This window comes from Stylophora pistillata, chromosome 7 (genome assembly GCF_964205215.1).
Source record: "Stylophora pistillata chromosome 7, jaStyPist1.2, whole genome shotgun sequence".
Classification (NCBI taxonomy): domain Eukaryota; kingdom Metazoa; phylum Cnidaria; class Anthozoa; order Scleractinia; family Pocilloporidae; genus Stylophora; species Stylophora pistillata.
In genome coordinates, this window is record NC_142525.1 from 28130717 (window position 1) to 28370716 (window position 240000).

General features: G+C 38.8%; 14 protein-coding genes, 4 long non-coding RNA genes and 1 pseudogene across 35 annotated transcripts in view; 10 read left to right on the forward strand and 9 right to left on the reverse strand.

Moving 5' to 3' along the window:
• LOC111330603 (uncharacterized) overlaps positions 1-5880 on the reverse strand; it is a 6767-nt gene extending 887 nt beyond the window's left edge. The window contains exons 1-3 of one of the 2 annotated variants that reach the window (XM_088728944.1): positions 5678-5880; positions 2192-2551; positions 592-1876 (exon numbers count right to left, since the gene is read on the reverse strand). In XM_088728944.1, coding sequence (XP_088585070.1) covers positions 592-1876; positions 2192-2518 — 1612 coding nt within the window. In that variant the 5' untranslated portion in view covers positions 2519-2551; positions 5678-5880. Of the gene's footprint in view, positions 1-591; positions 1877-2191; positions 2552-5158; positions 5652-5677 lie in introns of those variants that run through there. The other variant, XM_022935486.2, reaches the window with a different exon arrangement.
• An 875-nt stretch (positions 5881-6755) lies between these two features.
• LOC111330614 (S-formylglutathione hydrolase) lies at positions 6756-16155 on the reverse strand. Of its 3 annotated transcripts, none has more exons than XM_088727510.1 (11): positions 16022-16155; positions 14139-14268; positions 13526-13614; positions 12126-12224; positions 11161-11285; positions 10853-10917; positions 10198-10252; positions 9402-9500; positions 8379-8444; positions 7078-7176; positions 6756-6936 (listed from the first exon to the last, which is right to left on the reverse strand). In XM_088727510.1, the coding sequence occupies exons 2-11, from the start codon at positions 14204-14206 to the stop codon at positions 6856-6858; spliced, it is 846 nt and encodes a 281-aa protein (XP_088583636.1). In that variant the 5' UTR covers positions 14207-14268; positions 16022-16155; the 3' UTR covers positions 6756-6855. The 3 variants fall into 3 exon arrangements, with proteins under 3 accessions (XP_088583636.1, XP_022791235.1, XP_088583637.1); XM_022935500.2 differs by lacking the exon at positions 16022-16155 and adding an exon at positions 14377-14486; XM_088727511.1 differs by lacking the exon at positions 16022-16155 and adding an exon at positions 14377-14439 and having other exon boundaries at positions 14139-14228.
• A 4123-nt stretch (positions 16156-20278) lies between these two features.
• Positions 20279-59974, forward strand: LOC111330587 (uncharacterized). The gene is made up of 26 exons (XM_022935461.2): positions 20279-20607; positions 20727-20857; positions 20985-21030; positions 23747-23775; positions 27805-27892; positions 28042-28124; positions 30363-30457; positions 31142-31241; positions 31990-32052; positions 33536-33575; positions 33895-34010; positions 34607-34703; positions 35071-35126; positions 35644-35757; positions 36707-36766; positions 37412-37513; positions 38934-39060; positions 40219-40325; positions 40440-40652; positions 41640-41711; positions 42370-42421; positions 42508-42554; positions 42748-42863; positions 44610-44680; positions 45095-45168; positions 59486-59974. The coding sequence occupies exons 1-26, from the start codon at positions 20547-20549 to the stop codon at positions 59564-59566; spliced, it is 2241 nt and encodes a 746-aa protein (XP_022791196.1). The 5' UTR covers positions 20279-20546; the 3' UTR covers positions 59567-59974.
• Positions 59975-60125: 151 nt separating this feature from the next.
• Positions 60126-62811, forward strand: LOC111330588 (transcription factor Sox-3). Its single transcript, XM_022935462.2, has one exon. It carries the CDS (start codon positions 61036-61038, stop codon positions 62035-62037), a length of 1002 nt encoding a protein of 333 aa, XP_022791197.1. The 5' UTR covers positions 60126-61035; the 3' UTR covers positions 62038-62811.
• A 2583-nt stretch (positions 62812-65394) lies between these two features.
• On the forward strand, positions 65395-81938 carry LOC111330602 (uncharacterized). Of its 7 annotated transcripts, XR_015989534.1 has the most exons (6): positions 73980-74206; positions 76157-76213; positions 77064-77232; positions 78295-78373; positions 79110-79194; positions 81357-81938. It is a non-coding gene; the product is annotated as an uncharacterized LOC111330602 (long non-coding RNA). The 7 variants fall into 7 exon arrangements; XR_015989532.1 differs by lacking the exons at positions 73980-74206; positions 76157-76213 and adding an exon at positions 65395-69864; XR_015989528.1 differs by lacking the exons at positions 73980-74206; positions 76157-76213 and adding an exon at positions 66582-73153.
• Positions 81933-87137, reverse strand: LOC148727359 (uncharacterized). The gene is made up of 2 exons (XR_015989527.1): positions 85906-87137; positions 81933-85466 (listed from the first exon to the last, which is right to left on the reverse strand). It is a non-coding gene; the product is annotated as an uncharacterized LOC148727359 (long non-coding RNA).
• A 569-nt stretch (positions 87138-87706) lies between these two features.
• Positions 87707-147424, reverse strand: LOC111330607 (uncharacterized). Of its 6 annotated transcripts, XM_088727503.1 has the most exons (62): positions 147183-147424; positions 146002-146091; positions 143682-143766; positions 141745-141854; positions 141004-141126; positions 139020-139124; positions 138533-138628; positions 138157-138240; positions 137966-138049; positions 136636-136740; positions 135449-135616; positions 134079-134183; positions 132070-132132; positions 131433-131516; positions 130522-130587; positions 129623-129727; positions 129434-129538; positions 128583-128687; positions 127980-128102; positions 127543-127707; positions 127301-127405; positions 126839-126955; positions 125852-125956; positions 125326-125535; positions 124014-124214; positions 123034-123243; positions 121877-121981; positions 121375-121479; positions 120210-120314; positions 118831-118935; positions 118087-118194; positions 117902-118006; positions 115623-115727; positions 114352-114456; positions 113950-114033; positions 112352-112435; positions 111247-111330; positions 110478-110585; positions 107748-109464; positions 107083-107183; positions 105990-106112; positions 105517-105572; positions 105078-105201; positions 104912-104995; positions 104701-104808; positions 104078-104191; positions 103424-103586; positions 102558-102658; positions 95648-95725; positions 94626-94673; positions 94365-94496; positions 93629-93705; positions 93364-93417; positions 93119-93241; positions 92694-92796; positions 91545-91739; positions 91415-91459; positions 90878-90983; positions 90679-90761; positions 90001-90074; positions 89409-89584; positions 87707-89035 (listed from the first exon to the last, which is right to left on the reverse strand). In XM_088727503.1, exons 1-62 carry the CDS (start codon positions 147192-147194, stop codon positions 88962-88964), a joined length of 8193 nt encoding a protein of 2730 aa, XP_088583629.1. In that variant the 5' UTR covers positions 147195-147424; the 3' UTR covers positions 87707-88961. The 6 variants fall into 6 exon arrangements, with proteins under 6 accessions (XP_088583629.1, XP_088583632.1, XP_088583631.1 ...); XM_088727506.1 differs by lacking the exon at positions 141004-141126; XM_088727505.1 differs by lacking the exon at positions 134079-134183.
• Positions 96079-101496, forward strand: LOC148727360 (uncharacterized). Its single transcript, XM_088727509.1, has 9 exons — positions 96079-96631; positions 96743-97084; positions 97171-97430; positions 97779-98319; positions 98508-98946; positions 99417-99588; positions 100016-100164; positions 100326-100514; positions 100756-101496. Exons 1-9 carry the CDS (start codon positions 96251-96253, stop codon positions 100851-100853), a joined length of 2571 nt encoding a protein of 856 aa, XP_088583635.1. The 5' UTR covers positions 96079-96250; the 3' UTR covers positions 100854-101496.
• LOC148727361 (uncharacterized) lies at positions 101500-102328 on the reverse strand. The gene is made up of 2 exons (XM_088727512.1): positions 101816-102328; positions 101500-101743 (listed from the first exon to the last, which is right to left on the reverse strand). The coding sequence occupies exons 1-2, from the start codon at positions 102133-102135 to the stop codon at positions 101500-101502; spliced, it is 564 nt and encodes a 187-aa protein (XP_088583638.1). The 5' UTR covers positions 102136-102328.
• Positions 147425-147541: 117 nt separating the features above from the next.
• LOC111330584 (three prime repair exonuclease 2) lies at positions 147542-148999 on the forward strand. Its single transcript, XM_022935458.2, has one exon. It carries the CDS (start codon positions 147582-147584, stop codon positions 148455-148457), a length of 876 nt encoding a protein of 291 aa, XP_022791193.2. The 5' UTR covers positions 147542-147581; the 3' UTR covers positions 148458-148999.
• An 8162-nt stretch (positions 149000-157161) lies between these two features.
• LOC111330591 (TNF receptor-associated factor 3) lies at positions 157162-161626 on the forward strand. Its single transcript, XM_022935464.2, has 2 exons — positions 157162-157368; positions 158959-161626. Exons 1-2 carry the CDS (start codon positions 157256-157258, stop codon positions 160487-160489), a joined length of 1644 nt encoding a protein of 547 aa, XP_022791199.2. The 5' UTR covers positions 157162-157255; the 3' UTR covers positions 160490-161626.
• A 7437-nt stretch (positions 161627-169063) lies between these two features.
• On the forward strand, positions 169064-179265 carry LOC111330589 (monocarboxylate transporter 10). Its single transcript, XM_022935463.2, has 4 exons — positions 169064-169727; positions 173811-174397; positions 174772-175141; positions 175969-179265. Exons 1-4 carry the CDS (start codon positions 169322-169324, stop codon positions 176631-176633), a joined length of 2028 nt encoding a protein of 675 aa, XP_022791198.2. The 5' UTR covers positions 169064-169321; the 3' UTR covers positions 176634-179265.
• Positions 173984-180470, reverse strand: LOC148727362 (uncharacterized). Its single transcript, XR_015989536.1, has 3 exons — positions 180315-180470; positions 174763-175160; positions 173984-174122 (listed from the first exon to the last, which is right to left on the reverse strand). It is a non-coding gene; the product is annotated as an uncharacterized LOC148727362 (long non-coding RNA).
• A 2765-nt stretch (positions 180471-183235) lies between these two features.
• Positions 183236-187693, forward strand: LOC111330606 (monocarboxylate transporter 10). Its single transcript, XM_022935491.2, has 5 exons — positions 183236-183353; positions 183907-185174; positions 185375-185946; positions 186315-186684; positions 187250-187693. Exons 2-5 carry the CDS (start codon positions 184025-184027, stop codon positions 187543-187545), a joined length of 2388 nt encoding a protein of 795 aa, XP_022791226.2. The 5' UTR covers positions 183236-183353; positions 183907-184024; the 3' UTR covers positions 187546-187693.
• Positions 187694-190400: 2707 nt separating this feature from the next.
• Positions 190401-200012, reverse strand: LOC148727363 (monocarboxylate transporter 10-like; annotated as a pseudogene).
• Positions 200013-202155: 2143 nt separating this feature from the next.
• LOC111330608 (potassium voltage-gated channel subfamily A member 2) lies at positions 202156-205527 on the forward strand. The gene has a single exon (XM_022935494.2). It carries the CDS (start codon positions 202316-202318, stop codon positions 203675-203677), a length of 1362 nt encoding a protein of 453 aa, XP_022791229.1. The 5' UTR covers positions 202156-202315; the 3' UTR covers positions 203678-205527.
• Positions 205528-208234: 2707 nt separating this feature from the next.
• LOC148727364 (uncharacterized) lies at positions 208235-210212 on the reverse strand. Its single transcript, XR_015990092.1, has 3 exons — positions 210087-210212; positions 209190-209404; positions 208235-208757 (listed from the first exon to the last, which is right to left on the reverse strand). It is a non-coding gene; the product is annotated as an uncharacterized LOC148727364 (long non-coding RNA).
• Positions 210213-218843: 8631 nt separating this feature from the next.
• On the forward strand, positions 218844-237468 carry LOC111330616 (glycerol kinase 3). 3 transcript variants are annotated; one of them, XM_088726513.1, is made up of 20 exons: positions 218844-219079; positions 221887-221960; positions 222630-222736; positions 223990-224067; positions 224220-224299; positions 224989-225126; positions 225231-225340; positions 225507-225573; positions 225848-225883; positions 226657-226724; positions 227386-227428; positions 227599-227679; positions 228799-228877; positions 229599-229695; positions 230255-230339; positions 231372-231492; positions 232532-232675; positions 233646-233726; positions 235407-235422; positions 236457-236623. In XM_088726513.1, exons 1-19 carry the CDS (start codon positions 218900-218902, stop codon positions 235409-235411), a joined length of 1674 nt encoding a protein of 557 aa, XP_088582639.1. In that variant the 5' UTR covers positions 218844-218899; the 3' UTR covers positions 235412-235422; positions 236457-236623. The 3 variants fall into 3 exon arrangements, with proteins under 3 accessions (XP_088582639.1, XP_088582637.1, XP_088582638.1); XM_088726512.1 differs by having other exon boundaries at positions 218848-219079; positions 235407-235451; positions 236457-237468; XM_088726511.1 differs by lacking the exon at positions 235407-235422 and having other exon boundaries at positions 218845-219079; positions 236457-236777.
• LOC111330609 (activating signal cointegrator 1 complex subunit 2-like) overlaps positions 237345-240000 on the reverse strand; it is a 15790-nt gene continuing 13134 nt past the window's right edge. Inside the window, exon 11 of one of the 2 annotated variants that reach the window (XM_088726509.1) lies at positions 237345-238301. In XM_088726509.1, coding sequence (XP_088582635.1) covers positions 237944-238301 — 358 coding nt within the window. In that variant the 3' untranslated portion in view covers positions 237345-237943. The remainder of the gene's footprint in view (positions 238302-240000) is intronic. The other variant, XM_088726510.1, reaches the window with a different exon arrangement.

A 240000-nucleotide genomic window follows, 5' to 3' on the forward strand; every position in this document is an offset into this window, starting at 1 on the left:
AACCTAAAAAATTTGGGCGCAACAAGCGAATAACGAGTGGACGAACGTCATCCGGTACCTAATAGTCATCCATCTTGCTTTATCGCGTTCTTTGATTTGTTATAACAGAAACACTTGCGACACCGTCTCATCAATCAGCTGCAAAACTAACTGAACATATCGCCACTAAGACACTGGGGTTTTCCCACGCTTGAAACTGTTTGCGTGTGTTTTCCTTTCATATAAAGTTCTCATTGCTTCCTTGTTTCATCTACATACTTTTGATTGGCAACTTCAAAGGGTTAGGTATAGGTGTCAAGCCACTGCATTTAAATGCACTCTAAAAAGATAAATTTTCATTGTCTTAATTTGTAGTTTCCTGGCTCTTTAGTATTCTTGTTGTTTTAGTCTGGTACTACTGCAACCGACTCGCCGGAGACTCGCAGAGAAATAGTTCTGAAACAGGGCTAGTGTATGGAAGGTTATTTCCACATTGACTCAAACAATACGCTCGAAATATTTAATCACCATACTGAGAGTCCTTGATCCCTTGCAACACTATCTATACACACTGACATTTCCGTACACACGTCCTACGTCATCTATCATTACCTCCAGTCCTCCTGAAGACTATTCTTGTCCCTCCACAAGATACTCGATGAGACCCCGTGCTATCAGAAAAAACACAAGGTTCACACAGGTCCCTCTTCCCAGGAGAAACTTTAGATATACTCTGGATTTCCTTTTCAGGAGAAGGTTCTGTTGCATTCTGCCTTTTGTGAAAAGAAACTGCTACAGCACTCTTCTTTTCCTTTTCAGTAGAAACTACTGGTGACCTCTGTTCTTCCCTTTCAGCAGAAAAAGATGCTGCGTCCTTCCCTTCCATTTCAAAGGAAACCACAGTTGATTTTTGCTCTTCCATTACAGTAGAAATGTCTGTTTCACTCTGCTGTCCTTTCCCTAAAGAAACTAACGGCTTGCATGAGTCTCGTCTAGAAGAAATGATTGGAGTACACTCATCTTCGCGGACGGGAGACGCCACTGTTGTGCACCGCTGAGGGGACAGCTCTGGAATTATTTCATTGGCACTTAGCGTTTCTTCACTGCAAGTCCTATGGAGGTCGGAATATAAATATTCTCTGTCTGGATTGAGCTTCTTTGGAATCGACTTGCGTGGCCGTTTGCGAGGTATTAGGCAATCGGTGCAACGTTTCTCTGCATCACATCCTAACGGATTTACTTTTAAGAAAGACTTAACACTAACAGAGGAAGACTTTTGATTATTTTTGTCTACCTCAGAAAGATCAACAGTTCCAATATCTTTGCTCACAGGGAAATCAAGAGTTTTCAAGGAAGAGGTGGGTGTATTATCAGTTTTGATGCTATCATCTACTTTTCGTTGAAGACGGTCATTGCCGGGTGATGTTTTCTCCGCAAAAAGCTTTGAATTCTTATCAGTATAAAACTCAATCGAGCATTTCTGATCGTTTTTCTCGGACAACACACCAAAGTTACGCCAGCCAAGGGTCTCCAAGTTATTACTGTTCTGCTTCCTGAGGTTAGAATCTGTAAAACAATTTGCACTTAGATCAACTGAAGAGGACAATGTTTCAGAAACTGAGAACAATTCTGCAACAGCCACTGAACTCTTGTAATTGTCTTCAATCTTGTTACGTAACAAGTGACGCAATAGTGACTTGCCTGCTCGATTATGGCCAGCGGCAATCTTGTCACAGCTTAACCAGCATTTCGTATCGGTTTTACCATTGCCGTTTATCAATGTCTTATTATATGACGATTTGTCCTCAAAAACTTCCCTCGCGGCCAACGTTGAGGACAGCGAATTGTAAGCTTGTGAATTCCCTTGAATGATAGGCTCCGTACCAAAATCCAACAACTGAAAAATAATAAGGGTACAAATATGCTTAAAAAGGAATGAATTTTTTAAAGTTGCAGGTCCAGAGTAACAGTCAAGATTGTACAAACATACAACAAAACACAAAAAAATTTTTATCTTAGCAATTAAAATAAAAATGTCTATCAATCTTTACCCACAAAATAGTGAGCATGCATGTACACGAACAATGAAAAACAGTGTGATGGGTTCTAGAGAAGCCAATTAGGTATTACATATTGTAACTGGAACTGATAAAATGACATGCAAAAGAAAAAAATTGTAGCAGAGGCTAGTACATTATGGCAATAGACTCACCTGAGCCCCCTTCACTTTTGTTTCTGACTCTAAATGTTCTTTCAGATCAATATATGATGTCTGGTTGCTTAATTCCCCAAGTCCTTCCGGCTTGCTTCTGATTCTAATTAAAACTGACTGCCAGTTCCTTGTCATCAACTCCACTGTGGAACCTTGTGGATTTTCTGCATTGTTGACACCTGAATCCATTCTTTCATGTGCTAAAAAGTGCACAGCAAGAACTTTTGGCATTTTATCATGGTCATATGCCACACCTCCATACATACTCACAAGATCTTTATCAGTAACGTGCTTATCGCCACACTCACTGGGACTAGTTAAATCCATAATTCTGGAACACAGCAGTGGGAGACTTCACTCCTGCAAGAACCAAATCCGATTATGTCATTCTCAGATAAAACACTACCCTTGACATGTGGATAGAGAAGTTAAGTTTACTGTCAACAAAATAGGGTACCTTCCGGAAAAACTGTCCCATGCCAAAGAGAAACTATGGAAAACTGTTTGTCACTGTAAAGCTTACAAACTGTAGATTCTTAAACTAACAAAAGTTTTAAAAGTTTTGTTCAGGTAGGATATAGACCACTTTCATAAATGGCCGCTGGAGTAATATTCTTTTGTTAAATTTAAATTAGCCTTGCCGACCTGGTTCTCCAGTACAAAATTCAAAAGAATACATATCTCAAGCAAGGCCAGAAGGGCTAATTTAAATTTAAACAAAAGAATATTAATCCAGCAGCCATTTACGAAAGTGGTCAATAAAGAATGGAGGAAGTTTTGAGAGCACGAGAGAAGAACAAGAGAAGTACAATAATTGCTTGAAGTGCAGCCGAGAGTAACTTTAGCTAGCTCTCAAAACTTCTATTGGAAGTGCTCATCCATTTATTCATTCATTCATGTAAACTAGTAGAGGACTCATAACATGACATAGTAGTATAGAAAGTTCTTAAGTCTGTGTGTCAGTTTTGAAAGGAGTAAACATTTAACTCAAAAACCCTCAAAGTATCATCTTTTGTTATGTTTTTCATCAAAGAACTGAGTACCTGTATCTCTTTTCATTTCTCTTGATGCTTGGATATTTCCTTTTTAGTTTGTAAAATGTGGATTTGCAACCTTTGTAGCTTGGTATGTGAATAATTTGTCACTGATACAGGTATGCATATGGGACACATCAATAACCAACATTTGCCAAAGAAAGCTCTGACATGGATCTGAGCCAAACCAAAATAAAGAATTTGGCAGGAGGGGGAGGGGGGGGGGGTCAGTTGTTTCTATTTAGCCAGGATCAGTCACTGAAGACTGACAAATAATACCAGAGTCTTTTAACTCTTTGACTCCTTAGAATGATTTATCTAGTTTCTCCGATCAATATTGGCCCTAAATCACACATTAACAGGGCTGCGGCCTAGCTGTGCCAGGTGGCCCCTGGCACCTTACTCTTGCTCCTGAGTGACTCAGGAATCTTAGTGTTTTCATAAAAAGCATATGCTGGGCACCCTGGATTTTACAGTTTCTGAGCACTGGGCTCCTTTCAATTTTTCTTAGAGTACAGCCTTGATTAAAGTCGTAAGAATAAAGAAAATGATTACCAACTAAAAAAGCTCTTGATTGCTAAACAAATTCTCCTTGAAGCATCTTAGGAATGTATGGAGAATATACAAAATGGTGTAAGGGTGTAAAGGAAAAATACAGTCAACAATTTGACAGAATATCTGTACCACCAGATTTGTTCCATCCACCTAACAAACAACTCGTCCCTTCATGCACTCTTTAGATTATTTTTACTCAAGTTGTCTGACAAAATGTCACTACTGCCACAGACCAGACATAAGTCCTTTTCCATTGCTCTTCAACAGCACCTGCTGAGATTTTTTAAGGAGATGAATTGATTCCTATAAATTTGGTTTTTCCTTGTAAAAACTGAAATTTGTGTTATAAAAATGGAGGGTTCCCATTGTAACAAATGTCCCATTGTCAGAAAAGGAGCCTCTTCCGATAAAGTCATAGTTTCTTGGAAATATATTGTTTAAACCACATTAACTGGTTCCACCCTTTTCAAGTAATTTCAAGTAACTCATAACACAATTGCATCTGTAAACAATATTGTTATATGGCTGTGTCTCAGAAGGACTGGGAACTACCAAATTCACGAATTTGATTGGCTGAAATCAATATTGAAAGTGGTCTAGATTTTCCCATCTAGACCGGCATCTAGACTGGTCTAGAAAAAAAGGTACAAAGAATATAAAAAATTGGCATACAAGACACAGCCATATAATAAACATCTTATTAACTGAGCTAGGTCGGTCTGTATAGGAGAATCTTGACCTCAGTCGCTGGTACAGACCTCACTGCATTCGGTCTCTACTGGCGACCTCGGTCAAGATTCTCCCATACAGACCTCCTGCTCGGTTAATTAATAAGAACTAAATAATACTGAAAGTAATATGAGTATTGCAAGTAGTGTTGATGATGTAAATATGTCAAATAATGAACCTAACGTCAGTGTTGTCAGCAATGTTAATATCATGGTAAAGGTGTAGTGATCAAGAAAAAATATTCTTTCAAAAGAATGAAAGTCACCAATTGTGTTGATTATCCAGACACCTTTATTGCCAAACACCTCAGGAATAACCAGGGTGTTGATGAAGTTTCTTCTATGCAGTTGTTTAATGTAACCAGTGTTGCCCTTTGATGTGGAAAAAAGACCATTCGAATTTACTTTAATGCCTCTCGATATCCCTTTCCTCTTTAAGAATGATTCGGGGAAAGGAATTAACAATAACTCAATATATTCTACCATGAGTTCTCCCGTTGTGGTCGCACAGACATCTTGTTTAATTACGTACTAGATATGCAGGCCAGGGACACGAGTTCAAGTTGTTGTAGCTCAGAGACTCGTGTTTACGAGTACTTGCACCACCATTCGTGATACAGACTTGAAAAACGTTTAAACGCGTTACTTACTGTTCAGCTGTAGCGATGTTTTGGCGGTATGAATCGATCGGCTGTGGCTTGTAACGAGCTAAAATACTACATGACGTTGTTACCGTTCCTTCGACCTAATATGTCCAAGGTCACCAAAGAGATCGTTCTGTCCTTACCTTGTTAAGTCACTCCAGCAAAAAAAAAATTACTCAAGCGTTTAAAATTGTGCTTAGAAGAAGGCAAAAAGCGTGAAATGCCTTTAACTCTCCTCCCTAGTGTTTTAATCAGTGAAGCTTTGTTGGAGTTTTGGCGGGAAAACGATATCAAGCTGGAGACAAGTCACGTGATATCCGGAATAGGTCTCCTCGTGATTTGCCAAATATCATCCATCGATAAGGTCAGAACTTCTCGATTAACCTCTCTTTATAGGGTCATCTTTCCAAGGTCCCACAAGAAAAGGTGTTTTGCATAACAACCGATCTTTGAACTATCGTATTCACCACTGTTCATATCGTGAACTGTCATAATATCTGATTAAGTTGGGAACTTACAACAGACCTTGTTGTTGAGAATGTCAAAACGCCGGAAACACAGCACATGATACGTATTGTGATCTGGAGTGATTTTTTTCCCAGGCATTGATGAGGCCCTGATAGGATAAATTCCGACGAACGACATGGCGTTGAAACACCGATATCAGGGAAATGAAAATGCGACTTCGAGCACGACATTGATGAAATTGCGACAGCGACATCAGAACCTTCGGAAATGGCGACGAGACAAAGTTTGAAATTCAGACGGGCGACATCTATACCCCCACCCTCCCCCCCCCCTCCCCCAACCCCGTCGCATCAGTGAAAATAGGCCCAACTGGAACGAATTATCGCAGGGGAACAATCAATGTCGGGCTAACCACTAAAAGGAGCAATCAATATTCCATCGAATAGATAAATTTAACATCCGAATTTTCCATAGTCGGAAACGCCATTGAAGAGGTTATATCCGTGGTTAATGTGTTGTTGAAAAGTTGCGGACCTCCCATAAAGGGATGTAAGGAAGATTTTCAGATGGAACCTCTTAAAATATCATAAATTTACTTTAATTATACAGACAAACCAGTTTATTTCACAACGATAAACCACCTCGTAATGCAGTAAATGGCTTGAACCCGAGGGTAACATGTGAAAGCCCGAGTGTAGTCCTGAGAAAGACTGTTGTCGGTGGTAGTGACTGACGTTTCGACAACCTGTACGGAAGTCATCATCAGAGTCAAGTGAATACTGAATAGTTGTTGTCAGTAGAATGTTCTTATTTCAGTTCGTGTAAAATGATTGGTCAGTTTTGCCGTGATGTTATTGGCTGTAAGACTCAAGTGGCGTAGGTCGGTCGTGATTGGTCTGTTTAGATCCGTCCGTAAAGTTAGGTCGTTCTGCTCGGTTCGTTTGTAATGTTTAATTTGTTTACGTCATGAATGAGTTGTTTGTATGGAGCCGGTAGTAGTTGACACCTGTTTAGGGGAGTCTGTTCTAAGTTAGTAAATCATCTCTTTAGGAAGGAAGGCTCATAGATTCCAACCCCTGTGCCCAGACCCCTTGGCTACGACCTTGCATCTTGACAATACATGTGAACTTGGCAGTTGTATGAAAATTTCATTTCACTTTATTCTAACTAGGATGCCTAATATATCATAGTTTCACTTCTGTCGGGACGAGTGTGACATTCCCTTCACAATCTCTTTAGGCTTTGAGATATCTTGCATGATGTCTGATGTGATCCTCCACAAAAGTTGCAATAAAGTAATAACTGTGATTGTAGCCCTGTGGAGAGAGAAAAAAATCGTTATTGCATACACAAAAACAACGAAACCTGTTGCCAAAGTAAGATGTCAGATTTTTCCATTTATCTCCACCTAGTCTGCTAATTATAGACATCAAAACATGTGTTAGTACATAGTATACCTCATGCAATCTCAAGGTGACTGGTACATTCTTTGACCTACAAGCCTCAACAAAGTTCTCTGGAAGCAGTTGAGATGGGTAAAACTCATCAGCTACACCCTAAGGGAAAAGAAAAAGAAACAAACACTCAAGAAGCAAATCATAATAATAATAATTTAATATTTATATTGTGCAAATTAACATTGGGATATGATCATGATGCAGACTTTTTCCTTATCCCTTTAATGGCATCAAATTTCTCCTTACAACATCACCCCCGAATCAACTATTAACATCAAGAAAATAGAGGAAATTAGTTTGTAATAGAGGAAATAGGAAATAGAGGAAATTAGTTTGCAAACTGCCTCCTGGTTAGCTCAATGGATAGAGCGCTGGACTGTTGTGCGGGAGGTTGAGGGTTCGAGCCCCAGCCAGACAAACACTAAGGGTCTTAAAATAATTGAGAAGAATTTGCTGCCTTTCTATAACATCAAGAAATGGTTAGATATTCTAGTCTTCTCACATAGGGACAAATAAGTGGAGGTCCTGTCTCCTGCAGGGTTGGGGTAGGAGACGTTAATTTCCCACACACAAGATTACTGTGTGATGGATGTCCTCCCTTGGGTGGGATGGGTGGGTTTACAGAGGGCCATGTGTTAGAAAACCCTTTGCTGGGTTAATCATGTATTTACCCTCTTGAAATAAAGAACATTGTATTGTATTGTTTTGTATTGTATTGAAATGATCACCATCTACAGCAGCTTCTGATTGTTAAACAAATTCTCCTTGTCAGCACCTTAGGGAATGTGTAGAGAACAGTATGAAGAATATGCATACTGATCTTAGGGTGTGGAGGGTCAAGATAGTTGAATATCATTCCTCAGAGTCAGCTAGTAAGACTGACTCTTATTTCAGCATTGTGGTGGGAATTTTAATCCATTGCGTGTTAACTCTGAATAATTCCTTGGGTCTCCACTACAGTTTGTCACCACTGCCTTAAACTTCTGAATGGAGCAAAGCTGTGAGATTTAAGTGTCTTGGTCATGAGCTCAATTCTAATAACTAGCAGGGAGCTAAACGCCAGACATTTTGACCCAGAATCAAGCCTAGGACCATTAGGCCAACCCACCCTTCACAAACATGTTATTCAATAGCCTAAAATAATTTTACATATTGCTCCTCAAAGGGAACATAAAATAAGTATTTCACTTATAATTATTTTCATTTTCAAGTTAGACTGTGAGACCTCCACAAGAAAACTAATTACATGTATCTAAAGTATGCTTCACTTTTTTTAAATCAGTTTATAATCATTTTGGTACCTGATCAATGAGTATGTCTGGTGGGGGACCCTCATAACCTTTCACTAGTTCGGTAGCATCATACTCCTAACAAATATGTGGAATATAAATAAACACATTTATACATTTTATTCAAGATACCTATCAACATTTCAACAACATGGACTCTTAATCTAAAATTGCTTTTAAAACAGGAAATGGTGGATCTTTCCACAAGTCCTAAGGGCTAACTGGTAGTTGTTTAAATGTCAATTAGCCCTGACCCTGGGTTTAATTTTAATCCAGGTTTCTTTATTCCTTTGTTCAAAAGCCTTTTTTGAATAATTACTTCTCTTCTTTTTAGAGCATTCAATAATCAAATTGTAGACAAGAAGAACTATAATGAATTTTCTTTTAAGCTTTCAGATCTGAAATGAAATTTCACATTAACCCTGGATTATGTTTACCCTTTAACCTCCAAGAGTGACCAGCATCTAATTTCTCCTTACAATATCACCCCTGAATCACACATTAAGGTCAGGAGAATAAAGGAAATGATCACCAACTGAAGAAGTTCTTGATTGTTAAACAAATTCTCTTTGTCAGAACCTTACAAAATGTGTAGAGAACAGTATGGAGAATATGCATACTGATGTTAGGGTGTAAAAGGTTAATCCAGCTTTGAACAACCCAGCCCTGGAGCTCAGTGATGGAACCCAGAGGGTTTAAGATTCAAATCCTTTTCAGGGACTCTTCTTTATGTCCCACTCTCACACAACAAACAAATTTGACAACTTTTACCAGGAAAGATACATATTTATAACATAAAGGGTTGTGCAAGTTTTTACAAGTTACATGCTTTGACCCTCAAATTCTAATAAATGGTTAATATCTTGTAAATGAGTGATGAGATTAAACATTTTTTTTATCAGCTAGATGTAGGTGTTCATGAAGTGGACACCAAATTCTCCGTATGAAAAAATTCATGTCGTAATGTAGCACAAGGAAAAGGAAGAATTGTGCAAATTAAAGGGCAAGCCCTGTGATAGCAGAATCCATGGTTACCTTCCATGCTTCCTGGTTGCCTCCCAAATATCCAGTGAAGGCCTTTTGACCCCAAGCACCTTGCACTGGATTGCAGATGGGTGCAAAGGCAGAAACAGACTGTGAAGGTCAATGAGATTCAACAGTAATTCTATTGTTTTGAAATGCTAGCAGGTAAAGCAGGGGTTTCAATAAAAGCCTGCTACCAGCAGTCTATTACTGCCTATAAGACTTCTAATAGCTGTCTGTTGAGGCTGTGTGCAGGTTCTCATGTTAGGGTTTTATGATAGAACCCCTTTTTGCACACAGCTGCTTATTAAACCACAACCCTTTGACTCCCATAAGTGACCACGACATAATTTCTCCCTACATTTATCAACACAATATCAAGCAGACAAGTGTTAAGAAGAAAGAAAAATATTAATTAGGGGATTAAATATTAGTTGATCCAATACCAAATTCTCTGAACCAACATCACACGAATTGTATGGCAGACTGTAAAGAGAATTACCAATGAGATCTTGGGAGCGAAAGGTAAAAGGAAAACGTTTTTGAAACCCCTGGTTAAGTAAGTTAATATTACGTCACAAAAAAAAAATTAGATGTTATTGGCTGCGCAACTAATGCCTTCTCTTTTGCTACCCACTGCATTCAATTTCAATTTCCCAAGAACTTTAAGTATTTCACATTTTGTGACTCACTTGTTTTCCAGCAATTTCTTAATATAACCCAGAACTTTGATGGTCCATGTAAAGAAGCATTAAGAGGATCTTTGACTGTTACTAACACTGAATTGCAGGGAACTGTTGTGGCCTACCTTGTAAAATCCAGGGTTTTTGAGGAAGCATATTAAAGCCCCATGGCCACCCATGCTAAAGTAAGACAGTAAAACAAAGAAGTTGTCACCAAATAAAACATAGCCAAAAATGAAAAAAATTAAAAGTACTTATTATTAAAACAATAAGTAAGGCACAGAGTAATATCCCTTTTGATAAGTCGATTAAAAAACATGAAAAAAGTTTTAAAATTGTTAAGGCATGAGCCAAGGGTATTTTTAAAAATGCAATCTATTCCTCTGAAAGTCACTTTTATTTGATAAAAATGCTGCCTAGAAGAATGTCTGTTTGGCAATAGATAGATAGATCTATAGAAACTTTATTAACATGTCAAAGAACCTTCTAGTTTGGGAGATATCCCATACTAATGTGGGGACACAAAAAAATGATATCTGTTAACTTTTAAATCCCATCTATACACTGTATTTTGGTTTCAATTCCTCAAACTCTCCCCAGGTCCTAAACATACACTCCATTGATTTGGCCCATCCCCAACCACCTTGGAATACTAATTGACTCTCAAAGAGGTATTGGTTTTCCCTGGAATAGAACAGCGTGCAGAAATATACAAAAAGAATAATGATTCAAGTTGTTGGATCATCAGACTGTGAAAATTAAGTATCAAATTAAGTTCACCTGTGGCCAAAAATGGACTGCTTGCCTGACAGAACTGGAAAGTTACTGTCAATCAAAGCTGGAAGCTGCAGTTACAAAAAAATACCCCAATATTTAGCCAAAAGCTTGATGTCTGTGCCCCGACTTGGCTGAGTCTATAATGTTAATATCTCCCTTTTGAAAGCCTGGGCTCGCTGCATTGAGTTCTGATAAACAAAACACATGTTTGTCTGACATTGTTAACTCACTTGCTATGTCTTATAGACCTAAGAATGAGATTGAGAATGAGAATTATTGCTACCTTCACAGCTCCTAAGTACTGCACTAACCTCTTTTGTGATATATGAGTACATTCTGTAGTTTGTTTTCCACTTTTCCTCAGTTGCATCAATGTAAAAGCCAGCACCAGTCCCAAAGTCATAGCTATCATCTTCACCTTCAATGCCACATGCTCCTATGAGAAACAAGAGTTTCATGTTAACTGTCTGCCAACTCTGTACATAAAAAAAAACAAAGTTATCAAAATGAGTATCCTCCTTTCATTCCCATGGTAATTGTTCCTTATAATGTATCTTTCTTTACTCAAATTTACCTTCTTTCCCCACTTATTGCAAAGCTTTTATGAGGCCTAACTCACAAACAAGTTCTCTGAAGCTTGCTCAGCAGAGCCTGCCAATTGTTCAATACATCACTAGAAGTAGAAGTAGACATCTATATTTATACAGGATAGCCCCTTCAGTGTAGTAAACACTGGTATCAACGGGGGTCCTGTTACCCACCCATCCCACCCTAAGGGAGGACATCCATCACACAGTAATCTCATGTGTGGGAAATTAATGTCTCCTGCCCCTAACCCTGCAGGAGACGGGACCTCCATATATTCGTCCCTATCCGAGAAGACTAGAATATCTAATCATTTCTTGATGTTATAGAAAGGTAGTATATTCTTCTCAATTATTTTAAGACCCTGAGTGTTGGTCCGGCCGGGGCTCGAACCCTCGACCTCCCACACAATAGTCCAGCGCTCTATCCATTGAGCTAACTGGGAGGTGGTTAGCTAGGACAGGTTTTTCATTGTTGTCCTGTGCTATTGACTCTGAAATGTTCAACATCATTCTATCTCTACTGAAAACAATCATTTACTTGACTCTGATGATGACTTCCACACAGGTTGTCGAAACGTCAGTCACTACCACCAACAACAGTCCTTCTCAGGACTACACTCACCCGGACGATCAGACTACACCTTCACATCATTCTATCTCATTGTCAAACTAACAAAGAATAAACTTACGTGGGCTTGTGTCAGGAGCCACGATCAGCACACCCAGTTCTGATGCAGTGCGTTGAGCACCAGCCTTTGTGATGAAGTTTTGCTCTGTGCATGTTAGACCTAAATTAACCAAAAGCAAATATGATGCCACAAAGAAAGCAAAATAACATCAAAAGACAATTAAGAGTTCTACCACTTTTATTTTAATTTTGGTTTCTTAAATTATCTAGTAACAAGTCTGGTCCTCTATCTTACTACTAAAACCTGTGTTGATGTGTTTTGTGGTCAAACACAACACATAGACACAACAAATATATGAAATTTATATATCTGAACTGCGGTTATAGAAACATATTTGTGCACAATACTCACAGTAAAGAGCACTATTTATGCAGTAGTGAAAATCAGACCTGAAAAAATTCAGGCCTGTACGGGATTTGAACCACTGTCACCTCTGCAATACTAGTGCAGCGCTCTACCAATTGAGCTAACAAGCCAACTGGGAGCAGGTCATCAAATTAATCCGACATAAACCGGTAAGATGATAAATCAAACACAACGAATACATGAAATTCATATATCTGAACTGCGGTTATAGAAACGCATTTGTGCATGATCCTCGCAGTAAAGAGCACTATGCAATAGTGAAAATCAGACCTGAAAAAATTCAGGCCTGTATGGGATTCAAACCACTGACCTCTGCAATACTGGTGCAGCGCTCTACCAATTGAGCTAACAAGCCAACTGGGAGCAGGTCATCAAATTAATTCGACATAAACCCGTAAGATGATAAATCAAACACAACAAATATACGAAATTCATATATCTGAACTGAGGTTATAGAAATGTATTTACAAATACACAAGTGCGCGATCCTTGCAGTAAAGAGCACTATTTAATTAAGCAAAAGTGAAAATCAGACCTGAAAAAAATTCAGGCCTGTACGGGATTTGAACCATAGAATTAGCTAATAACTACTTTTCTTTATAAACAGGTGATAATAAAGCTTGTGAGCAGCTTACAAGCCAGATGACCCACTCTGCAACAGGTTATCCTAGTTTCAGTAACATGGAGCAACAAGAATGGTACAGCACCTGAGTTAATGGCTTCTCATCCCTGCATGGAATGTCAGACCATAGCAGCATTGCCCCCATTCTCCCTAAGCTCATTCAAGTTCCAGTACTATGTGGCACAAAGAAGCATTGTTTCTCATCCCTTACCTCCCCCTTCTTGCCAGAGATCCGATCCCAGTTTCAGTAGCAAAGGGCAAAAAGGTGCATAGGAATTCATCCCTGAACATGGTGCTAGACCAAGAATAGTTACCCACCAGCATAATTCTAAGTGGGACCTGTCTTGTAATTTCCAGGTCACTCTCCCACCATACATTATAAATAAAGACCATCAACCAAAACTATGAGCACCTGATAGCCAATATAACACTGGGACTTTTTCTTTCTCCGCCTGAGGAGGGACATACACGGCAAATTTCATTTCACACTTCAGTTCTGAACTAAAAAACAAAAATTTTAATTAATGCATCAACAAACTTATTCCATAAGGTCACAAAAACAATATAAACCTACTTGTAACCCTCCACAGCTTTATTTCAATAAAAAAGCAAATTAGCTCAACCATATTATAAGAAATCATTTGTTCACTTTCACACCCACAGCTCATCAAAATGAAACTTCTCCTAACACCGTCAACTTCTAGTAACGCATGCACTCTACTGATTTCCTGGGGAGAATGAAGGATTTAAACAGAGGTTATCACGATTTGGCACCCAAATCTATGGGTCAAAACACAAAGAAATGGATGGCAATCACCAAGGAGAGTTTTTAAAATTGATATTGGGAGCAAAAGAATCATTGTAGGACATTTGTATAACATTTTTTGCTTAGGAGATTTCGAATATTCGGGACGCATGAAATCTGGAACACTGAATTTCCCCACGATGCTAGGGTTACTAAACAGAACAAAATCAAGAAAGATTAAGATTAAGATAAAAAAATTTAAAGAACAAGAACTGCAGACCTTTTGTGCTTGAAAACCTTCTGCAATCCGCCAAAACATTTTGCACTGGATACTTGTTCAAGTGCCATGATGGGTCGCCTAGAAAAGGTTCTGGAGGAAAAGTGCAGAAATTGTGCTACGATAGGAATACCTGAAAAAGAAACCTGACACTTACCAAGTAATAAATAGGTTACATCAGGTAGATCATGTCTTATAAAATCACTAAAGTGAAAAAAAAAAAGTAGTTTAGAAATCTTACCCAGTTTGCGAAATGTGGCTGCGGAGGGTCGCGGAAGAAGCAGTGCCAGATCTCCATCGACTGAAACGGGAAGAACATTCAGGGGTGGGGTGGGGTGTTCGTCATGGCGGTGTGTCGAACAGCTAACATCTATCTAAATCCAGCCTGATCTGTTTGTCGGTATTTTAAAAGATGGAGAGTTTGCCGGGTGTAATGCTTAGCTGAAGAATATCTTACGAGAAGGTTCTCCCAAGGTGTGAGCACTAATTATTAATTAACTAACAGATACTAAATCAGCGAATAACAATATAAAAACGTCTAGCACCTCAATTTTTAAGCGTTAATTTTCAAACCATTGTCATTGCAAAGGTCAACAATTAACACAAGGGATGATTTCAACATTTTTGTGATAGTAACCAAGAGATTTAATCTACCGGCTGGTTAACTAGGGTCTGGTTATATTACGCTTGACGTTCTTTTATTCGAAGTTTCTTTCGTTCGTACTTTTGCAGCAGCACATTACAAGGGTGGCAGCCAAAGGAGTGATCATCCTGGAGAGAAACTTGGAATTTCAGTAATTCCTTAGAGGCTGGTTTAGTTTTTACCCTGCCACTCTTAAGATCTTAATATGAACAGTCATTTTTTTTGGCTTAACTTTGAAATGATTTTAGCTCTGAGAATTTGGTTTTACATCAAACGATGTTCCCTAATATTTTTGTTTTTTCATTTCACCTTTCTGCTTGGAAATGTATTGAAAGTATGAGGAGAATTTTCTTATTTGTCACTCCTGAAAGTTAGAGGTCCGGGCGGGGGGGGGGGGGGACTCTTATATGAAACAGACGGGGATGCTCGTCGTCTCGCTTAGGGGTGTAAATTTTGGATTTTGGTCTCGCTTAGGGTTGTCCTGGGCAAAGCGCCAATATTTTAAGCCGCCAAGGGTTAGGCCTCGTTTAGGGTTCCGCGAAGAAACACAGAATTACGCGAAGAGAAACAGAAGTCAAATTTTCTTTTTAACTTGTTTTGTTTACCGTATTACCTCTGTGATTATTAATCAAAGATTTCTACAAATAGTGGAGAGCATTATAGCGGTCTCTTTTGGGGGTCAAAATTTGCTTAAGCCACGCCCAGATTGGTCTCCTTTAGGGGTCACAGAAAGCTTTAGCCACGCCCAGATGGTCTCCTTTAGCAGTTAAATTCAAAATTTCCGACGGGCATCCCCATCTGTTTCATATGGGAGTCCCCCCCCCCCCGTATAGGTCTTAACATGCGGTGTGGGCGGATGATGATCAAGTACGAAGCGAATCTCCACAGGCAGTCTATCGCGATTGTTGCACCAGAGGTTAAGATCTTTTTCTTTTTTTTTAGACTTTCCCATAATCTAATTAATCGACTGCGGACGTCTTAATGAGCTTACGCAAATGAAACCGCGAGCAAACTTATGGTAAGATAAATCAGGTGAAACTGTGTTTTAACTACAATGAGATACCTTTACACACCACGTTCTGCTGGACGCCCTTTGCGAAAGCAGTGAATTCAAATATAGATATAGTTTAGACTAATAAGACAAATGCAAGGGCAAACGACTACGTTCTGAAAATTGCTGATCAATACTGACGCACTTGTAAAATTTTGCTGTGTTTTCGGGCTTCGTTTGTCCAAAACTTACCAGGATGTAGCCTTTTCAGTACATGGAACTCCAAAAGGTAGGAAAATGAAAGAACTTTGTCGAAACGGCTCCACGAGACTTCAGAATTATCAAACAATTTGTAAAATTTGCTCTTACCATCTTAACTTAACATGACGGTGGTTGAACTTCTAACCCCTATATTCACGAGTGACGAGAATTGCCATACAGGAAGCAAACGGATCTCAGATGTTTGGCGGACAAATCACGTGCGAACTATTATATAGCTTAGTGAAAGTAAAGGTCAAACATAAATGTGGCTGCTCTTGTCTTTAATTTCTACCTGCATTTTAGGAACAATAGCCTAATTAAATAAAAAAAAAATTTACTCATCTAAATCCCACTTCAGGCTTAAAGATAACAACTTATTAATATCACTGATGATATGAAAGAGGACTCAGAGCCGGCAGGGGCAACTCAGCTTACCCCGTCATACTTTATTAGGCTTCCTACCGTAGGGCATTACAAAAAAATAACAGTTTTCATGCCCAAGAGCTTCTCCTTTCGTGTAAATCAATTCAGGGTGTGTTGCTTATCGTGGGTGTTTAATAAAGCCAACTAGTTATGACGACAGCTAATCAGAATAACGGTTAGATATCACGAAAAACGAATTGAAGGATCTTGTCAGAAGGTAGCCAAATGACGATTGGCTTTAAAAGTTTTGCATCTGATTGGCTTAGAAAGTACTGTAAGTTTTCCTGACCAATCACAGAACGTAGTGGAGAAAAACCACAATAATCCCGGAAAACACCAATCGACGCCCAGTTGAAAACTACATCAACAGCTAAAACATTGGAATTTCACCCACCCGACCATTGGATCTTACTTAATTGTTGTTCTCCACAGTTGCAAGAGTTCCCTTGGTTGTGGTAAATTAATCATCTATTACTACAATTACGTATATTTTTTCCTCTAAAAATATTTTTTACGGGCTGCTTTTGTAGAATGTCAATGTTTCCCGCTGGTCTCACCCAGCAAATGAGAGTTTTAAGGGTGCAGTATTAGCCAAGAGGACTGGGGTCCTAGTAGCAGCATTACGTTATGAAATAACGAATAAGTGTCAACAAATCGAAGAAGACGACCTACTTGCGCGCAGTTTCTGTTTTTTTTTTTTGTTTTTTTTTTTATTTTAAGTCATTCACTCAAGCTTGACACCCCAAAAAGTTTGAAGTTGATGAGTATTTTTTTTTTTTTTTCGATTGTGATAGTCTTGTGATACTTGGGCTCTCCGGGTTTCTTAGCTTTTCGATGTAATTGGATTCCAAACAGAGTTAGTAGTTTAGTATACCACTGAGCTGTTATCTTCGTTCATTTAACTCTACTTTTTTTATTCGGCTTTAACCTGGTTCACTTGTGCTCTAATGGAGTTTTAGGGCTAGTTATTTGAACAAAGTTTAGCCCGGCGTCGTTTAACAAAACCGCGTTCTAAGCCATCTTCAATTTAGCCGAACCTTTAGCCTTTTATTTAAACAATTATTTTTTTAAATAGTGTCAAGAGGGCCGAAAGCTATTCGTGGAAGGACATTCATTTAATCAAATCAACTCTCTTACAGAGAATTCCTGGGGCCCATTGCTTACGCAAAACCGCGTTTTGGACTAGACCTCGTGTAAATAACCATCCCTATGACTCGTGAATTAGCCTAGTGATTCGCTTATGACGTACTGTAAGGAAAATTTTCTCTAGAATGTTCGGTCAGTCGGCAGGAAACGGGAATTTTGCCATTACAGGTGTTAGCTTTGACAAGTTTGATGAGAGAAATAACTAATTCCTCTTTGAGTGAAGTGTGCTCATGTTCGGGAAAATTTATCAATTTGAGATATCGGCTGTGTTAAGTTCCCAGTGGGATGCAATATCATTTAAAAAAGGAATGCAAGACTGACCGAACTCAGTGGTTTGACCTTTATTGACAGTTTAAGGATGGTATATGGATGACTGACGTAAATTGATAAAGCCGGCCAGTGGGGTGGGGCGCCGGAGCACTGATAAATCACTTGTGCACTCACCTCTCACCGATGTAGCCTGGGTTCGATTCTTTTATGGGTTTTTCAGTGTTTGGTTGTCTTTCTTTCCCTTGATGTTTTCTTTAGGTTCTCCGGAGTAAATCAAAAACAACTTACACTCCGAATTCCAACTCAGTCTCAATGAAAATGGTACACAAAAATTCATTAAAGGTGTGTGTGAGGGGAAGTTGGGGCGAGGGGAGCGGAGGGCCCTGATCCCTTTTCACGCACGATTGTGGAAAAAATTCACGCTTCACTCGACCACAAATTCACGCGTCACTCGTCCACGAATTCAAAGGGGTAAACTTTAAATTCCACCTTATCTTGCCTTTTTGTAACATTTACACGGCACGTAAGCGTATCAAATTAGAGCTTAATCATGCACGCTTCACCTATAAAACCATTTGCAACGCTCATTTCGTAGATGTAATTTTTTACCTGATCATCTAATAATGCTTTTATTTATCATTTATTCCATTCACCCCAAAATTTTTGTTACGGCAGATCTATATTGAACCAAAGTCTCTCTCCACTCTATGAAAAAATTATTGATTTATTAAATGAATTTGACCATGTATCAACACGTAACATCTCATTTTAAAGGTCAGTGTTTCCTTTGACTTTCGAATTCATGACACACGAGGGAGGGGAGAGAGAGGCCCTGATCCCTTTTCATTACAACAGAAATGATTTAAGATTCTACACGAGTTTTCACCGGGATAGTTTTTTGGTGTTTGATGATTGGACCTCCTTCCATCGCAACCAGAGAACCTTTTTATGATATAAAAATAGGAATGTAGCGGAAACAGCTTGTCCATTTATTCTGGCCATATACTTTATTCGTGCCAATTATACACCCCTGAGAGGAAACAATCACCTCTGCACCTATTTTAACATAATTTATCTTTTAGCTCTCGCACGTAAATAACCACTCCCAAAAAATCATAATTTCTCTGGATTCAATTTGGCACTGTAATCGTCAAAATAATTGGCTGAAGGATACCTCTGTTGACTATGCAACTAATTGAATGGCAAAAGCAATTTTATATTCTTAAATTACGGTAGTAATAATATTGGAAAGCGCTCAACAGTTTCACACTCGAAAGTTAGCGATAAAGTGTGTTTCGAAAAATATCACATAACATCAAACATGACCATTATTTACTGACTTCCTTTTAACCATTTGTTGATGATTAATTTTTGCGCTTATCAACGAAGGGGAAATAGACCATTACAGATTTCGTCGACACCCGCTTTTTTCTGGCCTGTTTTGGTTTTGTTTATTTTCGAAGAGAGTGGGCGAGAGACTCAGTTATACATATCATGAAAAATGCAAGATATTGCTGAATCAAACAGCAGACCTATATCCACAAGCGCGCGGTATATTTCAAGGTTACATTATAACTCAAACAGCTTCTAAAACGGCTCATTGTTTAGATATTGGGCGTTTTTTAGCAGAAAATGTCTCCATAAATATGACTTTTGGCGCCAGTTGTTTTATGCAAATGTTTTTCAGAGCTTTTCTTTTCCCTAGTTCCGGGGCAATTTAAAACGATATATTGTCGTGACAAGAGCTTCCTTCTCGAGAGGGCGCAACCAGTAGTTTTATCTTTGTCTGCTATTCAGGACGGTGATTTCAGATTAAAATGAACTTTTTCAGTCGATTGTAACTGTAATTGCAGTACGTGTGGTAAGTACTTCATCGGTGAAAATTTCTCGATGACTTTGAGAGCCTGAAATGCATACCAACAATATAGAGGAAATGCAATAATTTTCACTAGAGAGCCGACAAAATAATTACATAATTACAATGTTGCATCGTGAGAATCCATCAATGGGAAAACAAAGAAATTGATATAATCTCCAACATAGTTTTTGTCTCACATCCAGAACTAATTCTACTTAGAGAATTTGAGTTTTTATCTGTATATCAAGCTTTGAAAATTGCTTGAATAGTTGGAGAAAAATGGCCTTCAGCTCTTAATTTTGTTTTTATTTAAATGGTGACATAACTGAAATTTAACGTTTTGTTTTCCCACAAACTTTTCTTTTCATTTTGAAGATAGCTGAAGCAACAAAAAAACATTTTATTTTCATGTTCTCATGTGTATAGTATATCGGAATTTCCTTTTTTTCCCGCCCTTGCGCCACGAGATCTGAAAGAGAAAGAGCTGTCAGATAAAACGATTATTAGCCAATCAAAGTTCGACGTTAGATCACATGTAAAAACAGAAGAAAGCCATGCGAGTTGCTGGAGGAAGGAATATACACGATCATTGCGCTGATACAGGGTCACAACAATATCCTTTAAATATTTTCCTACAGGAAACTGTCTTGATGTTATGTCGTCGATAAAATACCATAGCAGTGGTGCAACAGCTCTCAATGATGCGTGGTAATCTGAGGTCGTTTTTGCGCGCCGACCTTCTTGCTTATTCGTCTGCTTGGGGACGGCATCATCGAAACGAAAACTTTCCCAAGACCGGTTAGTTTTGATACACGATTTATGGCTGCTAGAGACGATTTATCGCCCCGGTTGGAAACGGAGAAGCTTCAACATAATTCAAGTATGGACTCAATTTTTGGTTTTCTTTTGTGGTCTTGCTCTTATCGCTTTTGGTCTCTCCATCCGATACTAAGCCGCTGTAGCGTGTGAACTAAAGTGTAGTTTTATTTCTAAATTTAGTCCACAGGCAGATACAAGTCTTGAAGGACAAGATTTCAGATTTGAGCAGGACGAACTATGAGTTGGAAAAAGAGGTTCGCTTCTTCGATCAACGTATTGGACTTCTCATCAACCACAAAAAAGGGATAGAGGTGAGTTGTCGTAATTTACTCGTCAAGAGGTTTCATTTGGCAGTCAGCTGCGATACAAATGACACCGTTGACTTTCCTAATGAACTTACTTGTACTCTCTCTCTTTCTACCGGTGTTTTTTTTTTAGGAATTGACAGATTACTTTGTTGAAGGAGTAAGGAACTCGAAGTACGGTAAGATGATGATATTATACCTCAATAGTACAGAATTTTAATAAAACACCTTTATTTTAATCGAACATTAGGAGCGCGCGTGACTAGATATGAAAATTCGAGTCGAAAGCTTTGTCTATCATGGTCTGATCCTCCTCAATAATTCGTGATTCGTGTCAGGCCCTCTAGCATAAGCTGATGAACTGTGAGAAATTTTAAAAAGGATTAAAATTTCAAGGACATGTTGCAAATCCGTTATCATTTTCCTGCAGTAAGAATGTATTCAATTTCCTTTTCGCACACCACGAAACATAGACGAATAGCCGACGCAAAATTCAAGCTCGTTTCACCTTTTAAGCTCCATTTTACGATGGGTTATTCAGCTAGAGTTAATTCAGCTTCATGCTATCATGCATTTTTATGTAGATATTTTTTTCTGGTAGATGTCTTTGTATTGTTTTCATTTTTTATAAGGTCCGTTGCTTCCTCTCTGCTACAATGGTGAAAGGTGTGACTCTACGGAATCATAGCATTTTTCTTCATTTGATACACGTGGGAACAGCCGAAGTGCTTGTGTTAGTGATAGAAGCTTTTAACAGTTAACAGATAGATGCACCGTTGTACGTGTTTGTAGTCCAGGAGGGCAAACGGTACTGGAGTTAGCCCGAATACTGTATCGCTGTTCCTTTGAAGTTCTAAATAAGATTAAAATGTTTCGCTGTGTTCCTCGCGGTTTGACAAATTGCCGCACCGGATGCAACAACATATACTGAAACAGCAGAGGGCTTGAAAAGAAAGCGTTTTTCTTCTTAATGTTATGTTAATATCATCCAAGCTCTGTAATTGGCATATGTAATCGGTTTTTAATTTCTCCTTACGTTATCGTCGAAATGTTCACTGACAGGTGATAAGGAAAAGAGAAATGTCAAGAGTAGAAAGTTCCGGAATCAAACCACAAATTCTCTGTGAAAAGAATGTGTGGAGACAAAAGAAGAATTCATGTTTTTAACTTTCGAGAGAAAAAAATCAACACATAGTTTCTATCTTGTAAAAGGAAGCTTTAAAAATTCATATTTTTTAAGTATCCAGGTGATCAACTGCATCCAAAAGGTGTCGGATGATTCTCTAATTGTCTGCATACTTTGTAAGTCTGCTAATTTATGACACTAAAACAGCTGACAGGAGTGGAATGGTTTTGGCATGAGACCTGTATGTCTTCCTGCTTTGAAACTCAAGCTGTTTTTTCAACCTTATTAAGCCATTTAAAGGTTTTGTGATTTTGCCAAAATAAGCTTGTTCAAGAGCCTTTTTTGCTGCAAGCTCTCATGCCTTTCTTACAAAGGTGCATGACTTACTCAAGGAGAAAGGACTGTCAAACAATCGCCAAAGAATTCACAAAATAAGATCAAGGGCATATTTGCACTACAAAAAAAACTGTTTATCTAAGGAAATTTTCTGTCATCACCAACGCTTAACAAGCATGGATGATTTTCGCTTCTTGACAAACTTTAGCTGCATTAAACTGATATATCTTCAATTGTGCCACTAAAAATCTTTATCTAGGGTTAAAACTGGAAAAATATGCCATAGCAACAAATGGCCTTGATAAACTTGTTGATCATTTGTCATAAAAGCAAGCAGGCAATAGTTGTTTTTTGTACCAAAACTCATGGATTTTAAAACAGCTTTTAATGTATAAAGGCTGATAGTTTCAAAAGATACTGTTTGGGGCTGCATGGGTGGGGGTAACGAAATAATTTGGATATATCAACAAAGTTGAAATGGTAAATTGGCCACCATAACGATTGTGAAAGCTGACGTTTCGAGTGTTAGCCCTTCGTCGGAGCTTATAAGGTATCCCGCCAATTAGGGTTTGAATCCATGGGTAAACATCTGGCTGGTTTTATGAGCAGATTGGGCACTGACCAAATTTGACAGCTTTGAAATTTTAATGCAGATGCAACAGACAAGACAAAAGGTTGTCCTTTGAGTTTGTTATGAGGATTCTAGTTTGTCACCTAGTAGGATAGGTCCGAGTCCTAAAGGTCTGGAGAGCAATCATTTTAGGGTTCATGTCTCCTTCTTCCACGTGTAATCATATTTATAAATAGTAAGATATATATCTTATTAACCAAGCACGAGGGCCGTACTGGGAGAATATTGGCCTGAGGTCTTGACAGTATGGACCGAGCACAGCGAGGTCTGTGCAAAAAAGACCGAGGGCCGATATTCTTCCAGTACAGTCCCAAGCAAGCTTGGTTAATAAGAGATTTATTACACGACTGAAGTTCAAAGGGACACAAGTGCGGTATCATTTGGGACCATTCGGGACAGTGCCCAGTCCAATACTGAGAGAATATTGACCGGCAATAGAGCATTTTGATTGGTTGATTTTAGTTATTGGCCCTCTGACTTCCCGAGTTGTGTAATAATGTCATTTATCACAGTGTTGTCATTTTAACTGATGTCATTTTCATTATTCCTTAATTTCCCAAGACCTAATATTGTTAATTCTCCCCTCCTGCCACTACACATTTCTTTGTACCCATAAATCAGTTACAGACTTTGGTGTTAGATCAAGATAAGTTCACCTGATAAGTTTGTGTATTCTCATTACCAGTTTTCTGGATAATGTATTAATATTATATGGGGAAATTACATGCTAATCACTTGTGGGATTTGAAGGGGTTATTTAGATTATGGTATCTCTTACACTGATGTTTTGATTCTCTTATAGAGAAAATAGACAGTGAAACACAGCAACAGGTATGTGATTGATTCAAAGGAGTTCACTAGAGGCCATATATAGGGAAAAAATCATATCTGTTCTTGTGTTTTACTGGTACTCTCAGGGCTCGACACTAACAGTAGCCCACCAGCCACAGACTAGTAGAAATAGGCCATTTTACAGTTGTGTACTTAGTTGCCAAGCCTTTGATTCAGAGTGAGGCTGAAGGTGACCTTGTTGTGATAGAGACCTGTATCTACTTAGCATGATATCAAAGTGATTTACATTTGAAAGGCAGCAAGGTTTGTATCATAACAAGGTCAACCCCAGCCTCACTCCCATTCAAAGGCTTGGCAACCAAGCACACAACTGTAAAATGGACTATTCAGCTTTGGCTAGTGGTTTTCAGTTTCCACTGGCCACTTTGGCCAGTAAACAAACTGACATCGTCATAGTATCTAAGATGTCACCAGCCACTTGGCTAGTAAGTTGAAAAGTTAGTGTTGAGTCCTGACTCTGAGGGTTTGGGTGATGTTGCAGTGTCTCTTCACTGTAACCCCTCAATCCCTAAGAGTGTCTAGCAGCTAATTTCACCTTATAGGATCATCCCTGACTCAAACATATGGTCATGAGAATAATAGAAATGATCGATCAACAACTACAGAAGCTCTTGATTGTCAAGCAAACTCTCCTTATCAGCACCATAGGAAATGTATAGAGAACAGTATGGAGAATATGTATACTGATGTGAGGATGTGAAGGGTTAATTCTAGTTGACAGGTTGACTTCAGACTGATCTGTTCTTTTTTTCGCCTGTAGTGGCTCTACCCATAAGTGGGACACAGAACAGGGTTGCCACGGTCAGGGAAAAGTCAGGGAAAAACAAAAATTTTTCAAGGTCAGAGAAAAGTCAGGAAATTTTGCAAAAAGTCAGAGAAAATCTTAATTCTCGTCAAAGTCTGTGAAAAGTCGGGGAATTTTGTTTTGAGGGTTCCACATGTTGAGTTATTCAAGAGACAACAATGTGCTTGCGTTCATAAACTGCCATGTTTTATTCTCCTCCCCATTCCTCCAGTGTGCATGCCTAAATACCGAACAACACACACGCGTGACACATAAGATCAAAGTTCAATAACACAACATCTCCCCTTTTTGAGAGATTGTAAAGTAACATCCAACTTGGATTTGGAACCAAAATCAACCATATGCGATAAGTGTCCGCAAAATTAAATGAAAACAAAGTTTAATCACAAGTTTAAAACTGTCTCTTTAACTAAACTTCAATTTTCAACAAAGTCCAAGGCTCTCTTGTAACTTGAGAGAGGGTCTAATGAATCTCTTTGGTCTAGATGAAAGACAAGGTGATGGGAGTTGCTTCAGGGGGGCCAATGAAAGGTCTTGAGAACTCGGAACGTGCACTTGTCAATGTTTTGGGTGACACCAGCCACACTTAGATGCTCTAACACATTCCGTAATCTGTAATCATGTAGCTCTATGGTGGGAGCATGAACTAGGACATTATCAATGTTACATTCAACTCCTTCAAGTCCTTCGAGAATTTTACTCATGCACTTTTGAAACTTTTCAGAACCAGAGCTAATTCCATAAGGTAGCATGTTAAAGCAGTATTGTCCCCAAGGTGTGATGAAGGTTGTGAGTGGTCTCGAGTTTTCAGCAAGCTTTATTTTCCAGAATCCAGAATTTGCATCAAGCTTGGTGAAGTACTTTGCACCTGCTAGCTTTCTCAAGGTGAGGTCCACAGACAGAAGAGGGTGATTCTCACGCTAAACATACTCATTGAGCTTAGTCAAGTCCACACACACTCTGACTTTACCATTTGGTTTAGGTGTTACTACCACTGGAGCACACCAGTCAGTTGGGTGGTCCACAGGCGAAATGACCCCACTCTTTAACATCCTTTCAATTTCATGCTTGGTTTCTCTATACAGTGGTATGGGGACCTTTCTTGGCACTGTTAGTGCAAATGGTTTTGCGTCATCTCTTAGCTTGATGGTGTACTCATCTTTCTTGGTACCCAATCCTTCAAACAACTGTGGGTAGTCACACATCACTTTTGTCTTGTAGTCCTCAGTTTTCAGTTCATACACTCTCGATATGAGGTTTAGTTTGACTGCAGCGGATCTACTCGGGAGTGGTCTTGCTAAACTTTGTACAACATAATTATACGGTTTCCTTTATGGAAGTTTGTTTGGTCGCAAGAGTGACTGTGAATTCTCCCTTAGAACTCATCCTGTATTTGCATGGACCCAGGAGCACTTTAGGAGTAGGCTGAAGCTGTATCTTCAGATCAGTGTTAAGGAAGGTATTGAATGGGATGACAGTTACATCTGCCCCACTATCAAGCTTGAAGTCTACTGGTTTCTCGTTCACCAGAATGGTTGCAATCCATGGTGACATTGCGTGGTTGCTTCGGACCTCACTAATGTCGAGGACTTCTCCTAGGAAGAACAATTCTTCCTCTTCAGCAACTTCAAATACTTTTCCTGGTTTTGAACTCTTACAAGCCTGTCCCCAATGAGCAATTTTTGAGCACTTGTTACACTTGGAGAAGCGTGCAGGACACATTTTCTTCAGGTGCAATTTTCCAAGGCACCTTTGGCATTTTTGATCGGGATTTTTTTCTTTGGAATTGTCGGGTTTCTCTTTAGACTTGTCTTGGGACTTCTCTTTGAAGTGTCCTTTCGCGATGCCATCAACGTGCGCTGGAGTAGACTTGAATCTGCCGTCAAGAATGTTTTGTTGTTGTTTCACCCTTTCTCTTTGTCTTGCTAAATTTGTAGCTTTTCCCAGGGTGAGATTCGGATCTAGTTGAAGTTTTTCTGAAAGTTCGCGGATTTGTAACCCCACGACAATACGGTTGTGAATGAGCTCTTCTTTTAGCGCGCCAAAATTGCAGTACCTCGCCAGGACATACAAATCTGTGATAAAACTATCCACTGATTCTCCCGCTCGTTGGCTTCTTGAGTTGAATTTTGCTCGCTCAAAGATGATATTTCTTTTCACAATGAAGTAATTTTCGAATTTTTCCTTCACTTCTCCATAATTCTTCTCTTGTTTGGCGATGATTTTGATGAGATGAAGATATCGTCCACTTGTTCACCCATTGTGTAAATTAAAGTGTTTACTTGATTTTCGCCGGTTTGTTTATCAAGCCCAGTAGCCTTGTGAAATCTTTCAAACCTTTGAATCCACTTTGGCCAGTCTTCCGGCTTGAATGAAAATTTCTCCGGTGGTATTACTTGAAAATTAGCGACCAGTCGAATGTTTGGCAGGACAGCTTGCAGTTGTGCAACCACAGGTTGTTCTTCAGCGCCTGCCAAAGCGCCAGGAGGATTTGCTTCTTGTCCAACTTCATTGTTTGACATGTTTTTTTTTTAGCAGTTGTGCATGTTGAATGTATTGTGGAGCATTAGTACGAATTTTCTTTTTTTTTTGTCTTTACCACATGTTAAGTGAAATGAATCCCACTCCTGACACCATGTCGAGTTATTCAAGAGACAACAATGTGCTTGCATTCATAAACTGCCATGTTTTATTCTCCTCCCCATTCCTCCAGTGTGCATGCCTAAATACCGAACAACACACGCGCATGACACATAAGATCAAAGTTCAATAACACAACATCTCCCCTTTTTGAGAGATTGTAAAGTAACATCCAACTTGGATTTGGAACCAAAATCAACCATATGCAATAAGTGTCCGCAAAATTAAATGAAAACAAAGTTCAATAACACAACACCACAAAGGTTTGTGAAGTAGTCGATTGAGTGTGGCAAATCAGATAGAAAGCTTAAAAGCGATGGAGAAATGTAAAAGTGGATTTGGCCTGTTTGATAATTAATTTAATACAAGGTCAGTGAAAAAATGTTTTGAGGTCAGGGAAAACTCAGGGAATTTTTTGGGTTCTAATGAGTGGCAACCCTGACAGAATTATCACAATTAGGGAAAATGATTTTGATTAATTTAATCATATTTTATGCAGTTGTAATAGCTGACATTTCCTTGTTGAACCTTTGCTTCCCTAATATTCCTTTTCTTTTACACAGAAATATGGCAATCTATTTTTCCTTCTTCAAACAGAAGCCTCCTATTTAGCACAGCTTACAAGAATTATTTCACTTGATGAGATTGATGGTAAGCACTAAAGAATGAAACCTCAGGCAAATGTTGCCTTAAGTAAGAAGACATGAAGCTGTGGCCTAATCATTTAGCAGACTGCAAGGCAACTAGTGTAACCAAAAAAATTTATTAGTGAACAAAATGATTCCCTTTTTTTTTTTTAGACCTTTTACAGCCTGTCTTGTTTTCACTGTATGGTAATCAGTATGAGCTCCGAGAGGAACATCTGTTACTCACTATGTTTCAGGTAAGGTTCTTTGCTGTGTACCTGTTGAGATGCAAGCCTCTCATTAACACAATTAGAATAACATTTACCACCAGCAAATCATAGACCAGTTCTTGCTTATCTTTGAAGGAGGATAGGGGTAGGGTGTCAAGTTCCTATTTTTTCCTATTTTTTCCTATTTTTTGGCCTGCCTCCTATTTTCTCCTATTTTTTCATGAAATTCCTAGTTTTTCCTATTTTTTTAGGATTTTACTAGGTACACAGAAACATTTTGAAATATTTGAAATAAAATTGCAAATAAAATTGATAAATTCGACAAAAAACTGAAACTTCATGTCAAAAAAGACCAGTTTGAAGCCTTTATGAGTGATTTTCTTCTGAAACTAGTGTCCAGACTTTCTCAGTGCTTTTGATAACATGCAAGGGATTCTGGGAGGTTCATTTGCATGTATGTGCATTTGTCATGTTAAAGTGGGGCTGCAATGCATTATGGATGTAAGTCATGGTGCCTGTTAAATATTAAAGCGTTGGGTTGTGGAACAGCGTTTCTGTTGGGAGTGTTAAGAGGATAGAACTCAAAGAAATCCTCCTATTTTTTCCTATTTTGGGGTGAGAATTCCTATTTATTTCCTATTCTTTGGCCACTGTCATTCTTATTTTCCTACTTTCTAAGTGTCATTTGTCACTTGACACCCTGTAGGGGTTTATAATAAGAATATCCAGCTTTGCACACTCTGCTCTCGTGCCTCCACACCTTCCACTCCTCTCTCTGTTCCTCCCTCCATGCCTTAGGCCAGTGAAATTAAGCTGGAGAATTTGTCACACGTGTAATACCTGGGCCGGGTTGTTCAAAGGCGGGTTAAGATAATCCAGGGTTACCATGAAATTTAATTGCAGATTTGAAAGCTTAAAAATAAAATTCACTTTAGTTCCATTTGTTTACAATTTGATGATTCAATGCTCTAATAAGAATTGGGAAAATTATCTTAAAATGGCTTTTGAACAGAGAAATATAGAAACCTGGATTAAAATTTAACCCTGGGTTAGCACTAATCGGTCTTCGAACAACTGGGTCCTGGACAATAGGCCATTTTACAGTTGTGTACTTAGTTGCCAAGCCTTTGATTCAGAGTGAGGCTGAAGGTGACCTTGTTGTGATAGAGACCTATATCTAGTTACTATGATAACAAAGTGATTTACATTTGAAAGGTGGCAAGGTTTGTATCATAACAAGGTCACCCTCAGCCTCACTCCCATTCAAAGGCTTGGCAACCAAGCACACAGTCTTGATACCTTAAATCAAGTACATCCTGAGTTTGGTTATCTGACCGTTTTAAAAAATTCCTCCAGCTCTCTTAGAGGATTACTACCTCTTGCATGTACCAACCAAGATTGAGGTCTGTACTGTAAGTTATAGTCTCCTTCGCAGCCGTTGTTTGGGCTCATCACACAATGCTCCCTCCCCCTGGTGGGGGAGGGAGCGTTGCATGACAAGCCCAAACAACGGCTGCGAAGGAGACTATGTAAGTTACAGACAAAGTTTTTTTTTTTCCATTTGATTTAAAAAAAAACAAGGTTCAGTAACTATACCTTTTACTCCTATGAGTGACCAAGACATAATTTCTCCTTACATTTATCAATATAATGTCAAGCAGACAAGTGGTGAGAATAAAGAAAAAATATCAATTAGGAGATCATCCGTTGATCCATTTCCAAATTCTCCAAAATAACATCATAAGAATTGTGTGGCAGACAGTAAGGAGAATTGCTAAGAACATCTTGGGAGTGAAAGGGTTAAAGGACCGAGGTAACATAGTTATTATTTCTCTTGGTTTGAATAGAGGGAGAAGATTTTAATTTAAGCAAATTTTTGGATTTAGCTGGTCATGGAATAAAATGTGGCCCACTTAATTGACCTATCATGAAGCATCTGTTTCCTCAAGTGGTGTATTTACTTGCACCAAAGTATGAGGAGACTTATAGACAAGACAATGCAAGAGGTAGTAATAGAGCTCAGATGATTTTTTTAAAAACTGTCCTTCCTGAAGAAAGTGAAGTTTTATTCTGCAACACAACAGTCTAACAATTTTTTTCTTTCACGCCCAAATCATCAATAAATCTATTTGTCAAACAAGCACTGCAAATAGTTATAATGACCATAGAAAGGACTTGCTTCAAGGGAATAACCATATTATGCACAAAGCTTGTTACAAAACATACTAACTGAGAGATATGATAATATCTGTTATTCTTTTTAAGCTTGCTCTGAAGTATGAAGTAAGTGAATCTGAGACATTTAACAGTCTTCTCCGGGCTAACACAGCCATCACCCGAATGATGACAACATATACAAGGTGGATATGCCTCTGTGTAAATCATGCTGTAACTGAATATTACATGATGATGAATGAATTTTTTGTAATGATAATCATTGGCCGGACCAACACTCAGGGTCTTAAGATAATTGAGAAGAATATGCTACCTTTCTATAACATCAAGAAATGATTAGATATTCTAGTCTTCTCGGATAGGGACGAATAAATGGAGGTCCCGTCTCCTGCAGGGTTAGGGGCCGGAGACGTTAATTTCCCACGCACGAGATTACTGTATGATGGATATCCTCCCCTGGGGTGGGATGGGTGGGTAACAGGACCCCCGTTGATACCAGTGGTTACTACACTGAAGGGGCTATCCTGTATAAATATAGATGTCTACTTCTACTTCTAATATTGTATTATATGAATATGGATTGACATTTTCCGGTTCATTTTGTTAAGCTTTCATCCTCTCAAAATCATGAGGAGAATTACATGTTATTCAGGGACGTAGTGAAGAAATTACACTGCCCACTGAAATTTCTAGTGAGATGGCTCAAAGGTGAATGATTGTAAGTGCCAGTCAAAATCCACCAGAGGATCGCCGCTTTTTCAGCTGGCAAATTTCTCCAGCAGGCAGTGCTTAGTGAAAACCCCAGTCGTTACATTGATGAGAGTCGGAATGCATAAGAACTCTTTTAAAAATGCTTTCTTTTTTTAAAGGAGAGGACCAGGGCAGGAATATCTCAAGTCGACTCTAGGAGCACTTGTCAGACACGTCGTTGATCAGGACCAACTTCAACTTGAAATCAACCCTCTAAAGGTTTGGGCTTGTGGCCTCAACCCAAATTAACTCCCAAGACCTGATTGTTAATTCTTCCCTCGTGCTGCTGTGCATCTCCTTTTAAATTAGTTACAAGAAATTGGTGTTAGATCAAGATAACAACATCTACCAGATAAGCTTCATAGATAGATAGATACTTTTTAGGTAGATAGATACTTTTTAGATAGATAGATACTTTTTAGATAGATAGATACTTTTTAGATTGATAGATAGATAGATAGATAGATAGATAGATAGATAGACAGATAGATAGATAGAAACTTTATTAACGTGTCAAAGAACCTTCTAGTTTGGGAGATATCCCATACTAATGTGGGGACACCTAGTTATTTATGAGTATTATGAGTATTAGTTATGAGTATTCTTGTTATGTGTTTTGTGGTTGAATGTACCATAAATCCTCTCATTAGCCCCCCTTTCTAGTAAGCCACCCCTCTTTAGAGAAAGAAATTTATCAAGCCTCCCCTCTATTAAGCTAACTGTCTAACAACACTTGTCTAAGAAACGGCAACTTGTTGTCTATTGTCTTGTCACCTTACAGGGTCCATCTCCTACAGCAACCAAGTTATTTTTCTTGGATAAGATTGAACTTGATCTGATTGTTCGGATCAAACTTTTATTGAGTTGGTCAATGTTCCATCCAGGAGGAAATGTAGTACTGCTTCACTTGGTTAAGTGGAGTAAACTGGTTAGCCTTTAGTCTCAAAGTTCTCTTCCTTTGTTACAGGTTTATGATGAAATCTATGGCTCTCCTATGAATTTGTCTTTTGGACAATTAACCATGGAACGGGTATGTGAAATATTTATAGAAATTTGTTTACTTGAATTGGTTAACTTAGTGAAATAGTTTTATATACTGATTTGTCTATAGTTTTACTTTTCATACTGATTTTTTTCTTTAGCTTCAACCCATGAGCAAAGATTTTACTTCTTTTCGACAACTGTTATCTACTGGGAACAATAATTTACTTAAAATGGCAGGAACTGCAAACCTTTCTACATCAAGATAATTTGCTAGTTAGTTGTCTAGGTAGATAGTTAAAGGCTGAAAGTTTCTAAAGAAACTCATTTGCTCTGATGAAGGGTTAACACTCAAAACATCAGATTTTTAATTCGTTACGGTGGCCAATTTACAATTTCAACTTAGTTGATATAACCAAATTACCTAGGTAGTTAGTTATCCTATTTGTTGTAGAATAAATCTTTTTATTATAATTATTTATTAAATAAATATAGTTGGCGCGAAGATATTAGTACCCGCGTGCTACACTGTAAATTGGAGGGTAACTAAAGTTTATTGATTGATTGATTGATTGATTGATTGAAAGATAAGATTAAGTCGGAAAAAGTTACCCCTCCCATCTAGTTAGACCCATCTACAATACAGATGATAGAATTATGCCACAGAGAAACCTAGTCACCAAGATATGATAAATGATATTATAATAATAATAATAATAATAATAATAATAATAATAATAATAATAAACATTTTAATGTGGAGAAACACTTAGCTAGAAGCTAGTTTACAGGTTTTCCACGAAACAACTTAAACAAATAATTCAAATTGAAAATAACGTTGTTAAGAATCCCAATTGGCCGAAGGCAAACCAGTTGGCTATATTACAAGTATGGCCGAGGATTTGAAACTCGGGGCTACCGTGAAACAAATCCAAGTAGTGGCCAGGGCGGGACTTGAACCTGGGAGCGGCGGATTGCAAGTCTGACACACTGACCACTCGGCCATGCTGCCTTCGCAATTGATTGGTTCTTATGTGCTGGTCAACTCAAAGCTTCAACATCCCCCCCCCCCTCTTCCCCTGTGGGCAACCCATAGGCATTTAACCATCATCTATGCCTGGGGTGTGGGAAATTTGAACCGTGCCTCACTGGGGTGGGGAATTTAAAGCAGGTCTTCCCAGCGGAATACGAGTGTCTATAGGTGTTCAAGGTAAATAATTCACTCTCCTGCTAATTTGCCTTATTACACACAAAAATTGAGTGGGGCATTTGAACACAATTTTTGTCTCAGGGGGATGGGAATTTCAACAAACCCATCTTCCAAAGTTTAAATGCTGGATGGGGGGGAGGGATGTTGAAGCTTTCAAGTTGATTGACGCATTATGTACATACAGTATTATACTGTATGGGTGGTGTATTTTAGTATCTCTCTGGTGACAACTGTCCTATGATGACAAAAGAAAATATAGAATGCTCCAAAAACAACACCATAGTGGAATTTTAACTCATTTCAATCTCTCTTATCTCTCTAGGCCTTGGATGACCCAAGTGTTCAACAGGTTATACAAGAACATATCCTTTTCCATTGTGAGTTCTTAAAACCAACAGTTTGACAAGTATGGTGATGATTGTTTTAGAAGGGTAATACCATGTATGTGTGTATGTAAAGAAATTTGGATAGTAAATTTTAACAAGCCTCTAGTATTGGATGGCATCAACAAAAGTATTTTTAGACAAGTAATTTAAAAAAAAAAAAGGAAAATAGATAATTTAAAAAAAATCATTGCAGTTATATTAGCCAGTGAAATAGTAAGGCCTGGGAAAAAAAATAGGCAAGTAAATGTACTATGATTCAAGTTTGCAAGATTAACGTTTCCTTGACATCGTCCAAGCAGTCGTTTGTTGGAAACAGTGGCATCACAATTTGTCTCTGCCATCGCAGGATCACTGCAATCAGTTCCTTATGGCATAAGATGGCTGTGCAGTACTATTGTGTACCTTGTTAAAGTAAGTAAGGATTACCTGGGGGTTTTGTTAACGTTTTCAGCAGGAGGGCAACTGGTTTTCACAGGTGGGGCAAAACTTTTTCAACTGAACTTCTTCATAAAATAAACTTTCCTCAAGATGGTTAAACTAGCAGGGCAAAAGCGTCCTTGCAACCAGTCAATTTGCCCAGTGCCAGGCCCTTAATGAAACCCCCAATTACCTTGTCAGATTGCTTTTCTTTTGGATTGCCTTTGATAAGACCAAAATCAAGGTAATCACAACAGCAAGTCAGGGAGTATATCTTTATGAGTGCAAAATGAAAACAGGCAAACAGCTTGAGGGTTAGGAAATCACAAGTGACCAGGGTGCACTAGTCTTGTTTTTAGTTTGGAGTCTGAATGGTCGAGAAGGTAATACTAGTTTCCCAAGCTGCGGTTGGTGTCAGTTTTAAATCTGATTGGTTAAGAGAGTGGTGCAAGTTTTCTGGACCAATCACAAAATGAAGCAATACTGTACTACTTCGAACACTCAATTGAAAACTGCTCTGAAAAGGGCTCTGAATTTGGGTCAAATGCACTGATTATTTCTTCTTTCTTTTTCATTTTACTTCCTTGTAGGAGAAATATCCAAATGTATCAGACACTAATATTGCCTCTCTCATTGGTGGATTTTTCCTGCTGAGGTACCTGAATCCAGCAATAGTGACACCAAACGGTATTGATGCAAGATATTTTGATTTACTCCGCATGTATTTCCCAAGCATAGGGGAAAACAAAACTTAAGAGAATAAAACAACAGCATCACAAACAAAACACAACTGGTTTTTTTTTTTTTTTTTTTTTTTTTTTTTTTTTTTTCTTTCGCTCCTTTTTACGTGCGACTCGCACCTGCAGGCTGGCAATAATGATGTTGAATGGAAGGACTTCTAATTGATTGTAACAGAAGTAAATTCCGGCATTAAATGCACGATGTCTTCCAACAGTACTTTTGTAATCGAACTATTTCTTCAATATTGCCTTTGTCTGACATATTTACATTTTCTCATGAGTGGCTCCTGACATTCACGTTTTTTTATTTTTAGCTTACATGCTTGTCAATAAACCTGCAAGTCAGTATGCACGAAGAAATCTAACCCTAGTAAGTAATCTTTGTTGAAGTCTGTTCGTCTCCACTGAAGAGAAGACTTTCAGGTGACAACAGTGTTTAAAAACATGATAAAAGATGTACATATCAGGGTTACTCTACATGGGCAGTTTGCAAAGCCGCAAAACTCTAGAAAAAAAAAATTACCTTTCAAATCAGCACTCTTAATTCCTACGGCATCAACGAACACTTTTCATTCAACAATTTTATTCTTGTATTTTTCATGTTACCATGTTCCCACCAATGGTGTAGCTCCATCTTTCTGCATGTAAACCACACACAACCCAGAATTAAGAACTTTTTACGATTGTCAATTTAAAATATCAACTCATTAAAAAAAAATCAAATTATCTTGTTAAACCTCCACTGACTCAGCACCGCAGTTTCTTTCGAAACTTACTCCTCCCCTCTCCTCTTCCCCCCCCCCCCCCACGCATCCCGTCACTTGTCATTGGATTTCCCAGCAATCAAGCCGAAATTAACCAAAGGTGTTTTTCCAATTGGTGTGCAGATTGCCAAACTGTTACAAAGCATGGCTAACCCTCATGCAGTGAAGGGTCATTTCAAAGAGGAATATATGCAACCTTTACAGGCATTTGCTACGGAACATGTCAATGATGTACAGGTGTGGTTCCCCAGCTGGCAGTTTAATAAACAATAACCTCTTTTTGGCGCGAAAACATGCACAGATAATTGTCGCGGACATTATCTGTTCCGAGATGCGATCAGCTTTCCGAGAGCGAAGCTCGAGGAACAGATAATGTCTTAGGACAAATATACGATCATATTTTCGTGCCAAATGGAGGCTACTGTGCTTATTATCCTTCAAATGTATTTTTTAGAAATGTTTACGAAAAACTTATCGTTTACGGGATATTCAATCTCGCGATGGGTTTTGACCAATCGCGCGCGAGCAAAAATATTTCTCGGATTATAAATGGAAATATCTCTGTACATAATGTAACCAAATTCTAAGAGATTTTGGAGGATATGATTTTTTTATTCTCAGTCGAGACCATACCGTCTTCTTTCTTTGGACACATTTTTATAACTTAAGTAAACGAGTTTTGAATACGTAGGAGTTTTGAAAGGAAAAAGAAGGGCAAGAATGTGCTCTTTGATGTATTTAGGAGGCAAATTATTAATGAAATTAAATCAAAGTACTCTTTGGTAAGAGTCAAAGCAGATTGGTTTTTCTCATTTTCTTTTTCGTGCTTTTTGTTCTGTCTTGTCATTGGTCTTTTATCCCTGGTTATTTGGAAACAGTTAAGTTTGGGTCAGCCATGCGATGGAATACAATGAAATGAAACCCGGGAACAGCGAAAACCGTGTGGGTGAAGAAATCTTAGTTTTTGTATAAATGTTTTTGTGCAACGGTATGGAGAACAACAAAAATATTCTTAGAGACTGGTTTACAATTCCACTCAGCTTTACCAAAATTTTCATTAGCCAAGAACCACACATAATTTGTGGCTTAATTTCATTTGTTACTCACAGTCTCTATGAATATATTTTAAATAATTTTAAAGAAGCCTTTAATGAAATGACAATGATAATTGTTATTTTACTTTCAGGATTTTTTGAGGAAATTATTTCAATTTAATGAAATAACAGATTTCTATGAGACCTTGGAGGTAAGGACTGCTCATTTTTACCACATCGTATATATGTTGTCTTCATGTGTGATGATATGACCAGAACGATAAAACCTTGGACCCACCTAATGTGGCTCATTGGGAGTTATGTCGTGCGACACACCTTTATTATTTTATCCTACATAGCTAATGACCTTGAGTTAACACGAACACTGCATGGGAAAACAGCCAACTTTGCACAACATAGGTTACGGAGCAGAGGCTCGATTTAAATTGGCACAATCGATTTAGACTGGCGAGCGCAAGCAAGAAATCGCATGCGTAGGAGCCACACGTGGACGCACTCAAACCCATGGATACGGGGATTCGATATGCGAATTTCGTGGCGTTAGCACGGCCCTAGGAGTCTGGGGAGAGCATGCGTCTTACTGAAGACGGCGAATCGATTGGTAAATGCGGCGAATCAATCGGGTAGGATCATGTGGAAGTTCACCATGCCGAACGCCGGCTATGTAGGTGATATACTACATCTTTTTAAGAGTCATCAGTTAGGCAAAGGTTTTCCGTAATGCAGTACACAGAAACTGCTTTACCAAAACTGAATATCAAAATTCAGTTGTCACATCTGAGCTTGATTTTAATCTTTGTTTTTTCCTTTTTTTTTTTTTTTTTTTTTTTTTTCAGATTGAACAGTATTTATCGTTGTCAAAGGACATTAAAATTAGAATTACCCCAAACGAAATGTATAGAATTCATGAATTAATCCTCAAGCATAAAGACGAGCTGGTAAGTTTGTTTTAATATCACGTGATACTTAACCCTTTCACTCCAAAGATCTAATAAGCGATTCTCCTTACTGTAAGCCACCAGGAGCCCATTACCTGGAGCTTCCATCTCAGTTGTACCCATGAGTCAACCCTGTCCCGTATCTTTTTATTTTTAGAACTGAGATATCTGCGGGCGTTCTTTAATCTTTCCGGGCTTTCCGCCATTATTGAAATAATTTCGTGCGGCATGCAAGTGACGCAATAGAGACGTAACACAATGGAGACGACAGCTCTCTTATGATTGGCTATTATAAAAACACCCGCGAAAACCGCCGTGGGAGATGCTTCTAAAAATGGAAAGATACGGGACAGGGTTGGCTCAGAGGGTCAGTATGGAAGATGGAAGCTCCGGGTAATGGACTCCTGCAGCCACACAGTTCGTATGATGTTAGTTTGGAGAATTTTGTATTGGATCAACCTAAAATCCTATAATTGATATTTTTCTTTATTCTCATCACTTGTCTGCTTAGTATTGTATTAATATTGTAACTTGGAGAAATTCTGCCTTGGTCACTCATGGGAGTCAAAGGGTTTTAATGACAATGGTAAACATAGAGTTATTAAATTTTTTTTTTTTTTTTTATCAAGGAAAATTCTTACTCTCCCTCTCATGTCAAGGCGATATTAAGCATCATGAAAAAGTCAAGGACGAATAGTTTCCTTAGACCTTCAGAAAAACTGAGACAGTAGTACTGATTTACGGATTTACACGCATGATACGCTGCTATTCCTGCGGCCGTTACATAGCGATGAATATCGGTCCTTTCTCTTTCAACGGACTCCTTAATTAGATACATTTGAATACCTTTAATTATTGCACAACCTTTCATAATTAGTACTCAACCAAAGTTGACAAACTCTAGAGAGACAGGAAAACGATGAAAATTTGTGAGAATGGCTAAGGATTGCAAGTCAGTTCGAAAAAGAGCAATTTTCATTGAGTGTCCAAAACTAAAACCAAAGTAATCACAACTACCAATCAGAACAAAGGTTACATCATCACAAGCTAATGAGAACTCAAAATAAAAACAGGCAACCGGCTTGAAGCGCGGGAAAACGCGAATGACCAATAGGGATTGGTTTTAATTAGCATTTGATTGGTTAAAATTGTGGCGCGAATTTTCTAGACTAATCACAGAGCAAAGAAAAGGAAAACCAAAGTAATCGATCGAAAACTTCGCTATTAGTTTGGTAAGATAGCAAAAGACTTAAAGAGGCCACGATAAACTAAAAAGGAACAAGAAAACCGAGGATGAAAAAGATTGAGTTGGTGGGAAAATGACTTACTTGGAAAATTTTAGGCCCAATGCCTAAGCTACAAGGTAGCACTTTACATTGCTCTCACACTGACCCTAATTGACAATGTTTTCTATGCGTAGGCCCTAACTGAAGATGATCCACTGCACATAATTTTAGATGAGTTAGGACCCCCTGGAAAACAGTTGAGTTACAGTATGAATGCTACAATTTGTCTGACTCTCACTAACAGGTGGGATCACAGCAAAGGTATGTAAAGTAAAAAACTTAGTACTGTGGGTTGGGTGGATGGGGGGGGGGGGCTAATTGCAGGTTCTGCAGCAGTTCGCATTTCAATACCAAACTATCATTTTGAGCAATTGAATATCCAGTTTGTGTAGAAATATTAGGTTGCTGTCAGAGACGTGTCTTTGGGTAAAGCACTTTGCTCCCACAGTGGCTCTCTCGCAATGGGTACCAGTGAATTCTCCCGCAGGGGTTTCATTAATGTTTTCAGCAGGAGGGCAACTGGTTTTCACTGGCGGGGAAAAATTTTTGAACTAAACTTCTTTATAAGATAAACCTTCCTCCAGATTGTTAAACCAGGTGGGCAAAACTGTCCTTACAACCGGTCAGTTTTGGCCGGTGCCCGGCCCTTAATGAAACTGTGAAATGTTCAGCAAGCAACCGTGGACGATAATCCTACTCTTGCACGTTGGATCAGCAGTGATCTAATCGGCCCAAAATATCGAATATAAATATAGAGGGAAGACCGATACAACGTAGATAAGTTTTAAGACGGAGCACTATATTAATGAAACCCCTGGATTCTCCAGGAGACCGATGAAATGCTGGCAGGTAACCTCGCCGTGAACTCTTCCCTTTATGCTAAGGAATCTGGGGCAAACTCCGGCTCGGTGGACGGGGGGCCACCTGGTTTAGTACAGACTTGACCTTTTTCCTATCTTTACCAGGGGTTTGGCAGTTGGTAATAGACATAAGGATGCTTCAACCCTAGCCTCTAATTTCTTTTTCAAGTATCACCCCCCCGCCCCCCCCCTGAATCACACTTTAAGATCATGAGAATAATGGAAATGATCGAAAACTACAGAAGTTCTTGATTGTTAAGCAAATTCTCCTCGCCAGTTCCGTAGGAAATGTATAGCGAACAGTGAAGAGAATATACATGTTAATAGTAGGGTGTAAATGGTTAAACAATTTTGATGGAAAGAAACAATTGGTTTTGGGAACGTTCCGGGCCTTGCTCTTATTGTCTTAAGTTTTAATTTCTTATTTTTTTTCCCTTTTTTCTTTTTTTGAGTTCTCTTGTTTTTACTTAATGACCGAGACTCTGATTTTTTTTTGTCCTTCATTCATGATAGTTGTCGAACATGTTAATTCAACAATTTTGTATGGTTGTTTTTTCAGTTCTTAGAAGTGAATCTTTCGAAATGTTAGTAACCAATAATCCTCCAGTCGAAGAGAGGTCTACGAAAGAAGAGTTAAAAACACTGAGCGTGAAACTTTTTTCTTTGGTTAGTGGCCTTCAGTTTTGAAAAAAATGTGAGCTTCCACAAGCATCCTGCTCGCGTTCTTGTTGTGGGCTTTTTATATAGGCAGAATCTAATCTTTCATTTTCACTGTTTCAGGATGTTAAATTTATGGAAGAAAGATCTCTGATCAGTGCCCTTAAACTAGCAAAGTCTAGTGTTGCTCCGTCTGTAGGCGAAACCAGTGAATCACGATTCAGGAGAGAACAGGCAGCCAAACTCGCTGATTGCATATTGCAGACATACAAGCATTATCGCGAAGAAAGCGACAAGCTCATCAAAGATCCAGATTTCCTACAGGAAGTAAAGCAGGTTTGTTTCCAATTTTTCGATTGATTGTTAGTTTTATAAAGAGCTGAGCGAGTAACAATATTTGAGGTGATGGCTTGAGTAGCTAGGTCGCGGTTCAATTGTGTTCGTGGTTTAAAACCTATCAATCTGAACCAGTTTGAGATGTTAATTTCCCTTAATCTCCTAATGGTTTGTATAATATGAAACAATGGAAAATAAGAATTAAATGATTTGGAAGATTTTAATCTAGGGCTGCGTTCACACTTAGTGCTCGAGCAATTGTGCCAAGGCACCTACACAAAATGATTTATTTAAAATGATTAAATGATTTGGAAGATTTTAATCTAGGGCTGCGTTCACATTTAGTGCTCGAGCAATTGTGCCAGGGCACCTACACAAAATGGTGCTGTCTTCAGACACTGGTTACCCGATATATCAGTGCCCAAGTACAAGGTCGAGACCTTGTACTAGAGCACAGGCACGGTGCCCGAATTCTGGCGCGGGTACTTGAAAAAAAGATGCGTTCACGTTAGTGTCCATCAAGAATCGTACTCGGGCACCGTGGTGGAGCATCAAGTGTGAACGCAGCCTAACAAAGATGTGAGCCACAACAGCGACAATGGATATGTACAATGTCGATTGTTGAAAGTAATTCTGGATTGCGTTGGTTTCACCCAACTTTGCTCTCTGATTGGTCCCGAAAAGTCACGCCATCGCCCTAACCAATCGGATGCAAAATAAAAAACTGTTGGGTTTTCCCGCGCTTCAAGCAGTTTGCTTGTTATCACTTTATCAGTTTTGTATTTGATAAATGTAATCCTTCGTTCTGATTGGTCTGTTTGATTTACTTTGGTTTTGGTTTTCCGAAATTCAATTGAAAACTGCTGTTATAGACGTACTTTTTTTGATGACGAGCGACTTGTTTTACTTGCTTCACGATTTGAAGTAGACGAAAACCACTACAGTTAACCAAACAAATTGTCAACTCGCTTTCTTTTCCTGTCGCAGGAGGTCCAGCACAAGGTGTTGAGATATTTTAGACTGAAACCTAAAGTCAACAGTCTAAGAGAAGTATACGGGGTGAGTTTACTTGTACCGTGTGTTAAACCCTTAAATCCCATGAGTGACCAAGACAGAATTTCTCCTTACAGTATCAAGCAGACAAGTGATGAGAATAAAGGAAAAATATCATTTAGGGGATTAATAACTGATTCAATACCAAATTCACCGAACTAACCTCCTAAGATAATAAGGTAATATCAACTAAGTTGAAATTGTAAATTGGCCACCGTAAAGAGTTAAAAAGCTGACGTTTCGAGCGTTACAATTTCAACTTAGTCGATATTACCAAATTACCTTGTTACCCCCACCGACGCAGCACCACAGTTTCTTTAGAAGCTTACCCCGTTTAACCTCATAAGAATTGCGTGGAAGACTGTAACGAGAATTACTAATGAGATCTTGGAAGGGAAAGGGATAAATATATATTATGACTCCAAAGCAAGAAAACGTATGCAAAAAAAAAAAAATAAAAAAATAACGCTCTTGGATTTGCTTTACAAGATCAGTCAGTATGTCTTCCCGCGGGCCGCAAATATGTCTTCCCGCGGGCCGCAAAACCCGTATCGTGAAACCTTTGTTGGGGTATTTCTGTATGGGCGTGGAATTTTAATTGTGCAACCCTCATATGGAAGAAAAGGTGACGCTAACCTCATCCAAACGAATATTGTTTTTCCAGACTCTCCTCCAGCAAGAGGCTTATCTGAAGGATCAATTGAGTGTTTACAAAGGTTTGTTTTCTTTCAGATATGAAATATGAAACTTTTTGATTTAAAATAAAGGCATTTCTTTTTCTCGTTTTGTTCTTCGTTTGCAGAGTATTTGGATGCAGTGAGAACTAAGGCGGTAACAGGTTCATCAAAGGTAACTATAGTCATTTCACGCCCTCGCTTTCTCCTTAAGAACAAACTAAGGTTTGGTAATTGAGTTATATTGCGAGCTCAATAGTAAAGGCATCGCTGCTTTGTCCTGCAATGGTTTTTGCAGTAAAACTGAAGACGACGTCTTGGTAGATAAATTTGTGCTGCGTTTTTGCATTGTGCCTTGTTTATTCCAGAAAGAGGTGAATTATGGATATGCCTCGGAAAGTGGCAACACTCCTGTTAGCTTCAGTTACAGTCAGCTGGAAAAGGAAGGAGTGGCTGTGGAAGGTCAAAAATTTCCCGATAAGAGGTAAGTTTCATTGACGTTGGCTAGAACAAATAATTTCATAATACACGGCCGTCATATTTGGGGCAGGCGCAAATGGATCAATTTTGGTAAGCTGCGCGCCAATTTCTCGCGCAAAGTATGACAGGAAACATAAGGAACAACCGGTGTGACCCAAAATTCTTGAACCGTCGTGCAAATCTGTAGAAGGAAACAAAATAATGGAAAAGAAAAAGTAACAACATTTCGAACACAAAACTTATCTAATTCCAGATATTCTGTTGATTTGCCATTTTGCTTTGAGCTCCACCCAAAAAAAAACAAACCGTGCGTCTTCAAATCCACTTGACCCTCTAGCTTTTGTGGTTGTGTTTAACTCCTGGCCACGATTTTTCTAAGGGTGGATAACCGTTTAACGCTATCCAGGGGATAAATCTCAATCTTTTGGATAGTGCAGTACGTTTTGTTAACATTTATTCACTGGATGGCGTTATGCGCCCTTCGAACAACCGGGCCCAGTAAGACAATTTGGCTGTAAGCTGACGAAGTCAGACCTCCTAAACAATCGTATATGCCTGACATTTGACCGATGTGTAGGGTAGAGCAGAAAGGCGTTCAGTTCAGTTAACCCTTAAACTCCTAGAAGTGATTAACATGTAACTTCTCCCTGTAATATTCAAATGTCATCTAGTAGGTAATGAGAAGAGTCAAACTTGTTAGGTAGAAGCTGTTATCTTGATCTAACACCAAATTCTCGTAAGTAATGTACAGGAAAATGTGTAGCGGCTACAAGAGAGAATTAACAATCAGATCGTGGGAGTTAAAGGGTTCGGAAACTTTCAACTGGGTATTTTGTCCTGATATTTAATATTTGGCCGGATGTTTAGGCTAGGGCAACACAGAAATGCATGTAGTTAGAAATGCATATAGTTAGAAATGCATGTAGTTAGAAATGCAAGTAGTTAGAAATGCATGTAGTTAGAAATGCATTTAGTTAGAAATGCGTGCAGTTAGAAATGCATACAGTTAGAAATACATGCAGTTACGATAATTGCGTGCAACTTCTAGTGCTTTAGAACATAGCTAGCAGAGTCGCGCAATCAAATTCATTATACGTAAGCGTGCTCAAAATCCCGATAGTGCACGCTGATAGCGTCAGCAAATCCGACTTCGCCAGAATTTTTTTTTTCGCGCGAGCGACCATTGCTAGTGCGGGTAAAAATAATACATTTCGCGGCAATAATGGATACAAACAGAAACTCGGCCTGCTAGTCCGAAAACGAAGACAATGTTTCGACCTTTTCCCATGGGCTAGAGTTCTTAAATGAGGCAGAAAAAGAGAAAAACAAAGGGAAAGGAGACTCGGCATCAGCGCCGTCACGATTCGCTTCAACTGATATTGTTGTCCGTTTTTCGCGTCGCATTTGATGCACAATTCCACCGGCTATGTTCTAAAACAATTGGTTCATGCTTTCAGCTGTGCACTATCGAGTTATGGAGCACGTGGGAAGTTTGGAGAGCACTCAAGAAGCTAGAGTTGCCCTCGGCTATCGCCTCGGGCAACTCTTACGCTTCTTTCGTGCTCTCGAAACTTCCCGCGTGCTCCATAACTCGATAGTGCACGCTAAAGCATGAACCAATTGTTAATTAGAGTGAGAATGGACATAATTAATCGTTGAATGGACATAATTTATCAATTCATTCGTTTATTTGCTTGTCGCTTTATTTATGGAATTAATAATCTCTACATATTCTTTTCCCTTTGAACAGAAAATCGGAATTAGTAGTTCGTATTGCCTCCCCGCAGCCTGGTGTTTACCAGGTTTGCCTTCACAATGCAGGTGATGGAAATTTACACTCTTGTGATTTCTTTTTCAAGGCTTCTTCAGAGCGCATTTCGATTTAGTCTGGTAAAATCAAAACCAAAGTTGTAACATTGGCCAGTCGGAGTAATGGATGATGTCACAGAGAGCTATTGAGAACTCTGCGTAATATAACAAACTGGCTAAAGCGCGGGAAAACGCGGATGGATGACCAAGTCGCGATTGGTTGTAGTTCTGCATCTGATTTGTCGAGAAGCTGAGGTGGCGCAAGTTTTCTTAACCAATCATAGAGCGAAGTAACATAAAACCAATGAAATCCCGGATTTCTTTCGGCACTCAGTGATTTTAACAGCACTTTACCTGTACCAGTCAGTCTCACTTTGACTGTTGTGTTTCTGATTATTTTGAATTGTTTCGTTTTCCTTCTTGTAGGTGACTCAAGTACGAGTTGCGAGGTCCATTTAAATTTAGAGGAGTTGTTAGAACTACAACAGCGACGCGAACAGGTAGGTCCTTTATACTGTATATAAGCAGCTTAACACCAAAACTATAAGGCGATTGAAACTCCTCGGTTACATCGGCAGCGTTAGCTTTATTATTGTCCGCTCTTTTTCAGGGATTTTCCGCACTTTTTGCGCGTTGTCCAGCATTCCGTGTTAAGCACTTGCATGACGGTCGGGTTCCCGCGCTTTGTATCTGTTGCGTTCTTTTCCCGCGCTTTTTTCCGCCTCCATCTGCCGGGTAACATTTACGTTCTGCTTACCGAAATGTGACAATTAGCTACAGAGGAGGAATGTTTTGGTCTCTGTAAATAGGAATATTCACACTAATATGCTGATCAAGAAAATCCGATAAAAAAAAAAAAAGGAAAAGGAGAAGGAAAAACGTTTCCAGGGATTAGGTAAACAGTTTCAGCAAGGTGACTCAAAACTTAGATAAGCTTTCTCTCTTTTCGAGGTGAAAGTGACGGTAATGTCAGGTTTCTTTCGGGTGTTTGCCGGATTTTTCAATCGTGTGGGTTAGCAGTCTCTTTAGTAATGAAAGGTTTCATTTTGAAATGCCTCTCTATTTAAAAATACCGTTTTACTCTCACAATAAGTGAAATGATAGTCAATAAATTTGCCATTGCATGAGTTCGTAATGGCGTCATTATATTACCAAGAGCGGAGAAATGTGTAAGTCTGAAATTGTCTTGACGAAGATGCGATCAGCCAGCTCTTCATTAATTTTGCAAAGCTCAGGCTTAAAATTTCTCTAATTCTTTCTCTTTATTTACTTATTTTGTTGTTTGAATTTTCCCGAGTTTTTTTCCGTGTGCAAGCTGTCTGTCGCTGGGCATTGTTTATTAAGGAATGGGTACGTGAAAGCATAGTAGCCACACAATAGAGTGTTTTCCAAAGTCTTTTTGTGGACGTTTGTAAATAAAACCAGACGCCAAAAGGTCAGTCACATTGTGTGGCTCAGACAATACCCGTTTTTCTTTGGAACTTTTAAAAAGTTTGAGTAGTTTCTTTGAATAAACTCGTTGGGGGATGTCCTTAAACCAGAAACCGCTGCTTTATTTAAATGGAAATATGGCTGATATAGACTGCGTTAAAATTGCGTGACTGGGTGCTTACACAAGCAACATTACTTCCTTCTCGTGCGTGTGGCGAAGGACACTAAGCCCACGTTATTGCTGACGCGTGCCTCGGCATATCCGCTCTTGTGATAATTCAGGAAACAAAGGGATTATCTACCTTCAATCTGATATTTTTGCTAATGTGCGTCTCTCAAGCTATCAGTGGATTAGTCTGCGTCATTTAGCAGACGAAGAAATATTCGACTTATGCCCGTTGGGCGAGAAACAAAAACAACAGCTCATCGCTAATATCTACTGGCATTTTTGCCACTTCACTGGCTGGCGTTTTTTTAGTCTAAGTTAGTCTAACTTAAAGGAGGAAGAAGTCGAGAAAAAACAACAAATCCAACGTTTGCTCCTCGTATTGAAAATTAGTTGCGCTGCAGTCATAAATGGTTTCTTCCCACCCACGTTGCAGTGGCTTTAAATGCTTTTATATTGACTTCTTAAGGGATTCAAACTGTGCGAAAGATACAATTTAAGAGATTTATACAGTGCTTTTTCTCTTACTATTTTGATCGGCTGATGACACCTTTTGTGTCTAGGAGCGTGTTTTTAATATTGCACAACACGGCACGACAGGACATTCTTTAACCCAAATGGGCGGTAGGCAATAGCTGACGCAAATGTTGGAGAGTTTTTAGCTACGTCACGCTAACAAACTTTGCTTTGAGTCGCTGTTTAGGCGCAAATAATTACCTTAGGATCCAACCAGATATCTCTGACACAGCTATTATTTTAGGTAAAAAACTAATCGGATACACGAATCCTTCAAACAACGGTGAAAGACTTGGAAGATGACGAACTTGAAAAATAGGCGTAGTCTGACAACTGCTTATTAGAGAGTGTTTTTTTTTTGGCTCCCTGAAGAGCAAAATGAGACAAGCAATTTATGAAACTTGGATAAGTAAAAGCTATTCGTAACAGAACAGTGCCTTTGTTTATTCTCTGGTGTGGCAACAACTAGGAAGTCAAAATGTTGACGTAAATTGTTGCAAAAATAGACACCATTATTTGTCGAGATTTTTCTCTATGTAAAGTGCGCTTGAAATGTTTAAAGATGTCGATGAGTGTCGTCTTCGCGGAGAGTAGACACTGCATTCGAAGTTTATAGGTTAGGGCCCGTTTGTTGTGAAGCTGAGTTCGCGAAATGGTTTTGGTAAATACTCGAGGTACACTGATCTGCTCATGTGCGTCATTAATGATGGACTGATCTGTGCTTAGGGCAGAGTACAAGTGCCTTCTGCACATCTCACAGAAGCCGTGCAGGAGATTGGGGCAGCAAATTGTCTCTGTTTTATATTCATTTTTGTAGGTGATCGTGTTTTGCGTCAAATTTGCGAGGTTGATGGCTAAGAATGTAATGTAGCCTAAATTAGTGAACTGAAGAAATTGGTGCCTCGTATTTACACAGTATCGCTAAAGAATCACGCAGATGTATCGTTGCAAAATGATGAAAGAAGAAAATTGAATATGTGTGGCAAAGCTGAGAAAAGGTGAACTTATACAAATAAAAGACTACGAAGATCTAAACAGTTACGAGTTAAGACTTGTTAATAGCACTAATTGTGTCGTTTTTGAAGGTTGTTTCGTACGTGCATCGTATCAATGTTCTCAGTGGTACTAACAGGCTTGCCATTTGATAATATGGAGTGTTCGTCAGGAAGGAAATTTGGTGTGATATCAAGGTACCTCTCCTTAGCTGATTCTTTCTTGATATTCTCATGTCCTGTTTGGTGAACAGTCAAAGATGTTGTAAGGAGAAATTACTCGTGAATCACCTCTGGGAATTGAAGCGTTAAACGTTTCGTGGCCGTGAGAGATGATATTATGATTCCTCTTCAAGTATGCGATGGTCATTTGTAGCATCATGAGTAGTGAATGAAGAAGGACGAAAGTATACCAATATCTTATCAGTGAATTTGTTTGTTTATTGTTTTATACAACGGAATGTTATATTTTTAATGGTAATAAATCGCGCGAAGAACCTGAAATAGATCCTTTTTTGAAGTTTTGACCAATTTTTTTGCCTTAAATGCATATTTCAACGTAGTTTGAGTTTCTCGACTACTTATTGACTCATTTTCCAGAATTGTTTCGTCGGCGAATTGTTTTTTTTTTTTTTTTTCTTTTTTTTCATTTTACTAGTATGGTAATCACTCCCCGCGATATCTCTGCTGCATCAAATGACGGTTTCTTCTTGTCAGTGTTATAGGAAATTTCTACAGAACGGTGTAGAGATTATGCATACTGATGGAAGAGATAATCACTGATTGAAGATCCGGGCAATGTACGTAAAAAAAAACGAAAGGGAAAAAAAAAAAAAAAAAAGAAAGAAAAGAAAAAGAAGTAAGATAAAAATTTTCAATAGGCAATACTTACAGCCAAGTTCCTCTTTTTTAATGTGAAGTCATTCTTGCATGAAACCTCGCGGAATGAGGTGATTTATCAGAAATCGGGGGCGATTTTTTTTTTAAGAATGACCAATATATTACTTCGTTCGGTCTTAACATTATACTTGAGACAGTCGATTTTAATGACATTGGGTTATTGAGGTCGCCCGCCTAAAGTGTTGCAGTGGGCTTCCGAGAGGTTCATGACGCAAACATCCCCAGCTCTCTTTTATTATGGTGATAGAGATCCTGAAATCATAGATTCATTTTGGATTTTATGGTGGTTGTTTTTACCTTAGTGGCTTGAAAGAACAACCCGATGTTTCACAATGCACTGTCATGTGTTACGAGCTGATTAGAATTCGCGAAACGGAGGACAAAATTGATTTTATCTGCACGTCATTTACGAAGTGTGTTCTGAGTTGAATTGTGGAATGAAGGTTCTTATGGAAACAATGCAATATCGTGAAATGAATGATTTGGCTGTCAAATCTTTTTTTCTTTAATATTTCCTTTATTTTTTGAAATCGTATTTGAAAATTTGCAAAATTTTCCAAAAGTGTTCTAATTTTTTTTTTGTGGTTAATTTTTTTTTTTTTTTTTGAGAAAGTTGTTGTTTGTAATTGCTTTCACTCGAGGTTTTTTTGTAATCTATTTCTGTGATCTCTCTGCCACTTCAGAAATGCCTCACTTTAAAAGCACTTAAGTAGAGATCTTGTGTAAACGTGAACAAATACAGATGTAACTTACTTTGATGGTTTTTTGCCTTGAGTGAATCGTAAATGACTTAAAAGCTTTTTTCAAAATTTTGGCCTCTTTATGTTTCCGTCCTTGGATTATTGGGCAGAATCGAAATTACTTCTTCGCGGAAGCTTCTTGTCAATATAAAACATACCGGCCTTGAAAGGCATAATTCGAAAATACCATTTTTTTAAAGGAAAATTTGTATTTAAAGTCTTTGCTGATTGTCGACACTTTGTAAGTAGCAAAGCTTGAAAAATCACGCTGGACGGAATTTTTCCAATTCTTCGAAGTATTTTCGCCAGTCCATTAGCAAATACGCAATAACAATTTTAGGTAGCTTTTTTTTTTTTTTGCGCGATTTATCAGAGCCTTTGTGCAGTTGTCCCTCAAACGGGCCGAACATTATTCGTAACAAAGGGAACTTTATATTGGCAACGTTCAATTAGCTGGCACTTCTTTGTTTCCCTGAGGCATGTTTGTAGTAGTCTTTCTGTTCTTTCTATTCAACTCGTTGTAAAGCAGGTTAAAGCATTATTGTCTGCCTGTAAACACTCTACACAATGCTGCACATCAAAGCACGTCATTTGCTATCAAACAACATAATAAGTATTTTGTGTTGCTCGACAAAATAGCTTTTTCGATTACTTGAAATGCGGTTGCTTTTGTTGGAAGGCAGGATAAAATGTCTTCTCCGCCGTTCGGGCGTTTTAGTCGCGCTGCGCTCGGGCATAATGCTTTTTGCTGGTCGTCTTCAGTCGTGGAAATTCTTTGTGAGGGTAAAGCCGGAGGTATCTTCTTAAGGGTAAGGCGAGTTTGTGTTAATGTTTACGGCCGATAGTGTAGCGATTGTGGTTTGAATTTGAAAACGAAGCTCTCCGGTTTTCAAGTTTGTTGAAGAATGCTCTTTCTAAGAGAAGTACCCTTGAGATGTGGGCTAAGCTGAGCAATGCCGCGCAAAAAGCAATGACAATATTGGTTTTTTAGTTCCTTCATACAGAAATGGTTGAATTTTTGTCGTTTCTAGCGGACACATTGCATTATGAGGACTTCAGAATAAATTTGGCGTGGCGATGGCCACTTCGAACCAAATACGCGATGCCAGGTGAAAATATTTCGAAAGGCAACCTATTTAAGATTTTCACGTCAGTTGCGCGTTCTCGCGTAAGCCTGAGTCTTGGTGAAACGTTTTAAGGATGCAGGCGAAACTTTAAATAGCAAACAATCAAACCACAAAAATGGAGTGAAATTTCTCCCATACCCCCCACAGAATGTCGCGTGTTTCAAATGAATAGATGGCTGAATCCTTCATTAGCACCCTTTAGAAAAGCTGGGCACCCTGCCTTCGCATGGTAATGTTCCTGTGAATGAGCGTGCACGCAAATTTTAGCCGTAAAATTACCTGTTGGGGACGTTTCGTGGGCCAGTTTTTGAACCTGGGACCTTCTTCAATGAGGGGTTCCGGTGAAACGTACGTTTAGGGACATGGGGTTATGGCGTGTTTTCCGAAGAGGATCGGCCAAGTGTAAAGTGTTGACCCTTATTTGCTTGAACAAGAAGGTCTTTTTTGTAGTGTTACATGGAATTCGTTTTATTTTGTTCCAAGAGAGAACGATTGAAATCACATCAGCAGAAAATTGAAAAGGCTGACGGCATTGAATGTTTCAAATTTGAAGCCGCTCGAAGTTCATTTTCTTTGGAACAGCTTTGCCCGTTTGTTTGCGCAGATGCTGGGAGGACTATAGATTAGATTTCGTTTAAAACGAGCAGAATGCAAGTTTTCTTAAAGGTTTTTCTCTTCCCTTTATTTCCCCGGTAATTTTGGTCAGTTTAAAATATTCTTTTGCCTTCCCTATATGGCAGCGATCATCGTTTTAACTTGAAAGTAAAATTCATAATAGCTGAAGGGAATTTAAGTTTTTGTTTTTTAAATGAGCTTTCTGTTGCCTGACCGGTGTTGAAATTTCACCTTGAACTTTACTTTACCAGGAGAACGGAACAAAACGTTAAAAATGTTCAATATTAATCCGCTTGGCGGTAATTTTCTCCCGTCTTAGTTCAGTTTATTGATGAGGGCTAAATGAGGGCTGAATTAAACTTTTCTGTGTTGCTCCAAGGTGAGTGAAAAGTGAAAAAAAAAATTGAATTCATTGTTTTCGATAGCTCTAAAATTTTCGAACGGATGAGCTTCGGGGATTTGGCCGTTCGCATTTTCAATTTAAATAGAAACTCCTTGTCTTTTTGTGGTTAGTAAAGAACGCAAGCTTTTATGTCAGAAATTTCATTTATCAATTTCCAAGTTTCTGGAGAAGTATAATTCTTCGCTCTCGTAAATTTCGAAGATTTAGATTTGTTCGCGTTGTTAATATTTTATAAGCAAGATTAATTTGATATCTTCAAATTTTAGAGTCAAATAAGCTTGGACACTTGATTCCTTCTTTCAGTTCTTCCTTTCCTGAATATTCAGTTTAATCAATGACCGTCACCCAAAGTAATTAACTCGCTAATAAAGTGAACAGTCATCTCTCAAGTTGAACAGAGAGCGAAACAAACTTTCAGCTATCACAAAACTTCGCCGCTCTAATCCAATGTTTGTTGAGCCGGTTTAATAATTTCGGAGAGCGGCGCACAAATGTGAAATATTAGGTTAAGATCTCAATTAATACCGCTAATATCTTTTCAGTGAAAAGTCGTTTCAGAAGTATCCTAAGTTAGTTTGGTTTTCTGCGAAATTAATTGGTAGCGGTGTTATTTCTGTTGTAAATTTCCGATGGCAGTTTGCATGTCGTGAATAAGTTCTTCCGACAGCCTGTGAATCACGGCACTTAAGCCGCCTGCTTCCCCACAATTATTTTTGTTTTTCTTTTTCTCTCATTAAAATTACATGTGAAGTCCACATCCCAGAAAAAAAGAAAGTTATTTCCAGGCTTATAAATAACTTTTCTGTCTCGAATCTGCAGCGGAGATCAACAAATGATGTTGTTTTTTCGCAAAAATGTTATTTTACCCTCCTTATATTCTTAGAGAATTGAGTTTTTCCCCTTTCTGTGTCTTTCAGATGTCAAACGCACTCTTACATAGTGAAAGCTTCTGATGTTGTTCTTTAAACCTGTTTGAGCATTGAGAGTACCCTTCTACAGGTTTTGAATTTAATGCTCGCCCAAAACCGAGTATATTGTTTACAAACTATACGAAACTCTTTTTGAGTAGCGCGTTAGTGGTGCAATCGAACACGTCTTAAGACCTCTAAGATGCAAATGTCATGCAGCGCACGTGTAGCTCAAGTTGAAAACGGGTTTCCTATTGTATCGTCGTCGCCCAGGTGCCGTGAACAGTGACGAGAGGTTTTTTGTGCCCTTTCTCGTGCGTTTTTATCTCTGAATAGTTTGTTTATCGTACCTTTCTTTGAAATAAATCAAGCGAGTTCGATTTTCCAGTTGCGTTAACTGGTATCTTGTTCTTATTTGACGGAAACGTTAGAGCGAGTGTTTTAAAGCGGTGCGATGGATGAAGGTCCCGGCGGCGAGGCGTTTTTTCGTCGCGGTTAATGTTCGCTCATCCAAGTCTTGCTTCGAACAACTGGCCGACCACAGAGCACACGTGTTTAAGATAGAGCGAAACGTGTCAAACATGTCTAGTAAGTCCTCTATACGCACGAAATTGATTTTTATCTTAGTTGTGTTTTCCACCTTCTTCTTTGTTTCCCATAGATATCAGTGTCACTTTCGCTCTCAAAAAAAAGTTCAACTCCTTTTATTTTAAAGCAAGTTTCGTTTCATTGTTGTTTCTAAACTTAGCTTGCGCTGTATGTCTATTCCACTGAGTGCGTGTGTGTGGTTTGGCCCTGAAATGTTATCCCTGCTATATAATTAATTGCATGGGTAGGACTGTCTTGCAGAAATTGATATTTTCTAGAGGGATCAGATGTTTGGGCCTAACGAGTTGTTGCGGATTGTGTGGTTAAGTAAAATAAGTTAACATTTGGGTGAAACTCGATCCTAATACATTTAGCACATCGTTACCACATGGCTGGAGACCTGCCGACAGGTTCACCGTACACAGACAATTAATCTTTCATAAAATGAGTCTTTCGAGGGCAGGCGCACAATGAAAACAGAGTTCGAGATTTCAAGCTAATTTACTGCTCTCGGTTCGTGTGATTCAGCATTTTCTCTTTTCCCTCTCTTTTTTTTTTTCGTCGATGAGAATTATTTTTCCTTTATCATTTTCAGTCGAGAAGAGTGAAGAAAAAGAATCTGTGTGAAGGTTACTAGTAGCGAAAATTCTTCATTGAAAAATCCATTTCGTGAAAAGTTTATTATCGCTAAACTGTCGATCATGTCATCCTTGGATTATTTGCTAAGCTGACTACGGGATTGTTGTTGTCTAAAACTTACAGTTCCTCCAAATTTTCCGTGTAAATACGAAAGACGTAAACTACATGACGTTTTTAATTAGCTATATTTTTCGTGGTGGAAATACGACAAAACAGTCTTCAGTTGTGGTAAAGAAATTTATGTTATCAGTTTCTGTACAAAGTTTAAAAGTCGTCACCGCTAGCCGCAAATTAACTTGGCCTTTATTAGCGGATAACGCCTTAACTACTCACTCAGAAACAAAGCGAAAGGGCACGATTCAAATGTAAAGTAACCACGTTTTGTTCCGCCGAGCGTTGAGCTGTTCAAAATACAAAATTGTTTCGTCGAATATTTCTTGATTTGATTCCTTTTTAGTTTCAAGAGGGTTCTGATTTCTCCGTTAAACTTTGTGAACAAAGAAACGTACTGAATCAAATATCGGATGGGAATATTAATGATGTAAAAGCAACCCGATATGTTTCGAGTCTTTTTTTTTTTTTTTTCGTTTTGTATTCAAGTATTACTTCCTACACGCAACTTATAAAACGAAGGTCATTCGTTGTGTTTTTCTGCCTACCAGGTACCTTGTGAAACACTTGAGTTGTTTGAAAATAAAAAACACAATTAGTGTTTAGTTTTCGGTTGAAGTCTTCGACTTATCAATGAGAACTGGCAGCTTGTTTGTCGATTTAGACCATGCTCCAGGCACTCTCTCTCCTTCTAACTCATGAACCAGCTTATTTTTGACATCTGAAGGAAAAGAGCTTTTTCCGTGCCGCGAATACACTTTAAAACCAAATAGAATGTTACAGCTTTTAATTACAACGTGGAAGGTTGCTTGTATGCAAAGCTTTTAACGTGCGAGTGTGAACGTTTGATCAGATGCTGCAGCGAGGCATTTTTTCAGTACTCTGCCCCGTGTGATTCAGCAGAATTTTTTTTAACTATCAGCTATCGATTTATCACCTTAACGTAAATAAAGAATATCTGGGATCAAGACCTTATCGTATAACTGTTGTCGTAACGTTAGAATCATTCAACATGGATGGATGCGAACAATTTTCTTTCCCAATGCAGTTGTAAAATTAGCATATATTTGTCTTAAGAGCACCAGTTCAGAGCTGTTTTGTTTTTCACCTTTCAGATTAAAACCACCTGAACTTATTTTTTCCCCAAAAACCTTAGAAGGGTTTTGTTCCCTGGCTTTTCATAAATCAAGCCTGCGGGGATTATTTTAAAGTCTAATTACGGATTGTGCGCCGCCATCCCATTCAGGGATACGAGTCGAAACGAATATATTTTCACTTAACGTCTTTTGCTTGTGGTATTTTATTCTCTGGGGAAATTTTCTTTGCACTGTTTGGCTTTGAGGTCGAGTTGAATAGCTTGCCCTTTGAAAAGTGCCATTGAATTTTGCTTTTGTACAGATTTAGTTGTCGATTCAGTACCAGAGATGGTTAGTTTTGTTTTTTCAAGAGGCATACACGATCGTTCGCGCTCAAGGCCCAATTTAGGTCTGTTCAAGTGAGGAATATGAAAACTGGATGCATCTTGGTGCGATAATGACCCATTTGGACCCATTTTGCCGGAGGTTATTTCATTTATAGCACGGTAAACGTGGTGTTGTCAAAGTTATGTTAGTTTATCGTGATCTCTTTCTACTTAATTTACTCATGCACTGCGATCTAGTACTTGAATTTATCTGGAGATGTATACCAGTACTTTAGTTAGAAATTAGATTTGTATTATATCATAAAAGTAGAAAGAGTTTAATCTTTCTCAATTAGAGTTCACAGACCAGTAGACTAGGAGATAACCATCACTCGTTAATCTCAAGCATCGAAAATCTTGTTGTTCTAATAGATTTTTTTGCCGACTCAACATCCTCCTATTGAGAGCATGTTAATCTTTCTCCATTCACAGTGAACTTGTGCTGTTGAAATAATTTTGTGAAGATTTGAAAGAAAACTTCTTGTGTCTCTTCAGAAATATCTTAGACGTGTTCGAGCGCGGGCGTTCTCGCTTTGTGTGGTTTGCCAAAATATTCATGAAAATGAATATAATTCATCGTAAGCCTTGTTAGGAAAGTTCAGTATATAACAATTGCTGTATTTTTGCTTTATTTTATTAGTGTACCAAAACTTATTGTGTTTTTTCCGAAACGAACGTCCGTTTGACTAGCATCGTTTCACCTAAGACTAGGGTAATGCATTTCTTCCTCGGGAAATCTTCCAGATATTATATTTTCCATCTGTATTGTTCGTATCTTTTTTTCTATTCCAGGGTAATCTGCTTTGCGCGTATAACTTGAGCCCTTTTCGAAACGATTCGCAAAGAATCATTTACCTCGTACTCACTGCTGTTGTTTTAACGCAACCCATCACTAAACGTTGTTTTGTTCAGTTTGGGCGCTCACCTTAGAACAGTGAAACGTGTTGAAATTTTCCTGGTGTGAAAATGCAGCTAAGCTCGCGTCAACTTCCTTGCATTTAATTCTTCAATTACCTGAGTCTTGTATGTTTAGACAGAGGCTTTTGTACAGTGCAGTTGTAATAATTGGTTTACAATGAGTCACCGTCTTTTAACTTTCAAGGAGTCTTTACATAACATTAATTGGAGTTTCTAATTCTTGCACCGCGTTTCGCTGTGTTTTTTCGTACTGCTCCTTTCTCGAAACATTCAAATTTTGTTTTTTTTCTTTAGCGCTGTGAACACCTAAGCGTCTTTGTTGTGAGATGTTCTCAAAGTTCAAATGATGCGGTGTTCCTAGTTTTATTGCCAAGGAAATCGATTATATGGCGCCTCTTCCCCTAACGAAAACTCGTGTTTTTCAGTTACGAAAGATCATATTTGTTTGTGATTTTGATACCCACTCCCTTGCAAGATCAAACATTTCCAGGTTTGAGTTTCATGCATATGTAAAATTCCCCTTGTTAGTGATTGTTGATTTTACATTTTGATTAACAACTGATTTTTTTTTTCTTCTAATCTCCGATCGATGTGTATCTTAGTGGCTTTGAGCGTGGATTTCATAACTAATAACTGACGCCTCCTTTCTGGCGATAAAAAAGCTAATCCAAAAAGGACTTCCCTCTAAGTAGCGGTGGCAATTTAGTGATCAAAACTGTTATCAACGATTTTTATGATGTATGTTTTTGTCGAGTTTCGCTACGTTTTAAAGCTTGTTTCTTAAATTTCGAGATTCGTACGCGCGCAATCCTTAAAAAAGGTTCTCGTGTGTCGTTAAAAAGATCTTTTTTCTCAAAACTACATTATCTGTGATATTAGCGATTAGATAACTTGTAGTCAAGTTGCCAAAACGAAGGATTTTGCGCTGTCCCTCGTCGCTTGCTTCCTCGCTTATGAACAGCTGTTTTAATGTTTAGACAAACTGAAATGTTGTCTTTCACTATCTTACTTATGTTTACTCAATCAGCTCGGCAAAGGTCTTTGAGTAGCTCCTACCCGCGTACAAACTTTGCGCTGATCTCTGTCTTAAATTTACAAATAAATTTGTGCGCAAGGAAAAAAATCTCTAGATCTTAATGTTTCTAATTCACAACCACCGTTATATGGTTCTAGTCTTTCCTTGATACACAAATTGGATGATGAGACAATTTTAAATCGTTCTCATCTAAAACGAGAATTCGCCACGATATATGTATTTATATGGATAGATATATATTGACGTGAGATAGAATTTAACTTTTAGTTCAGATTAATTTATATGAAATGCACTCATGTTTAGCTTTTCTTAAATTCGCACTTACCCTGAGGCGAAACACTAAGCAAAACAAATCTCTGTCGGAGGAAAAAGTTCAGGTGAATGCAAAATTAAGTGCACGAATTTGGAACTACCGAAATTAAAACCTCTTTCTGAGTTGTAATTAATTGCTGCGCCGAATTTCACATCGTACAAGTTAGTCGGCGGAGTTGACTTTTTCAACCATGCCAACATAAAGCAAAAAAGTTAATGTTGAATTTTTCTTCTCATTTGAAAAACATACCGTACAGAATCCATTTGCGTGGTCAAACTTCCTCCCTGTGGAAACGAGCTATCGTAGGCAAAATATTTTCATCGACATGCAGCGATCTGCGATATGTTTATATCAAAATCGTTCACTTAGGGGTTTATCCGGCCGCTGGCAAATTTGCTAATGTGTGGTTTTATGGCGATGTTTATCACTGTGTATGATGTATTGCCGAGCCCAAAGGATACGCGTTTGAAAAGAATACAAAAGATGTAGTGGTTTCTTTTCGCGTATGAAAAGGGTAAATTTCGAATTGGCGCATAAAGGCGTTATCTTAGCCGGACAATGGAATGGCCCCGTCCCTTCAAATTACTTCTTTTCAGGGAACGTTGCTTGTTGATTTATCGCACAAATGATTCCAATTCACTTTAGCCGCAAGGTCGATCGTGTGAATAATTTTGCACCGCAGAATTGTAACTTTTTCCCGTGAAAAGGCCGCGACTTCCGTCGAAAATTTCATTAGTTCGTGTTTCATCCTAGATTGGAACGTGATTTTGTTGGTGCTTGCAAGGATTGTTTATTTTGTAGTTAGCGAGCTGTGTAAACGTTTTGCGATCGCGTCGAAAATTACCAGATAATGATATACCACAGAACGACATAGCATTCTGTCGTCCGCTAATAAATTCTTTGATTCGTCTAACGTTTCCGTGGTTTAAAACGTGTAAAAGACCCAAGTTGCCTATGGTTCTTAACGACATGTTAATGGCTCGTTTCTCGTTAGCCTCGGACCCCAGCGTTGCTATTTCGCTACAATTTTGAGCACTCTTTGGAGCATGCAGAAAGACTCTTTTGTCTGGCCTCTCGATCGCTTAAATGCGAACTTGACCGAACCAGTGATAGTTCGAGTACAAGTTGATATTGCACACACTTTTATTTCTTGCATCAAGTAGCGAAAATCCCTGGGCGACAATAGAATTAAGGATTGTGGTCAGTTTTTTTGTGTTTTTCTGGCGAGCGTGAATGCATAAGCTGGCGAAATTCGGATTGATGGCCTCTGAGGATCAGGAATCTTTCAACGCTAATCAATTATTCATCTTAAGGGTTAGTCATGGAGGCGGGACGGTGTAGAATCTAATTTAAAGCTTCTGATGACAGGGGGATAAATTGTTAGCGATCTTATCTAAATTTGCCATTGTGCCCAAGCCGTAGGGGACATTTCTTCACCCGGGGTGGCTCGCACTATTTCAATTGACAATTTGATAATGAACTGCTAAAGTTGCCCTCTCGCTAGCAGCCGTCGATTACACTTCCTCTCTGAATGCGCTGTATTTCCGATCAGGTTTCGTAAACATTGCTGAAATGAAGAAAGAAAAACACGATTGCGCCTCAAATTCTTGCTAGTCTTTCGTGTTTTTCGCGCGACAGTATCACCTTAGCTTTTGTTCCTTTAATATTGATAGGTCGGTATCTCAGTGACCATGCCTTGGTCACCCAAGAGATTACTCACTAATCAAAGCTTGGGTTGTTGCAATGTCCTCTGTGTGCCCGTGAAAGTTTCAAGAGTCGAAACTGTGTTTTTTAATTAGTTTACATAACATGGATGCTAATCACTATGTTAGCAGCACGTGTAGAAAGCTCCAGTGACCCGAATCTAATGTTATCCTACCTCTGCAGAGACCACACACAACGATGTCTGATTTGAACTCAACTCTCTTTCTCTTCATCTTTTTCACTCGCAGGTCTTTCGTCTCAGTGAGTTTGTTTCGCTCGACGTGAGACGCTTTGTGTCCCTTCTCCACAAGAATTTCACGTCAACGTGAGTGTTCTTTCGTGCGAGTAAACATTGTATACACGGCAGAGTCAGGTTCCTGATTAATTTTGAGGAAGATTAAAAAATGCCTGTTGTCACTCAGGCTCTGGGGAGGAAAATTGGTTTACGGAAAGTGATAGACACTATGGCGAACAAATGTTGGTGATCACGACTATAATTTAAAAACTGAATCGGGCCGTAATCGGACCAGAAAAATTGTTTTCACAAATTTCCCTAGCTTATATGATGTAATGAAGATGTTTCAGCCAGGAAAAGTAATATATTTTTGTCGATAACATGCCGCCTAGAAAATTATATTTTTGTTCAAGACTTTTCGTATTTACATACGACATTAACACCTTGCCAGCATTGGAAATTTTTCTATTACATTCAATAAAAATATATATTTGTTTTACAACAGTATGCTTGCTTTTTTCGTTTCGTTGAGGTAATTTTTTACAAACGAAACGATTCACAGGGGTTGAATGTTTTTTTTCGCCCCCACTCGCATCCTTAAGTTTTGCCTGAAAAGTACTCGCGCCGACCGCAAGAGGTAACAAGATTTGTTTGTGAGCAAGTCGACGGGAGGTTTATTCTAGTGCTGACTGCATAGCGTTCCGATCACAAATTCATCAAAATCTCGGTTGTATGACAAAGACTTTCTAAAACCCGAGACCAAAGGATTGAGCCAATCTCCAAAATGTTTTCTAACTTTCCAGGCAGTCTTCTGTATTTTTCCTCTGACCGCGAGATCTATCATATCCAAAACTTCGCGTAATTATTTTTGGCGCGTGAAACTTATTAATTGGTGCCTCTCCGCCACTCCACCAATAGCGTCACTGCCAGGGCTAATTAGGTCGTACGTTGTCGGGGCAACCAGCGTCGCACAATGGAGAATGAACCAAAATCAGGTGAGCGGCGCACGTGCAGTTAGTGACAGTGCCGGTCAATCGGTCAAGTTTCACATCAGCACCTGCTAACTTCCAGCTAATTTCCATGTTTCGGACAGATGACAGTTCATTTCCTTGGGCTCGGGTGATTAGGGCTTAATTGGACCAGCTGATGAGCGTATCACACTCGCTGATTTGTCGACAGGCCGGTGAGATCTCGGAATCAAAACGTCGGTCTCCGCCCCCTTTGACGAGCGGCTCAACAGCTTGTCACATTGGTTGGAAGGCTGTCAAACGGCTTGACATGAGTAACGCAACTAAAGGTTCATTTATCAAGAGTGTCATTGGCTGATCGCTGATTGGCCAATTGTCGTTGGCTCGCTTTCTGCCAATCAATAACACATGGGATCGAGGAGGCGAGAGTCAAAAATAACGTGTGCTCCTCATAAGCGTGTAACGAGGTTTTGAGAGCGTACCACGACAGAACGACAAACGGACTCGAGACAAACCGTCACAATTTTGTCGCGGAAATTTTAGCCGCCGCCAACTTGAAAGTAATTTTATTTGAATTTGTGTCGTTCGGTTTGCCATGTCGACGACCACAATTTTAACGCCGTCTGCGAATACGGGCTCTAACGCGAACGGAGAAAGTAATGGAAAGTGTAGTCCGGACCGCGTTAAGCGACCCATGAACGCATTTATGGTGTGGAGCAGAGAGCGACGGCGTCGAATGGCGCAAGAAAATCCGAAGATGCACAATTCGGAGATCTCGAAGAGGCTAGGAGCCGAGTGGAAACTGCTCTCGGACGCCGAAAAGCGGCCGTATGTGGACGAAGCCAAGAGATTGCGGGCTGTTCACATGAAGGACCATCCTGATTACAAGTACAGACCGCGACGAAAGAGCAAAACTTTGCTTAAGAAGGACAACAAGTATACTTTGTCAATGCTAGGGGCTCAAGGTGGACCGCCAGTTCAGCGATCTGTGGCGCAAAACCCGGCCGAACATTTCGCGCAAATGAACGGTTTTGCTTACGGTTCCATTCCAGCGTACAGCCAGATGAATATGAATGATCCTTATAGTACACTGTATGCTGGTCATCCATTATCACCGCATACCCCTACACAACTCCAAGCGTCGAACGGCATGCACCACTCCGGCTACACTAGCATGGGAGGCAGCCAAATTTACCCTGTTGTGTCATCGCAGGGTCAAGCTTACACCATGAATGGTACTGCTCCGTCGATGAACTCGATTACTCCCTTGTATTCACAGCCTAGCAATCCTGTACTGCTACCAAACATTAAACAAGAAATCCCGAGCCCTGGCTCTCAGTCCAGTCGGGCTCGGAGCTGCACCGATCAACTCGGAGATATGATTAATACGTATCTTCCTGGGGACGCTTCAAATTTACAGAGTGCGAATCACCACCATCAAGTTGCTGGAAGCCATGTTCCTCCGAATCGCTATAGCCAATGGCAAGAATCGAGCTCTGTGGCGAGCAGTCTGCCCGTCCATAGCGGAGTAACTCCGGTTAGCATTTCTAACGTTTCAGGCGTCAGTGGGACAATGCCGTTAACTCACTTACCATGATGGAATTAGCGAAACGCCGGGATCATTTCTACCGCAAACGGTCGGTAAATTCATTCTGTATTTTGCTACATGATCGTGTTCTCAGTCGTTTATAGAGAGAAGTAAGAAAAAAAGAGAGAAGCAGGAAAAAAAAAAAAAGCAACACAGCAGCTAAGCAGATATATTGCTTGACTCGACTTTAAAGTCAAAAGTGCTGCCGTGGTATTCGCCGGAGAGATTTTAGACGAGGGGATAAAATCCGAACAGGTCGTTCCCGGAGAACTGAATTTACATGTAGAGCGAGAATTTATTGAGATCGCGCCGTGGATTTATTTAAGGAACTTTATGCCACACTCTCAGATTGTTTTTGTTGGATGTGAATAATTCTGCTGGAAAGTGAAGTGAACCCAAGTAATTGAAACGACTCGTGTAGTTTTCAATACACGAGAGATAAGTATCTAGGACTGAAAAAAAATTCTTGCTTGAGTCGAGCTTTTTGTCAGTGTTCTCGAGTTGAACGACTAAATGTTCATGCATTCATTTGCTCGCTGAATCGTTCCTTTGAACCCTTGTTGTTTGTTAGCTTGCATGTTTAAATTACTTTGTAGGATAAGCACGTTTGTATGAATTTCAAAACCCTATGTGTACCATGCTAATATTAGTCAGTGTTGCTGAGTTCCGTAATGATATCTTGATGAAGAGAAGCAACAACTTGTATATAACTTCAGATCAAAGAGAGCAGATAATTATTTCTTTATTTTCCTTTTGAAGAAATAAAAAAGCACATTAAAATAATTCTCCGGCTGGTTAACCATAAGGCATCTTTAACTTCTTCCAAGGCGAATGAAACATTTAGGACACTATGCGGTCATTTTCAAACACGTCGCTTTCCAAAGTTAGTTCTCGTCCGGGCTAAAGGGTCGCGCGCACACGAAATTCAAACAACGTCCCGAAATTGCACAAATATTGTTTTATTTGCTGAAAAGCTCGTGAGCACCGAACAAAAGAGTCCATTTCTCGCCAAACGGGCTATTTGAATACGAGTATATGCATAGATGAGGGAAAAGCTGTGTTTTTAAAATTTGAACGCTTTTTCACTCAGGCGTTGAGAATACAGAAAAATCGGCGTGTAGAGTTGACTCGTCGTGCGTCAAATGAGGTGTTGACAGGTCTTTCCGGAAGCCGATTGGCTAAGATCTGAGTGCTGATGGCAGCTGTGTTATCAGCCCTTTCAATAATAATCATTAGGGCTTATTAACAGAACATTCCTGGAATGTGCGTCAACTTCATTACTGCCAACTTGTTACGAGAGTGAGCGGGCGGGTGAAGTTTTCGTCAAGGCCCACGCCGACAAGTTTTTCAAGTAGGTCGGACGATAACGCACAAGGAAACCGCAAAGTAAATGGCCTTGATTTCTCTGTATTCTCTTCTTAGCCAATTTTTTAACGCCTCTCGGTTCCCATGGATACTAAAAGCTATAAAGACAGCTGAGAATTACAGCTGTAAGCAGCTTTGAGGCCCTCGAAATATCGTTGAGTTTTTCCAGAGTGCAGACGTCTAAATTCTTAATCTTGGCACGCGTCAAACCATCACGATCAGCCATTGAAGCGAGCGCCCCTTCTCCCGGTCGACGAAAAATTTTTTTTTAATCATTTCACCGGTGTTTTGATATGTGTTGACAAGTTCTGCAAGCACAATTAGCACATGTTTATCGGTGGCGGTGCATCATACAGAAATTTTGTTACTAAAATTAAACTTTTCGTTTGGTCATTTCCTCGGTGCGAGGAAAGTTAGTTTAGCATTGTTCGCCCGGTGATCGAAAGGGTTTACCGCTGTTTGAAGGAAATTTCTTTAAAATTTACTTGAGTAAATAGCATCTGGCGTTACGCCAATATTGGACGTAAAACTCTGCCTTCGCCTTATTACTATTTACCGTACAAATGTCAGGATTTCATTTAGATCTTGAACCCGTTTGCGAGTTCCCGCTTGTGCAATTACTGCCCTGTCCAAATAATATTTCACCATTCAATTTTAATATAAATCTCTTCATTTAGAGTTCGACTCCTTTTGAAATGAACTCCCGAAAGTGAGGAAAATTACGGCCGTCATAAAACTGCTGTAGTTGAGTCGCAATTAGATGACTGATATTGGCCAAAGAGCGTGAAATGCAAAGTAGTCTCTTTCACGACTGCTTTATGAATAATATCCTCGACGAACAAGGAAACTTTGTTTGGTGACGGCTAACATCGAAAAGTATGTTTCCGTGAAATTTTGACGAGATCCTCGACAAACTTTTTTAGAACTTACAAAAAGGAAAAAGGAATTTAGGGAGAGAGATATATATAGTCTTTGCACGAAAGTTAATGACAGCATAAAAAAAAAAAAACAAATTACTGGTGTTATTAGCGTAGACCAAGTTCCGGTTGAAATTTTGCAAGAATTCACAAAACCCTTCTAAAGTTTCCCTATACATATCGATACACACTCTCGAAAATGGCCTAGTAATCGATGTTTACCAAAGTAGAAAAGTGGCTGTCATGAATTTGTTTTCGGTGTTGAGTTTCTAGCGACAACGTATGGAAATGAGTAGTATTTTTGGTTTAAGGAGACAAAGCTAAAATGCTAATGTACAGGTAGCGAAGCGAAACGTGCGGAATAAAAACTTTGTCCGCTTCAACGGCTTTTTTTGTTTTTCTTGGAACTTGTCGACTGGATCACTTAACAATTTGAACAGACTCGGCATAAAAACTTTCGGATAGATATTCATTTCTTTAATGCAGACATTATTAAGTGTAGACAAATTGGTTGAATAGCGATCGAACTATGAACAAAGCGGACCTTAACCTTTGATAAAATACTTATGGGTTTCCATTATCAATAATGCACGTTTGATGAAATTAGGAGTGTATGAAAGAATCATTTTCGCGGCTATGGAGCTTGAGGGGCAAGCGTTGTGTTGTGATTCGATTAGGTGAAATCGCTATTAAGATCGCCCATTTATCTGAGCAACTTAAAACCCAAAGCAAACATTCTGCAATCGCTACTCTTTTCAAGGACTAACATTGAATTATCAGGCTTTTCTTTCGGCCTAGACATTTACTCGAACCCTTTGTTTGATGTCGCATGAAAACCCCATTACATTTCTATAGGAAATAAATGTGAATAGATAACAGTCTTTATCAAAGAAGAAAACTCTCTGTTGACACTTTGTTATTGCGCTCGTAAATAAGACTTTGGTATCGTAAATTTGGACCGTAAAAGGCTACAGTTGGCACACAAGCAACTTGGTGCCCTACTCTCCAAGAGCTTTCTTCCCTTCTGCCTTTTAATTATGTAAGTTTTTTTCCTTTTCTAGCCTTACTTCGACAGTGATTTATTTATTTACATAAGTTTCCCAGAGAAAACTCTTTTAAGTCCACTCACTACATCTTTAGGTTAAGATAGCTCTGTGGGCGAATTTATCAGTTATTATTATTATTTAGTTAGCTTTGTTTCTACGCTATGTAGTCAATCGACGAAAGTGAACTTCGAAAGCAAAAATCTCTCTCGTTCGGTTTGTTTATCGAACGCGGAATCTTGACGCCTTCTTGACCTCGCGCCTCACAATTTGGAAAACATGGCCATTGGTGTGGCGTTCATTCTTGCAAACATCTTAACATGAATAGAAATCTCTTCTGTTTTCTCTCTCGGGGCGGAAAAGGCGTGAGGAGTGAGCAAGCTGTTAAGGGACTACACGCCGCGCTGACTCACACGGCGCGAGGAGGCGTGATGCCAAAAACTAATTACTTTCTCGGTGTGTTGTCGGGTCTCCTGAACTCTCTCGTACTCCGCGAAATTGTAAACATTTGTGAGATTAAAGACTAAAGCAAACCGGTTTGGTTAAACTGAAGCAAGGGAGTTTGGTCGCGAGCGCGGCCATTCAAAACTAAGTCCGTGTTAACCGGCGCACAGCTTTGTTGATGCTAAGTTAGTTGTTACATCCGTAGCGCGACTTCTCCACACTTATTTTGTTCGCTGGGATTTTCTAACTTCGCAGATAGAGAATTTTCTTTTTTTCTCTCTCTTTCTCTCTCTCCTAATTGATTCGCATCACAAGACGGTGACATCTGTTTAAGTTTACTTTTAAAATAACACCCCGAAAATCTCAGAGTAATACTGGCATGTTGGCGAAAGCGAGTACACAGAGAAACGAAACTCGAAAAATTGCTTTTAAACTTACAACGTTGACCTGTCGAACAGCAGTTTGAATCCTTCGTCCGAAACTTTGCGTGATTTCAAACCAGTTCAAAAGTTTGTGTCGGTGCTCAAATCAAACAATTTTGCACGTAAGCAAATGCTTTTCGTTCTTTCAGATCAAATTTTGACAATCCAAATGTTACGCTAATGTGAAATACTAGATCTTTGTTGAGCTTAAGACAAATTGTGCCACCTTGAATATTTGTGAACACATGATTAAATTGGTGGTACGCAAAACAGTGTTTAACACTGATGGTTAGCGTAAATTAACTATCATATTCTTTGCGATGCGATTATTGGAATAAAAAAGTGAAATTTCTTTTGCGGGGTCAGTTCGAAAAAGACCTTTAAACTGTTAGACGTAAATTATATTCAGTTAACTGGTTGTCGCGTCTCATAGCACGTTTTCGTAAACTTCATTTTAATATTTTTGAAAAGCAAACACACACACGGGCAGGTTCATTTTTGCCCGGAGCTAGTTTCGAAATTGGACTGTTTGACCATATCTATCAATGTGATTCGCATGGTTTCAATTGAGCTGAAGGCACAGTTGGAAGGTTTGAGCCCCGCGGCCGAATTTGTTTTTCGGACCTTCTGTCTCGTATAATAAATTTTAATCAGCATGTATTCCGTGCCCTACTCATTTGGGATGCTAGAAACACTCTGATTATTATTTTTATTATTATTATTAGTCATTCCCAAGGAAAGTTATTTCATTTTGTTTTTTTGTTTTTTTTGCCTTCCTTTGTACCATATAGGCCGAGCGCAAAATGCAGTGATAACGAGTGAATGTTTAAATTTTTCAAAATGCGAAATCTTTGGGGTTAAGTTTACTTCAATAGTCTCGCTGTTCGGTGAGATCGAGAAGGCGGAGCCTGGTGTGTTGCACTCGAATGGCCAAAGTAATTAACACTCGCTGGATTTTCAGGCGCAAATGAACTGAATAATTCATAAAGTGAGGTGTGTTCTATTTTGATAACAGCTTTACCGCCTACTTAGCGCCTAATTGCCTCGAGGCTCGGTAGGGAAGACATATCATTTTTCTCTAGCCTAATAACATTCGCTATATTAACAATCTCGAATTGGCAGCGAATGCTTTGATTAAGTTTGTGCGTGATTTCAAAAACGAAACGCTCACATCACAAAAAGGACAAAATTATTTCCCGAGTGTGAAAGTACAATAATACAGTGAAAAAAGTACTAGTTCGTGGGCATCTCGTAGAAAATATTGTTTAATTTTTTTAAAATGACTTGAGGTCTATTTTGTGCGTTGCGGTGTAAATATTTGTGATCAGCGTTTGATGCGATTTTGCTGAAACTAAATTTTTATAAACCATAGGTCAGCAACTGTTCTTTTATTTTTTTCCGTACCGAATTGAAAGTGATAGAACCGATAATAAAAAAAGTGATTTTCGTTATAAAATAACTCTTTATTTTTTATTATTTCGAGTATTGATTTTATGTCAAAGAATAATAATTTTGATTGAGTAAGAGTAGCTCGCAGTAACCAGCCTATCTGTGAGGTTTAAGTAAGATGTTTGTACTGTTCGCTTTCTCCAACTGCGTTTATCGTGTGGTGTATTAAGCGACATGTAAATCTTTTGTGAGTGAATCTTTTCTTAGAGCTGTAAGAGCCTTGTTCATAATAAATATAAGACAGTGAAAAAAAAAACGTTTCCCAACAACGGGTCGCGAAAAATTATTTGCTGTGTTTCAATTAATTCCTCCAGCACTGTAAATTTTCCGTCTCAAATCTTGAAATAAGGCGAACGAAAAGCCTTAAATTTTCAAATATCCATTCTTTTACGCCTTAACTCTATTTTGAAAATATCAATTTTATTCGCGCCCTGAGAAGCCAAGTTAAGAAACGCGCGAAAGTGAATTGTAATTAGAATGAAATGAAAAACTCTAAAGTTTATTTTCTTGTCGAACTGGTCTCTTAGCAGAACACATTGCATATCACATTTGGGTGTCGTGTAAATCATAAAAGAACTTCTTTCCATTCTTGGGCAATCAAACGATATTTACTCCAACTGCCAATATTTGCACAGGCTTTGGCACTGGAAAAAAATTGATGATTAAACTTGATTAGAATTAGAGAAATAAATTTAGTCGGCCGCAGCATCTTTGAGTGAAACCTGGACCGGAACAAAGTTATAACAGTTTTTTTTTTTTTTTCAGATATCAGTGGAGTTTTATTTTTAATTTTTTATTTTTTCTTTTATCATGTGTGACATCCAGTGCCGTGTATTTGCTAGCGTAGCAGATAAATTTTATGTTGGGTTCTGCTAAATTATACAATGGATGAATCAGGTAATACCGGGTCAATATTACATACAGGCACCTGTTTTGTTTACCTGTCGCTTACCAGCTAAACTAACATGCCCTGAAAAAGCAGTTAATTCTTTTTAATTTACAATAGTTTTTTCACTCGGCTCTACTGTGTTTGGTTTGAACCTTGGCGTTTAAAATCGATCCTGTTTTTTTTTTTTTTTTTTTTTTTCGGAAACGCAATTACTCCTTGTAGGGATTAGCAGATTTTTTAAAACAAAGATCGATTTGAATGATTTTTAGACAATGATTCAGGACAATTTCCTGTGAGTTGTTTTCAGGAATATAAAGAAAATTATTGCGAATAGTCAACACTGAGGCAGGCATGATATTTACGACAGGCAAAATTAGTTCAGTAACATCGTTTTGTATGTATATTTAGAGTTTTTTTTTCTTCGATTGTCTAAAATAACGGATTGATTCGGTAGAATTTTGTTAGATTGATGTCGTTTCGTTTTTGTACGAATTACAATACGAATAGATGCTTAAATAGACCGTTTAGGTTTTCGTGTGTTTTAAGGCGGATACCTTGGGCTTAAGAAAAGTAGACTTCGTTTTGTCTGTGTCTGGAAGCAAGGCTTAATTTTGGAATAATTAATTCATTTTGACTGGAAAACAAGTCTGGGTATACTCGTAAATATTGCATTACCCGCAGATTTTAATTTTTCTGAATTAGGCTTAGCGTGTTTAGAGAGGTGTGTTTGCAGTTGGATGTATTCAGATGCTTTCGGAAAGGTCATAATTTTAAAGCAAGCTTGGTTTTTTTCTTTCTTCTCTTTACGTCATTGTCACTCGTTAGATTTGAGAAAAGTCATGAAAAAAATATCTTCCCATAGCTGTGAGAAAAAGGCATTTCGAGCTTCGGGGCATTGATACAAGGCAAGTTCCGTTTTCCAAAATTTGATGCTTTTTTGACGTAAGCCGGAAAAATCTTGCCTCTGCTTACGAGTACTTGAGCTCATAAACATTCAATATAAGTTGGACAATATCAGTTTTGCTTTCCGCCTGTAAGTTCCCATTCAGTTCAGCTCTAAATATACCATCGTCGACAATTTCGAACCTTAAGCGCACAGTTGCAATAAGATAATTTCTAGTTAATCTCAAAAGGCTTGAAATAACGTTAACGTCTTGCTCCCAACTTCCTCTGTGACCTAACGGAAGTCTGCTGTGGTTGACTGAGGTACTTTTTATGCGTACTTGTTATCAAAGAAAAATGCTTGTGGTTTCAGAAACGTCAAGAAACAGTTAAAACCAGAAAAAATGGCCTGCCGACTGGAAAAAGTAAAAACCGCCGTTAAAATAAGAATTTTTAATCGTCGCTGCATATTTTATATTTCTGGATGCTTTCTTTTAGTTCTCTTATCCCTTTAAGGGTCTGTATACAGTCGTGTAAATGCTTCTGATTAACAAGAAGGTAAAATGCTCTTTATTGATGCAAAGCAGATGAAAGTTGAGCTAGTTAGTGAGTATTTTTGAGACTTCAAGCTCAAGTTGATTTTCGTAGGTCGTTTGAGCGACCAGCGTTTATGTTATTCAGGATTTCATCTAAACCAGCGATGACATCGCTCCCTTTTTGTTTCGTCAGAACAATATTGCTCATTTATGTAATGTGTCATTGTGGTCATTTTTTTCACTGAATTTTCATATTTTAATTCGTGTCCGTTACTCATACATGACATGACACAATTAAACGTAGGAAGTGCTATTTTCATCCAGAACCAAGCAGCCTGTACAGTTGCCGGTGAGGAGTTTATAGTGATAGCACAGGGCTTATTTAATTAGCACACTTTAGCGGAAACTGAACCGTTTAGCCTTTTCCTGTGATAAGAACAAAAATTTCAGAAGCTTTTAGGCTTTCCCCTCGTAATTTTGTGGTGGAGAATGGCGGAGTAGCTTTAGATTTAGTACAAATTTGCTCGACGTTTTTTTCCGCACAGATATTTTCCATCATAGACTTAAATTGCCTCTTATCAAAGGCTATCTAGAACGGTTAGCAAGGTGAACTACTTTACATTTGGGCTGTTGTTAGCTACACTTCTATTTCCGTAAGATAATTCTCAATGAAAATAGTTAATGTAAATTTTTAGCTTCGGGAACCATTTTTGACTAATAAGCCTATAGAAAGTGTGTGTGTGTTTTTTTTTTTTCTTTTTGATATATTAAACGTTCTAGTTATTTTTAAACTTGTGTGGTTATACATATAAAGTATTTCCTTTTTTGGTTGTTGTCTTAATCTTTTAAACTTTATTGAAGTTTGATTGCATTCTACAATTTTCCTCAAAAACATTACATTTAAGCGTGACCATTTTTGGTAAGGTTGAGAGAGTTTTACTCTGTAAGGGTTTGAAAAATACAAGTTCATTTTATAAGCAAAGGCCCTTTAATTGAAAGAAGAAGCACTTTTATTTGGTATTTTTATTATACTGTGAAAGATGATGATAACTTAAGATAGAACTTAGTGTGTTTATCTTGTAAGTGAAAGCCGCTGTATGTAATACTTGCATACGATGCTTTTTCTATATAGTGTATTAAATAGATCTCGACCTCACCTTTAGGTCTTCAGTGACTGAAATCCTAGTGTGTTATCATTGAAATGAAAGCTATCGAGCAATACTTTCAAATAATAATTTTCTGTTTATCATTTTGTACACAGTGGTTCTAAATATGAGATGGGCGGGTGTGAAACCTTCTTTTGTACGACTTTCGAGCAAACAGCAAGTTCATATCAAGTATAGCTAGTACACGTTACAGTCCCGTGCAATGTGGTTCAGTCAAGTGAAAATATTGCATTGAATCTTAGAAGGTTCAACACGCAAATTATATGCTCGTTCTTGTGATAAAAGTTGAACTTTTATATGGTACAGTTTGAAAAACGGTAAAAGGTCCCTTAACTGTGAATTCTGTTTGAACCTTAAACTGTGATCATCAAAGGAGCGATGTTTTTGTTCTGTGACGAGAGTTGAGTGTAAAACATTCCGTTCAGTATACCTGTAGCTTTCTAGTCTGGTTGACTCTTAGTGAGTGTTACCTGCATTTGACGCACCATTTTAGTAGTTTGTGTTTCATATGGTGCTATGATTTTATTGTTAAATACAAGTTGATTTTGACGATGAAATGCACTTGTCATATCCATTGAATTGATGACTGTAACATTTTTGTAGGCGGGATATTGAAATGCTATCCATACCGTGTAGTTTATCTCATTTGGAAGTCCATGGATCAGAACTTTCTCACGTGTCCCTTTTGGAAAAGATGGCGTTCAAATTAATTTGGATAGTTTTTCTGTTAGTTTGGCCCTTGGCAAACTAATCTGACGGTGCAAGGGTCCGTAAAACAAAGATCTTTTGTTCTTTTAGAGAACAATGATTTGCTTTGTCATAAACCCATAAAGCATTGAATTTAAATGTAAGACTAGTATTGATCTTTCAACCGGCAATGATCACGTACTTAACCACTCCTCCACGTAGATTCCTTCAATGTCGTGCCTTCCAGAAGCTTTCATCGCACGTAACAGCGCAGTTTCGAGTTCTTGTGCGTCAATCTATTTTAGCATTGTATTTTGGGGTCAACCGACACTGATCTTGATCTTAAGTGGATGACATGACTCTCTGGAGTGGGAAGCTAAGATATCCACTTGTTTTAAGTTCCGGTCGTTTGTCACCGGAAAAGAAGGATTTTAAAAGTAGTAACACTGAATATCTCTTGTTTGAAAGCTGTGTCATTTTCAGAACGTGGACAAGCCCATGTCCTCACGAGATGCACTCGAGCGCCAACTCAATCCCCTCAATCCCACGCGGGATGTCCCTGGGGAACAAGGAAGGATGCGTTTGGGAGAGAACAGCTAAAATGAATAAAGAAGGATGGTTTTGCATTTCTTTAGTTTTGAAATACCTTGTGGTAATAATAATTGGACTATAATAATAATAATATAATGATAATTTAATATTTACATTGCGCAAATTAACATGTGGATATGATCAAATGCGCATCACAACACTTTTCGGGGGACTTTAGCCGGACTGCATCAGCAGTTTACAAACAATCGAAGGAAACTTATTTGAAGATGCCCCCTCCCCCCCCCCCCCCAATTCCCGGTAAACAGGCTAGACCACATCACAGTAATCTCGTGAGTGGTTTCTTTAACGTCCCCTGCCTAACCAAATTAACTAATAAATAGATGCAGGAGACGGGACCTACGGTTTATTCGTCCTTATCCGAGAAGACTAGAATGTCTATCCATTTCTTGATATTATAGAAAGGTAGCGCATTCTCCTCAGTTATTTTAAGACCTTGAGTGTTGGTCCGGCCGGGGTTCGAACCATCGACCACGACCTCCTGCACAACAGTCCATCGCTCAACCAATTGAGCTAACCGGGAGGCGGTTAGACTCCCCTTGAGGCCCGTTTAATCAAGAAATAAAACTTTATAATCGTGAAATTTTATTTTTTTGAAATTGTCTCATATTTGATCCTTAATAGGAAACTGAAATTTCCTCTGGTAAACGAATCCCCTATTTCCCACTTCTTTTCTTTCTCAGCAGAAGATGTGAAGTAAAAGGTTATTTTAGCAGGTGAGGTAGCTTTCCATTTCCTACGCTCATGACATGGAAACTGAAAGATGGCCACAGTAACGAGTTCAAAAGCTGACTTTTCGAGCGTGGAGCGAAGGGCTAACGCCCGTAATGTCAGCTTAGAAACTCCTTCCAGTGGTCAATTTACAGCATCTTCTCGGTTGATAAAACTAAACTATCTTGTCACACCCCCTTACCGATGCAGCACCACATTTTTTTTCGAAACTTAACCCTTTAAACTAAACGATAAGTCTATTATTGATTATTAAAAACTAGATCATTGGATAATGCAATTCACGACTTTTTATTGGCTTAGCCATTATGGTATATCAGCCAATATACCATAATCTACAAATATGGCAAGCGTACGTGTCAGCTTAAAATTAAAAGGGAGCTAAAAATTTAATAAAATTTAATAATTTAATTTAACGTTTTTAATAAAACAATTATTCCACTCGCGCTTGTTGGATATGAGATGATTATAGCCAACTCGTTGGCTATCTATCATCTCATATCCAACAAGCGCGAGTGGAATAATTGTTAATTAGTTAAAGGCCGGAAGGTGAATGGTGATTGAATAAATTTGAAAAAAAGCGATTCATAGTAGCAGTCTTTCTTCTCTATCGCATCCTTTTCCTTAATGAGTGACTACTATCTCAGAAGGAAATTTACAGTGCATGGCATAAGCCTTACTTCCTTACTAGCTGTGATTGGTCAAGAAATTCACCCGCCCCACCCCCCTCCTTCCCCCTCCCCCCTCCCCCCGGCGATTAAAGAATGACTGGTCTCCAAACAAGAAATACTTCACTAAAGTTCATTGGTGCCACGTTCTACTTGTTTATATCGCCTTAAGTCGATGAGCTTTGGTTCCATGACTGGATTTAAAGTTATAGTTTTCGGTTCCTGTAGAGAGCCATTTAAAACCCTTGCTCAATACCGCGACGCCATGTTTAGGGACCACAACCTTTTCCTTATAGCTTTCCCTTTCCTTATTGTCGGTAAATCAATAATCTGGCGTCAGTCAGTCACGCTTTGGTAAAAGAAGTGGTTTATGTAAGTATAATGGCGCCTGAGTTCCTGCATAACATTAGCGGTAAGTTGGTCGTTTGAAAAGTTCTTGCAGGACGCTTGAATGAGCCTATAAGCAAACTCAGCTTAGTACTCTTCGTTTACGATCATTAAACAGTAGCGGCTTATTCCCTGCCAGAAGTCAGTTTTAGACTAAAGGTGCCAAAAAACCTTTCATAACTATAGTGAGGACCCAGTGAGATATTTGGCTAAAACGTTGGCGCTTGACTCATGGGAAATTTCCCGCGGAAAATAAGATACATCATTACGTGCTAATTAAAGCGTGGTTGGGTAAGTTTTGGCAGATCTAGAACCGTATTTCCGATAGCCTGTGTACAGCCGCCCCATCCCCTCAAAAAAATCCCTTCCCGATTTTTCTGAGGGGATGGGGCGGCTGTACACAGACTATATTTCCGATTGAGTGCCAAAATATTCTCAATCATATGGTTTCAATTTCCTCTTGTCATCGCCCACACCTTCCAGTGTGGGTGGCGCGAAATGCTTTTGCGTCACTTGTCAAAAGCACCCGACTCGGAAAATCCGGGGCGTTGGTGCGAAAACTTATGGTTAACCATAAAAAGTTTGTTCCTGAAGTATCGTGTCACTTGCCGCCCGCGGAACGTACATGTTCAGTTTGACGCATGCATGCTTCGTCTCCCTTTTCCGTTATTTAGCGGAAATGAGAAATTGGAGTGTGACTTGAATATGAATTAGAAAATATTTTTTGGTGTTTTAAAAAATGAATACCTTACTGAAGGATAAATATTGTAAGAAATATACAACTTTTTTTTAGTGACATCTTTCGGCATGCTTATGGCACCTTCAATCAATGAGTAACTGAACGTGAGTAATTATATAACAGACAAGTAGATGAATAAAATATTTACAGTATGATATAATACAAAAGCGGGTACTAATTACAGCGTGACAACAAACATGAAATTAAAGGTGTGAACCAAAAGGCTAGAAAAGTGTTATAATGCTGTAACTGTAATGCTGTAATTGAACAGGATGCGATGTCATTTTTTGATGACATTAATTCACGGCACCTCAACATAAAATTCACTTTCGAAAAAGAGCATGATGGTAAACTCTCCTTTCTTGATATATTTATCGACAACTCTTCGAATGATTGTGTTTTTTCAGTTTTTCATAAAAAACCTACACTGGTCTCCTAACAAATTTCTTCAGTTTTATTCCATCATGCTACAAAACTGGCCATATCCAAACTCTTATTGACCGTATCTACAAAATCAACAACACCTCTTCCGGTCTTGAAAACGATCTTTAGAAACTTTCCGACACTTTAAACGAAATTCTTTTCCTTCGCATATTATTGAAAGAACTTTCAAGCGGTAATTAGTACTCGCTTTTGTATTACATCGTACTGTAAATATTTTATTCATCTACTTGTCTGTCATATAATTACTCACGTTCAGTTACTCATTGATGGAAGATGGCATAAGCATGCCGAAACATGTCTCTAAAAAAAGTTGTATATTTCTTACAATATTTATCCTACATGCTGCTACTACGACCTTACTGAAGGAGCTAGAAATGGTGGGAGCGGGAAGGAACTTCATTTTTTCAGCCCAAATGTGACCTTAAGTCCTATTTCTTGGCTTACATTTTGTGTATGATCCAGTGGTTATCAGGCACACAAACTATACTACAGTAATTTTTTGAAATTTTCAATAGAAAACGTTTCTTTGCTTGCTTTAGAAAAAGGCAGACACATTGGGAGTTATAAATTTTGAAAATGGAAAATGCCAGGTGATATGAGATTTTTGAGGAAAGCGGTCTCGGAACAAAACTGCTTATTTTTTCAGGGCGTACGTAGCCGACATAGAAAGTATTCTGTGAACTTATAGAACTTACCAATGTACACACGCAACCACAATACCTTAATTTCGATATTATTTTGTTCAAATTTAGAGATACAAATTAACTGTTTGGGTAGAGCATCATTTTGGGCCGCTGGTGAGACATATGGTATGCGGAATCATCATAGACCATTAATAGGACCGTTAATAATTCGTTCTGACACAGGGCTAACGCTCGAAACGTCAGCGTTAGCAATAGCTTAGGATAAGGGTGGAAACGGTCCAGCTGCAGCCATAGGGCCAGTTTCTCTCTCCTCCGGCCTCCTGATTAAAGCGGAAAAAGGGGTAGGTTTCTAAAAGAACTAAGTTACTGCGTCGGTGGAGGTTTTACAAGACAACTTGGTTTTATCAACTAAGTTGATAATGCAAATTCGAGTTCCTAAAGTTGACTTTTCGAGCGTTTGTCTGAGCGAGTAAGGGACCTGGGAACGACGTGAGGAAACTGAGGGTAGGGTAATCTCGATCTTTTCACGAATTTGCTGGTTCATGGAGTCACGAATGAAGTTTGAGTGATAGTTATCAACATTAAAAGTATACATGTACCCTTAACTAGTGGAGATAAGGTAAAATACAGCGGTTCTTTCGTCTGTAACGTTTCACGTCGAAACGGGTGCAGATATGAAGCGCAGCCGAGCCCCTCAGACTCAAAATGCGAGGTAGAAAAAAAATTATCGCAATAAATTTTGCGTTCATATGAGCTCAAGTTGGTATTTTTGCAACTGCAACTATATTTGTATCCATCCAACTTTTACTGGTCAGATCGTGCAATTTCAACCTATGTCGTTTTATAATTGAGCGGAAGTGACCAAAGGGGTTTTCGATTAATTTGGGTTCACCTTTCAAAGTCTGACAACTAATTTGAATTACAAATAACCTTTAAAATTAAAATTCGAACTTGTGATCAGTCTTGCACGTGGAAAGAGTTTACGGAGTACAAGAAATTTCATCTTCTCTTTCAGCTACTCTGAGGCTAGGAAACATGTTTTCTTTCCAACCTTATTGCTTTGGATACCATCGTTAAACCAAGTGCGAGTTTCTCGGAAACTGTTGACTCGAGTTCATCGAGTCAGTAGTTCAAATGCGACGTCGAAGATTGATGGATGTCATTCTGTTACAAATTTTATCCAGGTAAATGACCTTCATAAAATTACATTCTTTACAGAAATACGGTGCTCGAATCAAATACTGGTTATTTCCTTTAATAATTATAACTATTTACAGAGGTAAATAGGGAAAGATAATTTCTACCGTTGCAGTGTAATACAAATGCTCTAAGGAAGCCGCCATGACAGGTCTTGGTGAACCTCCTGGCTTTCGAGGCATCAGCAAACAATTCGTGCCTTATTTTCAATGTGTTGATCGCCTATTTACTCATTTGCCTCTTTTCATCCAAGTTCTTAGTATCGTGTTGATTACAGGTATTCATGCTGATAGTATTTTATCTTTGAGTCCGATTAAACGCAGATTTCATGGGGGAGGGGGTGGGGGAACGAAGCGGCACCCCTTATGTGAGCTATGTTGGTACATGCCGTCCCAAAGAATGATTTTTAGTCGTCTCTGTCTGAAAAAGGGCCTGGATTTGGAAAGATTTCCATATAACCCATACATTAATTATGCATTCCATTTCATAAAGACTAAATATAAAGATCTCTTCGCAACACGCTATGCATAATAAATGTATGGGGTTATATGGAAATCTTGCCCTGGATTTTGACCATTTTGATTTTAAATTGGGTTTGGTAGAAAGCAACCATGTTAGTGTTTTGACATGTTACAGGGAATGATAACCAAAATGTAGTATTCGAGAAAAATTTTCGGATGAGCAGACCTTTCTCTTTTGCTTCGGCACTAATGGTTGGTCGAGACTGGATATTAATTTCAGGGATAAGGTGGGATTTGAAAACTGTTGAGGAAAATGGTATATTTTGGTCTGAAAAAAGACAAGAATTTGGAGGACCTGGGGCGTGACCATCAAAGAATTATGAGGATTGACCCACGGGGCTTGTTACCTCCCATCAGTTGAATGTAACGATTCATTCATTCCTCAAACGTGGAAACCATTAAATATTGAGTTGCAATCAAGCTTTTCTTTCTCTTTCTAAGCTTCTATTTCTTCTTGCAGTGCTGACCTATAAAGGATCGGTCTACGGTTATTCTTAAAATGTTTCTCCATTTTTCTCTTTTGGACAGAATAAAGTATAGAGGGATTACAAATCTGAAAATTAACAAATGCAAAGGAGGAAAGAAAAAAATGATAATTTCTTTAAAGGTTGGTTGCGTAGATTTGTGATGAGTTAACCTATCTTAGCTTGTAAGTCTGGTCTGCACTGAAAAATTAAACCTGGATTCAGTAAATTAATGTTTGCACCCCAAAACTAAAAAATGTAAGAAATGAGACAAACTGCTGACAGAAAAATCTTTTCTTCAATCCCTGTTTTGTTCGATGTTTGTCAGATTAACCCTTTGTATTCTGTCACTGGCATTCATATTCTTTACGCTGTTCTCTTTGCAATTCCATTGTTAATGACAATGAGAAATTATTTGACAATCAGAAGTTTCTTAAAGTAGGAATCATTGCCATTATTCTCATAACCTTAATTTTTTATTCGGGGGTGATAATGTAAGGAGAAAAAAGAAGCCAGACACTCTACTTCTTAGGGGTTAAATGCTTAAGATGACTTGCATTTATGTAAAGCACTCAGTGTCACATTGATGAAGCCATGCTCTGTATGTCTCCCCGGTAAAACGCCGATACAGTTGAATGTGTTACGACTATCCCTGATAAAATTTTCGTTATTTATTGTTCGCTTGGTCGTTGAAATAAAATTTCCTGTTGAATGTCAAGCTAACGGTATTGAAACTATATTTGTACAAAATGTGTTGACTTGAATTGCATTTACAGGTACTTGTTTGGACATCTAACACGTCTAAACTGTATCATTAAAAAATCTACATTGATTTTCGTGTACTTTTAATAAATATCGATCCTTATTTTCTCTGATTAGAACAGCAGCATGCTTGGGATAGGAACTTCCAAAAAGCAAGAAATTCAAGCGAGGAACGAAAAACAGGATAATATCTGACACTGAGGTTAGTTAAAGTTTTCTGTTTTGACACCGGTGAGTGTGGTTTGAATTTTTGGACGCTTAGAACTTAAATATAACAATAAAAAATATCACAAAATTTAAAACTAGTCGTAGTCTAATCTAGTTTTTGGTTTCTTGAGTCTTCTCTGATCGAAAAGGTTTCCAGTAATTCACAGCCATTTTTATTGTGTTTTTGGTATAACTTTGGTGCTGAAGAAATTAGTTACCATATCAACTCTTAAGCCAGTCAATAAAAAGCAATGAAAATGTACAATCCAATTGTTAAAGACCTCACTCTTGAGAATGAAATATTTAAATTTCAGTATGCTTCAAACGTTGATATTTTTCCATTTTTTCAAGAATTATATGTACATTTCTGTTACTAAAAAGCATTTTTTTTAAGAATTTCTTTTTACAGTTCTGTCAATAAAAAGTACAGAAAACTTACAACCTAATTTTTAAACGTCTTAACTCTTAAGACTGAAACAGTCATACTGCAATATGCTTAAAATGTTGGCAATTTCAATTTTTTTTCAAGAACAATTGCAAGTGCAATTGTCTTTAAATTCACTCACCGAATTACAACCTTTCTACAAATTTCATAATAACTTGGTAGCCTAATTATTGTATACAATGTCTTGGCTCTTGAGGCTAAAACCAAACTCAATCTGCTCAAAACATTTATATTTTTTAGGTTTTCTCTAGAATTCTTTTTTCTCTATTGAGTTTATTGGTCAGAATTTGTTTTGAAAATTACAACACTTTTACATTATTTAATGCCTTTGAGCCAAGTTATCAACTGACTTAGCTCTTGAGACTAAAACAAAACTCGATGTGCTTAAAAGATTATATTTCTCCACGGTTTTACCTTCAAAACTGTATTTTTGTTAATTTTACCCAGCGCTTCATTATAAAATATGCTAGCTGGGACTAAAATCTGATTGAGTGTACCCAAAATATTGTATTTTTTCCCAACTGTCTTTCTAGAATTTTCACAGCTTTGATAAGTTTGATCGTCTCATCTTTTTTCAACTTCACAACTTCTTCAGTTCTAATCATCTCGTTAAGAATTTGTAGCCTACCTGTTTACTATTTGATTAAGCTCTTAAGGCCATAAGAAAAATTCAATTTGGTAAAAAAAAAAAATTAATATCTATCAAAGAATTTCCCAGATTTTGTTGTTTGAATTTCTAAAAAATTTAGCTCTTCAATAATTGTCCTTGAACTCGAATTGCTTCTAACTGAAATAAGCAAAGGCATTAAAGCCTGATTATAAAATTACTTAGCTACTTCAGGTAAATCCGATCCCAGAATGCTAAAATAATTGCATATTTTTAAAATCGTTGTGAAGAATTCTTTTGGAACTCTGACAAGTTTGATACCAAGAATTGTTATCTGCAATTAAAAATTTGTACCCAATGAGGCAAGAACATTGGAAGCTGATTACAGGATGACTTTGACAAAATTTGGAATGACTCTGATATCTTTTGGATGTCTGACAAGTTTGATATTAATTAAGAACTGTTTTATGCAATTGAAAATTTGACAGAATGAGGCTAAAACATTAGAAGCTGACTATAGAATGGCTTTGCTCCTGAGTCTAGATTCAAACTCACAGCACTCCAGGAAACGATATTTCTCAAATCGTGTTTTAGCTTGCATTTTAGAATTCTTATGCTAGATCTCTGATAAAGTTCATGTTGTGGTAATCGTTTATCAAATGCAAAAGGTATGCTGAAAATATTGATCCTTTTTTTCTCAATTAATTTCTTTAGTTTATCATTAATTGATTCAGGACCTGTTAACCTGATAAAAACAATCCTGAGATCTAGTTGCAGCGACAAATCTAGGACACATGCTCTCAAATTTAATGTTTCACTCAGTCTGTTAGCAAAATCAATTTTTAAATTTCAGCTAGGTTGTTTTTTTATCCTGTGATAAACACGGAGCTTATTCTTAAATGCATGTTACGTTCACGCTCTCTCCTACTGAGTCCATCAACACTTTAGTATTTGAGTTTTAATAGATACTCGTCTTGCATTGCCAAATAAGGTATCTGAGGAAATTTCTGCCCGCCACTTCCACTTGAATCATCATCACTTATAAAGGCAAGCTTTGAGATCTAAAGCATTTGTCGATGTACTGTTTATTTTCATTTTCTTGCAGACTGAGTGGTGAATACTTCTGATGCTTCACGTGCGATCGAAGCAAAAGACAAGACCTGTTCAAAAGCACAAAGCAGATGCAACACTTTTCCCAAAGAATACGGCAAGTCCAAGACAAGACTCGTCTTCTGGAGCCTATGACTTGAAGCAAAACGTAAGCAACCGTAGCAAATGCCGTTCCACGATTTTTTTGGACGCTGGAGAAAAAATTCACGTCAAGGAATGTTAAGACATTTAATTTTCCCTGCCTACCAAAAACTTGTACTTTAAATGTGGATGCGCCATTTTGTTTTTTTTTCAAATTGATTCCGTAAACAACCTGTTCAAATGTGTTAAATTTTCCCGCCAGAAGACTTAGAAAAAAATACGCCTGCGCCATTTTTTTTCAAATTGATTTCTGTAAGTAACTTCTGTTCAAATGGGTCAAATTTTCCCGCCAAAAGGCTAAGAAAAATACGGCGCCCATAATACGCATGCGCCAATTTTTTTTTTTTAAAAAAAAATCTATACATTAGCTACTAAATTAAAGTTTATTCACTTGTAATTTCGTATTTAATACTCAATAAAATGAAGGTGCTAGTTCTTTGGTTGTCTTTTATTTTCTTTCACTGTAAACTCGCACGAATATATCTCATGATAAAACACTTTGTTTCAAATTCTTCTCAATTCGTTTAATTAAAAAGGTGTCCAGAAAAACTTTTCGTGTATATACTAAGACTTTTGGCGGGAAAATTTGGATGAATTTGCACAGCGTTTCCCCTGGCAACTTTTTCGACAAAAATTTCAACATAGTGTGCTTAAAAGTTTCCCGCCAAAATTCATTTTAACAGCATCTCGTGCAAAAAATTTAAATTCACAGGGCCAATTTTTCTTTCAAAATAAAAATATAATAAGAACTGAGAAAGTTCGGATTTTCTTTCGAATAAATTTTCCATCGACTAAGCCTTCCTTTTTCAAAATATTTTGGACTATAATTTCTTGCACGAGATGAAGTATAAGTACCATGGCAAGATTTAGAAAGCTCAATCAGAATTATCGTTGAAATTTAATTGTCTTCAACGTTTTTGTTTGTTTTTTTACTCCGTCCTCTCGCAGCTTTTAACTTGCCATGATGCTTTGTTAAGATGAAAGATCTTTAAAGCATCCAGCCGGTTTTCGAATGTAACACAGGAAAGAACATTGAAAAGCACTAAAAAGATACTTCAAGATTTCGAAATTGAATTTCAGAAGCAATTTGAACAGCAAATCAATTTGGTCCATTGCAACAGCTGATAGTTTTATTTTGGTTTGCCACATGAGTGGAAAAGTTGTCTTTTTTAATAAACAAATAATCTGCACGATCTTTTTGTTGAAGAGTTTTGAAGATGAATCAATTTAAGAAATGTAAAATGATGAATTTTTAGAGCATTCTTTCTGGATTTAAGTGGCAGAACTTCCTTTAGTGGTGAAATTCGGGCATGATCTATTTATATCCCCAAATGTTCCTATAGTAAAATTGTCAAATTTCTTATCCATACTTAAAAAATTTAACGACGAAAACCAACGAATTTTGTAGAATTAATTTTCTTTTGTACGTATTCCTGTGTGACATTGATTGACAGCATAAAGATCTCCCTCCTACTTAAAGAGTGATTGACGTTACCTTTTAAAAACTCAATGCCTGGTTGAAGTAATTAGGATTTCTTATGACCAATTCAATGTAACTTTCAAATTGTTTCAATTAATTATTGAGGAGATGGCGTTATCTAAACCAGTCAGAGCACAATGAATTTGAAAATTCATACGTACCGAGGAGTATCACAGCGCTATATAATTCTATATATCAAGTTTCGAACTCGTTAGGCTAGCACGTTTTGCAAAGTTAAGCTGCTTTTTCACGAATTTGCAACCTCTATGAGCAATTAAATACATATCCCTTTTTCATCGGTAATAAATTGCGAAAATGTTACGAAACATAAACAATCAAAGAAGGACAATGAAGCGCGGGATTTTATCTCGAACCATTTTTTCAAGAAAGACATCTGCACTGAAGCCTGTGCGAACAATCCCAACCTACATAACGGAGTAATTTCATAATCTCATGAAATTAAATGTCTCGTGACTTTGTTCGTATAATTAATAATTAATAACAGCCAAATATTGGCAATTTTCTCACTGATTGATTATAGCCAGACAAGTGTGAACGGATGAATTATCGTGCCGTCAATCTGGCAACTTTGTGCACAAATTTTCGAACAAACGAATTGTATCTTAATTTCATCAAACAAAATTTCCAAAACTGCTTATTCCTCGTACTGACCTAATAACTTTTAATTGTTTTGTTCGCGATTTATTGATAGATCGATTATCTCAATTCTTAAATTACTTTTCATTCAATCTGCTAGCGATAATCATATTCCACGTCCAATTTGGAAAAAAAATTTTCCGCTGATTAATGACTTGCAAAAACGACAATCTATATTCTATCGAAAGTGACTGAAAATATCTCAGACTGGTTTATGTAACGACAACTGCAGTTGTGACCGGGCATTTGAGTTTTAAAGATGTGACTTTCAAAATGGCAAGAGGACATTGGTACATCCGTTTCAAACCCCTCCCTAAAAAAAAAACCTTAACACAGTAGCCAAATATATTAATGACTTTTAAATCTTAATGAAACGTCAAACCTAATGTCCTCTTGTAAACTGGAACGACCTCAGCTAATGGCAAATAGCTGTACACATCATTTTAAGACGGCACTGTACAAGTTATTGGTTCAGTTTTGAATAACAAATGCCTCTCCTTTTAATAAAGTAAACGTAGTCGTCTGTTCAATTCACGTCGAGAAGGAAAATATCAATTAATTCAATTTTTCTGAACTCTTTGATCTGAAGAAAATTAGAAGACTGATGAAGTTTTCCTTTTCAATGAAATTGGCGATCGTGTCGTGTAATCGTCTGAGTTAAAGTTGTTCTTTCGTTAAAGGACTGTTGTCTATGACAGCGACTAACTTTTAGTCAATCTGGGTGGAAGTCATTGCAAGACGATCAAGTTATTGTTCGTAGAAGTGATCGGTCAGTTTTTCTTGGTGCTATCAGGCGCCAGCCCCAGTCAGCAATCATGGAGCTCTTTTTTATGCGTCAGTGTTGATTATTTGATAAAGTTAGAAAGTGCCGTTGGTTGAGTTCTGTTTATGTCTTAAGTAGTTTGTTTTTGATTTTCTCAGTTTACTGCTGTTGGGGTATTCTTTACTTGCTTAATAAACCGCTTTCCAAAGTCAGTCCTTGGGTTGGTAAGTTCTATCAGTTAATTATTTACTCAAGAGAGTCCAACCAGCAATGTGGTTGGTAAGTCCATGTTGAAAACGTAGAGTCCATTTCATTTATCTCAATATTTAAATTTTGAATTCTCAGTTTTTGACTGTGCTACAGTGCCACCTTAAAATATTTCAACTATTTGCGACATCAACTAGGATAGTATTACGATAATTATTGTTATGCAGACAATGAGCGTTCATTTCCCCGCCGGATATCAACTTTATTGTTTTAGTTTTCTGTGGACGAGTTTATGCATAAATGTCCGATGGTTACTTTTAGGGGATGTCACGAGTTTCCTGGGCAAGATTTCCGCATAGCTAGCCTCAATCTTCAATATGCATACAGTTCTTGGATGAAGAAAATAAAATGGCTGAAACGATATTACCTCTGAGGACTATGGCGTTTTTTTTTTTAGGAAAGTATGGAACTGTATAGAATTCTTTCCATTTTCTGAGATAAAGTGAAAAAGGGAAATTTGTGAATATATCATAGATCGCTCAGGGTCTGCGGGACAATCTGTACCAATGCAAAACTGTCCGAAAGTGGTGGCTAGATGTTAACTTTATCTTTTACCAAGCAACTATTTCCGAGCATAAGATCGATATAAATGAGACCGGCGATTGATGAGGAGTAGAATTCTTACAAAACGGTAATTTAAACAGCCACCACTTTTGCTACAACTACTTAAAAATTTCAAAGCTCTTATCTCCCTGATATCCTTCTTGAAAGATCTTCCATGCATTATATTCACTGATTTCCGTGTCGTCTCGTGCCACATTGTTTATCCTTCCATCCTTCTGAAAGCAATCCTCATTCTGAAATATAAATCGTCTATACATTCAGAGACTGCTTAACACTTTAAATCCGCGAAAAAACTAGAAGAAAACCACAACTAATGACGACATACAATCTAGAGAGCTTGGAAATAAACGTTGTAAATATTTCTACATTTTATAAAATTCTGCCCGTGGCGACGGGATTTTATTTACAAGTCGTCAAAGCTCCACGTAGTGAAGGCGTTCAGTTACATATTCATGTCTCCACTGTAATATGTGTAACAGTATTGAGTTCTTGTCACAGTCGTCACATTTCTTCAACTACAAACGCCGACAATCTCTTCCATTTAATCGAACTCCTAGTTGAGAACGGATACGTCTCGAACCAAACAATGGACTCGACTCGTTTAAAATTACGACTCCTTCAGGTTTCTGAAGAATCGAACTTTGGGTAAAAATTTTTTCAAGAAATGCTCACCTTTGGCTCGTGTAACACAAGGCTGCTTTCAGTTGCTCTTCTTTGCAGCTCAGGCGTCTTCTTCCTTCCACAGTACAACTTTATCTTCAGCATAAAAAACGACACGTCTATTTCTCCGGCAGGCAACGTGGTTTGTCGTGAATACTAAAATTTCTCATGAATATGGATAAACAATTCCAGACAATGATCGGCTGAATGTCACGTATTTGGCACGGTGTTCTGTTTGCACGCTCAGAAGCCAGCTTGAATTAGGAGGAAAGAAAGGCGCCGTGTGTAATGAATTATGTAAAGCGAAAAACAATATCAACAATTACGACACTACAAGGACTATTTTTTGTCAAGAAGTCAGAAACTATGATGAAATTAAAGGAAGAAGTAATTAAACCTTTTTTTTTTCCACAAGGCTCTGAGAAATTGACAAAATTCAAAGTCATACTTAATAAAGGATTCCAGTCAGATAACCCGACAAATTTCTCTGTTATTTTCTCTCTTTAGGTTTTATGGATCTGTCTAAGTATAACGTTTAATATTATTCCAATCATTTTAGTTTATCAGTCAGAACACGAAAACACTGAAAAAAGACTATATACCATCAGAGAGCTCCCGACATAAACTGAAGCACCATTATCTTTGCTAGCTTTCTTGATCTTTTAACTCACTTTGTTGAGTCAACAAGCCAAAGTGAAGTAAATACATTATAACGCAGAAATGAAGATGATACCTACTTATTTCCCCACCAGGGCGAAATAATGTGAAATTATCATTTTTTTTCCAAAGGATGAGATGATGCGCAACATTACAGGAGCAGATGGGACCTTCGATTTGATATGAAGCGATTGAAAAAAGATTAGAAAATAGAGAAAAAGTGCAGTTATATATTTTTCTTAGGAAGGAACGCGAAATGAACAGAGAGCGCTGTAATTCTCCATCACAAAGAGAACACAACTTGGGCCTTGGGTTAGATATTGATCGAGGTATGGTAGAGTAGAGATGAAAAATCATTAATGTGCTGAAGTAAAACAACAAATGAGGAATAAAATAAGGTTAAGAACTCTAAAAACTAACCCGTGTAACAAAAACTCATTAAAACTATAATTTGCATTTCAACATTCTGATCCATTATTCTTCCGATTTAAACCAGACCCCAGCCCCCAAGCCACCAGCTTTTGATGCTGGACCGTAAACTCTCGTTGTAAGCCGACTTCGTACGAGTACCCCTGTAATAAGCCTGTCTCATCGAAAGCGGAAATTTCATAGAGGAGACGAGGGGGGGGGGGGGGGGGGAGAGGGAAGGGTGCGGGGACACGCTCCCCGGTAGATTTTGTAGTAGCTGGTTTCTGAAATAATATTTCCAGCCTTCTGAGTGTAGTTTTCAATAATTTTTCTAATAAATTTGACCTTGGATCTGATAGATAACATCAACGTTATACTTTTCCTATTAGCGAACAAGTCTCAAACACAAATTGACTGCGACTTGTCGCTACTGTGTGAAAAAATGTTTCATAAATCAATATACTATATGTGTGAAAAGGCCAAATATTTTTACGCGACTGTGTCTTACAAAGAGGTATACGGGACCCTCTTACCACCCTCAAACCACGACTCTTTTTTTTTTATCTCATTCTAATGCTAGAATTACGACTATTTCAAGACGCAAATAGGAAAATTGCAAACCCTGACTAAAGACCCCTACATTGTATTCTATCTGCTGGCACATACCCGTAAAGCCACCTTTCACCACTTTCTCCGACTTTCCCACAGAGAGCGTTTTTTTTCTTTTTGCCACGTAACACAAACAACATTTCGGTTTAAGGACGACTTTATTTACCAAACTTATCTATGCATTTCTATTATTTGATAATAAATAACATCAATGGTTGGCACCGATAAATTTTGCACTGAAATCGAAATTAATTTAATTTACCATCCACGATAAAAATCGAATTTTTTTATATTTCCCGTGGTTATTAAAATTAGGAATAACATGTGATGTAGTATCCGAAATTTAACTGAAGCAGAGGTGACTTCGACTCCACTTGGCGTCAGTAAATATTCTAAATTATCTAGAAGCAACGAAACAAAAATTATGAGGGTGAAATATAGGGGAAAAACTTCAGTGACAAAAGTAACAAATGTTCTTCGGAAAATAGCTTTGAGTCGAACTTCATCCACTACTCTATTCCGCTTTACTGTCCGCTATATTTAAATGAAAAGGTAGAGGTATCTAAAAACTTAGACTAGGATGAAAAACTGAAATCTTGGTCATGGTGAGATAATATCAAAGTTACCAATTTTTTCTATTAAATATGTCACATTTTTTGGCGAAAAATTTATCTCGTGTGAACAAAATGCTTGTGCGGGAAGCTGACATCTTCAATTCCTTTGAAGAGAAGGAAAATTATAACCAATGAAGCTTTACGATCTTGAATCAATTCCGAATAGTGTTCCCTGATCTTTTTAAGCCTCATCTTGTTTTCAGGACCTCGTTCATACAGTCGTATTGAATTTTTAAAAATATTGGTCATATGATCCATGTCACCAAATGAATTCATTGTGACACACAGGATTTCTCTGTGTGAATTATACTATAGTAGTCGAATTAATGTCTTATGAAAATAGAGAAATGTACATTGCTTTTTTTGTGATATACCGTATGTTATTACGTAAAAACTGTTTTAAAATCATCTTTCTCCTCACTTGCATCTGATTAGCTGAGTAGCTGGCGCAAGTTTCCTTTTCTTCCCAATCAATAAGAACCAACGAAAATAGTTCAAAAGCTGGAAAACAGAAAGCTAAAACAAACACTATGTACACGGTATACCAATGCAAAGCATTGCTCAGATTAAAAGAAAACCACAGCTCTTCTTCCTCCCCCTGCGTTCTCATTTGATCTAAATCTCTACCATTTCAAGAACTAAAGAGATTTGAAAGTTTTCTTCATGAAACGGCACACCTTTAAATTGCATGTTACTTTCGCTTACAACAGCTTTAGGTATTTCAGCGTCAATCTTGTTCTATCGTCTTCTGGTTGCACCTCTCCCCTTCAGCACAACTTTTTACGTAAAAGATGTCCAGCGGTAAACATAACTGCTCCAACCTCCTCCTTCTTCACTTGGTTCATTTTCAGCTCCTACAGAAAAAGGCGGGCACTTTTAACGACGGATGGAGAAAGATGTGTGACCAAGACAGAATTTCTCCTTACGATAACAATACACGACAAGTGAGCTTCCTTGCATTTGGCCTTCTTATTGTTCTCACTGCAAAGTGTAACCTGTCGCCCTCAGAAAAAAAGACGATTGAAAACGGCGTCACCGTTTTTACGGGTTCAAACAAACAACGAACGTTGTCGTAAAAGGCAAGGTGAAGAATGAAAAAGGTAGTAAAACGTATGCACTGTAAATCGCACGTGTGATGCGGGCGAGCCTGATTTTGAAATGCAAAAGCTTTCATATAAATTTACTTTTAAAATGACTTCATTTCTCACAGATGTGTTCCCATCATACCTCGCGCAAGTTGAACTATCAAGTCCTTCTCGTCCTGACTGAGCTTCAACATGGTGGTGAGGACTGGAACTAAATGTTCGCGTTCATTCGGACGACACTTCAGGAACTGTAATATGACGTTCTTCATATACTCCAAGTTTGCCGACTCTTTCTCCCGCTCCTGGTTTCTTTCAAGTCTTAAAAACAAAAAGAAAATGAAACAGTCTCATAATTAATGCATCAATAATGACAAAGACAATAACGATGACGATGACGAGAAGGAGAAGAGGGAGGGGGAGAGGGAAGGGGAGAGGGAGGGGGAGAGGGAGGGGGAGAGGGAGGGGGAGAGGGAGGGGAGAGGGAGGGGGAGGGGGAGAGGGAGACGGAGAGAAAGCTGGCAAGGTCACATTCACCATCCACCTAGTGCCTCTTTTTCCATCAATTTCAGGTAGAATTTGATTTGGATAGTTGGATTTTTTTCAGTATCTACCACGCTGGTTTGAGGCAAGAAAGCTATAACGGTATGGAATAGGAGCCAATAAAAAGACGTGTAACATAAGTCGTCATCGCGATTCAACTCAAACACTCGGACTCAAACATATTATTTCAATACCTTCTTATCTCTTCTTTTAACACCTTCGCCTGCTCGGACAGTCTCATGGAATTCGCTTCACTCTCACGCAATAACTAAAGAAAAAAAAGTTAGACTCGGAATTCCATTCTTAAAAGGATGTGCGGGACAATTCGTCACCAACACGTCAGTATTGGCCGCCGTCTCAGCAGAACATCTTGTACAAGAAATGAGATAGCTAAGGAACATGTATTATTAAATACTTCTAGAGAATAGAGAACCAATCCCAGTTTTCCTTATCTCGTAGAATATCTATTATTCAGAAGATAAATATTCTTGAAAACGAGATTTCATCTCCATTTGCTTTTTGTCCCCACACATATCCACTGACAACAGTCGGCAAAACTGCATCTTATAAAAACAGGGCGCCACAATTAACAAAAAAACGAGATTAAGGCAGGTAATTCATTTTCGATAAACCCCATCTCATCCCCCTTACTCCGCTACTGGGAGTGCTTTTCCATCGAGGACAGTAGCGTTTTCTGGATGTCTGAAAACGATGTCAATTTGCCATGTCTAGGACGCGAGCAAGAAACTAACAGATTAAATTATCTTCGTTCAGTTCCAAGTACATGATAGAAAGTTTCACTAGACAATAATTCTAGTGGTAATTTAGTGGACAATACGAACCAAACAAGATTTTAATAAACACCGCGTTACCTCGGTCAGATGTTCCACTTTCTTATTGGCAGTTGCAATGTTCGAGAGCAGCAGATTTTCGTCCAGGGGAGGACCTCTTAGTGCTAAAACGATAAAAAAAAAGAGCCGCAAGAGCAGAAATCATTTTTTTTTTTTTTAAACTCAGCTTTCCCGCAAAATTTTTGTACACAAAAGTAATGAGTTTTACTATAGTACCCACCTTCATCTCTTGGAGAAGTCGGAGTAGTCGGTGACGTTGGAGAAAGGATCTTCTCAAGAGTGGAGGCCATGGTCGGTGTTACAGGAGTGGTGGGAGTAGAATTGACCTTAAAAAAAAAAAAAAAAAGTTTTTTATTTTTTACTTTTTATTTTTTTTATAACACACATGACCCTGGTTCTCGTAACAGTGGGTCAAACTTTGCTGAGCCATGCTGTGTCCGACTTGGCCAACAGAATCTCATTTCTTTTTTCATGGTCAATTTAATTGGATAAAATGTTAAATATTTACCTGGGCTTGTCCCTTTTTCCCAATAAACGACATTCGTTTTTGAACGGGGAGAATTGTCCAAGAAATCATAGATGATTTCAGGGGATTAAATTGTGCCTCAGAAAGTTTTCTTTGAAAAAAAGTCGTGATTAAATTAATATAGTCCTGCGGCTAAGACAATCTGAGCGTTCAAAATCACGTTCTTTTGTCGTGTTACTCTCAATCAAAAAAATGGCAAGCAGAACACAAACACTTTCAAAGCGCACTCACCCTTGGCGCTGAGTCGGTTTCTGCCAACTCACTCTGGTCCATGCCCTGTAGAGAGGACGAAGACAAAGTAAATCAAATAACTAATTCAAAAAAGTCATAAATACTCAGGCAACAAAATCATCACACCCACCTCCCCAGGCCGCCGCTCTTCCGTTGCCCTTTGTAGCGCGAGGTCTGGTGGTGAGCGAGACCTCACAATTGACTGTTGGGAATGTTGTTGCTTTTCCTGATGTAACTTGCTCAACTTACTTTCAGCTTCAGTCAATTTCTGCTGCAGGCTTGCTAACTGGGCTCGATGCTCTCCTTCGATGACTTCAAGTTTTTCCTTCAAAGCGAAAACAGTAAAATTAGACCAACAGCTCATCACCCGACGTTGATTCCATCAAAAGCATTATTTCAAATGAGCCATTTCCAAGAAAATTATTGTATTGGACTCCTGATTAGACCGTTGAGTAAAAAAAATAATATCTACTAACTTCCTGAAACTTCCAAACTTTGCATAGAAAATAGAAGACCTCGACAAAAAAAAGACTTTCATAAAACCATCGCATATCATTACCAGTAGAACTTTTCCGTAATACAATTTTCCCTTGGACAACAAGCTGACATTATAACTGTGCTCTTAACCACCTATTAAAAATGGCATTTACAAGGTTGGGTAATTGTGACCATGATTATGCCTTATTTGTCTTGTCTGATTGGCTTAAAAAAACCTTAACTGTCCACTCAGGCTACCGAGGCTAGCTATACTCTCGCTGTACATGATGATTTAAAAAGTGCAGAGTTATAATCTCGAGATTACTTAGCAATGCAGAGTAAAGGACACCAAAGCATTGAGCGTTCATGGTTTCAAACAATGTTACCAACAGAAAAAAAAAAACAATAATAATCGGCCAAAACACTACACGAAACGGCAACGCAGGAATACTAACTTGTTATCAAAAACCCAACAAATCTCCAAGCACATTGCCACTGGCATACGCTTTTGTCGTGTGTGCTAATGGCAAGCAAGCTTAAAAATTTAAAAATGTCAAAGTGCGCGTCAGTCCGGTTTTTCTTCTTAACCATTTACACGCTAAGATCAGTGTGCATATTCTCCATACTGTTCTCTATACATTTCCTAAGGTGCAGACTAGGAGAATTTGTTTAACAATCAAGAGCTTCTTCAGTTGGTGATCATTTCCTTTATTCTCGTGACTTTAGTGTGTGATGCGAGGGTGTTATTGTAAGGAGAAATTAGATGTTAGTCACTCTTGGAGGTCAAGTGGTTAACACTTGCCTTGAATGTGGCGGCTACAGACTCGTTCTGGAGTGTCATATGTCTTATCGCAGCCAAATGCTCCTCATTTGTAGTGCTTCGCTCAGACTTCAGCCGTTCAAACCTGTGAGATTAGGAAACGAAAAACCATCAATTAGCACCCACTGCTGTGGAAAAGGAGGTCGTTTTCCTCCCTAACAATTACATACCACTCTGTACAAGTTGCGTTACCCAGAAGATAGGGAAACGTTATTCATCACTGGTCCAAAAAAGGAAACACTTCCAGGTGATCATGAGTGTTGTTAACCGCGAACAAACGACAGCAAAGATAGATAGGACTCCTCGTGAGTCACAGGAATATCAACAAAGGCAGACGACATCACCAGCGCATTGCAGACTAACAGCTAACTTATAGCTCTTCTGTCCATGTGTTGTGCACTACTAACCTATCCTTCCAGTGGGCCTCTTTGTTATCAATATCTTGTATCAACTTGCTGTGTCGGGCTGTAAGTCGTTCGTGCTCGCTTTCCAGTTCATCACATTCGTTTTGGAGCATGCTACATTTATCGCTTGAGGGGCAAAAAGGAAAGTGAACATCATCATTTGAGTAAAACAATCAGATCAAAATGAAAATAATGTGAGAGTCAAAAATATAGCACAGAGGGCGCCAACGGCTGAATTTCTTCCTTACTTGGCTTCCTGCAACTTGCTCTTCAACTGTTCAATGCCTTGCTCTAAACGAGTCCTAAAAATCAAATGGGAAAATTGAATTGAAATGCAAAATACTACAACCCTGAATCCGTGTCAGTATCTGAGAAACTGCACACCCACCCCTCCCCCAACCCAACTGACATAAACCCTAACTTGTTACCAGTTGACTATTGTGGCTTTAGGGGAGGGGTGGGTGAACAGTTGATCAGATACTGACATTAGTCCAAACTAAGCATGACACACACCTCTCAGAATTCTCAAGCTCAGGAGCCTGCGGTGCTGATTTGGTTTTCTGCTGTTTAAGAACACTGTGGACACGAGTCTGAACAAAAAAAAAAAAGAACACGAAAACATACAAAACTTGAAGTGTAGATAACAACAAATATGGATAAAATGCCGTGAATCAAAATAGGGTAATCTTGCCTTGAGTTGGGTTTTACTGATTACGTCACTCCGTCATAAGCTTTGTCAACTGACAAATGCACACACGAACTGGTCACTTGCGTTTTCCCGCGCACTAAGCAGTTTACTCGTTTTCCCGCGCACTAAGCAGTTTACTCGTTTTCCTGCGCACTAAGCAGTTTACTCGTTTTCCCGCGCACTAAGCAGTTTACTCGTTTTCCCGCGCACTAAGCAGTTTACTCGTTTTCCCGCGCACTAAGCAGTTTACTCGTTTTCCTGCGCACTAAGCAGTTTACTCGTTTTCCCGCGCACTAAGCAGTTTACTCGTTTTCCCGCGCACTAAGCAGTTTACTCGTTTTCCCGCGCACTAAGCAGTTTACTCGTTTTCCCGCGCACTAAGCAGTTTACTCGTTTTCCTGCGCACTAAGCAGTTAACTCGTTTTCACTTGCACTTTTCATCGACTGTTTGTAATATTTCCATTGTTCTGATCAACCGTTTAGATTACTGTTGTTTTTGTTTAAACGACCACAGATCAAAATGCTCTTGTAACTTTTCAATCAACTGTGTCAAGTACCTACCTTGTAGCTTTCAAATTCAGCCCGCGTGGCCTCGTGGGCCAGTTTTGAACTCTCCCACTCGGCTTTCATTTTGGACAGTTTACTTTCCAAGGTTTCCACAGCTCGCCTGTTGCTATCCGTTGAAGAACGAAGCTGCAGGAAAAATAACATTGAGCTTATTTGACACGAAAATTATGTTTTAAAATTTCGTTTTTGCTACTTTTTTTCATGTCTGTCTACCAATATTGCTATTCTTCCTTAGCTTTAACATGGGACACTTACTTGCTCTTGGTAACCTTGGCTTTCGGCGGTAAGAGAGGACACTTGAACCTGTTAAATCACGCAATTTGAAAATAATAACACATTAAATATATAAATATCATATATTATGTATCACAGATGCATTTCACTCGCGAAAGCTTGGCCAAATTCACCCCATCTCCAATTACAGAAATTCCATGACTTTCCAAGACCTTTTCAAGGACTTTTCTGAAAATTGGCCTGAAAAATAGTATAATGGTACAGATCATGAAGTAAAGCTTTCTTTTTCTTTATTATCCTGAAAAATACCGAAACAATCGTTATCCAAATTTACTAGACTCGAATTCCCTTACTTTCCAGGCCTGGAAAATGATAATATTGAGTTCCATGACGTTCTAGATTTTCTGGCCACGAATCCCAACACATTAGGTGCTATCAATATCATCGTTTATTATCCAACTACACCTAGACGAGTACAAATAACGCCATAGACGAGTACAAATATCACGCGGTATTTGTACTCGTCTATTGTAGAGTACCGGTTAAACAGGTTTTCTCGCATCGCACAAGCGAAGAATTGGATTGTAGTTACGAAAAAAAACAAAAACAAATGGCGGACAATTTGAATCTTATTTCCGACTACGAAGAGTCAGAATGGCTGGCAAATATAGATCCAAGTTCATTAGATGAATCCAACGGAGAAAAACAGCTTGACGACCACAAAATTTCTTCATTTAATGAAGAAAATAGAAACAGCAACACAACAACGCGCCAATTCTGTTCCGCTTCGCATACTTCTGTCACGCACTCCCCGTAAATAAACATCCGCGAAATTCGCCCGCACTGAAATAACAGTTTAGCGTGTTGGATAATACATAACTTATTTATTGGACGTTTTGTTGTGTAGTATCGCAGAGTATTCTTACTCGTTATTTGTATTTTGACTCGCCCTACGGGCTCGTCAAAATACGGCACAACTCGTAAAAATACTCAGCGATACTATATTAAAAAAAAAATTCATTAATGAAGGAGGAGTTAATAACCTTGTATTGTTCTGCCTCCTGAGTGGCGGATTCCAACTGTCCTTTCAATTGAGACTCAATCACCTCTTGTTCCACAATCTACAAATAAAAGTTTTCCGTCAGTGAACGTATTTTTAGTGGGCGAATGTTACCTATGCCGTCCCCTCTGGGACATATTACAATACGTTGCGTCACGTAAGGCTGCGTCACGTCACGTAAGGCTGCGTCACGTCACTGCACGCTATTCTAAAATAAGTAACGCTATAAAAAGCCGCGCTTATGTCTAGAGGTAGGAGTTAACACACACTAAAAGATCACGTTTTCTTTTTTTAAAACACCAGCAGATTTTAAGCGGTAATTTAAAGACTCTCGCCTACATGTATACTTATGCTTTAAAGTGCTACTGAAACGTAATTTTCATATCCGAGATTTTTGCAATATAATAAAGTTTGAACGTTATTTTCAAACGCTGTGTACTTTTTTGGGGCCAACGCATAGCGGAAAGTACAGTTTTAACTATTCGAAGTTGACCGGCTGAGATCAAAATCGGCGGCCATTTTGGCGCGGCCAAAACAGCCCTGTGACGTCACTGGTTGTGTACTTCTCTGAAAGAAGGGTAAAAGCATGGAGTGTGACTTGCATGTTGGGAAGCCAAAGAAGAGGATTTCGGGCAAGTACTGTGTTGCTGGTGGGCCAGGAAATGTAAGTTGCACAAACAACTCCAAAACAGAGGGCGTATCGATGCACATGTTTCCTCGGGAAGACGCAGTTCGTGACAAATGGGTTCGTTTTGTGCGAAGACATCGAGCAGACTGGCAGCCATCGAAGACATCAGTGCTTTGTTCGGTACATTTCGATGCATCAGATTTTGAGCAACGGCTCGATTTAAATATCGGTGATGCTGAATTGTTTAAAACAAAAAGATGGCTGAAAAAGAATGCTGTGCCGACTAAATATCTTGTGAAGCTGCAAGAGAATGTTGTAACCCCACGTGAGCGAAGAAAGGTATGTGTGTGTGTGTGTGTGAGTGTGTGTGGTGCGTGTGAGAGGTTTGAAATACATGAAAGTTGTCTTTTACTACATCAATTTCGACTTATATATAACCTCTACTCATAGATTATTCGAAATGCTGCTAAGCAGACGACGATTCATCCAGAAGAACCAGATGGACTGGAGCAAAATTATGAGATTTGCTCTGCTCCCCTTTCATTGCCATGCGACCAAGTTGAAGCTGAGGCCCATCTGACAATTTCTTCACCTGATCCCGATCCGGTGCCTATTGATTCTCTTTCAAACCCATCTGAGCTAGAAGTATCTGCAGTTACCTGTGAAAAATGCCAAAACTATGCTGAGCGCTTTGAACAGCTTCAAGATTCCTGTCGGAAAGTCAAGCAAAGAAGGGTTGCATTACAGATGGAAGTAAATCAGCTGAAGAAGATCAACAAAGGTCTCTGCAAGGTAAAAATTATTTACAGCAGGCTATCTGAGTTAGTTTTATTGCATTTTTATCCAGGTGGCCTAAGTATACATTTTTCTTTTTAAAGCAACTAAAACAACTACAAAACGATTCATTGTCTTCCAACTGGAGTGAGGAAGAAGCAGGTGAATTATTTCTTGCTGCGAACACAGAGAATGATCCAGACGAAAGCCTGGCCGATGTTCACTCATTGAGCGAGGATGCTCCACTTGAGGAAAACCTTGGTGATGCTGATCGTGAATGGAAATTGTCAGAGGAGGAAGCAGAAATGGACGATGATGGAGATGACGAAGGAAAGGATTCACCATGCACAAGAAATACTATAAAGTAAGAAATTTTATTTTTTTACCATTAAGTCACATAATTTTTTGTATATGAGAATGTTGTGGCTAGTTCGTTGCAATTTTATTGTAAAGTATTGATAATAATAATAACAATGTTTGATAATAATTCAGTTTCAATAACTTATCAAAAACTACCGAAGAATAAACTTACCAAGTGTTATGGCCAAAATTGCTACAAACATGCCAGTGAAGTATTATGTACCATAGAATTAATAATAATAATATTGATACTGATAACAGAAATAAACTACACAATAAAAACAAAAATATCTATTTTAAAAGTTATAAAATGTTATAAAAGTTCTAATGGTTTCCTTTCTTTTTTTAACAGAATGACACCTGGTACTCCATGTGAAGATGAACCAAAGTTCATTGTTTTTTACAGTGCATTGTTGGCAGTTTTCTCTCTCTTCTGCTTCAACTGCAAAGCCAGCAACCCGTCAGTGTCGATGGAAAGTTGTGGAACCATGGTCACTGTTAACCAAAACTGTCAATCATGCAAAAAAAATTTCAAGTGGGGAAGCCAGCCTTTAATTCTTGGAAGATATCCAGCAGGAAATCTTATGCTAAGCTTTGCTATCTTAATGGCCGGTGCCTCTGTTGGAAAAATTCTTCTTGTTTTTAAACACATGGGCCTGAGTGTGTACGAATCACGTACCTTCTTCTATCATCAAAGCAAATTGCTCTTTCCAGTAGTTTTAAAGTACTGGGAAAACTACCAGGCAGTGTTGATTGCCAAAATTAAGGAGCTCAAAGATGCAGTATGGTCAGGCGATGGTCGGTTTGACTCGATGGGACACTCGGCCAAATATGGGGTTTATACACTCCTTTGCTCACCCATTATGAAGATTGTACACTTTGAATTGTTACAGGTGAGAACTGATTACTAAGTAGTGCTGAGATTTTCCTTGTAAATACATTATTTAACTTTCTAAGGTAACATGAAATGCTGTATGTACCTGAGACTGTATTTATTCCTTTGAGATAAGCTGTCAAACACTTCTATTATAAAACATATTTTTGTCCTGCATGTGCACAACTTATGTCTCTTTGATTTCAGGCAAACCAAGTAGGCAGCAGCACTGCTATGGAATTGGAAGGCTGTAAACTTTGTTTTCAGTATTTGATGAAGGTTGGCCTTGCCATAAAAGTTTTTGTGTCTGATCGCCATAGAGGCATCGCAAAGTGGATTAGAGAAAAGCAACCTACTGTAAAGCACTACTTTGATCAGTGGCATGTAGCCAAAGGGCTGGTTAAGAAACTTCTGGCTGCAAGCAAACTAAAAGGGTGTGAGGTGATTTCTGAGTGGATAAAGGGAGTAAAAAATCACATCTTTTGGTGCTCAACCTCAACAAAAGCTGACTTTCCCGACATGATTCTGGCCAAGTGGAAATCATTTATGCGCCACATATCAAATAAACATACAGGTCATCCTGATAGTAACTTTGAAAAGTGTGCACACGATGAAAGCATAACTCCTAGGAAATGGATCACAGTTGGTATGTCAACTTCATGTTTAGAAAAAATGTTGTATCTTTAGGTCTGGTTGCTATTTATACTACCCATACAGATATTGGCTGTACTTTTCTGCTCCCATAACATGACAGTGTAGAATGCTGTAAAATAATGTAACCCAAGATGTACCTTTGCCTGCACTTCAATTGTTAAAACACTCAGTATATAAATAGTAATCTTTTTACTGGTTTGTGCCTTTATAATAATAATTCTCTCAAACAGACCTCGTACCCATATTACCAGTAATTGCCATCAACCTGTCATGAATTTGGTATGGATTTTCTTAGCCTGTAAACAGTTGAATTTCCAGCTTTTGTTTCATGGTAGTGACATGAAACAAAAGCTGGAATTGCAAATGTTTTCACAGGCCAGGAAGTCCTCTGCAAATGTCCCTTAGATCTACATCATTACTGTTAAAATGCTAAACAGCATTTATTGTTACATTATTTTCTAGGGACTAAGCCATATGAAAAATTGCAAGAAATTTTAATGAAGACTAGTGTACTGAATGATGTCAAAAGGCTGTCTCCTGTGGCAGAGACCAGCTGTTTGGAGGGTTTTCACTCCACCCTTAATCAGTGGCATCCCAAGATGATGTGCTTTTCATGGCTTGGAACATTCTGCAGGTAAGATTTATACATCCTTCGACATCACTTATCATGAATCTTTTGGTTGAGAGATGTGTAACCCCCCCTCCCTGTGTCTCTAATATGAAACAGACGTGGATGCTCATCTCCCAAGAGGATAACAATTTGGGTTTGGCTCTAGCTTTTTGTTACCCTGAAAGAAACCACTAGCACTAGAAATATAATTAAATTGTCCCAATTTCCTAACGTGTGGCCCCTAAAATAAGACCTTCATGGTCTAAATTTTTCCTCCAGACCACTTAAACACCCCTAAGTGAGACAACCTGCATCCCAATCTATTTCATAAGGGAGTCCCTCCTCTATGGCTGTAAAACCCTGAGCAAAAAACCTTGTTGTGCAGAACTGTGTGATAATTAACAAATAAATAAAATGTATCAATGTTTATTTTTTATTTCCATTTTTACAGACATGTCTTAGCCAGTGTGCATTTCAATGAAAACCTAAGAAGAGACACAAAGAAGACAAAGGAGGGGAGAGCTTATGTGAATGTAATATATCCTAAATTCAAAATGGGTGACGAAGTTGTGCGGGAGGTTGCAGAGCCACCTTCATATGGTATGTACCACATAGCATCTCCATTATGTTCAGACATGGCCTAGGCTAGTAAACAGAAAAAAAACATTCCTAGATAAGATAGTACAGTATTAGAATTCTGTATCAACTTTAGATTTATATTTTAGTGTTGATGTACTTTTTCTTTTGTTTCAAAATTATAGGTTATGTCCAAGACATAAAGCAGCTGTTGTTTAGCATGACAAAACAGGAGAGGGATGACATTAGGGCAAAATACAAGGCAAAGATTCCTAATCCCTTGAACCACCAGTTCCCTGAACGCAATTCCAAGGATACAGCCATAAGGCGTCATGAGGCACGCAAGCAGCTCCAGACAGAGTTATTCCCTTCAGGTAAAGTGATCACCAAAAATTTGAAAATCCTTGTGTCTTAAAGTCTCAGGTATATCATATTCTGGAGTTGACATAAACCCAAACTTTAATCTGGACATACAATGGAAGGTAGATCTTTGGGATCTCAAATTGATAAGTTTACAGAATTGAGGTGATAAGTGTACAAAATTGAGGTGCAGATAATTAAAGTACAATATAACTTAGTCTTCATGAAGACTAAAATAATACTTTCTAATTACAGAAGCAGAGCAGTTAAAGTTGCAGCAGCAGGGTGAAAAGAGGTCTACTTCTTCTCTATCAGGAACCTCTTCTAAAAGAAGGACAACAAGAACACAATGATAAAAACCAGTGGAAGACCGGCAAAGACATCACTTTTCAATGAGCAGTTAATAATATTGCCACTGTTGATTATTTCGGAGAAATAATTTAATTCTTCTTAAATTGGTTTTATTTTACTCAAATGAATTTTTGGGAGGACTTTTATTTAAACATGGTTCTGCTCAAACAACCTTTATAGAAGCTTTTGCCCCCTACATTGTGTTGAAAATAGATACATGTATCATTCAATGGGTTATTTCAGGCTGCCATATCAGTCGGCACGCTCCTGTCCAGACACATAGCCTGTTGCCTCTGGTGTTTGAAAACTTGATCTAATTTTGTGGTATACACATGATGGCAAGGGCCTTGTGTTTTCCCATCCTAATGGGCCGAATAGCCACCTTGCTAACCACCGATATGCCACAGCTCTTAGGAACCTAAAAGTAAGAAATAAAGGTTAGAAGAAGAGCTCTACAAAAAAATTATCCCATTCCTTAACTATGACCAATCAGGGGTAAATTACTCCATAATAAAGTCCACAATTTCCCTGCATTTTATGTTGCTGTCACCATCTAACTAATCGCCTCCCCAATACAAAAGTGCAGTGCTCTGCGTCTGAAAACGAAGATTTTATTTGTGTGATAACAGGTTTAATTTTATCGACTACTCACTTGTTTTGTGTGGCATTATTTCTTTTCCGGTAATGTCTGCCATCCTTGTTTCGAAGAAATGGTCCGACTTGCTCAAGGACGGTGCAGTTGGTCATGGCAGAAAAGTCAGAATGACTGACTATACATTGTGCATCCAGACCGATAAACGTGAACTGCCTCCTTGCCTCGCATATCTCTAGACAACATCTATATTCACGCGCTCCGACCAAATGTGTTGTGTTGCAATTTCCACACGAACACCTGTTAAATGTGAGGCATAGAAATGAGCCATGATTTATCAAAGGGGTACAAAAAACATTTATACGCCCTTACCAATCATTTAGAGCGAGTTGTCCCTCCAAACGCTGCTCTAAAACAGAAGGCAAAATGCCATCCTCGTCTTCTTCATCGGCGGCCATATCGGCATCTTGGCTGTCTGCGAGAGGTTCGCCTTGATAGGGAGCAAAATTCCCGTTCAACCCAAAATAGACGCCACCATCTTCCTCTTCGCTACTGGAGACAACTTCGCTTCGTTCAGAAGAAGATTCACTGGACAAAACTTCGATGTCTGCCATCTCCTTCGCCCACGAATACAAACAAACAGTGAGCGAAATAAACCACGCTATCCGAGTGAACACAACCAGTGACGTCATCAATCCATTTCGCTCGGTACCAGAGCCCGGACATGGTTTTGTGTAAAATTTTCGATTTGAACGGTTGAAAAAGTTATCTTTCGCTTCTTTTTGGCCAAAGCAAATTATCTCATGATGATCAGCATATTCAAAACTACAGGTTAGAGCAAAAATTTCAGATACGAAAATTTCGTTTCAGTAGCACTTTAAATAGCCTTATCAGAGCATTATACCATACCCTACGTTTGTGTTGAAAGATTTTTTGAGGGGTGGGGGTGAGGAGAGGAGGGCCTCTTAGGGTCAGGGGGTTCCGAAGCAATTTGAAGCTAAGAAGGGGAGCCTCATTAGAGAGAAGACGTTTGATAGAGCGTTCAAGAAAAAGTAGGAACCCAGGAAAAAAAAATGAGGAGAGCCTCCGCAAGATCTTGGTTTTGTTCTCGCACCTGCTTTTTGGCCTCAGCGAGTTCTTTCTTAGTTTTCACCAGCATGGCTTTCATTTTCAGTGCTCTCTCTTCGGCTTGTTGCCGTTGACTGTCGACCATTTCTGCAACCGACACAAAATTCATTAATATAAAGTGGTGAAGAATCCTTCGCAACGACTGAACATTAAGGCGGCGAGTGCAAGAGGGGAGATGAAGTCAATTCGAACCATGCAAAAAAATCAAGGTGTCTTGGATTGAAGTGTTCCAGCCAGATGCTCAGCTAAGAGGCCAGTCATTATTCATCGCAGGAGGGGGGGGTGTTAAACGGAAGATTTTGGAAGGATCAGGTGGTTTTCAGGGAGAATGGAAGGGGAATCAGTCGTCAACAACAGAGTATAAAGGAGGGGGGGGGGAATATAGAAAATAAAGGGGAGATCAAAAATATTACATATATCTTATTAACCAAGCGCGAAGGTCGTACTAGGAGAATATCGGCCCGAGGTCTTGACAGTACGGACCTCGCTGCGCTCGGTCCGTACAAAAAAGACCGAGGGCCGATATTCTTCCAGTACGGTCCCGAGCAAGCTTGGTTAATAAGAGATTTATTATACGACTGAAGTTCAAAGGGACACAAGTGCGGTATCATTCGGGACCATTCGGGACAGTGCCCGGTCCAATACTGAGAGAATATTGACCGGCAATAGAGCATTTTGATTGGTTTATTTTAGTTATTGGCCCTCTGACTGCCCGAGTCGAGTAATAAACAGCCTTATGGAAGGGTTAGGTAAATCTTATCGAGACACAACTGAAGTCCCCCCCTCCACCTCCTGCGATAAATAACAATAAATAACAACCAGTCCCTACATCAGATCTTTTCTTTCAATCACCTATCTGAGTTTTGAAGTCATCCGCTTTTTTATCCACTCGAGAAACTTCCTCCAGTGAATCTTGTAGAGCCTTTTCCTTCTCCGAGAGTTTGTTCTGCAGCGCCTCCAGGGATTTCTGATAATCCTCCATCTCTAAGCTCATCAAACTGCTCTGGTTGGCTTCCTGTATTTTTTTTTAAGGAATAAACGAGGGAAAGCTGACTCTACAGCTTGGTAATCCACGGGAGACGAAACCGTTGGATAAATTTTTTCAAAATATAATCATACACACATGAAACTTGTCATAAACATATGAAACAAGTAAGAGCACCATCTCTGTAGTTCTCTAGTTGATCATTTAGTCCTTTCACTCCCGAGATCTCATTAGCAATTCTCCTTACTGTCTGCCATACAATCTTATGATATTAGTTTGGAGAATTTGGTATTGGATTAACTAATTATCCCCTAATTGATATTTTTCTTTATTCTTGAGCTGAAAATTTGCAAATTTTCTTATTCGAATAAATTCGTTTGTTTTGCACGTGATTTAGAAGCACAGAGAAGTTAAGGGCTATTCTGTAATTTTCAGGACAAAATTGTGCCTTATCCTTATTCCTCGAAATTTTAGTGATATCTCTGAGACATGTAACCAGCTAATATCACTCAATTTCCAACCTTTTCTGCAGCTTCTAATTGTCGTTTAGTTGTTTCCAGTTGATTTTTTGTCTCCTCGTGTCGTCTCCGTTCCTCCGTCAAACCCTCGTCAGTGTTCTCCAGTTTATTTAACAGCTGCAAACAAACAAACAAACAAGCATTAACAAATGGTAAACACCACAGCGTACACTACTGAGTTATGGATGCACGCGGGAGGTTGCTAAGCACGAAAGAAGCGTAAGAGTCGCGCGAGGCGATAGCCGAGAGCGACTCTAGCTTCTTGAGTGCTTAGCAAACCTCCCAAGTGCATCCATAACTCAATAGTGTACGCTGTGGTGTTTACCATTTGTTTTATAACATAACATTGATACATTGTAGCTAATGAGTTCCCTTTTATTTAACAAATCTTACGTGACCAGAAAAAACAAGCGCGCGCGGAAAAATAGTCTTTGCATTTGCTCACGTCAGCAGCGTACACCCATGGGCAAATGGGGGACGCTAAATTGACCAATCAGAGCGCGCGCTTTACTTTGGTTATGTTATACTAATTAGAACAGAACAAAACAATACACACTTAATTCATACGCATTGCGTACCTATTTCGATTACCGTGACAATCGTAACCGTTTCAAAATTAAACAAACCTCTGAGTGCTCTTTGTTGACTTGTTCCAGCTCTTTGGAGGTACTATTAAACTTCTTTTCGAGATCAGAAATGTCTTGCATACTTTTGATGCTTTCTGTTTTTAGCAACTATGGGGGAAAAAGTCACAAGATTAAAAGAAAGTACTGAAACGCTATAAGCCTACAGATTACCAACCAGTCGAGAACCTTCACACGGTCATGTTATAATTACCTCAGTTTCTCTAAGAAACTCCTGGATTTGTGAGTTTAGCTTTTCTTGCTCTGCTTTGGAATCAGTACGTTCTCTCTCCACAACCTGCAAAATTGCCAATCAACATTTTACCACCACGAAGGGAGAAGAATAAAGATTCTGTACAACGTTCCGGAAAAGACCTCACCTTAAGCAACGATTCATAATTTTTGTTCAAACTTTCATTCTCAGCTAACAGCTTTTCGGCTTCTAGGCGAACACTAGCCAGTTCTTGCGTAACCTGCGTCATGTTATCAGATGAGCTGGCTGTCCTGTAACAACGTATTGTAACAACGTGTCAACAACAAATCGTGTTTCCTTTGGGCTCAACTTTTCGCATGAACCCTTTACAAGCTAACATTGATATTCATATTTTCCACACGGTTCTGGGAATCGCTGTTTTAAACTAGCTTTGATTCCCTCCAGCAAACTGGAACTAATCAGCTTGCATTTCAGGTAATAAAGTTTTTAACACTTCGATATACATGCAGCAGCGCCGTTTGGTGGCAATTGTAGTACAACAATTCCTATGGATAATAAATTGGTTTGGGGGACAAACGAGTATTGACGATGATGGGTCAACTTACTTGGATTTTTCTATTTCCAGTTCCTCTTGAAGTTCAGTTAGCTGGGTTTGCAGTTCCTGAAACGCAAGTTGCGCGACAAAGTGATAATCATTTCGAAGACACCAATTAACAAATAACAAACGTGTCATTATCCCCTGTAAGGGGGTGGAGGGGGAAAATCAGAGGATTTAGGTTGTCATGGTAAAATTCACCTGATCCTCCCCCATAAGGCTCTTTAACATTCTTATGATTACCCTTAATATACTCCGTTAGCGACGACTGATCCCCTTGAAGACCAAGTGATCCCCCCCAAATCTTCCCCCCCTCCCCCCAAATCCTCCGCCTCCTCCCCCCTTCCCCCCTTGTTTCTAAATAGTTCATATTTTAGGCGGGTAAGGAAAACGCTCTCTGGCTAAAACATTTATGAACAGAGAACGCCTCTTAACCTTAGTAAGAATTTTAAGCCTGGTTTGTCTTCTACTTTTCGTGTTTACCTGATATTCGTTAGTTTGCTTCAGCGTTTCTTCTTGCTGCTCAACAAACTTGGCGTTCAACGTCTCGGCGTCTTTTTTCAATTCTTCTATTGTGGTGATCAGTTCGTCTTTTTCGTCCTTCCACTAAACGAACGTAAAAAATCAAAAAATCAAACAAACATGTTGCTGCTGAATAATTGGGATATATCAACAAAGTTGAAATGGTAAATTGGCCACCGTAACGATTACAAAAGCTCCGACGAATGGGCTAACGCTCGAAACGTCAGCTTTTGTAATCGTTACGGTGGCCAATTTACCATTTCAACTTTGTTGATATATCCAAATTATTTCGTTACCCCCCACCGACGCAGCCCCAAACAGTTTCTTTAGAAACTATCACCCTTTATTCACGTTGCTGCTGAATTAACCCTTTACACCCCAATATCATTACGCATATTCTCCATACTTTACTCCATACGTTTCCTGAAGTGCTAACTAGGAGAATTTGTTTAACAATCAAGAGCTTCTTTAGTTGGTGTTGTATTTCCCTTATTTTCGCTACTTAATGTTGGATTCAAGAATTATATAAGAGGGAAAAATTAAATCCGTTTCTCCCTCCCCGGGGGGGGGGAAGGGTACGGCTACACGCAGGCTAGATGTTGAAACAGTAAGTTGGAGTCACTAGGATAGGATAGGATAGGATATTTATTTATAAACGGTTTTTCCATCAGTTGATTTAGTTAATTATCCATACTAGAAACCTATCTATCTAACTACAATAATAATTTGATAATAATAATTCAAATAAAAGAAATAAATAAAAATTCTGCTTTTCATGGAGACCGTCTCTAAAATTTACTTAAAATTAAGATCTTACTTTAAACTGTGGCGATTTAATTTAGATTTGAAATGAGTCAGCGAAGACGCTTGTCTTAGGTCTACAGGTAAGTTGTCCAACAATTGAGCTCCGCTGTACAAAAAACTTCTCTTGAGATAGTCAGTTCGAGGTTGTGGAAGAACTAGAAAGTACTCAAGGATAAGCGAGAGCAAAGCTAGAATTTTCTGTCTGTTATAAGGAGGCGAATATCAAACAAAACTGCGCTGTGATACAAACCTGCTTCTTGCAATTCTCCAGTTCTTTTTTGGCTTTGATGGCGACTTGTTTTAGTTTGTTCATCTTATCGTCTTTTTCCTTATTCTCGCGCTCTAGCACTTCTGCAAAACAGAGAAGAATTACAAAGCTGGGCATTTAAAAAACTGTACCACAAGGATACCACAAATTAAGCCATGAGGTTTCCGTACTTATCCAAGCGAATTTCCAAGCGATCGGAACGGTTACCGATGGCCCGAACGTTCGATACGCTTGCATTCATCCGGAAAGAGCCTTATGCATAAACATGGTTTACATATGGTTACCCCAAGTAGAACAATTTTCAACTGAGTGTCGAAAATAATGCAGGATTGCTTTGCTTTTCCTTAACTTCGCTCTGTGATTGGTCCAGAAAACTCAGTCGCACCATTTTCTAAACCAATCACATGCAAACCAAAAACCATCCCGATTTGGTCATTGGCGTTTTCCCGCGCTTCAAGCAGTTTGCTCGTTTTCACTTTGAATTCTCATTGGCTAATGATAATGTAAACCTTTGTTTCGATTGGTCGCTGGGATATTTACATTTTGGATACTCAATTCAAAACTGCTCTTGTCTTAATCTTCCTGGATAGGGAAACCAGGACGATCCCTTTGATCATATGGATATCAAGACGGTCTTGATAACATACCACGAGCCTCTACGGTGGTTCTTAATTCCTTTTGTAGTTCTTCTATCCTATTCGTAACCTGGCATGCCTCCTCAGCTCCTGACTCCATCTTGCTGTTCATGTGTGCTATGGTTTTTTGCACAGTCTCGACTTCAGTTTGCTGGTCGCTCAGTTGAACCCGAAGATTTTTCACCTCCATGACCTTCCCTTCGAGTTCTGCTTTCAATGTCTGAACATTTGACTCGAGGGACGAGACTGTGCTCTTGCTTTCCTCACTGACCATTTGATATTTCTGAACTTCTTCCTCTCTCCGATCAATTGTTTCATTTTTAACGCTAAGTTCATTTTCAAGTTCGCTTATTTTCAACCGCTGCGTTTCCAGTTTCGATTCCACATCAGCAAGGCAATGTTCCTTCTCCTCAATCAACGATTTCAATTGCTGCAATTCCTCCTCTTTGAGCAGAAATTCTTTATCTACAGAAGCAGTTTGCTTTTCAAATGTCTCCATTCTTTTCTTTAACTTTCTCTCAATCTCCTCCTTTGAGGAAATATTTTGGTTGAGAGATTCGATCTTCTCGCACAATTCTTTCTTTTCTGACTTAAGTTTCTCGTGCTCTTGTTCCTTTTCCTGAACGGATTGCGTGAGTCTCTCGTTACACTCCCGTAATGTCCTGATTTCGTTATCTTTAGAAGCAGTTTTTTCGTTAAAATCCATAAGATTATTCTCTTGCATCTGCAAATCTTGTTTAAGAGCAACAATCGTTTCATTATTCAGTTTGCAAGTCTTTTCAACGTCCTCTTTCTCCTCGCGGTGAGAATTGATCTGTTCCTCCATCGAACGTATTTTCAACCTCAGATCTTCTTCAACTCGTAGATGTTCTTGCAATTTCAGTTCGTATTCGCTGTTATCCTTCCCTTTATTCTGTAAACTCGATTCGAGATTTTTAACCTGCAAGTTCAAAATTTGCACCTCTTCAGAAAGAGAAACATTCAATTCCTTGGAGCCCGCTAATTCCATGGAAGTTTGTTCGAGTTTTGCATTCAAACTGTCAACAAACTCTTGGAAATTCTCCAACTCTTTTTCCTTCCCACTGAGATTTTCCCTGCAGTCATTGATTTCCCTTTCCTTCGCCTGAAAGCTTTCGTTCAGTTTCTCAAAACTCGATTTGAGAGCCCCAAACTCCTCCGTTTGTTTAGTCAATCCATCACTGCATTTCTCTCTTTCCTCCAGCTCGCTATTCAATGCCTTTACTTTTTCTTGTGATTTCTGTAAATTCTGCTTCAGCTGTTTCACGGCCTTCACAGCTTTCTTAAACTCTTCTTCTTTGCTTCTCAACTTCTCCGAAACAGTTTCCAATTCATTCTTGTTTTGGTCGAGACTCGTTGATAACTCAGCTATCTGGACATCTCTCTCCTGTAAACTTTCGTTCAATTTCTCGATGGTCGTGGCTAGCGCTTCCTTTTCGTTATTTAGCCTTTGTATTTTCTCATCAAGTAGTCCAACAGACTCACTCATGGTCTCCTTTTCCTGACTAAAATCATTCAATCGCGATTTCAACCCTGTAAGTTCGTTATCCTTCAAAGCAAGCGATTCTCTCAGTGTGCTAATTTCAGGGTTGAGTTTTTCCAATTCTTTTTTGTTTTCTTCGAGTTCACATAAAGCCTCAGTTAGTTCACTTCCTTTTTCTTCAAAGGACGTGTTCAGTGTATGGACAGTTTGCTTCAAGCTTTGATTATCCTACAGAGAGAAAAAGATAAATCATAAAACTCTCTGGGTCAGAACAAAAATTGGATACAAAGAAGTTTATGAATTTTGAATACATGAAAATCATATCTGTGTACTGCGGTTTCATGAAATGTATGAAAGCGTTCCTCGCTAGGTGGAAATAAGGCCTGAAAAAATTCAGGCACCTACTAGATAAGTAGGCTTTATTACTGCGAGGAACGCTTTCATACACAAAGAAATTTGTTTACAAAGGTAAACAACCTTGGATTTTGAAGATTTTACTATGAACACTTTATCAATCCTTTACAACCTAATATCAGTACCAAATTCTCCACACTCTTCTTTAGTATAATTTCAGAGCTGAGCAAAGAGTTTCCAGCAATCTGATTAGTCGAGCGGTTCCTTATATGACGCTATATAAACCGCTCCACACGGTTTATATAAAATGTTAAAATAAAATGTTAATAAATGTTACTAAAATGTTATGATTTTAGAAATTTCTCTGTTGTTCAGCTCTGAAATTATACTAAAACAATTATTCGCCTCAGGTTCGGTGAATATTGTCGAATAATCCCCGAGACGAAGTCGAGGGGATTATTCGACAATATTCACCTCGCCTTCGGCGAATTGTTAAATATAAATTTCCTCTGGTATTGACAAGGAGAATTCGTTTAACAATCAGAGCTTCTTAGGTTGGACACCATTTCTTTTATTCAGATGATCTCAATAAATGATTTAGCAGTATAACTGAAACGAGAACTTAGTTGCAGGTCACACTCAGGGAATGATTCTATGCTTACCACGAGTGTGACATATCAAAATATTGATCAGTTCTGATTACATATATTTTAGTTCTAGTCTGTTCAAAAACTCTCTCTTTTTAACGATAACCTAAATCGCAAGCAAAAAATGCTGAAATTGTGAGCCCTTCCCTTTGTCGATGGCGTAGAGCAATGAAGTGTAGATTGTTTTCGTTACATAAAACTTCAAGAGCGCGTGACATGAGACTGTGTTGTGTGATTTACCTGTTGTAGTCCGCTGTTTATTTCTTGAAGCTCAGAAAGTTGCTGGTAATGAAGCGATTCTGTGGATAATTGACCTGACTGTATTTCAGCTAATCTTCCCGATAAATCCTGAAAAAAACCCAAGAGAGAAAAAATATCTTTTCATCTCCAAAATTTTGACATTTAATTTTCATTACACCAAACTACCTTTTGTCGATTTCTAAATTTTCCCGACGAAGTGTCACGCAAACAGGTTAAAGGGAAAAACAAATGAAAAAAAAAAAAAAAAAAAGAGAACAGGACACAAAACTGGGCAATACTTTTCCCACTATTTCCAAAGCAAAAAGAACGGACAAAACATGGATTATTAGGCGAGCTTAGGAAAGAAAAAATTCTTTCGTTTGCCGCACCATGTAACGAAAGTCTGAAGGTTTAGATAAAGACAGAAGCTGATAGCTGAAGCCATTTATTGGATCTTCAAATGCTACTTTCTTTATCAATAATACAACCTAAAAAACACGGCTCTAGCGGAATAAAAAACCATATGAGAAGAAAACAACCAACAAGGAAAGAGGAACTTAAACGATGATGAGGATAAAAGCGGATTGAAAACGAAAAAAATCTCGCCTCTAGGTGATAAGTAAAATGGTTCTCGATAGTCTTGGGATACAAGGAAACACGAGAACTTGTTCCGAATCGACAATGAGAATTGTTGAAACAAAATTGCTTAAACGCCTTATAAAGCGAACAAACAGTGATCTGAGCATAAATTTTGTATTCAAAGTTGTACCTTGTGTTCCTTCGACAGCGCGTCGAATTGTACATGAAGATCCTCCAGCTCCTCGTGTAGTTGCTCAATATAATCATTCAACTCCTGCAATAAAGCAAACATCGAGTTATGACTGGCTCTGTTTGGAAAAACAGAGGCATATTACAGATAGAAAATGGCGTTGGAAGTTATTTCGTGACGTAGAACTGTAGCTAAACCTAAGAATGAAAAACTGTTTGTACCCAAACAACAACAAGGGAAAGAGAAATTGTGGGTTAAGAGGGATATATCTCAAGCATCGAATAATACGACCCTGTTAGCTACTTACGAGGATAATATTTTCATTACCGAACAGGTATGAATAACCAAGGCACAAAAAAAAAAACAACAACAACTACAGCCGCAAATAAAAGAAGTGAAACCTCGCTGTATGTGGTCTTCTTGATCACAAGACAAAATATGATCGTCTTTCATAACGATGTCAACAAAACTGTATCACTTCTAAGATCCTTCTTTATCGCTTTAAAAATCTTGTTCTGGAATGGTGTTTGATAGCGGACCAGCACGATATAGTCCCAACGAACGTCATATGCGCTGGCCTCCTCAAACGACTGTTTATAATGGCAAAAAAGATAGTAAATAAAGTTGTTCTTCGTTTTGTTACGAGCGTGGAAAACGAATATAATACGAATCCTACCGAACGACCGAACCCCTGACCTTCAGATACGTTCAATGCCATAAACTATGATTCTGAAATTAAATTCTAGGTATAATTCTGAATAATTCTTCGAGAAACAAAATTTGAGGATAAATTTAACAATGATTAAAATACGCTATAGTTTCGTGATGACAATGGGAAACAAGTACATTTGTACACACTAAAAGCTCGCTGTTCGAAATACTGTCTAACGTACCTACAAAACAGAAAACAAGAAGTCACTTGGAACCTTCTCTTTCAGTACAATTTAGTTTGTTTCAGAGAGATTTTTCACCTACAATGGCGGCACTCGCAAAAATAAAGAGCGTGACATCAAGCATTTGATATGTTCGAATAAATTATGCGTCCACTACCAATTCATCAGTCACGCGATCCAATATATCTGGACTATCTAGTTTACAACTTTACCTTCTTCTCTCTCAATTCATCGTTGTATTTAGCTTGGAGATCGTCTTGCGTTCTAAATAGCTCTTCGATCTCCGCTTCTTGGTGCTGAAAAGAAAAAAAAATTAATAAGAAAATTGGCCGATGAAAATGTTTGACGTGGCGCGGCGAAAGTTTAACAAAAATACCATTTGTACAGTATAGTTTCGACAGAAAAGAATCGAAATTATAAATAACAAACACTGTACAAAAAACTGGGAACAAAATCACAAAAGATTACCCAGTGCTGCTTCAAAGATCGCACATATCAGTAAAGTAAACCTTTTGAATCGAAGAAATCGATCACGCATGCGACTTCGCAATTTACGCTACTTTTTACTTTTACAGGTGGAGACACAAACAGCTTTGCTGAGTATACAATCTTAATTTGCTTCGTCGAAGGACAGACTGATCGTTGCATCCTACCAAACTATAAATGAAATAATCAAGGAAAATCTAAAAGCTAAGCGTTTAATAGGTAACAAACGGATGTCAGTAAATACATCATCAGCAAACTCATTTTAACGAACACAAGTTTGAAGAAATAGAACGACGTGTGCAAAAAATTCAAACAATAAACATACCTTCCTGAAAACAAAACGAAACACGCTCGAAATAATTCGCAAAGTTGTCAAAGAATACACATTTTCGCGAGTAACTTTACTGGCATACGCTTCGAACTATAGGTGTCTTGGACTAATGACAATATGCAAATCTCTACGCAACCGGATGTATAAGTTACTAACCAAGACGTAATAAAATGACGCCTTGTGAACAAATGTAGGAGGTATCCTTGCAATACATTAGCCAAAACATGGCGAAATACGTTAATTTCAATTTTTGGAGTCGCTTTTGTCTAGACGGGGTAAAAATGAGTTAGAACTTTGTTGTAACGTGGTGAAATATTCAATCTGCACTATTTTTACAGACAGTAATATATTCACGAGAAAACCAATATACAATTTAGGCAAAATTTACATCTTCAAAAAAATAAGTCAACATAATCTTCGAAAAAAAAAGGACGACGCTACGTATGTCACATTCAATAAACATAACCGTTGCTAGGTAACCTTCCATGCACACGCGTACGCCGCAAGCAACGGAAGTTGTAAGAGTTTCAATTCATGCCACAGCGTCAGTATATTCTTGGGCAGAGATGCGATAACAAGAAAGTTAAAATATTAAATATTTGAGGGATCTTGTTTAAAAACAACTTGACCTACGGATGAAAATCAAGCAAAAAACTGATGTATGAAGGTGGACTGCAATTTCATCAATTAAAAAAAAGCAGCTTTAAATATTCAGGCTTCGACGAGATTCAAACCTGTGCCACCCAGATACTTGGGCGCTACTAACAACATTGTAACGAAGCCACACGAAGGCAGATTTTAGAGAGTTCTTCTATCACGTAGAGGACTTGATAACAAATTGTTATGAAACACATTTTTTAATCGTGACTCGCTTCCAACGTAGCAGTGTAGTGATAACGTAAGAGAAAGTTAGGTAGTTGTCGCTCCTTAGGGGGGGGGGGAGGGGTGAAGGGTTAAACAGGTTACTCTACGATTTACAACATGAGTACTTACAGATTTCTCTTCGTTCGCCTCCTTTAATTGCTTTGAAAGCAGTTGAGTTTTACTCTCTAACTCTTGAATTACTCGCCGAGAATCCTGCAATAAAACAACACAACACGGATTTCAACAACCAAGATGAATTCTCACATTAAAGTCATAACCAAAAACATAGAGGGTGTGGATGGGTATTAGAGATAACTAAGCTGCAGAACTAACGTTTTGGCAAACGGACGAAAGTACAGGACAAGCGTGAAGGGCAAGCCCCGCGCGAGACGAGGCACCCCACGTCTCACACGCGATTCGCTAAACCTCTCGCATGTTACTCGCCCCTCCCTAATGATTTCCTCCACTTGCCTGAAAAGAAAAATGAAACACATTGCTTCACTTTTGCACGAAAAGGAACGCGATACAAACCTCTAACTTGGCGTTGAGTGTTGTCTGCTGTTCTTCAGTCAGCTTCAAAGATTGATGCAGTTGTTCCTTGTCATTCCTAGCAAAATCTAACTGCTGACGCAGGTCCTAATTGAGAGAAAGAAATGACACTGCTTTTACTTCGACGAGTAATGATAACTTGCAGTTTTGTACACATCGTCACCATTAGACCTCATCGAACAACCCCGCAACTGCAGCCGAGTGAACGAGTAAACAGCAGAGCAACCTAATCTTTGAAAAGCGCGGGAGACACTACACTTCCAAAAAAAAAAAAATGTTTACCACTTGTTTGGCGCGAAAACAGTTACATTAGTGTTATATACGCAGGAAACGCTACCCAAGTTAAGCTACCATTGGTAACTTTTGCACGCAAAGGAACGACACCGTGCGTACAAATTCACTCTGGTTGGTTAGCACAAACTTCGTCATCCAATCGAAAACAATCTTACATAATAACTACCAAAGCTTATATGATTGTTACACATTAAAATAAATCAAAGAAAAATCAAATGAATTTAAAATTTTACACTGAGTTCTGTATATGCTAATCGCTGTTTACCCAGAAGAAAATAAGCTACAAATAAACTATTGAATCGTTACCCAGCACCAAGAAAAGATTACACTTCAGCTCATACCAGAAAGTGAGCCAAACCCTCGATTTAAACAGCAAAAGAACCCCAAAGTGAATGTTAGCAAAGTAATAGGAAGAGATTCGTGACAAGAAAGAGATGTTTACAAGTATTATGTCAGGAAGCTTACAAGGTTGAACGTCGCAGCAACGAAATACAACTACATGTGGTAAAATGATGACTGTATCGAGAATTTTTGCAGAGAAATGAGGAAACTGATACTAAAAGCCGCGTCTTAAATGAATAACTGACGATGAAAAACAGAGATAAAAAACAAGCAATGAATTGTTACATGGCAAGTTCCGTTGGACTCTGACATGAGTGTGTGAAGAACAAAATGGCGCTTGTTAGCAGCAGGTTAAATGAAAACAGAAATTGGCGTTAGTTTATTCATAAATAGCGAGAAGCTAGCGCTAAAGAGAATGTTGCATGATGCCGGGACATTTTAAAACTGCAGCCCTCTTGAATTCGTTAGGACTAAATGCGTTTCGAAATCTTTCGCTCGCACACAATCCTTCACGATTCAAAATGGCTGACATTGGATTAATGACCTTCCCGGATGAAGTGATGAAAAGCTCTGTGAATGAGCTGTAGCACGCATGCGTCGGTTAAATAGACCAGTACCGTAGTAATGCACTGCTCCTGGATAAAGTTGTCTTGAAGAGCAATCAGTTCGGACAGAAGAATATTCTTTTCTTCAGAGACAGACGATAGGTGAGTAGACAACCCCTGAAAAACGGCATTCAGTGTGACGTCACTAACAATTCTGTCAATCAAACACGGGCCGGAGTGACCTCGCACCTGTGCGTATGCACTGATCATCCTTGACCCCAGTGCCCCGTGCCTCATGCTCGTCCTTGGATATGCTCTGGGAAAATTTCCCAAGTATCAAAAGAGAAACCGGTCGTTCATTCGCGCTCATGTCAGAGTCCTCTATTTCGAGCTTAAGTCAAGGCCAAGGAAGAGGAGGGAAAATCTCTCAAGACCAGAAAACTCAAAGTAACTGTTTCAAGCGTAAGTACACGCAATAAATCAGGTTGCGATTTGTTTTGGTTTTACTCATATTGATTGCGAGCTAGAACACGGAGAAGCAAAGCGAAATCAATTCAAAGTTATTTCTTCTTTTTCCTTTATTCTAGCTTCTTTATTCGCTACGCCTCTATCAAAAAACCTTTTCCATAACTCATAAACTAAGGAAGCCAGGTTAAGTTGTTAAAGCAAGACATTGAAGATAGCCTGGGAGCCACGCCTTCAGTATTTCCGCTGCAAGACACGCATTTCTCTGCCCGCGAGAAGATAGGAGACGACTCGGGGAGAGGTTTGCCAGTTCCAGACCCCTTGCACTGAGACCTCTCATCGGCTCGCGTAGCTTGAGGCCTTCATATTTTTCAGCAGGCGAAGAAACACTCGAACCGAAACGCTTAGAATGAGGGCCTACTCGCAGGCTATTAAAGATCACGTATGTAGAAAGAAAAGTTGGAAGCATTTCGTGTCTAGCAAGGAAAAAAAGAATTAGACTCTATTGCTAATTTGAAGTTTTCCCAGAGCACTTCTCTTTTCCATAGAGCACGTACGACACAGGAAGACTCTGGGGCCGAGAATGTGCTCGTGGAGCTAAATGAGAGTGAACACGCATGCGTTGTAACAAAAGGAACACGACAGTCATGGAGAAGTGTTAAAAGTGGATTAATTATTTCAAGCTAATCCGCAGCAGCGGCCAACAGACATTTAAGCAAATTTTTATTAATTGACAGCACTTGGAATTGTTCCGGTATAGCAATGGCTGACCATTAGTCGTTTACAAACGTTGCATGCACTAAATAATCGCATTCATCTAAGGGATTCTATGCGGTGGGTTCTCAAGCATATTTCAGACGCGCAACTGTTACAGGGTTGCTTTGGTCCGGGCACCTGTTGGGGCCTACTAAATTCCCAAAAGCCCACAAACCAACAAATCGCGACATATGAATTACTATCAGGCCAAGACGTTAAGTTTCAAACAATTCCAGCGCAACCGGGTACCTTATGAAAGTTGTAAGCACTCGAGGTAAGGCGGTTTGCTAACGGACATGTATGGTGTAGTTGCGGAAATCTCTGGTATGACTGTTATAGTTAACAAATGGTAAACACCAAAGCGTACACTATTGAGTTATGGATGCACGCGGGAGGTTGCTAAGCACGAAAGAAGCGTAAGAGTCGCTCGAGGCGATAGCCGAGAGCGACTCTAGCTTCTTGAGTGCTTAGCAAACCTCCCAAGTGCATCCATAACTCAATAGAGTACGCTGTGGTGTTTACCATTTGTTTTATAACATAACATTGATACATTGTAGCTAAAGGGTTCCCTTTTATTTAACAAATCTTACGTGACCAGAAAAAACAATCGCGCGCGGAAAAATAGTCTTTGCATTTGCTCACGTCAGCAGCGTACACCCATGGGCAAATGGGGGACGCTAAATTGACCAATCAGAGCGCGCGCTTTACTTTGGTTATGTTATAATAAGGATTGCGTTATTCTGCGGTTTGACTAGATGATCATGTTGTGTGACGGAGAAACTGCACGGTGTCACTGAGGCAATAACAATGCATCAGTATCAAGAGCGTCGCGTATTCGAGGTGCAAAAGCGGTCACTTGCTTAACCTTTTAACTTCCACAAGTGATTAATATGTAACTTCTCCCTACAATATCCATATATCATCCAGCAAACAGGCGATGAGAATACTGAAACTTATCGGGTTGAAGTTTTATCTTGATCTAACATTAAATTCTCGTAACTGATTAGAAAGAAAATGTTTAGCAGCTAGTGGGGAGAATTAACAGTCAGATCTTCAAGATAAAAGGGTTAAACCTCCCACAGAATTATAAAAATTACGTCCTTCATTGGAGAGAAGTGAATCAACTTTACCTCTTGAGTTTCCTCTGCATTTTGCAATTCACTTCGTAGCTTCTTATTGTGGCTTTCAAGGGTTATATTTTCCTCTGACAAAGCTGTCAACTGGTTCGTTAAATCCTACGTAAAAAATCAATGCTTTCAGCTCAAACTCACGCACGATTTACTGTCGTTAGTAAGGCCATGGACAATATTTCTACCTTGTGGTTTTCCTCAGCTTTAGTAGTCAGCTTCTCTTCCGCAACAGTGATTCTCTCCTCCAGTGCTTCTTTTTCCTTCGATGCAGTGGCAAGTTTTTCTGTTAAATCCTACAACCAAACATAAACAAATCTCAGTAATTTGGTTATATCAACCAAGTTGAAATTGTAAATTGGCCACCGTAACGAATAAAAAAGCTGACGTTTCGAGCGTTAGCCCTTCGTCAGAGCGAATGGAGGAATTGTGGGTTGTATGTGGGTTTATATGCAGAAAGCGGGGCTACGCCATTGGTGAGAACATAGCGACGAGAAAACACGAATAAATTAGTGGAAGGAAAAGCGTTCGTTGATACCTGTGGGATTAAGAGTGCTGATTTGAAAGATAAACTTTTGTTCAAGAGTTTTGCGGCTTTCCGTGTTGCCTAAATGTAAGGAAAGACCGCAGTCAGTCTGAAGGCAGTAATTCCTTTTTACGTTCAGTGCATAAATTAATTTTAACTGATTAAAATGGAGTGAATAAGTGAGTGAATGAGTTTTAGGTCCTTACCATGAGGTAAAAAGTACTCTTTAAAAGACGTCTAAAACCCTGATCCGTGCATTAATTATCATTGGCTGCTACTCAGTTTTACATTCCCGCGCAAGTGATAACCAATCACAGACCTCACACAGCTCCTGTGAAGCTAGGTCATTCTGAGATGTCTACGTACAAGACGCCTGAAGATAGAATTCCGTATTCGCAAATCTTACCTTCATTTTCTGTTCATACGCTTGAACTTTCTCCTCAAAGGTTTCAGAAACGCTTTCACTAGCAGTCGCCTGTTCTTGGAAGGCGGCGAGCTTCATATCAAGTTCCTGAATCATAACGAACAGAAAATAGATTATCCAAATGGATGAAAGAAAGCCAATTTTTTTTGTACCCACATTGCCATGAACGCCTATGGAACCTAATCATGTATGACACCGCGCCATGGCGTGAAAAGATCAGAAAGGTCACTACTGCACTAAGAATATTCCATCGGAAAAATGGTTGCAGGAAATACTTTCCACTCGTGAATACCGTGAAAAAAATGTCAGGCCATCGAACGTAGTGGCCGGAGAGTTCTCTGATCTCCATTAAGACCTCGTCATGTTTTGTCGTGATGAAAATTGCGTACACTAACCCAACGTTATTACACGACTCGGGCAGTCAGAGGGCCAATAACTAAAATCAACCAATCAAAATGCTCTATTGCCGGTCAATATTCTCTCAGTATTGGACCGGGCACTGTCCCGAATGGTCCCGAATGATACCGCACTTGTGTCCCTTTGAACTTCAGTCGTATAATAAATCTCTTATTAACCACGCTTGCTTGGGACCGTACTGGAAGAATATCGGCCCTCGGTCTTTTTTGTACGGACTTCGCTGCGCTCGGTCCGTACTGTCAAGACCTCGGGCCGATATTCTCCCGGTACGGCCCTTGCGCTTGGTTAATAAGATATATATATCTGTCAAAAATTACTAGACCTACCCAACAACACTATTAACCCTCAACACGCTGACATCAGTATGCATTTTCTCCATACTGTTCTCTATACATTTCCCAAGGTGCTGACAAGGAGAATTTGTTTGACAATCAGGAGACTCCTAAATTAGTGATCATTTCTGTTATTCTTATGACCTTTACATTTGATAAAGGGGTGATACTGTAAGGAAAAACTAGACACCAGTCCCTCTCATCGGTTAAACGGTTACTAGCTAATTGCAGAACAAAATCGTTTCAGGCATTCAGTTGACCATACAAACTCTATACTGTTGGACACCTCTAGTATAAAATTTCTTCGCAAAAACCCTAAAAAACAGGCTTCCCAGGCTGAGAGAAAAGACAGATGACGCTCTTTGTCGACCAAAGCAAGAAACTGCTTGTTGTCACTTCTAACACTTAATCTTTTGATTAAGACATTTAAGTCTCCTAACCATTTCTATTCATCGCCCGCCAAACATCTAATGAGAAAACACAATCAAAAAAACTTGATCAAATTCTCTCAACTGATTAGTATGAAAATGTATGACAGCTAGAAAGGAGAATTGCCACTCTCATCGTGACAGTCAAATGGTTAAGATGAAGAAACGAGTTGGTCATACTGACCTGTTTTTCTTGAAGTGCTGTGTGGAGTTCATCTTCCATCTCAGCAGTTTTATTTTGTATTAATCTCAATTCTTCCTCTTTCTGCAACAAGCACTGCTCCAGTTCCTGCGAGATTGTTCAGTCAGAAAAGATCAGGAAGCGTGCACTAATTATTGCGTGATTACATAGGCGAAAAGGTGACATGCAGTTCTCAAAGCTGGCCTTTCGCAACGCGTCGCAATTTTATCCAATTTTATTCTCTGTCGTTCCTTTCTTTTCAAGTTTCTTTGAAATCCAAGGAAGTTGCAATATACAGAGACATTTCTTTCAATCACGTTCACTAAGCACTATTCCTACAGTTGTGATTAGAAATGATGTGTTGACTTGCGGTTAATTCTCTCTGTGGTTTATGGCTATGCAAATGGCCACCTCATTTCCCGAAGAATAAAACATCACAGTTAGCCTGACACGTCGTCTGCAAAATTCCTTCGTCGAGAGTGGCTTTGTTTGTGCCCATAGCGTGGCCAGTATGAATTGTTTCACAAAGACTACTGTTTGAATTTCATCGCGACCACAAATCACTTTCAAGTCAAAGTAACACTGAGCGTCCAAGTACAAAGGAGAAGCACACGGCCAGCAACGTGTTTCCGTGCACGTTCAGTTGCCATAGAATCGTACAGTCCAGAGACTAATAAAAATGTTTTTAAAATGCTGTTATTTATAAGTCAAGTGGTCTACAAGTCTGGTTCTTCAAAACTAATTGGTCAATTGACCACAGCTCTCATCCGGAGAACCAGATCACATGATCAAGTTCAACTCCCACTCTTGGGTTAAAACTGTATATTACAACAATTTTTTTTTGTTGTCGTTTTTATCACGTTCGTGGCGAATCAATCAACATTATGCATTAGCGGCTATTTTTCTCTTTTCCTTCACTTTCTACCTGATAATATCTCTGCTGTAATCAAAGGTGAAAAACACAAGGGACGCTATGACAGTTTACCAGGATTTGGTCAAGGGGCGTTCGGAGAATTGTCCCCCTTTTAGAGGGATCCGAGGGCATGCTCCCTTCGGGAGATTTCGAAAACTAGGTCTTCAGAAACAGGATTTTCCTTCCCTTTCTACCTTATAAAATCTCTGCTGGAATCAAAGGTGAAAAAATAAAAGCGACGCTAACATCGTTTACCTTGTTCATGTTCTCTCCGTTTCTCGTCATTTCCTCCAAAGACAAAATCTTACTTTGTAAATGTTCTTGATTCTGACAGCTTTCCTGCAGACTTCTGCATTGTTCCTAGTCGCAGAAGATATGTTCATGTGTTCATGTAATTCAAAGAATGCTAACATTAACCCAAGAAATGTTTCGATTGGAAAGGGTCACTCCTCCATCCCCAACCCCCTCCCTCTTCAGTTTTTCACTGTCACTCCCCCACTTGGTACAAATTTCTTTCTCTCCACAGCCTTCCGTTTCCGTTCAGTAAAATCAAAAGATGACGGCCATAATTTTCGCTAAGAAAATACTGAGCACCCGCTCGCCATATTTACGCATGCTCTGCAGGTTATCTGCTACTTTCTTTTATTCTGCTTTGCCGTGAATGGCACGTAGAAAAATTGCAGACAGTGGTTCGCAAAGGTAAAAGCTGGATCAGTTACGAGCGCGCGATTAGCCAATGAGATTCTAGGAAACTCACTTGATATTTGCTCTCCGTATCATGGAGCATTTTCTCCAAGCTCTGCACCATGCCTTGCAGCTGGCTATCCTCTGACGAGGAACTCTTAATCTGCTCCCAAAGTTCCTGAAAAATTAAATGAAGAGAAAAGGAATGAATAGTTAAATAAATACTCACAAAAACTCGCACCTGCGCCTAACAGGCAGCACGCGCCAACGATAACTCCGCAATGTTATAGTATTCTGTACCTTAACATTTTCTGTATTAGTCTAAAACTCAGCCAGAATTAATAAGAATCATCATTTCAAGCTTTAATGGCGTTATACTACACTAGAGAAGTGCTCAATGCGATTTCGAGTTGCATTGCCAAGAAGCCGCTTCATCTTGAGTAATGGGGCAGACTGACCGAGTTGCAAATTTCGCAACGGAATCCAACACGCCGAGGTCGTCGAGGAGGACAACGCAAACTGAAGCCAATTGAGGTCTGTATGGGTAGAGGGGTTCGGAAGAGCAAGCACCTTTCGCAGTTAAATGGCTTCAAGAACTCAGAACTTCGAGAAGAAGATGATTTGCATGATACAATCTTGCTGTTATTAAATATTCTTTTTTATAATTGCGTAATTCAGCCTTTGGCTGCGATGCAGTTTTAATAAACTATCTATCTTTATCTAATACATATAGCCCTGTCAGAGGAGAATTGGTCGTCTGACTCTAAAAAAAACCCGTACTCTCACAAACAAAAACGGTAATATCATATTTGATTTGTCAAAAAGGTTCCGTATTCTTTCTAATGCATTCTGAAATGTTCCAGTGCATCGAAAAATAGTATACTCTACAGTTTCAACGTTTCTTACAAATCTTAAATATAGAGTACGTTTTGATAGCAGTAAACACCTGGGGAATTTTTTCCAACGTTAACTGGGCGAAAATGCTGGCAAGCTCGTTGTCACCAAAAAAATTATCGGCATTACAAGTTGCTTAGTTCAAAATGCTACTTCTCCTGAATGACTCCGCGCATTTCTTGTAATGCCCATGTGAGATTAAGAATTAGCAAACGCACTATGCTAACCTTGGAATTCGTCTACGCCTCAAGTCAAATGGAAAATGTATCAACATTGTACTGAAAGCGAGGCAAAATTATTTCAGTTCTTATTATGGAATTTTTTATTAAGACAAACCTGCTTTTCTTTTTCTGAGGTTTGCAAGGACTCCCTCAACATAGCCATTTCATTTTCGATTCCACTTTTTTCCTCTGAAAGCGAATTCAATCTGTCTTGCAACATGTTTCGATCATTTTCAGCGGATGAAATTTTCTCTTCCAAAACTGAAAGGTTACTGAGTAGATCTTTCTTTTCCTGCTCAGCTCTCTCCAGTCTGTTGTTCAACTCCTGGAAGGGAAAAAAAAAAAAATCAAGCTAAGAAAGATGAAAAGAGCCTCCCTAAAATTTGGCAACTAACATGGCGCAGAAGCGAGGGCCCTTGGGTTCGATTGACAAGCCGGGTAACACATGTTAGTTAAGTTTTTTGTTGGCTCTCGCTTTCGGATTCACGTTCTTTTTTTTTCTCCATGTTCCTGTTCTCCACCCTCCATCTGAACAAAAACTAAAAATCCCAATTCGATCTGGAAATGACGGAGAAAGAGACACCAGGAGAGAGCTTAACTGCTTTAGCTGATTTATTTTATGACGTTACAAAAACTAAAAAAGGTGTATAGCCAGTCCGTTTCAAGCCTACAGTAGAAGCATCGATTTTCCGGGACAAAATTTGGGCACAATGCCTTTGTGGCGCTTTCCGATTGAGTGTTGTAAAATCCAGAATGAAAGTAATCACTATGACCAATCAGAAGAAAGAAAAACGTGACATCAGCAGGAGCCAATCAGATCTCAAAGGAAAGGCATTCAACCGCCCTAGAGCGCGGGAAAAACGTGAGTGAATAAGTCGCGACTTAGATTTGCAGCTGATTGGCTAACAAAGCGGGGCGAGTCAGAAAAAAGAGAAGTGCAATCGCATCACTTTCGACACTACGTTGACAGCTACTCTTCTTCGGCGCCCGTCTGTCTAAGCTAACTATCTTTTAAAAGTTCAAGTTCGCTTACAAGGGCAAGATGTTTTCTATTTTCACCACTACCCAAAGGACTCCAATTTAATACTCCCAAACCTGCTTTTGTGTTTCTGAGGATTCCATCAGGGATGACAGCTTGTTTTCGATTTCAGCTTTTTCCCCTAAGGTCGCCTCTACTTTGTCTTGGCATATTTTCCTTTCGTTGTCAGCGAAGGAAATATTTTCCTCCAAACTTAGAAGTCTAGTCCGCAAATTATTCTTTTCTTGAGTGGCATTATTCAATCCGCAGAACAATTCCTGTCATGGGAAAGAGAGAAAAATATTATAAAACAGGTCTCAGTGTCATAAGGCGGGAAGAAAGCTTGTCACACTTCGCAAATTTTCTGGACCAATCACAACTTGAAAATAAAGCACAGCAAAACCAAAACAATCCCAGATTATTCTCCACAACTAATCGAAAACTGTACCAAACATCATCAGAACATAACCAAAGCAAGCGCGCGCTCTTATTAGTCAATTCAGGGTCCACCATTTGCCCATGGGTGTGGGCTGCTGACGCAAGCAAATGCAAAGACTAGTTTCCTCGCGCTTGTTTTTTGTGGTCACGTAAGATTTCAGTGTTAAATATAAGGGAACTCTTTTGCTAGAGTGTATCAATGTTTTGTTATATAACAAATGGTAAACACCACAGCGTACACTACTGAGTCATGGATGCACTTGGGAGGATGCTTAGCACTCAAGAAGCTAGAGTCGCTCTCGGCTATCGCCTCGCACGACTCTTACGCTTCTTTCGTGTTTAGTAACCTCTCGCGTGCATCCATAGAGTACGCTTTCGTGTTTACCATTTGTTAATTACATGAATGCAAGATGACGGCACACAGTCTGCAAATAAGACTTCCCCTGTTTTCAGTCGAGTATCGAAAGTGATCCTGAGTTGCTCTGGTTTTGCTTTACTTTGCTCTGTAAATGTTCAAGAAAACCCACACATCCCTCAAAAAATAAAATGCTGATAAAAACCAATCGCGACTATCTCTCGCGTCTCCCCGCGTTAGTGCCCGTTCGCATGTCAACGTCAGTATTAGTTTTAGTTCTCATGGGTTCCTAGTGCAATTGACCTCTAAATGACAGTTGTAATTGCTTTCGTTTTGGTTCTATGACATGAAGTCAAAACGTGCCCTAAAAAAGAAACATTCACTGAACGTAAGGGGCGACAGAGAAGATGGCACCTAATATTCCGATCACACCGCTGTCAGCTGGAAGGGGCAACGCATAGGCTTAGCGCATGGCCCTTAATCTCGCAAAAACCCTAGAATTGGATTTTTCAAGCTCCTTAATTCAAATACAACCATAAAATGAGAACTCTAAAGCGAAGATATAGAGTCTGGATCCTCAAAAATTCCTAACAAACCTCCTTTTCCTTCAGCTCGACTTGAAGGTTCTCTTTCAACTGTGACAATTCACTCTTCACCGACTCCATCTCTTCTTTAGTGTCAGTAACTTCCTTGTTAAGTGCAGCGTTCCCATCCTCCACCTCTTTTAGATGATTTTCGAACGATTCCGCTTTGATCTTATGCTCATCTCTCTCCTGAGACACATTCTTTAACTGTTCTTGCAGATCCTTAAAAATGTACATAAATTCTTGATGTAATTCCAATAATAAGAATTATCTCGGTCAGTGGTAAATTTACCAGACGTGTTTCAAAATGAAAAGCAACGTGGTGATTTTAAGGTTGGAGCGCCGAACTTTGGGTCAAGAGTTCATGAATTTGGGTATTGATAAAGGAAAGAACCAGATAAAATGATGGGGGAATGGAGGGAAAGCCTGCGATGATCTAACATCCAATCTGGCGAAGTAATAACACTCCTTAATAGCTTCATGCTAAGGCAATCACGACAAGTTCCAAAAGATTTTCCCTCTTCCAATAATTCCTTACTTGGTACTGCTGTGACATCAGATTGTGCTGCTCTTTAGCGCTGTCCAATGCCTTACGTAGCTTTTCCTTTTCTGCGATGAGTTTCTCTGTCTTCTTCACATTTTCCTACACAAATAAACAAATGAGCTAACTTTGGAGGGAACGAGGTATTTATACGACATATTCCCAATAGGGTGGTTTTATGTAGAAATGAAAATAAACAATTTAAAAAATCGAGTTTCCAGATGGGATTTGAACCCACGACTAGATCACGGAGGGTCGTGGGTTCAAATCCCATCTGGAAACTCGATTTTTTAAAGGGTGGTTTTAGCCGTAGATAAAAGCCTGTGTATGTAGCAGTTCATCGTTTGCACCCTGACAAGGAAATCCATCTTCTCCACACTATTCTCTTACTTTTCATGCGACGCTGACATGGAGAATTCGTTTACCTATCAAGACTTTCTCTCGGCTAGAGATCCTTTTTCTTTACTCTCATAACACGAATGTTTAAATCAGAAGAGACAAACTAACGAAATAATGGATACCAATCACTCTAAGGGACTTAAGAGTTAACTAGCCAATGAGCAGGGCCTTATTGTTAGTGCTTCGGCGCGAGCGTTTCCTCGCTCGGGGAGAAATGTGATGCCTTGAACAACGCGAGTCGGTGAAAGATCTGCAAGGGGTCAAGTACTGAACTAGTAGGCTCTTTAGGAAACGCACGCCCTGGGCACAGCGGCGAAATGAGTGCGCATGCTTGCAACACAAGAAATTTTACAAGCAAAGGAATGGGAACTACAATATTTCCATCATGAGCTTATGTTTGCAGAAGAAGAATCGTAACCCTGAAAGCTCAAATGGCTCGAGTAGCGGAGCATGCGCACTCATTTTGCCGCTGCGTCCACACCCTGTAGGCCAAGGGTTAACCAATCAAAAGTGCTCAGACAATTGGGGAAGCACAGCCTAAGACGCTTGTGTGCGAACTTTTACCAGCTCACATGGTTTACTTACCTTAGTACCTTTACCACAAGAGGTAAAATGTTCCTCCCACTGCTTTTTTAGCGCATCATACGCACTCTGTACTTTGTTTCTTTCACTCTGTGCAAACTGCAGTTGTTTCTGTCCATCCTTAAAAAGAGTTTTATGAAGAAATACTATTTTTTTAAAAGATGTTGCACAAGTGAGCAAAACCGCTCCTTCAGCTATGTCACAATTTTTATAAAACCTCTGATCACCTCTTACAAAAAGGGAAAATCCCTTATTTAATCCACGCTTGTGAGATCAAAATTAAAATTTAAAGGCGATAATGCGACGCGACCACAAAAACTACATGGGAAGTCCGTGCCGGTCTGCCTTTACTTCTATTCTCATGCGAAAACCACGAGGAGGCTTGATTACTAAGTTGAGCCTGGTTTCTAAGCTCCTTAAGAAAGCGATCCCAAGAAAAAACCTCTGACTTTAATATCAACATACTTTCTTTTCGTCCTGCTCTGTTTTGAGATCCTTTTCTTTTTTCTTCAGCTCCAACTTAAGTTTTTTCTCCAGTTCAACAGCTGTTTCAACTTGTTTCTTGAGCTCCTGAAACACGCGAGTAGGTAACACTTGACTTGTCAAACCCTTGAACTAAAACTGTTATTCATCGACGGTGTTCTCCAAAAACAGAACAGTCCTGGGTTACTTTCGACATTCAATTGAAAATGTATCTTGAAGCATACCTGGTTTGCAAGGAAATTAACTTTAACTTCTTCCTTCAAGTCCTGGATTAGGTTGCCTCTCTTGGAATTCTCCGCAACAGTTGCATCAAACTTTTCCCTCAAATCAGTGAGCGTTTTCACTAACTTCTTCTTTTCCGCTGTTAGCTCCTTTATTTGTTTGGTAAGCTGTAAAAAGAAACAAATTATCAACTTTTGCGATGACGTACTATTTGTCATTTTTCCTATCAAATAAACAAGAAATACATTAGCGAGAAGTGAGAATTTTTTCAAATTTTTTTATTTGAGTTTTAATCATTTCCACTGAAAACAGTCTTTTTCAGAACTACTCTATTGCGGACGACCAGAATACACAATCAGAAAAAAAACGAAAAAAAAATTGGCATTACCCCGTTACTTACATCACCCCTCCGGCATTTCATGTTTATACAATACCGTACCTTTGCCAGTTCGTCACTTGGCTGTTCTTTCGAATCTTCTGAAGTGCTCTGAGTATTTTCCGTTGCAATGCTTTGTGGACTCTCAAAAGCTGAAGTTAGATCCTCGAGTTGGCGTTGTAGCCCCTTAGTAACCAAAAATAAAATTCCTTAGAGCATAACTTCTAACACAGTTATCTGAAGAGATGTGATTCGGTTTCTTAAATTTTAAATTCATTTTATTATTGAACAGCAAGTAAGGGGGCCCATTCAGTGTTACTCAGTAAAACTTCCTATGTAGCAAGTCCATAACTCCTTACAAAAGGAAAGACATATGCTTTTCTACATGCCATGATGAACTCGACTTATGGCAAGGAAGAGAAATGTTTGCCATTTTTCTCCTACTATGGGTTTTTGCCCGGGGTATTAGCATTGCAGTGTTTTCCTTTTCAACGGTAACATGTACAATTCACCGCCTGCACTACCTATTATCACCACCTCAAATCGTTTGGAAGCCTTGAAAATTTAAGTGGTAAAAAGGACTGCTCTACCGGTTTGAAAATTTCATTTTCATCTACCTGTGTTGCTTAAAATAAGGAAGAAAACGTTAGGAACGCCTTGGTTTACCTGCTTTTCTTGCAACATCTTGTTGTATTCTTCTTGCAGAGACTTAAGTGACAGACTGAGTTCATCCTTCTCAAATACTACATTTTCCAACTGTTTCTTTGCAGCCTACAAAAATGTCAACGACTTTTAAAGCAATTTCAAAAGAAATTAAAGATAGCCTGACAATACCAAAGGTCAAGACCAAGACCCATCCCTTGGCATATGCCTCATAACATGAGCAACTGATTTCTAAATACAGTAAGTAACGAACATGAACGTGTACTAAAAAAATACTGACACATGCTAAAAAAAAAAATAGATCATCACATGATGATGATGATGATTATCATCATCATCATTATCATCATCATTGTCATCACCAAGGGTGTTAGGAACCGGTCATTTTTTATCGCGCAGGGGGGGGGGGGGAGAGGGGGGAGGATTTTGGTTGTGTCAAGATAAAATTTACCTGTTCCCCTTTAAGGCTCTGCACTTTTTTTTGAGATCTCTCTCCCCCACCCCTCTCCCCCCATTAGTACTTAATTGGCAGTAAATCTTCCACAGTCCCCGCTTAACACTCCATTCTCCCTAAAAACCATGTGATCTCCACACAATTCCTTCGTATCCCCTTCCCCTGTGTTAAATAATGACTGTTCCAACAAAGCAAGCCCACAAGACAGGCATAAATTTTCTTTCTCTTATTTTTTTTAATTTCAGGGGAACGGAGACAAGAGAGATGCAAGGAGAGCGCGTGGGTAGCACGAAGGGCACGTCACGCTCCTCACATTCACCTCACGCGTACCTACATTTCCCTGAAAAAGCAATAAAGTGACGCCCATCTTGAAGGCTAGATCAAAAGAAACCACACTTACCTCGTGATTTTCTGAAACACATCTGTATTGTTGCTGAAGACCGGTGATTGAATCTTTCAGCACTTCATTCTCAACGAAGAGTTTCTCAAATTCATCCGTCGTTTCCTTTGAATACAGATACAAACAATATTTAAAATCACACTACTGACAAAAAATTTGTAACTTGGCTGCACTTTTTGAATCATATACCTTGTTCTTCTGTTCCAGGTTCTGTAATTCTCTTCTGCTGTCATTTAAAGCTGTTTCGATGTCTTCCTTCTCGATCTTAATCACCGAAAGCGTTTTCCGCAAGTCCTTCAACAGAAAGTAAAACCATTTTTTGGTTGCATGCGTTTTGATTGGTTGTTTCATGAGATCTAATGGAGAACAGACGTGAGTATGACTTCACCATTGACTTCTTTTCTCTATAAATAATATATACCATGTTACCGTGCCCCTGTTTAGTTGAAGATCAGAGAAGACGTCAAATTGGGGTATGCACATCAGTAGCACACTTGGCCGCGCCTTGTGCGCTACTTTTATGATCTTATCACAATTTGACGTCTTCTTTGACCAACGACTGTACAGACCCACAGCGACATGGAATCTGTGCACGTATACAAAAAAAATACACCTTCACACGCAATCGAGTACATACGTGTTTTCATAATCCCTCAAATATTTTTGTTTGCGTGCAATTGGTCTAAAAGCATCACATGACCGAACATGCCACCGCAACAACTGGGAAATTTACAGTGATATACCCCAAGTGACATTCCCCAATTTTCAAACCTTACGTCCACTACGATAAAAGTCTTCGTTTAAAATCAAATTCAAGATGAGAGAGCGTCCGGCTGTTGTTACAAAAGAAGTGACGTGTTTGTTGGTTTATAAAGTCCTCGCAGCTCACAGTTTTCGCATCTCGGAACAGATAATGTCTGCAGACAAATTAACGCGCATATTTTCGCGCCAAATGAAGGCTATTTCTGAAATGTATGTAAATTCTCTTCTGCAATTACCGTTGTCATCGCCAGCTTCCTGAGGCAAAAGTTACAATCAAATTACTTTTTTTTATTTATTCATTTTTTATAAATAAAAATAAACAGTACCTTTACTGACATCTTGCTTAAGTCTTCCTGAGAGGAACTCATTTCTTTCAGTTTATTTTTCAGCCTCTATACAATTTACAGGCAATAAGACGATAAAATTAATCATTTTCATTACTCACGAGGAAGAAATTGACAAACTCACAACGTGTTATCATATTGCAAAAAAATATAATTATCTACACCTTGTTGAGCGTGAACGCATTGTGAAGTGATTTATAAAATCAAATTCTCAATTTTTCCTCACTACTGTGAAATTCAAGTAATTGACAAATAATTTGTACACTTGATAGATTATTTGGTTTTATCAACTCGGTAAATAATGTAAATTGGCCACCGTAAAGCGCTTCTGAAGCTCACAGTTCGAGCTTCAGCCCTTCGTCAGCTGCTCTCAGTTAACATCATAATTTCAGTTGATAAAACCAAATTATCTTGAAATACCCCCACCAACGCGGCACTCCCTTGAAAACTTGATAAAAATCCGGCGTTAGAGTGCCAAGCCACGATTATTGAAACACTTTCCCCTTATCCTTTTTTCATTGTTGTTAAGATGGTAATGGGAAAACATAAAAAATATCAACACTGAGAGAGAACCAGGGTGTGTTAACAAATATAGTTAAGGGGTGTACGTACACACCAGACAAGCGTTCTGCATACTTCAATGATTAACACGTAACTTCTCTTTGTAATATCCATACATTATCCAGCAAACAGGTGATAAGAATACTCAAACTTATCAAGTTGAAGTTGCCATCTTAATCTAACACCAAATTCTCGTAGCAAATTTACAAGGAAATGAATGTGAAGCAGCTTGTGGGGAGAATTAACAATCGGATCTTGGTAGTTAAATGGTTAAAGTTTGTCGAAGGTTACATCTCCTATGTCTTGCATCAAATTACAAAAAGGATACTTACATCATGACTAACTTTAAGTGTTTTTAGTGATTTCAAAGCTTTTTCTTTCTCTGCTTTCAACTTGTTGATCTGATCCCCAAGTTCCTAAAATTTAATCGCAGATGTCCTTAACAAGTAGAACGCAAACTTCAATTATTCTACAACTATACCTGCTACGGGGGTAAAACACACCTGAACCTAACCACTTGAGTATGAGTATCCCTTTCATTTGAAGAAAACTGACATGTACTACCCAAATCAAGACAAATTTAAGGGGGGGGGGGGTGTGTGTGCACACCTGTCGGCTTTTCTTCCTTCTGTGTTTCTTTTTTCACCCAAAATAGGCAGGGAGGGCGGGCCCGGCCCCCCCGGCCCCTCCCCTATATCCGCCACTGACATTCCATCAAGTCTCCCCTAAATTATTTCCTGGTCAGGTGTGTATTATACTGTGAATGTGAAGTGTTCCACCAAGAAACATAACTCAACACCTCTGGCCAAGGGGCCTGTTTTCAGAAAGTTGCAGCAGTCAACGAAAAGCTGTTTTCTCGTTAACCGCGCTTACATTAAGATCAAATTGTTCTTTGTTTAAAAACCCAGCTTTGCAAAAAAAACATCGGTCACATTAAACTTTCCCATTCCTGCTTTCTTGTGAACACACCTTGACGTAAAACTTGTTCTCTTCACATTCTTTAACAGCTGTCTCTAAATTTTCCTCAATATCCTGGGAAATAAAATGCCTTTCTCAGTTTTCTACAAAAAACTTATTTTTAATCCAAAATCATTATCTTACAGCCTACGAGCAAGCGCTCATCATCAGCGTTGCGAGACAAGCGTTCCTCCACAAGGGATCTGGCACTAATAATGAGGTAATTTGGATATATCAACAAAGTTGACATGGTAAAATGGCTACAGGGATCAACGAACGCTTTTCATTCCACTAATTTATTCTTGTTTTTCTCGTTGCCATGTTCCCACCAATAACGTAGCTCCATTTTCTGCCTTTAAAAGCACACACAACCCACAATTCCTCTATTCGCTCCGACGAAGGGCTAACTCTCGAAACGTCAGCTTTTGTAATCGTTACGGTGGCCAATTTACCATTTCAACTTTGTTGATATATCCAAATTATTTCGTTACCCCCACCGACGCAGCCCCAAACAGTTTCTTTCGAAACTATCAGCCTTTACTAATAATGAGGCACTAGGCCTCGTACTTTCCCGCGGGCGAAGAGACGCCAGCCCCGAGGCGTCAATAATGAAGGCTTGCTCGCAAGCTATGTGAAATTGATTGGGACCAAACCAGAAAACTTTACTGGGTTATTATCTATAGTTATTACCACGAAATAATTCCTTTCCTTTCTATTAGTCACGTTATATTTTGTTAACAAAAATTGTAAAAATATGAACAACAACTTCATTACCATTCTCTTATACCGAAAACCGCCGCTTATAAACCCCCCGCCCCTCATTCCCCCCTTCCTCTCACTAATAAGTCCCCCGGTGATTCCCCATTTCAAAAACGAGTAGGGAAGTGGGTCGAGTTCGCCGCGCAAGTTAATCTGGGATCGTTACTCGGGACACAAATCTAAAGTAAATAAAGATTTGTGTCCCGAGTAACGATCCCAGACAAACTTGCGCGGCAAGCTCGACCCACCCCCCACTCGTTTTTGAAATGGGGAATTAGCCCATCCACCTGTAAACAAAAAAGGACATCCGATTATATGCCCCCCAGCTATAAGCCCCTCTCTACGTTTCTTGTTTTGAGAGATAAGAACTCTACTACTTCATACAGAAAATTTGAGAAAAATGTTTGCGGAACAAAAAAGTTTATTACATCTTTTTAATCAACAAAGGTGAACTTCTGTTTTGTTATGTTCCAGTTTTCTTCGTGTTGTTAGTTTCAGTTCTGTTCCAAATGTACTAAAATGAATTCAAGCTTAATCAAAAACTAGTAAATGTAAAAACTAAATTTGATCAGCACTTCTATGGTGGGTTTCGAAGCACTTTTTCAATTCCAGTTACAAGCCCCTTCGGATATACCCCCGGTAAGCCCCTCCGCTCACAGGCCCTCCTAAAACCCCTTACGAACTTGTATAAGCCCGGGGCTTATAAGCGTCAATTTACGGTATAGTTAAATATAAGAGAATCTACCATTAGTAATAAACATCTAGGGAAAAAATGAGTTGACTGACTAAATTAGAAACTGTTAAGAGTGTTAAAAGATTGAAAGTGTTATGCATTATGTTAGATCTATGAAGCCGTAGACCTATATTAAGAGCACCATGTACGCAAAAGAGGCTATACCACCAATATAGCAATATCTCTGTTATTTATGTAAAGTGTGACTTTGTAAATTTTCAACCATGCAATACAGATGTAAGGCAAGTTAAGCAGCTGTGGATAATTGGAGAGACTATGGTTTTTGAAATTCAACAGTCTAGTCCAAATTTTCACAGCAAAAGTGAGGGTTCAAAGAAGGAATGAACTGGCAAGCCATTATTTTGGCCGCACTAAAAGTACTTCACAGGCAGTTAGCAATAACCAATTAGCTAACAGCTCAAGCTAACTGTCAATGTTTTAAATGTGAGGTTCACAATACAAATCTCTAGCCTCAGCTGCCAAACATGCCCTTACCATCCCTTAACAAGAAACTCAGACAGCTGCATACCCTAGCAGCAACCTCCCGACCCTCATACTCTGTACGCATGGTAACCAGTGCGTTCCTAAGGTGCTCCACTTCTATTCTAGAAAGTTCCAGATCGCTTCTCAGCAACTAGAGCAATTTAAAGGTAATACAAGTCAAAAGAACATGGCATCAAGAAGGATGAGCTTAAATAAAAGAATTGTAAAAGGTTCAATAACACAAACTTTAACATCACATCTCTCAGTTACCACGTGTGCTATATACAGGGCTCGACACTAACGGTAACCAACCAGCCACAGACTAGTAGACGTTCAGTTTTGGCTAGTGGTTCTCGACTTCCACTGGCCAGTTTGGCTAGTAAACAAACTGAAATTGTCGTAACATCTAAGTTGTCACCAGCCACTTGGCTATTAAGTTGAAAATGTAGTGTCGAGCACTGCGATGACTGGTCAATTTAGTGAACCATGAGCCATGTAATTCAATACATGGCCCACTAAAAGCAGAAGTTAGTTTCAAGTGAAATCTTCTCCCTCTATTTGAGCCCAAAGATACGATATTGTTACAGAACCTTGTTTTCCCTCTTGGATTAGTTTATGGCCTCAAGCGCTTCACGTTTTGGCCTTAACCCTTCAAGTCCCAGGACTGATTAACAGGTAACTTCTCCCTATAATATCCATACATTATCCAGCAAATAGGTAATGAGAATACTCAAATGCATCAGGTAGAAGTTGTCCTCTTGATATAACACCAATTTATTGTAAGTAATTTACAAGGAACTGTGTGGCAGCAAGAGGGGAGAATTAACAATCAGATCTTGTGAGTTACAGGGTTAAATCCGAGCCGCAAAAACCGAGTTTGAGGTCTGTTCTGTGAGTTACAGACCTCAAACTTGGTTACTCAGAGGTAACAGGGTCCATAAACTGACAATGCGTCAATTAATTTAAAATGAATGCAGAGGTTTAATTCAAGTCCCAGGGTCTTTATCCAAACCCTAACCCTCTTTCTACACACTACCAGGAAGTTTCCCCACAATTACTGTAGGAAATGCACTGACCTACAAACGACTGCTTTCCCAAGTAACACTCCTTTAACTCTTTATTCACTACAGCCAGCACCATTAGTTTATGCCAAATGACAAATAAAGGGTTGCACAGAAGAGAAAAAGTGGTATGTGACTTTTGATGCAAGGCCAATGTTGAAAAGGGAAAATAAGACAATGTGGACATTTATCCCCAGTCAATGGAGACTTTTTTCCATGCCCCCATTGCTAAACCCACAGAGAAGCTGGAGCAAGATGTAGTACCAAGGAAGCAGGTGAGAAGGTGTTGTTAGGCCCTGATCCTTGTATTGCATGAAAAACTAACAAGAAAACACCATGGACAATGACATCTAACCTCATTCTTGTGTTTAAGGTCTTCACTTTCCATCAAAGAATGTTCCCGCAAAACTTGACCCATACCCTCACTTCCGACACTTGCCCCTCTCTCCTGCACAAGGCAACTGAATCTGCTTTGAAGTTCACTTCTTTCTGCAACGAGTTTCTCTATTTGATCTTTCAGATCCTGCAAAAAGGTATTGAGAGACAGAACATCAACAATGAGTGACATGAACTCAGAAGAAGCATAAAGCAAGCTTTTGCTTTTATTTACATTCAATAAACACACTCATATAATGGTTACTTTTCACTTGAGAGAAGTTAACATAACTGAGGATGCAACCCACGTTTCGACAGCTTAACCCTTAAAACAGCCTAACATCAGTAGGCAAACCGCCTCCCGGTTAGCTCAATGGATAGAGCGCTGGACTGTTGTGCGGGAGGTCGAGGGTTCGAGCCCCGGCCGGACCAACACTCAAGGTCTTAAAATTATTGAGAAGAATATTATGCTACCTCTCTATAACATCAAGAAATGGTTAGATATTCTAGTCTTCTCGGATAGGGACGAATAAATGGAGGTCCCATCTCCTGCAGGATTAGGGGTAGGAAACGTTAATTTCTCACGCACGAGATTACTGTGTGATGGATGTCCTCCCCTGTGGTGGGATGGGTGGATACATATGTAGAGGGCCACAGGATCATCAGTTTAACTACTGTCACGTGCTACCCTCTTGAAATAAAGTCTACATATCACATATTCTCCATACTGTTCTTGAAACATTTCCTAAGGTGCTGACAAGGAGAATTTGTTTAACAATCATCAGCTTTTTTCATTGGTGATCATCTCCTTTATTCCCCTCACTTTAATGTTTAATTTAAGGGTGATAATGTCAGGAGAAATTACAAGCTGGTCATTCTCACGGTTTTAAGGGTTAAAGTGACCTACAGCTGTACAATGGATTGGCATCCCATCAAGGAGACACATTCCACATTGTTTCATGGTACAGAAACAAGGGAGAGCAATTGTAAAAGAAAACTGTCTAATGTGTGGGATAGTTGTTGATGATCAAGTTGTGGTTGGTTTTCACTAGTTTAGCATCTGGTTGGCTAAGAAGATGGCAGGAGCAATCTCAACGAAAAGTCAAGTAAAACCAAAGTAATTGCAAATTACTTTTGCTGCTGAATTAAAAAATTGCTCTAACATACTTGTATGTCTTGTCCTTGTCTCTCATCATGGGAATCACAGGATGACTCTACAGCTCTAATAAGCTCCTCCTTTTCTCTCATCAGCCTGTCTACTTTGGCTTGAAGCTATGATACAAATGTTGAACAAAAAATAAGAAACATTTTCTGAGCACTAAACAATGACCTATGCGAGACACAGTGGCCTGATGGTCATGGAACTGGACTCCCGGAAGAGAGGTTTTGGGTTTGAGACCTGGCTGAGTCAATGCGTTCTTGAGCAAAACATTTAACTCTCACCGTGCCCTTCTCCACCCAGGAATACACATATCTTATCAGACGTTTTGTTGTGTAGTATCGCTGAGTATTTTTACGAGTTGTGCCATATTTTGATGAGCCCATAGGGTGAGTCAAAATACAAATAACAAGTAAAAATACTCAGCGATACTACACAACAAAACGTCTAATAAGTTATTTATTATCCAACACACCAACTTTCTGTGCGGGCGAATTTCACGGATATTTATTTACGGGGAGTGCGTGACACAAGTATGCAAAGCGGAACGGAATTGGCAAGTTGTCATATTGCCATTTCTATTTTCTCCAATAAATGAAGAAATTTATTGGTTGCCTAACCGCTTTTCTTCGTTCGATTCTTGTAATAAATTTGGACCTATATTTGCCAGCCATTCCAACTCTTCGTCATCGGAAATACGATTCAAACTGTCCGCCACCTTTTTCGTAACTTCAATTCAATTCTTCGCTTGCACGATGCAAGAAAAACTGTCTAACAAGTTCTCTGGAGTACAAATACCAAGTGATATTTGTACTCGTCTAGGGCGTTATTTGTACTCTACAGAGTGTAGTTGGATAATAAAAATGGGTACCAGCAGATTGTCATGAAAGCCTGATGAAATGATAGGGGGTGGCCTTGCCATGGACTAGCATCCAATCCCATCCTGGGGGAAGTAGTATAATTGTGCTTTGTCATTTCATGCTACATGGAAACCACTTAAGCTCAGGTGGGGTGGGCCAATTTTACCCTCAAACAGTGACCTGTTACAAGCATTATTTAGTTATTTGATGTAGACAAGAGAGCAGTTTCATCAGCTTATGGTCACTGGAAAATTTTTTCGTGCCACCTAACTACTCTTTCCTTACTGAAAACTTCCATCAAGTTCAAAAGCGCACTCTCCAAATGTTACTTAAACCACAAATTTATTCCTTGCCTAAGCTTTGATGGGGAGCTATTCAGTTGATGAAACAAAATAATAGAAATGTGTTTATTACTACCAACTGTGTTGCACTGAAGTCTCACAGAATATATAAAAGAGTTTTTGTACAGCAGTCTCACCTCTTTTGTCATTGCAAGTGATACTGAGTCTTCACTTCTTGTGGATGCCTGGTTGTTTAGCAATTCAATCTTACCTTCCAGCTCCTACAACCACAAAATTGACAATGCACAGGTGAGAAGAAAGAGGGTTGATATGGCATGTATTTTTCTTCAAAAAGTTACATTCAAAGTTAGTGAAAGAAAGTTCCTACCTTGCAGCTTTCTAAAAGATGGCGATTGTCTTGTTCAAACTTAACTAAGGTTTCCTGTGTTTTTTCCTTCTCTTGCTGAAGTTCCTGATTAGATTTAAATAAATATATGACAGCAGAATTAGCAAAAGTTAGAAAAAAATATGTATGGGAGTCATAGTGCCCTAGAAGAAGGTGTGGTACACTCCAGATTAAATGGTTGGGGTTTAACTCTTAAACTCCTAGAAGTGATTAACATGGAACTTCTCCATACACACTTGGGCCATAAATCTGAGCAGAAAAAACTTGGTCCAAAACTTAGAGTACCAACCTCAAACTTAGTTAATAAGAGGTGTGGATTAATTACTGTTAGTTTCTATGATTTAAAAAAAGAACTTACTTGAATTTTCTCAAGCAAGGATTGATTATCTTTCTGCAATTGTTCCTGTGCTTTGTCTTCTTGAACAGCTTGTAGTTCCAAAGCATTTTTATATTCCTAAGGTTTATCAAGCATTGATCAGGGTAAGGCAATTACATGTACCATATGGCAAAAAGTTAACCATCCACAGCACAGAAAACTTGACATGACAATTGCAATTTTCCCTGATATAATATTAACAAAATTACATTCTATGCTACACACTGTATGTAATGACTATAAATATCCCATGCTATCCTCTTTAATAAAGCTCTCCCTATTTATCAAACCGTTCATCTATTTTTGGTTGTCTGTGCTCCATTAGAATTCATGTAAAATACAATTTTGAACTTACGATGAACTTTGTAAAACAAATTACTTCAATGTAATTTTCAAAAACAAAAAATAATAAATTAAATAAATATCCTTATGATACTTATTACAGCACTATTTCATGCACAGTACATACCATTGACTGTTTAACAACACTTTGGTATTCCTCTTGTAAAACTTTAAGTGACTGCTGAAGTCCATCTCTCTCCATCACAACAGTTGACAACTCATTTTCAAGCTCCTTTAAAAATAATCAAAAATAATATGCCAAAATCTAATTGAAAAACTCTAAATAGTAAAACTGTAATTTAACCATGTCTCTTTTAACAATCAAGAAAAGCAAAATATTTATATCCTTTACTATTTTTTCAAGAAAATTATATATAATTTATTTGCTCCACTTACCATCCAACACAGAATCGTCCTCAGTTTTGAGATAATAAATTATGTTAACAATCAAGTGATTGTTATCTTACTACTAAATAAATAAAAATGTTTCATTAACCTGTTATTTGCTCTTTTACATTACGCACAATTTGGAGATATCATATTTAACGCATTTCAGAGCTCTGCCATGTCAAGACAATGTTTAATGCCAGTTACCCTGTTGAATGGTTGAAAGTGGATCTCTAAGATTTAACACAAGTGTCAATGCTACAATCCCAGACAAAACTGTTGAGACATTTCATTGCAATTTTTAATTTCCCACCATGCAACAATCGTTTCCAAAAGGAACAAACTTGCCCCCCTCCCCACCCCTGGTACAATGTTGCTGGGGCTTAACAGCTCAAGCATGCATTTCTTGTGTTACCGCAAACAACATTGCAATAGGGGAGGGGGGAAAAAATCTTTGAATTTGCAACGGTAAGCATTTTTATCAGGGTGAGTGCAAAAAATAGGTATTTTTGTAATGTGTCTCAACAGGTTTTGTCCGAGGTTGTAGCTTCAAAAAAGAATTGCTGGTAATTTCAGATCATTTTCACCTGAAAGAATAATTATTTGGATCAATGTTGGTATCTCAGCAACCATGCACCTACTTCCCCAACCAAATATTAACCCTAACTTGGTCACAGTTGATTTGTTTTTTGGGTTAGGGGAGGGGAGAGGAAAGTCCACAGTTGCTAGTTAGGGGAGGGGAAGGGAAAGTGCACAGTTTCTATTTAGGAGAGGGGAGGGGAAAGTGCACAGTTGCTAGTTAGGGGAGGGGAGGGTGCAAAGTTTAGATACTAACATTGATCAATCACCCGTTACACCTTAACATCAGCATTTACATTCTCCACACTGGTCTCTTTACAATACCTAAGGTACTGACAAGGAAAATTTATATGACAATCAGGAGCTTGTTATTAAAGTGCTACTGCGACCAAAAATGCACCTTTTCTTTTCTCCTCAGAGGTTGAAAGTACTTACCCTAAGTAACAAATTCGCCAAATCTTAAGGCAAAACTCCATCGAGAAGTAATATTATTTTCCCTGTAGATTCGCGATCTAAACGGCTGCCATTCTTCGAACTACAGAACTCCGCACGACGAAGAAGAAACTGGGTTCAGAACAAAAGTGATGCCAACGACTCAACAAACGTGGCTAATTTGGTATGCCCAGAGAGAGTTGTTTTTCTGGTTCCGCAGGAAAGAAGGAATAAAATTCGAAAGAATTGTTCCCCAGCTTTCTTTTGCGTATTTCTTGTAAAGGTATGCCTCTGTGACGTTGTCGAAGTGAGTCGATGACGTCACAACTAAAACCGCTGTAGTTATTTTTGCGGGCTCTCCAGTGTGTTATTCGAGCAATGGTGGAAGAATTTTTAATGTCTTTGCGGCACTGTTTTTAAGGAATAACATTGTCAAATTTGAGAAACTTACGCTTATTCTTACAGTTTAGGGTCTAAATGTTAAGTTAACACCAGAAAATTGGGAAAATAAAATGCAAAAATTTCATCGCAGTAGCACTTCAAAGTGGTGATCATTTCCTTTACTCTTATGACCTTAACTTTTGATCAAAGGGTGATATTGAAAGGACAAATTAGAACCCAGTCACTCCTCAGGGTTTAAGAGGTAATATGTCAAATGTTCAGGTCACTTCAAATAAGCCATGGCAGAATTTAATCTAAAGCAATCAGCTTACTTTAACTGTATTTTCATGTTCCTGCTCCAATTCATTGTACATTCCTCGCAAATCATCATTCTCCTCAAGCATCTTTTTTCCAAGTTCAGCAGCCATTTTAAGTTCTTTATTTTTCTTTAGAATCTGATTAATCCACACATGAAAGTAATTATTAAAAAAGGGCATCAAATTTAATGCCAAGATGTTCAATGTTACCACTGTCAGTATTCAATATTTATTTCTCTTGTGGTCTTTTTAATTGACCTATTATCAGTGACAAATATAATTTATTTTAAAACAAATAAAGGCCACCTGGTGCAACTGTTTGAAAAAGTTTCAGAATTACAATATTATTATTACTATGATCATCATTATTGCAATTACTGTTATTAGAATTATTAGCATTATGATTATCATAATTTTCATTATAATTATACTGATTATTATTAAGTTTAGGGCAAATCATCTACCTGCAGCTGTAACTGGTTTTCAGCTATTGTTTAGCAAAACTGAATATTGAAGTGTCTTCAGTTTACCCAAACATTTTTAATCAGCCTAATTTTTACAGAGAGTTTCACGGTAGCTGATGGCTGTTTTGTTAATTCATATTTTTACCTCTTTAGAATTTCTTTAGAGTGATTATTTCTTTCCTGTTCACTCAAAATTCTTAAGGCAGAATATTAAACAGTGAATTGTAAAGCCATGCTCTCAGAAGCATTGTAATACTTGAGAGATTGAAAAAAAAAAATCATTTTAAAGAACCTTGTCTTTTTTCTCAAATTCTGCATGCACCCCTCTCGATAACCACTCTCTTTTTTCATTCTCCAGTCTTTGCACCTCATTCTTCTCATCAGCTAATTGCGATGTCAACTCTACAAAAGATAGATAAACACTGTTACTTTAACGCTACCAAAACAACTTACCGAAGTTGTAGTATTTGTTTTGGTTCTTAAAAATACTACATATACACATCACTTTCAAGAACATTTTGCCTCCAGGTCAAATATTTAACAATTATTCCACGAGCGCGTGTTGGATATGAGATGATAGATAGCCAACGAGGCGCATAGCGCCAAGTTGGCTATAATCATCTTTTATCATATAAGGGGCAAAATTACTGAATTGTGAATGGTCAAGACAGAGGGCATTTTTTCTTAATTTTTGTAATTGCCCCGAGCAAAATTACTTGAAAATAATTGGCTGAAAATCGCTTAGCAACGGCTGCCAAGGTAAAGAAATTTCTGTTTGTTTTGTAACAATGGTGTCCCGTTTTGCGCAAGATCAGAAAGAAAACATTTTGCCCCTTATATTATAAACAAGTAATCACATGGTTCCTTGTAAAATTAAGGATTAATATCACTTGTGTTTTCAGAAGTTGCAGAAATCGCCCTCATTGCTGCGCGACTCGGGCAATTTCAGCAACTTCCGAAAACACGCATGATATTAATCCTTAATTTTACTCGGCCCCATGCGATTACCTATACATATCCAACATGCGCGACTGGAATAATTGTTTTATTAAAAAAAACGCCCCCAAGATATTGGACAAATCTTCTCAACTTTATTTTGTTAGAAGAAACTGGGTGTTACAATGTACATCTATTAGATTATGGTATATTGGCTTATATACCATAATGGCTAAGCCAATAAAAAGTCTTGAATTGCATTATCCAATGATCCAGTTTTTAATAAAAAAATATAGAGGATTTTCATTTAGTTTAAGAAGTTACACAGGGATGTCGCCAAAAAGGTAATGGTATAAGATAATTTGACACTCTTCATGAAACATCTCCATAACATCTTGAGTTGACACCAAATGTAATGTAACCACCTCTTAATCTTTTCACTTGTAGGTTACCACAGTCATTCCCCTTACTGTCTGCCATACATTTCTCGCAAAATCAGTACTGAGAATTTGGTGTTAGATCATAAAACCTCCCCTAGTTGAGATTGGTCTTTGTTCTCATCACCAGTCCCCTTGATAGTGTATAGGAAGGAAAAACTGCTAAGTCAACCCAAGGAGTCCAAGGGTTCCAAAGAAGACCATGAAAAGGAATGACTGGGATTGATAACCATGAAGAGGAATGACTGGGATTGATAACCATGAAAAGGAATGACTGGGATTGATAACCATGAAAAGGAATGACTGGGATTGATAACCATGAAAAGGAATGACTGGGATTGATAACCATGAGAAGGAATGACTGGGATTGATAACCATGAAAAGGAATGACTGGGATTGATAACCATGAAAACGAATGACTGGGATTGATAAGAATCCGGTTTGTACCCTTTTCCAGAAACAAATTTCAAGGACTTTTCCAGGCTCAGATTGATTTTTCCACAACTCCAAATTTGACCTTTATCCCTTTCATTACCAAGATTTCAAAATCAATTCTCCTCCTTGCAGTCTTTGCACATTTCTTATAATGTAAATCCTGAAAACTTTATTGCTTGATTTAAGCAAATTTCCAGGACTATCAAGAACCTGTAGTCTTTTTCCAGGACTTTCCAGTCCTGGAAAATGTTAAAATAAAATTCCAGGACTTTCCAGGTTTTCCAGTACCTGTATCAACCCTAAGAATGTAAGTAATGGTTTATTAAATTTCTGGTTTTTTTTTTACACTTCTATCCATTCCTGGTAAAGGGAAGGGAGGGAGGGAGGGAGGTTTTAAATACAAATAAAACTTACACTCTACCTTCACACTTGGCTTTAGTTTGTTTTAACTGAGCAACTTGCTTTTTGACATATTTTATAAGATCTTCTTTGGGGAGTGATTCAAGCTGCAAAAACAAAATCATCACAAAACATCTCAATGTTAACCTTATAACTGCCAAGATCTAATTGTCAATTCTCCCCTCTAACTACTACAAATTTCCTTGTAAATCAGTGATGAGACTTGAGGGTTAGATCAAGATAACAAATTTTTACTTTAATCCAATAAATTTGAGTCTTCTCATTACCTGTTTGCTGAAAAATTAACAACTAATCACCAAAGTGAAGGTGGTTAGTGGTGGATATTTACCGAGCCACGAAGCAGCAAGGTAAATATCCACCGCTAACCACCGACACTAATGTGAATAATTGTTTTAGTATACCTACTAAAACAGTGAGATAATATACACCCCCGTCATTAATTTGAGTGATTTCTTCGCTTATCACGGATGCAAACCAGGATGCCATTTTCTCCCGAGTTGCTCAAAGGTAAATAGCAAAGGATATTCAGAGTTTGACTAGCCAATCAGAGCGTGCCTTCAACGCTATCCACTGTTTTAGTATATACCAATATATGGATACTAAAGGGAGAAGTTACATGTTTATCACTTCAGAGAGTTCAAGGTTTAAAGGTCTTAATGTACAGGGGATGATCACTGGTAGGCACAACATACACAGAGACATGTACCTCTGAAGGCATGTCAGTGGGATGGAAAAGTACCCAACCCTATATGGCACAACACAGGGACACCAACCCTGCAGCTAAAATAAACAATCATGCCATATTGTCCACTGAAGCCAAGAAAAGGCAAAAAACATTACACTGTAGGTCTGTATGCTTATGAAATCAAAAAATTTAAAGACTGTTCATGAACATTTTCAAAACCTTTTTAATATTTGTATGGCCTTTGGCCATGAAAATGGGTCCTACACAATTTGTTTTCAATATTTTCAAAACTGTCATATTCTATCATTTTTCCCAAATTTTAAAAGCCATACTCAAATTCCATGATATTTTTCATTTTCTAATATATAGATTTAGCCAAGCCTAAAAGTGGAGCTCACAAGTTCGTAATATTAATGATAACATAAAAGATGTGCATTTGCCAAGACTCGTCTGAGACACCCCTCCCTTCTTTTTGATAGTCTCCCCTACCCTACCCGTGCAATCTGAAGGCATGTACGTACGTACGCTCGGTCAGTCACGTGACAACCAAATGAAAAGAGGTTGACCATATTCCATGGGTATGGGGCTCTGCCCCACGCGCACTTTGCGCATGTGGGAGCCCCGCTATGAACTGAAAGAACCCTGAAAAAGCATTCATACCTCTGGCTGGCCATGTATGGAAATGCATCAACACAGGGTGTGTAAAAGTGAGCTGTATTTCAAAATTATTTGGAGCTGCCATAGGCATTTTTTGGGGGAGAGGGAAGGGGGAGAGAGGTGACAAGTGAGTATGCACCCCCTGCAGGCCACTAAAGTCTGTTTACCAGATAACGGCAATTCAAAAGAAAAAAAGTGGTAGATTTGTTTGCCCAGAGGTATTCAAGGAGGCTTGACTTGGCAGTCTAGTGAAAAATTAAGCCCAAACTCTACTTCAGCCTTCAAAATGCATGCCCTAAACCCCCAGAATCTTGTTATCAATTTATGCCTTTGACCCTCACTCAAACATAGACCCCCCCTTCCCCACCCATGCACAAAAGCCTCTCTATGGGCCTGCCATATATCATGAAATTCCTTGCCAGAGGATACAACAAGTTCTATATACAATATTTGTCAAAATTTAGGGATCTGCACCAAAAATCTTTAGAATAAATTTCATCTGTACAGTCTAATACTTCCTTATAGTTATATATTTGGTAAAATAAGCCCTTGTACCTGCTATACACTTCCCCCATGATTAATTGGGAGAAACTGGTGTTTCATTGAGATAACTTCCCTTAGCTGATAATTACATCTATTCCCATTAACTGTTTAGGAAACAAATTACTAATGCAGTTGGGAGAAGTTAATAAATGCAAATAGCCCATTTCCGAATTACCCTTGGCCTCATTTTCAAAACGAGTCTTGGTGCTCATCCTTTCATATGATAATAAGTTTTCCTTCACATGCAAATTAAACTCATTTTCACAAGAATGGCTGAGCACCAGGCCTCGTTTTGAAAAAGAGGCCAAGGGTAATTTGGAAATGGGCTATTGCATTTGGGAGTTGAATGGTTGTACAGTCTTCTTTTAGAGCACATCATTTCCAACATTTTCTTTTGGAATAAATATCAGTTAAACAAACGTATAGAATATATTACCTGTGATTTTCCTTGTGGTTTTGTTGGTGTTGTGTTTGATGGGGTTTCCTTTTTCATTCCATTTGTCACACCTAGTGGGTCTGTGTTATTCTACAATTTAAATATATAAGTTTAAAGGGGAACTTGCAGACTCCAAGCCAGTCACAGCTCCATATATATGTTTTTCAAATGTCTGTCAAATATATTTTCTGCTAGCACGTGTACAATATTGGCTAAAAAGCTTTGCACAGCTTGCATATCAATCTGCAATGATTTCTCAGGTTTAACATCATTGAGACACACTGTTGGTGGCACAATAGTCTTTTAAATGATCAAGAATAAGCCCTCAGATTGCACTAACCTACACACCGATACACTGCGTTAAAAATCTTTCCTATTTTAACTTAGGGTAGAGCTGCTATATATTTAGTAAAAAATTGTTTCAGTTGAACTCACCATGATGACAAATTTACTACCAATATGGCACTTGCTTTCTTCTATATTGAGCAACGCGTTATCAGATTACGTTGAAAATCAATCCCACATAAACTGATAAATTTTTTAAGATACATCCATCTAACTGGGTCCTTTTGTCTGAATACCGCTACACATGCCTCAGCGAAAGCCTCATGAGGACCAGGTTAGAAAATTTATTTCACAATAAACTCTCGAAAGCCAAGAACATGGTATGGTGAATGTTAGAGATCAAAAACTCGAGCAGCCAAATATTTGTCATAGAAGGGTGTTCAAGCGCTTTCTTTCTTTATCAAAGGCAAACAAGCAATTCTCTATCTCTAGTTAAAAAGTTCGTAAGAGGAAGTGGACATTAAAGCGAAGGCAACAGCAAAGTTGATTTTTACTGATTACTAAACTACCATGAGATAAACAAGGTTTAAGACCCCAGGTATACAATAAGCTGCTTTAAAATATTAAGATGTTTTAAGATGAAAAGAACTCAGGCATGCAAACACACGCGACCAATTTTCAATGCGATCATTGAACTTGAAATAACGTCATCAGTGGTTTCGCATTCATTTCACTACAATCGAAAATTTTGCCATCCAGCAAAGGCTTATAACACCTAACAGCACGTACAATTTCAAAGATCCAACATCAAAGAAATTCTCAGCGGGAACTTAAATTTAGAGACCACAATGATGGAAAATATTAGCTTAATAAACTTAGCTATGCACTTCACTTACAATTGTAGCCATCTCGCACTTTCTTGAATATATTTTTCCGACGGTCGTAAGATGAAATCTTTAGCGATCCACGCGGTAAAATTGTGATTAAAACGTGCGTGTTGGGGGCTTGAATTTATAAAAATTAATCACGGGTGTCATTACCAACAATCTACCGTTCTAGACTTTGTCTTCTCTGAAAAGTTCAGCAGTTGTTTTCATTTTCCTCTCCCCGTGCTTTGCATAATTCGAACAATTTCCACGTCAAAACTGAGCCGTGGTGACAAGTCCTCTCAGCGTTCACTCATTAAAATTTATGCACAGAAAGATCCTGCGCAGAAAAGCCTCGTTTTGGTGTCTAAATATTGTGAGAAACTGAATCCGAACAAGTGGCGCGAAAGTGAAAAAAATACATGTGACATGTCCTCAATTCTTTTCAAATTTTCACCTCTCTTTTTGCGGATCTGGTCTTCTAAACTACCAAGAAGAAGAATGATTTGTGACTCACAGTTCACTTCTTTCATTTTCCTTGATCTTGAAACAACAGGACTCAAAAAACCTCGTGGAATTACTGAGCTAAGCATGATAGCTGTCGAACGAGAACATATCATTGAGAGTTCCGCAACTAAAACAGTCCCTCGTTTGCTTGATAAATTTACCACTTGTGTTAGACCTACGAAGGAGATCGAGTCAGATGCTTCTATGATCAGCAGAATATCGGAAGGAGATCTCGAGAGGAAGAAAACATTTGATATTGAGCTTGGAAGAATGGTCAAATCGTTCATCACCAGACAACCTCAACCGGTGTGTTTGGTTGCTCACAATGGCGACAACTTTGACTTCAATATTCTTGTTTCTCATCTTCAAACTGTCGAAATAACGTTACCCGGGACAGTCTACTCCTCTGATTCGCTCAAAGCCTTTCGAAAACAGCACAAAGAAGCTGAAAATGGGGGGAATAAAGAAGAGAGTGTGGAAGAAGATGTGAATCGCAAAGGAAAGCGATTTTATTCCCTAAAACATTTGTACAGCACCTATGTGGGTGGGGAAATTGCTGACGCTCATAGTGCAGAGGCAGATGCGTTTGCTCTGTTAAAACTTGTTGTCCTTAAGCCAGACATTCTGATATACTTGGAAAATGAAGCACGTCGACTTTTTCCAAAAGACAAAGAAATTGCAAGGGATCCCGAAGAACCACCAATGAGTGTGGAAGAAAAGTCTGCAAGCCAAGTTCAAAATGCAAATTCACCACAGTTAGAAAAGGGCGAACTTTTATACGATTGCTCTTTATTTTAATCAAAAACAGTTATTGAGTGTAAACCGTAAGTGATAATTGTTTTTCTGATGTGATTATCTGAGAATAACACCTAACAGCACTGACTGGTAACTGAAATTTCAACAACGTAAGCACTGCCTTGACTTTGATGATCCAGTCTGCCGTGTATGGCAGAACTTGACAAGATCTTGTGTGTGCAAAGGTGATTCTGTCATTTGAAATGTATGGTAGGAAAGGAAAAAAATTGTGCATGCATCTGTCAAACTCAGCAGACAGTATGATATTATGACCCCCACTCTGGGTTTCAATTATTCGGTCACTTCCATGGCTAGCAGTCTCTTTTAAGACTGCCCTTACTCAGACCATCACAGAATACCATCTATGGAAAAAGAAACCAAAACAAGTTTGAACAGTGAAAATTTGCTATGCAGTTGTATTTTATCAAGGATATGGAGCACACTATGATTTGAAATGTACTTTTAAAAATTTGTTTTTTATTTTGTTGTTGATATTGTTATTAATCATTGACTATTCATTTTGAGAAAAGAATGGCTGAAGGTAATCATTTGGTTTTCTATACCTATAATGAGGAGGTCTTGGGCCCAATTGTTTTGAGGGGTGGACAATGTTACCCAAAGGATAAATTGCTATCCAGCTGAAAAGTTTTAACACCATGTGCTTTTCCATCCATTGGATAGAGATTATAGTATACTATTAGCCATGCTTTGAACATCTTTCAGAGACCAAGAGGTTAACTTTTTATGTTTTAGGATAGGGAAGACTTGGTAGAAGTTGTGCAAAGGGCCAATAACACCACTACAGTTGAAAAGTGTCAACAAAACATACTGCACTTTCCTACAGATAGTGACTCATTCAAAGGAGAGAGTTATCCCACAGGGGGCCCATACAATCTGTTTGTGTAGCCTGGATGTATCAACAAAGTTGAAATGGTAAATTGGCCATCGTAATGATTACAAAAGCTGATGTTTCGAGCGTTAGCCCTTCGTCGCCCTTCATTAGTCCTTCGCTCCGACGAAGGGCTAACGCTCGAAACGTCAGCTTTTGTAATCATTACGGTGGCCAATTTACCATTTCAACTTTGTTGATATATCCAAATTATTTCGTTACTCCCACCGACGCAGCCCCAAACAGTTTCTTTTGAAACTATCAGCCTTTATTCATTTGTGTTTGTGTAGCCGATTGTTGTTTTATAGTGAATGTACCAGATTTACCGTTTGCCTCAGCTATAGTGATATATTGCTGACTATGTATATAAATCAATGATAAATAAACGTTGAATTACTTTACCTGTTGTGTATAGTCATCCTTTTGCCTCAAAAATGTTTTTTTTCTGGTTTTTTTTTTTTCAGCGATTTTGAATAAGTCAGTTCATCATTAATGTAACGTCTTTCTTTTATACATTACACAAACGATGAACTCAGACTTACTCAAAATCGCTAAAAATAAACATTTTTGAGGTGAAAGGATGACTATACACCACAGGTAAAGTAATTCAATGTTTATTTATCATTGATTTATATACATAGTCAGCAATGTAACGCTGTAGGTGAGGCAAACGGCAAATCTGGTACATTCACTATAAAACAACAATCGGCTACACAAACAGATTGTATGGGCCCCCTGTGGTTATCCACATTTTGAACAACAGGGGCCTGTTTAAAGCCTTGGTCCATTCATTCAAAGAGCGAATAACACTAACCAACAGATAAATCAATATCCAGCAAATAAGTTTTAACAAAACATACTGCACTATCCACCAGATAGAGATTTACCCAGTGGATAACATTTTCCACCCTTGAAACATTATTGGGTTCTGGTTGTGTTGTTCTACTGTGTTCATGCACAAGATAATCTGCTTTCAATGGGTACCTTACTCCACCCAGGGGTAAAAATGGATGATGAGAAACTGTCAGAGAAACTTGCTAAAATGGTCAGGGAGGGGGGATGATAACTTGTAATAAACTATCTCTTCAGAGAGGAGTAGCACTATTACTTGTTTTCCTTCTTTATTATGCTTATACATAGTACAGCAATAATGTTATTAACATAGAATGCAATACTAACATAACTAATAATGTACGTGAAAAATTAGGCCCTTGTTATTGGCTGAAAATGAGGCATTTTTAATGTAACACAAGTGCAAAGTTGTAACATGAATGCAAATTCTAAATAGCACATGCTGTATAAATTTGTCAGTCTTGACTTTCGAGTTCCATTTGGTGTAAATAGGCACCTGTACATTTTTCAGACTACAAATTGCACTCTCCCAGCGGGCTCAGGCCCTAAACATTTGTCTGTCATGACTTTCGAGTGCCATTTGGTGTAAATAGGCACTTATAAATTTTTCAGACTACAAGTTGCACTCTCCCTGCAGGATCAGGCAATTTTGTTATCTTTGGAAAATGTACTTGTACTTATCATCACCAACTAGCATTAAAAATCAAGTTATTACCTATACTAATACCTAACATGCATAAAAAGCTTATTCACACTGGCCATGAAATAGCATGATTTGTGAATAAATTGCACCAATGAGGGCCAATCAGATTGCAAGGATCACAAGTGATTTCAAAAATTGATATAAGAAAAGAAATAATCACTACTGAATGAAGCTCTTGATTATTAAACCAGGGCTGTAGCTAGCACGAGGCAAGACGAGGCAATTGCCTCGTCTTAATTTTGGCCTTTTTTAATTTTTTTCTTAAAGGTTGACTTTTCTGAAGATAAATGCCACGGAAAATCCTTAAAAGGGCATTTCTAAACCTCTAGATTTCAAAGTTTTCTGGGGGGCATGCCCCCACACCCCTCTAGCGGCTTGTGCCTTCAGCGCTCAAAACTTGCCTCATCTTTTCCTGAAATCTGGCTACAGCCCTGTAAACAAATTCTTCTTGTCAGCACCTTAGAAAATGTAGAAAGAATATTACGGAGAATATGCATACTGATGTTAGGGTGTAAAGGGCCAAGATTTTACCCTAATTACCTTACCTAAGCTTGTCAGGGGGGGGGCTGCTGTGCCTTTCAACATTACTTGGGTGTAAAGGGGTGTAAAAGGGCCAAGATTTTACCCTAATTACCTTACCTAAGCTTGTTGGGGGGGGGGGCTGCCGTGCCTTTCAACATTACTTGGGTGTAAAAGGGTGTTACTTAGGGTGTAAAAGGGCCAAGATTTTACCCTAATTACCTTACCTAAGCTTGTCAGGGGGGGGGGGCTGCTGTGCCTTTCAACATTACTTGCACTCTCTCAGTCCCTTCCCAGCATTGCATATGCCTTTTTCATAATGAAACAAATCTCATATCTAAGTTCAACGTGTAAATCGAGAGAGACTTAGTTTTTTCAAGATATATCTTTGGTGAACAGAATTTCCATGTGATAAACCTTTGAACAATTTACCCACATCTTGTGTCAATTCACTCAACTTTCTTACAAATGTGACAGCAACAAATGTGTCTATTTGAGGTGTCCAACAACTACAAAAAAATAAATTCATTAATTCATTCTACTACCCTTTGTTCCAAAGAATTGCAAAAGTGAGCAAATTCAGTAGTAATCTGTCAAACTCAATTTAAACTGGTTAATTATTACCAGTATCTAAATTCTAAAAGGATAACTTTTTGTGATTTCTTTTTTCTTTTGGGCTGAATAGGGCCATGCTCTCAAGGAAACAGTTATCATGTACAAAGAAAATGTTTTTTACTATTTTATGCTTCATCATGAAACCACATTCACAGGGCAAGTATGAACCTTTAGGAGAATTTCAGAACAAAGGTAGGAGAACAGGGGTGAAACCTTTCTTTCTATCACATACTGGGAGATAGTCACCTAAATTGTCATTTCACTGGACTAGTTAATTAAGTGACAGGCCTTTATTATAATTTCAGCTGATTTTTTATCATTTAGTAGAAATTGAGCCATATTCAAGAATTAAAAGAACAATATGACTGCTTTTCAGGTTTGCATTTAATGCTGTACTCAAACTGAACCTTGAATACCAGCAGAGGTTTTCAACTTGGCTAAAAGTCATGGCACTATACTTTTAGCAACAAATCCGGGGTTTAGCCACCCTGTTAACCTGTTGTAGGCCTTATAGTACCCTACAAAAGTCTATTTTTTGTTTCAATATTTGTAAGAGTCATGCATATGTATCATAAAAGTCAAGAAGCAGAAAAAATTGTTAGCTCAGGCCTACAGAACTACAGGCCTGAATACCCCTGCCAATCATTCCATTTTCCTGAAACTAGCGCAATCTTGTCAACCATTAATGGACATACTTGCGGTTCTCACCTTTCATGTGACCCGAGGGACTAAGAAATTGTATTTTATTTTATTTATTATTATTTTTTTTTTTTTGTATTATATATTTCTCTACTCCACGTGGTAGTAAACTAAGTTACATGGGGGACTAAGGCAAGCAAAAGACAAGCATAAAGGTGAAGTTCCAAGACTGGGATCAAAGTTTTCTTATTTCATTTAGAGGCTTCTAAATGAAATAAGAAAACTTTAAGCTGTTTAATTAAGCTTGAAGCTCGGCGTCTTCTCAAATTCTCTCTCAGAACTGAGGCGAGGAAGGAGAGAAGCTAGAAATATAAAGCACACTAGAACAGCTAAATAGAAAAAAATTAAGGATAAATAAACTATTTTAATTTTATTTTTCGTACTTTGCTAAGATGAAGGGAAGCAAAGTGAGTCTAAGCTCTTGGCCATAATTAAAAGGTATGTTCTTAGTTTTGAGATCTTTAAGAACTAGCAGCCCAAGGGCCCTTTTGATTTATAACTAACTTAGAATCAGTAAAAAAAAAAAAAACCTTCTGGCAGCTAGTTATTAACTGGGGTAGAACCCATCTAAGTGTTACATTATGATTACTATTAAAAGGATTTTTCTACAACGAGTAAATGCTAAATGTAAGGTGAGGCCAAGATTTTCACAGTTACTTGGTAACTTAATATCAACAACAAATGAGACAAACGAATGACCTCCGTCAGAATAATATTAAGACACCTCCCAAGCAAAATGATTTCGGCGTTGTGATTTCTGGAAAGTAAACTTCGCTACTGAGCTAAACGGTTGTAGACTACATTCTAATATATCGCTTGTAACAATTGAGGGATCAAGACTCAAATCCGAAATGACATTGTACAATAGTATTACTATGGTCATTCATTGAGGGCTACCTTTCGACAATGTATCACACGGAAATCACTCCGACAAGCAGGAACAGAGTAGAAATCATTTACTGGCTTCTGTTAGTTCGCCCCTTCGATAAGTAAATATAATCTGAAGGTTAACTCGTTTCATAAAAAAGAACAAACAAATTCAAAAGTAGAGTTTTGTCTCAAAATAAAAGCCTGTGTTATCATTAAAATGAAAAATTAAGAAAAAAAAGGCGGAGAAGGAAGCGGTAAAAGGGAGGAGTTTACCGACTTTAGGCCAGGTTATGGTCTATTGGGGAATGCTCCCTGTAATCATCCATGTACATCTGATTAGGATCATGTGATCGGGAGAAAACACTGCGCGAAGAAGCGAATGAGCAGTTTTTGTCTTTTTCAGTTTTTAAAAAGATGTATTCTTTTTTAATTTGACCAAAGCGTTTAAGGTGCTGAACTCTGATCACACAAGCGCACGTACTCACATCTAGAAAATACAACTAAAATTTTCGAATGGATCATATTCATAGAAAAAAAGCAGCTGGTGTATCGAAGTCTTTTACTTAAGGATACGATTGTTCCACGAGACATCTATGCCAAAAAAGATTCAATAATCAGTATACTATTTATTGCGTCTTCTCTTTCAGAAGTTGTTTCCTTCACACATGACTTGACATACTCAGTTACAACTTTAAGTAAACAACCCAGTTAACCAGGTTCACTCATCCTAAGAGCTCAAAACTGTGACACTGAATTCTACCTTGCAAGAAAAAGAGGCTGTAACATGTGCATATTTTCACTAGCTAATTAACAACTCAATGCTGTAACACCCGCGCTTTTTAGAAGCGCAGTATCTACAACCGCTGTTTCCAATTAATGTTTAAAGCAGTACCTTATCTAGTTTTAGCCTACAATTCCAAAACACTAAACAAAAACGACAATCATTGGAATCTTATAACAATGTTACTACTAATATCTATATTGTTATGTAGCTTTTAGAATAAGAAAATCGCCACAAGGCAATTTCGATGGAAATCACGATAATATATTTTTCAAGCGTTTGTATCCGGTAATTATGGTTAGTAAGCTCTGATTGTATTGCTTAGAGTATTTTCAGATGTTTTCTAGCACCATCTGTGGCCCTCTGACTTTCAGAACTCTCCCTAAAACCCCTGAGTCAATTTACTATTTATTAGTATGAAACTATCGGTTGAACCATTGCTATTAATCAATTTCCATGGAACGTTTTGAATAATATCATATGTTCCTTTATAAGTATACCATAAATTTTTAGCTAGAACAAAGAATTCCTATAAAGTTAGAAAAAGGGTTAACATTGTTCGTGCCGTGCAAAAAATAAAAATGATCAAAAAAAGTAATCATTTTGTTTTGTTCATCCGCCTACATGATGATAAAAGCAACTGCACCAGGATATGACTTAAACATTACAGTTCAGTCTGTATACTTGGAGCAGACATTGCGAAAAAGGTATCAATTCGCACAATCAGATCATTTAAGCTATCTCGTATCTGGGTTTCAGCATTGCGGCAGTTGTTAAAGTGCTGTTGTAACACTCTGTCGAAGTACCTCTGAAGATGGACGGTCTTCTCGTCTTGCATGCAGATGAGGGCATGGTGGTTCTTCATTTTTTCGCCTCCTCTTCGCATTCCCTTCTCCATCCTCTTTTTATGGTGATCAAATTCGTTCAAGTGTGCACCGTGTCTGGCAAACACCCTCTTCATCCTGTCAGTGCGATTACTCACTTCTTCAAAACGAGAATCTCGTTGAGCCACTTTCTCCTGCATCGACTCACAATGGTTACCCATCTCTTGCAATTGCGAGTCGTAGTGAGCCATTTCCTTCTTCAGCTTCTCTGTGCGGTGAATAATTTCTTTCAACTGGAAATCGTCTTGAGCCACTCTCTTCTTTATCATATCTCCAAGATTATTCATATCCTGCAGTTGCGAGTCGTGCAGGGCAACTTTTCTCTCATTCTTCTCTACCCGTTTACCCATTTCTTTGGACTGCAAATCTTGTAGAGCTATTTTCTTCTTCGTCATCTCCCCACAATTTTCCACCTCTTGCAATTTCGAAGAAATCTGGGTCATTTTCGCCTCCCTTTTCCGTGCACCATTTTCCATTTCTTCCAATCGTGAATTGTGTTGGGCCATCTTCCTCTTTGTAATCTCTCCATGATTTTTCCTTTCCTCCAAGAGCATCTCATGCCGAGCCATCTTCTTATCAATTTCCTCTTCGCGATTTTTAAATTCTTTCAGTTGTGAATCGTGTTGAGTTACCACCTTCTCCATATTCTTTGCACGATCATCCATTTCCTTCAAATTCAAATCGTACTGGGCTATCTTCTCTTTGAGATCATTTGTTTCCTTCAAATGCAAATCGTTCTGGGCCATCTTCTCTTTGAGATCATTTATTTCCTTCAAATACATATCGTTCTGGGCCATCTTCTCCTTGAGATCATCCATTTCCTTCAAATGCAAATCGTACCGGGCCATCTTCTCTTTGAGATCATCCATTTTCTTAAAATGCAAATCGTACTGGGCCATCTTCTCTTTGAGATCATCCATTTCCTTAAAATGAAAATCGTACTGGACCATGTTCTCTTTGAGATCATTCATTTCCTTTAAATGCAAATCGTACTGGACCATCTTCTCTTTGAGATCATTTATTTCCTTCAAATGCAAATCGTTCTGGGCCATCTTCTCTTTGAGATCATCCATTCTCTTCAAATGCAAACCGTACTGGGTCATCTTCTCTTTCAGATCATTTATTTAAGCGCTCACAGGGCAAAGGCTAATTGGACATTTTCAAAGTCAAACGTTCGATCGTTCTTCAGTCCTCGACGATCACAAATTTCATTACAACACGCGGCAGGCACATGTACTGTTTGCTTATTCACTTCCTAGCTGATGGCTTTTCACGATATAGTTTTGAGCTATCAAAAAAATTACTTAAGGTGGTTTCCTCTTCAACTACATTTAAGACCACTCATTGCGGTCACTGAAACAATCATTATTTTCATCTCGATGGATAATAATGAATTATTTGCTTGCCGCCTCAGGAATCGAAAATAATAAAAGACAATCAGGATGAGAACTACGGTGAACCAAGAGAGAACCTCGGCGAACTCAAATAAGAACTATGCGAAATACTGAGAAAAGTCTCATCGCTTTATGTGTTCGTGATCACACTCGTTCTCAGTCATTCTAGAGCCCATCGTTGCGTACTTTGATCATTACCTGGGGTCCGTTTCTCGAACGTCCCGGTAATTTAACAGGCCCTTAAAGCTGTTCTGTTTTCATTCACGATGGAGGTTTTAAAAGTTTGGAGAATTACAAAATAAAACTAGCAACTTAAGAAACAAAGTGGGTTGGTCAGGGTGGTAGAACCTGCTTCGATGTTCGTTAACTTTGGATTTATAAATGTGGCTGCGAGCCCGTTAAGTTATCGAGACTTTCGAGAAACGGGCTCCTGGGGCGAATAGAATATTGATTCGGGTTATTCGGGGATTCCCCTTTTTAGCTGCCTACGCAGCACATTTTTGACGCATTTGCTTCCACCAGTACTTTCGCTTCCAGCTTCAACGGACGTTGGTGGTGTCTTTAAAATTGTCTGTTACAACACCGTCAAAAACGCATGGAAATAGTGCCTCCTGATGTCGAATTTATTACAAAACTAGAAGAGCGTTACAAGTGTATAAGTTGTGATCATGTCTTGAGAGATCCTGCTCAATCTTCTTGTGGACATAGGTAAGTTACAACGTAGAAGTTTCTAGAATGAGCGGAAGTCATTTACTACGCAGTGAGTCGTTGCTGTGCAAAATTATAGTACAAACGAAACTGCATTTCTATTTATTTGGGGGACAGGTTGGCGAAATAAGTAATTTCCACAAGAAGGGTATTTCACCGATCGATACAACGGTCAAACACAAACAGCGTTACTTACGACACAGTAGCGATGACGAATCGGTCGGTCGGTCGGTCGATCTGTCGATCGTGTGACCCGTCCATCTGACTCTATATAAAAATTAAACGGAGAAGGGTTCTGAGATATGCAAAAGCCCAGAGCGGAGCTACTAATTTCAGTTTCTGAACTGACGCGGTTTTGTGTTTGTGTGTTCTTGTGAAGATAAATTTTATAACCATCGTGTTCCTCGTCATTCTCCTGATGAGGGACATCAAGTTTCAAGTTTCTGACCGTTAGGACTTGTCACACTTTTAACCAGGGACGTTCATTGTTTCAACCAATCGAGTTAAGAGAACAAAGTGATGCTTCGAAGTTTTGTTGAAATAAAATTATCTGGCATTGAATCGGACTTATTGCGAAATACCAAATATAGTCGAGTCAGTTCTTAGACGTAAGCTCTGTTTTTAGTAACGGTCACATCGAATGAGGAGGCGGTGAGGAAAGATTACTAATGTAAATCCACGTGGAAGAAGGACTTAGTTTGAAATAGGCTAAGAAACCCATGCCGATTGCAATGAGTGGGTTTCTTAGCGACTTAACGAATATTGGCTTTGTGCTACCAAGCGAAACCCGTTCTTTTCTAAATGATCAGATGAATGCATGCCACTATTCTTAGCAATGACAAATCAAACGTGCTTTTTAAAATGTGCTGAGTGCGCGGAAATACGGAAAAGGAAAAGATTTGAGGAGATTTTAAGTGGACGGGAACGAGAAATGCGCACGTCTTGTTCCAATCCCCGACAGGGATGAAATACGCCTGCGCATGCGTGGAGTGAGCATGTCTATGTTGTCGTGAGTTGTTCGATCGTTTGAATTACGGACTTTTCATCCAGAAGTCTTTTTGTCCAAGTCTTTTCGTCCAAAAGTATTTTCACTAAGTCTGTTCGTTTACTTGTTAAGTCTTTTCTCGAAGCAAATAAATAACTTTTAGAAGGCTAAATAAGGCTATAGAAAGAACTTGTTGCAAGCCATTCACGTAGTGATGTTACACTTCTTTGCCCTTTTACCCTCAATAGACGCTTGACAACAAGCCTAATATTCCCATTTCTTTCGCGTGAACTAATTAAACGGCAAGCAAGTCTTTACTTTTGCCACCATTTAAGAAAGTATATTGCGTTACAACTTCATTCATTCTGTGTATTTATCGTAAAATTCATGACGTTGAATTCGTAAACGAAGATTGGTGACTAAAGGTGTCGGTACCAAAATTTTCCATCATCTCAGGGTTGATATGATGGCAAACAGCCGAAAACGTTGGGTTTAAACATTTTAATAATTTTTTTCCTAATCTTTTAGCCTTGTATATAGAATATCCAACTTATCTTACTTCTCGCCCTTATAACAAATGCTCTCCTTGTTCCCAATTATTTTAGATTTTGTTCGTCTTGCTTGGAAGATATTTTCAAGAGAGAACCAACCAACCCTAAATGCCCGGATGATAATGAACCACTACAAAGGAACCTTATATTCAGGGACAAGTACGCCCAAAAGGAAATCTTTGCATTGGATTGCTTTTGCCCAAAGAAATCACTCGGTTGTCCATGGAGCGGGAAATTGGCTAATTTACAAGCTCACCAAGCAGAGTGTTCTTTTTCGGAAGTGAAATGCTTATACAGTCATCTTGGGTGTACTGTAGTTGTCTTCAGATACCAATTAGCCAAACATGTCGAAAATGATTGTCTGTATAAGGTTGTTGAGTGCCCTTATTGCAGGAATGGATTTCCAGGGGTTAAAATGAGGGAACATCTCGAGGAGTGTAAAAAGTTCCCTGTGAAATGTTCCTTTGGCTGTGATAAGAGTGACATTCCCAGGGAGGACCTCAAAGAGCACTCCAAAGTATGCCCCCGAGCTCCTGTGCCTTGTAACTTCAGTTTCGTAGGCTGCACTTTTCACGATTGCAGGGAGTCTTTAGAAGAACATCTCCGCTCTCGTGCCACGGAGCACTTGACTCTCATGGCCAAATTTCACGAGAAAGCACAAGAGGAAACGAAAAACCTTCAGCAGCAGCTAAAAGCCTCCCAAGAGTTAATTAAAACTTACGAGGCGCGTTTAGCCCTGCAAACGGAAGCACTGGCTTTGAATAAACAGACACTTTCTACGCACCAAGTGAAGCTCGCAAGAGTTGAAGAGAATGTGGATTCCCAGCGGAAAAACATGGATGAACTTCGCAAAAGCGTCGAAGCACTGATCAACGCGAAAGATAGCAAACATGCGAATGATGAAGTGATGAGGCGTATAAATTTCCAAGACGAAAGGTTGGCACTACTTGCGGACGAGGTAGTAAGGTTTGGTGCTACGGGAGCGCGCTTACGCCCGGGGAACTTAGAACCTGGTGACAATGATCACCGATTTGGAAATGTGGAACACTCCATAGCTTTGCACGAAATAAAGCTTGCCGATCAAGACCTTAAACTACAGATAATGGAGACCACATGCTACGATGGCTGTTTCCTGTGGAAGATTGACAATTTTCAACGCAGATTTCGGGAATCCGTGGAGGGTAAGACAATCTCTATATACAGCCCGCCATTTTATACTTCGCGCTACGGATACAAGCTTTGCGCACGCGCATACCTCAACGGCGATGGGCCGATGGGGAAAGGAAAGTACCTATCTCTCTTCATCGTCTTAATGAGAGGGGAATATGATGCTCTGTTAACGTGGCCATTCCAGCATAAAGTCACTATGAAGCTGGTGGATCAAGAGCGGCTGTCGCACATAACCGAGATCTTCCGACCGGATCCGAACAGCTCGAGCTTTCAGCGACCGCGTTCGGAAATGAACATCGCTTCCGGCTGTCCGCTTTTCTGTTCACATAGCCTGTTAAGATCCAGGGGATATGTTCGAGATGATACTATGTTTATCAAGATCATAGTTGAAGGCAATGGGATAGCAATGATTTGAAATTGGAATGGACTCGGAAAGAATCATTTGACTCGTGGTGACAGAATATGGTCAATCCTAACCGCGAAGATGGCCTAAAGCATCCGCTGGTTTTAGTCCTTTGAGACATCAGCCCAGGATTTTCCACCGCCATTCCTTCGATGGGCCCGATAACTCAGTCCAATCGAGACGTGATCACAAGGTTTAATGGAGGAGAACGAGGTGATTCAGTTGCCTTTGGAGCAATGATGTAGAGAATTTGCTGGAAATCTACATAAATGCGTGGAATTCTTACAAGTGGCTATGATTGCTTTTGAAACTGAACATTTACAAATCATCATCAACATCAATTTAACATTTATATGGCGCAAACTACTATATAGATAATCAGTCGCGCTTTACAATCAGTTAAGATGAGATCGGACGTCAAAATTCATCAGGCGCACTATGCAGCCACTTCAGTCCATGTATTGATCTCACCTTCCGAAATGAAAGGAAATGAAAAGAGTATATCAAAGACGCACTACACATCTGAAGTGTACCACTTATGGCGATTCCATGGAGACAGTGTCCACAATGATGGTTTCCGTGGAATGAATATGTTCTATTTAGCTTTGAATGATAAGTATAAATCATCAAAGAACTTGTTTATTTGTTGAGTTATTGCCTCTCCCAGGTTTTCAGTTGGTGGAAACAAATGAAAAAGGAGGGCGTAAAAAATGACGGGTGCACGGGAAGGGGGGGTAAGGTCATGTAAAGCAATCACTGTTTGTCGCACCCCCACACTTCATTCGTCACTCACTGAAAGCCTGGGGTAAGCTAGTTTATTTTTCGTCGCTGAAGCAGGATACAAAAGTCTCAAGTTAATAAATGGACAATCGCGAAAGAAGCATGATAAAGGCGATGCTATATTTTTCTTACAATAATTAGTCACCAGATGTATGGCGGGGTTGAGCCAAATAAGGGCTAAAACAGCTGTTAGAAATATCACACTATCTAAAGATACCATCTGAATATCTGTTTCATAAAAAACATCTTATGGCCCGCGCGCAGTTTCTTTCGATTTACCTCATATGGTAGCACTCGTCAATAAGCCCAGGGGAAGGCTACTGCAATTGCTACCTTTAAAAATTCTGAATAAATTTATATCTACCGGAGGCTAAATCGCCATTTTCATCTCGTTAAACTAAGTCAAAAATATCCAAGCTCCTCAGTTGCTTCTTTCCTGGGTGTTTGACCTCCAGTCCTTTTAAGATGACGATCAGTCTTGTTTCAAATTGATCGTAAAACCACATGGGACGAGGTTGTCCTATAAAATCATGGCGTAGCTTTTAAAAGTCCTCTCCCCATGATGTTATAAGGACAACTACCGTTATGATTCGATTTCGTGCCCAGGGCGTTAATTACCTTATAGTGCATCATGGGAAGACACATACTCGAAACAGGGAACTTAGTAAGGTCAGAGCCGAGCGCGTATTTCTTTTTTCGAGAAACAGCAGAAAATGCGCAACAAAGCTTTAATGCTTATTTAGATAGGAATAATAACAGAAACTGTGCCTCTTCCCTCTCCCCTCGCCCCAATTCCCCTCCTCTCCTCCAGAGCTTGCTTCCCGATCCCCCCTCCACTCCCCCAGGGCTTGCTTCGCAGGCTAACTGTAAAAGTAACAAGCGTACTACAGTGAATTTTCACCTTATATTGATAGGGAATTTTAAAAATCACTTGTCAAAAGAAAAGGGACTAAGACGAAGATCTCTATTTTTGAAATGAGCCTTCAAGTGAGCAATTAATGGAAGATGAACACAGCTGATCTCGGTGTACATGTACTCTAACAGCACTATCACTGGAATAGAATAGGGGAGCTCTTTGGTAGGAGGGTGCTTTTGCAATAGGGGCGCTTATTAGAAAGGGGACGTTTATTATTAAAAAAAATTTGAGGGGGGCGCCGTATTGGGACGAGGGCGTTAAATCGAATCATTACTGTACAAACAACTTAGGAGTAACTAATTAGTTACAACTAGCAACTTATTTCCTCCCAGTAACGCTCGTCGAGCCCACAAAGTACGATCAGTTGAAACCATGCACTTTATTAATTAGGAAACAACTAGACGCGTACACAGACGCTAGGCGCTCGTGGGGGTAAATATGGGCAGTCATCATATGATTTCCACACCTATCTCACAGGTGAATTATACGTCTTGCATGTGAATGGCAGGTGAAAAATATTTTTTAGAGTCTGAGAAAAATGTTATGCCTTTCACATTTTCACATGGTTTGCTAACGCATGCGCCTTAGAGTTTCGACGGCGATAAGTGACAGCACCGATACAACTTAAGCCTCCAACCGATCGCCTGAGTATGAGTAAAGATCAGTGAACTTGTATTGGGCTTAGCTATAAATTTTTGCTGAAGAATGGCAGACTACTGAATGACGCAGTGCTCTACTTGGAAAATGTTACTACCTAGTCGTGTTGGTGTGTCATGACCAGCTACTGGTTACCGAGGAATCGAACTTGTTGTCCCTTTTCCTGCATCGTGATTGGATAATGTTTACCATGGTAATGCTGACGTTTTGATGAAGATGCTCTCACGAGCTCGGGTGTTCAAAACCGGCTGAAGCCACGTCCGTTCAAGGGGAAAAGATGTAAACATCCGGACAAATATCATCGGTCTTAATAACTAATTGAAAATACGTGCAGTCTGAAATAAAGGAATTTAACATGAAAGTTGAAAGTTTATGTTAAAACGTGAGGCAGTGACATAATCATGACAGAGTTCAAGAAGTCAATCAAAATTAAAGAGCGATTATATTCTTTACTTTAACTTTTTTTCGGAAACTGTACAATTTGACAAGTCAGGAGTAATATGTCCACACTCTTTTGTTACACCGTGACCATTAAAATCACAGTCGCAGTTCTCCCTTAAAAAGACCACCTTGGGCAGTGAGCCTAAAAATAACGTGACCCATCTGGAGCCCCTTTGATATCAAAGTAAGATAGCAACTTGAACTTTTAAATTCCCTTTAATGCCCCTCAGATCCTAACAAACCGGGTTTTACCTGGGTCTCAAATAGACTGTCGGCACGTCTTGTGAAGTGATGCTTTCAACTCCTACACAAGGAATTTAAAGACCACCTTTAACTCAGTCCTGCATCTTTGGGTTTCATCGTAGATAAAATTTTATATTTTAAAAGAAAATCTCAAATACAAGGGTGTAAAACCACGTATTTTTTGGTCTAGTTTATAATTGTGCTCACACTGTAGCGATAGAACTCGCAATTCTTCAAGGTATCATGATACGACCTTAATGAAAAACTCCCCTTTGGTGACCGGAAATGTTTACAGTGAATTATCTAATTCCTCGTTTTACAGGAAATATCCTAACTGACCTTGCAACCTCCAGGGTCGGTGAACGTTTTGGGGAGGACCAATCTTAACTTTTGTTTTTCTTTTTCTTCGCTCATACTGGGATCTAATTGATAAGGCAACGTGAATTTCGTTTCAGCTAGTGTTGACCCACACGCGCGTTTGTATCCAGTTACACTTAAATCAAAATGTTAAGTGTAGAAATGACCCTGATCATACAGATCAAGGTAAAGATTTTCATTTCTTTATCTCAAATAAATCGGGCTGTGTACATAACATTTCATCGCTTCACTTGGCAAATACTCGTGTGTGGTAAAAAAATTCATTTTAATGACTGTAAAGAAAACTGCCTACAATTATCTCAATTATAACTTTCAGGGGGGGAAGGAAGTGTTCGTTTGAAACTCGAAGTTTTCACCAGATGCCACCCACTCTCAAGTCCCTTTTTCCTCTTTTTCTGAACAACTAATCTTAATCGATCACACTTTACTACCAATTTCTATTTTCGTAAATTCACGGTTCTGATCTGCAACCCTAATCAAGCGTGCCTCAAAAGCAAATAAAGGGAAGGAACTCGAGCAAGAACCCAGTCTCCTCCGCAGCCGCTTTGCGTGATTAAGCGCAATACTCACCCAGATGAGCGATGCGTGACAGCAGTATGGCAGCAAGGGAGACCATCGCGAGGGCCTATCCCAACGATTAGGTCCTGCAGATCGCGCTTCACACGTAAATTTTCCATCTTCCTCATCCTATACAAATCTGCCAAGCTGTCTAATTAAAATTTTAAACTGCGACTTATACGAGGAAACTAATGGCATAGTTAAGTAGAATACTTCTTATACTGCTTATCTGATTTTCAGTGAATAATTCATTTCTCAAAAAATTAAGAGACTCAAATGACTGCAATGCCGTTTTATTGAAAGCAGCCCCACAAATTGTGATCAAAATAGGAAAAGAATTGGACTCCCTTCATAATCGTTGGCGGGTCTTCGTTGAGGAAAACTGGACAATGCCTGTAACCTTTCTTTCAGACCACCTTTCCCGTATCCGAACACCAATTTCGATGATTATTGATAAACCTCCGAGTCTATAAATAGCAAAGAATAGGCGTATTCATGAAGCTTTTATCATTCTGCTTTCCTGATTAACACAAAATTGTCCAAAAAGTAATGACAAACTAACATAACATCGTGCGCAATTTTGATTGGACGAAATGGGTCACTCCATCTGCGAGTTCACATCGTGATCTTGTAATAATACCCTAAACCAAACAAATCTTAAATTATCGATTCACCTTGCATTCCCATGTTTCCAATCCGTAAGGTCAATTGTGGGTACAAGCAAACATTTAAGTATGACAGCCGTGTTCGGCCCAACGCACGCAAACGAAATGTCATAGAGGGTGGGTGGGTAGGTTATTCTCAAACATGCAGTGCTTAATCCTCTCTCGATGCGCTCTCCAAAATAGTCATGCAAAATTAACATAACGATGAATTCAAATTTAATTTAGAGATTTCGTCTTTCTTAAAGGCAACCATCTTATTAAATGGCATTTTATTGAGCAGGGAAAGCTATCCCTTCCGGTTATGAAAGTGATGTTCAGTCGTAACACTGAATAGACAGGGACACAGGCCGGTTTAGCATCGTAATTTGTTCTTGGAGGTTTCGAACAGGCAATGTCCAGTTCGTCTTGAACTAGACATTTCGGTTAGGATTCAGAATAAAAAATGAGGCCTATCTAAGCCTACAGAAATAAAGGGAATTGTTCTCGACGGTTTTCCAATCTGCTCTTCTGAGGTGTGTATTCGTAACGGAATGAATTTCCTATCTACCGAGACAAGGAAATTGCACTTGACGGATCAAGACAGTTGGGGCATCGCTCTCAACATAAAATAAAGCAAAATTCTCTCCGTAAAATATTTTCTATCGCTAATAATGTTCTTCGATGTCTGCTTTTTTTTTCAGGGGGGGGGGGCTCACCGATGACAGTCGTGGCCGTAACCTTTCATTTTCTGATGTTAACAATTTCCGCTCTTGCGTTTTCTACCTTGAACTTCATTTGAGAATCTTCTGGCAAACCACTCTCCTTTCGTTTCTTCCAGTTTGAGTAAACATCAGCAACCAGATATTCAACATAAACAAATATTCACCGACACCTTAACGAGTAACTCCAAGCTTCAGATTTCGATCTTAAGCCCCAGTTTAGAACAGTTATACTTGCGTGGAGGTATTGCGAAACAATGCCGGAAAAAAAAAAAAAAACCGAGCCGGAAATTGTGTTGCAAAGGAACTGCGTAAAAATCTTCTGAAACTTCGCCAGAAATGTTCAAAAGATTATGACGCAGGTATGTATCGACGAACCGCGAAACTTGTAGCGATGACAAAATATTATAAAAAGGTCACGCCACATTTTTCCTGAGCCGGAAAAGAACAGGACGATCATTCACACCAGAATTTCGCCGGGCGAAGGTGACTCACCTTCGGCTATGTTAGGGAAAAGAAAACCATTCTCTCACGACGACTTCTGCTTGGTTGCAGAAGCTTCTGCTTGAACGATTGGGTGTCTTCCCGGTGGGAGAGGGGAGGGGAGGGGAGGGGAGGGGAGGGGAGGGGAGGGGAGGGGACAAATGAGAAGAAAAATGCTCCAGTCGTTGGCTTTACCCAGCTTAAACACTGAAGGACAGGAAAATCCTGTATAAAAATTCATCACGGCCTTTCTCAGGGATTCGTGACTCATAAAGAAAAACTGGTAAACTTCTTTTCCGAAAATAAAAATAGCTGTCTATAAATTTAAGCCATCGGTGATTATCTGGGTAACTTTATTAGCAATACCCAGGATGTATTATCGTGACCTGGCTCCGGTTGTTCAAAGGGCGGATAGCGCTATCCAACGGATAAATCGCTATCCAGCGGATAAGTATTACCAAAACGTACTGCGCTATCCACCGGATAGAGATTTATCCACTGTATAGCGTTATCCATCCTTCGAACAACCGGGGCCTGATCTACATTCTAAAAGGGAATTTCGTTTATATGCTTTCTTCGTCTTTATTGGATTTACTTTCCAACCGCCCCGGTTGTTCGCAGGGTGGATGTTCGCAGGGTGAATCACAATATTACTTCTAATTTTATAAACATGACAGTGTTATTTATTCGCTCCGACGAAGGGCTAACGCTCGAAACATCAGCTTTTGTAATCGTTACGGTGGCCAATTTACCATTTCAACTTTGTTGATATATTGAAATTATCTCGTTACCCCCACCGACGCAGCCCCTAACAGTTTCTTTTGAAACTATCAGCTTTTATTCATTTGTAAAAATCTCTATCTGGTTGATAGCGCAGTACGTTTTGTGCAGTGAAATGTTCAGCAAGCAAACGTGGACTTGTACGTTGGATCAACAGTGATCTAATCGGTCCAAAATAACGAATATAAATATAGAGGCAAGACCGATACAACGTAGATAAGTTTTAAGACGGAGCACTATATTTCGGCTGGCCATACCAGCCTTCTTCAGGTGCACCTAAAGAAAGCTGGTTTGGCCAGCCGAAATATAGTGCTCCGTCTTACAACTTATCTACGTTGTATCGGTCTTGCCTCTATATTTATATTTGTTTTGTTCAGAACCGTTAGCTGGATAGCGATTTATCCGCTGGATAGCGTTACTCACCTCCCTTCGAACAACTGGGTCCATTTTTTTAGTCAACTAAATCTACAAAGCGTTTGAAAAAAAAATCGCAAACTCCCAAACAAATTGTTCACTTCCCCCGCCTTTCTACGTGTTCTTACTGCCAACAGACAAAGAAAGCTCCCTCCCTCCCATCCCCTGCTGTTCTTCTCATAAGAAGACGTACATGTACAACGTAGCAAGCGCAAGATGTACAAATTGGAAGTCGGTAAACGACAAGCGGTAGCTTTCCTAACTACTTTTAAACGATCTTTTTAAACTTATGATTTGCTTTTTTTGGCGAAGGGGGGTGGGAGAGGAAATAAATCGCGGTGGAATTGCATAAGACCAGCCCACGCAGCGCTGAAAAAAAAAATTCAGTTCAGCGCAGATAGTTCGAGAAAAGATTACACCATGGCAAGTTGAAGGTGTATTGTACTCCACTTATAAATTAAAATGTCGAAATGCGTATTTTATGCTATATTCTAATTATAAGCATACTCAAAATGCGAATGACTGTGCATACCACAAAATACGTGGGTGAATGGGACGTTTGGTCACACCAAAATCACATGATAGCGCTTTAAAAGATAAAAAAGCTTTGCTAAGCCCAGGAAAAAACTATCGGCTCATTCCGGTTTTTCCGTGCAAGTTTTGGCAGGTATATATGGAAGTTTTCCTTTCAGGGGAAGGGAAAAGAACAGAAAGGCCATATTTTCCAGAGTTGTTTTGACAAACGATTCGTGTTTTAGAGATCTATTTTCACATGCTTGTTATCTCATCTTTGAGAGTTAAAGTATTTGTTTGTACAGAGTGTCTTGCGAGGAGAAAGTCCCCCACCGTTTCATCTGACGTCGTTACGATCGTGGTTGATCGATCTGCGGTTCGGCCCCAATAAATGACTCGTACGCTTCTAAAAGAAGTTTCAAGGCATAGCAGATAGGGGTCCAAAGCTTTATGTTCGACTGGTCAAACTAGAATATTCCTGATCAAAAATAGTAATTTGTCTAAATTCAAAGTTGCATCATTCAATATTTTTCAATTGCCGTCATGCTCATTTAAGCATGATGAAATGTGGGAAGCCAGTTTTAAATTTTGTATTTGACCTCATAAAGTTGGAAGCCCAACGCCTTGCTCGAGTTGAGAACTCCAGCTTTTCAATCTACACCGATTTCGCCCTCTGAAACTTGACCTGCGGATAAAACCCTAACGACCATTTGGATTTTCGCAGATCATGTGACTGATTCGAGTGAGCACCTCAGTAACTAACGTTCTTTTCGTGCCCTAAAAAGTGTTAGAGCGTGAGGCCATTTGCATAAGTGAAAAACATGTTCATGATTAGCAAACACAAAAAGCTTCAAACCACAAGAGGTTTTTTCTGTAAGTTCTAAAATTACTAAGCCAAAGGTCGTTACGTAACATGTTCGTTTCACGTGCCGGAAATGGACAACTCGATATCGTGCGATCGATTGAGTTTATTCTGATAACATTCATAGCTGCGCAGCAATAACAGAGAAAGCTTTTCTGACGATTCACGGCTCAGACCGCTCTAAAAAAAAAAAAAAAACAATTAGCATTGAAAAAAAGACAACTGCTGTTGTTAAGGTTAAACTGTAGTCCCGTCAAGTAAATCTCTGTTGAGGTCACATGAGCTGTTGTCACGGCGTGACAGCTGATATTAGATCGTGCTTTGTTCAAGTAAGGAGAATTCACTCCTGATCAACAGTGGAGTTCTGTTGTTTTTTTTTTTTTTGTGGTAAACATGTGGCATTGGCCAATCAGCGCCAGGAAATGTCAGCTTGATACACATACGTCACTTCCCTAAATGAAGAACTCATCTCTGCACAGCAGAGCCGCTCACCACAGACCCAGCCACTCGATTCCATCCTCGGGTCAAGGTAACGTCTTAATAAGTTCAAGGCCTGTAAAAAATCGATCGACCGGTGCTCTGAACCCGATCAGTATAAAGACACGTCCTAGCCAATCGGAGATCTACGAAATAAGAGTGCTTAGGGGACAAAAAAGAATCTTGGCAGAAATGGTTTGCTGCAAGAAGAAACCAATGGAGGACAAACCAGAAATAATTGTACCGTTTCCTGACGGTGGCTGGGGATGGCTCGTTTGCATGGCCACGTTCACGACGCAATTTATCGTTCTCGGCACTATGAACAACTTTGGGATCGTGTATGTGGAGCTGCTGAACGAGTTCAACACTGGAAAAGCTGATGCAGGTAACGGAGATTTTTTTTTCATTACCTTTAATTTTAAATTGTGCTGTGACAAAAACAAGATGCAAATGAGTTTGTTATTATTTGATATTTCTAATCTCTTGCGTTGAACGTTAATTGCTTATAGCTGTTGCCTCTACAGCTTGGTAATTTTGGCGCAGCGAAAAAAAAAATCAGATCTTAAGAGTTAACGCTTTAGGCATGTTACAATTGCTGAGAATTTACACGCAGTTTGCCGGTCGAGCAACTCTTGCTATATGGAGTCGTCGAGGATCTGATAAATGAAAATCTTCGGCAACTCGTTTGCCGAAGTGATGCTCTAACCGGTGAAAATCTTTACCCTTCGTTTGCTAAGGAAACTCACGCTTCGATATCAGCTGTTTAAGCGATTTTGAAAATAATCGGCGCTCTAGCAGCGGTCTACCTAAATCGGGAAAGGAAACTTGCGGTGGTCATTCAGGAGGTTTTAAAAATTATCATTCCCTTCTTGTTTTTCAACTAACAGGAGTCTGGTTGCGTATGATTCTGCCTTGTAACTTTAATATCTCAAGTTCTTGAGACTTCTTTGTGACAGTACGTGCGACAATTTTGTTAGATTCGTACAAGATTTTTTTTCTTCTTCGATCCAGTTCGCTTTCCTTTGTTACATGTGTCAGCAAATGTCAAAGTGTCGTCAAAAACCTGTTTTTCTTGATTTTCGTCCAATCGAAATGCTTTGATTAAAGCTGCATGATTTTTAGGGGTTTTCCATTGCGTCAAAACCCATCCCCCAACACACCCACAATTTGCTGCGTTTCTGACGAATTCAGTGACACAAAACCTTTCGTTTTGGTCTTCGAAAGTAAAATTCGCAGCTAGTGCAGACTTTGTTTCCTTATTTGTTGCTACAAATAAGGAAAAAGCTTTTGTCAATATTTTCATTGTCCTGGCCAAGTTGAAAAGACTTCATTTGCATTCAATAGGTCTTGTCATTAGCTTAGATCACTTTCTTTCTTGTTTGTTTGAACAATAGTTCTCAAACTCTGCTTATCTTGTACAAAACTGTCAAGAAAACAATTTTAAGACGCATGAGTCGAGCAACTGACGTAATTTCAATTTATAATCTCAACTGGAAAAGCTTCTTATACAATGTTGTTTCAAGTGTCGAACAACCTTTTCAATTTCACACTAATTCAAAATCCTTTGTTAACGAAATTAACTTCAGGGAATTACTTTCGCTCACACAAACTTCCCTCGTCAAAACTGTGTATTAAGATTCTTTTACCTAAGAATACTGTCAATCAGAAGTTTGTAAATTCCTTGCTCCTATGATAACCCCAAGTTAAAAAGAGATTAAAAAGCTCGGATTTCTTCGATATAAATAGCGTGCTTGCGATACTTGTCTGTTGTGCGTTCAGACAGTAAACTAAGGAAATCAATCAAGAGGTTGTGTCGTTTACCTTCGGGAAAGTTTTACCTCTTCCTCATAAATATCACAAAATTCACACAAAACTACGTTCACCGCAAATTAAGAACCAAATTCCAGGTTAAGATATTGTCCGCTTCGAAGTTAAGAGAACTAAATCGAAGTGGGCCACAAGCAAAGTTTCCGTTTTACAGGTACTGAACGCAATAAAAAAGTGATTAAAATTTGTAAGGAAATATTTACTTCGATTTTGCAACAAGCGTGGTGCAAAAATAACTCGGTGGGAGGCTTAAAACTGCCATGAATTAGAAGCTTATCGATGCACGGAAATATTCAAAATGCAAAATAATAACTGAATAGCCGAGTACAGCCTGTCTTGTTTACAAGAGAAGTAAGAAAACATTCTTGTTTAATGGTGTAATTTATTTTAGTAGTGGAGTTGCGCCTCGAATGAAGTTCGTCGTAAGAAACTAAGTGTTTCATTCCATTCTTGCGAGAAAAAAATTCCTACAGGAAATACCTTCAGTTGATTATGGTTAATTCTTGGTTTGTGGTTTGTCCCTTACGCATAGTTAATTAAACCTGAGTTGTATAATAAGAATCCCGGATTGTTTAGGCGGAGTTGCGAAAGAAAGACAGGAAAACGAAAATGCCGACAAACACAACTTGAAGCTCCCAGATGCGCCTTTTAAGATAATTTTCTCTGTGTTGGAATCGAGACAGCGAACACCAAAATATGTTAAAATGCTCTTTAATCAATGCTTAAACTCTATATTCTTAAGCTGATGTTGCTAATGAATCTTAAAGAAAATTGAATTTGTGTACATTCAAGAAGAGTTCTGACAATCCACAGGGTTCGTGGAAAGAGTTGAGGGTTCACGATGCGAGGGGAATTTGAACCCTACTTTCCTGTTAATCTCTTTGCCAGTGCAAAAGTCTCCAGTATGTATTTTTGAAAATTTGTTTGCAGTCTTTCTGAAATCGGCAAAAAAAATTGTACTTCAACGCAGTTTACACTAACAGAGTGTTATAATCTCTAGAACAAGAATCATTTAGTGTCGAACTTGTGATTGCCGCAAATTTGGGCAGAATTTTGTAAAAAATAAGAAGATATTTGGATAGTTTCGATCAGTGTAGCGTCTCAGCCAGCCGTATAAGATTTAGAAACCTTTGATTTGATATCGTAGGGGCACAAACGCACAAATCGACGCCGAGAAAGTTTTCCGTTTTGCGGTTTGCAGCAGGGGTTGTGGTCAGTTGAACTCCTTGACGCGTGGCGCTCACCGACCGGACGAGCGTTATTACGCGCGAGAAACATCACAACGATCCACCTTTCTGCGCGAATATGTGCTTTTACATCCTGTTCCACTAAAACCCACCCACACACATTATTTTCAAAACATACATCCCTTGCATTTCCCTCTAATAAACATCACTTGTTGTGCTCCGTCTCAAGCTCGCTCAAGCAAACAATATTGCGTGACAATTATGTGTTATAATTTGTAGCCCTGACACGCGACTCAGACTAATAAAGTATGGCACCGGGGATGTTTTTGTTGAAAATCAAGACTGTGACGGTCTGTTTACTTTAAAAGCAGCACGTAAATGGAGAGGCAGGAGTCAAGAATTCGTCAAAAAGTCTTACTGTTACCGCACGAAAAGAAGTTTGCTGGCATTTTGTTCTCTCCACACTCTATTTATCCAAAAATTAAGGGATTGATGATTTATAAAGAAAAAAGTAATTTTGTTTTTCGTTTGGTACAAGCGGTAAATAAACGCTGCGTACCTTAAATTTTAATGGCGTTTCGAGGAATTTGGTGCTGGCTTGATTACTAAAAGCGTATGTTGATTTGTGCAAATTGTTTCAAGCATCTAAAATTTTTTTGTCTTTCGACGTCACTAGGGTCGAAAAGCAGATCTTATTTCTGTCAACACTGAAAGTCTCTCATTCATTCCTTGAAACTAAAAATAAATTTCTTCATTAGCTAAAACAATATCTTCTTTAGCTAAAAATTTATCTTGAATAATTCCATGTTGAACGAAAGGCAATCCCAAATTCATTCCTTCTCGTGAAGCCCAAGCTCTGTTTTACTTGTAACGCATCTACCCAGAAAAGGTCGAGGGACAGAGCGGTAATCCGATCGTTGCTTTATCTTGTACACTCCATTGCTCTTTAACGCATAAATCACCCAACAATTTCGAATAACTTAACATAGGTGAATTCAAGAAATGGGAAATTAGACGAATACCCCACTTTCCTGAAGTTATTATCAATCCAATGACACTAGGCAATGGAGAATAAGACACAGCAGAAGCCCACCCCCCCCCACTAAACCCACCCCCTTCCCCCCCCCACTAAATCTCCAACTACATCTGCCCATTCATATCAACCATACAAACAATACTCTTTACAGAAAAGACGTGCATATCAAAAAAAAAAAAAAATTAAGGGGACTATTGAATTAGCAAGACCTCAGACCATAACTGAAACTGCACACCACGTCACAGGATTCACCAGCAAGCCTGCTGGGATTACTTTCCTTTGCCTGCACAACTAATGATAGCATTGATAGCTAAATTAACTCAGCTGATACAAAGGAATTTAATAAGACCCCATATCATATTGTGGTTGTGATAAAAACAATGAGGCTTCACTAACCAGAAAATTTCCTTATCCACAGCATGGGTTGGTTCGATAACATATGGAATGATGTTCTTACTTGGACCTATTGCGACCACACTGTGCCAAAAATTGGGCTGTCGGGCTACAACAATGATTGGCTGTATAGTTGCTGCCGGTGGCTGTCTTCTAGGTTCAATATCACCAAACATAGCACTAATGAACTTAACATATGGGTTCCTTTTTGGTGTAGGAGCAAGCATGTGTTATTTCCCATCTGTAATAATCCTTGGGCAGTACTTCTCAGAGCGTCTGTCCTTAGCCAATGGGATCACATCCTCAGGGAGTGGTGTGGGCACACTTTGCATGGGTCCTATAATGCAGAAATTAATACAGCATTTTGGCATGCGAAACACAATGAGAATCTCTGCTGGAATGCTTTCTTCGGTGGTGTTCTGTGCTCTTATTTACAGGCCCATAAACACTGGTTTTCTAAAACCACCATCTAAGCCCACTACAGCACAAAAGCAGTCACGATTTGCCATTCTAAAAAGTTTTGGTGAACTTTTCAAGAACAAGGCATACATTTTGTGGTGTGCAGCACTAGCACTGTGGATGTTGGGTTACTTTGTGCCATTTGTCCACTTGGTAAGCATTAATGCTGATAAGTTAATTAATACACCATAAGTGGGTGAAAAAAATGTCCCATTCTCGATCCAGTCAATCCTGAGTGTAGTCCAAGAATTGAATGCTTTTATAAATTTTCAGCTTTTCTGCAAACACAGTTAGCTAGATTCACATAATGAAAAGTTAAACTAGTCAGCAAATGACATCATATTATATCTCAAAGCTGCTCTCCCAGTGTATTTAAGTAATTCCATCACCAAACTGGAATTTTCCTCTAACACTCTAAGAAATCACATTGAAAATATTGCAACAAAGTATTATATCTAAGCCTTGAAAGGTTTCAATGGGTGAACTGTGAATGCTCAAAAGTGTTTCTTTCTTCTAACCTTTTCAAGGTGCGTCTTGCCACAGAGGAAGGTATCGACCCATTCAGAGCAACTCTGCTCATCGGCATCATGTCGGTTGGATCCACCCTAGGACGTCTCATTTTTGGCAAGATGGCTGACCATCCAAGAGTGAACAGACTGTACCTTTATCAGATTTCGTTTCTCATGATTGGGATTAGCAACACTCTCTGTCCAGTATTTACCTCTTACGCTGGGCTAGTGATCTACTCGACTGTGTTTGGCTTCTTTGAGGGGTGCTATGTTCTTCTGGCTCCTGTCCTAACAGGCGACATTGTTGGAAGAGATAAGATGGCTCACGGTGTTGGTGTGCTGTTTGCCCTCAAGTCTGTGCCTCTTACTCTGGGTCCTCCAATTGCTGGTAGGTCAAGAAGCAGCAGCTGCACAAAAAAAAAAAAAACATTAAATAAATCTCAAAATAATACAGATGAAAATTTTTGGTGTATTTGTGACTGTCAAACCATTATTACTGATTACCAAACAAAATAGTGCAATGTCAAATAGTGTACCCCTGGCCATTGTTTCATTTCACTTGGGTTAACTGAGAAGGTTCAAAATGCAGAGCTAGCCCTAGCAAACTTTTGCAAATTGTTAGATCAACTACACAGAAAGAGAGAATTCCATTTGGCTCTTACTTTGCTCAATAAGTTCTAGATAACAATCTTAGAGAATGAATATGAGTCAAACCCCTCCCCTTCTAAGTTTCCATCAAAACGGATAGATGGATAGAGCGCTGGACTGTTGTGCGGGAGGTCGAGGGTTCGAGCCCCGGCCGGACCAACACTCAGGGTCTTAAAATAATCGAGAAGAATATGCTACCTTTCTATAACATCAAGAAATGGTTAGATATTCTAGTCTTCTCGGATAGGGACCAATAAATGGAGGTCCCGTCTCCTGCAGGGTTAGAGGCAAGAGACGTTAATTTCCCACACACGAGATTACTGTGTGATGGATGTCCTCCCCTGGGGTGGGATGGGTGGTTAACAGGACCCCCGTTGATACCAGTGTTTACTACACTGAAGGGGCTATCCTGTATAAATATAGATGTCTACTACTAAACATATTTTAGGAATTTTCTTTTAACAAAAAACTGATAAAGATAAAAGCATGGTAAAACCTGTTTAACACCATTTCACTAATTTACTGTCAGTACAAACTAAATGCAAATTTTTTTTTTATATTTTTAAGGCTTTATCTATGATGCATCCAACTCGTATCAAGTTGCCTTCTACATTGCTGGTGCTGTGCCAACTGCCGCAGCCTGTATGATGTTTGGCATTCCATTTCTCATGCCAGACAGAGAAGAAGATAACAAATGCAAGGTTGTTCTGATGGAGGAGAGTGGTTTCAATGAAAAGCCAACCTACTTTGATGAAAAATCACCCTACTTTGACGAGAAGAGAGCCATCATGGAGAAAAAGCAACAAATGCTAAGAGAAAACAACCAACCCATAATACCTGAAGTCATCATAGAAGAACCAGAAACAGACGATTGTCGACCAGTATCATTCTATAGCATAGGAAGCAATAATGGCCTTTCATCGCTCAGTGTCCACAACAAACGCAACACCATTGGACTTAGTACAAATAGCATATCATCAGTGCGAGAGACCTGCCTCGTGTCAGTTGACACTATCAATGTTAGAAGAAGCAGGGTTCTGCAGCTAAAAGGGGAGTTAAGTAGTTCAGTGTTTTCACTTGTCAGACGTTATATGGACATGCCAAAGGAGATTGCAGCAAGTGAATGTGGAAGCATAGCATGTATTCCACAACACCTTGCCAACACTCCACAGGAGCCTCCACCTGTCCCAAAAGAAAGAGTGGTCATTGTAGGAAAAGAGACTGTTGTGTAGGTCACAAACATTGTCTCGATCAGTCTATTCTACCATGGAGTGCTCTTCACACAAGGTAGAAAGTCTTGAACAGCACCTCAAATTAGTGCTACAATATCAAAAACAGTTATTGAGAGTAACTTCAAATTACAACTTCAGCACAATGTATTGTGCAAAAAAGAGGAAATCAATGCTTTGATTTTAAGAAAACATTCACTGGATAGAAAAATAAACAGTTTATTAATCACAAGGTAAATAATATAAAATACTTTTCTTTTTTTTTTTTTTCGGGTCATCAGGCATCCCTTTTTTAGCACTAACACAACAGTGCTTTAAATCAAAACAGCAAATCACAAATTTGGTGATATTTGAAATAAGTTTATCCAATGCATAAAACAGAGATTACATCAGTGTAGTTCCAAAATCAAACAATCAGTTTTCATCAGCAATTGACCTAGTTTCTCTCCATATCAGTGATAAGAAATTGGGAACACGTGTCGGTAGTTTTACTTAAGTGAGGAATTTCTCTTATTCTTCATTATAGTTACATGCTAAATTGAATCAGTTCCAGCATTGTGAACACATTTTGGACCTGAACTTTTATTAATTCAAAGTAGTTTAAAAAAGAATTACAACAAAATTTGAAACCAAATGCACTATTTAAGGAGGAGCTATGTTAGAATAGCTCATATTAAATATCTATAAGTCTATTATCAGTGGGGTTAGTTAGGTTAAAGGTGCTCATTTCAGAAGGCCCTTTAATTACTGGGAACTTTTGATCACAAGGTACACTACGTCTGCCTTTAATCACTGAGAACTTTTGACGATGAGGTACACTACATCTGTCCACATCTATGTATCAAACCAAAACAACACATGCCAAAAAAGTGAAGTCTAAGGAGTTTTTCTTGACTAGAGAGCCTTAATTGAAAAGAGGCCCAAATGTACATTTCAAGACTTGCACATCAGTGAGAGGGCATAAGGTTTTTCAGCTTTTTGATATGAGTACTGACAAAAAAACAAACAAACAAACTAACAAAAATAAACCTGAAAAAGGGAAACCATTCTTTAAAAATAACTTATTGTGGTCATACTGGAGTTTTTAGATATTAGTCATTTAGAACTACGTGTTTTTTTTTTGTTTTGTTTTTTTGTTGTTTTTTTTGGCTTTGATCACTGACCTCATACCAAAGAATGTTGTCTGAGGCATCTCTTTGTAAACAATACAACAGATATATAATATAACAATGACACAAATTACAAATGATTAAGAGAAGATTACTGACCCAGCAATCAACAATATATGAATATTTATTTAATTTCAATTAGTTTTAGGAAGAAGTAAACTTCTGTATTTAAACAATCAATACGACTTTAACTCAAAGAAATTTCAACTTTGTTCCCTCACCTTGCCATTAAAAAATGACAAGGTAATGCAACTCAAGGTAATTTGGACATTGACATTTGGTCATAGAATGAAATGTGGACTAAATGAGTGAGAAATCTCTACAGAAACTTGACAAATATCAGCTTGGCTTTTTCTTCCCTTTTTTTTTTTCTTAATGTGCTTAAGTTAACTTAAACAAAAGGTTTTTATAACAACAGTACCTGAAAAATAATAATAGTTAGTCAATATACAGTTAAAATTTTAAAACCTGGCTTTTAACTATAGAAAATCGAAAATTGGGAGCACTGGAAAACCTTACTGAAATGTTGTTGTGTTAAGAAGAAGCCAAAGAATTGTGAAATAGCTCTGTTTTAAGCAACAAGAGTTGTTGGTTTCATTGGTTGCTTGCCTTTACATAAACTGAATGGTTATGGCACAACAAACATTCTGAAAAAGATTTCAGATGTTGACAGATTTCTGGGTTTCTCCATGAAAAGTTTTGCAGATACCAGTAATACAGACTGTTGCTTCCTTAAGACTTATTTATCTTGACCACAACTGACTTGACTATTTTAAGATTACCCATATTTGTAGCAACATCATCATTGATAATGAATAGTTTGACACTGTAGAATCCAACAGTGCCTTAACTAGACAATTTTATAACTCAATTATTAGGGTGAATTTCCATAGGGTAAATCAAACATTGTAACACTATGTGATGTTCTTGTGCGTGTTCTTGTGTGTGTTTCTTACTTTTTTGTGAGAGCTTCCTGTATTGCAACTGGGTACTAAAAAGTTATGAGCAGTACCCAATTTAGTTTGTAATACCAAAGATCTAATCAAGTTTTGAGGGAAACCAGTTTTTTTCTACTTAACAGTCAAAGCATTCTTAAGAGCTAAGCATGATAGAGACATGTTTTCTAACAGTATTGTGATATTTTAAATAACTTTTGCCCACACAGCAAGAACAGAGCACTAGGGTGTTTAATATGCTGATTAATTTAACAAAAGGTATTTCAATATGTCAGTTTAGTCTCTTGCTTTTACCACCATAAGATAAGCAATTGTGTTTTTGTTTCCGTTGTTTTGTAGACTGCACTCTTGGGAAGTTATTGTGTTTTAGTCATGTTGAGTTTAAATACAGTGAGTACAATTCATTTCATTCCTCATTAGTGTTAAGTAACATAAAGAATGTTGTAGTTGGACTCATATTGAGAAAGACAAAAAATAAAGTACAACTTGTTTTAAAGTTGGGAAAGTTAACTGAGGCTCTGTGTTTATTGACTGTTGGATAACCATGTTGTTTTTGAAACCTACCAGAACTGGTAATGTCATTTAACAATATCACAAATACTTCTTTAATTATAGTGTAGAGGAAGATTTGGTTTCTTACCCCTATTAACCTGTTGAGTGACCAGCATCTAATTTCCCCTTACAATAATACTGTTGAATTATTCATTATGATCATGAGAATAAAAGAAACAATCACCAACCTAAGAAGCTCTGATTGTAAAACAAATTCTCCTTGCCACTACCAAAGGAAATGTATAGAGAAGAGTACAGAGAATTCGGACACTAATGTTGGGAAGTAAATGGTGAAGTATGATCAAAATAAATTATATTTTTAATGCACCACCTTTTACACATTTTTTCCAATATGAGAAGTGGTCTTATTTTCTTTTGGAATGTGTATCATTAAACAAGGAAGGCAAAAAAACAGAATTTATCTTCCTCAAGACTGGTTTTTAAACTTAACTTGGCCTTTATTTTACTATTTCTCTAAATTAAAAGTGGCTTAGTTCAAAGACAAGTCCATCATAATAGATTCACCATGCTGAAAATGCCGAACAAGGAAGTACAGCTGTCCATGATGCCTAGTGCGATGGCGTAATTTTCTTTTTCGGTAGAAAAAAAAAAACACAAAACACTCCATGGCCATTTGGGTGAGACTTTGTTCTCACCATGCGACTCACTTAAAATGTATTTCCACAATCATCCCAGTCCTTGTATCTCATTAAAAATAGTTGTCATTTGTCACTGACGAGATGGTATTTAAAAGACGTTTCGGCTTCGCTTCGGCTAACGGCTAGATTTCTGTGTACCCCTCTTCTTCACTAGCTACGTATACTGTACGCAAGAAAACGATAGCTAAAACAATAGTTCACCTTCAGGACTATTGCTTTAAGGGTATTAGGTTAAAGTGTATAAGAGAATCTTTCCCAGCCAACTTATTCATTACTACAAGGAGGATAAACCATTTTCATTAAAGTCATGTCCTAATCACAGCTACTCCAATATATAGGTCGACCTACCTGTTTCGAAAACAAAATCAATTCCTCATGATCAAATGAAGACAATCTCTTCCTTGGTTCTTAGCCAACTATACCATGACGCACTATATTCTTCGCCGGGTGAAGGCTAAGAAATCTCCAGCGATTCTAAGCTCAGCGGTTTCCCTGTTTCCAAAATGGCACCGCAATATTTTTTGACGGCAGAGAAGCAACTGGAACCAGGTGGTGCTTGTTACCGGGTTATATATCTTGTTCCATCCTGTTGCACATCCGTGACCCCAACCATTTCATATGAACCTCAAAACTCTTTATTCATTTCGTTTTGGCGAGAAAAAAAAAGGGAGAGAGAGAGCTGTACCCCCAGTAGAGAGGTTGCGAATTCACCCCATTCCATTAGCTTAAAAAAAATGGCAGACCTGTTGTAGGCTTAGGACCAAAATTTTCATTCTGTTACAATTCTTGATACCTTTTTGTTTGAATTTCGATCTTGAATGAATACACGGCTAACAAAAATCCGCTTTTCGGATCTGAAAAATTAACGGGTCTTTGGAGAAACAAGTATTTGGACTGAAACACACCCTTGCATAACGCTTTGAGGCTATGTCTACCAGGGCCCATTTGTTCAAAGAGCGGATAACGCTAATCCAACGGATAAATTGTTAACCAGCGGATAAATGTTAACAAAACGTACTGCACTGTCCAACTTATAGAAATTTGTCCAGTGGATAGCGTTGTCCACCCTTCGAATGACGGGGGCCAGAAGACATGCGCTTGCGCTGAAGACGTGCGTGCTTTCTCCCTCACCTCTTCCCAGACCTCTCACAGACAAGGAGACAAGAGAAAAAGGTCCAACAGCTGAAACAGGATAAAATTCGGAGATATGGTGTATATTCCTTACTAATCATGATCATTCCTGGACAATTAAGATTTTGAACCACCTGATTTACTTGCTAATTTACCTCGCCTGTAGCCCACAATACAGGCGTTTTTTTTCAGCGGCCCGGGAAGCGGAAACAGGCGTGGGCAGAGCACGAGGAATGAGACGCTTGGGAGGGGGAAGAGCCCGTTCCACAGGCTACTTCACCTGCATAAGAACAGAAGTCGCTTCTTTTTGTAGTTTTTGAAGCGAGCAGACGCTAATGATATGGTGAGCGAGTGTCTGCGCGAGACTCGTCCTTCAAGCTTGCCTTGCGCTTACGTCGCGTCCATCAATCAATCAATCAATACTTTATTTACCCGCGTAGCGTCAAGCAGCTCGTATAGCTCCTTCAAAATACACACGTGCCTCTAAGATTAAGAATCTAAAAAAACCTAATACATACTGACGAGACCTAATAGATTAAAAATTGCAATAACTTAAAATTAACATTAAAATTTAAGTTTGTACAATAAAATCCAGACAGTTACTTAAATATAGGTATAATATGGTGAAGCAATAACTTAAATAATTTAAAATTAACATTACAATTAAGTTTGCACAATCAAGTTCAGAGCCACTTAAATACAGGCATAAAATGGTGAAGCAGCTAAAGTTTCAATGTTTGCAATAGCTTCTTAAAAAGGTTGATATTATTGGCCAGTTTCACACTTGTAGGTAATCCATTCTACAGCTGTACACACGTATAGGTGAAAGATTTTTTCACAAAATTTAAATTAAATTTAGGTGCGCACAAATTAATGCCGGTTCCTCTCAGATTGTACATAGTTTCCCTAAAACTAAAAAAATGTCTGATGTACTTGGGACCGTCGTTATGCAAACATTTATATAACAGAGTAAGGGATTGTTGTTTCCTTCTCTGGTCTAACGTTTCCATATTCAAGATTCGCAACAATTCATCATAAAGGGTAGATTTACAATAACCTAGCAGTGATGTGAGAATATAATAGTTGGCATCTCTTGCCGATGCGCTTGTACTTTCCCCACTCCAAGAAGGAGGGGGCAACAGTATTCAAAATGAGGGAGAATGAAAGTTTTATAGAGCCTTAACATGACATTGCCAGGGACAAAACGCCTTATTCTCCTCAGTGAAGAAGAAGAAGAAGAAGAAGAAGAAGAAAAATTTATTTAACGAGGGTAAAACACATTGATTACTGGTCACCCAGTAGTTTTCATAATGGCCCTCCTACAATTAAAAGTAATAAAACGTATCGATCAAATTAATTAACTATCAGAATAATCTACCAACTAAATTTATATAATGAATAACTAATATATCGATAGCAATGAATTAACTACTAATAAAACTAGAAGGTTTTACAAATCTTAAAATGATCAATAAAGGAATTCTTATTACGGTATAATTTAAATAAGTAATTTTTAAAATTTGTATGGGAGAGTGACCTAAGTTTTGGATCAAGAGTGTCCCACAAACACTTACCAGTGCGCCAATTTTAGCGTATACCTTTTGAAGCTGTTTAGTAATGTGATCCTTGAAAGATAGCATGGTATATATCAAGTTCAACGCCAAGTATTTTGATAGATGGCAGTGTCTCAATGACAGAGCTATGTATGGCCAGGTCGTAATTGTACTTACAGGGACCAATAGGTAATGCTTCCGTCTTTGTGTTGTTGATCACCAGATGATTCTCTTGAAACCACGATGATAACCGCTCAAGACCATTATTCACTACAAATTCGAGAACCATGGGCGAGACGTCCGAGGCATACATAACTGTGTCGTTGGCGTATAACCTCAGAGATACATCTGGTAATGGCGTAATTCAAGTCATTTATATAAATATCAAACAGAATCGGTCCGAGGAGGGACCCTTGAGGGACGCCCACCATTACTTCTGAGTAGCTAGAACAAACACCGGACAACTTAACTCGCTGATGACGCAAAATGCACGTCATTTATCAATTAAGATTGCATGCGCGCAGCACTTACTGACATTAGCCTAATCACAACTTTCCATTTATCATTTAATTGGTAATTAGAGAATATGTCGTCATTACAATTATTCCTTTTCATGACCCTTTACAATCAAAACTGCCTTCCGCTATGCCGCGCGACGATGACAAGCTCCTTCACTGAGATCCTCTACAGATACCATTGTCAGGTGCGTCCTGAACACTTTTAAATAATTTTTATTTCTTTTAGATCTCTACCTAGTCTGGGAAAAACCTAAGTTCTTGAAATCATTTTTTTTTCGCGCGCTAAGTGCATGCACTTAATGATACTATGACGTAAGTCCAAATCACAGAAATTACATTGCGATGACGGGAACTTTCATGACAGTTTCGTAACGCCGTTGAATTTGAGCATATTTCGTCGCAACTTTTTTGATAGGAAGTGGAATTCGATGCACCGGCTTTCCGCTCTCAAACCAATCTGTTTGTCAACAGCTTACTAATTCTTTTTATCATCAAGCGTCTCGTTCCCGCGTCGATCTCGAGAGATCGCAAATAACCAAGTCCGACAGTCTCAGATTTGCTTTTGATTGGCTAAGATGGTAGAGCTGATCTCTCGGATAGATAACAGGAATCAATACCAAAGCAATCGCGGAGTTAAGTCTAGACACAGCAATGAAAACGGCTCGACTTCCAAGGCAATGATGTTTGTTAATTAATAAATTCAAAAACGCAGACTCTCAAATATGTATTTTTTTTCAGGGAGCAGCTGCTGAGCGGACCTACAAATGAGTGACTTCCAAACCTCCGAGAAACGGACCCAATTCAAGTCGAATCCACTTTGGTATTGAACCCTCTCGGCTTTTCGCGTTCCGGGGTTATGCCCGAAACTCATGAGCGGCAAAGGGAGAAGTCAGACTCACTTTACAGGGCAGGCAGCGCTAGAGGCACTTACACGCTTCCAAATTTTGCGTCCGATACTTCTTTATTAGATATAAGGACGCATCGCTTACCTTCTTTCAACAGAGATTCATCCGGTGGAAGGGGAGATAATGAGCGCAATGAACAGATAAAGGATGTGTTGAGCCATGCTCAACAACAGACTCTACAGAACGATTCACAGGTTTTTTCGAAGCTCAATTTTAACGAATCTGGTGATACTGAAGATGCGCTCTCTGCATCAAGAATTGCTGACAAGGATTTACCAAGCAGGGAGGGGTCAGATAGAGAGGAAGGTGTCAATAGATTGGACTACACAGTTTCCTTTGAAAGAGAACTATCATTGCCAAATCAAAAGAAGTTGTTCGTACAAGATGAGGACAACTCGAGAACTTTACATCAAAAATTCCCTTTAAAGCATGTGCATGTTGATGCTAACCCGTCCATTTTAGGCCAAGAAGCTTCGTGCACTGTTTATGATACTGTACAATCAATGACAGATAACATGCAGATGAAAGGAATAAACGTAAGGGGACGTGGCAGGTTACGGTCCGAACTTCGGGAAGTGGATCCTCATAACTTCGAAACTTCAGCCCGCGGAACATCTACAAATAAAGCAAAGGTGGATCCATTGACTGCAGAAATTTCCATTGTCAGAGGACAAAAACGGTTAGATAGAAAGGACGAAAGAAGCATTTTGGTGGGTAATGCACCCCTTATTTTTCCTCAAGAATCAAATATGGCAATCTCAAAGCAAACTACCTCAAAGAAAGACCAAGAATCCTCGCGATTCCCCAGAACCACGCCTTGTGCGAGTGATATCGAAACTATCATCATCAGAGACGCCGAGAAAATCAAACAAGCGGGTTTGATTGACAGCTTTAAAGGCAACCAATCAGAGAGCAGCCTGAGTGACGCGAACGAACGTCATTTTCAGATTTTAGTCCAAACCCATCCCGACGGAGGATGGGGCTGGGTGGTTTGTTTTGGTGCATTTCTAGTCCAATTCATAGCTCTCGGTATGCAAAATACAGCGGGTATTGTTTACACGGAACTGGTGAAGGAACTTAAGACTCCCAGGGGCGCAACAGGTTGGTATAGATTTCAAAATAATGGGAATAGTTTATCGTTCTGTAAATAAAGTGAAGTTGTGACACTGTCAAACGCTTGGAGTCACTAAACATGATTGCCGTGTAAAAAAGAAACATAAGCTTCTAGTCTTGATAAATTTCTGTCTCTGTGTCGGAGTGCAAGCCAGTCAGAAATGTTCTTTTTTACATATTTTTTTCAGCTTGGGTCGGGTCTCTTTCAACTGGTATCATGTTCTTTCTTGGCCCACTTACCACCTCAATGTGTGAAAGACTCGGCTGCAGAATCGTCACCATATGCGGGGGTCTCATCTGCATTGCAGGGCTTCTACTTTCCTCACTGGTTACGAGTCTATTTCCGTTGTATTTAACCTACGGCTTAATGTTTGGGACTGGGACGAGCCTTTGCTACTTTCCCACAATAATTGTACTTTCTAAATACTTCAAACGCCGAATTGCGGTCGTGAATGGCCTGGTAACAGCCGGAAGTGGAGTAGGAACGCTTGTGATTGGCCCAGTCGCCCAAGTACTGTTTCTGCGTTTTGGCGTGCCGAACACTTTTCGAATCGTGGCGGGAATTTTCACATTGGTGGTTTTATGCGGAGCAACTTTTCGACCCGTTCCTACCACCTACCTTCAGAAAAACAGAAATTCTGAAGGAGAAGGGAAGAGAAAGCTTTTTGACTGGAGCATTTTCAAGAATAAGGGATATGTTATCTGGATCACTTCTTTGGCGACATTTCAGCTTGTCTATTTTGTACCATTTGTACACCTGGTGAGAATTACAACTAAGAAACCGGTCATTATTTATCGTATGGGGGGAGGGGTGGTTGGGGAATCACAGGATTTTCAGGGGGACAGAGGGGAAAATCGGTCGTCGCCAACAGAGTACCATAAAGGGGGGACTATAAAAACTGACTGCCTATGATGTGGGGATCATAAGAATATCACGGAGCTTTATGAGGGCATGAGGTAAATCTATACCTGACACAGCAAAAATTCTCCAACTCCCTTCCCTCCCCTCCCCCCCTTAACCACAGGCAATAAATAATGACTCTGGCCGTGCGTTTAATAAGAATCTGGTTCATAAAATTTTTATTTTAGAAAAATATTTATGTGATTGAGTTATTGTCTTAACATCAGGTCAGACATGCCGAAGATCTCGGCGTTTCACCAACAGACGCTTCGTTCCTGATCGGTTACTTATCGGTGGCGTCGACAGCGGGAAGACTTTTTTTCGGCAAAATGGCGGATCTTTCCTGTGTCAACAGGGTCCACATGTATCAGATGGGACTCTCTATGATTGGTTTGTGCTCCTTCTTTGTGACCATGGCAACAGGATACGGCGGTTTGGTAGCTTACACTGTTATCTTCGGTTTCTTTGAAGCATGTTACATTTTGCTGATTCCGCTGGTCACAAGTGACATCGTGGGCCCCCTAAAGATGTCTTACGCTCTTGGAAGTGCATTCACTGTCATGGCATTTCCGATGTTTTTGGGACCTCCTATCGCAGGTTCGTATTAAGCCGAGTGCTTTTGAAGCGTTAAATAATTTTAGGATGATTGTTTACGCTATATGAGTCAAGAATGAACAGATCACCATAAGAAATATTGCATGGCCAATGAAAAAGTTAAAAAGTTTGAAAACGCAACTGAGGTTAGATTTTTGTCTGATTGTTTGAGAAGGTGGCACAAGTTTTCCAGATCAATCAAGAAGCGGGACAAGACAACCGAGCAATCCTGAGTTACTCTAAACACTGCTGAAAATTATTCAATTCTAAAGCTAGTGCACGTCAGAAATTGAACGCCCAAGAGGGCAAGAGGGCAAGAGCGCAAAACTCATTATATCCAGCTGATGATCTCCTGTTAAAAAAGAAAAACCGAACTCTTTTTTCACTAAGGCTTACTTAAGTAGAGAATTCTCTCAAGTAAACTTTAATTAATTTAAGTTGAGTAGTGAAATGCGATCCTGTCATTGCAAGAGTTTTGGTTTACCCACCTACCCCATACCCCTTCGATGGATACGCCACTGCGACCACATTATGAGACCTTGTTTAAGACGTTTATGATCGTGTGCAGGCTGGATGTACGATATATCTGGAGATTACTCCGGGGCATTCTACTCATGTGGAGGCATCTCTTTCCTTGCGGCAAGTTTGACGTTTCTTATACCCCGTCTGTCAACACAGTCGAACAAGGAAATCAGCAGCACGAGGCTTGGGAAATTCTTACACGGGAGGAGATCGAATCATCGCTCTGAAGTTATGCACGTTCTCTTCCGATGTTTGTGGCAGGAGAAGCAAGAATCTAAAACATCCAGCTATGTACAATATAGCGGCATTCAAGCAACAACCAAACGAGTGGACAATGTTTGAAATAAAAGTAACTGTTTTGACGTTCTCCGTCTCCGTCTCCCCACGTTCCTCTTTTGCTAACCGTTCCACAGCACAGACAAATGAGCGCTTTACTTTCGAACACTGTGTTAACTTGAATAAGGATTAAAAAAGAGGATTAAAAAAACTCAAAGTATGTTCGCGTTTATTTCCATTCCATATGGTTCAGTTCCAAATTGTGAACAACGCTGAGGAAGTTTAGCCAAGGAAAGGGTAGAAAAAGTCATCGTATACCGTCTAATCCCTTTTTCTTTATTAAAGTACTACAAGCGGTTCTGTAAAACTATAGGATGGTGGGATGGCTCTGAATTCTGGCTCAAAATTACAGTCGAACCTGTATTTAGCGGCACCGTATTAGGCGGTCACCCTGTGTTAGCGGTCGGTTGTCGAAGTCCCGGTACACTAGAATTCAGAAAAGAGCTAAAACACGTGCTCGGAAATTAAAAGAGGTTCTGCCTAATTGGGAACCGTACATGTAACATATTTTCGAGATACTGATCAACAAATTATAAAAAAAAAACATTATTGGTCATCCATCGGTCTCGATGATGACGTCTATGTGCGTGGGTGGGTTCGTTGATGACTGAGGAGTCCAAGGCGGGAACGGCAAACACGTCCACAGTGGGAGCAGGGAAACTGGCCTGGAGGTTTGGGTGTCTCTGCTGCTGCCTTCCTTTTAGTGCGAGCCTCAGTGACGTTGGCTCGCCGGTGGGCTTCGAAGACTTTTATTGCTTCGCGCGTCAATGCACCCCATCCAGTGCGATCCTGTGCACACTCCTCAAGCTGCTTTGTTGCGATGCCAGTGTAGGCGATGTTGGCCTTGATGCAGTCTTTAAAGCGCTTCAGTGGCCTGCCTTGCTTTCTCTTTCCCTTACTGAGCATTCCGTAGAGGGGTTGCTTTGGGATTCTGTCACTGTCCATTCGGATGACATGCCCCGTCCATCTGAGCAGGGCTTTGAGAATCATAACCTCAATGCTGGTGGTTTCTGTACGGTCCAAGACCTCAAGGTTTGTGGTCATGTCCTGCCATTTGATGCTCAGGATTGAGCGCAAGCTCCGCATGTGGAAGTGCTCCAGCAGTTTGATGTGTCTTCTGTATAGGGTCCAGGTCTCACAACCATAAAGGAGACTGGTGAGGACAACTGTCTTGTAGACCCTGAGCTTGGTAGACTGCTGGATGTTGTGTTGGTTCAGCACACGAGCTCGCAGTCTGCCCAGGGCTTGGCTTGCCTTACGAATCCTGGCGTTAATCTCTTTGCCAAGGGAGCCGTCGCTGGAAATGACACTGCCGAGGTATTTAAATTCCTCCACAGTCCTCAGTCCCGTTCCCTCGATAGAGATAGATGGGCGGTGATCTGTTGTGAGAGGACTGGGCTGGAACAGCACTTCTGTTTTTCCCAGGCTAATGGTGACGCCAAACAGGCGGGATGCTTCAGCAAACTTGTCGACAGTGAGCTGGAGGGTGGATTCTGTATGAGCCATGAGGGCACAGTCGTAGGCAAAGAGGGCCTCTAGGATCAGTTTCTCAATTGTCTTGGTTTTAGCATTGAGGCGTCGAAGGTCAAAGAGACATCCGTCTAGTCTGTACCTTATGTATACTCCGTCCTCGATGTCTTTGACAGCCTGGCTGAGAACACAAGTGAAGAAGAGGTTAAACAGTACTGGGGCAAGGACACATCCCTGTTTCACACCGTTGGTAATCTCAAAGAGTTCAGACGCCTCACCTCCAGAAAGCATTAGACCCGTCATGCTGTCATGAAATAGACGGATCAGGGTCACAAACTTCCTGGGGCAACCAAGTTTTTGAAGAACTGTCCACAGTGCAGCTCTGTTGACAGTGTCAAACGCCTTGGTCAGGTCGACAAATACTGCATACAGATCCATATTCTGTTCCCTGCACTTCTCCTGTACTTTCCGGACCGCAAAGATCATGTCAGTTGTGCTGCGGCCTGGACGGAATCCACACTGGGCTTCTGGTAGGTTGTACTCAGAGATATTGAAGATCAGGCGATTCAAGATGATGCGCACGAGGATCTTACCAGCAATAGACAGGAGTGATATGCCCCGGTAGTTGCCACAGTCAGATTTGCTGCCCTTGTTTTTGTACAGGGAGATGATTGTGGAGTCTGTGAACTCCTGGGGAGTGTCCTCTTCCTCCCATATGCTGCAGAGAATGCGTTAAGGCTTACTGGTCTGTGGAAGGCTGTTACTGGTCTGTGCAAGGTTGTGGAAGGCGTTAAGGGTTACTGGTCCTGCAACCTTGTAGATTTCTGCAGGGATCCCATCCTTGCCGGGGGCTTTTCCTGAGCTGGTCTGCTTGATGGCCTTCTGGACCTCCTCCATGCTGGGAGGGAAGTCGAGGCTGTCTACTGTGGGTCTCTGAGGGATCTGGTCCAGTGCTTCATTGCTAACAGTAGAGGATCTGTTGAGAAGGATGCTGAAGTGTTCCCTCCATCTTTCGTTGATGGCGTTCTTCTCCTTCAGTAGAGTGCCATTTGTTGACAGGAGAGGGGTTGTGCTAGGCCGGGACGGTCCGTACACTGCCTTGATGGTGCTGAAGAACATCTTCGAGTTTTTCATATCAGCCCATAGTTGTACTTCTTGGGCTTTGTTCTTCCACCATTCATCCTCCATGTGGCGTAGGGTGGTCTGGGCTCGGTGCTGAAGCTGTTTGAAGTTATCACGCTTAGAGATGGAGGAAAGATCATTCTGCCAGGCCACAAATGCCTCCTGCTTCTCGTCTAAGAGCTGGGTGATGGCTTGATCGTTCTCATCGAACCAGTCCTGGTGCACTCTCTTTTTTGGACCAAGTATCGACTGAGCTGCCTCCTTCACCATCGAGCTAAACTGATCCAATTGTTGCTCTGGAAGGTGAAATACCCAGACCCTCCAAATGGCTAACCTGTTTGGAATGTAGAACAGACCAATGTTGGTATCACTGATAAGTACGTTGACGACAAGTCTTAAAATGTCCATCATGTCATACACCAACTCAGTATATACTAAAACAGTGGATAACCCTCAAGGCGCGCTCTGATTGGCTACTCAAACTTCGAATATCCTTTGCTATTCGCCTCCGAGCAACTCAAGCGGGAATTGAGCCCAATATTGAAACTGTTGCAGGTGTAAGGGAGTTAGTTCACCTTTTTATGCTATATTATCTCATTGCTTTAATATATACTAAACCAAAAATTCACCTAAGTGTCGGTGGCTCGTAGCGGATATCTACTTCGCCGCCTCGTGCCTTGGTACATACCCACCACTAGCCATCTCCACTTCGGTGGATAGTTGTTAATTAACCACTGTAAAGTTTCTGAAGCTAATGTTTTGGGCGTTAGCGCTTCGTTAGAGCGAAACTGACGGTCTGATTTACTGAGCTGTTGGCAAAAATAATTTCAAAACAACCCAAGAATACCCGAGATCTTTTTAATCCAGCACCTGTTTGATTGCTATGCACCAATTCTCATTTCAAGTCTCCCCTTTCTTTGCTTACTTACCAAATGGACATATGGAATAAAATAACCTTGCATGAATATAGCCACGGCTGCTGTATATATATCTAATTAACCAAGAGCGAGGGCCGTACTTGGAGAATATAGGCCCGAGGTCTTGACAGTACGGACCTCGCTACGCTCGGTCCGTACAAAAAAGACCGAGAGCCGATATTCTTCCAGTACGGTCCCGAGCAAGCTTGGTTAATAAGAGATTTATTATACGACTGAAGTTCAAAGGGACACAAGTGCGGTATCATTCGGGACCATTCGGGACAGTGCCCGGTCCAATACTGAGAGAATATTGACCGGCAATAGAGCATTTTGATTGGTTGATTTTAGTTATTGGCCCTCTGACTGCCCGAGACGTGTAATAAAAACACAGAATGCTTTGTTTTGCCATACTGATAAGTCAAAGAAAGGCTCTGGCTGTCGCTTTACTTCAAACAATTCCTCAAGGGGTGAGCGAAACGGCCTGTAGGTCAATGCTGCCAGCAACAACAGTAGCGATATGCCACTGAGTATGCGCAGAGAAGTAGACAGGCCATAGGGTTGAAGGATGTACTGTAGGACTGGGCCGAACATCAGCGTGCTAATTCCACTTCCTGTGGAACGTAAAGATGAAATTCAATTGACCACTTTCATAAATGGCTGCCGAATTAATATTCTTTTGTTTAAATTTAAATTAGCCTTTCTGGCCTCGCTTGAGATAATGTATTCTCTTGAATTTTGTGGTGGAGAACGAGGCCAGAAAGGCTAATTTAAATTTAAACAAAAGAATATCAATCTGGCAGCCATTTATGAAAGTGATCTATTAAAGGCAAAAGTTTTTTTTTTGTTTCTTTGTCCAAGAATTGATGAAACTTTAATAAGAGGATTTTCCCAAGAATTGATGAGTTGATTTGTTCCTTTGCCCAAGAATTTATGAAACTTTAATAAAGAGATTTGCTCAAGAATTGGTAAGGAAACCTTACTTAATATTCTTTTGTTTAAATTTAAATTAGCCTTTCTGGCCTCGCTTGAGATAATGTATTCTCTTGAATTTTGTAGTGGAGAACGAGGCCAGAAAGGCTAATTTAAATTTAAACAAAAGAATATCAATCTGGCAGCCATTTATGAAAGTGATCTATTAAAGGCAAAAGTTTTTTTTTTGTTTCTTTGTCCAAGAATTGATGAAACTTTAATAAGAGGATTTTCCCAAGAATTGATGAGTTGATTTGTTCCTTTGCCCAAGAATTTATGAAACTTTAATAAAGAGATTTGCTCAAGAATTGGTAAGGAAACCTTACTTAATATTCTTTTGTTTAAATTTAAATTAGCCTTTCTGGCCTCGCTTGAGATAATGTATTCTCTTGAATTTTGTAGTGGAGAACGAGGCCAGAAAGGCTAATTTAAATTTAAACAAAAGAATATTAATCTGGCAGCAACAACAGTAGTACCTCTTTAACAATGGCGCGCATGAATGTCAGTTATCATTTTATGCCCGCTTTTGGGAGAAAATTCTATTGTTCTGAAACATATCGTCGAAGCCAGGAAGGCCGGTTTGCATGAATATAAAAGAACAGTAGCTGGGCCTGTCACTTACGGAGGAGGTCTATTGTTTCCCAGTTTCTCTAGCATGATGTGACTCGTAGTATTACGCATTACTTCTCCTGTATAACATGCTGCCATTTCATTTCAGTTAAACTACAGCAGTTCGTAAAGCCGCCTGGGTTCCATCAGCAAAGCAAGCACACACACAAATTCAACATTTCTTATTTCACCATCAAAAAAGGCCTCGATGCAAGCAAAACACAAATTGCGCAAGCACAAGCACAAAGATCAAAACTTTTCCTTTTTTGAGCTAGTGCTTGTGCTTGTCACTGTTCAGTTTCACTTGGCATGTTTATCTTGACCTTGCGTTTGTGCATTTACTTGTGCTTGCGTCGCAAGTGAAAATCTGGAATAAGGGTTCCCCCAAAACTGCTGGCACCAACTATACTCTTGGACATAGAGTGGTAATGTGTTGCGAGCGTTTTGCCCACAACTGCACCAGCTAGGGCTCATGCTCCCGCTTTCGTACACTGAGCGAGTGCACCAGCCGACAGACAACCACATATTCCACTCCTGTTGGTAATCCAAGAAGGGAATACCTTCTCGTACCCCACAGGTGGTTAGTTCCGGATCAATGCCAGTATCGGAACGACTGTGCACTAGGAGAGGGGTAGGTGCGTGTTGTTTCTTAAAAAAAAGTAATTTTTCTCAACTTACCAGCGGTAACTATGCCGTTCACCAATGACAATCGCTGACAAAAATACTCCCCAGGGGCGGTAAGTGTGGGGAAGTAACAAAAGCTCGTCCCTATACCCCACAAGACGCCGTATGTCACATAGAGCTTTCTCAGGTCGGAAACGAATGTCGTCAAAAGCATTCCCAAGAAGCACAGCAAACCTCCAAGCAGTGCCACTACTCTGCAACCCAGTCTCTCACTGAGCCCGCTTGTGATTGGTCCAAATAGATACATAACTCCAACACTAACTGAACCCATCTATGCTGGAGAAGAAATGTAATTAACCGTTCTAAGCTATCAAAGGATTTACGAGTCTGATAAATCATATCGCAAGATAATAAGGTGAGGATTATGCCTTTAATGTAGATATGACAAACCTCGTAACGGTGTGGTGTCAACTTCCCTTCAAAATTTTGGTTTGTCAGCACGAAAAATTTCTCTTTTTCCACCCATAAACAATGGGCCATGTCGCCGCAACTGAAAGAGTTAGTCGAACCCTTATTCTCAATAAATCCCCCTAAGACACTCGTTCCTGGTCAGAAACAAATAAATGGTCCTTTCCTAAAGGATTTCTTTTTTAACACAAAGTTAAGCAAATTCATGTGGATAATATTAAAATAAAAATGATTAAGACGGAGAATACAGAATATGTGAGGCGAAATTTACGAACCTCATCGATAATTTGTGAATGCAAAAATAAGCGGCAAGATTTCCGCACAACCATGTACTATGGGAAGAAAAAAGCCGGAGTCCACAGACAATCTATTGTATTTTGCCATTGTTTTCTTTATCCAATAACTGCTTGAATTATAAATTATGGGGCGGTGCGGAAATCTTACCACTAACGGCGAAACTTGAACTTGACCCAAAGTAAACTAAGCAAGCTAGGACGTGCAAGGTACAAAATATGCATAATGAGGTGTATGTAAGAGCAAACAAAATCCCCAGAGGCCTAAGGCCTAAGATGAACACAGAGTTTAATAGTACAAAAAAAATCACAGTGATAGGTCAGAAATAGCTTAAAAGCAGCACCTAGTTACTTGAATTTTTTATGTGTAATTTGTGACCATTTGTCATGTCTGATCAGACAAAATACAAAATGACAGTTTTTTTTGGGGGGGAGGGGGTGTAAACGGAGAGCGAATGGCCAATGCAACAGACGTCTGAAGGAGGCTGACAAGAGGCGAAGTTTCTCGTACCAAAATATCAAAGATTTCGCCTCGTTCAGTCTTACCTCATTTCTTAAGAGAGCTGCACCTGGGGCGGATCCAGGGGTGGTTCGGGTGGTAGGGTCGAACCCCCTAAATTTTCCCTCAGAACACTGGAAATCATGTTTCCGAAGACCTAATTTTCAAAATCTCGGACCCCTCCGGAGGGGGACAATTCTCCGAACCCCCCTTGACTAAATCCTGGATCCGCCCCAGCTGCACTATGTGTTTTTCATATCAGTTACCGTTCGTTTTTCAGTGAAGTGAAGTGAAGTGAAAACCTTTATTAATTTATAAGACTCAGGGTAGCCCCTTCAGACGCAAAAAGCTGTCTGTTATCAATGGGAGCCCTGAGCAACAACATTAAAACATTACACTAAAACAGGAAATAATATAAATAGAGAACTATTTACAAGTAAAAGATTAAAAGATGTATAACACGAAATATCATTAAGATAATTCGTTAAAAAGAGTGCAACCATAATAATAGAAGGATCTTTTTGCAATCTCAGTTCTCACAGCAGGCGGATGTAAGAGGTTGCTTTGTCTAGTAGCACGCGCATGGATTGTATTATTACGTTTAAAATATTGTTTAAAATACTGGTGACATTGACCTTGCAGGCATTTCTTAACGAGTTTAAAGACAGATTTACGTCGGCGCTCCTCCAACGTGGGCCATTTCAGAACGTCCATTGCCTGCTTGCTGCGCACAGTTCTAGCCACTATCCTAGCAGCCCGGTTTTGGAGGGCTTCAAGGTCTTGTTTACGACCTTCCCCGCAACAGCCCCACACACATACACAGTACTCTAAAATAGGCCTAATTAGACTACAATACACTACATTTGCACTCTCTCTAGAAAGGCTTCTACGAAGCCTGCCGAGCATTCCTATGCGTTTTCCCGCCTTCGAAATTAGGTGCTTTATTTGCTCATTCCAGCTAAGGCGGTCATCAAAAACTATACCTAGATAAGTAAAATGAAAAACCCGCTTAATTACATTGTTATTTAAAATAATAGAAAAGGAGTTAACAGCAGATAGTCTAGGGGCGGTTCCGAAAAGCATAGCTTCAGTTTTTGTTACATTTACAGACAGACTATTAAAAGAAAGCCAGTCATCAATTTTAGACAGTTCAGCATTCAGCTTGTCTTGAATTACAGAGGCTTGAGAGGATGAACAGTATAGAACAGTGTCATCGGCGTACATCAGAATATTGCAATCGGACACTACTTCCTGTAAATCATTAAGTGCGGTTAGTGCGGTTCAGTGCGGTTAAATCTACCAAGCCCTGGAAAAAATCTTTGAACAAAACAACATTGACCAAACTTTTGTGACATTATTTTGTCTGTTCTCTAATTTACCATGTTGAGAGCAAAAACAAATTTTCCACTAAAGCTAATTTTTCGTTCCTATGAACCAATAAAGCCGACCGTGAAAATAATGGTGTTCAGTTGGTGGTGATTTTTGCAGAGACTACAAAAATAAAAAGACGAAATAGCCTTTTCATTTGGCGAGCACCGAGGTTGGACGAAACAGCTTACGTCTAGTTCAGTTTTTACACTGTTACGTGATCGCCCGATGTCGTCTACACGACAGTATATTTATGGTGTTTTCCAGAAATTCACCACCGAAACTGTATAAATTTTCGCTTGGAGACTAAACTTTATGAACTCAAAGAACCTCACAAAGGAGTTTTTTAGTTTGATTCTTGGTGTGTTCTGAGATAAGGAACATTAACAAACACACGACAAAAACAATCGATATGGTGTGAAATCAATTCGTTCAATTCTGGTATTTGCATATCTGCAAACTTTAACCGGACTTTCACAACCATGAAACAATTGAGAGTTTTAAGCATGATGCTTACAGTAAACTCTTAACGGCAAATATTTAACTTTTCTCTGTCTGCTTTCAACCTTTTATGAACTAAAATCAAAATGTTTAAAGCAAAAGTGAAAAAAAAAAAAGAAAAAGATTTTCCGCTTTCTCCCAACAGGGCAGATTAAGGATTGTCATTACATTTCCGTTTGACACTTACGCAAACAGCCAATGGCAATTCTTTCTCTTGACTGCACTACAATACGTAATTATATTCCATTAACACAGAATCTCACCGGTTTCTGCCTTGGACCTTTTGTACTCCTCCAGTAATGTCGTGTACAAAATACCAAACGAGTTGTGGATCCCCGTCACAATCGACTGTGTCACAAATGCTGCGCCACACATCATCCACCCCCATCCTCCATTTGGAATAATTTTGAAGAGGGCTAGTCGATCCAGCTTTGCAGTTTGGATTATCGAGGAAGATTCATCGTGCACTCATCCACAGGTGGCCCAAGCTCTCTTTGAGAATCACACAAGGAACACGATTTGCATATTCATAAGGATTTGTATGGGATTTTCTACAAGATATCCACAGAGATAGTTAAAAGTGAAAATATTAAATAAAAATGGCTTACCTTGTTCCATACGTGTGTTGTTTGCTCCTGGTGTCGTTATTTTAACGATTTCACTTGATTTAAGCGGTTGTTTTTAATCCTGGTTTTCTACCACATAAAGAGAAGACATGTCTTCTCTAGTCTCCTTCGCAGCCGTTGTTTGGGCTCGTCACGCAACGCTCCCTGGTTGGTGGGGGAGGGAGCGTTGCGTGACGAGCCCAAACAACGGCTGAGAAGGAGACTATGTCTTCTCTTTATGCGGTAGAAAACCAAGATTAAAAAAAAAACCGCTTAAATTAACTGAAATCGGTAAAATAACGACACCAGGAACAAACAACACACGTATCGAACTAGGTAAGCTATTTTTATTTAATATTTTCACTTTTAACTATCTCTATGGATATCTTGTAGAAAATCCCATACAAATCCTTATAAATCGATATGCAAATTGTGTTCCTTGTGTGGTTCTGAAAGAGACCTTGGGCTGCCTGTGGCTCATCCTGAGGAGCTCATGGCTGACAGGGACAAAACAATTCAAGAGAGAAAATGACAATGAATTAATAAGGAAGGTGAAAGGTAAATAGAAAAAGGTATGATGTCAATTTTAATCTCTAGGGGCCTGCGGCTCCGTCAGTTGGTAAGGGAGACATCGAACCTTTTCACGAAATCGTCGATTGAGGAAGCTCAATCAAATTTCAGCGCCAGGAATGTCACCTTGAAACAAAAGGGACAATTAGCAGTAATCACAATACCTCTACTGGTGTTTAGAGGAAAAAAATAACATTATCCAGTTGCTTGTTTCATTTCCTTTCCTGTCAGCCACAACATGACACATCCTACGACTTAGCTACTGGTACTGGCGTCCTAATGAACGCTGGGATTCGCTAACCCAGTGCCAGGTCCCTCAGAGAGCGAGTTGTTCGCGTGCATTCGATCTGTGTGTTGTTGGAGGATGAAATGCAGAGACGAAAACTTTCGAATCTTTTTTTTCAAAAGTGAGTTCACACAAGCCTCTTTTTTTCATTCCATTATAGCCGATGAGATCAAGAAACAATAACCCAAGATACATTTGATTTGCATTTGTGTTCATTCATAACATTCTCAGCTGTTTTGCTCTTCATTTCTCTATTTTTTGGTAAAGAAAGGTAACACTTTTAGTCCGATAGATTTACTCAGAAATGAACTTTAAAGATAAAAATCGCAGAGCATGCTCAGAGTTGGAAATGTAAATTTGTCGGGTTACCAGAAAATCGCGTGTTACCGAATGGAACGGAAAACTGAATAAAAGGGAACATTGAACAACTCATATAGCAGACTTCAGCACGCGAAATCTGATTAAGCAGTTTCGTCTCGCCAAATTTGCACAAATCGAAGTTTTTTTTAATGAAATCGTTTCCTTTCTCGCGCTTGGCATGAGCTCTAAACGTAAATGTTGCTGAAAAATTGCTCAGAAAGGCAAAAATTGCTTGAGTTTGCCAGAACTAAGGTAATGGGAAATGTAGAGCCAGGTGTATTCGTTCTGAAAATTCACGATATCCTTAGACCTAGGTTTGACATAAAGGGCCTATGGTGAGATCTTGAAAAATTTAGAGTTAATGTCATGATCTTTGTAAACCTCGGAACCAGATTCCACTCGTTTCACGTCAGTGGTCTATAAAAACTCAAACAGAAAAAACTTAATTAATCTTTTAAATCGGCACTTTAAACCCCCACGCTATCAACATACACTTTTCATTCAATTAATTCATTCTTGTGTTTTTCACTTTACCATGATCTCACTGATAGTGCGGCTCCATCTTTCTGCACATAAACCACACACAACCCACAATTCCTTTATTCGCTCTGGAGAAGGGCTAACGCTCCAAAGCTCAGCTTCGGAAACCCTTTACGATTTGCATCATCAACCCAGTTGATAAAACCTTTGTAATACGGATTTGCACCTCCCCACCCACCCCTCCCCCCGACTCCCCACCGACGCACCGACGCCTAATAGTTGATGCTATTTCGCTCCAATCAAAATGACGTTATCTTGGTCCAATAGAGAGAGCTGAGGTATGTTTGTCCGCCTTTTGATCACCGTTTCTACACTCTCATTTCTTCGTTTAGTTTTAACATTATCCTGGTTGTTGACGTAGCAACGCTGCTTTATGACTAAGAAAACGATTGTAAGGGTATTTGTCACATTAATCTAAAAAAAGTCTTGCTTTTTAGCTTTAATCACCATTATCTATCAACAGCTTTGATACTGAACTCAATTGCTAAACAAAGAAATTTTGAAGGGAAAAAGTGTGGCTCGAAATTAAAACTTGTGATTTTCAGTAGCGTGCTTTGCGATTTTGTTGTCTCATAGCGAAAAAAAAAAAAAAAAAAAAAAAAAAAAAAAAAGAAGAAAAGAAAAGAAAAAGAAGAACTTTGATTTGTAAAACGCGAGTTACCACGTTGATGTAACCGCTGCGAGAAGTGGAAATCTATGCTACATGTAGTTCAAGTTTTCAAATGTCTGGGAGACACATTCGTTTCGCAAGGTCGTACAATTTTAGTGTCGGAGCAAAATTATGAACGAAAATTTACTCTACGGCTGGAACACCACCTTAGGTTTATAACTTAAAACGTTTCGGACCTTTAAATTTTCTAAAGAGGTTAATTGAAATGAAAAGAAAGAATATTTTTTCAAGTGATCTTATACGCAGATTATAGAAGGAAGCCTTCTTAAAATTCTAGAAGTGTTATGTAACCATTGAAGTGACAATCAACAGAGACTCTCCCCCTTGTTTAGATTGTGATTGAGATCGGTAATCACAATATTTTTTCTTTTTTCCTCTTATTCTTAAGTTGAACGTTGAAGCTTGAGCGGCCAAAGGACTCTACATCTGACTTCTACGGTTCAAATACGTTAATAACGCAGGTTTAAACTTAAAGGGTTGGCAGAAATTACTGCATCTCTAATTGGAACCATGACGCAAATAATTTGAATATAAAGATAGATATTGGGAAACATCCTCTATTCATTAATACAGTAATTACTTTCGATCACTCGGCGATTCATCTGTCTATCTGTGTAAGTTGATATATCTTATCAACAAATCATTCACTTTTCATGCAGCTGCTTCTAAACTGTGGAACGATCTTTCGAATCTTTAACAGGTTTAAGAAAGCTATTGAGAATTTTTTATTTGCAAAAGCTTTTTAAGTCTTTGTATGTAATTTTTATGTTTCTACATCTTCTTAATCATCATTTTTATTTCTAGCTTTATCATCTAGGTATAGTCAATTTTTTAACATTGTAATGTGCAATTACAGATTTCTATGGCTTGCACTCGTTCAAGAGTTTTAATTTTTTAGATGCTTCTTTAGAGAAACGATGACGAGACGGATAAAACCACAATAAATCCACACCGAATAAATATGTTCCAAGAAAATTTCTCTTCAGTTGTTTTGAAACTCGAGGTATCAGGCTTCAACCAGGAATAATGTCACAGTCGTATATGGCTCACGTACTACTTGAATAGTTCAATAGTTTGGAGAGTATTCAGGCAAGCTGAAATAGAGCCAATGCGAAGAGAGCGTAAGGAGAGCGCAAAAGTCGATACTCGTGTTCGTAGAGGAGTAGAAAGAAGCTAAATTTCTGATTGGTCGAGAGGAAAAGTTTTCTAACTTTATAACGCGCCGGAGCGCGATTCAAGTGGTCGTGCTAGTGCAACTCTGCATCACATGTCGTGCAAAGAGAGCGGATCACTCGTTTCATCGCCCAACCTCTCTCTCCGCCCTGAAGTTACTCCTCTTGCGTGAGAATTACTCTTAGTGCTCCCTTTCACTTGCCTCTTACCGCCCATAGAACGCCCTATGGAAAAATCAAAATTAAACGCGTGTCGCGAGAAAACCTCGTGGCACTGAATGGGATGACTTATTCTTAGATTATCGTGGGATTATAGAAAACAGAAGTGGTCTAAAAATAACTTAAAAGCGATTCCCTTGGGAATCAGTCATTATGTGGGATCCAGTCTCCGAATTTTCTCTTCTCCTGTAAGATGCCATTCCGGCTGTTGAAATCGAGTTGAAAACTGCTTTATTTATATCCTTCAAGTTTGTCATAAAAGCGACTTAAGATTATACAAATGTAGATCTTCTAGTCAAAGCTCATATCGTAATTTGATATATCATTCCACCCAGATAAAGTAAATTTGTAGATTTCTCAAAACTACCCAACATATTCGTTTGAACTATAAAGCTTCCCAGGTCGCATTTTCGTCCACGAATTAAATTGTAACTTTTTAAAAACATGTCAGCTATCACAAAAGCAATTGAAAGTCTCGAAAAATTGCGTAAATAGCTGTTTTCTGTTTTCTCAGTAAGGAACAAATATTCGATTGTCAACATGTCAGAAGTCATTCAATAATTTTCCTTGCGCGTAGGGTTTCAGCGCCTCACCGGCCCTAAATACCCCAACAATGTTTCGGGATAATCAACATTCTCTCTAACTCCCATGTAAGCGAATAAAAAGCGGGTCTGAAAACTTACAAAAATGACAGCGAAACATAGACAAGTTGCCAGAAGTTATCACTATCCTAATCGTCAAACATATTAAGATCGTTCGTTTTGTGTTAAAAACTTTTTCCACATTGTTAATTAAGACAGAACATACTTAGAGAAAAACGGCAAACTTTGCGGTCGATTTAAAGGTTTCCGCGGGGGTCTTTCGTAGACGTAATTCCTTGATTTGCAATTATGAAAACTAATCTGAAATGCCTGATTTTCATTTTTTGACTTTCTGGGATTTTGTAATAGTTTTAACGCGAAATAGTTTGAACTCGCTATAGGGGGTTGATAGATATTTGTTTACAATGCATAATTTAATATTTTACTCTCGAGGTCTTCCTGTCAGGGAATGAGAAAATAACACAAAAAATTTTCAAAACAAATCGTGACCTGTTTGCGTTACCGCTAGGAGATGTCGCGTCAGAATTCTTCGATGGAATCTCGGCATTTTTCAGAGTAGGTTTATCCGATTATGCGGTTATGATTTCGAGAGCAATAACAGTTTGCTTTTATGCCGCAGGTCGTTCGAAAGTCCGGCCAAAACATCTGGCCATTTCAAATAAATGCTCGCTCTCCACTTAATTATTTATCGTATTCAACAAATATAAACTCAAATTGACTTACAAAAAGAGTCATAACTTTGCAAACTCGGTTGTTAAGGATAATTGAGACTTTGGTGAAACAACGTCAGACGGTTAGAGGGTATGCGCCTGGCTATCATTGTTATCAGCTATAGCGTATCCCTTTGAGAAAAAATAAGCCTTTGATTTGTAACAGCCGGACTTAGGACCGTCCCATTAACATTGTCAGAGGATGTCAATGCGCTCTAAACGTACTGCACTGGAAAATTCGAGAGCAGAAAACGGGCAAAATGGTGTGCGTCGACAAAAAGTTCAGATCAACGTTCGCGGCGAGATGTTCGAAACATATGAACACACTTTGTCTCGCTTCCCGAGGACCTTACTGGGGTCTCAAGCTAAAAGAAGCCGCTTTTACAATCCGATTCGGCGAGAATATTATTTTGATAGAGATAAGGCAGTTTTTAACTCAATACTTTTTTATTATCAATCAAATGGAATCCTCTCCAAGCCGGAAACTGTTTCGTACGAGATATTTTCGTCGGAGTTAAAGTTCTTCCAACTCGATGGCTTTTACGAAGATTCCGATGAAGAACTCGATTCAGAACTCGCTGCAGCAGCAAGACGGAAAGCGGCCGAAAGTTTGCCGTGCTTGCGAAAGTTCAAGAGGACGAGAAGAAACGTGTGGCGTTTTTTTGAACAACCAATTACTCCGGCGGAGAGATTGTACACAAAGTTTTCGTTGATATTGACCGTTTTATCGCTAGTTTCTTTGTGCCTGGAGTCACTGCCAAATCTACCAGAGAAATCGGACCATCTTCAGAATCAGAAAGGGAATTCAACAATGCCAGCTGTAGATTACGATATTGTTTGGTCGTCTGTTGAAGTTGTCTTTACAATATGGTTTACTGTGGAGTTGATTCTTCGTTCAGTGTGCGCGCCAAAGATCGCGCAATTCGTGCTCTCCTTTAGTTTTTTAGTGGAAATTACTGCCTTGTCGCCGTTGTACGTGAAAATCATCGTTACGAGCGTTACGGGTCAAGATGCAAGCTACGTGGTACCTGATCGGATTCTGCGTTGTCTTCGCTTAGCGAGGCTACTGAAACTTAAAAGATATAGCGTCGGCATACGACTTCTGTTTGAAACCATTGTGGACAGTCGCGAGCATATGAGCTTGTTTATGTTATGCATAGTGTTCAACACTATATTTTTTTCTAGCTTCGTGTATTTTTCCGAGGGCGAAGGGGAAAGCTCTCAATTTACTAGTATTCCAGCGACATTCTGGTTCACAATTATAACCCTTTCAAGTGTAGGGTACGGTGACTTCGTCCCGACCTCAGCGGTAGGAAAGCTGGTGGGCACATTTTGTTGTATCGGGGGCACTTTGGCCATGTTTTGTTTTACCCCTGTGTTGTTCACGGAATTTCGAAAATCCTGGCAGCGTTATTATGCGGAGATGTTGGAGATTAAAGCGCAAAGGGGCGAAGATGCCCGAGAAGACGATCAAGTTCACTACAGAAGCCAAACTGTACGTCTGCGATGTCAGGATGAAGTGTCTCAGGCGCTACTGGAAAAAGCGAATGCTGTACATGGATAACAGCGGAGATTTTATCAAGTTTAATTCAATTCTTTTATTTAGTCAATTGCCACTGGTGGCGAGTTGAAATCTCTTGTCCTCGAGGAAAAACGTCTCAGCGAATTACTAGAGTTTCTCCTCCATTTTCAAGACAAGCGCTTTATCATGGTAACTCAAGAAGGCGCTCTTGGCGGTAGGAGCTCGTCTAATCAGTTTAACCAAGCTAATTTTGAGCGAATCACTTCGAGTGTTACAAAATGCGAAGCTATGGGCGACTTTGCTATCCTTCGTACTGTGGTTCGCATCAGAGAACATCAGCCACCTTATTTCCAAATTTAATTTCAAAGCTACCAAGACTTTCGCTCCGAGGAAGGGCTAACACTCGAAACGTCAGCCTTGAAATTCCTTACGATGGCCAATTTGCTTTATCAACTCAGTTGATAAAACCAAAATTACCTTTTTACCCCCACCGACGCAGCACCACAGTTTCTTTTAGAAACTTACCCCCTTTATTCACTTGAATAATACAATTTTGATTGAAAGCACAATACGAATTTTCTGAGCCGGATTATTTCAATTATTACATCCGACGTAATTCCTTCCAGGTTCAAATTATTTTGCACACAGGAAACAACTTAGTATTTCACTCACAATGCATTTGTTGCTTAACGAGTTTGCTTCTCCGCTGCATTATCGTCATCTTTCTGTTTACATTCCCAAGACACGAGATCGTAACTTTGACTTTTTTTTTAAACTACGGGTTTTTAATGAAGGTAATCCGAATTCAATAAAATTTTGCCCAATTAAATCCTGCATGGGGAGAATCTAACTAAATGTTTCATTCTTCATGTAAACGTCCAAGAAACGTTTTGCGTATGTTTTGCGTTACTGGTTTTGTAAACGGCTTTGTCCTTCTTTTTACTAAGTCAACTGCTACAACAAAGATTACAAAGCCGTAGACAACAATAGAGCTGTGAATTTTCAAGACAAAATACAACTCTCGGTGAAAAAGCAAAACATGCTGAACAGATGCGGATAGGATACCATCGAGGAGCCCACGCTGAGAAAAATCGAAAACACAATGCATGCACATAAATTGTTGTAAGGAGATAATAGATTTATTGCACTAATTACCAATATATATATACAGTATAGAAGTTGGATCAAGATAAGTTGGTCCCTTGTACCAGAGATGCTACAATAAGTCGCTTTCAGCCGGGAGGAAAAATAATAAAACAACTGTACTTGTTTTTCCCTAAGTGATATAATCTGAGTGCGGAGTTGGGTACATCCTTTTTTAGCGTTGCGGTTTTAGACATCTGATAATTTTTCGCTTTTAAGGAGGGGTCTTCATAAGTGATAGGGAAATAATCAATTTTCCTTCGCTGAAGACAAACTTCTTCTTTGCGAATCATGCCACCGTAAGTCAAAATCTTTCAATCGATCTCTAAAAAGTTTTCACCACATATTCATCGAGAAAATGCATGACAGTAAAGGTTTACTTGTACCAGAAGAACTTTATCGGTAGAAGCCGAAAAAAGTTCGTCTCAGGGCCTTAGTTAATCTTTAATGCCTTCTCCCAAAGTAATTTTCTCGCAGAAGCTTATCCTTGGGAAGTAAGTCGACTACGAAGGATACATCGCTACCAGATAAGATGTCTCATACCGCTTGCTACGAGAGTTGAGTCGGAATCATGTCAAAATCAAAATCAAGACGACACGAAATCAAGGGGGATGTACTTTACATGCTGTTCAAACGCCAATTTGCAGTTTTGGGCTGATTTGTGGGTTCCGAGTGATATCTTATCCAAATCGTATATTCAAATAAAAAGCACAGCATAAGATGAACACTGTGGCCTTATCAAGATTTTATCACATGACTACGTTACTTCGTTGTGTGCTATTTCTTGATCCATGCCATGCTCCTTAACAATGAAAGCAAAGTTCCTGAACTGTTCTTCGTTCTCTTGTGCATTTTCCCCGATTTTCTAGTTTCTCGCTTTTCATTTACTATTTAATTCCCCACTTTCCCTTTCCCGTTTTTCGTTCCCAGTTTTCACTTTTCTGTTCGTTTCTCGTTCATTATTTTTATTAATTTCATTCCGACCTTCGTTTTTGGTTCCTCGTCTTCTTCATTTTTCTTTCGTTTCTGTTCTCCGTTTTTCCGCTTTCCCAACCCGTGTTTGGCTTTTTCAAGTTGAGTCATAAGGCCGACTAAATTGGTTGTCTATGACAAGGTCGTGAAATGGACGAATTTTGACTTACACTAGGATTTGAGGCATACCCATGTAGAAGGCAGAAGCCTGGGGTACAACTGCAGAGAGGGTCAGGGGTCTACCTCGTCCCCATTCTCCTTGAGAGCGAGGGTAACCGACATAGAGCGCGAAGAGTGATAGAAAGAGCAACAATGAGGGAGGAACACAGTCAATCGTCTCCTCGTCTTCCTCCTTCCCATAATCCCTTTCTCCGCCACTTAAGCAACGCGCACATTTTAGAGGCTCCTGAAAAAGGTCAGTTCGTTGACCACTATCCTACCACAGACAAAAAACAAGGAGAAACAAAGAGTGCCCTCCCACCCCCATTAGATGGCAAGAACAAGCCACTTCCCCCCCCCCCCAATTCCATGCCGGGAAAGCTGTTCATTTCGGTCTTCACATTTACCAGTCTTTCGTCATGAAAAGTTACGACATATTGCGTTTCCTCGGAAGATGATTTGCCGGATCAGTAAATGGTTTGAACCCGGGGGTAACATGTGAAAGTGTAGTGTGATCGTCCGGGTGAGTGTAGTCCTGAGAAGGACTGTTGTCGGTGGTAGTGACTGACGTTTCGACAACCTGTGTGGAAGTCATCATCGAGTCAAGACGCTGACACGCTAAGAAATGCATGCTTTATTGATTTCAGAAACTTTCATTTATGAAGTAAGATAAGTCAGGAGCTAGGTTGTACAGATATTTTATACGAAGACATTGTATCTCTCAAGAACTGGAGATAAGAGGTACAATCAAGGGATCACGGCAGAATTTATTTTCCCTTGATTTCGGGCGTCTTTCCCCTATTTCGAGTCGCCATGTTGCGTACTAACCTCGGAAAGTCGCCGCTTCGCGGCTCAACATAGCGGTCAGCGGATAAAAGAGGAAAAGCAACATGGCCACTCGAAATACGGGAAAGACGCCCGAAATCAAGGGAAAATAAATTCTGCCGTGCTCCCTTTGTACAATGCAGCTCTTAAAAAGATTACCGGGAAAATAGCCGGCGTGTTTTGACGTCAACAATTAACAAAGGGAATTTTAAAAAAATGTAGTTAGTTCCCATGAAGTTCATTGATTTTTACCTCAAGAAACGGCTAATAATTTAGAAGCTTAAGAATTAACAAGGATTAGATAGTGGGAAGGTTCCCTAAAGAACTTCAACATCTTTCTTAAAAATTCGTGAAAACAAACAAAAACAAAAAAAAAAGAAGACGAATATACTCGGTAGGGAGTTCTTTTTCTCCCTTTTCCAGTTGTAACTTATAGAGAGGCACCCTAGGTGGTGATCACTTTAACTTCTACCTCTGAGTATATCTTTACTTACGTTAGCTGTATGCAAAGCGGAGACAAGCGGGAAAAGATGAGAGCAACGTCCTTGCTGAAACTTCAACAAATCAACCAAAGTTTGTAACCGGAAATAAAAGATAACTTCAATTTTTTCGTTCTTGGTATCTTGCGGCTTTTTCGCTCAACCATTCAAAGGACACACAGTAGATCGGGACAATACCACCAGCGCTTCCAGTTAACAAATGGTAAACACCACAGCGTACACTATTGAGTTATGGATGCACGTGGGAGGTTGCTAAGCACGAAAGAAGCGTAAGAGTCGCTCGAGGCGATAGCCGAGAGCGACTCTAGCTTCTTGAGTGCTTAGCAAACCTCCCAAGTGCATCCATAACTCAATAGTGTACGCTGTGGTGTTTACCATTTGTTTTATAACATAACATTGATACATTGTAGCTACAGAGTTCCGTTTTATTTAACAAATCTTACGCGACCAGAAAAAACAAGCGCGCGCGGAAAAATAGTCTTTGCATTTGCTCAAGTCAGCAGCGTACACCCATGGGCAAATGGGGGACGCTTAATTGACCAATCAGAGCGCGCGCTTTACTTTGGTTATTTTGTAATGTATTCCTTTCTGACCTTTTAACTGACGGTGGCGTCCAGAGTTGAACGAGATGAGGGTGACCTAAACAGTCTGAACAGATATCAAGAGAAAATGAGCTGCGTTTAATTTGAGTTAAATAATAAAGAGCCCTCCCCCCCCCCCTCCGAGACTGCAAACTAAATGAGCAAATGTAATGAAAATAGGTTGACTGAATTGATACTTCTTTATTAACCCTTTCACTTCCAAGATGATTGGTGATTCTCCTTCGGTAAGTTCCGAGAAATCGGTATTAAATCAACTAATAAGTCCTTTGCTGATATTTTTTTCTATCCTTATCAGTTGTCTGATTGATATTGTCAGGAGAAATTTTGTCCTGGTCACTGATCAAATAATATCCAGCCTGGCTGTAAAAAATCCAGTAGCGAAAAAAGAGGCTAGAGTCTGAACTCCGTAGCCTCTTTAATTTGTAATTAAAATAATCACAACGTTCGGTTTGAATAAAACTCCAAAACTTCTTAAAAATTCCAAACTGACGGGTTAAAGTAAGCATGAGCAACCAAACTAAACTCCGTAGAGAAAAACAGCAATGATACGTGCGAGGATATGTCTACGCCAATATTCAATGTCAATTAAGGTCAAACTTCCCGACGTGATTGGCTTAGTTACGAAAAATCACGCGCACCACGCGTGGCAAAAAAAAAAAAATAAAAACACAGAGGCGGGGGAAGGTGGGGCTAGGGGAGGAAAAAATGAAATTGAAATTAAAAAGATAAACAGATTGTCTACGCTGGTTTCTGTAGTTGTGTCCTTTCCCGCTTTGCACGAAGATAATTGATTCGAAAAATTATGGGAAAAATTATTTCTAATTGCTCATTTTAGCACTAGAAAACATTTTCCACTAGAATACATAAAACATCAGTTGAATGTTAAAAGTCCTTCCAAATCCAGGGCTTGTGGCATACTTCCTGGAAAATAACATAAAATTGATAAGTGAAGTTTTAGATGTTGATTCTTACTAATATTCTCACACAAAACATTGCTTTTTCTTATTTTAAACTCCGATTTATTCAGAAAAATATTGTAATCATTCCTGACAAGAGATCATAAACTATTTATAAGATGACTCCATGTTGGTAAGATGGCCCTATGTTGGTAAGATGGTCCCATGCCAAAAATCCCGCTTTTGGCGCCTGAAACACGCCTTAGCATAAGAATAAACGACAAAATTAGCTTATATTTTATTGTGGATAGGCGTTCACCGCCTTTACGGAAGTAGCTGGTCCCTGAATCCTATTTGCCTTTTCCTGCCCGATCTCTTTGGTTGCATTTTATCATTTCCAATTCTCGGCTACAAATCAAAAGCCTGATTTAAGGTAAAAGCTATCAAATCAGGTTACCTCCTTAGGGAGTAACTAGAGCTAGTCTGAGCCAAAGCCAGAAGCAGAACCAGACCCGGAATCACTCAATTGATTGTCGAGGTTATTCGTGTCGTCAGATTCGCCACCTCTGCCAGCAATCTTATCCAGCATCCGTTCGTCTATGCCACGTGAATCTTGACGAGAAACATGCACAGGACACCCAGGGGCATTGGGTTTTGCCAGGCGGAGAAAATCTGAAAAAGCCGATTAAATTTACCATTTGGAGCTTTCCTGTAGCCCTTATTTTATCTTTATTTGTTCGTTTGTTGTTTATTTGACCGTTTGTTTGTTGTTTTTGTTTTTCAGCGTTTTACAAAATGCAAAAGTTACTAAGTTAATGTGATACCTTTTTAGCTTGAACCCCATTCATGCCAACAAAACATATTTAGTTAAACCAAGTTTAAATGAATTAATGAAAATCAGGAAGAGAGCGCTGAAAATCTGAATTTTCAATACGATTTAACTTATCGCCAAATCTGATCTTCAATGTGTTACGTTTGAATGTGACAAACATCGGTTTAAGCAGCTTCTGTGAAGAAATAAAACTAAACCATATTTAACAAGACAGCCATGTTTCATGACATGTTTAAGCTTTGGAGTGAATGGAGTACTATTTATTTATATATTTATTTATTTATTTATTTATTTATTAAACTTCCACTGAGTAAAATCAAATAATAATAAGAAAGATAAATAAGCTCAACAGTGAAACGAAAAGCGAAAAGCAAAAAGCTCAGTGGGGAACAATCATAACAGAGCAAGCTCCAACTAGGTGAAACTAGTTACGTCTGAGGGCATTTGGTCATTGCTAAGATAAGTTCAAATTCAAATTATGTCCGCTCGAGGGAAAAATAGTTATTCAGTGTTTCCTCCAACCTTGCAATTCATGCAGATGGTGTTTATGAATTGAGCTTGATGTCACCGATAAAATCGTTATGGCTAAAATAAGCACAAGGAAGGCAGTCTTCATCGCTGATTTCTCACCCAAAGGATTGCCAATCTTTGCACTACGGAGAAAAATGGCAGTCATTATTATGGATAACATTAACTGAAAACCGGAGTTGGTACTCAAGGAACAAGGATTAAGTGATTTACAGGGTTTCAACTAAAGTTGGTCTGCATTTTGAAGACGTAAAAGACTGTGGGTCAGTTATCCGAACAAAGATTTGCCATTATTTAACAAAACCGCGTTCTAAACTATCTTCATTTTAGCTAAACCTTTTTTCTGAACATTTATTTTTGTGAGCAGTGTCAAGAAGGCCGAAAACCAATGGTGGAAGGACATTTATTTAAATAAATCAACCCTCCGGAATAGAGAATACCTAAGGCTCATTGCTTGCGTAAAGCCGCACCGGTTTAGGTTAGACCTCGTTTGAATAACTGGTCCTATATATGTTGCAGTTCACGGCGTTTTTGATATTTACACAATTAATAACTAACATCCATTTTGTGGAAAAAATGGTGACCATAGCTTCCCCACTCCCTATCTTTGTTTCTTGATTCCCGTTCCATGTTCTCTATTTTCTTTTTTTTTTTTATACCTTAGTAACTCATAGACAACTCGGGATCGATCAAACTGATTTGATACAGAATTAACATTAACTTGGTAAGAAAATAAAAACCAAAGAGAACGACCCTCTAACAATGGAAAGAAGACAACACTTCTTTCTGTTCTAAGAGTTTGGTTTTACATCACTTGCGTTGATTTATACTTGTTGGAGAACAAAGCCTTTTGAATCAGAGTTGTTTGTGTACTACAGAAGGGTTTAACACCGTTCATAGAAAAGGAAAATCGTGAAACTTTTAAACCAACTCAGACTCCAAGGGCCAGTTATAGTTCATCCACAAGAGTCCTTTTTACAGTTGTGGGCTTGGTGGCCAAGCCTTTGAACAGGAGTGAGGCTAAGGGTGACCTGTTGTGATAGGGACCTGAATCTAGTTAGCATGATAACAAAGAAATTTGCATTTGAAAAGCAGCAACATCTCTATATCGTAACAAGGTCACCCTTAGCCTCAATCCTGCTCAAAGGCTTGGCCACCAAGCCCACAACTGTGAAAAGGACTATTGAACCGAACCTTTTATCTGAACATTTATTTTTTCGAACCGGTGTCACGAGGGCCTAAAGCTAATAAAAAAAAAAGCACTTAAAGAGAATCCTTGAGACCCACCGCATGCGTAAAACCGCGGTTTGGGTTGGTTCTCGTGTAACTAACCGCATCTGAAGTTTTTAATTTTTTGGTTCGTTATTTTAATTACTTTTTCCTAAGGAGCGCGAAATATACGCCATGAATGTTAATCACCTTGCAATCAAGAGTAAATCAAAAAGAAAGGAACAGACAAGACAAGAACTCATTAACGATGAAAGAAAGTCACTTTGTTTTGTAATGAGTTCCCTTTAACTTCACTGCATGGCAGAAATTACCATTTCTAACGAGAGCGGGGCTTTGGGAGTCGCTTTTTTTTCTCTGTAGAGATTTCTATTAATCATGAACTGAAAAGTCTTGAAACGTAAGTCGCTAAAATCTTCTTGATTATCCGAGGAAAGAAGAAACTTATTGCAGCTGTTGTGTATGTGAGAGTTACGAAAAAAACAAATTTTTATCTTTTAGATACCCGTCTACACTTTGTTTTGTAATGAGTTCTCTTTTACTTCACTACTTACCAGTTCTATTAGGAGTCGCTTTCTTTTCTCTAAAGGAATTTACATTGATCATGAAATGAAAAGTCTTGAAACGTGAGTCGCTAAATCTTCTTAATTATTCAAAGGACTGAACAAACTTATTGCAAATGTTATATATGTGAGAGTTACGAAATATAGGTTTTCAACTCTAAAACACTCGTCTCTACTCTGTTTTATAACGAGTTCCTTTTTACTTCACTGCATAGCAGAGATTACCATTTCTTTTGAGAGCGGGCTTTGGACACGCCTTCTTACCTCTACTGGATCATGAGAAGTCTTGAAACGTGAGTCACTAAAATCTTCTTAATTATTCAAAGGACTGAACAAACTTATTGCAAATGTTATATATGTGAGAGTTCTGAAATATAGGTTTTCAACTCTAAAACACTCGTCTCTACTCTGTTTTCTAACGAGTTCCTTTTTACTTCACTGCATAGCAGAGATTACCATTTCTATTGAGAGCGGGCTTTGGACACGCCTTCTTATCTCTACTGGATTGAGAAGTCTTGAAACGTGAGTCACTAAAATCTTCTTAATTATTCAAAGGACTGAACAAACTTATTGCAAATATTATGCAAGTGAAAGTTACGACGAAATGTAAATTTTTAGCTCTAATATACGCGTCTCCACGAAGCGAGAACGTCAAAACATTACCAATCCTTGATTTCCGAAAAAACTTTGAATTTAGAGCCAAACATTCCCTTTGCAAACACAGTGGATAACTAAGGTCCGAAATCCCTAAACAAACATAGGCGGTGCATTTTCACGAATTTATGGTTTAAACTTAGAAGCCTACCATGGACAGCTAAGAATTTATCAAAGGGGGTCAAGAGGATATGAGTCGATGGTGGGCAACTCAGCAAGCCGAAGTGCACTATGGGGAAAGAATAGATGATACGTGCAATAGTCCATTTTACAGTTGTGTGCTTGGTTGCCAAGCCTTTGAATGGGAGTGAGGCTAGGGGTGACCTTGTTATGATACAAACCTTGCTGCCTTTCAAATGTAAATCACTTTGTTATCATGCTAAGTAGATACAGGTCTCTATCGCAACAAGGTCACCTTCAGCCTCACTCTGAATCAAAGGCTTGGCAACTAAGTACACAACTGTAAAATGGCCTATTGCATTGAATTAAATATAAAAGAACTAAAAAAATTGAATGAAAAATGAGGAGGACTTGTACATCAGGCGGTATATTTGGTGACCTGGTGTATGTAGCTGTGATCTCTTTAGCTTTGGCAGAGAGAGTATCCGAATATTTCGTGATTTCTGAGGACAAATTTAGAACTGGACGACACCCTTGCAAAACAACTTAGAGAAGGTAAATCCATTCGCATGCCCCAATTCAAACCAGCTTACAGCTGAACTGGCCAGCTTGGTTAAAAATTTCCGATAAACAAATAGATAAATAAATAAATAAATAAATAAACAAGCTATGGAAAATTTGAATAACGATTTGTCCGTCATACTTTAAGAAGCACTAGACTACGGCAAGCTATATTGACTTTGAAAAATATAACTAAATCACCCGAAGAACTACCTCTCAAAGCAACCAAGCCCTTATCTCGGACAACAAATATAAACAAGCACACTTAGTGGACTCTTACATAAGCCGTTTATAGACGCCAGCATTAGATAAATTCTCATCTCAACTGTGATCTTGCATTTGCGCCTGTTGTGACTTGATCTAATTTGTTTACGAGAATGAGCATCATATGGAAAATTCCTCTCCGCTCCACCTATTATTCTCAGAACAATTTAAGCACTGATAATCCAGGTTTTCAAAACGCTTTTTGTCTCTTTTCACCCTCCCTCATGTCCATTATTAATGATTATCAGAGTATACAGGTATCCCAAGCTTGCAAAATACGGTTACTTTGCACAATGGGCGAAATAGAAAGATTTGAAAAAGAATAAATAATCACAAAGAAGATGAAATAAAACCGAACTAAACAGTCCTAAAACAGCATAAAAAATTGACACGATACAGAGGTACAACCACTGAGCTAGGTAGGTTTGTTATTTATTCAAAACCAGTTTAGGTTTTTAGGTTGGGAACGCGACCGTTGATTCCCATAAAAATCCTTTCATTTCGCACCATAATGCAACGCTAAGATATCTGCATATTTGAAGGCTCTTGACCCTCAACTCTCAGGAGTGATTAACACGTAACTTCTCCCTATAACATCCATACGGTATCCAACAATAAGCTAAGGAGAATACTCAAACGTATCAGTAAGAGGTTGCAATGTTAATCTAACGCCAAATTTTTAAAGCTAATTATTAAGGAAATGCGTGGCAAGTAGAGGGGAGAATTACGAATCAGATCTTGAGACTCAAAGGGTTAGCCGTAAGACGGTACAAAAAAAATAAGCTGTTCGGCGTAAAACTTGAAAAATGTTAGGCCGTTAGTCGTAAAAAAACAGTAACCTGGAAAGTTGTTCTGTTAACTTTAACAGAAAGAAATTAACCGGTAGCCGTAAAATTGCCAAAATTATAACCACTAGCTGTAAAAGCCACCACCACACTTCGAGACCCCCTTTTTACGGAGGCTCATTTTGCGAGCTTGGGCTACCTGTGGCTTAACTGGTGCTTATAATAAACACAGATTTTCTTAATCCTTTTGTGCATCATTAAGAAAAAAAAGGGTATCTTGCAATCAAGTGAGGCAGTTTTATACAAGCGAACACAAAGGGTTCGAGAAGCTCAAAGATTTATCAGATTCACCGCTTAGCAGAGAATTCCTTTGATCTTGCTAGAAATAACGTCGTCATTGACTCTAAGACTACGTTTACACTAGAGGAAATTGTTCCGGATTCGTGATGAATCCGAAACGTTTTAGTACCGGATTCATTCTGCCGTTTACACGAAAGTGGACGAATCCGAAATAAAAACTTCTCGGTTTGGTCGTGTCTCCGGAGATTTTGAATCCGGAATTTAAAGTGGGAATTTTGAATCCGATAACTTTTGAATCCGGAAAGTTTTGTCGTGTAACCGCTTTTTTTCTCGAATCCGGATATTATTTCCACCTGCAATCTTTTGAGTTTGCGGTGAAACCAAAATGGATCGGGTGCTAACATTGCTGGCGGTCTCCGGTTGGCTAATCTTGTTGCAGGTACAGGCGATAAATTTTATCATGTGTACCGCAGTATTTCTAAAGAAACGAAAATTATTATTGCAAGGAAGTTTAACGTCAGCCACACTTAATCGGCGACGACGTAGACTGCTTGGCATCTGGATCTACTCTAGCATTTTTCTGTGGCATCTGGATCTACTCTAGCCTTTTTTGGGGGAGGCATTTTCACTTTGATGATCGAACGACGAAACAACACTGGGCTTGGTAACCATTTCATTTCGAATGTTCCCAGAGTTGTCGTTGTGTGTAAACGGTCAGGAATCCGAATATCCTTTCAGTGTAAACGCCTACGAATCCGAATACTCCAAAATTGATGAATCCGGAAACATTTACGAATCCGGAAAACTCTCCTCTAGTGTAAACCTAGTCTAAAAAACGGAGCAGTATTTGATCGTCAACAAACTATGATCTCGCCCCATCTTTGAAATGGCCAACGCGTTAAAATGAAATCGTGCAGAACGCCGAAACGTTGAGAGTTTCCTGCACAGATTTCTGTGCACTTTTACCTGAACAAATAACAAAAGGTTTTACTCAATACTGTCATTTAAATTTCTCCTAATGAAACCTGGTGGTGGAAGTGCTCAACCTGTTAATTAATTTCCCTAAGGAATAAGATCTTGGAGAGGTTTCCTAATGAACCTTTGACTTTTCAGTTACTTAAAATGACGTTAATACGCTCAGAACAATGAGCAGCCAAAAACATAGCAATATAATCAGGTGCACAAATATGTAACGCAAGGTTGTTTCTCACTAGGGCCACCTGAAAGTAAACTTATTTGGTTCTATGTCAGGGGCGTTCGCAAGTGATATTAAGTGGTAAGATATCATCTGATGTGATCCCTCTTCGTTTCCCGTGGATGACTTATTCATGCATCATGAGATGCCAAGAATTCTTTACAACTGTACATTCTAGAGAAAGGCCAATCGGAAGGAAGGAAAATACCTTTAAGAGCCAATGAGGACTCATAGTAAAAACAACCAAACTGTCTCAAGCGCGGGAAAACGCGGGTGACCAACTCGCGATTGCTTTTTATTTTGTATCTGATTGGTTGAGAGAGTGGTGTGAATTTTCTGAACCAATCACAGAGCGTAGTAAGCCGTAGATGCCAAGAATTCTTTACAACTGCACATTCTAGAAGTAGAGGTAATTATTCCAAGGTAATTTAAAGAGACTCATCCATAAAAGGATGTCTTCCAATAAGAAATATGAACGCTGTCGCAAATCGTTAATGCCAAGAGTTGAGAACTGAGATCATAGTGGGAAAAAAAATAACCTTGAATCTTTCTTTACTGTCATGCGCGGCACAGGTTTCAGATCAAATGAATGTCTGTCCAAGCACAGGGGCGGATCCAGCATTTAGTTAAGGGGGGTTCGGCGAATTGTCCGAGAGTATGCTTCCCAGGGAGATTTGGAAAATTAGGTCTTCGGAAACATGATTTCCAACATTCTAAGGGAAATTTGAGGGGTTCGACAGCTCCACCGGAACCCACCTGGATCCGCCCCAGAAGCAAATACGGTCAAAATACGGTCATGGCTAGAAATTTTGTTAGCTTTACTTTTTCGCAAGGACTGAATACTTGCATTTTATTTACTTTATGATCTCTTCGTGTCTGGACAGACTGCATCTCTGACATAATGATAGGTCCTATTTGCGACCTTGTATAGGATTCGACAGCACCCTTAACTGTTATCATAATATCCAAGCTTCAATTTCTCATTCTTATAAGACTTTAAAACGGAATAACACTATAACGCAAAACCTGATCGATCTGATGTCGTCGTCAATTACTACTGTTTCACCGCTTGTCTCCTAAACAGATTTCAAAATCCTTTTCAATGTTGTTTACAACGTCAGCTTCTTTTCTTAAGTAATGAAAGGTCTTCGCCTAAGGGATTACATCGTGGTACATAAAGAAAACAACAAAATGTATTGTTCTATACTTTCCGATTATATTTTACCTAGTGATGGAAGCGTTCGCCGTGTTCATCAATTCACTTAAAAAATTAGAGTGTCGAAAGGTTCTCTGATTAATTTTTTACCTCTTTAGTTTGAAATTAAATTTGCGTTGATAGCTCAAAACAGTGTGTAAACACAAATATGCAACGCAATGTTGTTTCTCACCAGGGCCACCCAAAATGAACTTATTTATGTCGAGGATGTTGGTTGTTGTGCAGTCGTACTAAATGGTATCAGTGGTGCGACATCATCTGACGTATGCAGGTTGCGATCCCTCCCCGTTTCTCGTAGATGACTTATTCATAGAACCCCGCCAATAATTCTTTACAACTGCACATTCTAGAAGTAGAAGTAATTATTCCTAGGTAATTCTAAGATTATTATCTTTTATTGTCTTTCTTTACGAAAGAGAAACTGAATGCTACCGCAGATCGTTAATGCCACTAAATAAATATAACTGAAGAATTGAAATCGCAATAGAAAATAAAAACCTTGAATTTCCATCGACAAATGGAAAAAAGGACATGACCGGGCCAGCATTGTACAAATTCAAAATTTTTACTCGAACATAATCAAATTCTGTTAATTAGGGATAGTTTTGCAAGATTAACGTTTTTGTAATAAGCTATCATGGGTTGGTTAAAAAAAAAACATTGTTTATGTTGGTTATATCTATCTCGCTTGAAATTTTATGAATAATAGTTGTTTTGAGCGTTTGGGTATCTTATTTAAAGAGAAATGTTCAGGTTTGAAATTGAAATTGCAAGATTGGTAACGTAAGTAAATACACCAAAAGTGTATTTGGATCGATCGGTGCCCTCAGCACCTTCTAAAAATATGTAATTTTGATGTCTTTACAAGTGATAAAAAAATCGAGCTCTTTCTCAGATCGAGAATTGAAGTAAATGCACGAACCCACCCAACGTAATAAAATTATCACATAGCGAAACGCCGTCCCCCCTAAATCGTTACGACCTTTGGTGACGCAAGAAATCTGCGTGACAGGTTTGCCATGTCACGCATTCTTAATATGGATAAAGTATCCGAAAGCGAAAGAGTTCATTGAAGGTGGGTTAAAAAAAATGTGTTTTAGGCTAGTAAAAGAATTTTAATGGTTTTGAATAGCTGTTAAGTCTTTCTATTTCTAGAAAATACCGCTCGTTTTTAGATATCACACGATAAAGGAGCGAAGAAAGAATGACATTCCATGTTCTCTTGTCCCGTGCAGAAACCGATAAGATTTTTAATTTCAATAACAACCTTTGGGTTCACTAAAATTTTGAATTGAAATAACCGAACTTTGGAATAGGAAATTGCAGAAGAATATTCCTGATGAAGTTAGTCTAAATATTAAACTTTTCGTCAAACTTTACGTTTGAAATAATCAGTTCGCGCGATATGAGGCAAATTAAAGATTAAATTCCTCCTCTTCTGTGATAAAAAGAAGAAAAAAATGTTCAAAATTTCATTTAAATACACTCGTCTTGCGAAAATTCTTCGTGATAAGATGATAACTTAGTGTATGTAAGTTTTCTTAACTTTTTTAACAGCTCTCGTGGGTAAAAATTTTTTACAAACCGTACAACATTTTTAGAGCCAGAAGATTTACCCTTTTAACTAACATTTTTCTTTTCTTTTTGATCATTTGTTTAATTTCCGTAATCTTCTTAATAATCCCATAATAAGTTATTTACAATTCATTTAGAGGGTTGCGAATTTGAAAACAAAAATATGTAATTTGCTACATAACTTTTGATGTTAATTTTCGCGCCATTTTGTTTTGGTTGCGCATGGTTTGACAATACTCCGTATTCAGCACATTTCACAATATGGAAATCGCTACAACCGCCCTTGCAGATTTTTCTTCGTGTTGTTAATATATTCAAGTTTGTGCACAGAAATCGAGTATTGGCAGATGAAAATTCGATATTGTTGCACACTTCTCCGATCTTCACGGGTCTTAACAGCTTCGCCCAGCGGTTTCTGTCGTCAGAGGAAGATTTACAGCATGGCGATGTCGGGTGAAGGCGATTTCAAGGACTTTGGACCTCTTGTTGGAGCGATCGATCAAGGAACTTCCAGCAGTAGGTTTTTGGTGAGTGGTAAATCAATTTCTTAGAGAAACTGGGTATATTTTTGCAACTAAACAGTATTATTTTTGCAATCAAATTATAACTATAGTCTGAGCAGTTCAGTGTGTGAAATGAGTGACACACAATCTACTGATCGTGTCTCGCGCAAATACTTTGAACGCACGAAACAACTCGATGTCTCTTCTTGATAATGTTACATTCCGCTAGATTTTCTCAGGCAAGATTAGTCAGTTTCATCAGATCAACGAGAAATCATACAACACTAGGTATATATTGTCTGGGCAGCACCCCTCAGCTGACTAAAAAAAAAACGCGCTTTGTTGGATGCCACTGTAAACAGGATTTACGAAATAAACATTCCTCCGTGATCCCGATCGTAATGTAAACAACTCTTTCTCCCTCGGAAGTTGTAACCCAGAAAAACTCTCAAATTTCTAGTGTTTATCCTCAAGATTTGACAGTAAATTAAATTAGATCATGGATGGATGTTTTCAGCCCGCAAGGTTTAAATTGTTACGAACAGTAATGAAATACAATTCTAGCTGTCGATCTTAGCTAAACAAATTATGTTTGAACGCCACTGTAGAGTGATATTTTTCGTTTTTATGGCATTACTTTTTTGTTTGTTATATTTCGAAATTAACTTTTCTGGGGTCAGAGGCTGTCAAATCATACACACACCCAGTTTTATTGCAGTAGATTGCCTGCAAGGCCAACGCGTCTTGCCATCTATGGTTACAGCTGTCAAGACGGTAGTCGCACTTTGAACGTGACACGCCACGATACCAAAAATGTTGTCACACAATTGCAATAATTTATTGTGTTGTAGCTATTGCCTCAATAGATGTGATCTGCACATCATGGAAGCTTTGAGGAATTTTTTTTATTAATTGAAAAGAGAGCATTTTCCTGTTTGAATCAGCGACTTACTGTCGGCCGAAAAGAGCCGCTAAATTTGCGAAGAGGCTGAGAAAAACGATACCTTGAGTTATTCAAATAAATGATGGAACGAAGGAACGGTGTGGATCAGCGGAATTGCGGAATATCTTAAAACTCCTTTTTGTATGAAACAAAAGTCTCAAAAAATTGAGTTGCAATGAAATGGGGAAATTATTTGCAATCAACAGACAAAATTTAAAAGAAACAGGTAATCAGAGGATTTGGGGACCACTAGGCTGTCAATTTAGCCCTTTTAAATTATTATTATGTTACTATTGTTATTTTTATTATTATTGTTGTTAATACTATTATTTGTTACCATTCAATTACAGTTTGAATATGTCAATTAGACAATATATTTTTAAAACCATCTTTCTTTTATGGAACAGGGTACTCATAAACATGTAGGATGCAGGAGGTTTTCTGTTTGTATGTAAGAAACAGTTTTGTCCACTAGAAAGGCATCATAACTTTTTTTAATAGCTTGGAATTTCCAAACAAGCATCCAATACTCGATCTTAACCTTTTCACTCCCAGGATTGATGAACATGTAATTTCTCCCCACAATATCCATGCATTATCCATAATTAGTATATACTAAAACAGTGGATAGCGTTGAAGGCGCGCTCTGATTGGCTAGTCAAACTCCGAATATCCTTTGCTATTTACCTCCGAGCAACTCGAGAAAAAGTGGCGTGCCGGTTTGCATCTGTGACAAGCGAAGAAATCACTGAAATAACAACGAAGCAGTCACTGAAAACACAGAGAAAGTGACTAAATTTGGTTTGGCTGTGTTTAAAGGTAATGGTAACCGGGAGTTTATCGATAAAAACCAATGAAAAAGGTTTTGTTTACAAATGCAAATTAATCTTGGGTAACCTCACTTGTTTACTTGAAAATCAAAGTTGAATGGTATTTTTTACAGAATGGTTTCAAATACAGAAAGAGTTTGCAACACCATTTGAAGAAATGTCGCCACCAGAGCTAAACAAAATGTCTTCAGAAATTTTATCTGTCAGCGAAAAAACGAGATGGCAGTTTTTACAACAAAAAATCACTTACCGCGATCCGAGCCGCGTTGGATCGTTACGCGCGGGAAAATGTTGAAATGTTGGAATCGGATGAATTAAAATCAATTTTTGGTGGTGTATATTATCTCACTGTTTTAGTATATACTAAAACAACTATTCACCTCAGTGTCGGTGGTTAGCGGTGGATATTTACCGAGCCGCGAAGCGGCAAGGTAAATATCCATCACTAACCATCTCCACTTCGGTGAATAGTTGTTAATTATTATATGGCTGTGTCTCACAAGGACTGGGAACTACCAAATTCACGAATTTGATTGGCTGAAATCAACATTGAAAGCGGTCTAGATTTTCCCACCTAGACCAGCATCTAGACCGGTCTAGAAAAAAAAAAAGGTACAAAGAATATAAAAAATTGGCATATACTAAACAGCCATATAATTAACATCTTATTAACCGAGCTAGGTCGGTCTGTATGGGAGAATCGTGACCTCGGTTGCTGGTACAGACCTCACTGTGTTCAGTCTGTACTGGCGACCTCTGTCAAGATTCTCCCATACAGACCTCCCGCTCAGTTAATAAGAACTAAGTAGATGATAAGAATATTTAAACTTGTCAGGTAGAAGTTGTTATCATGATATGACACCAAATTCTTGTAACTAATATATGAGGAAATGTGTAGCAGTTAGAGGGGAGAATTAACAATCAGATCTTGGGAGCTAAAGGGTTAAATAAGAAGTTTGAAAGAACTCACCCTCAGACATGGAGACACGGTGTTAAAAAACATTGATGATAACTTTATTCTGCTGGATCCCAAATTTGAAATTTGTAATTTATTGCAGCTCTTTGCCAGTAAAACTGCTGAACTACTTGCCTTTCACCAAGTGGAGGTGAACAGTGTTTATCCCAAAGAAGGGTAGGTATTCCGATGCCACTCTACATGTAAATTACCTCTCTATGAATGACAACAATTTTTACATGTATTTGGTAAAAAAAAATAATAATAAAGCCACAGGTATTGAAAGTTGGTTGTGACACAGCACTCCAAATGGGGACCTTAATAGTGGCTAGGGCAAAGAAAAGTATTTGAACATTAAATTGCCAATGTGGTAACCTATGGTACATCAGTTTACCTGATATTTATGGTTAAACATAAACATTTGTATAAGATGAACATTTGCATATTAAGTATTGTTACTGATTGATTGTTTGTTTGCAAAACAAATTTGAGTACTTCTCATCAATTCTCTAAGTCCAAAGATTTTTCAAGAGGGTAGTTCTTCTCTGTGGAGACCATTTAATGACTTGGTTCTCCCTTTGGGGACTTTGAAAAGATTTGATCTGGGAGCCCCTCATAAAGTCAGTGCTGAAGAATATTCTTAAAGAACAAAGGACCCATTGACTGTTTCCCTTTATCTTTCACTTATCGCTCATTTAGCTTCAACTGAGTAGAAATACTCCTAGTCGCTTCATGCTACAGAAACGGGAGTTAAGCACCGGCCTAATGGACCACTAGGCTCATAAACAGACTTTACCTTTACCTTTCTTACAATCTATGACATAAATTGTATAATGGTTGTTATAGATGGGTGGAGCAAGATCCCAAGGAGATTTTATCATCTGTGTATCAGTGTATGGAGCAGACACTACACAGCTGCAAAGACTTGAAAATCAACCCAGCTGACATCAAAGGTGATTCACAGAAATATTTACATTGTATATCCACGGTTATCCAGCTATCTTAAACTATAATGGCCCCTGATTGTATCCCAGTTTCAGTGGTAGAATGATATAATATAAACTCTTTGACCTCTTGACCAGTATCTAATTTCTCCTTACAATATCACTCCTGAATCAAGCATTTGGGTCACGAGAATAAAGTAAATGATCACCAACTCAAGAAGCTCTGATTGTTATACAAATTCTCCTTGTCAGCACTTTGGGAAAGTGTATGGAGAACATGCAAACTGATGTCACAGTGTGAAGGGATGACAGCTAGAAGTTATTTTTATTCTTGTCACAAGTGTGGGAAAAAGAGAAATTTCTGAGTCTACAAGAAATGGAACTCTTGTACCTTAGGATTCTTCCCTTCATCACTCTTAGCCATTGAACCACTGTGGACTCTTAGAGTTAGTGCATTGCCAGGTTGTAGTAATATTGATATTGCTGTTCCCCTTTATCAAGTTTCCCTCACAGTTTGGCTTTGTCCATATTCCTGGCTGGAGAGAGGCATCCTAAGAGTTCACTGTTTTTCCAAAAAGAGAAAAAAAAGAAAAAAACATACGATATAACTCAGGGCCTAAACCCAAACCTTTTTGTGTGGAGTCCAGAACATTAATTATTTGACTAGATTCACAGAACCACAAGTTGTCCTAGACTTGATTTTTGGCATGTGAAAACAAAGCAGATTTTGTGACTTGTGGTGCCTTATTGTTACATATTTGTGCTGGAAATTAATTTTGTGTAAATAGAAAGGGTATATTTGGTTGGGCTTTAATTTGGCAATTTGGTCAAAAATATATATATATATATCTTTATAATTATATATTTGTCAAAATACTTATCTGCATTAACAAACAGTTGGTCTCAGACACTAGACAGAAAACATGGACAAGATAGTTATGTAGTAAACTGACATTGATATTGGCTAAACAATTATGTTGCAGGGTGTTAAATTTTGGGCAGTCAATTTTTGTGGAAACTTTTCTTCAAGTGTCTTTAATTTTGCGAGTTTTTTTACAGTCACGAAAATTGCGTAAGTTAAATCCTGCGAAAATGCGTAACATTAAGGTTGTAATAAATTAATGTGGGAGGTAAGACAATAACTCAGTGAACTTGAATGCCTTTTTCAAATTTTTATGAATTCACATATTGACTTATGCCTCCAGGGATCACCTATGTCTCATTAAAATTCTCAATTTCTTATCCTGTTTTATCACTCATAGCTGTTGGAATTACAAATCAGAGAGAAACAACAGTGGTTTGGGACAAGGTCACAGGGGAACCACTTCACAATGCTATAAGTCAGTATGAATGCTCCAAGAATTAATCTGTTGTTTCAAAGTTGTATGCTGACCTGTCACAAAACATATTTTTGTGTGTTTCTCGCCACTTCAGGAAATTGCCTAATTGTTTAATGAAGTGCAAAGTGATATGAGTTTATCTATATTTACAGTTTGGCTTGACACAAGGACAAAATCAACTGTGGATCACTTTGAAGCAAACACCCCAGAAAAGACCCGAGAACATGTCAGAGTAAGTGTATTCTGGATGTGGGGGTTGGGGGGGGTGGGGGGGGTGGGAGAGGGGGGTTGGGATAACGTTGCACAAGAACTGTGGTGGTTATTACAAGATAATTTGGTTTTATCAACTGAGGTGATAAAGTAAATTGGCAACGGTGAAGAGTTTCTAAAGCTATAAGACCAAAGTTTTTGAAAGTGGGAATTTTTTTCTTAATTGCAATGTAAGTGGGGTGATTGTACTTCAATATTTGTACTTCAATATTTCCATCAATTTAAAGATGAGTATTGTTCTTTCCAGAATACAGAACTGTAAATTAAACTTTAGTTGAGGGCTGAATGCTTCCAAATGAATAAACTGGAGAAGGCATTTGCTACAAGTTTTTATTTGCTAAATCCACCAAGGTTGAATTTACTTTGAAAGTGAAGAGTTGGTTTGTTTTGTTTCGTTTTTTGTTTGTTTTTTTTTTTTTTACAAAGAGAATAAAACAGAGATTCTGGAGTAAAACCTTTCAAGTTAGAACAACAACGCACAACAAACTAAACTAGCAATATGATGCCAGGTCTAGAAGTTAAACCCAAGCCACATTAGTGAGGGACAAGCACTCTAACTTATAATTTGCATGTTGTATTCCTCAGGCTTGTGTGTAAATTTGAATTTTGTCGCAGAAATTATTTTACTTTGATAATTTTTTTTTCTTGTAGGCATTGTGTGGCCTTCCAATCAACACTTACTTCAGTGCAGTGAAGTTAAAGTGGCTGATTGACAATGTTGAGGCAGTGAAAAAGGCTGTAGAAGAAGACAGGTGTCTGTTTGGTACTGTGGACTCATGGCTAATTTGGGTAATTCTTAGTTTCCATTATCCGAGGGTCCTGCTTTCAGTAGATGTGCTGTTATATAAGACTGTTTTTCTTTTATACTAATTGTTAATTATTTGTTTCCTCAGAACCTGACTGGTGGTAAAAAAGGGGGCTTGCACATCACTGACATCACAAATGCTTCGCGGACCATGCTTCTTAACCTTAAGACTCAAGCCTGGGATCCATACTTGTGCGAGTATGTTTGGTATTTTTCATCAAGGGGGGTTTTATTTATGAAACAGCAAGAATCTGTTGAGTTTTTTGAGTAGTAGAATTTGAAGAGAATTTATCTTGTTGTAAGGGTTTTGAGCACCTTTTAGTTTCTTTCTAACTTATTACATCATAATAACTGTTCTTTTCAGATTCTTCAGCATTCCAATGTCAGTTTTACCAACTGTGAAGAGTTCCTCAGAAATATATGGGAAACTTGTAAGACAAAGCAACATTTATTTGATTAAAACCCTGATTTAACAAACACATTTGAAGCAAATTTTAATCCAGTTTTGGAGAGGCTGATAATATGAAAGTCTTGATAATCTAAAAGCATGAAATGTGGTAAATTTTGTTGTATACTGTAGAGTCGTATAAGGTATTGTTGTATAAGGTAGAGTCGTAGAGTTGAAAATGTTTTACTTTCTTTAGCAAACTTCTCTCTAAGCGTATTAAGAGAATCGTTATAAGGTTGTTATTCTCTTATTTTCAGGTTGATGGTCCTCTCAGTGGAGTGCCTATATCGGGGGTATGTTCTGTATTATTTTGTACTTTACCCTCTCACTCTTAAGAGTGACCAAGAAGAAATTTCTCCTTACAATATCAGTACAATATCAAGCAGACAGGTGATGAGAATAAAGAAAAACACCAAGAAGGAGATATCGTATGATTCAACACTAAATTCTCAGCACTTAAATAGAAAAAAAAAGGTATAACAGAGGAAAAGGAGAATTAGTATTGAGATCTTGGGAGTGAAAGGGTAAAGGTAACTCAAATTGTTTGATAACAGTGCTCCCACTCATGCGAAGCGCACGTGGGGCAGAGCCCCATACCCATGGAATATGGTCAACCCCTTTTCGTTTGGTTGTCACACGACTGACCGAGCGTACGTACGTGCCTAAGGGAGGGGTGACTCAGGCGAGTCTTGGCAAATGCACATCTTTTATGTTATCATTAATATTATGCACTTGGGAGCTCTGCTTTTAGGCTTGGCTAAATCTATGTATTAAGTCATAATATACCACACTTTTTTGATAAAAAAAAGACAATTGTTTTTCAACAATTAAGACATTTTGTTAAAATATAGGATTACTAACAGCAAGTGGCCTCTTAGAGACAGACAAGATATGTCACAGCAACAGCTGACAAGAACAAGAACCAACAAGTTTATTTCGATAGTTTAGTCATAAAGAAACTGGGAGTCGTATGGCATGCAGGGAAACAGTGTCTGCAAACATGATTTATAAAGACCAAATAAAGGAGAATAGTTTTGATTTAATATTATTGTTTTTTTGATGATAGTGCCTTGGTGATCAGCAAGCAGCATTAGTTGGACAACTGTGCTTTAATCAGGGAGATGCCAAAAACACGTAAGTTGTCGAAAGTTGCTTCTCTGTCCTACCAAGGTGCCCGTGGTAGGGTAGGGTGAAGAGATGAAAGTAAAGTCTACACTTGAGTCAGGTGGCTCACATGCAGCCAAAGCTTGTCTAGGTTTCTGTAGCATGAAGCAATATGAAAGGGCAAGGCACGGCGAGAATAATGTGCCTTGCTTAATAACACAATTAACATGCCTTGTCTGTGACCTAGACCTCTAAACCCAAAGTCCCGCATGCCAACCATTGGGTAACTGCGACTTCCTTGGCATGGTTGAGGGAATCTTTCCTAGAACAACCTAGATGAAGGAGAGGACCAATGGCTGGGAGCTTAGGAGAACAGGGGAATGGGAGAGGAGAAGGTGGAAACCAGAAACTTTATGATTGTGGAAAGTGGGAGGGAAATGTATAAATACAAACATGGATGAACAAGCATAAAAATGCGTAAATACAAACATGGATTCACCATTAGTGTGCACTGCTTCACATTAAAAGGCAGGATGTGAGAGAAAAGAAAAACAAAGATTAAGAGATTTTGCTTCCTTTTTCCTGTCCTTACCTCTAACAAGGCTCTCAAATAAAATATTTATCATAATTGAGGAAAATCTAAATAATCACACTCTCAGTCACTATCATGCTGTTTTTTTCATCTACATAGCTACGGGACTGGATGTTTTCTCCTCTACAACACAGGACAAGAGGTACCAAACTCTGCTGTGACATACTTTCAGAGAAAAAGTGATATGAATGCTATGTCTGTGACCATTCTCTATATGTTATTTTTTCTGATTTTGTTTGCTGGTTGTTCATTATTATTGTTGTTATTATTATTATTTATTATTATTATATTTTTTTTTTTTCAATTCAAAAGGTGGTCCTCTCTCAAAATGGTTTGCTGACAACTGTTGCTTACAAGCTGGGTCCTGACCAACCCACAGTCTATGCTTTAGAGGTGATTACAAAACTAATAATAGCTAGAGAACCAGAAATGAGGGGGCATTGGGGCCTCTGGGAAACCGCAAAACTAGAGAAAAAAACCTCCAAAACCGAAAAACCGACTAAAAAAGGCAACAAAACCGAAAACTGCATGCAAACCTGACAAAACCGCTTCATTTTCACTTTTAAAGGGGTCAAAAAGAAAAAATCAAAAACCGCATCGGGATTTTCGTGAAAACCGAAAACCGAATGCAAAAACACATAAAATCCGCAAACCGCTCTGAACATCAAAACCGAAAAACTGAACCTTTTTGGCCCAAAAACCGAAAAACCGATCCAAAAACAGTCAAAACCGCAAAACCGAGAATCCCAAAGCCCCCCTCAGAAATGTGATGAAGGGGGTAATTAAGATTCTAAAAAACAGTGGTGTTGTATTGGTGGGAGTAATGAAGTAATTTTGATTTTATCAACTGAGTTGATAATATAAATACTATAAAGAGTTTAATTTTTTTTCTCCAATCAAGCCCCATCTGGGGCTTGGATTTTTTCTAATTACATTAAATTTGTTTCATCTTCACATGCTCACTTTGGAGGTTGGTTGGCTGCATCTTGATATGCTTTAATGTGACAACGTGATGCTGTTAGTGAGTTTCCCATGCGCTGCTCAATACTTGGCTGTGTAGCCGTGTGATGCAGTTCCAGTTGAGATCCCCAAATTGACCCTTGCTCACCATAGAGTCTCCAGTAGCTCAGTGGCTAGAGCATCTGACTAGATCACAGAGTGTCGTGGGTTCAAGTCCCATCTGGGGCTCGGATTTTTTGTAATTACATTTTCTCCATCTGCTCTGACAAGGGGCTAGCACTCTTAACGTCACTTTGAAACTCTTTATGGTGGCCAACTTACATTATCAACTCAGTTGATAAAACCAAAATTACTTGATGAAGTAGTGTGAGGGTTACTTGGGTCAGACTAGTATCTAATCATAAAACAATAGGGTTTAATGCAAGTGGTGTTCTTTTGTTCACAAAGAATTACACCCGACTTGGCTCTTTAAAAATACCCACCTCTTTTCCCCATGTAAATATTGTAAATATTATAAATCATAGAAATGCAATTTTTTTTTATTCATTTTAGGGTTCAGTTGCCATCACTGGTGCAGCTGTAAAGTGGTTAAGAGATAATCTCAATATGATCAGCACGGCATCAGAGATCGGTAAGCTACAAATCTAAAATAGCTTATTCATACTGTTGTACAAACTATACAGTATACCCTGGTCCTTGTAACTTATGTACCTGAGCACCCTTTGGAATATCACCACCTTGAGGGTTGCAGCAGAACCCATGCCTAATTTTATAGGACAATGAAAAATTCAGAAAGTCACATGAATTAATGCACTTTGTTGGACACCTTTCTCTTATACAAATCTACACCCCTCCCCCCCTCCCCTAACCCAACATTAATCCTAACTTGTTATGACTGTCATTATTTAGGGGAGGGGTGCATGGTTGAACAGTTGCTCAGATACTGTTACAGTAGTTAATCCAAGACATTCATATGAAAGTTGTCCAAACCAAGCAGTAAATGAAAGGGGCCACTACTAATAGCCATGAACTTAAATAAATAAAGTTGATAATGTAGGAAGTGGTTGTCCAATCTTCAGAGCTGGTGGCTCATGTTAAAAACACTTGATTCCAGATTGAATTGGAATTTGGAATGTTGGTTTTTGCCAAGGGAGGAAAACCGGAGGACCTAGAGAAAAACCCTCAGAGCAAGGACAATAACCAACCACAAACTCAACCCACATGTGATGCCAGGTCTGGGAATTGAACCCAGGCCATAGTGATGGGAGGTGAGCGCTCTCACCACTGCACCATCCCTGCTCCCTTAACTTACAGCTCTATGCATGACATAGTACATCTTATTTTGTTCCCAGAAACCCTAGCAGCCAGTGTAGAGACTTCAGGTGGTGTGTACTTTGTTCCAGCCTTCTCCGGTCTGTTTGCTCCCTATTGGCAGACAGATGCAAGAGGGTAGGTTAATAAAATAATTGTAGTTGTTTTTTCTATAGTGTAAACCTCAATAGTTTTTGTCACATACTTGTTTCAGGCATACATTATTGTATTTCTATGTTATATGTTTAGCACAAATGGACTCTTATCAACTTTTTCAAATATTATTGAATAGAGAAAAGCAGAAGACATCTGACTAGAGTGAAACAAATTATTCATTTTGACAGAGTATTATTTAATCTTTTAAATCCCTGAGAGTAACTAACATCTCATTTCTCCTTACAATATCACCCCTGAATCATACAATGAGGTCAGGAGAATAAAGGAGATGATCACCAACTTTAAAAGAAGCTCTTGATTGTTAAACAAATTCTCTTTGTAAGCACCTTAGGGAATGCGTAGAGAACAGTATGGAGAATATGCATACTGATGTTAGGTTATAAAGGGTCAATTTGTGATTTTTGGCCTATTGTAATTCACCCAACTCTCCTGTCTTTTCTTTTTTTTTAACAGTGAGAGTACATGAGGCTCTAATACCCAAACATTTACTCTGCTCCTGATACTGCTCTTTGTTTTGTAGAGTTATCATAGGATTGACCCAGTTTACCAACAAGGCACACATAGCAAGGGCCACTCTTGAAGCAACGTGCTTCCAGACACGCGAGGTAAGAGATGGAGTTGATGCAGTGACTCTCTAACATAATCTGCTTCCTTGATTGTAACCTAGAAACTGCATTGACAGGTCGTTTATCTTAGCCACACACCTCCTATTGTAACCACAGCCACCCCATCACAACCTCAATCATCTGATCTGACCAACAGCCTAGTTTTAATACATATCACCATCACAGATTACCCACAGTCCTTTTTATTTGGTCACAGTCTTCCCACCTTAGCCACAGTCCTTTGTCTAAACAGAATCAACCATTCTATCTTTAAAATTAATAGTTTGTTTTGGCTGCAACCAAGGTTTCTCCTCTTATAGCTATGGGTTGATCATCTTAACCACAGATTTACCAACTTAAAGACAGACACACCCCTAGAAAGGAATTATTTAATGTTCTAAGACTTACAGTGGCCTCTGGTAGGAAGTGGTACAAATCTTTTGAAGAAAAATCCTCTTCTCTATAATTTTTAACCTTTGAATTTGCAGCAGTGATTAACATGTAACTTCCCCCCTATAATATTCACACATTATCCAGCAAACAGGTAATGAGAATACTCAAACTTATCAGGTAAAAGTAGTGATCTAGCACCAAATTCTCCTAACTAATTTACAAGGAAATGTGTAGCAGCTAGAGGGGAGAATTTACAATCAGATCGCGATGGATAAAGAGTTAAGGAAGTCCCTCTCCTTTCCTAGTTCTCTTCCATGATTGCATCTGTACAACCCTTTAACTCCTAGAAGTGATTAACATATAACTTCTCCCTGTAATAATCATACATTATCCAATAAACAGGTAATGAGAAAACTCAAACTTATCAGGTAGAAGTTGTTATCTTGATCCAACACCAAATTCTCCCAACTTATTTAGAAGGAAATGTGTAATAGGTAGAGGGGAGAGTTAACAATCAGATCTCGGAGGGTTAATGACAGCAACCCCTTACATTACTCTTCTATTGAGCACATTACTATATAAATGTAATCAATTATTTTGTTTTGTTTTGTTTTGGTTTTTTTTTTTTTACAATGTTAGCTCTTGGATGCCATGAACATGGATTGTGGGATACCGCTTGCATCTCTTCAAGTTGATGGTGGGATGACAGTGAACAACTTGCTGATGCAGCTTCAAGCTGATATCCTGGGAATATCTGTAGGTAAGCAGCTGTATGATCATCAACTTGCCCAATTTAATCCTTTGATGCCCTCAAGTGATCAGCCTCTAATTTCTCCTTGTGTTCAAGGTTCCCGTGCTCCTTGAAAGTCTTTGAATTTAATTTTTTGTTTTCAAGGACCCTTGAATTTAAACTCAGGTCCATGAAAATTTCTGAAAAGTCCTTGAAAATAAGTGCAGATGAATCAATGTCAAAGTTTTCTTTTGTTTTCAGTGTTAAAAGTGTAAGTTTCTAGCACAATTCGCAAAACAAGTTTTCCTTTCAAATCTTGCATCTGATTATGTTTGACATGTGATTTTTATATGTTTTGTACCTGATTGGTGCATTGAAAATAACCTTGGGTACCTAGCATGTGATCACTCTGATGTGCATGCTTGAAGTCACACTTGTTGGACTTTTATCTGGTACTTTTAACAATACAGAGCAATGTTTTTTATTACTATTAGCTCTTATTTGATGCAAAAGTCTTTAAATTTGAGAGCCAAGGTCCTTGAAAATGACCTAAAAAGTCTTTGAAAGTCTTTGAATTGGGTTCCTGAAAAAGTGCAAGAACCCTGTGTGTAGTACACAAGGCTGCCGTTATCGCGATGAAATAGTGCTCTGGCTACTTTATAATTTCCTCCTGCTACTTTTTTTCAATTTGAAAACCCTGCTTGTGTTATAACCCCTGAATCACACTTAAGTTCTTGAGATTAAAGGAAATGATCAACTCAATCAAGTCAGTCTTTTGAATATTGAAAAATTCTCTTCATAAAAACCATGGAAAACGAAGGAAATGGAATGAAAGTGCACACTGATGTTAGAAACCATGGTTGTAGCTCAAATAAACTAATAATTTTAAAGATAGAATGTTTGATTCTGGTCTAGATAGCTGTGGCTGAGATAGGAAGACTCTGACAAAACAAAGTGGACTGTGGCCAGCACATTTAATGTAGTCACTTACAGGAGGTTGAAAATATTTGTGACAGTTTTAATTGGCTTTAATTGAAAAGGGGCTATTTAACTTTTTTTTGTTTTGCAGTGCGTCCAACAATGCCAGAAACCACTTCCCTGGGAGCAGCAATGGCTGCTGGTATGGCCAAAGGAGTGGAAGTGTGGACTGTTCACACAGAGGACAAGTCTCAAGTAAACACTGACATCTTTGAGCCAGCTGTTAATACACAGGGTAAGATTGATGACCTTTTGTAATATACCTGTTCCTTAGACATAGACAGGTCAATTCATCACTGTCTACTAGACAGTATACAATGGCTAGGATCTAATTCTCCTTACAATGCCACTCATGAATCAAACTTAAAGTGCCTATGACATGAATTTTTTTTTCTTGGTTTTTGTTAGTTTTATGCATATAAAAAACGATTTTAACCTTTAATCCGGGCAGAAATGTCGTCAAACCCTTCTTTTTTAGTTCAAAACACGTGCTATCTGCAAACGAAATTGTCCCCTCTTGCGTGCGGCTAAAACGTCAGGTGATTTTCTTTCATGACGTCAAGTTGTGTACAGCCATTGAAACCAACATGGATGACAGTGCGGCAAAAAGAGGGATTCTATAATCTATAGAATCAGCAGAGTGACACTCGCTCAAATGAATGAATGACTCGCCTCTCACCTCCACACGTTCCGCAACTTGGTGTTTTGTGTACACAAAATTACAACACAAAGGCCGTCGCAAGGATTGAACTAGGTCCCAGACCCCGAGACAATTTTCACTACAAAATAGTACTTTTAAGAGTGCAAAAATTCAGGCTTGAAAACGTTTCTGCCGGATTGAAGGTTACAATCGTTTTTTTATTTACACCAAGCTAAGAAAAACTGAAAAAAAAAATTTATGTCATAGGCACTTTAAAGGTCAGGAGAATAAAGAAAATGATCACCAACTGAAGAAGCTCATGATTTTTAAACAAATTCTCTTTGTCAGCGCCGTAGGAGATGTATAGACTGAGGAAAGTGCGGAGAATATGCATACTGCACTGATAGTGATAGGATGAAAAAAGGTTAAGCTGGAGAGCAAAATTTGAAACTAAATATAGGTATTATAACTCAGTGTAGCTAACAAACTAATCAAGTGGAGTACAGGTAAGTAATGATTTGTTTTATTTTATTTTCATGCCATTGAATTTGTTCTCAATTCAAAGCTCGAGATCATCATTATGCTCGATGGAAGAAGGCTGTTCAGAGAACCATGAAGTGGGAAGTGGATGATGGTGAGAACCAAGGTAACAAAAGCAAGTTTATTGTAACTTTCACACTGAATTAAACACGAAGGCGTGCTATAAAAGGAGCCTTAGGTCCCACTGGACCATTTGTCAATCAACCGTCGTGTGATGTAGAACTCTTAGAGTCAAATACAATGTATATATGAAGTTCATTATACATTATACATCATGCATCATACGTATCTTAGAGTCAAGTCAGCTTGAGCTACAGCTACTCCAAAGCAGTGAACAGCAGGCGCATTCCTCAAAATTGTTTCGTTTTCATCACAATACAAGAATTTTTGAGATTTGTATTTCCTTTCTCCAATGGAAACTGTCTTTATTTGGGGCGGTAAATTTGAGATCGAAGTAGGTGGTTCGCACGCTACCTCATGCCACCATGCTGGTGGAAGTAAACAACAGATATCTCATTAGCTCCTTTTGTTCGTCTACCAGCATTTAAATTTGACCCGCACACGTCAACGGTGAGTGACAAATGAGCCTAGGTCTTCCCAGGGAAGACTTCCTTATCTAGCGCGCCTTCGTGTTTAAATGCAGAAGATGGTACTTAATGCATGTAAAAGAACATTGTTTTTGGTGATGTTGTGTTTGATGACTATCCTGGATGAGGTCTGATAATATCCATATAACACTGTAGCAGATTATAGAAGATCTTATGCCCACTAAAAGGGGAATTTTCTGTGCTAGCTAATAATAATGAAAATACAGCTAATGATTAACTATAGCTTTTTGCATGGCCATGGCTGCAGGGTTGTAATCAAATAAAAAAAGAGAAATGAAACTTTCTTTGCAAATGAGGTGCACCCATTTAATCTTTTTAATTTAATGCACTCTTTGTGGTAATAACCATCTCACTTGTCAAAGTCTTCCAAGTGTCAAAATTGTTCGAAATGTTCACACCACAGCTATAACTTTGCTAAGGAGAAAAGTGAACTATTGACAGTGAATTGACTTAATTAAGACCTGCAAAATGCTTCTCATGACCTTTGATGGCTATCTTTGGAGTTTTTTTTGAGACTGTAAACTGTGATATGCCTGGATAAGAGCTTGGATCTGACATTTAACTGGCAGTGACCTTTGAATCATGATATTTGATGTCACTCCACTCAAGAACTGTGACCGTTAGAAGCTGTAATATGAAAGGCGACACTTGGTTTTAAAGTGTTATATTTGACATGTTACTTGTGGTATATGATGTGATGCCAAGAAGAAAAATATCCACACAGGCATGTCTGGTAATTCCAATATCAATAACACTTCAAAAAATGTAACTTTTCCAGACATTTGATTAAGAAATGCAATCTACATAGTAGAGATCTTTGACAACGATTGGTGTGGAATTCAGTGACAGATACAGTAGAATTAACATGGCTTTGATTATGCTAATTGACATTCAGCTGATATCATAACTGGCACAGTAACCAGCTTACATGTGCAACAGCATTTACTTTGTGATTTTGAGTAACATTACATTCAGGATTCATGTACTTCCAGTACTTTGAAGTCTTAGCATTTAATATGTTTTCCATTTAAAAAATTAGAGTGGCTTTAGATAATGACTAACACATCCCACGATTACACCTTCAAGTATTGTTTTCCTGCAATTTTACACAGCACTTTCACTTCTATATTTATTTTGTCATTTCAAATTTTTTCACTGCAAAGTTCATGTTGTTTTAGGTTGAATGCACAAAAGGTGTGTTAAACAGAGAAGTTATTTTGGAGGTCAGATTGGCGTGATTTTTCCTTTATTTGTGTTGTTTTTACCATGGTGTCAGCTTGTCTTTTGTTGTTGTTTTCTTGTAAAAGATACTTTCATTTGCGCTCAAGGCACATTGCATTTTTTTTAGCATATTTTTGTTGAAAACAAGTTGCATGAAATAGTGGAAAGTGAATGTTAACTCAGTAAAATTCAGTTATAGTGCTTTGCCTTTTTCACAAGTGGAAGTTTGATTCCCTGTTTAAGAACACAAAACTAAGAATTGTCTTCACAGGATCAAATTATTGCAGTTGTATTGATGTTTGTGCTTGTATGCCACAGTGAGCAGACCAATGCATGCTCTGGAATGGTCACTGCCCCAAGCCTATTTCAGCCTCAGATTAGATACCTAACTTCCCAAGAACAACTGTACATCAATGTTGAATTCCAGCCAACCCGTATTAATTTAGACTAGCTTGAATGCGAGTCATGCTGTGATCATAGGCCAACTTCAGTCACTGCTCCCTACATCAGTTGCATTCCTTTAAAATACATGACGATTAAAAGTACTATTGTACCTGGTTTGTCCCATGTGAAGTTCAGCATATGGTTCAAAGTTGGTCCACAGCCGTCAGTCCTTGCTAAACCTTGCAACTAACCTTTTCAGATTTTTTTCTTGTGTCGTGGGCCCAGTTGATGAATAGGCAGACAAAGCTGTCCAACAAATGAATTGCTATCAAACAAATGTTAATAAACTGTACTGCACGAGAAACCAGAGAGAGATTTATCTACCTAGATCTGATTGTTAATTCTCCCCTCTAACTACTTGACATTTCCTTGTAAATAAGATACAAGAATTTGGGTTTAGATCAAGATTATAACTTCTACCTGATAAGTTTTGGTATTCTCATTACCTGTTTGCTGGATAATGTATTGACGTTACGGGGAGAATTCACATGTCGATCACTTCTGGGAATTAAATGGGTAATCCTGCATTATTTTTAAATGCACTTTTTTTTTCTGTCTTTCAGATTTATCCCAGTCAACCTCTGCAGTTGTGGGACCCATACTTTTTATATTTGGTAGTTTGGCAATAGGTTTGATTGCCTCTAAACTAAGATAGCAGATAAAGTGTGAAGATATCTAATTGAATGATTGATTTGATATTAATTTATTAGAAAATTTATTTTTAATATAATTATTTCTTGTGTCTATGAGATTTTAGCCACAAAGGGGAAAAATGTACGAAGTATTTTTTTTTATTGTTGAATTATGTTTTGGTATGTCTGTGGCATGTATTACCAGTATTATTACCATATTAATAACATTAAAAAGGGTGAGGGTTTAGTATATCAACTTTGTAGTGCAGTTCCAAGGATCGTCGGTTTTAGAGTAATTCTCAATGGAGTGTCAACAGTAATCTGAAGTTGCTTTGGTTTTACTTAACATTGTTTTGAGATCTAGAAAGCTTGCTCCTTCCCATCAACCAATCTGATTGAAATCTAAAACCAATAGCAAGTTATTCACTCTTGTGCCCACCTCCTTCAGGCTTGTTTAAATTTGAGCTCTTGTGACATTTTCCTTCCTTTTCCTTCCTTCCTTGTGATTGCTTTTGTTTTGGTTTCATGACACTCAGTCAAAATGTGCTCCTCTTACCACCTGAGGTATTTTAACCCTTACTCTTAAGATCAGAGCAGTTATTCTCCCCTTTAGATGCAATAGAATTCCTTGTAAATTAGCAGGAGCATTTGGTATTACATCTAAACAAGACCTGATAAGTTGGTGGCTTATTATAACGTGTTCTTTGGCAGTTGTACTGACAGCTGAGGGAAAAGTAAAATTTCAATCACGTACGAGTGAAAGGGTGAATTGATACCATGGCACACGAGCGTGTTTGTTGATGTTCTTCTGCTATGACCTTCTCTTGGTAACACCAATTTATTTATCCATCAGATTTATATATAGGATAGATTATTTTACTTGTGTGACAATTTAACTCATTATCACATTTGAATCAACATTAAAACAACAATAATGAACTTTTTTGTTGACTCTTGTGTTACATGGACTACAAAGAAGTACTTTGGAATTGTCATGAAGTAAATTTGGTTTAACTTGCAATAGAGTTCTCTTTCCCATGGTGCACCATTCTTTCTGGGTGAAATAGAGGAAATATTCAAACATAGAAATTTGAAATACAACAATTTAACTTTTGCAACTTTCGCAGATAACTGGAGATATCTATTGGAGAGCTATTCAAAGCATGTCATTGATAAACCTTGGCGATGATTGAGTGAGATACGGCAAAAAAGTCAGTAAGAAAAGAGCCATCATTAGTTTGGAAACCACACTTCTTTTTCATCGTGTAGAGCTTTTTCGTTGGCTTTCGACACTTGTCAGAATAAACTCTGCCCATTCAGCAGCCGCTTGTTTCAATTTTACACATTCTCTCGTATAATAGATTTTGTTTGTTATTCATCAACTGTGACGTAGCATTGATTCTGCAAGCCCAGATTCTTTACCGATGTGACAGCATTCCCATTCCTTTTGCTCTCTTTCTTTCTGCGCCAACCCTTCGGTTATGATTGGCTCTCAATCCTTTATTCCGTTCATTGTGTGCTCTGTTCTTCTTCTCTGCATCACTTACACCCCTACCACGCCCTTTGGGCCCACCCTTTTGCCCCTCTTTCGCTGCGTCTTCGTCCTTTTCACCTTTCTTTGGTTTACGCGGGCCACGGTAGCGTCGATTCACGAGTGCTTTGTCTATTTCTGGTTCATCTTCTTTCGCTTTTCCTTCCCCAGAAGAGCTCTGTTCTTCGCTCTCTTCGTCAGACGGCTCAGGAGATCCGCCAAGAACACGTGGAATAGTGAACGGCCTGTAAGAAATGAGAGTTGATTATTCACAGAGTACTTCTAACTTCTTGGTCGAAAAAAGATCCAAGTTGCCATTTTATTCTGACCAACGTGTTTATCTAGAGAGTAAGGTTACCTTTCCCCTTCTAACTCCTGAGAGTGACTGGGTTCTAATTTCTCCTCAAATGTAAAGGTCGTGAGAATAATGGAAACGATCACAAGTTTAACAAGCTTCTGATTGTTAAAAAAAACAAATTCTCCCTGTCATTATCACACGAAATTTATCAAGAACAGTGCGGAGAATACAATACTAATGTTAGGGCGTAAAGGTTAAAGACTATCGTTCATATTATTTAAAGAGGGCTGCTGCGCTTTTTTTTTTTTTTTTTAAGCATTTTGACTTGACGATACAGAACTTATTATTATAATTATTTTTTTAAATATGCCATTGTAGATTGCTGCAAGGTGATTTTTACCACAATTGGCTGTGATGTCGCAGACTGATTGGCCAATTTGCCGTTGTCGATAAGAGTACAGACAAGGCTAGGATATGTTGATGCGGACTCGCTTGGCTGCGTCAAGTGAGTCCAAAACATTTTGACCACTGTGATGATAACTATCGTTATCGATAAAAGTATCGACAACGTTCCACCAAAAGACCTTTGCCTCTTTTATACGGCATGTGTACGATCCGTAATCGATTATGCAGCACAAGTTTTTCATTACTCTCTCTCTCTGAATACCTCCACCAAGAACTAGAACGTATGCAGGAAAGATTCATGAGAATCATTTGTCCTGGTATGCAATACGAACAGGCCTTAGCTATTATGAATCTTCCAACTGTGAAAGACCACCATGAAAATATGTGTACAGCAACATTTCGCAACATAATAAACGATCCTCAGCACAAATTAAGCAAACTTTTACCACCCCGCTATGTAAGCTCTCATAGGTCAAGGCACGAGCGTACCTTTGCTTTGCCACGTTGCAAGACAAACAGACTTAAAAGCTGTTTTTTTAATTGCTTCGGCCAGAATAGTCAACAGCCACAAATAATGTACAAGTTCCCTCTTACGACGAACTACGTATTTTTTAATAATAAGATGAATACATGTACATAGTAATTTTTATTTTATATCTGTGAATACGTAATTCAGTTCATGCTGTGAAGTGTTTACCAATAAAGTATCTATCTATCCACGCTAAACCACTATCGATTTGTTAAATTTCTGCCCCCCCTATGATTTGTCCAAAAACATTGACAACAGCGTGGGAAGTTTATGAACGACGTAACAACTAGGAGATTCAAATTACACAACATGAACAAAACACAGTGACTCACAACAAATATGAAAGAAAAGAAATGAGTTTCGGTCTTGCGCACATATTCTTCGTGATGGTTGGGAAGGAAAATATATTTGACTAGCCTGTGAACTGGCTCCGCCTTTTTAAGGGTCGAGGAAGAAGTGGCTCCTGACAAGGAGCTAACGCTGTGGAAACTTCAGCTTCAGAACTCTTTAAAGTGGACAATTTACAATTTATTGACTCGGTTGAGAAAACCAAATTATCTTAGCTTCAAAATAAGCTAGGAAGTGATAATCAGGGCTCGACACTAACGGTAGCCCACTAGCCACAGACTAGTAGAAATTCAGTTTTGGCTGGTGGTTTTCAATTTCTACTAGCCAGTTTGCATAGTAAACAGACTGAAATTGTCGTAACATC

What these genes read in the sequence shown, in the direction of transcription:
- LOC111330614 (XM_088727510.1), bottom strand. Translation starts at nt 14,206, where the DNA reads ATGGCACTTGAACAAGTATCCAGTGCAAAATGTTTTGGCGGATTGCAG. An exon ending in ACTCATATATCACAAAAGAG is followed by an intron (nt 10,918 to 11,160) that starts GTTAGTGCAGTA and finishes TTGTAACTGCAG; the next exon opens with CTTCCAGCTTTGATTGACAG. An exon ending in TCACCTTGAGATTGCATGAG is followed by an intron (nt 6,937 to 7,077) that starts GTATACTATGTA and finishes CTCTCTCCACAG; the next exon opens with GGCTACAATCACAGTTATTA.
- LOC111330587 (XM_022935461.2), top strand. Translation starts at nt 20,547, where the DNA reads ATGGCTGCTAGAGACGATTTATCGCCCCGGTTGGAAACGGAGAAGCTT. An exon ending in AACATGTCAATGATGTACAG is followed by an intron (nt 35,758 to 36,706) that starts GTGTGGTTCCCC and finishes TTTTACTTTCAG; the next exon opens with GATTTTTTGAGGAAATTATT. An exon ending in CGGTAACAGGTTCATCAAAG is followed by an intron (nt 42,555 to 42,747) that starts GTAACTATAGTC and finishes TGTTTATTCCAG; the next exon opens with AAAGAGGTGAATTATGGATA.
- LOC111330588 (XM_022935462.2), top strand. Translation starts at nt 61,036, where the DNA reads ATGTCGACGACCACAATTTTAACGCCGTCTGCGAATACGGGCTCTAAC.
- LOC148727360 (XM_088727509.1), top strand. Translation starts at nt 96,251, where the DNA reads ATGGAGTGTGACTTGCATGTTGGGAAGCCAAAGAAGAGGATTTCGGGC. An exon ending in TGCACAAGAAATACTATAAA is followed by an intron (nt 97,431 to 97,778) that starts GTAAGAAATTTT and finishes TTTTTTTAACAG; the next exon opens with AATGACACCTGGTACTCCAT. An exon ending in TAGGAAATGGATCACAGTTG is followed by an intron (nt 98,947 to 99,416) that starts GTATGTCAACTT and finishes ATTATTTTCTAG; the next exon opens with GGACTAAGCCATATGAAAAA.
- LOC148727361 (XM_088727512.1), bottom strand. Translation starts at nt 102,135, where the DNA reads ATGACGTCACTGGTTGTGTTCACTCGGATAGCGTGGTTTATTTCGCTC. An exon ending in CAACTCGCTCTAAATGATTG is followed by an intron (nt 101,744 to 101,815) that starts GTAAGGGCGTAT and finishes CACATTTAACAG; the next exon opens with GTGTTCGTGTGGAAATTGCA.
- LOC111330607 (XM_088727503.1), bottom strand. An exon ending in GTGTTGTTAAACAGTCAATG is followed by an intron (nt 138,629 to 139,019) that starts GTATGTACTGTG and finishes GATAAACCTTAG; the next exon opens with GAATATAAAAATGCTTTGGA. An exon ending in CCTCAGAAACACAAAAGCAG is followed by an intron (nt 123,244 to 124,013) that starts GTTTGGGAGTAT and finishes TTTCCCTTCCAG; the next exon opens with GAGTTGAACAACAGACTGGA.
- LOC111330584 (XM_022935458.2), top strand. Translation starts at nt 147,582, where the DNA reads ATGTCCTCAATTCTTTTCAAATTTTCACCTCTCTTTTTGCGGATCTGG.
- LOC111330591 (XM_022935464.2), top strand. Translation starts at nt 157,256, where the DNA reads ATGGAAATAGTGCCTCCTGATGTCGAATTTATTACAAAACTAGAAGAG. An exon ending in CAATCTTCTTGTGGACATAG is followed by an intron (nt 157,369 to 158,958) that starts GTAAGTTACAAC and finishes CAATTATTTTAG; the next exon opens with ATTTTGTTCGTCTTGCTTGG.
- LOC111330589 (XM_022935463.2), top strand. Translation starts at nt 169,322, where the DNA reads ATGAAGAACTCATCTCTGCACAGCAGAGCCGCTCACCACAGACCCAGC. An exon ending in TTGTGCCATTTGTCCACTTG is followed by an intron (nt 174,398 to 174,771) that starts GTAAGCATTAAT and finishes AACCTTTTCAAG; the next exon opens with GTGCGTCTTGCCACAGAGGA. An exon ending in TCTGGGTCCTCCAATTGCTG is followed by an intron (nt 175,142 to 175,968) that starts GTAGGTCAAGAA and finishes TATATTTTTAAG; the next exon opens with GCTTTATCTATGATGCATCC.
- LOC111330606 (XM_022935491.2), top strand. Translation starts at nt 184,025, where the DNA reads ATGCCCGAAACTCATGAGCGGCAAAGGGAGAAGTCAGACTCACTTTAC. An exon ending in GACTCCCAGGGGCGCAACAG is followed by an intron (nt 185,175 to 185,374) that starts GTTGGTATAGAT and finishes TATTTTTTTCAG; the next exon opens with CTTGGGTCGGGTCTCTTTCA. An exon ending in TTGTACCATTTGTACACCTG is followed by an intron (nt 185,947 to 186,314) that starts GTGAGAATTACA and finishes TCTTAACATCAG; the next exon opens with GTCAGACATGCCGAAGATCT.
- LOC111330608 (XM_022935494.2), top strand. Translation starts at nt 202,316, where the DNA reads ATGTCAATGCGCTCTAAACGTACTGCACTGGAAAATTCGAGAGCAGAA.
- LOC111330616 (XM_088726511.1), top strand. Translation starts at nt 218,900, where the DNA reads ATGAAAATTCGATATTGTTGCACACTTCTCCGATCTTCACGGGTCTTA. An exon ending in AGACCCGAGAACATGTCAGA is followed by an intron (nt 224,300 to 224,988) that starts GTAAGTGTATTC and finishes TTTTTCTTGTAG; the next exon opens with GCATTGTGTGGCCTTCCAAT. An exon ending in GCCAGCTGTTAATACACAGG is followed by an intron (nt 232,676 to 233,645) that starts GTAAGATTGATG and finishes CTCAATTCAAAG; the next exon opens with CTCGAGATCATCATTATGCT.